Genomic DNA, 282,929 nt, shown 5'->3' with positions numbered 1-282,929 from the left:
AGCTGATCTCGATTTGGAGGAGCTTGAGTTTCCAGTAACACCTGTGTGAGCTGATAAAATCACATTTCCAGGTCAAAAAGCCAGGTGGGGCTTCCCTGGTGGCGCAGTGGTTGAGAGTCCGCCTGCCGATGCAGGGGACGCGGGTTCGTGCCCTGGTCCGGGAAGATCCCACATGCCGCGGAGCGGCTGGGCCCGTGAGCCATGGCCGCTGGGCCTGCGCGTCCGGAGCCTGTGCTCCGCAACGGGAGAGGCCACAACAGTGAGAGGCCCGCGTACCGCAAAAAAAAAAAAAAAAAAAGCCAGGTGTCCAGAGCTCACAGTAGGGAGATGCACATAAAATTCGCCAAGTGGCTTTTCTCCAAAGTGGGCCCTGGTAACCTCAGGACCCTGCAAATTTCTGTTTGCTTTAATCAGAGTGAACCAACATCAGAGAGCCAGAGATTGTGTAGTTATGGCCTGGGAAGAAGCCTGGTCAGTGTCTTTTTTTCCAGCGAGAGAGCGCAGCGCAGCATTTCCCTGAGTCCGTGGACCTGGGGTCTGGCACCCTGGGAATGGAACAGAGCTGCTTGCGAGGGAGGTTTTCCCACCCACCCCCTGAAATCCCCATCCCATATCCTCTTACGGCAGGTGTGGCAGTGCGGGGGCCAACTGGAGATCATCCCCTGCTCTGTGGTCGGCCACGTGTTCCGTACCAAGAGCCCTCACACCTTCCCCAAGGGCATCAGTGTCATTGCTCGCAACCAAGTGCGCCTGGCTGAGGTCTGGATGGATAGCTACAAGGAGATTTTCTACAGGAGGAATCTGCAGGCAGCAAAGATGGCCCAAGAGGTGAGCGGGAAGGGTGCTCAGGAGGTGTTTAGATGAATAGAAGGGCAGAATCCCAGCCCCTGGTCAGGAGCTTAATGATGACAGAGACCCACGCATCTCCACCACCTGGTGCCTTTACCCCTCAGACCTTGGGAGCTAGAGCCCAGGCTGTATTTTGGAGGCTAGAGCATGAAGAGAGGAGACTTTGTTGTCCCTGCCTGGAGAGCCCCAGTATCTTTTAGGAGGAGAGGGAGAAAAGATTTGGAGGAAGAACCTCTTACGGGAAGAATGGCTTTACTCTGAGAAACTAGGAATTGAGGACTGGGAGAAAAGTGGGAGTTCACAGGAGATGCAGGTGGTGCTGTGGGTGCGGGTCCCAAAGCCGAGGCAGGGGGGTTGGGATTAGATGTGGGGCCCAGCTGGTCCTGAGCAGGAGTGAACAGGAGACCCGCTCTGGGAGGAAGTAGTCCCAGAAACTCTGGGCTGCTTCCACCCAGAAAAGAAGGTCAAGGCTTGTGGAACTGACCCTGAGGGGGCTGGCTCGGTTGACAGAAATCCTTCGGGGACATTTCGGAGCGACTGCAGCTGAGGGAACGACTGAACTGTCGCAACTTTTCCTGGTTCCTGCACAACATCTACCCAGAGATGTTTGTTCCTGACCTGAAGCCCATCTTCTACGGAGCTGTGAGTCCTGAGAACCAATGTGCCCGCCCATCATCACAGAACCCCGGGGAGAAAAGTTCAGGACCACTGACCCCGCAGCTGGATGACAAACAACTGATTTTTACTCTCCACGCTCCCTTATCCGGGAGGAGGACCGAGAGGCCACCCTGGGCTTCTAGAGCTAGCTAAAAACCTTGTAAGGAGGAAACAACCCCTAAGCAGCGGTTCTCAAATACTCACAGGCCTCAGAATCACCAGGAAGGTCTGTTAAGACGCAGGCTGTTGACTCAGGAGGACTGGGTTGGGGCCTGAGAATTTGCGCTTCTAACAAGCCTTCAGGTGATGCTGACGTCTGGGGATCACACTTTGAGAACCACTGCTCTTAAGGACATTCCCATATGCCCAGGGCTTCTCCCAGGGACCTGGCAGGTTGCCCACCCTGACCTTGCCCAACCCCTGGGCTCTGCACCTCACTTTACTATTCACTTCAGGCATCTGCCTGAATGAGCAGAGGAGGAAAGTCACAGAGGAGAAATCCAGCCGTGCACATTTATTCCAGGTGGATCCCACACCACAAACCGAAAAATTCCTAACTGTGCTCCCCTGGTTCCCCTTTCTGCTCAACATTCTGCAGCTCAAGAACCTCGGCATGGATCACTGCCTGGATGTGGGAGAGAATAACAATGGAGGAAAACCCCTCATCATGTACACCTGCCATGGCCTTGGCGGCAACCAGGTACGGAGCCCAGCCCGAGGCGAGCCTGTCTCTGGGGCATCTTCTCTCTTCACAGGCCCCCTTCCTCCGCTCATAATCGTCCTTTCCTGAGGACTAGGGTAGGGGAGATCCAGAGAGAGGGGGAGATACCAGCCCTGCCCCCAGTCTGAGGGGGAATGCATGATACCGACAGACAAGGTCTTAAGCGCGGACCGGGGCATCCAGAGAGGAGTGGGCAGCAGTGCTGGCTGCTAGAGAGGGGCTGGGGGGGAGGATTGGTTTTTGGTTGGGGTTTTGTTTTCCCACACTCCCCACCCTGGCAGGGGAGGATTCTTCATCAGAGGAGGCTTCCTGGAGGATGCCAGCTGCTGAATGGTGTTTTAGGGTGACTGTGGAAAATTTTTGAGCCCCTCGGCTACACTCAACTTCTATCTTCAATGCCTTCCCTACCCAGAAGGTACCACTATGATCCTAGCACCCATCAGTGACCCCAAAACAACCACCTACTGACATCTCACAGCTACCTGACATCCTGGGAATTTCCCCCATGCCCTACAATGCCCAGCTCTTCCCTGAGGAATAACTAATAACCTCCCTGGACCCAGCCCCTCAATCTACCCTGAATGCCCAGCATTTGGTAAGTAAGAGGCACTTAAACAGAGTTGAGGGCTTCCCTGGTGGCGCAGTGGTTGAGAGTCCGCCTGCCGATGCAGGGGACACGGGTTCATGCCCTGGTCCGGGAAGATCCCAGATGCCGCGGAGCGGCTGGACCCGTGAGCCATGGTCGCTGAGCCTGCGTGTCCGGAGCCTGTGCTCCGCAACGGGAGAGGCCGCGGCAGTGAGAGGCCCGCGTACCGCAAAAAAAAAAAAAAAAAAAAAACAGCTGAAACAAGGAAAGGAGTGGCATGGGCCACTGAACAGGATGCCAACAGGATGTTCAAATGAAGACTAAGTCACTGGAGCAATTTCCTGTACCGCTGGCCCGTGTGGTGATTTTAGGTGGTACACTGATGAACATTTTTTCAATAGTAATCTATTAGCAAAAAAGAACTAGCACATGATTTCACCAATAATGCTTTAAATGAGGCTTTTTTTTTTGGAGTCCTGACCACTGGACCGCCAGGAAAGTCCCTAAGTTAAGTTTTTAACTAAAGAAAAAACCTTTAGTAACTATTATCTATCATTCCAGTATCACCCAGATGCGGTGGCACATGAATTACTGAAGTCTTGGCACCTACTCACTTTCCTCCCCAGGAGGCCATCTGTGGTTGGCATCTCAAGGCAGTTGGCTTTGGAAGATGGTGGGCAAACTCTCTGCCTGCCCCTCAGGACCTCCTCTTATCTTGTGTTCTAGTACTTTGAATACACGACCCAGAGGGACCTTCGCCACAACATTGCGAAGCAGCTGTGTCTCTATGCTGGTGCTGACACTCTGGGCCTTAGGGGCTGCCACTTCACGGGCAAGAATAGCCAGGTGCCCGAGGATGAGGAATGGAAATTCACCCAGGTGAGTCAGCGGCCCAGAAAGCTCAGAATCAAGAGCCTGAGACCACAACTGCCCCCTCCCTTCCTTCTGCATCTTCTGCCTGAGATACTACGGGGTGGATCCGGACAGTGTACAATAGGAAGTATGGAGAATGTGGGCTTGGTCACAGGCAGGGTTCTCAGGGCCTAAGTAAGGTTTGGTGATGGCTGGTTCTGCTTGATATAAAGATGGGGTCGGGGTTATGGTCCAGGACCAGCTGTGTCGTAGCTCACGTATTTATAGGCTGAACACAAGTAGATGAAGTTGAAGAGTCACTTGTGGTTCCTGCCTGGCCTCTGTGTGCCGGGCACAAGGCTATGCACTCACATACATTGGTTTGGTTAATCTTCCAAGTAGGTGGTGTCCCCACCACTAGAGATGGGCCAGCCGAAGCTCAGCAAGTTTGTGACTGGCCCAAGACCCTTCACTAGTAAATGGTAGGCCTGGGGTTCTGATCTAGATAAATCTGACTCGAAAGCATGGGTTCTTTCCATTACACCACACTGCCTCGGGATAAACGATGTAACTTCTACAGGATTGGGCCCAAACCAGCAGCCCCCAGTGAGCCTCCACACCCCACTCCACCCCAATCCCCAGTCCTTGGCTTGGGGAAAGAGGAGCCCAACCTTGGAGCTACAGGGAAGGGAGGAGTCTGAACACGATCAAAGGCAGAAGGTGCGGGTGGGCAGCAGTGGCCCAGGTCTTTGAGACTGGCCATCTGGAGTGGGAGGTGGTCCTGAAAGCCTTTTTCAGTGAGCCCATGGTCCTGCCTTCCTCTGTTCCAGCCATTCATGCTAAAGCTGGGGGTGAAGAATTGGTACCACGCACAGGTGGAAACTCAGGAATGCATCCCATCAGAGTATCTGGCATCCAAGGAAAGGAATTTGGAAGTGCCCTCTCTGTGCCTCATTGGGTTGCCTTTTGTCTACTGACCCCTATTTCATTGCCCCCTAGTAGCACTGTCAGAGGTCTGAGGCCCAGGCTGACCGTTTGCCGTGTCATCTTTTTAGGATCAACTCATCAGGAACTCAGGATCTGGTACCTGCCTGACATCCAAGGACGGAAAGCCAGCCATGGCCACCTGCAATCCCAGTGATCCCTACCAGCACTGGCTCTTCATCTAGGCCCTGGATCACCCCCCTGTGGGAGATCCCACAAGCCTCTTAGGAAACAGGATTTGGGGGAACCTGATGTTTGAGAACCTGATCATCAGTTCCCTGTCGGCCTTAGAGATGGATTTCAAACTCGATGCAAATCAAGGCAGGACCTTCCTACTCCTTGCAACAACATTGGGCCCATTTTCTTTCCTCCACGTTGGTGGAAGAGACCGTTAGAACACATAATACGTTACCTAGAGCTCTCCTTCTGCCCTAGAAACAGACTTGCAAAGCAGAGGAGGCAGCTGGGCTAGAGCCCAGGGCAGCAATGCTGATTTCAAGAAAAGTACCTCTGCAGCCACGTCCTGAATCCCTCATCATCTAGAACACCCACAGAATCCAGTGAAACGGTATATTCTACCAGAGGAATTAGAGGTCTAAGAGTCTCCCTTGCTAACATTACCTGAAGCTTCTTGACAGGAATCCTTTATCTCATTTCATCTGCACGATAGTCCCGTGAAAAAGACAGGAACCACTGTGCCCATTTTATAGACAAGAATGCTGAGGCAGAGAGAAATAAAGGAGCTGGTCTGTATCCTGAACCTGGGCTCCTCCCACCACACCACAAGAACACTAGGCAACTAGCCATCAGCTCCCCACTCTCTTCCCTCCAGTCTGATCATTTCTGGCTGGCTGGTCTCCATAAAGCCTAGAGCAGTGCAGCCAGGTAGCTGTGAGGGAGACCATATTTAGGAATCCTGAGATGTTCGTTTTGAAAGAAAACTTGTGGAGCTAGTGATTCTCAGGTTTAAGTCCCAGAACCTTTTTTCAGTGCTCCATGTATAATGTAGTTCAGAAGCAAAATAGCCACGGTTGAAAATGAGGGTGGGTGAGGGCATTGCCCACCAGCCCCTGAACTTTTCTAAAAGTCTGCAAGCACAATTTGAAAATCATCGTTTTAGTCCAGCCCTATCATTTTCATATTATGAAACCAAGGCCAGATAAGTGAAGTTATTTGCCCCAGGCCACACAACCACCTATCGGCAGCCCTGAGGCTAGGACCCAGATAAGGCTAACAAGAGCCCTGGGAAGTCTGAAGAAGCCGGGACAGCAGGTAGTGTGGAGCACGACTGCGCGACGCCTCGTCTGCGGTTCTCGCGTGAACTCCCCGCACAGAGCAGACCTGCCGTGCGTGTCAGCTCTTCCCCAAGCAAGTTGGACCCCACCACGCATGGCTGCTTTGCCTGAAGTAGAGAGCCCAGCTTCCCAGAGGACTCATTCCTTCTTGGAGGGCTTCCTACTTGAGTAGCAGGCTGTCTTCTTGGACAGCACCACATGAGGGTGCCGTGGGACCACAGCTGCCTCTGCTTCCCACGCAACTCCCCGCCGCAGGAAGTCTCCTAGGTCCCATGGGGTAGCCCAGCCAAAGGGAGAGGAGAGAGTGGCCAGGACGTGTCCTGGAGTGGGGAAAGGGAAAAGTTCTTTCCCAGAAAGAGAAGAGAATTGCACGTGAGATCCCACTGGAAATAAAGGTTTTATGGCATTGGTAAAGGAAGTTTGCACTGGGTTCCTCCTCCCCTGCTATGCCCCTTAGCTGATCCGTTTGGAGGATCAGTTGATTCAAGCTGTGAAGAATCACACACGTCTGAAAAGTTCTGTCACAGCCACTGTCTCGTCTCCAAATATCCTCTGGCCCCCCAATTTAGCCTCCACGCTGTGTCAAGCACATGTAGACATGAGGAGATAATAAGGCTCTTCCCCCATGGAACTCATACTTCAGCTGGGAAAACAGAGAGGTAAGCAAGTCATGCCAAGCCTGCAGATGTTCAGAGATGTGCTACATGACTTAGAACAATTCTTAGGGAAGCCTCACAAAGTTGGTGACATTTGACCTTAGACCTCAAAGGATGGATCCTCAGGTAGGAAGAGCTCAGTAAGCAAAGGTCTCAAGTGTGAGAAAAGTCGCAGAGGGACAACAGTACATGTGGATGCAGGGAACCAGGAGGACTGAAGGGTGGGGGCGCAGTGAATGTAGAAGCTAGAAGGTCAGGACCACACTATGGCTTTCATGAGCCCTAGGCACTTGTGCCTTCATTAAAAAAGTGGTAAAGAGTATGTTTTACAACTGCATTGATGTAACAACGAATATAATCCAGGATGATTGTATTCTGATTTTAAAAGAAACTGAAACATTTTTGTGGGCCTAAAAAGTATTGTGGGAGCTTCCCTGGTGGTGCAGTGGTTGAGGTGGTGCATCCGCCTACCGATGCAAGGGACACGGGTTCGTGCCCCGGTCTGGGAAGATCCCACATGCCGCGGAGCGGCTGGGCCCGTGAGCCATGGCCACTGAGCCTGTGCGTCTGGAGCCTGTGCTCCACAACGGGAGAGGCCACGACAGTGATAGGTCCGCGTACGGCAAAAAAAAAAAAAAAGTATTGTGGGCCTCAGGCACTGTACCTGCTGTGCTTACTGGGTTAGTCGGCCCTGTAGAACAGTGGCTTGGGGCCCAACTGAAAAGGCTTTGAATGCCATGCTAATAAGTCCAGTAAATCCTAGGGAGCCTTAGTCCTTAACTCCAATCTTAGCCCTACTCTTGGTTGCATTCAACATCCAAACATTTACCAGGCACTGTTTGTTTGCTATTTATCCTAATATCGCTCATACTCTCTATAGCATCACTCAAGAGCTCTCCAGCCCGATCTCACGACGCATGCCCAACTGAGGAGCCCTGCTGTGGTGCTCAGTTTCCTCACCCCGACCACACAGCAGCAGAGCATCTCGCAAGGGCGGTCAGCTAAGGGTAACCCACGGGGACTGAGAGATGCAGCAGGTTTGGGGGTGAAGGGAGGACTAGGGAAGAGAGGTGCTCAAGAAGAGGGAGAGGGCACGAACAGGGAGGTGGGAGGACTCAAGAAACCAGCTTCTTGGCCTCCCCTTAGCCGAGGATGGCCTTGCCCTAACCCCACATCTGCACTATTAAAATCCACCCCTCTGACCATTCTCAGGCTAACCTAAAACCTTAAGTCCTGCTTAAAATCTTTTTTATTTATTTATTTATTTTTGGTCGCATCGGGTCTTCGTTGCTGAGCGCGGACTTTCTCTAGTTGCGGCGAGCGGGGGCTCCTCTTCGTTGCGGTGCGCGGGCTTCTCGTTGCAGTGGCTTCTCGTTGCAGAGCATGGGCTCTAGGCGTGCAGGCTTCAGGAGTTGTGGTTCACGGGCTCCGTAGTTGTGATTCACAGGCTTAGTTGCTCGGCAGCATGTGGGATCTTCCCAGACCAGGGCTCGAACCCATGTCCCCTGCATTGGCAGGTAGATTTATAACCACTGCGCCACCAGGGACGCCCAAGTCTTGTTTAAAAGCTTGATGCTAACCAGCCCTGTGTTACTATCTCCTGGCTCCAGGAACCTCTCTCCCCTTAGCACTGCGTGGCTCATCTCCTCTGGGGATCTATTTCCCACTTGAAGAGTATTGGCGCCATTGCCAAAAATGGATAAATGTCCCAGAATATATTCTTATTTTTAATTACAAAAATAAGGGACTTCCCTGGCAGTCCAGCGGTTAAGACTCCTCACCTCCAATGCAGGGGAAACGGGTTCAATCCCTGGTCGGGGAGCTGAGATCCTGCAAGCCATGCGATATGGCTGAAAAATTACGAAAAAAGAAAAAGTGAAATTGATCCTCACGACACTGCCATACCTATTGATTCATTCTCTAGAAGTAGTAACTTCTAGAAAAGTAATAATTTCCAGGTATAAACCTTCTATACCCTTTTTCTATGAATATACATAATATATATAAAGACACACACACAGAGTACCATATTGTTTGAAACTTGATGTCTTCATTTAATATACCAAGGACATCTTTTCATGTCAGGTCATTTAAGTCTAACTCATTCTTTTTAAAAGCTGGATAGTATTGGGATTCCTTGGTGGTGAAGCCCTGGTGGTTCGATCCCTGGTCCGGGAAGATTCCACATGCCGTGCAGCAACAAAGCCTGTGCGCCACAACTACTGAGCCTGTGCTCTAGAGCCCACGAGCCACAACTACTGAAGGCCGTGCTCCTAGAGCACATGCTCCACAACAAGAGAAGCCACCCCAATGAGAAGCCCGCGTACTGCAACGAAGAGTAGACCCCGCTCACCGCAACTAGAGAAAGCCCACACGCAGCAACGAAGACCCAATGCAGCCAAAATTAAAACCAAATAAATAAATAAATTTATTTTTTTAAAAAGCTGGGTAGTATTCCTTAATATGATTAAACCCAATTTCTCTAACCTTCCCCTATTGATGAATACTGAGTTTTGATGAATACTGAGTATTCATGAATACTGAGTATTGATGAATACTGAGTTTTTTCCAATTTTGCGACAAACTTTATGACAAACTACACAAAGTTTGGTGACAGACTACACTAGAACCCACATCGTTGTACATTTATTTTTGTGCCCGTGTTTATTTCAAAAAGATACATTCCTCTTGGAAAATACGCAGTGCCTCAGAATGAAAGCCAAAGCCCTCCTCTACACCTCACCCTAAGAGGAGGAAAAGAGTCTGACCAGCGTGGGAGATGAGGCTGGGTGTGTAGATTACTCAATGGCTTGGGAGCATTGAGTGCAATCCTAAACAGTTTGGTTTTTAAGCAAATACAGATAAGGCTTCGCCAAGGGTGCAGCGTTGGATGTGATATTGACCCTGTGCTCAAGGGCTCACTTTGGAGTCTGTGATGTGGAGGGGTAACCTTTAAGAGGCCCTTGAGCCCCCCCTTGGACTCCTGATCCTGGGGGCTAGAGCTGTCTCCCTATTCTCCAGAGGAGGCCACGGGGGGTGGGGGTGGGGGCGCGGGTGGAGAATGACAAAGGAGGCCCGGATTCCCCAGCCAGCTCAACTCTTCCCCCCCCTCCCCCGGGGTCTCCTTTGGGTTAGAATGTTGGGGGTGGGGCTGGAGAGGGAGCCCTTAGTGCAATTCCCACCCATCACCCCCCACACCCACCCCCAGCTCAAGGACCTGAAAAGGTGACCGTCTGTACAGAACTCCTTCCTCAGCCTTTTCCAGGCCTCTCCCACACCTGCAGGCTTGAAACTTGAATTCTGGAGTGTCTAGGCAACAAAAGCCCCCAGGTAAACTGGCATACTTTCCTGCCTGCTTCCCCCTGGGCTTCTGGCTTCTCTCAGCCTAAGTCCACCCACAGTCCTTGCTCTGGGACCTCCCAACCCAAAGTTCTCTGCCCACCGCAAGGTCCGCGGCACCTCCCTCCGTCCCCCTCTCCTGACTCTGATGGCCAGAGCCTCTCATCTCCTGCAGGACACTCCTGCCCTGCTCTCCACCCTCATAGCACGCAGACTAGCTCCCTATCCTGAGGGCTTCCTCTTCTCACCGACACTCTCCTTCTCTGGGAGCTCTCTTTTATCTGCTCTCCAGATGAGTCTCCCCAAACCTGTTTCCTAGTGAAGCAAGAGGGAAGGGGGCAGAGCACAACCTTTGAAAGAATGACATAGCCCAGAGGACACGACATAAACTTACTAGAACCAAATGGGTCCAAGACGGCAGACAAGTCGACTTCCACTAGACCTCGAGCCTCAGGATACGTTCATTGTAACACATCAAGCTAAATGACACACCACAGGTGCCATGACAGTTCCAAGACCAACCATAAGGATCAAAAAGTGGGCGGTGGCCCAATTCCTGGAAATCCCCGCCCCTTCCTAAAATAGTTGGAATACTCCTCCTACTCATTAGCCTATGAAATTACCCACTCCTATAAAAACTGACAACCCCATACTCTGGGGCCTTTCTCGCCTTCTGAGAAGGCCCACGCTCTGTCTGTGGAGTGTGTTTCTCTCTAAATAAATCCACTTCTTACCTATCACTTTATCTCTCACTGAATCCTTTCTGCAATAAGACATCAAGAACCTGAGCTTCATTAAGTCCTGAAACCAGGTGTGTGATCTCAGTTGGCAGACTGTGGGTTTTGGCCGGGTTCGAGGCCCAGCCGCGTGGGTTCAAGTCCCAACCCGTGGTACACGGTTTCTTCCATCAGAATTCTCTCCACTGCAGCTACGCTGCTTTTGTCTCCTTGCACCTGCACCACTGTCTGCGTCCTGGGGGCGCGTGCCGTTTCCCTCTTTGCTGTCTCCTCTTTCTTCTTGGTCTCCTTGCACACTTCTCTCCTCCAGCCCCCCATGCCTCCAGCCCCTGGTGCACAGGGTAGGTCTCTGCACTGACAGTGCCCCCGAGGGCAGTGAGACGGTGGCAGGCTACCAGCAAGCGGAGCATCCCAAGGGAAATGCCAGTCCTGGCTCTCCATCTAATTTCTTTTTTTTATATATATATATTTTTAACATCTTTATTGGAGTATAATTGCTTTACAATGGTGTGTTAGTTTCTGCTGTATAACAAAGTGAATCAGTTATACATATACATATGTTCCCATATCTCTTCCCTCTTGCGTCTCCCTCCGTCCCACCCTCCCTATCCCACCCCTCCAGGCGGTCACAAAGCACCGAGCTGATCTCGCTGTGCTGTTCCATCTTATTGCTGAAAAAGACTTAGTTGGATGCTTTTCAGCTGAAAGAGATGATTAATTCAGCCCTGACCTTGTTCTGTCTTTGTTCATAGACAAATTCTTTTACTTAAAAAGAAACCTTTTCATTTGTGTTTCCATTATCACCTGTGATTTTCCCTGCCTTCCAACTGGCCCTGCCAGTTGACAGGAAGGTCAGCAAAGCTGCTGATAAGCGGAGATTAAAGAGGGCTTGGCTCGTGGCAAGGGGGCAGTGGTCTACTTGCTGGCAACATGCTGCGCTTGCTGGTGTTCACCACGCTGGTCCTTCACGGTAAGTGGGTCATCTGGCTGGAGTTCTGTGGGGAGGGAGATTGAGCAGGAGGGTTGGAAAGCTTTCCTTAAGCCCAGGTCTGCTCTCTATCCCAGGATGGGAAGGAGACCCTGTCTGTGAGTCTAGCGAAAACTTTATTCTCCTGGAGCCCATGATAGAAAAGGTCGGGGGCCTCTGCTTGAAAGTCCCCTGAGCCATGAAGCAGAGAGAAGCCTCTTCCAGAGCCCTGGGCTCCCCCACCAACCCCACTGACAGGAAGACGTCCTCAGCGGGCATCTGGTGGCATGTGCACTGCTGTCCCTGCCCCCTGGAGAATCCCGCCAAAGCACTGTGTGTGTGGGAGGGGGTCAGGGGTGGGGGGTAGGGAGCGGGGAGTCACCTCAGGCCAAGGGTGACCCTAAGCAAGGCTGAGACCATGAGGAACCTCTGGGGCCTGGCACGGCAGTGTGAGATGGGTCCTTGTAACATGCCAAGGTTCTGGGGACACGTAGGGGAAGCAGAAAAGCAGAAGGCACTTAGACTTATCTGCTTTCAAAAGGGGCTCAGAGAACTCACAGCCGGGCCCCTCATTTGCTAGGGAGGAACTGTGAGTTTGCAGACAAAGCACAACTGCCACCCGCCCTCCCACCCTGAGCTGACCCCATGCTTAGTCATCACTCACTTTTCTTCTGCCCCACAAAGAACATAGTGCCCAGGACTTTCCAGAAACCAACGCCCGGGTAGTTGGAGGGACTGAGGCCCGGAGGCATTCTTGGCCCTCTCAGGTGGGTGTTCCTTCACAGCCCCAGACTGCCAACGAAATAAGAGTTGCCCGTGTCCTGATATGCAATATTATGTATGTTTGTGTATATCCTTATCAACAGGAAGCTCTCCAGCCGCCTGGATTCTAGCTTTAAAAGATGAATGGGACGAGGCTTAGGAATTTTTTTCTAAGTGCAAAAGGCTTGGAGGAAAGGATTTAAACACCAACCACACTCACTCTCCCAGGCACACACCCAAACACAAACCACATTTACACTCCCAGCAATACCTCTTGTGCCACACTAGCAAGACTGTGTGCCAGACCCACACCTCAGACTCTACACACCTTCACACACACACACACACACACACACACACACACACACCCCACTCCACGCAATTCGTGTCACACATGCAAACACACCTCTGCCCCCAAATGGAGCACGTTGCTCGTTTGGCTATTTAAAGAGTTTCCACTTTCAAAATAGGGCAGCTAGGCTGTGACTTAAGCAATTCTAAAAGTGTAAAACTGGCAAATTCACTGGTGAATAGCCATACTTTGAGAGAAATCACTGCGATTAGAATTAAATTCAATTTATAGAAGTTTGTGCCCCGATTTTCAGGGGTAGAGCTATTGTGTGATATGAGGCAATGAAGGAGGAGGAATGAACTGATAAAAATGCATACTCCGGTGGTGTTTCTAAGTATCTGCTGGGGTGAGGGGACAGGGTGTATCTTCAAAACTTCGGAGGGGAGTTCTGGGGACCTAAGTTTGTGGCTTAGGTGATGGAGCAATTCCATGGCTACATTTCCTTCCCAAGAGGGAATGGAGGTAGAAGGACCTGGGTTCCTGGCCCTTTGCAATAATATAGGGTAACGATGCTGAATGCACTGTGTGTGTATGTCTTTACTCCCCCTTCCATGTACACAGCAAACATCACCAAATGACGGAACACTCTTTTCTGCTGGTCCCAGGGGCATCTACACGCCCCTTCTCACCACTACTCCAGGTAGCCTCAACAGCAAAAGGTCAAATGAAAACAATTCGCCATCTCTAGCCCAGAAAGTTGGAGAATGTTTTGAGGTATGGCAGGAGTTTAAGGAGGTAACACATGGCTGGGATCAATGCCTTTCAAGAATCACCAACCTATCCCTCTTTTCTTCTCTCCCCATCTAGATTTCCCTCCAGTACCAGTCTGGAGGTTCCTGGTTTCACATCTGTGGAGGGACCCTCATCAGACGGAACTGGGTGATGACAGCTGCTCACTGTGTGGACAAGTGAGAAAAACAAAGACCAGCTTTTCTGAGCCCCTGGGAGGGGAAGAGTCTGGTCCTTTTGGAGGAATATGTATGTTTGACCGCTCAGGGCAAGACTTTAAGGAGGTGTTGGGGGGCCTGCGGGGAGGTAGTAGGATATAATGGAAAGTACAAACTATAATGTCAGGCAAACTCAGGTTCACCTCCTGTCCCAGCTTCTTCTAGCTATGTGAACTTGGATGGCTTACTTAGCTCTCCAAGCTCTCCCTCCCTTATCTCTACCTACTTTGTAGAATTATTGTGAGAATTAGGTAGGTAAATATTTAAGTGCCTAGTCAACGCCTGACTGGTAACCATTTTTTCATGTTTATCGTGAGCAGTTGTTCTTAAATTTGAGCATGGATCAGAATCACCTGCAGGGCACAGATTGCTGGGCCCAGCCCAGTAGAGTTTCTGATAGGAAGGTCCAGGTTGAGGCCTGAGAATCTGCATTTCTAACAAGTTTCCAGGTTATATTGATGCTGCTGGTACAGGGACCATGCTTTAAGAACTACTGGTCTAGGACTTCCAGTGGTTAAGGCGCCATGCTTCCAATGCAGGGGGCACGGGTTCAATCCCTGGTCGGGGGGTATTAAGATCCCGCATGCCCTGTGGTGTGGACAAAAAAATTTTAAAAACAAAAGAACTACTGGTCTAGAAGTTTATATGTCCCTCGAAACCCCTCTATGGGCCGAGAGCCATTATTTCATTTATGCTCAGCACACCTCTCCCAAGTTATGAGATATTCAGCCTCTGATGTTTGGCTTAGTAAATTGGGAACATGAAGTTGATGGTAGTTTTTGTCACTTCCACAGGTTAGCAAATTGGGGATGGGAGGGTTGGTTACTTCCTCATCCTCCAGGGTCTTCCATCCTTCCACTGCCTGGGCCAGATAAGATGGATTCCTGTCCTAAAGATGAGATGTAAGATGGCTTCCCAACTTTTCTCTAAGAGGGGAAAAAGAAGGATCACTCAGGGTTTCCCTCTCTCCCTCCAGACAAATGAGCTTCCGTGTGGTGGTTGGAGACCACAACCTGAGCCAGAACGATGGCACCGAGCAGTACGTGAGAGTGCAGAGGATCGAGGTGCATCCCCACTGGAACAGCAATAATGTGGCTGCAGGGTAGGGGCAAGGCGGGGCTAGCCTGGGGCTGGGAGGTGGAGGGCTGACTGGCCAGCCATGGGGTCTTGGCTTCCTTCACATTCATTCAGGAGGACTCTGAGAATTAAGATGTTGGAGGACTTGAGAATGTTTGAAGATCTTTGGGGATTTGTTTGATCTACGCTGGTTTGCATGATTGGATCCCCTGAATCTCCTCTGCAGAGTTTAATGTTCCTGTTTTTATTGTTAGTTATTATTCATTTTATGGAATAGACTCCATCAGCAAAAGTAGATTTCTTAAAATGAATCTCACAATGAGAAAAGTCCTGCAAGACTGAGCTGTAAACTTTTGGAAAGGAAGTAGTTAAGAGGGTAGCCAATTCTATAGCGTGGGTTCAAGTAATTTGGATATTTCTGCAGAGCATTTGACATCTTTCTCCTCTGAGAACTCTTCTCTGCTACGAAGATCAAAGCACTCTGCTCCTTTCCGAGTCCCCATTCACAACTGAAAGAAGCGAGCTCCACTCCCCCTGGGTTGCAGACCAGAGCTAGGCGGCAATGCTGAGACCTCACCAGCAGGGGCCGCTGTTAAACGTAGAATATCCTACAATCCAAATGCGTAGTTCCTCGAATTTGAGTCTTGGCGAGTCAGTCCCCTCCTTCTTCGAAGTCATTGGTTTCCAATTCCATGGGCACACAAGGCTTAGGGAGGGCTTGTCCCTGTGCTGACTTAAAGGAAGGCCTGGTCCTGCAAGCGAGCCGTCTCCTTTCCTCCCGCAGCTATGACATCGCCCTGCTGCGCCTGGCCCAGAACGTTACCCTCAACAGCTATGTCCAGCTGGGTGTTCTGCCAAAGGAGGGAACCATCCTGACTAACAAGAGCCCCTGCTACATCACAGGTTGGGGCAGGACCATGAGTAAGTCGCCTACATTGGCACCATCCACCACATGGATCTTGATTAGGTAGCTGAGCTTCTGGGGCACTTTTTCTGTGGTCCTAGGTGTTCAGAGCCAAAGACCAGGAACCAGAGATAAAATAACTGGTTCATGAAATCAAGCTAAGAACAAGCCATGGAATAGTCAAGTCAGAAATTCTCAGATTCTTATAACCAAAAAAAAAAAAAAAAGATAGACACCTTACCTCAGAGAGTATTTTGTTACCAGCCTCTCATTTTATACATAAGGAAACTGAGGCCCAAAGAAATTAAAGACCTTAAAAAAAAAAAAAAGAAAGAAATTAAAGACCTTGTTCAAGATCACATGACCAGGGAATTCCCTGGTGGTCCAGCGGTTAAGACTCTGCGCTCCCATTGCAGGGGGCCAGGTTCGACCCCTGGTCAGGGAACATAGATCGGGCACGGCACAACTAAGAGCCTGTATGCTGCAACTAAAAGATGACGCATGCCGCAACTAAAAGATACTGCATGCCGTAACTAAAAGATGCCTCATGCCGCAAAGAAGATCTCTCACACGGCAACAAAGATCCCATGTGCTGCAAGTGAGACCCAGCACAGCCAAATAAATAATTTTTTTTTTTTTTTCTGGTACACGGGCCTCTCGCTGTTGTGGCCTCTCCCGTTGCGGAGCACAGGCTCCGGACGCGCAGGCTCAGCAGCCATGGCTCACGGGCCCAGCCACTCTGCGGCATGTGGGATCTTCCCGGACCGGGGCACGAACCCGTGTCCCCTGCATCGGCAGGCGGACTCTCAGCCACTGCGCCACCAGGGCAACCCAATAAATAAATATTTAAAAAAAAAAATCACACGACTAGTTAGTAACTAGTTAGCTGGGGCCAGAAGGCAGGTATCCTGGCTTCCACCTTGGTGGTCACGATACCATCGAGCTGCCTTCATAGACAGTCTATAGGCTGTGGGCTGGAGTGAATGAGCCAGGGGTGGCTGCAGGTCCAGAGGAGTCGAGGCAGAGGAGGCCTCAGCTTCTTCTGGTCAATCATGGGAAGATTTCTGGAAGGAAAAGTCATTAGATGACATGGAAAGGTGGGAGAGGCTATGAGCAGAGATAGTTAACAAGGGTAGAGACAGCAGGCCTGGCACAGAAGGCTGTCAGCCATCAGACAGGATCTGAGCTCTAGAGGGGAGGCAAGGCCTTGCTGGGAGCAGCCAGTCTACTGGGGAAACCTGGGACTGAGAGAGACACATGCTTGTAATCCAGCTCTGCTCCCAGTTCACTCAATGTCATTGTAGTTCAATTTCCTGATCTATATATAACATGAAAGGATTGTTGTAAGTATCCAAAGAATAATTCATGTGCAAAGCCTTTGAAAAGTCAAAAAATGCATATAGGGCTTCCCTGGTGGCGCAGTGGTTGAGAGTCCGCCTGCTGATGCAGGGGACACGGGTTCGTGCCCTGGTCTGGGAAGATCCCACATGCCACAGAGCGGCTGGGCCCGTGAGCCATGGCTGCTGAGCCTGCGCGTCCGGAGCCTGTGCTCCGCAACGGGAGAGGCCACAACAGTGAGAGGCCCGCGTACCGCAGCAAAAAAAAAAAAAAAAAAAAAATTGCAGATAAAGGAAAGCTCTTAAGAAATGGAAACAAGGGTGCATAGTCCCAGTTCTGCTTCACAGGGTTTACAGTGTAAGGAGGAAGCAGGACAGATAAGTTATTAACAAATAAGACCATTCTAGTTACTTAATTAAGGTATCCATGAGATTAAAAAAAAAAAAAAAAAGCAGGCATAGGATTAGTGGTTTGGAACCTGGGAACGTAGTCAAGGATGACTCCTTAAAGGAAGGTGCCTGTAGCTTTTATACAGAGACAAAAGGAGGATCTATGACATGCAATGGGCAGAGAAAAGGAACTTGCCCTGACCTCAGCTTTCATCAGAACTTGGCAAGGTTTAGCTGGGTGTGGAAGGTTTTTTTTCCCTGGATAGCAGCTGGGGCTGACCTCCAATGCTGTGTGTCCTGTTCAGCCAATGGGCAGCTGGCCCAGACCCTGCAGCAGGCTTACCTGCCCACCGTGGACTACGCCACCTGCTCCAGCTCCTCTTACTGGGGCTCCACCGTGAAGAATACCATGGTGTGCGCTGGAGGAGACGGAGTTCACTCTGGATGCCAGGTGAACACAGGCGGGAAGTGTCAGAAGTCTCACCCCAGGTCCCTCCCCTCTCTGTTTCCCATCCCCCACCTTTTACTCACCTATTTCACACCTACTCCCACCCCTATGTACAGACTAAACTTTGTATTCTAGCATCTGAAGGAGAATGATTCTGTGCTACTAGGTCTATATTCACAGAATCTCCAAGTTTAAAGGAACCTTAAAATTCATCTTGCCTGTTGCCCTCCCCCACCTCAAAAGTTTGTATGTGGCCCAACATTTGTGTGTTGGTATATGTGAGTGTTCTTTAGAAGTTATTTGTGCCCTAGATTTTTTTTTTAATAAATTTTTTTTTTTTTTTTTGGCTGCGTTGGGTCTTTGTTGCTATGTGTGGCCTTTCTCTAGTTGCAGCGAGTGGAGGCTACTCTTCTTGTAGTGCAGTGGCTTCTCTTGTTGCGGAACACAGGCTCTAGGCGCGCGGGCTTCAGTAGTTGTGGCTCGCGGGCTCTAGAGCACAGGCTCAGTAGTTGTGGCTCACAGGCTTAGTTGCTCTGCGGCATGTGGGATCTTCCCGGACCAGGGCTCGAACCCGTGTCCCCTGCATTGGCAGGCAGATTGTTAACCACTGCGCCACCAGGGAAGCCCCTATGCCCTAGATTTTTAATGGCTGCCATGGGGCTAGGCCTGGCGTGGTGGTTGTAACTGTGTATAAGTTAGCTCCCCTCCCATCAACCCCAATTTTTCTTAGAGCTCCTCCACCACCACCCTTTTGACCCAATATTATTGATAGCAGAATGTATACAGGTGAATATGGTAGGGGAAAGTGCACAAAATAGTTTTATAATAGTACATATATAAATCGTCTTCTATTTAGACAAGATCAATCACCAATGCACCATCTTACAGATTTCTTTTTCTTTTTTAATTTTTATTGGCGTATAGTTGATTTACAATGTGTTAGTTTCAGGTGTACAGCAAAGTGAATCAGTTATACATATACATTTATCCACTCTTTTTTTGTTTGTTTTTAGATTCTTTTCCCATATAAGCCATTACAGGGTACTGAGTAGAGTTCCCTGTGCTATACAGCAAGTTCTTATTAGTTATCTGTCTGTCTATCTATCTATCTATATATATATATATATATATATATATATATTTTTTTTTTTTTTTTTTTTTTTTTTTTTTTTTGTTCCTTTTTTTTCTGGCCTCTCCCCTTGGGGGGCGCCGGCGCCGGACACGCCGGCTCAGCGGCCATGGCTCACGGGCCCAGCCGCTCCGCGGCATGTGGGATCTTCCCAGACCGGGGCACGAACCCGCATCCCCTGCATCGGCAGGCGGACTCTCAACCACTGCGCCACCAGGGAAGCCCTAGTTATCTATTTTATATATAGTAGTGTGTATATGTCAATCCCAATCTCCCAATTTATCCCTCCCCCACCCTTATCCTCTGGTGACCATAAGTTTGCAGATTTCTTAATGCAGTTCAACAAATATTCTTGATCATCTGCTAAATACTAGGCACTGTGTTTGATTCATCTTTGTATGAAAGATACGAAAGATACAAAGATAAATATAAACACAGTGTCTAGTGGAAGAATGGGAAGAGCAGACATAGAACAGAACATTGTAATACAATGTGGTTAAGTGTTATAACAAAAATATGCATAGGGTGATATGGGAGTTCAAAAGATAGGTACTTATCTCCGCCTGTTGGTGTCGGAAAAGACTTGCCTTCCCTGAGAAACTAGAGTCTGTACTGAGTCATAAAGCTTAAATAGGAGAAAGCCAGGCAAAAAAAGAGGAAAAGATATTCAGAGAGAGGGAACATGAAGAAAGGCATGGCCCAAGAACCTAGAACACATATAGAGAATTATAGGGCATTCCCTACCGTTAGAGCAGAGGTCAGGGCCCACAGCCTCCAAGCCCAGCTTGCTGCCTGTTTTTACGTGGTCCATGAGCTAAGAATGTTTTTCACATTTTTTAATGGTTGGGAACAAATTAAGAAAGGAATAATATGTCATGGCACATGAAAAATATAAAATTTCAGTGTTCGTTATAAAAAACTTTTATTGGAATACGGCCTTACTTCTTCATTACGTATTGTTTATGGCTGCTTTCATGGAGTTGAACAATTGCAAGAGAGACTGGCCTGCAAAGCCTGAGATATTTACTCTTTGGCTCTTTACAGAAAAAGTTTGCTGACCTCTGGGCTAGAACATAAACTATTACCATACTAGGGAATGTCAGGAGATGACACTGGAGACAGGTAGGAGCCACACGACTTAGGCCTTCAAATGTCATGCTTGGGGACATGAACCTTTATCTTAGGCACTGGGAAACCACTGAAGAGTTCTAAACCGGAGAACAGCATGATCAGATTTGCCTTTTAGAAGCACTCTCTGATGACAAGGTAAGCATGTTTTTTTTTTTGTTTTTTTTTTGCGGTATGCGGGCCTCTCACTGTTGTGGCCTCTCCCGTTGCGGAGCACAGGCTCCGGACGCGCAGGCTCGGCGGCCATGGCTCACGGGCCCAGCCGCTCCGCGGCATGTGGGATCTTCCCGGACCGGGGCACGAACCCGTGTCCCCCATCGGCAGGCGGACCCCCAACCACCGCGCCCCCAGGGGAAGCCCTAAGCGTGTTTTTGAAGAGAGCAAGATTAGCAGGGAGACTGCTTAGGAGACTCTTGCAATTATCTAGGCAAGAAATCTGAGGGCCCGAATTAGGGCAGTGGAGAGGAGGAAGGAGGATCAAGAATGACTTCCACGCATCTGATTTAAGTGATCTGGGGGAGGTGTTTGTTGCCTCTATGAGACAATATTTATAGGATTTTGGAGGGAAGGTTGAGTCTGACAAGTTGAGTCTGAGATCCCAGTGGGACATTCAGTTATTGTTAACTGGTAAGAAACTATATATAAAGAGAGTGGATCCTGAAGGAGAAAGCTAGGTTAGAGATAAGATCCCTCAAAGTCCCCCACCCCCCATCCCCACCTCCCCCAGGGAAAAGTGGTAGAATGAGGAAAAAAAAAACAAAAAACAGTGAGCTGGGGGGAAGAACTGTGATAACATAAATATTTGAGTGCTTCAGAGATAGTTGGAGGACAAAGGACCCGTAAGGATCTAAAAAAGAGATAAGAGAAAAGCATAGTAAATAAAGGTTTCACAAAATCTCAGGAAATACTGATAGATCATCACATAGTATGCCTTGCAGCCAGGAGCCGAGGCAAATAACTGAAAGTGGCTACTTCCACAGTTGGCGGGTCACTGGTAACTACAGTTAGAGCAGTTTCAGTGGAGTGGTGAGGGCAGAAGCTTGATTGAAGGGTAAGGAATGAAGAGGCAACACTGGGTCATTTGTAGAGATGTGGATGGACCTAGAGTCTGTCACACAGGGTGAAGTAAGTCAGAAAGAGAAAAACAAATATCGTATATTAACACATATATGTGGAATCTAGAAAAATGGTACAGATGAACCTATTTGCAGAGGAGGAATAGAGACGCAGACGTGTGGACATGGGGCAGGGGGCAGGGAAGGGGCGGGGGGGGATGAATTGGTAGATTAGGTTTGACATAAATGCACTACCATGTGTAAAATAGATAGCTAGTGGGAACCTGCTCTATGGCACAGGGAGCTCAACCCAGTGCTCTGTGATGACCTAGATGGGTGGGATGGCGGGGGGAAGGGAGGTCCAAAAGGGAGGGATATATGTATACATATAGCTGATTCACTTTGTTGTACAGCAGAAACTAACTCATCATTGTAAAGTAATTATACTCCAATTTAAAAGAAAGAAAGAAAGAAACATAGCAAAGAACGTAGAATACTCTTTCAAGAATCTTGGATGAAAGTGAGGAATTTTACAAGTCTGGTAGCTTTAAGGAGGATGACAGTCATGGAGGGGGTGGATCTTTTAAGAGGGAAGAAAATTAAGTGTGTTTCTGGGCAGAGAGGAAAGGATCCTGTAGAGCTGGAGAGAGGGAAAAAATGGATGACACAAGATCCCGGAGGAGAAGGAAGAGATGAACCAAGAGCACAGGTGGAGCTGGCCTTGAACAGAAGAGGGACACAAAAATGTGCATGGACATGAAAGAGAGTGCAGGCTGGGTAGCTGGAAGTTGGCAGGTGTTCTGCAATCTTGCTTCTATTTACTCATGAACTAGGAGTCAGATTAAATGCTGAAAATGAAGGGACAAGGGTTGTTTGTGTCTGGACTGATTAAGGTGAATGGGTTTAGAAAGACTGGCCTCCATGATGTTACTGATATAGGCTGAGGTTGGAGACCATGCAATAATCATAATGGATATATGATTCACTCCATTCAAAGATCTAGTTGTAGGGAATGGATTAATCCAGGGCTGGGTTTTCATGCATTATTGGGACATAAAGACAAGATTGCAGATCAAATGCAAGCTCCAAGCTAGGTGGAGAAGGAGGCTGGTAGGCTGGCTGAAATAGTAGAATCAAAGATTAAAGGGTTTTTTGTGTGTTTGTTTTAAAGATTTTTTTTTTTTTTTGATGTGGACCATTTTTAAAGTTGTCATGTTGTTGTTGAAGTTGTTGAAGTTAAAGTTGTTGAGTTTGCTACAATATTGCTTTTGTTTTATGTTTTGGCCCTTTGGCCGCAGGGCATGTGAGGTCCTGGCTCCCCAATCAGGGATCGAACCCACACCCCCGCCCCCCACTGGAAGGCTAAGTCCCAACCACTGGACCGCCAGGGAAGTCCCTAAAGGGTTTTTTTTTTTGTAAGCAGTTAGAACTACGGAAGTAAGGTGAGCAACTCATCCCAATTTTCCCAGGACTTCCCCAGTGTCAACTGAAAACAAAACAAAACCGCACAGCCTAAAAGTTGAGAGTTATGTTTTATTCAGTGATCTTACTAAGGACAAAACCCCGGGAGACAGCCTCTCAGACAGCTCTGAGCAACTGTTCCAAAGAGGTAAGGGAAGGAGCCAGGATATATTAGAGTTTTTGCTGAAAAAAAAACATGGAGACAACCATCAAAGATTACTGCTAATAACAAGAAACAGACATTTCAAGTGAATGATTTTAGTGTTTTTCTGTGTTTGGGAAGATGCAAGAGTCTGGGCTTACAGAAATCATTCCTTTGATATGCATTGTAACTATCTAGGGCCAGTATCATTTTTCTCCATCCTGAAATCCCCTCAGGATATGGAAGGTGGCTGCAGTGGCTGGTGGCTTGATGACAGGCAACATTCCTTGTTTCCCAGAATGGAAGGCAAAATTCTTTGTTTACTGACATGGCAGGCAACATTTTTTTGTCCACACCAGTGTCAAAACTTAGAAGTCCTATATCCTGGGAACCCTACCTGCAACTTGGGGCAAAAAAAAAAAAAGATGAACATGTGGGACTCGAGGGACATTGTTCCAGCTAATGATTAAGAACTCTCCAGACAATAGGGGCTTCTTAGACAATGGGTGAATTTCCAGGATGTCCGGTCCCCTTCCGAGAAGGAGGGAGATAAACAAAATGTAAAAAAGGTATCTGTCAAAGACCAATCAGGAAGCTGGGGACAAGTTCCCTCTCTGGTCCGAGCCTAAGCCGGGACCAATCAGCAGGAAAACTCAACCAAATCTATAATTTACATACGGGGAAGTGGGAACCTATAAAACTGACATATTCGCGCCCAAAAGGGGTTCCTTCTTCGACCTCCTGCGTGAGGACCAAGGAACCCCGGTGCACCGGCCTTCAATAAACCTCTTGCGTTTTGCATCGGCTTCCGACTCTTGCTGTTTCCTGGGCGAGTCGAAACTCCTAGGGGACCGCGAAGGTCTAACAAACACATAAGTCAAGCTCTTACAGGTCCTCACCAGCCACCTTCACCTATAACCTCTTAAGGTTTAACCTTTCTGAGTTTAATTCACTTCGCTCTCTCTCAAGGCCTTGAACTCTGAAAAACTAGAGTACTTTTCTTCTTGCTGCCACTCCAGATAGGCAATTCTCTGAAGCGACTGTGTCGCCAGGTCTCTTCCCACTGGAATTTCCCAAATATTGTGTCTTTGTTTTCTGGGCTTTCAGATTTCTGGGTCCCAGCCCTTTTCCTCAGAGTGGATTCACTAAGCCCCTCTCACCTCAATCCACCACCGTCTCCCACCGAGCTCTTTCCCAGCTCTTCCTTCTGCCCTGATATCCTCAGCCACACCCCCCATCGCTACAGTCTTTGTTTCTTTTCAGGTCAATTAGCATAAGAAAATCATATGATATACAATTCAATTACCTTCCATTCCTCTAGCTTAGAAATACTATCAAACCCCTATTAGAATTTGAGTGGAAGATATTTAAACTGTTTTGTTTTGTGTTGAGTACAATAGTCTAAAGGAAGCATCTTCTTTTCCTAAACATAGTTGGGATGGGGTACAGCTATTTCCTTTTTAAAAGAGTTATCCGCAATTTGAACTTTTGGTCTCTTTCCCTAGTTCTTCTTTTTTTAAGTTTTAATTTTTATTGAAGCTATGTGTATTAAACTGCTTAAGGTGGCCAGTAAAACGATGAGGCCCAATAGTGGGAAAGAACATAGTGTTCCTTCCACCACCTCAAGCTCTCCCTCCCTAGAGGGGACCACTGTCAACTCTTCAGCTGATTTCTTTCAGTGTCTCCTTCCACCTCTCTAAAAGCATATACTTATATTGCCACTTAATTTTTCAGCTCAGGCATTATGCAAGGTGTGCAACCTCTCTTCCTTTTACACATATATACTTGCCCCCAGCATGAACTTTGCTATCTGCACCCACAACCTCCCCAAATAATTTTGGTTAAATTAACATTTAGTATTTATTATGATTATGTAAAATGCTATTCCCTGCATAATTTTGTTTTCCCTGGGGTTAATAATTGTCTTTTTAAATTTGCATAATGTATACTCAATTTATCACCAGTTCAGCCCCAAACTCTCCACTAATTTATAAGTGACCTATTTTATCTTCTCTTGTTCTGTATCTTGGTATGGGTCTATCTGCATTCATTCTGAGGGACATTTAGTGGGTTTCTTCATTCTGGAAACTGCAGATCTTTGCTTCTGAAAATGTTTATTTATTGATCATTTCCTCCCCTCCATTTTTATTTTCTCTTTCTAGAATTTCCATTATTCACACATCTACCTCCTAAATTGGTCCTCTTATTTTCATATTTTCTCTCTATATATTTTGTCCGCTTTATCTCCTAACCCAGTCTTTCATTTCTACTATCATAATTTCCAAAGGCTCTTTTTGTTTTCTGAATGCTCTAATAGCTTGCTGTTCTTGTATCATGGATGCAATATTAATCATAGTTTTGTTGTTTATATTCTTCTCCCTGCATAATCTTGGTTGCCTTCATTTTTTATTTCTTTGTTTTGATCTTTATTTATTTTAATAAGGAGGTTTTAATTTTTTAAATTTATTTATTTTTAAATTTATTTTATTTTTGCCTGCATTGGGTCTTTGTTGCTGCACACGGGCTTTCTCTAGTTGCGGTGAGCGGGGGCTACTCTTTGTTGCGGTGCGCGGGCTTCTCATTGCAGTGGCTTTTCTTACTGCGGAGCACGGGCTCTAGGCGTGCGGGCTTCAGTAGTTGTGGCTCACGGGGCTCTAGAGCGCAGGCTGAGTAGTTGTGGCACACGGGCTTAGTTGCTCTGCAGCATGTGGGATCTTCCTGGACCAGGGCTCGAACATGTGTCCCCTGCATTGGCAGGCGATCCTTAACCACTGCGCCACCAGGGAAGCCCCTTGATCTTTATAATTGAGGCTTTCTTCAGATGTTTGGTCATCCTTGACCATATGCTCTTATTTCAGAGTCGGACAGTGAAGAGCTGATAGGTAGCTCTGAGCCTTAGGTGGTGTTCATCTATAGTGAACTGCTTTGTCAGGGGATCTGGCTAGGCCATTTCATTGGGGGACTTACAATGTTAGTATCTTTAGATCTTCCCTCTTGTGCTGATCAGATTCTCCAAAGAAATATCTTCCAATTTTATGTCTGGAATCACAGAACTGACATTCTGGGAACTGAGTAAGGAAACGAGTGTCAAGGTCACAGTCTGTAAACTCCGGTTTGTCTGATTCTAAGCCCGAGCACGTAACCACTACCCAATACATCACTTTCTCTTCTCTTTACGCCGGTTTAGTTTAACATGGTTTGACTACCTACCCTGTGTCTAAAGGCTAAGTCTAATTAGACCCGTTGGTCTGAATGCTGGGGATAAATAAATCATTAGAACAACTTATTCCCCTCACCCCAGGTTCAATTTAAGTCAGTAACAGCTATTGAGCCTAAGATGTTCAAAGTTCTATGCTAGCATCGTGGAGAGGAAAATATCAGTAAGATGCAGTTCCTGTCTCAAGAAGCTCACAGATAAGCGTGGGAGATAGAAACAAATTATGAAACCAAAACACAAGGCAGAACATGACATGAGTGCTACAAAAGAAAGGAAGAAGTGCTATGGTCGTTTAGAAAGGAAGAGGAGGTTCATCTTGATTGAGGGGATATGAAGGAAGTGGGGATCTTAATTGGAGCTTTTAAACAGTACAGGATTGTACAAAGAGATGGGGGTGGGTGGGTGTAAGCAGAAACAAAGGCCCAAAGATCAAAAGATGTGGCGTTTTAGGACACTGCTTCTCCTCTCCACAGGGTGATTCTGGGGGTCCCCTTCATTGCTTGGTGAATGGCCAGTACACTGTCCACGGTGTGACCAGCTTCGTGTCCAGCCTGGGCTGTAATGTCTCCAGGAAGCCCACAGTCTTCACTCGGGTCTCTGCTTACATCTCTTGGATAAATAACGTGAGTCCTCTCAAATGATGGTTTGAAATAGGGTTACCTGGAGACCCAAGCACTGGCTGGGTTGGGGAGCAAAAGTTAAGCAGGGGAAGCCATCCTCTTCCTCACCGCATTCAAATGTTTACTCCTTTCCCTTCCTCCGTAGTGTACTTTCGCTCGATAACGTTGCCGTCCTGAGTTCCACTTCACATACCCACTAAGAATGCTTCACTGTACTGTTTACTGCTTAGGGTAAGGTGGGTGGTGGCAACAGCAGATCTGAACCAGGTACATATCAGTGCTGTCCAAAGTCAAAGCCAAGGGGAAAATGGCTTCCCTCTCCTGGGCGAGGGAAGAGGCACTAACCTTCTCCTCCACCAGTTCTTTCTAAGGGCATCATGGGAATTTGCTCTACCCTTTGCCAAGAGGTTTTACCACCTTAAACAATGCTTGAGGGTTAGGTGAGACTATACCTACACTGACCTGGTGGTAGAGCCTCACACCTATACCCTCCAGTCTTCAAACACATTCTGGAGTCTTGTGGTATGAACCTTGACTCACAACCGGTTCAAGGTCTGCCCTTGACACTGAGTCTTGAGTATGTGCCTATAACACTGAATTGCCCTGACACAGCTGAGAACTACTTCCTGCCCCCCCCCCCCCCATAAACCCAGTACAGGGCCATGCTCAACTGGGAGCCCTGAAGGGAAAAGAAAGGAGGTGGGCAGAAGTTACTGACTGGATATAACCGGTTTTTCGTTCAGGTCACTGCCAACAACTGAACATTTTCTTGGGTCCAACGGCCTTCCCAAGATGATTCTTAGATCCACAGCAGGACTTGAGGCCATCCAGGAAAAACCATTCTAACAGACTACTGAGCCAGATGCAGAAATGCAAATAAAATTGAATATATATATTACCCTGTGTCTTTTTTTTTTTTTGCAGTACGCGGGCCTCTCACTGTTGTGGCCTCTCCCGTTGCGGAGCACAGGCTCCGGATGCACAGGCTCAGCAGCCATGGCTCACGGGCCCAGCCGCCCCACGGCATGTGGGATCCTCCCGGACCAGGGCACGAACCCATGTCCCCTGCATCAGCAGGCGGACTCCCAACCACTGCGCCATCAGGGAAGGCCCCTGTGTCTTTTTATTTGTAATTAAGCCCTCTAGTGGAAATGCAGTTACAGGGCCTGAGTTGGATTTCACCACACTTCTGGGCTCGTTCTTCCATTTGCTGCCATCTCTATCAGTTCACAAACTAAGCCAAGTGAGAGTGGTCTTACATTGTCCTTTTTGGATTATGTTAGGACCTACTCATCCATTAATCTGCCCATCTGTCCCTCCTCCCAAACATATTTGCTATAGTCAAAGGCACAGAGGGCTTTAAAATGTTCCTGAGTGACGAAATGTGCCCTGACTCTCCCAAGTAGACTGTAGGCTTGTCCTTCTTTTGTTTCTCCCTTCAGTGCCTAGAACAGTGTTCACCCCAAGGTTCTGAGTCATGGCAACTACAAGGATACACTAAAGATAGGAATACAGGATTAGGTGGTAGGTCAGATGCCAGCAGACAACGTAAGTGACAAATTAGAAAGGAGACAGAGAGGAAAGAATAGAAAAAAGGAGAAAAGAAGATAAGGAACAAAGAAAGGAAAGGGTTGAGGGGAAAATAATATGTGGTCTCAAACTAAGTATGAGTCAGCACTTCAAGGCTGGACAAAAATAAGCAACAGATCCGGGGTTCTATAAACCACAGAGAACTGGGAAGCTGATAATTCTGTCCTATCCTGGCCAGGGCTCAGTCTGTTAGAGTGGCCTGTGATAGAGTGAAGAAGGAACTGAAAGGAGAAGGCTAAGAGGGTGACAAGTAGCTTTTCATAGTGATCGCTGAGGACCAGACAAGAGGTACCGGGAGAGTTAACATTACAGCAGGAGAAACTGGCTAAGACCAGTCTTGCAATTTATAGGCTGCTGTGTCAGCAGAGGCCTCTAGAACGGTGTATACACCAAAAGAAGCTGGGCTAGACAGGACACCTTTATTCCCAACTCACAATTCACTGCCACTGAGGAACTGGGTAACCTTGGGCAAGTCACCAGCCCTTTCTGTTACTCAGTTTCCCTACCTAGTTAACTTCTAAAGATGTTTCCTGCTCTAATAATACTATATGATTTGGTGACGACCAATTTCAGTTCCCAAGGGATTGGCAATGAAGACGGTTTCTTAGGAAGCAGTGGCTGGGCTGCACTGCTGAGGATTCCTGACAGTGACCCAGGTATCAGCCTCCTTCTGCTAGTGACACACCTGTTGTCATCGCCATCTCTCCTCAGTGTTCCCACAGCACCACAGTCCTCCCACTTGCCCCCACTTCTCCCCACCCACCGTGAAGTCCTTCCATTTCCTTCACTTTGCCTCTTCTAGACCATCCCCACAGCTAGCGTTATAACAGAATAAACCCTAATGACCTATTACTTGAAATTTTTGTATCCATTTCTAGAAATGAATTAAGCACATAACATTATAAACATCTGATTAACAACCTACCTCAACTTCCAGACATTAAGCATCTTGAAGTCAGGGATCACATTTTATTTATTTATTTATTTATTTGCGGTACGCGGGCTTCTCACTGTTGTGGCCTCCCCCGTTGCAGAGCACAGGCTCCGGACGCTCAGGCTCAGCGGCCATGGCTCACGGGCCCAGCCGCTCCGCGGCATGTGGGATCTTCCCAGACCAGGGCACGAACCCGTGACCCCTGCATTGGCAGGCAGACTCCCAACCACTGCGCCACCAGGAAAGCCCAGGGATCACATTTTTAAAATTTATTCTTGGCTTCCCCAACACTCAGCAATGCCTGTCACATGGTTGACCCTGAGTGCAATATGCCTTTTTGGGGGAATGACCTGAAAAACAATAGCAGAGAAGGCCCTCCAATTTTGTCTCAGACCTCCAGCTTCCCTCGCCAGTCCTTAGGAAGTGTATTTTGTCCCTCTTCCTTTCTTTCGGGGCATTTTACTTGTACTATAAAATCCTTGAGTGAGCAGCTCCTCCAAACCCAGAGTCCTAATTCCCAGCTATCCCCTCAAACATGTCAGGGAGTTACTTTCTTTTCTTTTCTTTCTTTTTTTTTTTTAAAATGTGGTCCTCTCTGCATTAGAAATTAAGTTGAGTTTTATTTTAATTAATTAATTTATTTATTTTTGGCTGCTTTGGGTCTTCGTTGCTGCGTGCAGGCTTTCTCTAGTTGCAGCGAGCAGGGGCTACTCTTCGTTGCGGTGCGCAGGCTTCTCATTGCGGTGGCTTCTCTTGTTGTGGCGTGTGGGCTTCAGTAGTTGTGGCATGGGCTCAGTGGTTGTGGCGTATGGGCTTAGTTGCTCCGCGGCACGTGGGATCTTCCCAGATCAGGGCTCGAACCCGTCCCCTGCGTTGGCAGTGGGATTCTTAACCACTGTGCCACCAGGGAAGTCCCAGGGAGTAACTCATTTGGAGACCTACTACCTAGAGAAGAAACTGTTATAATCTGAGCAGTCCCATCCCAAGTTACACAATTGATATCCTCTCTCCATCTAGTACACTGTACTAGTTCCTCCAGCCAGAAAAATCTGCTCCCCACCCCCAGCACAGGCTTCCATACCTTCATCCTCAGCCTTTTTTCAATAAAGGTCCTCTCCTTTCCTAAGCATCCTTGTTTCTACTTCTAGCTCAGTTGTTCCTCCCTTTCAGGTCCAGATGTGGAGTTCTGTCCCCTTTGCTCAGCCTACCCCTACCAGATCTAGGTTTAGAGCTGTGAGTGAAAGAATGTTGCCTGCCGTATCAGTAAACAAAGGATGTTGCAGCCACCAAGCCATCACACTACAGCACCCCCTCCCCCAGTGGTGAGCCCTGAGGGAACTCAGGATAGAAACAGGATACTGACCATCAAGCCATCAGCCACTGAAGCCACCCCCAGCCCCAACAGTTTACCCTGAGGAGACTCAGGATGAGAAAACACAGCGTACTGGCCCCAGATAGCTGAGGTGCATATCAAAGGAGTGATTTCAGTGAGCCCAGACTCTTGCATCTTCCCACAAATAGAAAAGTGCCAAATTCCTTAACTTGAGGTATCTGGTTTTCTTTAATTAACCATAATCTTTTGATGTTCTGACAACCTGGTCTTTGTTGCAAAAACTCCTACATACCCTGGCTCCTCCCTTACCTCTTCCCGGCAGTCTCTCAGAGCTACTTGAGAGGCCGTGTCCCACGCTTAAGTCCTCGGTTTTGTCCGCCAAATAAAACGCAATTCTCAACTTTTAGATTGTGCTTTTTTTTTTTTTTTTTTTCAGTTGACAGAGCCAACCTCCTCTCTGGTAGAGGGTTTCCATCTTTAAAAACTGCACCCTGGAGTAAGAAACTTTACTTGGTGACCCAGTACACACACCCATGTAAGTCAAACCCGTTTTCCCATACAACATTCTTTTTATTTATTTATTTATTTATGGCTGTGTTGGGTCTTCATTGCTGCGCTCAGGCTTTCTCTAGGGCATTGAGCGGGGTCTACTCTTCCTTGCGGTGCATGGGCTTCTCATTGCGGTGCCTTCTCTTGCTGTGGAGCACGGGCTTCAGTAGTTGTGGCACATGGGGCTCAGCAGTTGTGGCTCACCAGCTCTAGAGAGCAGGCTCAGTAGTTGTGGCGCACGGGTTTAGTTGCTCCGCAGCATGTGGGATCTTCCCGGTCCAGGGCTCAAACACGGGCTCGAACCCGTGTCCCCTGCTTTGGCAGGCGGACTCTCAACCACTGCGCCACCAGAGAAGTCCCTTATACAACCCTCTTGCTGAGTGGAAATCGCAGTATTTTCTACCCCCTTGTTTCAGTTATCCCACACACACACACACTGCCGCTAATCGGTTACAGCTAATTTGGCTCTCGGGGAACACTGAGTCTTGGCGCACGTTTGCAAACTCTTCAACGGGGCTGGTGTTCCTCTACCTCAGGGCCGGAGGGTTTGGAGCGCCGCCTGAGGGCAGGCCCGCCTTTCCCGCCTCCTGGGAACAGGCGCAGGCCCAGCCCCCGCCTGAGCCCCACAGGTGCCCCATTGGCCCCTCCCCGGGCCGCACCCGGGAGCCGGACGGGCTTCGGGGTAGGGCCCCGGGGCGCCACCGGCTGGGCCTCGAGTGGGCCTTGCAAGGGTCTCCGTGAGGGCCGGGCGCCCTGGGCCTCAGGCAGCCTCGGGCAGCCCAGGGTGAGCCCGAGGCGGCGGCGGCGGGGCGGGGTGTGCGTCGCGAGGCCCGCCCGCCCGACCGGATGCGAGGCATGCCGGGAACCTCGCTTCCTCCTCAGGGGCCCAGAGAAAACCACAGGGCTCCGGGCCAGGGCCTGCTGCCCCTGGGGAGCTGGCAGGATGGCCGAGGGCAGGGCGAGCGGCGCCGCCGGCCTCTTCGCCAAGCAGGTGCAGAAGAAGTTCAGCAGGGCCCAGGAGAAGGTAGGCAGCCGGGAGCCGAGGCCGAGGCTCCACGGGGCGACCAGGGCGTGCAGGGCGCTCGGGGCCGGGAGGCTGGGCCGCCCTCAGGGGTATCCGATTGACCTCGGGAAACGCGAGCGGGGACTGGGTTTCCATTGAAACAGGCAGATTTGAGAGAAAGCAGAACCTTGCCTGGTCTTGGGCAGGGATGGGGGAAGCTGGGAGACGCTTCCCACGGTCTCTCTCAGGAACCTTAAACAACGCCCAAGCTGACCCAGAAAAGGGGAAAGAAAGGAACTAACGTTGGTGACTGCTGTGTAGCAAATTTTGGCCTCGCAACCCAGCGAAGGTGGTATTTTTTACAGATGATGAAATTGAAGGTTCAAAGAGGGTCATTTCCCAGAGTCATAAGACAGTACTGACCAGCTGGCCTGCCAGCGAGCATCACCCGTTAGCTGGGACCGGGAGGCCAGGAGGACTAGAGGAATTCTGCCCAATTCGCTCTGTACCTGACCCGGCCTGGCCGCGGGGTGTTGCTTAAGCTGATGCAAGCAGAAGCCCGTATCTGCTTCCTGGGCCTCGCTTTGGCGTTGGAGAGTACCCTGTTCAGGGTGGGGAAAGAGCACTTCTTTTTGCATTGTATCGTCGGGTAGCTGTGGGTGGCCCTGCTCCATCTAGGTAGGCTGTCTGTACGTCCGTCTATAACTTGCCCACCTACAGAGACGGTGTGGACGCTGCTCCACACACTTCAGTGGCATTACTGTTTCTACCCGTTCAGAGTATTTTCTTTGCTTCTAGCCTGAACCCCTGCTCTCCACCCACCAACACTCTGGTAGGTGAGATGGTAGGGGTAAATGAATAGGCTAGAAGAAAAACCGGAGGGAGAGAGCGATAAGGACCTGGGAGAGAATTTTGGTTTTCTAAGACTTTGTGGTCTTAGAAGCATTTGAATGAACACCATATGCTTAAGAATTTAAATATTTGTATCATCTTCCAAAAGAGGAGCACTAGCTTGAGTGCTGGGAAGGATTAAAGGCAGCCAGCTCTCCCAAGTGGGATTATCAACAGAGAATTGATGGAATATAGATGTAGTGCCTGTGTTTAAGAGGCTCACAGTGGAAGGGTAGGGGGAATGTGTGTGTTTTTTCCCCCGGTCTTTGTCTGAGGAAGCTGGGGTCATGTGAAAGAGCAGAGGAAAAGGAAAAGATTTTTGTGTGGCTAGACTTTGTTACTTTACCCTAACTTCACCTTGATCATGGTTTCAGTCTCTCCAAAGGCTGTCTAGTTACAAATCTGATAGTGATCAGAGCCTGTGGGAAGGTGTAGTTAGAAGTGGTTTGTGGAGGAAAAGGAGGTACTAGGGAAGAGAAGGCCAGCTACTAGAGAAGAGAAGGCCAGCTACTCTATGGGTTGGAAAAACAAAAAGAAATCGCCGAAGACCAAAAACTCGTGGATAATAGTTATGTTTAAAAGACACAGCAATTGATTTTACCTCACGCTTTCACCTGTCCTCATCTAGCCTATCAACACTACGCCCTTGCTTTAAGATTTCTTTCCTTTTTTAGCATGGGCTCCGAAGCCTCAGGTAAATAACATCCCTGCTCTGAGCTTCAGATTCTGCGTCTGTAAAATGAGAATTGATGTTCAGTGATTTGGAAACTCAGTTTGGTGAGGACACCAAAGTGAGAAGGGGAGAGGGCGCCTCAAACCTCAGAGTCAAGTATTTCCCAAAAAGAGAACCAGCTGCCCAGGTACACCCTGTTCTTTCTTCCTAGTCTGAACCCTGAGAAGGCAGAGAGAGGAGCAAACTCAAATCTGCCCTGAGGAACTCCCAGGTTGTTGCAGAAAACAAAGAGATACTCTGAACCCAGACTTAGACACAAAGGCAGACATTGAACTTCGAGCTGTACCGCTGGCACCCTAGGGGTAGTGGATGTTGCCTGGATAGAATGGGAATGGCCTAGGTTTGGGAGAAAGAGCTCAGCTCAGCCTGCCAGAGTTTTTGAGTCTTGGGAAGTTATTGAAGGCAAGATAAAGAGGGAGAATGTTATCGTCAAAAGAAAGGACTCACTGGGACACTGCAGTTTTACTATAGGCAGTTGACTGTAATCATCTGAGTAATATGTAACAACTAATGTGTCAAATATCAAGTGCCTGCTATGCACAAAGCACAGGAATATAAGAAGGACGTGATATCTCCCTTTATGGAGCCCACATTCTTGTGATATGATCTCACTTCATCTTTTCAACTCTTTGAGCATGCTATTAGTATCCCCACTTTAGAAATGAGGAAATGAGTCTCAAAAGAGATTGGCAAGTGGCAGAATTATCACTGAAACTCAGGTGTCCTGCCTTAGGATCCCAATCGCAGGCTGCTCTCTTTACAAGTTTCCTGAAAAACCACTCTAACATCTGTGTCTCCCCACTTCCTCCTGTGCCTGCCCACTTCCTGCTGATCTCGAAGGAGCAAACCTAGGAGTGAAGGTCTGGGGACTGTTAAACACAATGGAGATGAAGCATTCTTGTTTTATTTTCCAGTTCCTACTCAGACTCAACAGGAGTCTGGCTTTATTGTGTTTTTACAGTACGATACATCTTCATGTTTCAAACTAATACTTTCACCATCTGTTTGTGATTTCTCTGTGGCAGACTTCTCAGATCTCCCCCAAGAAAGGGCATTCATTGTTTACCACTCGTTTGTTGGTCTTTTCATCTGTTGACTTTTACTCAGCTTGTATCCCAGAGGGTTCAATCAGCAATATTTACAGAAAAACTCCTTTGTCCGAGATACTGGGCTGGACCCCGGGAGGGAATTTAGAGATAAGCAAGAGGCATTCTTGCCTGCTAGAAGCTTACAGTCTAGTTGGGGGTTTTTTTGTTGTTGTTTGTTTGTTTAAAGTAAATAAGTGACCTGAGAGATCTGCTTGTCCGTGGGAAATTCAGAGGACAGAAGAATTGAGAATAGAGGGAGGTTTTGTAGTGAAGGCTAAATTTGAGATAGGAATCATGGCTGATTAGTAGTTCCTCAGGCAAGTGGTGAGAGAGCAGTCCAGCTGAGGAATGCCAGCATGAGCAAGGCGTGGAATCTGGAAATCCTTTTAGGCGGAATAGGGAAAAATGCAGCTGAGCTGGAGCTCAGGGAGTGGTGGGAGAAAAGGCTGGAAAATGTATTAGGGCCATATTAAGGAGAGCCTACTTTAGAATATATCTTGAAAATAAGGGTTTTTTACATAACTACAGTATTATCACATCTAAGAAAAAATTTTCTAACAAAATTCCATAATGTCTAATATCCAACCCCTCTTCAAATTACTCCAATTGACAGAATTAACTAAAATATAAAACATGTCTGCAGTGATTTTTTTTTAAGCTTTATACTTCCACCCCAACCTACACAAAAATTAAAATAGGTCAATGAACACTGGAATATTCTTCACCTGTTTCACCAAGTGTTAACATTTTGCCACATTTACTTTCTCTCTTGTCCCTGCTCTTTCTCTTTAAATAATCTGTATTCTAACTTCTCATCTGCTAGGCCAGGCAAACTGGGGTGAAATTCTCAGTGCAGGACTTTAAGGATTGGCATTATATGAGCTTTCATTAGTAAATAATCCAAAGGTAGAATTATTAATTCTTTCAACAGACATCTGTAGAGCATCCCTACATCCTCCTTCCTCAAGGAACTCTATAGTTGAGGAGGAACATCTACAACATAGTGTAGGTGCCCTGACACATGGCCCTCTTGCTTAAGGCAACAAATACTTTGGGCCCAGGGCATTGGGTTATGTTTTCAGGGTGATCATACTCATCTTTTCAGTTTCAGAGTTGAAGGTGGGAGTGTTCCCTCAACACACACACTCCCACACCCTCCAAGCCTTCTTGCCTTGAGCCTTTTGGCGTTTGGGGATATTGTTCTGCTCCAGGGCGTGCCACATTGACTCTAGACTGAATTGACACCTCTCTCCTTTCGGCACCCCTCCCCGCACCCCCAGCAGAAGAACCAAGCCCCAGTCAAAGGAAGGGAGGGGTGGCAGGAAGGAAGTGAGAGCTGCCATTACCACTAAACAAGGTGGTGTTGCAACTTTCTGGTAGAGGACAGTGTTTGGTTGGGGGCAGAGGGTGGAGCCTGGGAAGATGAGCGACTCTGCACACCCAGGGCCGGCTGTCAAGTGAGGTGGAGTAGAGAGACACAGACAAACACATATGGCTAAACTGAAAAGGAAATAAAGACAGGTATTTATAGGGAAGGGAGTGGAACTAGACAGAATGATAATATTTGTATTAAGTACTCACCATAGAGCAGCACTGTGAAAGCAATTTATGTGTATAGTATCATTTAATTCTCCCAACAACTCTAGGAGATATTATTATCTTAGTGGGGGAAAGGGAGTTCTGTAAACTGAGGCTCTAGAGTTGAAGTGATTTGCCCAAAGGCTTATAGCCAGTAAGTGGAAAAGCCAAGATAGGGGCATATATCTGTCTCACTCCAGCGACCTTGAGCTTAACCACCATAGAGAGAGCTCCAGAAGTGAGAGATGTTAGCTCCAGGATTAAGAATGGAGACACCTTAGTCAGAGTCTACATAGAGCCGGTCTCACGCCCAAGACCTGGGCGCTCTTCCATAAGATTCAGAGTCCTTCGCAATGAGACTCCAATCTCCCTTTCTAGTTTCCTTACCCATCACTCCCCATAACACACCCTAAACCAGTCATGCTGAACCATCTCATGAAACTGCCATGAATTTGCATACTCCTGTGACTTTGCTGATGTTATCTTTGCCTGAAATCCTCTTTCTATCCTCACCCTTTTTACTTTATTTCAGTCTAGCAAAATCTTTTTCTTTTAATATTTATTTATTTATTTGGTTGCACCGGCTCTTAGTTGCAGCAGACGGGCTCCTTGGTTGCGGCTTGCCTGCTCCTTAGTTGCAGCATGCAGGCCCCTTAGTTGTGGCACACAGGTTCCTTAGTTGTGGCATGCAAACTCTTAGTTGCGGCATGCATGTGGGATCTAGTTCCCTGACAGGGATCGAACCCTGGCCCCCTGCATTGGGAGTGCAGAGTCTTATCCACTGCACCACCGGGTAAGTCCCTAGCAAAATCTTAATTCAAGGCCCAGTCCATTGGTTCCCTCCTGTATCAGTCTCACTCTCCTTCCTGTTGTAAGTATTAAGTATCTATTTGCTGGATACTGAGAAATACAGATAAGGCAAGTGCCCAATCCTCAAGGAGCTCACAGTTTAGAAGGAGACATAGATAAATGCAAATAATAAAATAGTGATAGGGGAATTCTCTGGTGGTCCAGTGGTTAGGGCTCAGCGCTTTCACTGCTGGGGCCCGAGTTCAGTCCCTGGTTGGGGAACTAAAATACACAGCAAGCAGTGCAACATGGCCAAAAGAAACAAAAAAACAAAAACAAAAACCAGTAACAGGGGCTTCCCTGGTGGCGCAGTGGTTGGGAGTCCGCCTGCCGATGCAGGGGACACGGGTTCGTGCCCCGGTCCAGGAAGATCCCACATGCCGCGGAGCGGCTGGGCCCGTGAGCCATGGCCGCTGAGCCTGCGCGTCCAGAGCCTGTGCTCCGCAATGGGAGAGGCCACAACAGTGAGAGGCCCGCGTACCGCAAAAAAAAAAACAAAAAAAAAAAACCAGTAACAAAAGTGTATACAGGTACAGAAGTTGTAACTGCTTAGGAGGGAGCCATTTAGCTTGATTAATGGGATAAAGTAGATGTGATTAAGTGTCACAAAGGATATAGAGTATGAATTAGGTCTTTTTAGATAGTTGGCTGATGATACGGTGAGGAAGAGCATTCTGGAAAGAGGGCATTGGGTTATGGGTTTATTTAATATAATACTCTCCCCCATGCTGAAAACCACTGTAAATAACAGCATCTACAGCAAGCAACAGTATGGCTTATTAGAAAACTAAAGAAGTGTGAGAGAGAGAGACTGGTAGGAAGAAGGAATGCTGAGAGCTGAGGCTCAATGAAGGGTCAGATCATTGAGACCCATATGTATGCTAGAGTTAGAACTATAACTTGTAGATACTTTTTTTTGGCTGCGTTGAGTCTTCGTTGCTACGCATGGGCTTTCCCTAGTTGCGGCGAGCGGGGGCTACTCTTCATCGCAGCGTGCAGGATTCTCATTGCGGTGGCTTCTCTTGTTGCGGAGCATGGGCTCTAGGGCGCGCGGGCTTTAGTTGCTCTGCGACATGTGGGATCTTCCCGGACCAGGGATCAAACCCGTGTCCCCTGCGTTGGCAGGTGGATTCTTAACCCCTGTGCCACCAGGGAAGTCCCATATTGGGCATTTAATAAAAATCTGTTGAGCAGATGAATGGAGAATCATCAGAAGGCTTTAAGCAGCAGCATGATAGACCAGGCCAGGTGGAAAACAGTGAAGGCCTGGACTAAAGCTGTGGCAGTGAGACTGGAAATCATGGGATGGTTTCCAGATGGTGAGGGATTCCATGAAGGAAGTGAGAGAAGTAGTTGAGGGCAGCTCCTGATTCTGACTTGGGTCTGGGCGATGGTGGTGCCTCCTTCCAAAATGGGGTTACAGATACAAGAGTCAGGGTCTTCCTTGTTAGAAGTGAGTGTCCCCTATGAGAACAGGAGCTGTGCCTTTCTCGTTTCCATGTCCTTTGCATGAGCACTCAGATCAGTATGATGGTTGGCTCTCCCGGTCCCAGGGGAGAGGAGATCAATATGGACAGCCCTCACTTCTAGCTGAGTTTCAAATGCATTATATCAGGGCTTCTCAAAGTTTTCCACAAGGGCCTTCAGAAGAAGAGAGTCTCCTGCTCGCCTCTCTGACCTCATCTATCTAAAGGAATCTGCTGCTATGGCTGGAAGAGGGTCTCTCAAGTAAAAAAATGTCTTCAAGCCTCATGTTTTATCTTTAAAAGCCATGCACATTTTACATTCTTCTAATTAATTCTTGTTTTAATATAATACTCTCCCCCATGCCGAAAACCACTGTAAATAACAATTTCATTCCAGGAACATATACCTTATTTATTCTGGTCTTTATATATACCCCCTAGTACACTGCTGCATATCCCCAGGAGTACCCCAATTTGAGAAGAACCATAAAACATGATTGATTTTTCAGCAACATGCTATATTTCTAATTCTGTTGGGCTGATATGAGTACCTCCCTTAAGTTGCACCTGAGACTCTGAGAGAAGCCAGGGTCAAATGAGGCCAACAGTTAAGAGAGACTTGAGTATAACAGTGTGGACCTCTCTGATTTATATCCCCAGGTACTGCAGAAGTTGGGGAAAACTGTGGAAACCAAAGATGAACGGTTTGAACAAAATGCCAATAACTTCTACCAACAACAGGTAATCTGGAGGGTGGGAAAGGGAAGCTTGGAGGAAGAAAGAAGATATGAGGGCCGATTGGCAGAAGAACAGCAGGTTCTGCAAATCAGCAAGCATCCCTAGTAACCCATCCTCCCCCCAGGAGTAAGGGCCACAGGGTGACCTGCTGCTTATCCTTCTCCTGGGAACCACAGAAAATTACCTTTCCTGTTCCTGCTCACTCTGGGTTTAGGGGTACAGACGAGTGTTCTTCTTTTCTCTTGGTGGTTCCCCCAGGGTACAGTGACATCACCAGGTCCTTAGACAAAATCAAAACAAGTCCCTGTCACCTTAGTTTCTGGCTTACTGTCTTCCCTAGGCTGCCTCTCTCCCACCCTAAGGGTCTTCTCATCTCAGTGGCCCCATGTTTTGTTGCCTCTTTGTCCACTGCATCTACCTCACCAAAGCCATTTATTCTAAAACAATATCTCCATCTTTTACCTGTCATTCTCACCCAAACCTCCTGTTCTCACTGTTCCTTCTGTCTTCACTGGACGTTATGGGTAATTTTATGTAGAAAACTTACTTTAAGAAGTGGATAACAGGTCACTGCAGCCAACTCTGAAAATTCTATAGTACACATGCAATTGGAACAAGAAAAAATATATAACTCATATATAGTAACATTAAAAAAAAAAGAAGTGGACAACAGTTGGTGGCCTGCAAAAGGGGAGAGGCAGCTGGCCAGTCAGCGGGCCTTGGAGAGCCGTGTTTCCAGAGCTGCTGGACGTGACACCCTCTCCAGACCCAGCATGTGAATGCCAGGTGGCTGCCATGAACTACGGAGCCATGAGGATCTACAGCAAAGGACATTTCCAGGGTGGAGTTCATGTCAAAAATGAAAAAAATAGCCATCTTTAAACTCTGAAAACTGATAACAAACCAGAAAAATCCAAAAGTAAGCCACTTTGGGGAAAAGTATTTTACATTGACTTACCTTCTGTCACTGTATCTGAAAAACTGCCAAAGGACATTAAGGATCTGGGACGGCGAGTTCAAGAATTTCTCAGTAAAGATATCAGTTATCTTATTTCAAATAAAAAGGACAAATTTCTCGTGTACCAAGCCCTGAATTTGCGTATAGTGCAGAAACCACTTCACCTTATTCTAGCCATGATGGAAGTTCATTTGAGTCTCCAGATTCAGTGTGTTTGATCAGAGGAAAATTAGTGGTCGAAAAAGCTAGAAATGACCATGATTTTTTTCCTTCAAATAGTATATTATCAAATGCCTTGTCATGGGGAGTAAAAATTCTTCATATTGATGACATTAGATGCTACATTGAATAAAAGAAAGTATTTACTCAAGAAATCAAGCACTTCTGTAAACGATGTGGGGAAAAGAATAGGTATTGGTCCACAAAAAGCAAGAACAAGTAGACTCAAAAAGCCTTTTGTAAAGGTAGAAGATATGAGCCACATATTCTAAGTGAGCAGCACAGAAACTTTGCACAGAGTAATCACTATCAAGTTGTTGATGGTATTGTATCTAAGTTAGTTTTTGATTTTGTGGAATATGAAAGGGACATGCCTGAAAGAATAAAATACAGTATTAGATCCATTTCTCCTATTACTGCAACTGTCCTGAAAAAGCCTGAATATAAAGAAAAGCTAGAATCGCAACATACATCTCAGACTTCAGGGAAAATAACGTACAAGTGATTGAGCAGAGTTTCCTGTATAAAGAAACCCAGGAACCCGAACAAAATGTGTTTATTTCAGAACATATTCCCTACTTTTCCAGTGAATTGAGAGGGCTTGATGAGACAACATCTAATAAATGTTCCATTTTAAATCCAGCCGAAAATGACATAAAAGAAAATTTTACACATCTACCTCCACATAAAAATGAGCAGGAATGCATTCCTGACATTTCTGAACAGAAATTAATTATACATGAAAATGACTTAGAAGTAAGGGTAGATCACCATCCATGTAGGCCACAGACATGTATATACATTTCTAATTTCAATATGGATAAGAGTGCATCTCAACCAAAACGAAAGTCAGATGCTGTGCATTTTCCAGCACAGGATCTGAAGGAAAAGGACCTTCATTCAGTATTTGGTCATGATTCTAGTCTGTTAGCAATAAACAGTTTACAGGAACATCTAACAATTCAGGCAAAGACTCCATTCCAGAGTCCTCCTAGGAACCTAGTGAATGTGACATCAAGAATACAGGTAGTTTACCTTCTGGTAAAATCCACTGGAGAGTGAAAGTATTATAAGGAAGAAAAATAAAATCTGGAACCAAATGTGGAGTTTGATAAGAAGAGAACTGAACTTCTTACTACGCAAGAAGAAAACAATCTATAGTTCACCACTACAATCTCTACTGAACTTATTTCAGACTAGTGAAGTCAGAATTTTTAGATTTCACAAGCTGTGCTGAAAACAGTGGTATATGTGATATTTTAGATACTTGGGAAGAGGGAAATTCAAATAATCTGTTGTCAATGTTTTTCTCTTCCCTTTCAACCTGTATACTTACTGGCTTTTGACTTAAAGTAAATAGCTTTCAGAAGTGATGAAGATCATATTCTTGAAATTTTAAAAACTTGTATAAAAATTCTTACTTTTCTTTTGCCAAGTTTGTTTACAGAACCAAATGTAAATATTAACAATAAAGGTGATGTTTGCATTTTTCTGCAGAATTCATTACCTGTTACAGAAAAATTATAGAATAAACTTGTGGCTCACTTTTTAACAAGGGGGGCAAAGAAGTGGATTACAGAGGTTTAGGATATTGACTTTCCACCTCTGTGTGCCAGGCATCACATTTATCTCATTTAATTCTGACATGAGTCCTGGGAATTGGATCCCCTCTTTATAATAGAAGGGAGTTAGTTATTAACTTAAATGAATATCCAGTTGCAATGCAATTCTGACACTAAATACCCAGAGTTAGTTCAAATTTCACAGGTTGAGGGCATAGTCCGCCACTAGACTACCTCACTTCAGACACCATCTGTAAACCTCCAAAGTTCCCAGGCCACCTGCACTTTTGACAAACTGGCTACAAATGTGGGGGTTCCTACAGACCACTCATCTTCCGTAATTCACTAGAATGACTCACAGAACTCAGCAAAGTGCTCTACTTAATTACAGTTTTATTATAAAGGGTACAAATCAGGACCAGCCAAATGAAGAGACACGCAAGAGGAGGTCTGGGAGGATCCCAAACATGAAGCTTCTGTGTTCTCAAGACACGTCACCTTCCCAGCACGTTGATGTAGGATTACCAATCAGGGAAGCTCACCTAAACTTCAGGTGTCTAGAGTTTTTATTGTGATTTCATCACATAGTGAATCATTCATAGGCCGTGTGATTGAACTTAATCTCTAACTTCCCTCCTTTCTGGAGGTCATACTGATATCACCTGTATGAAAGCCCCAACCCTCTAATCACTTGGTTCACCTTTCCCACCTGACCAGCCACCATTCCTGAGTCATTTGTTTAGCATAGACACAGGTATGATTTGAGAGGCCCACCATGAATAACAAAATGCCAAGGATTTATAAGTTACTTCTCAGAAACCAGGGCCAAAGACCAGTCAGATTCTTTACGGTATGATGTAAGAATTATATGGAAAATAATTCTTTAAAATTATATTAGGGACTTCCCTGGTGGTGCAGTGGTTAAGAATCCACCTGCTGATGTGGGGGACATGGGTTCGAGCCCTGGTCCGGGAAGATCCCACATGCTGCGGAGCAACTAAGCCCATGTGCCACAACCACCGAGGCCGCTTTCTAGAGCCCGCAAGCCACAACTACTGAGCCTGTGTGCCACAGCAACTGAGCCCGCATGCTGCAACTGCTGAAGCCTGTGCGCCTAGGGTCCATGTTTTGCAATAAGACACTGCATTGAGAAGCCCGCGCATGCAACAAAGAGTAGCCCCTGCTCGCCACAACTAGAGAAAGCCCATGTGCAGCAATGAAGACCCAATGCAGCCAAAAAATAAATTTATTTTTAAAAAATTATATTAAAAGGATATTAGCTATAATCTAATTCAGTAGTTGACTGTATCAGGATCATTTGAGAAATAATGCAACATCTCTGGTACTAGGGCTTGGGAATCTATATCTTAAACTTGTTTTAATGGAAGATTTCAAATGTATACTAAGATAGAAAAACCTGTATAATGAATCCACAGGTACCCATTACCCAACTTCAATAATTTATCAACTCTTGGGAATCTTGTTTCATCTATGTCTCTACCCACTTTCCCCATCCTTGATCATTATGAAGCAGATTCTAGATATCATTTTATCTATAAAAATTTCATTATCAGTCTCTAAAGATAAGGACTTAAACTATAACCACAAAATCATTATCACACCTAAAAATATTTTTCTATAAAACATTTAATCATTACAACAAATCAGAAGGTATATCAAGAGGGAATTCCCTGGTGATCTAGTGGTTAGGATGCTGTGCTCTCACAGCCCAGGGCCTGGGTTCAGTCCCTGGTTGGGGAACTAAAATCCCACAAGCCACATGGCCAAAAACAAAAAAAGTATATCAAGAAAAAAGTGAATTAAAAATAATGATTTCACACCTCCCATGCTACAACTACTGTTGTTTTTTTATGCTTACAATTACTTTGCTATGTATGTGTATGATCTCTAAATATAATCCACAACAAATAAATAGGTTTACAAGTGAGACTGTTCCATTCTTACGGTTTTGTAACTTGACTTTTTTTTTTTTTTTTTTTGTGGTACGCGGGCCTCTCACTGTAGTGGCCTCTCCCATTGTGGAGCGCAGGCTCCGCGGCCATGGCTCACGGGCCCAGACGCTCCGTGGCGTGTGGGATCTTCCCAGACCGGGGCACGAACCTGTGTCCCCTGCATCGGCAGGCAGACTCTCAACCTCTGCGCCACCAGGGGAGGCCTGTAACTTGACATTTTTACTTAATTTAATACAAATATCTTTTCAGATATTTCAGATTAAATATCCAGCTAAAACATAAATTTTAGTAATATCTTAAAAATCAGCAATAATTTTCTAATACCATAAAATATTCAGTGTTCACACTTCTCTAATTGTGTCATTTTTTTAACAATTTGTTTAAATCAGCTATTTGTTGCCATGTTTAATAAATCTCTTAATCTGTAGGTTTCTAATCCCTCCTTTTTGCAGTTTCTTTATTGATGTTACTGGGCTGTTTTCCTGCAGTTCCCTGCAGTCTCTAAATGTTGCTGATTGCATCTCCATGGTATTGTTTAACATGTTACTCTGTCTCGTATTTTCTGTAAATTAATAGTTAGATTTAGAGGCTTGATGAGATTCAGATTTTTGTTTTTGTTTGTTTTGGAGGCAAGAATACTTGTTATTATAGGTATTATAGTCTTCCATCTGGAGGCACATAATATCTGGTCGTCTCCTTTTTTGTGTGGTATTAACCATAGGTGATCATTAACTAGAGAATCTGTGTTTTACATTAAGCTTTCTATGTTTATTATGCAGCAGCTAGTCTGAGAACAGCATTTGGCAACAACCGCTGATCTAGTCTAACTCCATCAAAAGGAAATAGGATCTGATTGAGAGGGAAGTAGTATAATCAAGGTAATATACCATAAGAGTTGCAGAGCTAGGATTCTAACTTAAACCCTGTGCTTTTTCCCCTCTACCTCACAAGGAGGCCACCCTGGGCCTCTTCACAACTCCAGTTACTGTTCTACTTCCAACTCCAGGATAGGAATCCGTAAGTTGACACCTGCTTTGAAAGGTTTCTGACGCTTGGCCCATTCTGTCCCTCAGTCCTTTCTCTACCTTATAGGATAGACCTACAATGGCAGATGTGTGGGTAGAAAGGGTAGGAGATGAAGGAAGGGCCATCAAGAAGAGGGGGCTTCCCTGGTGGCGCAGTGGTTAAGAATCCGCCTGCCAGGGCTTCCCTGGTGGTGCAGTGGTTGGGAGTCTGCCTGCCGATGCAGGGGACGCGGGTTCATGCCCCGGTCTGGGAGGATCCCACGTGCCGCGGAGCGGCTGGGCCCGTGAGCCGTGGCCGCTGGGCCTGCGCATCCGGAGGCTGTGCTCCGCGGCGGGAGAGGCCACAGCAGTGGGAGGCCCGTGTACCGCAAAAAAAAAAAAAAAAAAAAAAAAAAAAAGAATCCGCCTGCCAATGCAGGGGACATGGGTTCGAGCCCTGGTCCGGGAAGATCCCTCATGCCATGGAGCCACTAAGCCTGTGCTCCACAACTACTGAGCCTGCGCTCTAGAGCCCACAGGCCACAACTACTGAGCCCATGTGCCGCAACTACTGGAGCCCACGCCCCTCAACAAGAGAAGCCACCGCAATGAGAAGCCCGCGCTCACCGCAACTGGAGAAAAGCCCACGCACAGCAGCAAAGACCCAACGCAACCAAAAATAAAAATTTTAAAAAAAACAAGAAGGAGAATAAGAGGATTAGATGGGACAACCCCCTCAGAATTCCCTATGTGAGCCTACCAACTAAACACCACTTGGGCAGGGAAATAATTTGAGAAATGAAATGGAGTTAGGCTAGGAATAAGGAAAAACTTTTCTCCTGAGAGAATGATACACATAGTAACTGGTGTTTGAACATGCTTGGGAAGTTTATTTAACAAACATTTTATAAGTACCTGCTGTATGCCAGGCACTGTGCTAGATGCCAGGACTTCAACTTGAATAAGACAACATGCCTATTCTCAAGGCTCTCACAGTTTAAGGAGAAAGACAGCGAAAAAAGTCAGGTCTGAAGCTGGACCTAGGTGTCTGAGATGAACGGGAGGAAAAAGGACAAGGTCAAGGAAATTGAAAGTGAAGAATTCCAGAAGTTGGACCAGTTGGTCATGTGCCCTACCTTTCACCTGCAACCAGTTTGTAGGTAAACTTTTTTTTTTCAATTTATTTATTTTTGGCTGCATTGGGTCTTCCTTTCTGCGCACGGGTTTTCTCTAGTTGTGGCGAGTGGGGGCTACTCTTCGTTGCGGTGTGCGGGCTTCTCACTGCGGTAGCTTCTCTTGTTGTGGAGCTCTAGGTGCGTGGGCTCTAGGTGCGTGGGCTTCAGTAGTTGTGGCACACGGGTTCAGTAGTTGTGGCTTGCGGACTCTCGAGCACAGGCTCAGTAGTTGTGGCGCACGGGCTTAGTTGCTCCGCGGCATGTGGGATCTTCCTGGATCAGGGATCAAACGCATGTCCCCTGCATTGGCAGGCAGATTCTTAACCACTGTGCCACCAGGTAGCACCTGTAGGTAAACTTTTTATTAATAAATAAATAACACTTCCAAACATCCCAGTCAGATTTCAAGGCCTTGACACTTGCCTAGGTTCTTAATCAAATTTCCATAAGTAATTTTTCTTTGAGGGCTCTGTTTGCTTCCCCCTTTCCCTTTCCTCAAAACACATACTGGGTTGATTTTTCCGTAACATCTTATGGAAAAACCCGAGCAAACTTTTTGGCCAAGCCAATGGGAAAGAATTATTTTCGTAAAGCAACACTTTAATCTCTTATTTCTGGTAGTGACAGCTGCTTCCAGTTCATTGCCTTTAAAATCACATCTAACAATCGAGCTTCATCTTTCCCTTCTGGACCTCGATTAGATCAAGAACTGTCAGCACTTGCTCAGGGTTGGTCATGCTCTTATTTTGCTGAGTGTTTGGGATTCTGAGTCCATTTTTCTCTAGCAAGTTGGGAACCCCAGGACAGGCACTTCTTCTCCATCCTCAGAACCCCAGTCTCTTAGGAGGTAGCTCTGCTACCTGAGTGCTTAGGACACACTTCCAGAGTGAGTGATTCATTAACTGAGGGCTGGGACTTTGTATCAATATAAGGGATGGGAAGGACTAACACAGACTCCTTATGGTACTGCCAAGAATTTTGCAAGGACTTAGAGAGCAGAAGTGATAAAATCATAACATTTAGAGCTAGAATTAACATTTAGAGCTAGTCTTACTTGGTATTTACAGATGAGGGAATTAAAGCCAGAAAAGTGGAATCACTTGCTAGTTGGTAGTAGAAACAAGTTTTTGACTCCCAGACCAGTGGAAAGCTAAGACTGTGAGAGTCACATCTGTCAGGAGAGAAGAAAGATGCTGGGATTATTCAGCCTGGAGACATTTCAGGTCAAAGGAATAAAATGACACAGGTGCTATCCCACCACCCCACCCTCTACTACCACTACCACCACCATCTCTCTCTCTCTCTCTCTCTCTCTCTCTCTCTCCTCTCAAAGGAAACAGCAGGAGCAGAAAAGAACTTTGACCAAAAGACTTGATTCTAAAATACGGACTGTGGTATAAATAGTACCCTTAGTTTTGAACAGTGTACATACAACCTGTACCACCATACGTGGTAGCCTTGATCACTGATCTGATTTTTCAGGCCATATAATATCTAGTGGGATAAAAAAATTAAGAATTTCATTTGTAGAAATTATGCAAGATCGGGCTTCCCTGGTGGCGCAGTGGTTGACAGTCCGCCTGCTGATGCAAGGGACACGGGTTCGTGCCCCGGCCCAGGAAGATCCCACATGCTGCAGAGCAGCTGGGCCCGTGCTCTGAGCCTGTGTGTCCAGAGCCTGTGCTCAGCAACGGGAGAGGAGAGGCCACAACAGTGAGAGGCCTGCGTACCGCAAAAAAAAAAAAAAAAAAAAGAAATTACGCAAGATCGTTTAACAGCTTTTGTTATTCAAACATGTATTTTGGAGACCAAACCTTCATGGTGAAGTAAAAAGTTGGATTCATGTTGTTTTCTTTCAAGAAAGAAGTTAAAATCCTTGTTAACTTTTATAATCCCCAAAACTCTTTCAAACCATGGTTATCACATTTTCAAAACTCTCAAAGCTATACCTACCTACCATATCCATGTTTAAAAGCTGTTATGTACATTTAACATGTTAGACTGTTTAAACTTTTTTTTTCTGTGAATGAAAAGCAAAGAGGAAGTGAGACATCTTTCCTGGTGAATGCTAAGTGTTTCTGAATTTTGTTAACTGACTGAATCTGTCTCTATCATGCTGTTGAAAGCACTTTCTCAAGGTCACCAGTGACCTCCAATTACCAAGTTCAGTGATTTACTGATTCTTCATGCATTCTAACCTCTCTGAAGTATCTGGTCCTTCTTCAGTCATCAGAGGATGCTGTCTTGATCCTCATTTGCTATAACACACCTTATGGTCCCAGTTCTTCTCCTACCCCTTTGACAGTGCCTTAGATTCCCTTGAGACTGTGTCTTCGTGTCCCTTAAGCCCTGGCATTCAGCCTCTTGAAAAGGACTTTTAACCTGAGGTATGGTCAAGAGTTTGGACTGGCTCAGAGGTGAGCTGTGGAGGCAAGAAGATGGATAAAATAATTAATCCAGTTTCCTTTGTTTACTTGACCAAGTAGACCTGGGTTTTCTGCTGCTAAAATTAAATAATAATGATTTTTCCCTCAAAGAATTGCACAGATTAAAAAATTAAGTTATTAGATAGAATTTTCTGAATTTTCAGCTTTTCTCTCATAAATTTTTTATACTTTTGGTATGCTCAATAGCCTACCTATAATGAGCATAAGCAAATAAAACAAGTGAACAAGTTCACAAGTATTTTTATCATGTACTGCAAAATGGATCTTAGCTCAGATCATCTGAACTGAGGATCACTGGCCCTGTACGATACCCTTGATGTGGACTGCACCTTTCAGTCCAGTCTCACGCTCCTGTAGTCAAGCTCCAATGTCAACAGCCTGGCCTCAAAATTCCTTCTCACCCAACTGGAAACTAGAGTTCACATAGAGGAGAGAGACCAGAATGGGAATGTGCTTTAGACAACACCGTGAGGAACAATTGAGGAAGCCTCTGAAAAAGAGGACTCGGTGCAAGCCATGTGAAAGACATCTTCAAACCTGTGTGCAAGAGAAATTAGCCTGCTCCAAATACAGAAGGCCAACCTAAGACCAGTGGGCAGAAGTTCTAATAGAGCTATTAAAAAATGAAGTGCAAACTAATAGAACATTGTAGATCAAGTATACTCCAATAAAAGTTAATTAAAAAAAAAACCTATACATTGGTCAAAATCTTCCTAGAGATGACACAATTTAGTTTCATGATGGTGAACCTAAATTTTCCTAAGACCTGCCTATAATTAGGCCTGGTAAAGAGTGTTATTGATTAAAACATATAATACAGGAAAAATAAAAAAATGAAGTGCATGGGAGAAGAGGAATGGCCTGTGTGAGGCTGCAGAGAAGAAGAGGGCCTGGTGTCTATAGAAAATGGTAGCAGTTTTTCTACCCAGAGAGGAAGGTGTAAGTCAGAGGATCACATATATAGTGTCACATAGGACTCAAGTTCCAACAGAGGAACTATAGGTTCTAGTTCACTGGAAGGGAGAACAAACAGAGGAAAGAAGACATGCCAGTGCAATGGGAGCAATTTCCCAACTTAAAATTTGCCCCAAAAGAGATAACCAACGACTTCTTGGTAAAGAGAGTAGAGGCTAATATATAACAATTGCAAATGTTTGAAGAAATTCCAGGATTGATTTCGCTTTTAACCTACTTTTCAACTTTGACTTCTGGAGCATCTTTCCAAATATATCTCTTTAGTCATCAAAGGCATTTCTCCCTTTCAGGCGGAAGGCCACAAGCTATACAAGGACCTGAAGAACTTCCTCAGTGCAGTCAAAGGTGGGTATCAGGGAGCACAGGGGGATCCAGAGGGCGTTTATGCAGCTACTAAGAGGTCTGGGGGATGGGAAAAAAAAACAACCGTACTCAGGCTTTTCATCACTTGCCTGTGCCTGACTCCTGGATATTTGTGGGCCGAGGAAGAGTAACTTTTCCTATCCCAGCCCCATCCACCTTCTCTGACTGATAACCCAAACCTTTTGAGTTTGTCCTTTTGGATTGGAGCCACTGACTTGTCTGTCACCCATATGATTATACCAAACTACTTGATGGTAGGACTGAGTTCTCTCCTTTCAGTGATGCATGAAAGTTCAAAGAGAGTGTCAGAAACCCTGCTGGAGCCACTGACTTGTCTGTCACCCATATGATTATAGCAAACTACTTGATGGTAGGACTGAGTTCTCTCCTTTCAGTGATGCATGAAAGTTCAAAGAGAGTGTCAGAAACCCTGCAGGAGATCTACAGCAGCAAGTGGGATGGTCATGAGGAGCTGAAGGCCATCGTAGCGGTAAGAGTATTCTGGGCTTTACAGCTCTTCAACACTCACTCTACCCTCATCTCAACCTCACCCCAGCTTGTCTGTCCAAGCAAATAGGAAAACAAAGAGCCAGTTCACACTGTTCATTTGTATAGCTGTGATCACAGGTGGTAGGAAAAAGCTGTAACAGGAAAATATTATATGAAGTTAAAAACAAGTTTTCCGTAATCTGTGGATTCCTCTGTTTTTTACCCTCTTCCTCTCTTTAAAAACTTAGGAAGTTTTACCCACACAAAACCAATGGGTTGTTTTTGAAAACCAATTTCATGCAGTTATTTGCTCCCAAACTTCCCTATCCTTCAAGCTCTAGAGTCCAAGACTCTCGACCATCGGTTCCTGTTCTTAATCCCTTGAATGCATGTCCAGTCTCTTATACAGCAGTTCCTTGGGGAAGGGCTGTTTCTTCATCTGACTCTTCCCCAGAATCCGAAATGATATTCTGAAAATATCAGTGCTCCAAAAAGGAAGTTTGTTGCAGGAAGAATTTGGGTATTTCCCTGGAATGCAGTTGCTGTTGAGAAGTGGAGCCCTCACCACTCCCCTCTGCCTCTATCCCACAGAATAATGATCTCCTTTGGGAAGACTATGAAGAGAAACTAGCTGACCAGGCTTTAAGGACCATGGAAAACTATGTAGCCCAATTCAGCGAGATTAAGGTAATCGATTTACAGAATCAAGGATGGGTTATGGGTGGCCCATATAAGTTAGAAAACATGTTGGGTTAAAAGTATAAGCAGAGTTAGACCCCATGGCTAGGAATGAAGTTGGATAGGTTAGGAAAAAGATTGAAAGTTGAGGGTTAGACAAGAGGTTAGGGAGGAGGGTCAGAGGTAGTGTGAAGGTTACATTTAGACTTAGATTTCAGTGAACTAGATTTGGGCTGGCTTTGAATTAGATCCAGGTCAGGGCATCCCATGTCGTTGTGAGAAACAGTTGGTGGGACTATAGACGTTTATTGTAGAGAAGAGGGAACTTGGAGGAGTTATAATAATTATCTTCAAATATTTTAAAGTCTGTTAGATAAAAGAGGAATTCAACCTGTTCTAAACTGTTCCAGAAAGTAGAATTAGAATTCATTAATTCATTCAACTCATATTTATTAAACGTCTACTCTGTTGGGCACTGTGCTGGTTTTGGATTAATATAGGAAGAAATTAAAGGAAGCCTCACTTAAATTTCTCATAGCTAAAGCTTTCCAAAAAAGAAATGAAATATACTGTGAGATAGTGAGTTCTCTATTCTCTGTTCAAGAAGAAGTCGAACTACTTCTTATCTTGGATATTGTAGAGAAGCTTTGTGTATTGAATAGGAAGTTGGATTAGATAATCACCAAGATCCTTTCAAATTCTGTGGTTGAGAGAACAAGACAAAGCCATTAACATTGTTTGCCTCTCCCTGGTATAATTTGTAGTTGATTGAGTAAACGTTCTCTCAGTGCTCATAATAATTTACTCTTTGTATTATGCTTTAGGCTTTTCAAAGCCCTTTATATTCAGCATTCGATCTTTAAAATAACACTATAGGGCAGATGAGGCTCCTGAGGCTCCAGAAGAGGTGTGCCTTGCCCTAGGTGACAAGGCTAATAAACGGCAGCATTGGGAGTAAAACCCCAAACTCCTGACTTTCAGGTTAGTAGGATTCTCAAGGCCGTTTCTTCCAGATGCTGAACCAGTTTCCAGTGGGTTCACAGGATATATTAAAATTCAGTGCAGGCTTCCAGGTGCTCTGGAGAATTGCCCTCTACTCTCTCTCCCCCTGAGAATTCCCATTCTTTCCAGATAATGAGGGAGATCCCTTTGGCACAAAACCCTGTTAGAGAGTAAAATTTGATACTAGGACAGGAATCTGGCTTCTCTGTTTGATACTCTGTTACCCACATCCTGGCCACCGAAAAGTGCGTATCAAGGCCCTCTCTCTTGACTCTGGGTTAGGAAAGAATTGCCAAACGGGGCCGGAAACTCGTGGACTATGACAGTGCCCGACACCACCTGGAGGCAGTACAGAATGCCAAGAAGAAAGATGAGGCCAAGACTGCCAAGGTAAAGAAGAGCCTGGTAAAAACTCCCTGCCCTCCCTCTCCCCATAATGGTGGCAAGTGGCTGGGCCAAGCTGGGTTTAGGAAACGATAAATTCAGCCTCCGGTGTCCTGAAGGAAATCCTGTCTCCTCTGACACTGATGCTCTAAGGATGGGCAGAGACTTGAGGCTGGGGAGGACATAGGTCTGGGGAAGGGGAGGCATGGTTCCAAGTAAGCCCCGTCCCTGAAAACATGCAGAGAATAAAGGAGCAGCCTCTAGCTTTGGGTTCAGGAATGAGGGGAATTGTCCTGTCTCTTTTACCACCTAGGCAGAGGAAGAGTTCAACAAAGCCCAGGTTGTATTTGAAGATCTGAACCAGGAACTACTAGAGGAGCTGCCTGTTCTTTATAATAGGTAATGATTGAGATTCAGGAAAGGGCTGGACCCTCGGGCCAGTGGAGTCCCAGGCCACCTGGCAGCCCAAACATGTCCTCATGAAAAGAGCCCTGGTCCAAGAGTGGGATGTAGCCTCAGCCCTGCTCGTAACTTGCTGTGTGATATTAGGCAAGCCACCTTTCTCTCTCGACCCTGGTTTCTTTGTCTGCAATACAGAGATAACCATCCCTGCCCTACCAGCTTTTCCGGGTTTAAAGATAAGATGCTTCTTGGATAGGAGAGATCTTGGCAAGTAAAGTGCTGTCATCATGCATACTAGGAGTATCTGGTTTTCTGCTCGAGCGTGTATTGTTTTAAACAAGTTTGGTTAGTGAACATCCGGATTCACGTAGAAGATACACCATGGCATGAGTATTTCCATTAATGAAGATGTCTCTGCTTCACAGTAGGTAAAAATGTTTTAGATGTAAATTTTCCACATTGGAAGAGGAATCTGAACAGAAGCTCTATTTGTATCCTATTTCCTTTTCATTGTACAAGATATGCTTTAAGGGACTTGCTGGTGGCGCAGTGGTTAAGAATCCGCCTGCCGATGCAGGGTACACAGGTTCAAGCCCTGGTCCGGGAAGATCCCACATGCCGTGGAGCAACTAAGCCCGTGTGCCACAACTACTGAGCCTGCGCTCTAGAGCCTGCGAGCCACAGCTACTGAGCCCACGTGCCACAACTACTGAAGCCCACGTGCCCTACAGCCTGTGCTCCACGACAAGAGAAACCACCGGAATGAGAAGCCCGCGCACCACAAAGAAGAGTAGCTCCTGCTCACTGCAACTGGAGAAAGCCCGCGCACAGCAACGAGGACCCAACGCAGCCAAAAAAAAAAAAAGAAAGAAAAAAGATATGCTTTAAAGCAATTGTAGTCAGAGTATTTTGTATTGTCACTTTATATTAGTCTATGAATGAGGGAGCCTTTTTAATGACTACATGTATTCTAAAACATTAATTATGTGATTCCTAATTTAAACAGGATTGAAATTTAATAGTTTCTTTAAATGTAAACTTCCCCAATTCATTTACGGTAGAATTCCATTAATGTACATACAGCTTCATAGAAGTCCAAGTATTGTATACTGAGAAAGAATACTTACTATAATAATTATAATTGTATGGCCTTATATTTATACGGCACTTTAAAAATTCTTCAAAGCACTCTCATATCTACTTCAGAACCTAAAGAGCCTGAATCAGGTAACTTCTTTCATAGAGATCTGTTGTACTTTGGTGTCAGCCTAGGCTGGTCGTGTCTCCTCTGGCCTTCCCGCTCCTGAGAGTCAGTTGTACCCCTGGCCTGGCTCGGACGGATGCAGATCCCAGAACGTCCTGAGCCTAGGCCGTGGGGTGCTTTTCTGTGCGGAGCCGGCAGTGGCTTTGGCTTACGCTCCTACCTTGTACTTCAAAGACTTCCTTTACCAACACTTACCTTTACGTGTTTGTTGTTTTGCCTCTTGATAGTCGTATTGGCTGTTATGTGACCATCTTCCAAAACATTTCCAACTTGAGAGACGTCTTCTACAGGGAAATGAGCAAGGTGAGAAACATCCGGCCAATTTAGACATCTAGGAGGGTTTTTCTAATGAATATGAAGGTCGCTCTAATTTACATAACCTCATTAGATATCCATATGGGCATCACAAATTTTTACTTCTTTCTCATGATGAAATAATAGCACTTGATGGACTGTGTTGAACGTATTAAAGCACAACTTTAACTTAAAAAGGATGAATTGTATATTTTAAATGTGAATTATATCTCAATAAAGATGTTAAAAAATACATAGTATAGAAAGCTGAAAGGTCCTGTAAGGAGAAATTGATAAATCTTCATAGGAGATTTTAGCAAAGGGAAACCAAATTACTGACAAACTAGCAGAGTGAGGTAAGAGCTAGAAACCTAAATGATCAATAATTATATGGGAAAACCCCCACAAATATAAATAACAAAAAACGCAGAATGAAGTGGTGATAGTGGACGTTCTTGTCTTGTTTCCAGTTTCAGGGGAAAATTTTCAGTGTTTCATTTCTAGGTATGCTGTTTGCTTTAGAATGTTTGTAAATACCCTTCATAAGTTAACAGAAATTCTTCCCTATTTCTAGTGTACTGAGTTTTTGTTTGTTTTGAATACACTGAAGAAAATGAAAAAAAAAAACCCACATGTTTATGTAATGTCAGAGGGCCCTCTCCATCTCCATTAACAACTGAATAATGGCATCCAAATGGGCTTTAGATGCATAAAAGAGATTAGACTTATGGAAGGAACAGCTGAAGTGGGGAACCAAGTTAAATCTCCATCTTCTGTTGCTGGGGAGCAGAGAGGGCAGTGTTTAGGCACAGGTCAGTTTCTCAGGTAGTTCGTCTTGAATAGGGCCAATCCTATTCAATGACGGGCAGCCACAGAACATGACCTCACAGGGTCACTTCTAGTCCTGCGATTCCAAGACTCTTTGCTGTTAAAATATTAATTATATTCACATCCACATTCACACACGTTCCTCTCCACAGTTTGTTTGGCTAAATAATGATTTGCCTAGTTAATATTACAATGAGTTTTCATTCCCTGGATCACCTGAGAGACGCTAGAACCTCAAATCAACATCAAATACCAGGGACCCAGCCTTGAGAGAGCTGCCAGTCTGATGGAAGAGGCAGAACTTTAGACATAGTAAAGGAAGAAGGGGTAGTGGGACAGGACCCTGGACACTAGTGCAAAGGGATAAGGAATTTTATCAAGGGTAGGAAGGTTTTATTTTGGGGAGAGAAGGGATATGCCAGTCTCAGGTTCCCACGTGGCTAGCATCTCCTTCTCTCTTGCTTACTCCAGCTGAACCACAATCTATACGAGGTGATGAGCAAACTGGAGAAGCAACATTCCGACAAAGTCTTTGTGGTGAAGGGACTCTCAAGGTGAGCCACTTCTGACACTCATTTCTGCTTGGTTTGTCCTGTGTGTGAACACATTCAACACTCTCACCTCCAATCCCAAATCCTGACCTTTCCTTTCTGTTCATGTACATAATATTGTTTTTTGTTGGTGCTACACCCCTATATAAAGTATTTTTACAAAATATTTTAGTGGTAACTAAATGTATAAAGAATAATGCAACAAAGAGTCATATACCCACCACCAAATTTAAGAAATCAACTATTGGGACTTCCCTGGCGGTCCAGTGGTTAAGACTCTGCACTCCCAATGCAGGGGGCACGGGTTCGATCCCTGGTCGGGGAACTAAGATCCTGTATGCCATGTGGTACAGCCAAAAAAAAGAAAAGAAATCAACTATTATATATATATAATTAAATCTCCCAGTGTCCCTTCCCCACTCACTTTCTCTTCCTGTCCCCCACCAAGTGTAACCACTATTTTAAATTTAGTATTTATCATTACCATGCATGTCTTTTTACTTTTATTATATACATATATATGCACACGTAGAAAATATTATTTTGCATGGTTTAAAAATTTATTTAAGTAGAATTATACTGTATGTGTTCTTTTGCAACTACTTTTGTTTTCTTAGTATTGTTTGTGAGATAACTTATCCTTGTTGCTACATGTTGCCAGCTCTGATCTTTCCTTTTCTTAATTGTTATGGATGCTGTTGTATGGCTAGTTCACAGTTTATTTCTCTGAACTGCTAGTGGACATTTGGGTTGTCTTATAGTTTTATGCTGTTACAAATAATGCAGTGAACGCGTTTCACATTTCTCCTTGTGAATATTATCAAGAGTTTCTTTAGGATGCATACTGGGAGTCGAATTGCTGAGTCATAGGGTCTGTGCATTTGGGTTTCTTCAGCCTTACTAGATATTACCATTGCCAGATTGCTCTCCAGAGTGATTGTTCCAATTTACAACTCACTGGAAGTGAATAAAAGCCCTCATTGCTCCATATTCTTGCTACATGCGACATTGCCAGACTTTTTAATTTTTCTAAGGTAATGGGTATGAAATGGAATTTTTTCAGTTTTAATTACGTCTCCACAATGGCTGGTTAGCTTGAACATCTTTTCGTGTTAGTGGCCTTTTAAGGTTCCTTTTGTGTGACTTTCATGTTTATCCTTCACATTTTTCATTTGGATTGTTTACCCTTTTTAAAAAACTGATTTACGTGAGATGGGGTTTTTTGTATATTCTGAATATTAATCCTTTAATGGTATATCCTGCAAATATCTTTTCTTTCTTCTTTTTTTTTTTTTTAAATATTTATTTATTTCAGCTGCTCCGGGTCTTAGTTGCGGCATGTGGGATCTTCATTGCAGCATGAGGGCTTTTAGTTGCGGTATGTGGGCTCTTAGTTGCTGCATGTGGACTTCTTAGTTGTGGCATGCATGTGGGATCTAATTCCCCAAGCAGGGATCGAACCCGGGTCCCCTGCACTGGGAGCGTGGAGTCCTACCCACTGGACCACCAGGGAAATCCCACAAATATCTTTTCTTAACCTGTTATGGCTTGCTTTTCTGTGTGTGTGTATGTGGTGTGTCTGTTGCCTTCATGCATTCTTTATACTGGTAAATGTAAGCAATTCACTGGTCTCTCAGAATGTGATCATTTTCTTATTCTGATGCCTTTGTTTAAGAAGTTTTATTAAGTTCCTTCTATACACAAGGTTTTATGCTGAGAGTTAGGCATCTAAGGACATAGGTGACTTGTCTTTCTCCTGAAGTGATTTACAAAAGTTGGAAGGGGGACTTCCCTGGTGGTGCAGTGGTTAAGAATCCGCCTGCCAATGCAGGGGACACGGGTTCGATCCCAGGTCCAGGAACTTCCCACGTGCCATGGAGCAACTAAGCCTGCGAGCCACAACTACTGAAGCCCACGTGCTGCAACTACTGAAGCCCGTGCGCCTAGAGCCCGTGCTCTGCAGCAAAAGAAGCCACCTCATTGAGAAGCCTGTGCACTGCAATGAAGAGTGGCCCCCACTTGCCGCAGCTAGAGAAAGCCTGTGCTCAGCAACAAAGACCCAACGCAGCCAAAAATAAATAAACTAATTAAAAAAAAAAAGTTGGAAGGACATAAAATGTGCCTAAGGAAACAAGGAACAATATAAGATTGCACATACTAAGGGCCTGAGGAAACCAGTAGGAATTCAAAGAGTTAAGTAATTGCAGTGTGCAGATAGATGGTCAGGGAAGGCTTTGAGGAGGTGGTGAAACTGAGCTTGAGATTTGCAGGAAGAATGGGAGTCTCAGTGTGTGGTTTCTATTCCTCATTTAGCAGTTAGTTACAGACTGTTAAAAAGAATCACTAACAGGCCAATATAGACTTCCCTTTTACTCCCAAAACTCTTTTTCTCCTCTTCCCTGCATTGAAAACCAGAGTTCTCTCTAAGTGTCCATTCATCTGAAACTTACCATCATTTACACCAAGATGTCCCAGAAGCTTTTAGGGAAATCTGGTCTTTTCTTGCTATATCCTGGGCCTCCTAAACCTGCTGACCCATAGAATGCTAGTGCTAGAAAGAACCTTGTATCACTTAGCTTAGCTTATGTCAGAAACTCCCACAGGGCTGGAACTAAGTTTTTCTCTTTCTCTTCCTGTCTCCGTCTCCCATTCTTGAACCCAGGACACAGCACATAGTTGGTATATGTCAAGTAAATATTTGTGAGTTGCTTAATCGGTTAGTGGATGGTACATGGGAGGCCCTTAAGGAGATGAGTAGGAGTCAAGCTCATGTTGCTGTAGGAGCACTCAGCACAGTATCCAGCATACTCGATAAATGTTATAGTCAGTTTTCATTGTTCGTGGTAGTTTTTTTTTTTTTTTTTTTTTTTGCGGTACGCGGGCCTCTCACTGTTGTGGCCTCTCCCGTTGCGGAGCACAGGCTCGGGACGCGCAGGCTCAGCGGCCATGGCTCACGGGCCCAGCTGCTCCGCGGCATGTGGGATCTTCCCAGACCGGGGCACGAACCCGTGTCCCCTGCATCAGCAGGCAGACTCTCAACCACTGCACCACCAGGGAAGCCACGTTCATGGTAGTTTTGTTCTAAGTCACCATGAGTACTGAATTAGTGAATACTGAACCATTGCTCCTAGGGGAAACACAGGGTTAGTTTCCTGTGAGCCCCTGGTCCTAACATTGTCATCAGTCGATCAATACATAACCTTTCTTGTGTGTGTGTTTGTTTAAATACACCTCATTTAGTACATATTGTTGATTCATTCCTGATGAACTCACAGCCACCAGCACTATGCCTGAATGACGCTTATCTAACATGTATTTTCTCTGTAAGGCACATCACAGACTTTCTCCTCTCAAACAGCACTTTAGCACTATACTTGGAGGCCATTTTAAGCAGCAAAATCACCAACAAAAAGCACAACAAAAAACCTGGCAAACAGGACATATTTACAGTAAGAGAGCTAAAACAGGAAGGCAGAGGCTCGCCTTGTTAGACCTCAGCTGGGAAAGTACTGGTCAGGCACTCATTCTTCACAGCTGGCACATGTCTGTGAATGACCGCAAAAGAACCATGAGTGTTGATTTTGAGGTTATAAATAAATTTCAGGGGGTAAGTGCATTTGCAAATACAGAATCCATGAGGATCAACGGTATATCACTTGTGAATCTTTTCCCCAAAATACTTTGTTAATGTATTGCTGAGTTTTTTTCCAGTTTCTTTTTCTTTATATATTTTTAGATAATCAAGATCATGATATGGATAAAATTTTATAGCCTTTTTCCAATTCACTTTGTAATATAAGCATTACTACAAATTATACAGACTTTCCAATACCATTTTAAATTGCTTTATTCTGTTTTATTATTATGTGAATGTATCATTATTTATTTGGGGATTTAGGTTACTTCCAGTTTTTAGCTCTTCTGAATCTAAATGCCCTTCCTTTTTTAGCAGCAGCAGACGCTCTCTAGTCATCTCTCCCCCAGTTCGAACATCTACAGTCTCCAGCCCTCTTACCTCACCTACCAGTCCCTCTGCGCTTTCCTTGAAGAGTGAGAAGGACTCCACCTCAGCAAGTGAGGAAGAGCTGGCATCTGATCCAGCCCAGGGAGAAGACAACTCCGAGATTAAAAAAGAGCCCTTAACAGACAAGGAAATAGAGGAGGAGGCTGAAGCAAGCTCCTCTGAGGAGGAAGAGCCTCTGCTAGCTTTCAACGGCCCCTCCCAGCCCCAGCCCTCACCCACCGCTGAGGGTGGAGAGTCCCAGGAGGAAATTCTCCCTTGCTCCCCAGCTCCATCACCAGGCAGAGCTCTGATCCCTTCAGAGCAGGCCGCACCTTTCCCAGAAGTAGTCCTCCGAACCCGCACCTCAAGCGAAGGATCTGAACAGCCAAAGAGAGCCTCTGTGCAGAGGGCCTCAGCACCGCCCGGTAGGCCTCCTCCACCCAGAGCCACTCCCAGCCCCAGGTCCTCCTTAGGGAACATGCCCTCCAGCCCTCCAGCCTCTGAACCGAGTTCACCCACCAGCCCTAGGGCCTCCTTGGGGGCTGAGACTCCAAGTCCTAGGGCCTCCTTAGAGGCCTCTCCTGATCCACAGCCACCAGAGAAGCCGGCAAGAACTCCTGAGGTCGGAGAGAAGGAAAACACCGATAATCTGAACCCAGAAGAGCTTCGTACTGCCCCAGCCTTGATGATCTGTCAGGTGAGAATGGATCTGGCTGAGTCTTTATTCCCTTTTATAACCTCCATGTGGATTATTTTTACTATGGTCAGGTTGCCCCACAGTAGATAAGACTTTATGTCATTATATTACAGTTTCAAGGATACTCTTGGACACCTTTTTTGGTTCTGGGGATTGCACATCTTCATAGCAACTAATTTAGCGACCTGTACTCCCAGGGTAATTGACTGCTGCAAAGGGCTTATCTCTAATATAAGAAGATTTTTACTAATTTATTTCTTTTGCTCCAATTTCTGGGAGTTCCCAACTGGATCCTGATCTTTCCTTTTTTAATGTGGGAGAGGGAGGAAGGTCTCACTTCACTTTGTCATACTTGTGATTATGGTGAATAGACCCCAAGCAAAATGGCATCAGCAAATTTCCAAGGTATATCTTGTTTGATGAGAGAAGCCTAGAAGAAGGAACTCACAAAGGGAAGGTAAAGCAAAAGGGATGGTCTTTTGAAAGGTGAAAATATGGATGAGAAAAGGATTCTGTTAAAATAGAGACACAGACCCTCTGGAGAGCAACCAATTCCGTGAAGGATCTGGAAATCAAGTCATATTCTATTCAGATTACATGGAAGTCTGTCATATAGAGGAGAGATCTGACTTGTTCTGTAAGACTCCTGAGGACAGAAAAAGGCCCTGCGTGTAAAGTGTTTTTGTTTTTTTAAGTACATTTTGGATCAATATAAGAGGAACTTTCAGCAATTAGCTCTAAGAAGTGGTATGGGAAAACATTTTTTTTAATACAGAGGAAAGGGGGCACAAGGGGCATCCAAAAACCAAAATGGGCTGGGCCACCTTGAAAACTAGTTCCCCTTCCTTGATGTTAAAAGCTAAGGCTATATGGTTCCCTGTTAGGTGCATTATAGAGAGGATTATGGGGCAGCATCTGACTAGGTGGCACCCAGATTCATTCATTCATTCCACAATCACTCATTAAACCCCTACTATGTGCCAGGCACTTTTCTAGGAAGTGGGGTATTACAGTGAACAAAACACAAAATTCTCTGCCTTCCAGCTGCTTACATTCTAGTGGAGGGGGAGATAGACAAGAAACAGAATAAGTAAGTAAAATTACAGTTTAGTGGTGATATGAGTTAGGGAGAAAAATTAAGCAGGGCGAGGCATAGGGAGTGGGGGCTGAATTGCAGCTTTAAACAGAGCGGTCAGAGAAGGTGACATCTGGGCAATGAAGGAGGCCAGGGCATGAACCATGTGGATATCTGGGAGTGTGAGATGTCTGGTTACCCCTCAGATCATACCACCCTACTACTGAATATGCCTACCTGAAGGTTGACCAGGCTGTCTTGGGAGCCTCCTGCTGTCTGAGAGGAATTAACATGGACAGAGGGAACAAGGGTGTGATGTCTTGCAAGGCAAGGAAGGTAGAAGACAAGAGGACAATAGACTTATCTCAGTTGACTCCCCTGAGATACTAAAATCTGAGTCATCAACAGTATTACGCCCCCAGTCTTGATTCACGTGAGGTACTGAAGGTCCTAACAGAGCATAATATAAAACCTTCCCTTGTCTGGTTTCCGGTCTGAGGTAGCTACACTGAGTGAGAGATATGCAGGGCATGTGGGTAGTGAATAAGCCCAAGATAAATGTGGGACTTTGCGTAGATGAAGAGTATAGCCACTTCTCCACTGAAAAGAGCAACTCAACTCTATGGAAAATCCAAAATTAATTTAAATTTGACTGTAATATGTTATATGATTTTAGTATAGAGACAACAGTCGAATGACATGTTAGGCTCAGGTGAATAATAAAACAAGTTTGCATTCTTGGAGTAATTTTACTGAAGGGATTATGGGAACCAAGATGCTGTCTATTTGGAGGAACAGGCTAGTAACACTGTCCTCCTTGGAAATGAGGTACAGGACACAACTTCCTTCCCCTGAGGTTACCTCCTTATTTTTTTATTATTTTTTTTGCGTTACGTGGTCGTCTCACTGTTGTGGCCTCTCCCGTTGCGGAGCACAGGCTCCGGACGCGCAGGCTCAGCGGCCATGGCTCACGGGCCCAGCCGCTCCACGGCATGTGGGATCCTCCCGGACCGGGGCACGAACCCGTGTCCCCTGCATCGGCAGGCGGACTCTCAACCACTGCGCCACCAGGGAAGCCCTACCTCCTTATATTTGAGATTTACTCGCAGCCTCTCCTGTGGGATTGCGTTGGTCACTGGCTAAGGAGACATCTTTTTCCTATGGAATTAAGCAATAGAGCATCTTAGATCCTAGTGTATCAGTATTATCAATCCTCTGAAGCCTGTTTCCTATAAGATTTGTTCATCTCCCTCACAGATGCATCATAAATCATATTTTCTGTCAAGCAGAATTATGGACATACCACATATAAAAACGGGTAAATAAAAAGATAACTGTGACAAAAAATAAAAAAAAATGTTGGGGCTTCCCTGGTGGCGCAGTGGTTGAGAGTCTGCCTGCTGATGCAGGGGACACGGGTTCGTGCCCCGGTCCGGGAAGATCCCACATGCCGCGGAGCAGCTGGGCCCGTGAGCCATGGCCACTGAGCCTGTGCATCCGGAGCCTGTGCTCCGCAATGGGAGAGGCCACAACAGTGAGAGGCCCGCGTACCGCAAAAAAAAAAGATAACTGTGAGAAAATCTGTTCTTGCTCAGCATTTGACTCACCTGAGAGAAAATGAAGATTTTGATAACCTTCTTGGAGGTATTAATAGTATTACCTTTGAGGTAGTTCATGGCCTAGAATCAGCAGAGGGAGTACGAAGAAGGAAATTTTCCTGAAAGGAGAAATCACAGAATTTCAAGTGGCTGTCATACTGTTAGAAATCGGTTCTACTTTAAAAGGGTGAATTTTATAGTGTGTTAAATAAATGTCTTTTTTAAAAAGTTCATTCTTAAACCTTAGAGTGCCAAGGTCTTCCCCTGGCTTAGTAGTTACTAAACACGGCTTTTTCCACACCTTGGGCTCCCATCTCAGAACCTAGACCTTTTCCCAAGGAAACCATCCTCCCACTTGCCTCTCCTAACTGCTCTGGGTTAGGATCATCTGAGTGTGAGAACTGCCATGTATTCTTGAGGAGGATTAGCCTAAAAGTGATAGGTCGTGGTTTTAAGACCTATATTTATACACTTACAGAGTCTCACCTAGCTATATGTATAGATGCCATGTCACACAAATCATGGAAACAACTCTGGAATCTGAAGACCTGGCTTCCTGTCCCAGCAAGTCATTTCACCCTTCAAATCTTGGTTTACTGATATGAGGGAGGATGGCAGTAAAGCCTTCCCTGTTGCTTTCAGGCTGTAGTGAAACAACATTGTATGATTGCCTTTAGTATTATCTATGACCCTTATGAAGTGTAAGGCACAAAAGACCCTTCTAAGCTGAGAGGCTGGGAGGTTGAGACACGTCTCACTGGCAGAACTCTTCTTTTTGTAGAACCAAGGTCTTCAGCTTCATGTCTCTGCGGTTCCAGAAGAGAGCAGCGTCATAGCACCCGAGCCTCAAGAAGAGGTAAGGAGCCCAGATATGCAGACAACAGGAGGGGTGGTGAGACTGGGATTGCGGATGGACAGATGCTTGGCTACAGGCTGGCATCCTCGCTGTGGGCTGTGAGGGGAACCCAGCAGTGAACAGTATCCTTAGGGAAAAGTCAAGCAGGTAGGAGCCAGAAGAACCAAGAGTGACCGCACTTTGTGGTTCCTTTGTGCCCATTTCCCAACTGGCTTTGAACCTCCTGACCTCTTCCCATAGCCCTATCTCCTAAGAATTTATTTAGTTATACCTGAATTTACTTCAAAAAGGAGTTAAGAGCTACAAAAGGCATACAAAAAGTAAATACATACAGGCACCCACATGAAATGTAGTAAAGTAACTCAGAAGTGTATTAGTGAGAATGACTAATAAATGACTAAATAAAATGGAGCCATGACCTAGGCAAGTACAAATGTGCATTCTATAAAATAGACTTCCTAAGGATGGACCACAAAATTGGCTCCAGACTAACATCCAAGAAGAAGAGGAAAAACCTGATCAGTTCACACAATTTATGATGCCCATTCCTTAGGAGAACAACTCCTGCTACTAAGATGAAAAGGAAATCTCTTCTGCGAATCCTCATAAAGAGATGGTGAATGACAGAATGAACAGTATCTGCAACAAGTCTTTACAATAATCCTAACAGCCAGTTTCACATTGCCCCCACCTCCATACAGGCCAGTGCATGACATGAAATATAATTCAGGACAAGAAAATGGAGTTTTCACACACACACACCCCTTATTAATTGGTTAGTGGGAGGGTAGGTCAGCATCTAATGCAATCATGTTTCCTTTCTAGGTGTCTACCATTCAAAATGCACAACTCTGAAGAGGAACTGCCAAGACCTCCCCACACACACCTCCCCAGAAAGGCCCCTCAGCTAGAGGATATAAGTCAGAGGGACTTAAGATCCGGCATTCATTTCTGGTTTCTCAAACTATGAATGCTGGCGGTCTCTAAAGACCTAGCATTAATGGAAGCTGAGGAGCAGACTTAGGGGAGGCAGGGAGGCAGTCTTGGGAGAAGAGACTGTTAGACTTGGAATATTTAACTCAGGTTTTAGCATTGTTAGAATAATAAGACTTTATATACTAACGAAGTGGGGCTAAAATGACTATAAAAAGCAAAAGCATCTGTAGACATAGACATTTGTCCACCCACAGGCATATAACCACACATACTCAGAGAATAGTGAACAGATCTTTTTTTTTTTTTTGCGGTACGCGGGCCTCTCACCGCTGTGGCCTCTCCCACTGCGGAGCACAGGCTCCGGACGCGCAGGCTCAGCGGCCATGGCTCACTGGCCCAGCCGCTCCGCGGCATGTGGGACCTTCCCGGACCGGGGCACGAACCCGTGTCCCCTGCATCGGCAGGCGGACTCTCAACCACTGCGCCATCAGGGAAGCCCGTGAACAGATCTTTGATTTACCACTCATTTTGCAAGACTTAAAACCAAAAGAACATATTTTCAGATTGTTAAATAAAGTATTATTCTGATGATGTATGGATTTTTTTGTTTGACACAGGAAGTTGTTCCAGCCCAGCAAACTATTCTTCACTTAGGCAAGGTTATTGACTCTACCCCAGGTTCAGAAAGCTTTAGTCACATCCCTGACCCCCAGCTCACCCTGCCTCCTGGCTAGAGCTCTTTGATGATGCCAGGGGCCACAGGCTCCTCTCCTCAATCTAGATGCTTTATTGCCTGACCCCGCCCCCGCCCTTTGGTTAATAAGCAAATATTCTTGGAAAGGGTTTATATTTTAGAGCTGTATCTAGTGCCTACAGTTTGGTACTCAGTGTAAATAAGGATCTGAGCAGGATGGAAGAAGAAAGAGAACTCCAAGTGAAGGGAAAGGATATATGGTATAGATACAAAGTATAATGGATATGGTATGGAAGTTCGAGTCAGAAGTCTTGGATTCAAGTCCTATCGTGTGCTTCTGTGAAAAGATTAAAAACTAACTTTGAAGTCCTGCCACCCTGATAAACATGCACACATATGCAAGCACTCACTCATCCATCTTTGCTTTTGTTTCTGGGGGTGATGGATGATGTCACTGTTGATTCAGTCATTCAGCAAGAATGTATTGAGTGCTCTGCCAAGCACTGTACTAGGTACTAGAGAAATAATGATGAGGAGAAAAAGAACGTTATAGAGACAGAATACTGAGCAGGGAGCAGACAGGCTGGATTTAGCAATGAGTGAGAGGAGACGTGATGAAGACTGAAGTTTTAAGGAATTATTCTAGGTTAGGCGAGAGAGACTAGAATTTGGTGCCATTTCCTGAAGTGGTGACTGTAGGAGGAAGTGCATTATATGTGAGTTTTCTCGTTGCAACCACCAAACTGACACAGTTAAGCAGTAAAGGATACGTTGGAAGGATACTACGCAGCTCATAGAACTGAAAACAACCAGGCTGCAGAAAGAACCCTCGGATGTCTGTAGCAGGAACGTGTGGACTGCCCCTCCAGGCAGCTGTCATTGGAAGACTCAGCTTCAGCTGCCTCCTGCCACTGTGTCCTTTCCAGATGCAGATTCCCTGGAGAAAGAATCTGACTGGCCCAGTTTGGGGGGAGGCATGTTAGGGTCTACAGTGACAGGAAGACCAGTGGTGGTGGTGGTGATATGGGGTGGGAGTAGGGAGGGGGGATTACGAAGAAGCACAAGGAAGCTTTTGGGGTGATAGAAATGTTCCTAATTTTGATTATGGTGATAGTTTAATGTGTATACCTGTGTCAAAACTGATCAAATTGTACCCTTTATGGGCAGTTTATTGGGTGTCCCATACAAACATTGACACGAAGAGCTTGAGAACTTGCATGACTTTTCAGTAGACATGTCCCTTAGGGAGCTGGTAATGCATATTTGTATTTAGGAGTCATTTTTCTAAGATCTAATCCTATTACTCTTCCATTTAAAAACTTTCAAAGGATCTCTACTGCTGTAATGGAGAGGAGGTTGCATATCCCCCTATAAAAGCCCTACTGCCTGTATTTTAATTCCTCTCCTAGAAGGCATCCCACTCCCGTGGCACTCAGTTACTGCTGGCAGTGATACTCAGAGCTAATGGAAGGGTCGGGGATATGCTAGGGATGCAGGCTCCTGGCTGTCCAAGGTCCTCCAGGACCTGCTTAGAGTACCCCTCCCAAGGCAAAACCCAGTTCAGGCCTTTTCTTTACCAGGCTTTCCCTGGCCCTCATCTCCTAGGAAACTGATCCTCTTTGGAGAGTGTGCCAGAGAGTACTTCTGGGGACTTATGGTCTGGTGGTGCGGAGATAAGCACTCAAGGTAACTGCTACAAGAGAGGCACAAATGAAGTGGAAAATTTGACTAAACTGTGAGACTGACACTTCATTTGCATATGGCCCTACTGGAGGCTCCAGGAAGATAGGGAAAAGGGCCAGTAAGCTGGGCATGAGTAATAATTTTGCTTATCTAGGGTAGATAGTCCCAGCTAGGGACCAGATTGTTTAATTTACAAAATAGTAAAGTTGTGGTTGGTCCAATGGTAGTGCATTAACAGAACTTATTAGACTAGGACTTAGAAGACTGCCATCCTGGCAGCAGTGCAAGACTGGGCTGAAAGATGATAAAATTGGGCAGAGATGAATATCTCTTATCCCCTGCCCTGAGGCCCCTGGAGGTCTGTTAACACAAGGATGGCTGTTCCAGTTTCTGAAGTTTAGCATTTAATCTTTGGAGAACACTGGTAGCTCACCACCACTTGAGGCTTCATCCATCATCTCCCTGTATGCATCTCAATCTAGAATTAATTGCAGGAACATCACCCAGTCCCTGCCTTCCAGCAATGTGAAGGACAGTACTGACCGACTAGGTAAGATATCCAGAGAGTACTAGGAACAGCGCACATCCAGGATATATGGGACGCTCCAAAGAGCGAGTACATGCTGCTTACAGTATTGCTTATTTTATGCTAAGTTGGGTGCTGAGCATGTACGTATTGGATCCTGTTTTTCTGCATGTTCACACTTTCAAAATCAGTAGCATGTGCCTACAGGGTTAAAATCATGTACCAGCAAAACTTTTAAGGTTACATTTTAAACAAAAAAGATGCTTGTGAGAGACTATTAGCCGTCAAATTAAATTGTAAAAGTAACACAGCAAATCAGTATTCAGTTGGGCTGGATGGCCTACGAGAGTCTGTGGTTCTTAACAATCTTCAGACATAAAGGAATATGCCACGCGGGAGACTGACCCAGATAACAAGAAAAATCTCAACTTTTCTTGGAATTCATGGGCAGCTTGTCAATAAATGCAAGCAGTGGTCCACCTTTGCAACTTAACCGTTAGGATTTGAATTCCCTTTTGTCTTGGGTATTCTTTTATCTGAGGACTGGCCAGCCTTACCTTTTTATTAACTTACATCCACCTTGCCTACGTGTTACTTTCTTTGCCTTTCTTGGTTGGATTGGTAGTTTTCCCACACGTGGGCTTTCTTCTTCCTCACTGATAACTGCTATGCCTTTAAAAATATATTCAAGTAAATGAATTTAGTTAATTTACTCTGTTTTTTCTGTTATTTTTTTTCCAACCACATAACACCTTTAGGAATGAAAGCAACTATGCTTTCTTTCTTTTCTTTCTTTCCTTCCTTCCTTCCTCCCTTCCTCCCTCCCTCCCTTCTTTTCTATCTTTCTTTCTTTGCTTTTTTTCTCACCCTGTGCCCCCATTCTCTGAGACTCTTTGTCTTTGTCTCCCAAATGAACATGCACAATTCCTGTCTCTATCGATCTATATAAATATTGATTCCCAAACCTAGAGGCTGCCTCCCAGGAATAAGAAGCAGGGAAGTCTGTATCACTGGGAGGGAAGACAGAATAACCACAAGAGTTCTAACCCTAAACAGGAAGCCAAGATAACATTTACTGAGCACTTACTGTGTGCCAGGTAAGTTTCTAATGCTTTAAATGTATCAATATTAACTCATTCCATCCCCACAGTAGATACTGCCCCAGATAAATGAAACAAAACTAAGATCACACAGCAGAGCAGGTTCCAGAACCTGTGTTTATACTTTACATCCTTACTCATTGAGTTCCTCATTAATTTGGGAACGTTTCCTGCCAGAAAGAAGCGAGTCAGAGTCAGGAGGTGACTAAAGTATGGCATTAATTAGTAGTTAAACTGATGTGCTTCCCAGGTGCTAGAACCACGCTATGAAATGGCATGATTTTTCAGTCCCCCATTTCAGGGATGAGGGAACGGCTTTTAGAGATGTTAAGTAATTTGCCCAAAGTCACACAGCTAAGCGGGGGGGCTGGGACTGTTTGAGTCCAAAGTCCACAACGCTCTTAACCTCTACACTACACTGCCTCAGATGAATTCGGGCAAGGAAGATCCGAATGGGGCAACGTTCCTCTCTCCACCTCACACCCCGCTCCCTGGCCCGGGGTGTGCCCACTAAGTTAGCTTATGTTCCAAGCTTCTGGATACAGACCTATTTACGTAAGTGATATGCAAACGCAAGTAAATGTAATTTTCCACATTTGCTGAAAATTCAAATAATGTCGATGGCGGGGAAAGCGGACAGATCCCATTAGCTCCGGGCTCACTCTGATCCCGTGCCCTCCGGTGCCTCGAGGCAGGCGGGGGAGGAAGCGGCTCCGGATGGAGAGTAAAGTGACAATCGGAGAAGGAAAAGCAGCCTTTCCTCCCGGGGGAGCTGAGGCGGCCCGGCGGGCAGAGGGAACCTGCAGAGGGCGGTTTCTCTCCTCTTTTCCTGTCCCACCCAGTCGGCCGCCCCCCCCCACCCCGCCCCCGGCCGGCCTCGGCAGCTAACTCTGAGCGTCTTTGCGCTGCTTCCTCAGGTCTGGGTCCCCGGCGGGTCCTCGCGGTGTCTGCGGTTCCCGCCCCCGTCGAGTTGAGCCGGACGCGCGGCGCCTGCCCTTCCCCTGAAGCCCGTCCGACTGGTAAGGTGAGCACGCGGAGGTGGGGACCCGGGCAGGGCCGAAGGGCCAGGCGAGCCCGGTCACCCACACTCACGCTGCAGCCGCCGCGGCCGCGTCAACAACTGAAACCGAGAGCGGCCGAGCTCGGGCCTCGGCTGGAGCCTCCCGTCGCGGCGCCTCGGAACCGGTGACCGGGACGGGCCGCCCTCGGAGCGCAGCTAGCCCTGCCTGGCGCGGGTAACGCAGGAGGGCTCTGGACCGGGGTCGGGGCGCGGGGGCCGGTGCCGCGGGATCGAGCCCCGACGTCCGCGGACGCGGCGAGGGCCCCAGGGTGCCAGAGTCTCGGCCGGGCCGGTGGTGGGCGGCCGCGGGGGCCCGGCCAGCGGGGCTCGGTGGACCGCGCGGACGTTGCAGCGGACGCCCGAGGGGGCACTGCGGGCGGAGGGCTGAGCCCTGACAACCGGCCGTCTCGGGCGGGCCCGAGGGCGCCTGACGACCCTCCCTCCGGTGCCCGGCGCCTGGCTCCCCGGCCCGGCCCCGCCGCTGCCCCCGCGCCGGCCCGGAGCCTGGGCCGGGGGCCTGACCTCCCTGCGCTCTCCTGACACCTAGTGGACGGCTCCCCACAGACTGCGGGCTGGGAGAGAACTGGGGACCTGTTACCGCGCCTGGGTGAAACTGGGTCCGCTGCTAATTTGCGTACATTTACCTAACTTTCTCAGGCCTTGAGAAACCTCCTAGGTAAATGTGGTGGCCCAGTGAAAGGATCCCCAGATAGACGTTCAATAGGGCGGGGGTGGGGGTGGGGGGAGAGTTGGGGAAGGGACTCAGGAAAACCTGGCACCAAAGGCTTTCCTGGGATTTCCAGTCGTCTTCTGCCCCAGGCATGGGCCCATCCACCTCATCCCGCTCTTTGTCCCTCTTCCTACAGATCTGCACCTCCCTGCAGGTGCCCGTCCACCTGCCGAGATGACTAGCCTCCCAACCACGCCTTCTCCAGGAGGTAGGTGAAGGCCTTTCCCACTTAAACTGCCCCCCCCCAGCCCAGTCCTGGAATTCCCTGAGCCCTCTGCCCAGGTGGGAAGACTCCCACTACTCTCCACCTGCCTCATACCAGGAAAGGTCCTGGGAGGAAGCAGAAGGGAACCAGCATGCACACTTTAGTGCAGTTTGAATCTGAAGTTTCATGGACCTGGACCAATTCCTGGTACTACTACTTAGAGCTTTGTGACCTTGTGACCTACCCTCTAAGCTCCAGTCTCATTTGTAAAACGGGGGAAATAGTACCTTATTTGTGAGGATTAAATAAGATAATCCCTGTAAAACACCTAGCACAGTATCTCATATCTAGCAAGCACTCAGTAACATTGGTTATTATTACTGGGTGCTTGTTAGAAAAGCCCACCTATTCCTAGAAAGGAATTCTGCGGCACGTGGGATCTTAGTTCCCCCACCAGGGATCGAACCCACGGTGCCCCCTGCTTTGGAAGTGCAGAGTCTTCACCCCTGGACTGCCAGGAAAGTCCCTCTGCCTGCTTTCTAATTCCACTCCTCTGATGATTCACTCCAGCATCAAAAATCCCTTGTTCCCCGGAACTATTGTTACCCGTGTTCCCTAGTCCGGGATCCCCCTCTTTCCCCTTCACGTTAAGAATGGATTCCCCCCAAAAAAAAAGAGAATGAGTATGGATTCCTCCCTTTCATTTCATAACCAAGCTGAGCTGGACAAACCATCAGATACACATTGGTTGTTTTCATTACATGTTAATTAGGGTAAGGGAGGAACAAAACCTTGGTTGGTCTATACACCTTTGTTTCCATGTGCGGTCTCATTTGTCATTAGGACAGACATTCTCTGCTTTACTGATGTGGAAACAGGTGAGTGAGAACCCCAGGGGAAGTCAAAGGCAGTGTCCTCTGTGACTGGTGATGTAGCAATTCAGATCCTTAGTTGTCTGCTGGAGATAAGAAAAGGGAGAAATGGGCAGCCATCTAGATTAGTTAGTACAGGCTTCATGAGTGGGGAAGGGATGGAGCCCTTACTCTTGAAGGATGGGTAAGGTTTATAGAGGCAAAGAGGGGTGCAGCAGGGATTCCACATAAAGGTAGCGCCGCCACTTCTGAAACTACAGAGACTGTGCTTACCTTGGAGGGTATTCTGGGGGACAGGGCAGAGGACCTACAGAATAAACCTGCCTGTAGGGAAGAGAAGTGATGCTTGCTTGGGCAGCTGAGAAATTAGGACTTGGACAAAAGCAGAACTATATACGTTCTTTTTTAAATTTTGTGGTAAGATAAACATAATATAAATGTTACCATTTTGATTATTTTTTGGTGTACAGTTCAGTGGTATTAAATTTTGAGTGATATTCACATTGCTGTGCAACTGTTACCATCATCCATCTCCAGAACTTTTTCATCTTCCCAAACTGAAACTCTGTATCCATTAAATAATAACTCCTCATTCCCCCTTCCCCACAGCCCCTGGCTACCACCATTATACTTTCTATCTGTATAAATTTGACTAGGTACCTAGTATAAGTGTAATCATACAAAATTTGTCCTTTTGTGTCTGGCTTATTTCACTATAGCATTTCCGAGGCTCATCCATTTTGTAGCATGTGTCAGAATTTCCTTCCTTTTTAAGGCTGAATAATATTATATATATATAATGTATATCATTTTGTTTATCCACTCATACATCAATAGATACTTGGGTTGCTTCCACCTTTTGGCTGTTGTGAATACTGCTGCTTGAACGTTGGTGTACAAATATCTCTTCGAGTCCCTGCTTTCAATTCTTTTGGGTATGTACCCAGAAGTGTGGTAATTCTGTTTAAGTTTTTGAGGCACTGCCATACTGTTTCCCAGGGTAACTATACCATTTTACATTCTTACCAGCAATGCATAGGGTTCCAATTTCTCCACATCCTTGACAACACTTGTTATTTTCTGATTTTTTTTTTTTTTTTTTTGCGGTACGTGGGCCTCTCACTGTTGTGGCCTCTCCCGTTGCGTAGCACAGGCTCCAGACGCGCAGGCAGAGCGGCCATGGCGCACGGGCCCAGCCGCTCCGCCGCATGTGGGATCTTCCCGGACCGGGGCACGAACCCGTGTCCCCTGAATCGGCAGGCGGACTCCCAACGACTGCGCCACCAGGGAAGCCCTATTTTCTGATTTTTAATAGTGGTCATCCTAATGGGTGTGAATGGTGTCTCATTGTGGTTTAGATTTACATTTCCCTAATGATGAGTGACGTTGAACATCTTTTCATGTGTTTATTGGCAACTGTATATCTTTTGGAGAAATGTCTATTCAAGTCCTTGCCCATTTTTCAATTGTCTGGTTTTGTTGTTGTTGAGTCATGTATTTACATTTTCAACCCAACAAACGACATGAGTGGAGTGGTATTTTAGGACATATCGTATAGTCCCCTACCCACTGGGTCCAAGCAAATGTAAGTTCAGGGACAGAAATGGAGAAATTACAGACAGGGTGAGGACTTGTACTTTGAAGAATGGGATCATTGAAGGTCTTGCATGTCTCTTCCCCACCTCCCTCTCACATCCCTTTGCCCCAATCTATAAAGATCTCCTAAAGGAGATATCCTTCAAGAGGGCTGAAAGTGAGGGCCACATTAGAACTTTCAGGGGCCCTTGGCACTTTTGCCTTTGTGGGCCCATTCCTCCATTTAAAAAGGTAATGTGTTAAAAATTGTATTTTACAACTATGTTGGTATAAGGAAGAATGCAATATTAATATACAATAAAATCATTAATGGTTATATTTATAATTGATTGATATAACAATATTATAATTTCCTTGACATAAACATTCAATTTTTTTCTTCTGATTTTAAAAGAAATTAAGATCACTAAAAAACATTTTCATGGGCCCCTGGAAGTATGGTGGACCCTAGGCGCGTTGCCTGCTGTGCCTAGTGCATAAGTTGCCCTCTTGGAAGGAGAGTGGGGTGGAATAGGCATTGTCCGCTCTGCCCACCCCACTGGGTAAAGCCCATCCCTTGCCATGTAGTCACACTAGCTACATCCTAGGTTGTCCTCACTCTAGGTTAGACGCTCAGTGTTGTTCATCTCGCTTATTCCTCATCACAACCCTGTGAGCACGTTTCATTCTCATTTTACAGAAGCAAAAACTGAAGTTCAGGGAAGTTAAGAAATTTTCAGAGGTTAGGAAATTCTCCCAAGGTCACGCAGCTACTAATGGCAGAGGCAGGGTATTGTGCCAAGTCCTGTATTCTTTCCGTCATGGTATACTGCTCTCAGCCACTCTACCCCATGGCAGGGGCACATGAAAGAGAAGGAAGGAGAAAGGGAGCAGAATTCCAGGGCGGGTTCCCATGGAAAGGAGAATTGGGGGAGCCGCCCTTTTCTGGGCAGGGCTAGAGCAAATAAATAGGTTGTCAGACTCAGGTGGCAAAGGATCTGATGCCTCAGTGATAAGAGATTTAGCCCAGGAACAAGGGCCACAAACAAACCAACAGGTATCTAGGTTAACAAAAAAAAAAGGTGAGTGAGCCAGATAGATCTTGAAGTTCATTTGCTGTAGGTTAGGGTTTGGGTGGAGCCTCAAATCTCAAATCATCTTGTGGTCCTCAGCCCCAGGCCTCCCTCCTTAAAGAAAATGCGTGCCACAGTCTTTCTAAGCCTGAGAAGGGAAGGAGCAAAGTAACATTCTTTTTTTTAATATTTCTTCTTTCCTTAGTATATTGCCTTTCTTCTTTCTTTCTTTCTTTCTTTAGGCTGCGCTGGGTCTTGGTTGTGGCACACGGGATCTTCACTGAGGCATGCAGGACCTTTTAGTTGCGGTGGGCAGACTTATTAGTTGCGGCATGCAGACTCATCGTTGAGGCATGCATGCGGGATCTAGTTCCCTGACCAGGGATCGAACCCAGGCCCCCTGCATTGGGAACACGGAGTCTTACTCTCTGGACTTCCAGGGAAGTCCCCAAAGTAACATTCTTACTCCTTTGTTTGGAAGAGGAGACAGGAGAGAAATGGGGTAGGAACAGGAGATAATGGGAAAGCTGTAAACCATTTCCCCTCTTGTATGCCACGTTTCCTGAACTTAGTTTACTTCGCTGTTGTTGTTCTTTCATTACAAAGCCATTACATGCCTCTCAGGGAATAACCTTCTAGACTTTTTCGATGTGTGTGTGTGTGTATATATATATATATGTTTATAGTTCTATTTTATTTTACTTTTTAAAAATATTTATTTATTTATTTTTGGCTGCGTTGGGTCTTCATTGCTGCGCGTGGGCTTTCTCTAGGCATGCAGGCTTCAGTAGTTGTGGTTCACGGGCTCTAGAGCGCAGGCTCAATAGTTGTGACACACGGGCTTAGTTACTCCACAGCATGTGGGATCTTCCTGGACTAGGGCTCGAACCCGTGTCCCTGGCATTGGCAGGTGGATTCTTAACCACTGCGCCACCAGGGAAGCCCTACTTCACTTTTTTTTACAAACATGTAATCATATAACACATACTGCCCTAGCAATTTGCTTTTTTCGTCTAACCATATATTCTGTCCCAGTAATTGCAGATCTACCACATTCTTTTTAACAACTGTGTACTATTTCCAGAATGAATGACCTGTCATTTATTTAATCATTCCTCTGCTGATAGACATTCAGATATGTGTCACTCTTGCAAACAGTGCTTTAGTGAACACCCATCCTGCAATAAAACTCTGAGAACCAAACCCAGTGGACACATCAACAAAATGTTTAGCTGGAGGCAGAGCAGGGATGGTTCCAGAAGTTGCAAAGAACCTTGAAGTGAGGAGATAGATTTAAAGCCCGGCTGGGCCAACCACTGAGTGACGGTGGGCTGGTTGATGAAGCTTGCTGAGCTACCTCAATTTTCTGGCTTGTACATAATGATAATACCAACCCTACTTACATCACATTCTTCGGGTAGAGATAAAATAATGTATGTTTTGCAAACTGTAAGTCACAAATATAGATTATCGTTCTGATACTTAAAGCCCGAAGGCTCCAGCTCATTAGCTTGGACACCCTGTGACTTTTAGTCTGAGAAAAGCTCTTCTGGGTGGAATAGAATTCAAATTCTTGATTTTTTTTTTTTTTTTTTTGGCCTTGCTGCGTGGCATGCAGGATCTTAGTTCCCCGACCCGGTATCGAACCCATGCCCCCTGCAATGGAAGCACGGAGTCTTACACACTGGACCACCAGGGAAGTCCCTGATTTTTTTTTTTTTTTTTTGGCGGTACGAGGGCCTCTCACTGTTGTGGCCTCTCCCGTTGAGGAGCACAGGCTCCGGACGCGCAGGCTCAGCAGCCATGGCTCACAGGCCTAGCCGCTCCGCAGCACGTGGGATCTTCCCGAACCGGGGCATGAACCCGTGTCCCCTGCATCGGCAGGCAGACTCTCAACCACTGCGCCACCAGGGAAGCCCCCCTGATTTATTAAAAGTTTTTATTGGACTATAGTTGATTTACAATGTTGTATTAGTCTATGCTGTACAGTAAAGCGAATCAGTTATACATATACACATATCCACTCTTTTTTAGATTCTTTTAAATTTTTGATTTTTTAATAGACATTTTATTTTGGAATAATTTTAGATTTATAGAAAAGTTGCAAAAATAGTACAGAGATTTTGTATACCCTTCAGCCATGTTTCCTCAAATGTCATTTGGTACATTTGACGTCGATAGAGATGGCCACAATACATTTGTGAAGACCAGGAAATTAACATTGGTATGATACTGTTTTTTTTTTAATGCATTATTCTTTTTATTTATTTATTTATTTATTTATTTTTTTGCGTTACGTGGGCCTCTCACTGTTGTGGCCTCTCCCGTTGCGGAGCACAGGCTCCGGACACGCAGGCCCAGCAGCCACGGCTCGCGGGCCCAGCCGCTCCACGGCATGTGGGATCTTCCCGGACCGGGGCACGAACCCGTGTCCCCTGCATCGGCAGGCGGACTCTCAACCACTGCGCCACCAGGGAAGCCCTATTTTTATTTATTTTTTTAAAAATATTTATTTATTTATTTTGGCTGCACTGGGTCTTAGTTGCGGCATGCGAGATCTTCATTGTGGCATATTTAGTTTCAGCATGAGGACTCTTAGTTGCGGCATGCATGTGGGATCTAGTTCCCCGACCAGGGATCAAACCCGGGACCTCTGCATTGGGAGTGCAGAGTCTTCTTACCCACTGGACCACCAGGGAAGTCCCAACATTGGTGCGATACTGTTAACTAAACTACAGACTTCATTGAGAGTTCACCAGTTTGAAAATTTGATTTTGTAGTGAATTCTGATAGAACATTTTCAATTTATAAAAATTCTAACATTAAGGCTGAGAAAGGTCCTGAGGGTCAGATAGTTCAACTACGCGTTCTGTGCTGGAACTCTCTCTCCAGTTCCCCATGAAGCATCTGCCCAGTTTTGCTCTCCGTTCTCTGGGGAAGACATCCATCTCCCATTAGTTTCTGCCATTAGTCCTCTTGTACGGGTCATCGTTGGTATATTCAAAGACAGCATTCAAGTCCTAACCCTCCATCCCCAACTAAGTTTTCACTCAGCTTTCTCTTACAGGCTTTCCTGATCTGATATGGTTTCCAAGCCATTCACTGTGTTGGCTGCTCAGCTCAAAACTGGCACCCAGATGCAACTCAGCAGTCTAGGAATAGTGCAGAGTAGGGCTGCACTGTTGATGCCATTGTAGAGACCACATTTATGTTCATGGTGCCTAAAATAGCAGCAACTTATAAATATTTTATGATTATAAAAGTCATTATCATCATAAGAAATTTGGAAGGTAAAGGAAAAGAAAGAAAATAAAAAGCATCCAAAATTCTACGACCTTCCTCTCACTCTTGCTGCTCTTTTGGGTTCTATCCTTCCAGTGTCGGTGAATTTCTAGTGATCCCACTGTAAGTCTTTTATAGGTGCTGCTAAGCTGTGGCTTCCCCATTATTTGTGAGTAGTTGATTTCCCGGACCTAAGAGCAAGGTGTATGTTGAATTCTCATCTTGTTCAGTTTGGCCAATTTCTCCAGTCATTTTAAATCTCTTTATCAGCTTACTAGTTGCCCCTCTAACTCGGAGTCCTTCACAGATTTGTTGAAGCTTCCCTGGGTCTACCCAAAGGTCACTAAACCCTTCCACACTAAGCCTGTGTGGAAGGCACCAATAACGCAGAACACCAAACAAAAGCTCTCACAAAGGATTTAATATTCACTTTTTTTTTTTTTTTTCGGCTGTGCTGCCTGGCTTGTGAGATATTGATTCCCCGGCCAGGGATTGAACCCGGGCCCTCGGCAGTGAGAGCACAGAGTCCTAACGACTGGACAGCCAGGGAATTCCATCACTATATTATAAAAACAAGCAAAAAAGCCGAGTTGTTACCATAAAGGGAAAATGTATTATTGGACTTTCTTATATCTGTCTTGTGATTTAGTATTTTTATTTTTATTTATCTATTTAAAATATTTTATTTTATTTATTTATTTTTATTTATTTTTTTGCGGTACGCGGGCGTCTCACTGTTGTGGCCTCTCCTGTTGCGGAGCACAGGCTCCGGACGCGCAGGCCCAGTGGCCATGGCTCAGGGGCCCAGCCGCTCTGCGGCATGTGGGATCTTCCCAGACCGCGGCACGAACCCGTGTCCCCTGCATTGGCAGGCGGACTCTCAACCACTGCGCCACCAGGGAAGCCCTATTTATTTATTTAAAAAAAAATAAATTTATTTATTTTTATTATTTATTTATGGCTGTGTTGAGTTTTCGTTGCTGCGCGCGGGCTTTCTCTAGTTGAGACGGGCGGGGGCTACTCTTCACTGCGGTGCACAGGCTTCTCATTGCGGTGGCTTCTCCCGCTGCGGAGCATGGGCTCTAGGTGCACAAGCTTCAGTAGTTGTGGCATGTGGGCCCAGTAGTTGTGGCTCACGGGCTCTAGAGCACAGGCTCAGTAGTTGTGGCCCACGGGCTTAGTTGCTCCGCGGCATGTGGGAATCTTCCCAGACCAGGGCTCGAACCCGTGTCCCCTGCATTGGCAGACGGAGTCTTAACCACTATGCCACCAGGGAAGTCCGTATTTTTATTTTGAATTACACAAAGGCCTTAATTTGGCCCTGGCATGGTCTGACATCATAATATCAATTCAATAAGAATTAAAGTCAGGGGCTTCCCTGGTGGCACAGTGGTTGAGAGTCCGCCTGCCAATGCAGGGGACGCGGGTTCGTGCCCCGGTCCGGGAAGATCCCACATGCCGCGGAGCGGCTGGACCCGTGAGCCGTGGCTGCTGAGCGTGCGCGTCGGGAGCCTGTGCTCGAGCCTGTGCTCCGCAACGGGAGAGGCCACAGGAGGGAGGGCCCCGAGCACCACAAAAAAAAAAAAAAAAAAAAAAAAAAGGTCAAATCCCAGTGGAAGAAGAAGCTCTGTTTAGACTGGCATCACTCCATTTCCTGATGGCCAGTTACTCCCCGCCACTTAGTCCTTTTTTTTTTTTATTAAATTTTTGGCTGTGCTGCACAGCATGCAGGATCTTAGTTCCCCGACCAGGGATAGAACCCGCACCCCCTGTATTGGAAGGTGGAATCTTAACCACTGGACCACTGGGGAATATCCAACTTAGTCCTTAATAAAGCCAGGCTGTGTTACTCCACAGGGATATTGGAAACACTCTATCACGGTTCTTGGATGAGACGTTGGCTATTCAGGCAGCACCTTCAATTCATCTAACCCCCTCCCCATGCTTACTCTCAGTTGATGACACGGCCTTCTATTTTCTGGAGCAAGTTAAAGTTCTCAGAAGAGAACTGCCAAAGGCTCCCACTGCCCCCATGTACCTACTGCCCATGTGCACATTAGTCATGAACGATCTCTGCTGTCTGCAGCCAATCCCTTCATCCGTGCACTGGGTCCCATCCCTTCAACGACATGGCTCCAGCTGTCAATTGTTCCCTCTCATCTGAGTCATTCCTGTCCGTACATAAACAGGCTGTCATTTCTCCCATCTAAAAAAAGCAAAAATAAACAAAAAGCTTGAACTCTCTTCCACCTCCAGCTATAGTCCTATTTCCCTGTTCAACTTTACAGAAAAAAAAAAAGTTTATATTCTGCCTTCAGTGCCTTTCCTTCCCTTTTTTTCTTTCTTTCTTTTTTTTATTGAAGTATAATTGATTTACCTGTTGTGTTAGTTTCAGGTGTACAGCAAAATGATTCAGTTATACATATACATATATATCTATTCTTTTTCAGGTTCTTTTCCCTTATAGGTTATTACAAAATACTGAGTTTAGTGTCCTGTGCTATATGGTAGGTCCTTGTTGGTTATCTATTTTATAGATAGTAGTGTGTATTTGTTAATCCCAAGCTCCTAATTTACCCCTCCCCCCTTTCCCCTTTGGTAACCATAAATTTGTTTTCTGTGTCTGTCTATTTCTGTTTTATAAATAAGTTCATTTGTTTTTTTAGATTCCACATATAAGCGATATCATATCATATTTGTCTTTGTCTGGCTTACTTCACTTAGTATGATAATCTCTAGGTCCATCTATGTTGCTGCAAATGGCATTATTTCATTCTTTTTTTATGGCTGAGTAATATTCCATTGTGTGTGTTTGTGTGTGTGTGTGCATGCATGTGTGTGTGTGTGTGTGTGTGTGTGTGTGTGTATGTATATATACCACATCTTCTTTATACATTCATCTGTCAATTGACACTTAGGTTGCTTTCTTTTTTTCTTGAACCCACTCTAAACCAGGGGTTTATACTTAGCACTTCACCAAGCTTTTCTTGTCAAGGTCACTCATGACCTCTGTGGGAAAACCTGGTGGTCCTTGTACTTGGTCTCTTTGGCTGCTACTGCTCAGCTTCCTTTGCTGTTTCCTCCCTGGGCTCAGTCCTTGGTCCTCTTTATCTGTACTTACTCCCTTGGTGATCTCATTCAGTCTCATGGTTGTAAAGATGCTGACTTTTAAAATCTCCAATCCAGACCTCTTCCCCAAATTCCAGTCTTTTTTTTTTTTTTCCCACACCACACAGCTCATGGGATCCTAGTTCCCTGACCAGGGATTGAACCCACGCCCTCAGCAGTGAAAGCACAGTCCTAACCACTGGACCACCAGTGAATTCCCCCAAATTCCAGTCTTGATGTCTGCAATCATGTCCAAAATTGAACTCTGGATCTTCCCCTCTAAACCTGTTCCACCTGCAGGCTTTGCATCTCAGGTAACAGCAGGCCTTCTCTCCCTCCAGTTACTCAGGCCCCAAACCTTGGTGTTATCCGTGACTTCACCCCACATCCTCAGCCTTAACTTCAGAATATATCCAGAATCTCACCACTTTATTCTAAAAAAAAAAAAAAAAAATTATTCATTTATTTGGCTGCATCGGGTCTCAGTTGCGGCACATGGGATCTTTGTCGCGGCATGTGGGATCTTCGTCAACACGTGTGGGATCTTTTATTGCAGCACGCAGGCTCAGTAATTGCCCCGCAGCATGTGGGGTCTTAGTTCCCCGACCAGGGATCGAACCTACATCCCCTGCATTGGAAGGTGGATTCTCAACCAGTGGACCACCCGAGAAGTCTCCAGAATCCCACCGCTTTCTCACGGGACTGCTGCTAGACCCAGCCAGTGCCTTTGTGCAAACTAGAAAAAGACTCCCCCCTTTGGGTGGATTCAGCTGTGCCCACGCGCTGGGCATAATCTGCTTCTCCTATCTCTACCTTCCCACAGCCTGTTGTCCACACGCAAAGAGATCCTTTAAAACTCTGTTTCTGTTTCAATTACCTATTGCTGTGTAACAAACCACGTCAACACTTAGTGAATTAAAACAACAGCAATTTATTATTTCTTACCATTCTGGGAGTTGGCTGGGCACTCCTCTGCTGTTTTCACCCCTGCTCACTCATGCAGCTGCAATCTGCTGGAAGGCCCAGTGGGCTAGAAGGTCCAAAATGACCTCCATCACATGTCTACCAGTTGGTACTGGCTGTCGGCTGAGCTGGGGATGCCTCAGTTTTCCTCCATGTGGCCTGTTATCCTCCAGTGAGCCAGACTGGTCTTCCTTACAACATAGTGGTCTCCGTGTTTCAAAAGGACAGTCTTTGGAATTTCAGGCCCCACCCTAGACTTAAGGAGCCATAGTCTGTATTTTTTTTTCACTATTTTATTTTATTTTTATTTTATTTTTTTATTTTTGGCTGCGTTGGGTCTTTGTTGCTGCGTGCGGGCTTTCTCTAGTTGCAGTGAATGGGGGCTACTTTTGTTGTGGTGCGCAGGCTTCTCATTGTGGTGGCTTCCCTTGTTACAGAGCATGGGCTCTAGGCGTGCGGGCTTCAGTAGTTGTGGCACATGGGCTCAGTAGTTGTAGCTCATGGGCTCTAGAGCGCAGGCTCAGTAGTCATGGCGCACGGGCTTAGTTGCTCTGCGGCATGTGGGATCTTCCCGGGCCAGGGCTCGAACCCGTGTCCCCTTCATTGGCAGGCAGATTCTTAACCACTGCGCCACCAGGGAAGCCCCTATAGTCTGCATTTTAACAAGCTCCCTAGGAGATTCTTATGCACTGCAGAGTTTGAGAAGCACCCCTTTGAAATGTAAATCATTCTCTGCTCAAAAACCTCTAAAAGGGTTGCATCTCACTCACTGAAAAAGCCAAAGGCCTTCCATGACCTTCAACACCCCTCTTATACAGCCCCCTCGACTTCACCTGCTCCTCCGCTCCCCCTTGCTCCTTCCAAGTGACCTCCATGATGTACCTTTAACATGCTGAGCCTGTGACGGCCCCAGGTGCTTTCCAATATTATTTGATGGCCCTACCTTGAACTTGCTGTTCCCTCTGCCTGGAATGTTCCTCTCCCATGTCTCCTCATGGCTGCCTCCCTCTCCTTCTATAGGTGTTTATTTTACTCAAGTCATCTCGTCAGGGAAACTCCCTGACCACCCCTACCCACATCCCAACTCCTTATCCCCCTTCCTGATTTTATTTTCTGTATGGTACTAACCAACGTCTAATATAGTATATCTTTTACTTCTTTAACCTGTCCATTGTCCATCTTCTCCCCTCACGATGTAAATTGTATGACAAAATGTTTTTTCTTTAAGTTGTAAAATTATACATAACATAAAATGTACCTTTTTGGGGGCTTCCCTGGTGGCTCAGTGGTTGAGAATCTGCCTGCTAATGCAGGGGATATGGGTTCAAGCCCTGGTCTGGGAGGATCCCACATGCTGCGGAGCAACTAGGCCCGTGAGCCACAACTACTGAGCCTGCGCGTCTGGAGCCTGTGCTCCGCAACAAGAGAGGCCGCAATAGTGAGAGGCCCACGCACCGCGATGAAGAGTGGCCCCCACTTGCTGCAACTAGAGAAAGCCCTTGCACAGAAACGAAGACCCAACACAGCAAAAATAAATAAATTAATTAATAAACTCCTACCCCCAACACCTTAAAAAATAAAATTTTACCTTTTTTTATTGCATTTTATTTTTTTTCGAATTTTATTTTTTATTTTTTTATACAGCAGGTTCTTATTAGTTATCTATTTTATACATATCAGTGTATACATGTCAATCCCAATCTCCCAATTCATCACACCACCACATCCCCGCCCCCCTGCTTTCCCACCTTGATGTCCATATGTTTGTTCTCTACATCTGTGTCTCAATTTCTGCCCTGCCAACCTGTTCATCTGTACCATTTTTCTAGATTCCACATATATGCATTAATGTATATTTGATTTTCTCTTTCTGACGTACTTCACTCTGTATGACAGTCTCTAGCTCCATCCACGTCTCTACAAATGACCCAATTTCGTTCCTTTTTATGGCTAATATTCCATTGTATCTATGTACCACATCTTTATCCATTTGTCTGTCGATGGGCATTTAAGTTGCTTCCATGACCTGGCTATTGTAAATACCGCTGCAATGAACGTTGTGGTGCATGTGTCTTTTTTTTTTTTTTTTTGCGGTACATGGGCCTCTCACTGTTGTGGCCTCCCGTTGCGGACCACAGGCTCTGGACGCGCAGGCTCAGCGGCCATGGCTCACGGGCCTAGCCGCTCCGCGGCATGTGGGATCTTCCCAGACCAGGGCACGAACCCGTGTCCCCTGCATCGGCAGGCAGACTGTCAACCACAGCGCCACCAGGGAAGACCCCCTGCATGTTTCTTTTTGATTTATGGTTTTCTCTGGGTATATGCCCAGTAGTGGGATTGCTGGGTCATATGGTAATTCTATTTTTAGTTTTTTAAGGAACCTCCATACTGTTCTCCATAGTGGCCGTATCAATTTACGTTCCCACCAGCAGTGCAAGAGGGTTCCCTTTTCTCCACACCCTCTTCAGCATTTGTTGTTTGTAGATTTTCTGATGATGCCCATTCTAACTGGTGTGAGGTGATACCTCATTGTAGTTTTGATTTGCATTTCTCTAATGATTAGTGATGTTGAGCAGCTTTTCATGTGCCTCTTGGCCATCTGTATATCTTCTTTGGAGAAATGTCTGTTTAGGTCTTCTGCTCATTTTTTGATTGGGTTGTTTGTTTTTTTAATATTGAGCTGCATGAGCTTTTATATATTTTGGAGATTAATCCTTTGTCCACTGATTAGTTTGCAAATATTTTCTCCCATTCTGAGGATTGTCTTTTCGTCTTGTTTATAGTTTCCTTTGCTGTGCAAAAGCTTTTAAATTTCATCAGGTCCCATTTGTTTATTTTTGCTTTTATTTCCATTACTCCGGGAGGTGGGTCAAAAAAGATCTTGCTGTGATTTATGTCAAAGAGTGTTCTTCCTATATTTTCCTTTAAGAGTTTTATGGTGTCCAGTCTTACATTTAAGTCTTTAATCCATTTTGAGTCGATTTTTGTGTATGGTGTTAGGGAGAGTTCTAATTTCATTCTTTTACAAGTAGCTGTCCAGTTTTCCCAGTACCACTTATTGAAGAGACTCTCTTTTCTCCATTGTATATCCTTGCCTCCTTTGTCATAGATTAGTTGACCATAGGTGCGTGGGTCTATCTCTGGGCTTTCTATCCTGTTCCAAACATCTGTATTTCTGTTTTTGTGCCAGTGCCATATTGTCTTGATGACTGTAGCTTTGTAGTAGAGTGTGAAGTCAGGGAGTCTGATTCCTCCAGCTCTGTTTTTTCTCCCTCAAGATTGCTTTGGCTATTCGGGGTCTTTTGTGTCGCCACACAAATTTTAAGATTTTTTGTTCTAGTTCTGTAAAACATGCCATTGGTAATTTGATAGGGATTGCACTGAATCTGTATATTGCTTTGGGTAGTGTAGTCATTTTCACAATATTGATTCTTCCAATCCAAGAACATGGTGTATCTCTCCATCTGTTTGTGTCATCTTTGATTTCTTTCATCAGTGTCTTACAGTTTTCTGAGTACAGGTCTTTTACCTCTTTAGGTAGGTTTATTACTAGGTATTTTATTCTTTTGGATGCAGTGGTGAATGGGATTTTTCCCTTAATTTCTCTTTCTGATCTTTCATTGTTAGTGTATAGGAATGCAAGAGATTTCTGTGCATCAATTTTGTATCCTGCAACTGTACCAAATTGATTGATTAGCTCTAGTAGTTTTCTGGTGGCATCTTTAGGATTGTCTATGTATAGTATCATGTCATCTGCAAACAGTGACAGCTTTACTTCTTTTCCAATTTGTATTCCTTTTATTTCTTTTTCTTCTCTGATTGCCGTGGCTAGAACTTCCAAACCTATGTTGAATAATAGTGGTGAGAGTGGACATCCTTGTCTTGTTCCTGAACTTAGAGGAAATGCTTTCAGCTTTTCACCATTGAGAATGATGTTTGCTGTGGGTTTGTCATATATGGCCTTTATTATGTTGAGGTAGGTTCCCTCTGTGCCCACTTTCTGGAGAGTTTCTATCATAAATGGGTGGTGAATTTTGTCAAAAGCTTTTTCTGCATCTATTGAGATGATCATATGGTTTTTATTCTTCAATTTGTTAATATGGTGTATCACATTGATTGGATTGCTTATATTGAAGAATCCTTGGATCCCTGGGATAAATCCCACTTGGTCATAGTATATGATCCTTTTAATGTGTTGCTGGATTCTGTTTACTAGTATTTTGTTGAGGATTTTTGCATCTATATTCATCAGTGATATTGGTCTGTAATTTTGTTTTTTTGTAGTATCGTTGTCTGGTTTTGGTATCAGGGTGATGGTGGCCTCATAGAATGAGTTTGGGAGTGTTCCTTCCACTGCAATTTTTTGGAAGAGTTTAAGAAGGAAGGGTGTTAGCTCTTCTCTAAATGTTTGATAGAATTCACCTGTGAAGCCATCTGGTCCTGGACTTTTGTTTGTTGGAAGATTTTTAATCACAGTTTCAATTTCATTACTTGTGATTGGTCTGTTCATATTTTCTATTTCTTCCTGGTTCAGTCTTGGAAGGTTATACCTTTCTAAGGATTTGTCTGTTTCTTCCAGATTGTCCATTTTATGGGCATAGAGTTGCTTGTAGTAGTCTCTTAGGATACTTTGTATTTCTGCAGTGTCCATTGTAACTTCTCCTTTTTCATTTCTAATTTTATTGATATGAGTCTCTCCCTCTTTTTCTTGATGAGTCTTGGTAAAGGTTATCAATTTTGTTAATCTTCTCAAAGAACCACCTTTTAGTTTTATTGATCTATGCTATTGTTTTCTTTGTTTCTATTTCATTTATTTCTGCTCTGATCTTTATGATTTTCCTTCTACTAACTTTGGATTTTGTTTGTTCTTCTTTCTCCAGTTCCTTTAGGTGTAAAGTTAGACTGTTTATTTGAGTTTTTTCATGTTTCTTTTTTTTTTCTTTAGTGGTACGTGGGCCTCTCACTGTTGTGGCCTCTCCTGTTGCGGAGCACAGGCTCCGGACTCGCAGGCTCAGCGGCCATGGCTCACGGGCCCAGCCGCTCCGCGGCATGTGGGATCTTCCTGGACCGGGGCACGAACCCGTGTCCCCTGCATCAGCAGGCAGACTCTCAACCACTGCACCACCAGGGAAGCCCTTTCGTGTTTCTTGAGGTAGCATTGTATTGCTATAAACTTCCCTCTTAGAACTGCTTTTGCTGCATCCCATAGGTTTTGGATCGTCGTGTTTTCATTGTCATTTGTCTCTAGGTATTTTTTTATTTCCTCTGATTTCTGCAGTGATCTCTTGGTTATTTAGTAACGTATTGTTTAGCCTCCATTTGTTTGAGTTTTTTACGTTTTTTTCCCTGTAATTTATTTCTATCTCATAGTGTTGTGGTCGGAAAAGCTGATTGATAATGATTTCAATTTTCTTAAATTTACTGAGGCTTGATTTGCAACCCAAGATGTGATCTATCCTGGAGAATGTTCCATGTGCACTTGAGAAGAAAGTGTAATCTGCTGTTTTCGGATGGAATGTCCTGTAAATGTCAATTAAATCTTTCTGGTCTATTGTGTCATTTAAAGCTTATGTTCCCTGGTTAATTTTCTGTCTGGATTATCTGTCCATTGGTGTAAGTGGGGTGTTAAAGGCCCCCACTATTATTGTGTTACTGTCGATTTCCTCTTTTATAGCTGTTAGCAGTTGCCTTATGTATTGAGGTGCTCCTATGTTGGGTGCATATATATTTATAATTGTTGTATCTTCTTCTTGGATTGATCCCTTGATCATTATGAAGCGTCCTTCCTTGTCTCTTGTAACAGTCTTTATTTTAAAGTCATTTTATCTGATATGAGTATTGCTACTCCAGCTTTCTTTTGATTTCCATTTGCATGGAATATCTTTTTCTATCCCCTCACTTTCAGTCTGTATGTGTCCCTATGTCTGAGGTGGGTCTCTTGTAGACAGCATATATATGGGTCTTGTTTTTGTATCCATTCAGCGAGCCTGTGTCTTTTGGTTGGAGCATTTAATCCATTCACGTTTAAGGTAATTATCGATATGTATGTTCCTATTACCATTTTCTTTTTTTTTTTTTTTTTTTTTTGCGGTACGCCGGCCTGTCACTGCTGTGGCCTCTCCCGCTGTGGAGCACAGGCTCAGCAGCCATGGCTCATGGGCCCAGCAGCTCCACGGCATGTGAGATCCTCCCGGACCGGGGCACGAACCCGTGTCCCCTGCATCGGCAGGCAGACTCTCAACCACTGCGCCACCAGGGAAGCCCCTATTACCATTTTCTTAATTGTTATGCTTTTGTTTCGGTAGGTCCTTTTCTTCTCTTGTGTTTCCCACTTAGAGAAGTTCCTTTAGCATTGTTGTAGAGCTGGTTTAGTGGTGCTGAATTCTCTTAGCTTTTGCTTGTCTGTAAAGCTTTTGATTTTTCTTTTGAATCTGAATGAGATCCTTGCCGGGTAGAATAATCTTGGTTGTAGCTTCTTCCCTTTCATCACTTTAAACATACCGTGCCACTCCCTTCTGGCTTGTAGAGTTTCTGCTGAGAAATCAGCTGTTAACCTTACGGGAGTTCCCTTGTATGTTATTTGTCGTTTTTCCCTTGTTGCTTTTAATAATTTTTCTTTGTCTTTAATTCTTGTCAATTTGATTAATATGTGTCTTGGCGGGCTTCCCTGGTGGCGCAGTGGTTGAGAGTCCGCCTGCTGATGCAGGGGACGTGGGTTCGTGCCCTGGTCCAGGAAGGTCCCACGTGCTGCGGAGCAGCTGGGCCCGTGAGCCATGGCCGCTGAGCCTGCGCGTCCGGAGCCTGTGCTCCACAACGGGAGAGGCCACCACAGTGAGAGGCCCGCGTACCGCAAAAAAAAAAAAAAAAAAAAAAAAAGTGTCTTGGCATGTTTCTCCTTGGGTTTATCCTGCCTGGGACTCTCTGTGCCTCCTGGACTTGGGTGGCTATTTCCTTTCCCATGTTAGGGAAGTTTTCGACTATAATCTCTTCAGATATTTTCTCGGGTCCTTTCTCTCCATCTTCTCCTTCTGGGACCCCTATAATAAGAATGTTGGTGCGTTTAATACTGTCCCAGAGGTCTCTTAGGCTGTCTTCATTTCTTTTCATTCTTTTTTCTTTAATCTGTTCCATGGCAGTGAATTCCACCATTCTGTCTTCCACGTCACTTATCCCTTCTTCTCCCTCAGTTATTCTGCTATTGATTCCTCTAGTGTATTTTTCATTTCAGTTATTGTACTGTTCATCTTTGTTTGTTTGTTCTTTAATTCTTCTAGGTCTGTGTTAAACATTTCTTGCATCTTCTAGATCTTTGCCTCCATTCTTTTTCCAAGGTCCTGGATCATGGATCATCTTCACTATCATTATTCTGAATTCTTTATCTGGAAGGTTGCCTATCTCCACTTCATTCAGTTGTTTTTCTGGGGTTTTATCTTGTTCCTTCATCTGGTGCATAGTCCTATGCCTTTTCATTTTGTCTATCTTTCTGTGAATGTGGTTTTTGTTCCACAGGCTGCAGGATTGTAGTTCTTCTTGCTTCTGCTGTCTGCCCTCTGGTGGATGAGGGTACCTAAGAGGCTTGTGCAAGCTTCCTGATGGGAGGTACTGGTGGTGGGTAGAGCTGGCTGTTGCTCTGGTGGGCAGAGCTCAGTAAAACTTTAATCTGCTTGTCTGCTGATGGGTGGGGCTGGGTTCCCTCCCTGTTGGTAGTTTTGCCTGAGGTGACCCACCACTGGAGGCTGCAGGCTCTTTGGTGGGGTTAATGGCAGACTCCAGGATGGCTCATGCCAAGGAGTACTTCCCAGAACTTCTGCTGCCAGTGTCCTTGTCCCCTCAGTGAGCCACAGCCACCCCCCACCTCTGCAGGAGACCCTCCAACACTAGCAGGTAGGTCTGGTTCAGTCTCCTATGGGGTCACTGCTTCTTCCCCCTGGGTCCTGGTGCGCACACTACTTTGTGTGTGCCCCGCAGGAATGGAGTCTCTGTTTTCCCCAGTCCTGTCAAAGTCCTGCAATCAAATCCTGCTGGCCTTCGAAGTCTTATTCTCTGGGAATTCCTCCTCCCGTTGCCGGACCCCCAGGTTAGGAAGCCTGACATGGGGCTCAGAACCTTCACTCCAGTGGGTGGACTTCTGCAGTGGAAGTGTTCTCCAGTTTGTGAGTCATCCACCCAGCAGTTATGGGATTTGATTTTATTGTGATTGAGCCCCTCCTACCATCTCATTGCGGCTTCTCCTTTGTCTTTGGATGTGGGGTATCTTTTTTGGTGTGTTCCAGTGTCTTCCTGTCGATGACTGTTCAGCAGTTAATTGTGATTCCGGTGCTCTCACAAGAGGGAGTGAGCACACATCCTTCTACTCCACCATCTTGAACCAATCCTAAAATTTACCATTTTAAAGGATACAGTTCAGTGGCATTGTGTACATTCACATTGTTGTGCAACCATCACCATCATCCCTCTCTAGAACTTTCTCATCATCCCAAACTGAAACTTGGTAGCCCTTAAACAATAACTCCTCATTCTCCCCTCTTCCCAGCTCTTGATAACCACTGTCTGTCTCTATGAATTTGACTATTCTAGGTACCTCAGACAAGTGGAATCCTACGATATTTGTCCTTTTGTGACTGATTTATTTCAGTTAGCATGATGTCTTCAAAGTTCATCCACATAGTAGCACGTATCAGAACGTCCTTCCTTTTTAAGGCTGAATAATATTCCATTGTGTGTGTATATATATACCATATTTTGTCTATCTGTTCATCTGTTGATGGACATTTGAGTTGTTTCACTTTTTAGTTATTGTGAATAATGCTGCTGTGAATATTGGTGTACAAATATCTGTTTTGAGTTCCTGCTTTCATTTCTTTTGGATAGATGCTCAGAAGTAAAATTCCTGGATCCTATGATAATTCTGTGTAGTTTAAGGAACTGTGAAGGCATGAGTTTTTGCTTGTTGTGTTCACTAATCTATGCCCAGGACCTTGAACGGACCCTGGCACAAAGTACGCACTCTGTAAATACTTGTTGAATTAGCCTTTTAATTTCTCTGTCTGTGAAACTGGAACCTCAGTCTAAAAAGGCTGTGTGGAAAAAAAAAAAAAAAGGCTGTGTGAAAAAAAAAAAGGCCGTGTGACTTGTCTGACCCAGCTCGCTCCTAGCCGTCTCACATTAACTCTTAATGCTTGTGGTTTCAAGTTCAGGACCCCCAAAGCAGTTCCTTATAACTCGTTCTAGAATTTTGCTGAGGAACTGTATCAATTTCACCAGTTGTTTACAGAATCCACCTCTTTCTGTGGCCCTTCAGGCTCCTGACCCCTCTGTCTTTCTCAGAAGCTCCTGTATCACCAGTAGCGATCCCATTGACATGTTCTTTCCGTGCCCTTGGCTGTCACTTACCTGGATCCCTTTTAGATTAGCTTGGTGCTTTCTGGGTTGTGTCCCTTCTCTTGAGCTCCCTTCCCCACATCACCAAGGCTCCTGCTCTCCTTCAGTGCAGAAATCATTCTCTTTGATAGGAGACAGAGGCAAAACGGGCTGGGAGAGTTCTAGTTTCTCTGTTACCTCCTACCTCTTAGCTTCGGGCCCAGGCAGCAAGCCTGGCCCATTTCCTTGTTTTTGCTCCAAATATAACACTTTTTAAATTGTCCTTCCAATGTGTTTGCCACCTTGAGCTGTACAGAGCTTCCTGACACTATTCTTCTGAGTTTCTGCTTTTAACCTTTATGTGCATTTTCGAAAAGATTCACATTCTGAAATCACATTACTGGAAATGGTCTTACAGGAAAGACAGAATTGGGACAGAACACTCAAAACTTATGAAACTTTGTAATGAGAACCCTAAAAATACAACAGTCTGAATTAAAATACTGGCAGTTAAATCTCCACCAACATTGAACCTTGAATCCCTGTCTGTCCTAGACCCCCTGTGCCCTGGGAGTGTGCTTCCTCCTTTTAGAAGTTGGTTCCAGAGAGACTTAACTTTCAACAGAGATTATTTTCATCAAAAATAAAAATCTGATGTAGGATCTGCCTTCTTCTAGTGTTTTCTCATAGAGGTAGATTTCATATAGAGGTAAATTTCTTCCATGGCTCTGCCTTCTTCTAATGTTTTTGTATAGAAGTAATTTTTTTTGGTACCTCCTTCATTTGTACTTACTGCATCACCAGATGGCTTAGTATAAGTGGAAACCAACTGATAACTGCGTCCAAGGAAGGTACTTCTAGTGCATTTTATGTTTCTTAAGGTATTTATTGATGAAATGTACTCTTGAGTTGTAGAAAGCTTGAGGTTGCATATGAACCAACGTGACTGATATCATTCCCTGCTGCCCAGTCGCCTGTGAGCAAGTTCACATTAAAGGAGAGCTCTTTGTAATGCAACGGTCTGTATTTGATTGTGCTCCTCTGGTGTTTCTTCCGCAACTGTCCGTATCTTTTAAAACCTCGCACTTTTGGAAAGCTCGTTGTGCTGCCTCATAGTTATCTTTTGTTACCTTTTCCTCGTTTTCCCTATTGGAAAAAAAAGAAAAGGACAGTGGTAGGAAGGCTTAGTATAAATACCTTGGGCTTTGGAGGGGCTAGTCCTGGATTCAGATCTTGGCTGCATCCACTGTTCCTTCATGTGTAATACGAGGGATGTCACTTAACTCTTCCCGGGCCTCAGGGTCCACATGGGCAAATAAGAACACCTGCTGTGAAGTGATTGGAATTCTAAGGATTAATAATTATGTATACGAAATGCCCAGCACAAAGCAGGGACTTAGCCAATGGCAGCTGTTATAATTGGGATTATTTGCAGAATTTCCCAACTAGGAATCATCTACCCTCCTGGATTCCCTTTCCGAGGACTCCTACACATCTGTTCTCTGAAGCCTCACTAAAATTCAGCTCCATGGTTGGGTCCTTGGTGAGCCTCATCACTGCTGCTTGCCCAGCATCTATGACAGTGCCCCTGGCACGTGGTAGGTGCAAACTAAATTCTTGTTGATCGATTGAACTGAATCTTACTCATCTTTCTATTGAAGCTTCTGTACATACATTATTCTTCTCGGTGCTTTGTGTATCGTAAGTTCTCAAATGTTTAAGAAAGACAAAACTGAGAGCAGCTGTGTAGAACTCTAGATCAATGGTGGGAAGACGGTGTGCAGCCAGCCCCAGGACATTTGGGGGAGGAAAGCATGCGTGGTGAGGGGCAGCAGTCTGAAGCAGTGAGCAGGTGGATAAACTTCAGGCCTTGTCTTTGATGGAAGTCACAGTATAATCTCAGAAGTGACAGCCCATCCCTTTGACTGTATTCTGTTTGTTAGAACCTAGTCACTGGGTCCAGCCGACACACGGGGAGAGGGGCTTACACAAGGATGTAAACACCAGGAGGTGGGAACCATTGGGATTCATCTTAGAAGCTGCCTACCACACTCCTGTTTTACGCATGGGAGAGAAACTGAGGCTCAGAGAGGTTTGGTAACTTCCTCAAGGTTACCTAGGACTATGCTGGGGCAGGATTCAAACCTAGAGCGGCTTTCCCTTTTAATGATGCTTGCCTGTGCGTTTTCTCATTTAGCCTTTGCAATAGCCCTGCAGAGTTGGTTAATATAGTTCCTACTGGTTACAGATGAGAATGGATGGATGAATCGGGAGATGTAACCATTTGCCCGAAGCCACAAAGTAGCTGACTGTATCACTGCTCCTAAAGAAAGAGTGGAGAAGGGTTTGGCCTGGCCCTGGGAGCGGGGTGGTGATCCAGGCAGCCCACATCTGCTTTTCCTGTGGCAAGACCAGGACGGTTCAACAGGCCTCCCCTGGCCTGTGTGAGAAGGTCTTTCAACACCGCTGACCCCTCTTGGCACTGCTCCCAGGCTCACCAGACCACCGCTAGTGACTGAATTTCCCTTGTCCTGGATGGCATCCTGAAGGTGTCAGGCGAGAGACAGGAATCAGGCTCACGCCCTGTGCTCCAGCCACACTGGCCTTTGGGTCCTCTCATCTCGGAGCTTTGATCCAGGCTCTTCCCTCTGCCTAGAATGTGCCCCACCTCCCGCCCCTTTCACTCTGTAAACTCCTACCCCTGCTTCGGCCCCCAGCTCAAATCCTGCTTCCTGGGGAGGCTGTTCGTGCTGGAAGACTAGCTCAGGCCCCTCTGCCACATGCCCTCCTAAGCTCCCAGATGTTGCCTTTGCCATACGTATCACAGTTCTTAACTGTGAACTTGCTGTGGTGGAGGCTGAGCTCGGGGAAGGTAGACCATGTCTGTTCTGCTTGCCCCCACTGTGCCTGGAACACACCTGGCAGAGAGTAGAGAGTTAATGAGTGCTGCTATTGTTATTTATTGAATGAATACTGAGATGCCTCCTGTGGGTGATTTTAGGGTCAGTCAGACTGCTTTCCCCAGGATACCTCTGTCCTGCAGTAACTAACCTTTTCAAACCCCTACACTAAAATGCTAACTAGGATAGAATGGAAGGCTTCCTGACTTCTTTTGGAAACACTTAGGAGTCTGGGTAGTGACTTTAGGAGTGGGACTTTCAGGCTCTGAAGGACAGATAGACCAATAGCAGAACGAGATATGGGATATATTTTAGGGTAGGAGAGGCCTTATTTCAGAACCTTTCAAATTGCAGGGCTTACTCTGGAAGCGTAGAAAAGGGTTTCATAAGGGAAGGAGCGTTATTTCATTATTAAAAAATAATGTTTACAAAGAGTTTGTAAAAACAGTGAAGAAATGCATGTGGCATATAATATAAATATATTGATATATACATGTATATACATTTATCATTTGATCTCATTTATGCAAAAATGTATTCCTAATAATAGCTTACCCTTATTGAATTACTTAATACATGTTGCAACAACCCTATAAAGTAGGTACTATTATCTCTGTTTTCCAGATGAGGATGCTGATGCACAGAGGGGTTAGGTAATTTTCTGAAGATCACACAGCTAGTAAAAGAGCTCAGATTGGAACCTCGTCAGTCAGCTCTAGAGCCCATACTTTAACCACTATGTTAGAGAGAAATCCATCAAAATGTTTATCGTCTTTGGTGGTGGTTTGTTTTCTCCTCTATTCTCCCGGTTTTTCTATACAGATGTCCTATAGGAGTTAAATGACAAAAGTCTGAATAGGGAAGAAGGTGGGGTAGTGAAATTGAAGGACAAACGTGTTTTAGAACAAAAGAATTCACCCCATTTCCTTTTCCACTTTGCTAAATTTTCCAGAAGAACTGATGGCCACCCCAATCCTACAGGCCACTGAGGCCCTGTCCCCGGAAGCTGAAGCCAGCACAGCACTCATTGCAGGTAACAGGCTCTGAGCCAAATCAAGGGACCTTCTGAGCTCAGGGGCTCTGTTGCTCCAGAGACAATGTGATAGACCAGGATTTTCCCTACATGGGAAAGCACCACAGATTAGAGACCAAATCCATTAATGGGCTCGTTTTGGCATGCAAGTTATATTACACACACACACACAAGGTTATAAAAGACTCTCAGAGGCTTCGTGTTGAGGTACTGCCAGTAAATGACCGGTTGGGAGGTGGCCACAAACAGCTGCAGTGCATATGGGCACTACAGTTGAGTATGGGGGTAGGGATAAGGATGTGTGCAGCTTGTTGAGTCGGTGAGAAAGAGGATGGGAGGGATCAGAAACCCCTACAGGAGGCTATGAATTTTTTTTTTTTTTTGCGGTACACGGGCCGCTCACTGTTGTGGCCTCTCCCGTTGCGGAGCACAGGCTCCGGACGTGCAGGCTCAGCGGCCATGGCTCACGGGCCCAGCCGCTCTGCGGCATGTGGGATCCTCCCGAACCAGGGCACGAACCCGCATCCCCTGCATCAGCAGGCGGACTCTCAACCACTGCGCCACCAGGGAAGCCCGAGGCTATGAATTTTAAAACCCTTCCTGTTGGGATAAGCGATTTCCTGTTTCCCTCCTTCCTGTTTCTATCATAATCATCAGGAACTAGTTGAGAGGGAATTCAGTTTTGTCAGAAACCAAAAGCCTTGTGTCCCTAAGCACAAAGAGACTCCAGATGTCATGTACCAAGGAAGTCGGGCTTGGTGGGAGAATATGGATTTGGAAGTGGACGCTAGTTAACTTCAGCAGGAGGACCCTCACCAGGAGTGAGGGAATCGTCTAATTCAGGGGACCTTGTGAGTTACTGAGACGTCCTCAATCCTGAAACATCTCTGCATTTTCCCTCTCCTTTCCAAGTTGTTATCACAGTGGTCTTCCTCACCCTGCTCTCAGTCGTGATCTTGATCTTCTTTTACCTGTACAAGAACAAAGGCAGCTACATCACCTACGAACCTGCAGAAGGCGAGCCCGGCGCCGTCCTCCAGATGGAGAGCAACTCAGCCAAGGGCAGGGAGAAGGAGGAATATTTCATCTAATGGTTCCCAGACCCCAAGGAGCTTATCCAGGCTTCAGTGCTAACATACAATTTATTAGGTGGAAGTTTTATCTGAAACCGGTGAGAAGCATCGATTGATATGGGCAGAACTGAGCTCCTTCTGGGACACAGGCACAAGTACTAACATCACCGACGCCAGGGACCAGGGACACGAAGAAAGCTGCTCGTGACGTCTCTAGCCAGGCCTCTGTCATACAGCCGGTGCTTCTGGCTGACCACCGAGGTTGAGCTGTACCAGGCAACACTGGAGTATGTGCCCAGTCATCTTCACTTTTTCCACAGGTCGAAGGGAAGGAGGAGAGTTGGGGGTCACTGGATGCTCCTCTGTCCCATACCTGGTCACCTAGTGACAGCCCAAGTGGAAATAGTGTCCCATAGAAGTTCTTCCCAGAGGCCGCACACCACAGTGAAAGGCCAGGCCAGGAGGGCAGGAGACTGTGGAGACCTCTCTCGTGATGAACGTGTCACATCCCTTAATCTGAGCCCTTCCTTTCCATATTCCCAGCAAGCCAGACTTATGCTATTTTTCTCGGAATTAAAATCTTTCATTGATACAGAAATCCGATTCTCATGTGCAAGAAATAACTACCTTTACACTTTACCTTTGCTTAAACTTTGACAGTTTCTTTTGCTCACTTAACTCCTTTGCCTGTGTTCTCTCCCAAGCAAAGGGGGCCCCAGGGAAGTTTCAGAAGTTCCCAGAACAATCTCAGGGTCTTGAAACAAAGATGGTCCTGGGAAGTTTGTCCTAGAAGTGTCATTAGAAACATACCCTGGGGGATTAGTTGTTTAGCCTCCATCCTGGCAAGGGCCAGAATTTCCCAGACCCATTCTGCGTACACACAGAGGGAACCAGGAACAACCTACCTACCACTTTTCCCACCAGTGCCCTTTATATCAAGCCCAAAGAGGCTTCTTGGAGCTAACTTCGTCTCAAAATGAGGTATGTTTAAAAGGTACAATGTTTTGGTAGAAATCAGTAGCTCTTCAGGTATTGTTTACTTTGGAATTAAGCTGTATCTCTTTCGAGGTCTTAAATATATTGCCTCCATTGTTCAAGCTCAAGTCCACCCAAGGTGAGACCCAAGAGTTGAGGGATCAATCTTGGCAACCTAGGTTCCAGGAGTTTTCAGTATTTCTCCAACAGGATTTTGGAAAAACTGAAGGTCATCCTGAACTTACACAAACTGTTAAATACTAAAAAACATCTTCCTCAAGTCAAACTTAAGGGCAAGTTAGAATCAACTGTTCCCTTATTTCTAAGTTTATGTTCGGAATTCCTCTGGCATAATAGGCTCATAAGAATCTGAAAGAGCTTAGGAAGTAAAATGAAGAAAAGTTAAACATCTAAACATCTAGAATGGAACTCTTGAAAATGGTCAAATCTTAGCCTTGTACTCCTGCATTTAGTTGAAAGGCTTCATTTAAAAAACCAGAATGACAGCAGCACTGATCTGAATTCTAGGTGGGATATAAAAGAAGATATATACAGAAGAGATCTAAAAACAAGCTGAGTAAAGAATCCTTGAAGTGAGGTGTAATGCAACTTCATCACTTTATTCAAATCTTCAAAATAGTCTTTATTCTACATTTTTAGTATAAAAAATCCACAAGTTAAGTGCACCACAGTGTAGAGAGAGACATACAACGCTGAACTTCCATAACAGTCAATGGTACAGTCAAACATCACATGTACAGAACACAAAATTTAGATGAACTGAAATTATAAGATAAAATAAAATAAAATCCAATTTTAGAGAACAAAAATCAAAATATTAAGGATCCCTGAAATATTCTTAACCCTAATGAGATTTCACTGGACTCAAGTCATTTAGTAGTGAGGCATTCACGATATGACCCCATTAACCCAGCTCAGGAATTCTTGGGAGCCATGAGTGGCTGCATCAGACTGACAAGAAATGGTAACCAATTTTTGATCTGAAAACTCCCCTTAATTTGGCTCTAGAGTCATCAGGCTTTTAAATGCATCCTCCTCCTTGCCCCTCAAATTATAAACAAACTGCTGTTTACAAAACAGTTTGCATCCTTTGTTAAAAGAAAGCTCAGTTTTTCTGGCACCAAAGCAAATTTGGGTTTGCAAATTTGGTTCATGTATGAAGAGACAACCTACGAGGAGGGTCCAAAAGGCACCCTCCACTTTTGCTTGAGGAGACGCAAAAGCAGAAGTAATGGGGTCTGTGCTTGGGGCACAGGGGGTTTCAGAGGATCCTTTGTGAAAGACTAGTTAAAAGATGACAGGTGGGGAGAAGTGCAAGGAGAGAAGGAAATTAGTCTGACTGGCTTTCTGTCCTGCACCATTGATTCAATGGAGATCGGTGGGAAGGAATGGAAGACGAGGGTTGAGGGTAGGACGTGGAGCAAAGGACGGAAAGGAAAAGGCAGATAACTAATGCAGTTCATTTATAACAAGTAATATAAATCAAAGACTTAAAGGAGATTAAAGACCAATCAGAATAATTTGGCAACTTTAATTCTTAGGAAGATCAAAGTTCCCTCCAAACCTAATTTGATGTTTTATTACTAAAAGCAAAGACCAGTATGGTACAGTATTACTCCGGAGGAATTAAAGGAAGATCCTTAGGGCTGCTTTACCCACATTCATTTTATGAATGGATACCTCCCCTACCTCAAAATGCTTTAGGGCGGTACTGCTACCATTACGTGGTTCCTTATTACGTTTGAAAAGTGCCTGAAAGTTTGGGCACCAGAAAGACACCCCAACAACATGTGTCTAAACTGCAACTTCAGGTTAATATGACTAAAGCAGTTACATTGTGAGAAGTGCTGAAGGTATGTGATGTCTTTCCCGGCACAGAGGTGGCCTTGGTTCTTCACCAGATGGTGTAGCCACCATCTGAGCCACCCATGAAGAAGTTTCCCTTCCGCTGAGTTACAAGGACATTGGCTCCCTGCATGACTGCAAGCTGAGCAGCATTGGGAGGGCATCCAGGGGGAGGAGGCTGAAAGGAAAAGACAAGGTTGATTAGACACAGGGCAGCTGTGGAAGGGAAGTGGACAAAGGTGAAAGAGGACCAGTCAGGAAGACGGCAGTGTCCTAACCCATGGCATCTCAAAGAGCTAGCTGTGCCACCAATTCAGGTACAGCAGGTCTCTAGTCTCTGTGAGCCCAAAGATATAAACAGGAAACCCACTCACTTAAAGGGTTTCAGGTCTAAGATAAAGCCTATGGATACCTTCTGAGTGTGGGTAGTCCAGACCTATAGGCATTTTCAGGGCAAAAAATCACTCCTACTCACATTCTAAAATACAGGGAGCGGGTACTAGGTCCAGGGCCTTATGTCACAGGGTCCAACAGTTTTCAAATGGCCCTGGATAATCTGAAAGCTCTACCTGATGACAGCATTCTCACCTCATCCCTAGCCTGTGGTTATTGAGTAGATGGTCCTAGCAAGGACCATTTGGGCTCTAATTCCCATACATAAGAGAACTAAGCAGGAGACATAACTAAAAGCCCTAGTATCTTTCTAAATGTAATCTAATGGGGATTGTGCATTCTACTTCTTTAATCATCATGGTTCCTAATACAATGCCATACAGATGGCAAATATTAAGTAAATGCTTATGGAATGAATGAGCAGTTGTTACTAGACCAGTACCAAAAGTGAACTGGAAAAGCAGCAGGCAGGACTCCTAGGACAGGAAAACAAAGGAATCTGATTAACTCAGACACCAGTGAATGTGCCAGATGCTACTGACTTGCCACAGTTCTGCCCCCTCCAGTGCTTTCTGCCTGACTACTGGACGTCAGTGCTTGCACCAATACCAGCAACTATTACCCAGGGATGATGAAAGGATAACTATGTAGTCATTTCAGAAAGTTAAAATACGCAAGGGTTGAGGGTTTTTTTTGTTTGTTTTTTTGTGGTACGCGGACCTCTCACTGCTGTGGCCTCTCCCATTGCGGAGCACAGGCTCCGGACATGCAGGCTCAGCGGTCATGGCTCACGGGCCCAGCCGCTCCGCAGCATGTGGGATCTTCCCGGACCAGGGCACGAACCCGCGTCCCCTGCATCAGCAGGCGGACCCTCAACCACTGCGCCACCAGGGAAGCCCAAGGGTTGAGTTTTTTGTGACAAAGTCATACTCACAGGAATGTTTCCAGCAGTAGCACCAGCTCCAAATCTGGCACCTGCATCATACCCTCCTTCCACCAGCACTGCTGAACCAGGTGGATAGATGGGACCAACTGGATAATAAGCCATGGGGATTGTGGAACCTAAAGGTCCAACAGCCACAGACTGGGCCATGGGAAGATACAGTGAGGCGCCAGGAAATGCAGCTGACATGGTGGGGACTGTGGCAGCCCCCGGGTGCACAAAGCTCGGACGATAGAGCTAAAAGAGGCAGAAGAGAAGGCAACTAGTTACTTTATGACATTTGTATTTCAGATCTCTTTAATGAGTCAATTCTTAATTCTCCTTGTGCAGATTACACTCTGAGTTACACAAGTTGCCTTTCCACTGCCACTAAATATTCTCCTGGATCACTTCCTGCTATAGCTAATGTTAGGCTCAAGGAACGCAAACTCATCTTCTTAACCTCAGCCTGTGCCAAACAACATAAAATAATCAGATAATGCATTCTCAACCCCAACAGAAATTGCTGAACTATACAATGTTTTAGATTATTCATGTGAGCATTCTTTCCTGTTTGTGGAGAGTAAATAAATGTGTGGAGTCAGACTTAGCTAAAGACTGAAAACGTGATCCAAGAGTATTCCATTAATAAAGTCTAATAAACTGGAAGCACCTCTGAGTAGGCAGGAGGAGCATCAGTATAGGGTGGAGCCTGAGGAAGATGCAAGGTCTGAGGGTACACAGGATTCCCAGGAGGCTGCACCGGGTAGGTTGGCTGCGTTGGATATTGACCTGGAAGACAAGAAAACAATGCATGTTGCCTAGAATACAGAGTCACCAAAATACGGCAGGGCATGCTGGGTAGCCTAGCCGGAACGAGCAGAAAGAGATTTGCAAACAGACCGACTGCCCTGAAGGGCCTGATCCCTGGAGCCAAGAAAATAAGCATCCTCTTTGCACCCTTATAACTGAAGATGCTGGATTCTAACTGGACAGGAAAAGCTCTTTCCAGGAGAAGACTGGTGTCAGGGGAAAGTCTAGCTGGGCCCAAGATCCTTCCAGAATGCAGGGCAGCTCTGGGAACCCCTTCTTGCTGATGTTTCAAGAGTGTGTCCTGTCTCTCTACTCTGGGTGGTCTCCAAAGGTCTGGCTGTAACTGACCAAGACCTCATGAGTAACAGTGGTTGTGCCCATCGACCTCACAGGTTCCTACTCAAGGTCGATTTCCAAATAAAGTGAGTGGTGGAAGTGAACCTTGAGATCGGAGAGGGGGTTGAGGGGAATGTCCTGACACAGGAACCAGGAGACGTTCTGGCCGCCAGCGAGGGTAAGGGGAAAGAGACCCGTCGGGCCCGCCTGGCCCGCTCACCAGCGCCGGCACTTCACTAGTTAAGCCCGGGGGCCTGCCTGTGGTTCCGGAGCGCGGCGCCCCGCCTCTGCCAGCTCTCCATTGGCCCACCCAAATCTCACCTCTAGCTCCCCATTTGCTCCTGCAGATGCCCATCTCGACAAGCCTTCTCCCCCCCCCACTGCCCCCCCAACCCGAGGCCGCGGCTCCAAACTGCGCCACAGAGTTTAAGGGGGAACGGGCCAGGAGGGAGCGAGCAACCGTAGTTCGAGAATGACAAAGGCGTCCGGCGCAGCCCCGGGCACTGAAGCTGGCCCAGGAGCGCGGCGCAGCTCTCCCCAGGCCTGGCGTCCAGTGACCCTGGGCTCCGGGCCCGCTCGCTCCGGGCCAGCATTACTTCCCCCGGCGGCCTCAGCCGCCCCCTGTCCTTGCCTTTGCTGTTCATGGTGGCTGCGGGTCCGGTTCGGCTCGGCGTCGCGGACGGTTATTTTTTTCGTCCTCTTCCTGTTCGTAGTCACTTCCGTGTCACGTGACGATTTGTTCGCCTAGCGTCACCCGACGCCCGAATGCCGCTGCCACCGGAAACCCCGCCCCTTCGCCCGGCCTCCAATAGCTGGAGGGAGGGCCCACGTGATCCCGCCCACTCGTGTTGGCCCCGCCCACTGGGTCTTGTCCTCCAACGCCTACCCTTGTCTCTCGACTGGAAGAAAACCAAATAACAGGTATTGTCTCGAAACAGGAACTTCTCTCTCTTGGGCGCTCGGAGGCAGTACCATTAAACTGTTCTCCGGAACCTTTTCCCACCTACGCACAGCACCTCAAGGTCATCTCACCTTGACAGTCTTTCCACGAAGGGGCATAGATTTCTACAAACGTCTCTAACTGCCTGAGATACGCTCCCCTCCCCAACCCTTGATTTATCGATCACGCGTTCCCCTCACTCCAATCTTCGCTGCCTGTCCTGCGGACAGTCGGTATTTATTTCTGTGTCGCTTTCTCACCATAAAGAAGGGTATGCTGTGTTGTGTCCCTCCCGCAGCAGCTAGCATTTAAACTGGCATACTCGTGGTAGCCAAGCAGTGCCTGTGGCCCGGCCCTTCCTTTGGTACCTGTTACAGGCACCAGTACGGCATCTTACGTGTATTTTCTCCGTGTTATCACTTCTCTTCTAACTTAATTGTTCTTAAGGGCAAAGGTGCCATCCTTTAAGGCAGCAATTAAGTTTTTCCTTCTGTTCTCCATTTTAAGATATCTGCTGAGTGCTTGCTATGTGCAAGTGCAGAGATGGAGCTGAACAAGACAGCCCAACACTATTTCCTCATGGAGTTTACATTCTGTACTGTAGGAAGAATATTAGAAAAGCATCTGAAAAGGGAAAGCTTTGGAAAGAAAAGTCCTCAGTAAACATTAGAAGCCTGATAAATACTTGCTGATGAATGACTTAAACCACTGAAAAGAGCTGTACTCACTTCAATTCAGCAATCCCTTGTTTTTCTCTCCAGTATCCTATTACAGTTTGCAGAGCACCCTTAAAATGCACGATTTTATGGGGTCATCACAGGTCTTCACAGCAGCCCTGTGTGTCAGACGGGGCTTGTTTGATCATTCCTGTTTTTCAAATGAGAGAATTGATTAAAGAGATTTGCCCTAAGTCACACAGTGAGCAGGTTACAAAGTCAGGTCTTGTATCCTGGTTCCCAGGTTCCCAAGTCAGTTTTGTTTTGTTCTTATCACTTCACTCTGACTATCATGGCTAAAATACTCTAAAAGCCCAATTTCCAAGACTATTTGTATTTGGAGTTCTTTTAGGTTCCTTCCCTTTCAGTAGATTCATATTGTTTATTTAGTTCAGATTAATATTAGTATGTTAAAGCCTATGATATTTACCTTTTCCTGTATTTCTGACTCTAATCTTGAAGGCAGGCACAGTGTTGGATATTCACTCATTCAACAGTTCTTCAGAGAACACTTACAAATGCCAGGCACTGTTCTAAAACAAAACAAAGCTCTTGCTCTCCTGAATCTCACCTTCTGGTAAAGGGGCTTGCAAACTTTTGGGACCCAAATTGACAGTAATACACTTTAAATCATGACCCAGTACACACGCATTTATAAATATACGTAACTGAAAATTTTATGATCTGATACCTCCTTCTGTGTACAATGCACTGTCATATTTTCTATTTTCTCCTATTTCCTTTTTTCAATTCTGGTTGTGGTTTCACATCCTAGTAACAAGTCAGGACTCACAGTTTGAAAAACATTGGGTTTTTTTTTTAGTGGACTTTTACCCTCAGGGCCTTGCATTTTTCTTAGTGTGAAATTTGCAAGCAGTAGTTGGTTAATTTGAATGAACATCCTTGGAGGTCAGACCAGTCAAATCTTCTTCCTTGTAACCTAACTTTTACAGGTCAGATCCTAAACTGATTCCACCCTAAAGCCTAAAACTGGAGAGGTCATTAACCTATACCCATCCTAACCTGTGCTCTGGGCCTCAGAAAATAAAGGAGTGAACCTGAGAAAGGAAACTTACCTTTTTTCTCTTACTGGGCCCTCAGTTAGGGACCCTGAAATTGTGATGGCTATAGCAGCCCACATCAGTGAGAGTGTAGGAGAGGGATGCGAGTTCCAGACCTCACTGTGTCACCAACTAACTTACTTTGGTCCTCGTCTCCTCAGCTCCCACTTATTCCTTGTCATGTAGAAATCAGATACTGCACCACTATCCTTGCAGATATTATCCACCTCGTGTCCATAGCAGACCAAGGAAAAGTGCAGGCAAGCGGACTGTATTTCAGAGAGGTTAAGTAGCTGAACTAAGTTATACAACTGCAGAGCCAGGTGTTCAAACACAGCTTTGCTCGATTTTACAAGCCTTGTTTCTAATGTTTACATTGTTTAATCTATTTACATTGTTTTTAATCTGCTGCCTCCCAAAGGTCTCAGTTTCATCATCTGCCAGAAAATTCACATGACCCTCCTTTCACCTCAGCCTCTAAATCTAGACTCTGTTTTAGGGAAGGAAAAAAGCAAAGAGGAGCCTGAGAAGGCAGACGGGAAGTAGGCCAAGCTGATAATCAGGTTGTAAATTCTGATCAGGCCCTAGATAAAAGTACAAATACTTCTACTGGATGGTAAACAGCCATTGGCCCAAGCCCTCTCCCCAAATACCCTCCTCTGCTCCAGCCCTCCACTGAAACCCCTCCTCCCCAGACCTTTCCATGGTCCAGTAATTAAAGGGTTAACTCTTTTTTTTTAATTGTTTTTTAATTAGTTAATTTAGCTGTGTCGGGATCTTCGTTGCAGCATACGGGATCTTTTGTTGCTGCACCTAGGCTTCTCTCTAGTTGTGGCACGAAGGCTCAAGAGTGCATGGGCTCAGTAGCTGCAGCGCGCAGGCTCTCTAGTTGTGGCACGAGGGCTCTAGAGTGCACGGGCTTAGTTGCCCCACGGCATGTGGAATCTTAGTTCCCCAACAAGAGATCGAACGCGCGTCCCCTGCATTGGAAGGCGGATTCTTAACCACTGGGCCACCAGGGAAGTCCCTAAAGGGTTAACTCTTGACACCCAGGAAGCCTGCAGGACCTAGCTCCAGCTAAGACAAGCTGCCCTCAGATTGGTCAGTGCCTCCTCTACAGGATGTTAGGTATTTTGCTTAACATGCTGGGACCAGGGTCTCCTGAAAGCCAGGGTGGAGCCAAATGAGATTAACAACAGAAAAGAAGGGACTACAAGCCACTGTTTTCTCTGGCAGGTGGGATTAAGGGGCATCTGGCTACTTTCTTGAACAGGCGTCAAAAGCCTTTCTGTTTTCTTCATTCTCCTTGGTCCCCCAATGAGATGAAGATGTCATTAAGTCATCAAACATCCTTTCTTGAGTTAATTTAACAACTGTTTATCAAGCACCTGTTATGTGCCAGACCCTGTAATAGACACTAGGGAAACAATAGTGAAGAAGCACACTTAGTCCCTATCCTCATGGAACTTAGTCTACCTAATGGATGAGACAGAAAAGTAAACAGATAATCAAAATATAGCGTGATTAATGCTGCCATAAGGACAGTATGGGGTGTTATGAGAACACCTGGGTGAGGTATCTAATCTAAAGGTGTCATGCTGGCAGTGATGTCTGAGATGAAATCTGAAGGGTGGGTGGAATTTAAGCAAGTGAAGAGGGGTCCCCAAATAGGGAACACTGTATGCAAAGGCCTACAAGTGGGAGGGCTTTGGAGAGGGAGGATGTGACAACAGTTCAGTATGGCCGGTACATGGAATGGGAGGTGAGGACTGGTCAGAGACGAAGCTGAAGAGGTAAACAGGTGCCTTTCCATGCAGGGGGCCTTGGCACCCATGGAGGATTCTATCTTAAGATAATGGAGTCTGTCCTACAGGCACCAGTTAGCCACCAGGAGTTTTCAGCAGAAAAGTGACATGATTATGGGTTTTTTTTATGATTATGTTTTTATTTTAGAAATATCTTTCTGGCTACCAAATGTAAAATAGATTAGAAAGGGGAAGAGTTGAGGTGTGCCTGGGAGACACAGTTAGGATACAACGCAGTAATTTAGGTGACTGATGATGGCAGACTGGCCTAGGAAAGTGGTATTTGGGTAGAAAGAAGTGGGGGGATTCCAGAAATATTTAGGAGGCAAAACAGCTGGACTAATATTGGGATTAATGTCCAGGGTTAATTAACAGGATTAATGTCAGGGATGAAAACTCCATAAAGTCAAAAGAAAAATGACAAATTGGAAAAAAATTTTGCAGTTTACATCACAAAGGGCTAAGTCCCCTAAATATTAATAGCTCCTAGAGATCAATAAGTATATGGCCAACCATTAGAAAAAGTAGCTGGGAGGAGGGGGAGTTAGATGAAGGTAGTCAAAAGGTACAGACTTCCAGTTATAAATAAGTACTAGGGGGCTTCCCTGGTGGCGCAGTGGTTGATAGTCCGTCTGCCGATGCAGGGGACACGGGTTCGTGCCCTGGTCCGGGAAGATTCCACATGCCGCGGAGCAGCTGGGCCCGTGAGCCATGGCCGCTGGGCCTGCGCGTCCGGAGTCTGTGCTCCACAACAGGAGAGACCATGGCAGTGAGAGGCCCACGTACCGCAAAAAAAAAATTAAATAAATAAATAAATAAGTACTAGGGAATGTAACATGATACAGAGCATTAACACTGCTGTACGTTATAAATGAAAGTTCTTAAGACAGTAAATCCTGAGTTCTCATCACAAGGAAAAACATGTTTTCTATTTTTTAAAATTTTGTTTCAGCATGAGATGACGGATATCCGCTAACTAAACCTACTGTGGTCATCATTTCATGATGTATGTAAGTCAAATCATTTTGTTGTACACCTTAAACTTATATAGTGATATATGTCAATTATATCTCCATAAAACTGGGGAAAAAATTTAACCAAATTTATTAAAAAAAAAGTAGCAAATGACATTTACAGACAGTTCACAGAAAAGGAAATGCAAATGGCTTCTAAACATATGAAAAGATGTTCAGCCTCACTCTTAATAAGAAGGCAAATTAAACCCACACAGATACCATTATCAGATTGGCAAAAATCCAAACATTTACTAACCTCAATTGTGAGGCTGTGGGTAAGCGGACGCTCTAATTTATTGATGGTGGGAGTACAACTCCTATAGGGCCGATTTGGCAAATGTCTATCAAAATTACAAATTACCATCCCCACTTCTAAGAATGATTCCTACAGTTATATTTGCATTCATGAGAAATACTGTGTATATAAGGCTGTTTACTGCAGCATTGTTTGTAATAGCAAAAGATTAGAAATAACCTATATATCCATCAATAGGGAACTGATAAAATAAATCTTAGTATATCCATATAATTAAACACTGCCTGGCTGTAACAAAGAACGAGGAAGCTCTCCAAAATATTTCATAAATGAAAACAAGGCAAGGTTCAGAACCATGTGCTTAGCATGATGCCTTTTGTGTAAAAGAGCAGGAAAACTATATTCATTAGTATTTGAGTAAAGAAATTCTGGAAGATTACACAAGATAGCTACAAAAGTGGTTACTGGGTAGGGTGGGGAGACAGAGGTGGGAGTGACTTTTCACTATACACCTTAAAAATTTTTTTTTTAATTTTTGAACCATGTGAATGCTTACCAATTCAAAACATTAAAACAATGTGGGCACACCTATTAAAATGGTTAGCATTAAAAAGACTGACTGTTTCAAGTGTTGGAGACTATGTGGAGCTACTAGAATTCTCAGGCACTGCTGATAAGAATGTAAAATGGTACAACCACTTTGAAAACAGTATAACAGGACTTTAAAAGTTATATATACCGGGCTTCCCTGGTGGCGCAGTGGTTGGGAGTCCGCCTGCCGATGCAGGGGACATGGGTTCGTGCCCCGGTCCGGGAAGATCCCACATGCCGCGGAGCGGCTGGGGCCGTGAGCCATGGCCGCTGAGCCTGCGCGTCCGGAGCCTGTGCTCTGCAACAGGAGAGGCCACGACAGTGAGAGGCCCGCGTACTGCAAAAAAAAAAAAAAAGATATATACCATGTGATCTAGTCCTTCCACTCCTATTAACCCAAGAGAAATGAAAGAATATGGGCATACAAAGGCTTACCCATGGATATTTATTACAGCTTTATTTGTAACAGCCAAAAACTGGAAACAACACAAATGTCCATCCACAGGTCAATGGATAAACACATTGTGGTGTTGCTATACAATAAAAAGCAATGAACTGCGGGTCCACACAACAACATGGATAATCTCAGTTATGCTGAGGGAAAGAAACCAGACAAAAGAAGAGTGCACACTAAGGGATTCCATTTATATAAAATTTTGGAAAATACAAACCATAGTGATAAAAAGCAGAGCCGTGGTTGCCTGTGTAAAGAGATGGGGAGGAACAGGAGGGAAGAGATGGACTTTGGGAAGCTTTTGGGGGTCATGGATGTGTTCACTATCTTGACTGTAGTTATGGTTTTACGGGTGTGTACAAGTGTCAACATTTATCAAATAGTACACTTTAAACGTGTAGTTTATTGTATGTCAGTTATGCCTTAATAAAGGTGTTTTTTAAAATAATGTTGGGATGAAGGAGAGAGAATAGCCAAGGATGATGGCTAATGAACTCTTTTAGTGAGTTTGGGCAAGAGGGATGCTGAAAAGAAAATTACAGCAGAACTCGGTAAGTGCTACAGTAGAGATGGATAAACTGTCCTCTGAGGACTCAGAGAATGACACGCCTCCTCCTGCAGGGTCTCCTAGTCCCAGTTAATTAGGCTGATTAGAACTTTTTAATGTACCTTTATTGAACACCTACTATGTATTGGGCTCTTCAATTGTGTAACTAGAGAACAAAACGACCTCCTATTCCCCAGCCCAAAGAGGGAGTGTGGAGGTTTGTGGAAGAATCCAGTCAGGCTCTGAAGCAGCCTTTTCAAAACTTTGGCTGGTCTTTATGTAACTAAGGGAACAAGGATTACAAGATATATGACTCAGAAATGGATCCTTCTTTTCTTTTCTTTTTTTTTTTTTCGTGGTACGCGGGCCTCTCACTGTTGTGGCCTCTCCCGTTGCGGAGCACAGGCTCCGGACGTGCAGGCTCAGTGGCCGTGGCTCACAGGCCCAGCCGCTCTGCGGCATGTGGGATCCTCCCGGACCAGGGCACGAGCCCGTGTCCCCTGCATCGGCCAGTGGACTCTCAACCACTGCGCCACCAGGGAAGCCCGGATCCTCCTTTCTTATTGCTGGAGAGCCTTTGTAGGAGAGGCACTAACACTGCTCTGCCTGATAATGTAAAGGCCTCACTCCACTGTGGCTACAGCAGCCTAGTAAATCCTGGGGCAGCATCTCTTCTTTTCGGGTTTTAAGCAATTTTTCTCCGTGTGAAATCCCAAACCACCTGCATCAGAATCATTTAGTGCTTCTGCACCAGGGAAGTTGGGACTTCCCTGGTGGTGCAGTGGTTAAGACTCCATGCTCCTTGGGCTTCCCTGGTGGCGCAGTGGTTAAGAATCCGCCTGCCAATGTAGTGGACACAGGTTCTAGCCCTGGTCCGGGAAGATCCTACGTGCCACGGAGCAACTAAGCCCATGTGCCGCAACTACTGAGCCTGCACTCTAGAGCCCGTGAGCCACAACTACTGAGCCTGCATGCCACAACTAATGAAGCTGAACTTCTCAGCTGGTTTTCACTTGGATTATAGGGAAAGTTAAAATAAAAAATGTAATGCTCTCCTCTATTCTTTGGAATTCTCTTTAGTTTTTCCCTAACTCTTCAGTAAAGAACCACCTTGTGTAGTCATGTTGGGGAGAATTCACAGCTGTGCCCCACTGTGACTACAGCTGCATTTCATGCAGAGGGACCATACCAGGTGACTGGCAGCCAAATGAGTGGCCGAAAACAGAATGAAACAGAGGGTCAAGCGAAAGACTTGGGGGACAGGCATGCGGCAAGCCTTACCTTCCATTCCACTTCCCCAAACGTACAGTCTTTCTTCCATGTCCACGGGGGATTGGTTCCAGGACCCCCTCCCCTTCACAGATACAAAAATCCGAGGATGCTCAGGTCCCTTACATAAGATGGTATTTGCATAAATGGTAAAATAGTATTTGCCTAAAACCTATGCACTTTCTCATGTGTAACTTGAAATGATCTCTAGATTACTTATAACACCTAACACAATGTAAATGCTATGTAAATTGTTGTAAATACAATGTAAATACTATGCAGATAGTTGCTGGTTTGAGGCAAATTCAACTTTTGCTTTTGGGGACTTTCTGGAATTTATTTTCCAAATATTTTCAATCCTTGATTGGATGAATCCTCTGATGCAGAACCCATGGATACTGGAGGGCCAACTGTGCTAGAAGGAGGGGACCTTTAAAATGGAGGAAAATGCTGACACTTGGGTTTCATATACATTATCTCATTTAACACAAAAAACTCTAGAAGTAAGCATTATCCCCATTTTACAAATGAGAAACTACAACCTAAAGAGGCTATCTTGCCGCAAATTACACAGCTAGTCAGTGACCATGATCAAATCTGAACCCAGATCTGTGGATTTGACTGAATTATAATATCTCCTCCTGGCTCCTGTGGCGAAGGAGGTTGGCAATCGTGGCAAACTGTCCATTTGTTATTCTCTATTCTATAGAACTTTGTTTTATTTGATGCCTTCAAGCCTATATTGCTTCTGTAGTTCACAGAAATAATAAAGGTATTAAAAAGAGAAAACAGGGGCTTCCCTGGGGGTGCAGTGCAAGAGAAGCCACCTGCCAATGCAAGGGACATGGGTTCAAGCCCTGGTCCAGGAAGATCCCACATGCTGCCGAGCAACTAAGCGCATGTGCCACAACTACTGAGCCCGCATGCCGCAGCTACTGAAGCCTGTGCGCCTAGAGCCTGTGCTTCGCAACAAGAGAAGCCACCACAGTAAGAAGCCGCACACTGCAATGAAGAGTAGCCCAGGCTCGCCGCAACTAGAGAAAGCCCACGTGCAGCAATGAAAACCCAACACAGCCAAAATAAATAAATATTTTAAAATAAATAAATAAATAATAAAAAGAGAAAACAATAAAATTAATGGTTCTTGGAAAACAATGTGAAATGCCTCTATCTTGGGAGTGGTGAGTTTTATCATCCAGAGGATTTAGGAAGACAGAGTATAAGGAACATGGAATATGGAAGAAAATGTAGGTTCCAGTCCTGGTCTGCTCACCAGCTGTTTGGCTTTAGATACGTCACTCAACCTCTCTGAGCCTCAGTTTTCTCATCTTGAAAATTATTCCTATCTCACAGACTTGGTGTGAAGGTCAAATAAGAAGATAAATGATAATACTTCTTGGGCTGTAGAAGGCAACCTGGATCTTAATATAAGTATTAAGTCTATCAGATTTGATGAAGCTACTCTTTTGCTGCAAGAAAGGGGACCCCCTTTGGCCACTTCCTGGACACAGTTTCTGTGGAAGCAGGAGTCAGAGGCCTTTAGCCAAGTTAAATGAATGATGGTTGATCCTGCCAATTTATTTCCTACTCCAAGTTTTATTTCCTCTTATCTACACATCTACATGTCAGGAATAAATTTTTTTCCCTACAATATCATTTTTTGATGGAAACTTCCAGACTTACTCAGATGGGAAAAAGGAGGGGGGAGAATAAAAGCCCACATTTCTTCAGGATTTCAATCAACAACCTCATTTTCTTCTAACAGTTGAAGTGAACTTCTTATGAATAATGGATGATAACCTGATGAATATGCACACAGCCTATTATGCCTGTGAGGTTTGGTGAATAATTTATGAGCTAAAATGTTCCTCACCTTGTTACTGTACAAAAATTACGGAAAAAAAACCTTATTTACCCTTTGAGCTGGTAGGGTGATCTGTCAGAGTGACAGCAGCCCAGCAATAATTTTACATCATTGCTAAAATTAAAGTAAATAGAATATATGCATTTCAGGGTGGGAAGTCTATTAAAAATGGAGCATGCCCAGCCACGCTCCTTGCCACATGCAAATTTTTCAGAACTCTGGCTTCTCACCTTAAATAGCCCTGTATTGTTAACAGCACCTTTTCTTTGATGGCCCATTCTTCTCATAAGGACTTCAATATAACCAGTCAAGGTGGACAATAGCTTCCTTGTTTTAGGAAAGCTGGCTAACCACAAACTATTGACATTGTAAAATTAAAGACATTAGAGATTTTTAAAAAAGAAAGTCCTAAAAGCTTTCAGAGAACAAGCAGATAAACACATGGCGGGCGGGGGTGGGGGTGGGGGGGCGGGTGGAGGCTGGGCGGGACCCGGCCCAGAAGCACTTGAAAATGCATTTGCATTGCTGTCTTTCCTCACAGCTGAGAGGTTTTTTTCCCTGCTGACCAACCTGACTCCCTGCTGTATCATCCTTCAACTCACTCCCACCACCTGCCCAAGCCTCCTTCCCTTAGCAACAGCAGAGATGCCTTTAATCTGGTGATTGGAGGGGGGAGGGGCAAGATTAACTACGCAGTTAAGGAAGGTGTTTGGAAAAATATGCCTGGATCCTGGAGAAATGTGGTTGCTCCAGGGCAAGTTTTGAAGATTTGAAATTGGGTCAGTTCTCAAACCAGGTAAAACAGGATCCTGAGGATTATCTACTTAGATTCCAAGAGCTTTCTAGGAATAGAGTACGGGGCCAAGGGAGATTCTTACTGTCAACAGAGCATCCGTGATATGCTAGGTGCTTGGAGGAGACTGGGTAAAAGAGGAAACATAAGGCCCTGTCCTATATCTGTTGGGTAAACCAATATAGTCTCAGGAAACAGAATGAAAGGCCTATTAACTACAAATTATATAATGAAGTTATTGGAGCAATGATGTAATTAAAATAATAATATTAATTAGAACAATTCAGTATTATTCAAGAAGACCTCTTGAATAGAGTTTGCAAAGAAAGAAAGAAAGAAAGAAAGGACCCAGGGCTTCCCTGGTGGCGCAGTGGTTGAGAGTCCGCCTGCCGATGCAGGGTGTGCCCCGGTCCGGGAGGATCCCACATGCCGCAGAGTGGCTGGGCCCGTGAGCCATGGCCGCTGAGCCTGCGCGTCCGGAGCCTGTGCTCCACAACGGGAGAGGCCACAGCAGTGAGAGACCCGCGTACCGCAAAAAAAAAAAAAAAAAAAAAAGGACCCAACTGAATGGAAAGATTGGAGGTGTACATGGCCAGGCTTTCCTGATCTGGGCCCTGCCTATCTTTCCAACTGCATTTTGTGCAATTCTCCCCTGTCACTTGCTGTGTTCCAGCCACATTGATCCTCTTTCAGTTTCTTGAACAGCAAATTTATTCCTGCCTCATTGCCTCTGCTGTTCCTTCGGTCTCCTGCTTATTACATCTTTTAAACTTTGCCTTATATATGACTTCCTCAGGGAGGCCTTCCCTGCCCCCAGTGTTATTCTCTCTCATATCACCTTCTGGTTTTCTTAATCATCACGTGTAATGATATATTTCTGTGTTTATTTTTTGTTTAACATCTATTTCCCCGGAAGACCATAAATTCCAAGAAAGCTGTCTGTTTTGTTTACCACTGGACACTTAGCATCCAGCCCAGTGTTTGGCACATAGTAGACAATAAATATTTGTTGAATAACTGTAGGCTCAGAGGCATGGGAAGTGGAGTGAAGGAGAAAAAAAGAAAATGTGCTGGGCTGAGGATACTGTTCATGAGTTTTCTTTGGCATGGCATATCACTAGTGACATCTTCTCCCAACTCAGCCATGGAAATAATCTGTACTGTTGACATTTTTTTCTGATTATAAAATATATACTTATTCTAAAAATCTTATATTTCAATATTGCAAAAAACAGAGACTGTATTGCAAGTATTGGTGAGGGTGTGGAACAACTAGAATTCTCATACATTACTAGTAAGGATATAAATTGGTTCAAACATTTTGGAAAAGTATTTAGCAGTATCTACAAAAGTTAAACATATACCACAAACCTAGCAATCCCACTCCTCAGTATCTACCCAGGAGAAATATGTGCGTATATTCACTAAAAGACTTATGCAAGAATGTTCACAGCAGCTTTATTCATAAAAGACAAAAAGAAACAACCCGAATGCCCATCAGTAGTAGAATGGATAAACTGTGGTATAATTATACAATGGAATATATGCAGCGATAAAAAAGAACAAATAATACTGTTAGACACAACAACATGGGTGAATCTCAAAAACATATGCTGAGTAACAGAAGCCAGACACAAAAGAGTACACATGCTGTCTGATTCCATTTATATGAAGTTCAAGAACCAGCAAAATTAAGCTATGGTGATAACTGGAAGTTTACTTAACAAGGAACACAGGGGAGTCTTCTCAGCTGTTGGAAATGCTCTACATCATGTCGTGGGTGGTGATTTTGTATATATATATATATATTTTTTTGTGTGTATATATATATATATATATATATATATATAGTGTGTGTGGGGGGGGGTACGTGGGCCTCTCACCGCTGCGGCCTCTCCTGTTGCGGAGCACAGGCTCTGGACGCGCAGGCTCAGCGGCCATGGCTCACGGGCCCAGTCGCTCTGCGGCATGTGGGATCTTCCTGGACCGGGGCACGAACCCGTGTCCCCTGCATCGGCAGGTGGACTCTCAACCACTGCGCCACCTGGGAAGCCCGATTTTGTATATATTTATAAAATATATATATGTGTGTGATATAATAAAATATAATGATTATAATAAATATATAAATAATATATGTAATCTATTATATATGTAGATGTATGCAAGTAATATATGTAGATAATATTTTATATATATATAAATAATTCATCAAGATATACATTTAAGATTTGTGTACTTTGCTGTGTGCATGTTATACCCCAATAAAAAATTTCAACAAAAACGTAGTATATGTTCAGCATCAAAAATTTAAGCAGAAGTGTATACAATATAAAATTAAGGCTTCCTTTTCCCAAAGAAAACCACAATTAACATTTAAAAAAATAATCAATTTATTTACTTTTGGCTGTGTTGGGTCTCCGTTGCTATGCGTGGGCTTCTTAGTTGTGGCGAGCGAGCGGGGGCTACTGTTTGTTGCGGCGCGTGGGCTTCTCTTTGCGGTCTTGTTGCGGAGCGTGGGCTCTAGGTGCGTGGGCTTCAGTAGTTGTGGCTCACCAGCTCTAGAGCGCAGCCTCAACAGATGTGGCGCATGGGCTTAGTTGATCCACGGCATGTGGGATCTTCCCGGACCAGGGCTCGAACCTGTGTCTGCTGCATTGGCAGGAGGATTCTTAACCACTGCGCCACCAGGGAAGCCCCACAATTAACATTTTGATGTATGTGTCCATGAACCCCTTTGATCACATCCATTTCTTCCTTCATACTATCCCTGATGTTCGTGTCATCCAAAGCATTTGATTTATCTGTGTGTAGCACCAAACCAAGTCACATAGACTAAGAGTTTTTGTCTTCGTGTGACAACATTCAATAACGATACTGAGCCTCTTCTTCACATAAAGAGCAGTAGGAAATCCGAAAATTAGTAAGTCACAATCTGTGCTCTTGAGGAATTTACAGTCTGAGAGGAAGGACCATAGGGACTACAGACCAAACAAAAACGCCCAAGAGCTATACCACCATGTCATGTATTAGTTTCACAAGGCCAGTTATAACAGGTTAAAACTGAGGCTTCCCTGGTGGTGCAGTGGTTGAGAGTCTGCCTGCTGATGCAGGGGACATAGGTTCGTGCCCCGGTCCGGGAAGATCCCACATGCTGCGGAGCGGCTGGACCCGTGAGCCATGGCCGCTGAGCCTGCGCGTCTAGAGCCTAAAAAACAGATTAAAACTATTGTACAGATATTTCCAAAGTTTTTTCACATACAGGCTCACAATTAAACTTCTTAACTTTGTGAAGTAATGATTATAGGTATCACCCTCTTTATTTTAAAAGTAATGAAGAAGTTAAACTACCTGCCTGAACTTCTAGTGGAAGAACTCTCTTCTCCTCTCCCCTCCCAGTGCCCTTCCATGGGAGGAGGCGTTAAGCAGCAATGGGCTGAGGGCTCCACCTCTATTCCCACACTACCTCTAACTCATCTATGCTTAGCTCATCACAAGGGGGGAGGGGTGGCAGTGGATGAAGGGGCAAAGGGGAAGCAGCCCAGGCTGATGGCAGGCTGCCTCAACGTTGGGATCCACAGCTTACTGGATTTACAGTGCTCCCTCCTCCCCAACTCGCCTCCCCTCATTCTTTCTCTTCCCCTTTGTTCTTCCAACTCCTTCTTCTTCTTCTTTTTTTTTTTATTTTTTTTGCGGTACGCGGGCCTCTCACTGTTGTAGCCTCTCCCGTGGCGGAGCACAGGCTTCTTTGTCAACTACTTCTCCGTCCATTTGCCCTCAGCCCCAAACGGTGCCTCGTCTTATTCCTTCCCCTTTCCATACCTTCAAGAGCCTCTATTAAATAAACCAAACCCTCCTCGCCATCACCACCACCAAAGCAGAAACTTGTTTTTTCTCCGTGCCACAGAACTTTGTCTATATTTTACATTTCCTAGTCTACTTGGTCAAGAAAGCAGGAAAGCTGTCTTTAGTCAAGACAGCCCACAACTGCTCTTGAGGTGGGGGTGAGGGAGCTTTCAGGCCCAGGGTCCCCTCCGTGAGATGGAGCTGGGGCACAGCTGCTCAAAAGGTTGGTTAGGCCCTGGCTGAGCGATGTCTGCGTTCCCTCCCTTTTCTCGCAGTGAGGTTCCGGCCTGGGGCTTGGGAATGGACATGGACTTGACTTTCAACGTTGAGGAGGGCAACTGACTAACCCAGAGAGGAAAGGCGGCCGCTGGGAGTCACGGCCCCAATCCTAGGCTGACGGGAATGTGGCACAGGGTCCCCAGTCCGGACTCCTGTGCTCCCGCGCCCACTCCCGCACCTTCCAAAATGGAACGACCTGAAGCGGCACCTCGGAGGGGGCTGCGTGACCCGCCCCACCGGCCTTCCACTCCTGTCCGGGGAGGGCGCCCCTGGGGTCTCCGGGGTGGCAAGGGTCTGAGCCCCCCGGCTCCCCGCCCCAATTGCTCGTTCTCGCCTCCCCAGATCCCCTCCCTTCTTCGCCGGCCCGCCCAGCCCGCCGCCCCCGGCGGCTGGCGCGCGCGGTGCAGCATGCGGCAAAGCTCTTTGCATAAATTATGCTCATGACGCAGCAGCTAAAAAAATCCAAGTAGCAGAAGGAGGGAAAAAAGGGGGGGGGGGGAGAAAAAGGAGGGGGGCCGTGGAAGGGGGGAGAGGAGAAAAATATATATATACCTGACCGCCCCCCACACTGCTCCCCCTTCTCGCTTCCCGCCCGTCCCCTCTCCGCCCAGCGCAGCCCGCGGGGTCCCCTTCGGCTCTGCCCAGCCCGGGCTGGGGGCCCGGGGGCGGCGGCGGGTCCAGACCGGCTCCCGGGCCGAGCCGAGCCCAGCCAAGCCGCACTGGCTTCTTTGTCTGAGGGCGGCGGCTGCCCCGGCCCCGGCCCCCGGCCCCCTGGCTCGAGCTGTGAGATGAATCTCTAATCGGTTGACGCCGGGCACCCGGGGCGAAGGCGGCTCGGGCTCCGGTAAGTAGCGGGGTCCGGGGCGGGGAGGGGTTTGCACGGAGGGGGAGGGGGCCGGGCAGGGGAGGTTTCGGGTTTGGTTAATATGCAATGCCCGTAATTAGCATAATTTATATATTTATGATAAAGAGAAAAAATGCCGCGGGGCCGCGGCTCCTGGATGCTGGGCCGGAGCGGCGGGGAGCTCTGGGAGTGGGATGGCTAGCGGCCGCCTGCTGTGGACCGGAGACCCCGGGGGTCGCGCCCTCGCCTGCCTGCCTGGGCTGGTCTGGACTGAGGAGAGGAGGGGGCAGCCGCCAGGTGGACCCCGTGGGGAGCTTGGACCTGGCCCCTCCCCATTTCTGCTCCTGGAGCCCAGGTGGGGTACGGACCAAGGGGACGTTTTTACAAGACCCCGTGGCGACCGCGAATGGATTCTCGCGCCACTGGAGGACCTGGACGCCTGGGTTCCCAGCAGTTAAGGTCAACTGAGGCGGCCAGAGCTACCTGTCACAATTCTCTCCAACCACAGTGCACCGGGAGGACTGTGGGTCTCGGGGTTAGGGAGCTGGGTGCTGCGGGAAGGGTGGCGGAGTGGTGGGAGTGTCACCGTATAGCTGAGCATGAGCACTTCATAAAATATTTAGTGACAATATTATTATTAACAAATAGTCATCATAATGGACCTGATATGTGCTTCCCTGGGCATTCTCACCTGGCAAGGCCGGGGGAGCCCCAGGGTGCCTTGTAACCTCCACTTTAGCGTTGGGATCCCCTACTTATTTGTCATTGGAAGCCCCAAATCTTCACAGAACAGCCTCATGTGCGGGCGCGTGGGGGGGAAATAAAACGCGGTCGGGCAGCCTTCGTGGGCAAATGAAAAGAAGCTCTTTGCAGAGAGCTAGAATCTGCTCTTCCATATTCCTTGTTCCAAAAGTAGAAGGCTGGTCTTCAATTGTTCATAGGCAATATCCCACATCCCTTTTCTTGATAATCTAAGGCAGCCACCATTGACCAGCAGGGCCTTCTGAGGAATAATTTTGTATATTCCTTTTTTTTTTTTTTTTTTGCGGTACGCGGGCCTCTCACTGTTGTGGCCTCTCCCGTTGCGGAGCACAGGCTCCGGACGCTCAGGCTCAGCGGCCATGGCTCACGGGCCCAGCCGCTCCGCGGCACGTGGGATCTTCCCGGACCAGGGGACGAACCCGTATCCCCTGCATTGGCAGGCGGACTCTCAACCACTGCGCCACCAGGGAAGCCCTGTATATTCCATTTTGATTGAAGTCCGGGTTGGTTCTCAGCGTGGTATTTCTGTGACCTGGTACTTCTTTGCATATCTGCGGTATACCTTCATCCATTTGTTCATTAGTGCAACAAAAATATCCACTCTGTGCCAGTTCTGAACAATACAGACAGAACTTCCCCTGTCTTGGAGTTTTAATTCCGGTTTGGGAGTGGAGGTGGGGACAGGCAGATCATAAATGTGAAAACAAACAAGATAATATAGAGTGATACTGTGTGTGTGTGTGTGTGTGTGTGTGTGTGTGTGAGAGAGAGAGAGAGAGAGAGAGAGAGAGAGAGAGAGAGAGAGAGAGTGAGAGAGAATGAGAGTGAGAGAGAGAGAGAGAGAGAGATGGGCTATTCTCTTCTTGGAGTTACTACCTAGCAATTAAGAAATGAGTCAGGGCTTCCCTGGTGGCTCAGTAGTTGAGAGTCTGCCTGCCGATGCAGGGGACACGTGTTCGTGCCCCGGTCCGGGAAGATCCCACATGCCACGGAGCGGCTGGGCCCGTGAGCCATGGCCGCTGAACCTGCGCGTCTGGAGCCTGTGCTCCGCAGCGGGAGAGGCCACAGCAGTGAGAGGCCCGCGTACCGCAAAAAAAAAAAAGAAATAGAAGAAATTTGCTTCTCTAAGGTTTCTCTGCATTGTGAAGGAACTTGGGACAAGATCATATCCCCCCCTCCCAAAGATTTACTCACTATAAAGTCATAGTAGTAATCTTACACATTTTTTATAACACTTTACAATTAAAAACATTTTATATGCATGCTTTACTTCAATTTAAAGTAATTACATAGTGTTTGCTGTGTGCCAGGCCCTGTTCTAAGAGCCTTCCATAAATGTTATCGATTTAACAGTAGCCAATGGGGTAGGTACTATAATTTAGCCCCATTTCATAGATAACGAAACTGAGGCTTTGAGGGGTTACCTGAAACAGAAGCAGTACTCAATGTGGGTCTTCTGCCTTTAAACCCCAAGCTCCTTCTGTGTCAAAATGAGGGTCAGTCAGGCCACAGATGGAGTGGGACTCGGGAGAAACTGGACAAATGACGGAAGGCTTGGGAATGAGGAGCTGGACCGGCACGTTAGGAAGGGGCGAGTGTGACTGGGGTTCTCCAGAACTTAATACTACTTTGAAATTGTTTTTAAGCAGCCCTAGCATTGGGAACGAGGGCACAAAATTTGAAATAGGCTGTGTGTTTTGAGGAGGAGGTAGGAAATATGAGCAGGCTAAATGATATGATCCGACATCATAATTTATGTTTTCCTCTCATATTCATTAACCTCTGTTGTGTACCAGGAATTATACTAGACTCTGGGATATGATGATAAGTGGATATGCCTTCTTGGTCCTTACAGTCTAGTGGGGGAACATACCTACTTGCTATTGTTCACGTTTCATTTGCCCCCTCCCTTCCCCCTGCCTGGGTGAATCAAGTTTGGGCACAAGGGGATGGGGGCAGAAACTAAATCTATCCTATTAAACTAGACTTTACTGTTTGACTATATATGTGTAAGATTACAAATGGTAGGTTGGGAAAGGAGAAGTAAGGTTGTTCACGACTTTCCTATCTTTTGCCCTTTCCTTCCCTTCTGGCCCATGTGTGTGCCTAGCCGGTCTACCAATAGCTTGGCAAGTCATTTATCTCTGTCCATGAATCGGGGTGTGGGGAGGGAAGTTAATAAATTAAGCCTGGAGCAGAACTGAGAGCTTCCATTTTCCAGTGTGTCCTGATCCTTGGGGGCCAGAGCAGCCCCCGTCAGCCTTCCTCCCATTTCCTGAATGGAGGCTTAGTGTGGTGTCAGGAGGACAGGAATCTGGAGCAGGTGGATGTGGCCTTGAAGTTTGAATCTGCCACAGACTCTCTGTGCCCTTGGGCAAGTCACCTGACCTCTCTCAACCTCCATCTTCCTGTAGATAAAAATGAGAGTCATAGTAAGAATACCACGTTAAGCATTTTACTTACAGATCTCATATCATCATCATAACAACCCCACAAGTCTTGCCCATTTAATCAGCATTTTAAAGATAAGGAAATTAAACTTCAAAGAGATTAAATCATTTGCCCAGGATGGCACAGCTATTTCATGACCAAGCTGGGATTTGTTTTAGGTTTTTATCCTAAGCCTATGCCCTTACCTCTCTTTGATCATCAGCTTTCTCATCAATAAAAATGGGGATCGTAATAGCTAATTTTTATTTGTGCTTTGTACGATATAATTCCAAGATAAGCTCTCTTATTATTTATCCCTGAAAAAACAGAGAGTAATCCGCCCACCTGCAGACAGTGACACAATTGGTCAAGCTTCACTATGTGTTTGCTCTGCGGTCTCATGGGGCTGGTGTCAAAACTGAATGACAATAGTTAACATTTATTGAACCCTTATACAATTTACTACAATGCTAGCTATCCCCGTTTCAAATATGGTAACTGAGGCATGGAGAGGCTAGGTCCTTGTCCAAGGCCTCACAGCTAAGAAATGGTGAAACTGAGAGGTGAACCTAGGTTCCTAACTGCTATACTAAATTTAAATGAGATAATGTATGTAAATTTTTATAGTACCTACCATCTTCTGAGCACTTACTGTGTACCAGGGATGGATCTAAACTTTTTACATGCATTAATTTATTCAGTCCTCATAATAGCCCTATGAAGTAGGTGTTATTACTCTCATTTTTACAGATGAGGAAACTGAGGCAGAGAGGTTAAATCATCTGACCCGAGTCCCACAGCTAGTGAATATCAAAGCTGAGATGGTGAACCCAGAAGTCTGTCTCCAAAGAGTGCTCACTGTAATACTATGTGTAAAGGGACTGGGTTCCAATAAACTATTTTTTAAATTTATTTTTTAATTGAAGTATAGTTGATTTACAATGTTGTGTTAATTTCTGTTGTACGGCAAAGTGACTCAGTTACACACACATATACATTCTGTTTTATATTCTTTCCATTATGGTTTATCCCAAGACCAATAAACTATTGATGATGATTATTTTTCAGCAAGTGGGAAGGGAAATCTATGTCCTGGGGCCAGAAATGGAGAAGGGCGGGAGGATAGGCAGAAAATCCATCAGACAATGAAAACCTGAAAGAGGTAGCAACCTGCCTGGAGACTCACAACTTAAGAACAAGGCAGACGATGCTTGCCAAGCAGGAGGGGAGGCCATCTCGTGTTTCTTTACACCAGCTACTACATCCGCATGGACCATGGTGGTAGTGATAAGAAGTGGGGGGATTCTGGGCGCACTGGAAGAGACAGCCAACACGATTTGAAGGAGTTACTATTAGATGTATAGGTAGATGTAAGAGAGAAGGCAAGGATGATGGCAAGGCTTGGGGCCTGAGCGTCTGTGGAAGGATGAAGCTGCCGTTTGCTGAGATGGGGAAGGGTACAGGCAGATGGAGCAGGTCTGGGGTAGAAATCAGGAGTTTGGTTTTGAACATGTTGAGTAGGAGATGATGTGAGCAGTCAGTAGGTAGTTGGATATATGAGTCTGAAGTTCCCAGGTGAGGTCTAAGCTGGAGAGTTAGACTTGGTGGTTGTCAGACTGGGTGAGACCGTCTTGGGAGCCCAGCTACCAATCTATACTAATCTCCTGCTTCCTGTCCTTGTGGCCTTTTTAGATGGCAGCTCTGCAGGAGGTAAGTAGGTGCACAATTTAAATATAAATGTGGTGTAGAGCTGGAGATGCTGATGTCAACAAACAACCTTGCTGGAGAGGATTATGTCAAAAATTTGAAAGGTAATTTCCCATAACAAATGTGACTTTCTTTCCCGTGAATACCAGTAAAACTCATTCCAGTTTAACCAGCCATTCTTTCAATACAAGCAGAGTGCTCTCCACCCCCAAAAATGATTATAATGAGAAGGTACTTTACACCTTGAAAACCTCAGACACATTAAGTGTAAAGTGATTAAAAGCACAGAAATGAGACTGAGTTAAAAGTCTGAATCCCGGGACCGCCTTGGTGGCACAGTGGTTAAGAATCTGCCTGCCAATGCAGGGGACACGGGTTCAAGCCCTGATCCGGGAAGATCCCACATGCCGCGGAGCAACTAGGCCCGTGCCACAACTACTGAGCCTGCGCTTTAGAGCTCACGAGCCACAACTACTGAAACTCACACGCCTAGAGCCCGTGCTCCACAAGAAGAGAAGCCACCGCAATGAGAAGCCTGCGCACCACAAGGAAGAGTATCCCCCGCTCGCCGCAACTAGAGAAAGCCCGCGCGCAGCAACGAAGACCCAATGCAGCCAAAAATAAATTAAAAATTAAAAAAAAAAAAAAAGAAGGCAAAGGAGGAGGATCTGTCTGGGCACTGCTTCCTGTCCTAGCTTTAACCATGATCTATGTGTGTACTGGAGTTCTACTGCTGGGGTGATCATAAGAGCCCCTTCTCTTAAAACAGACAGTCGATCATCTCTCTTCACTGCTGTCAGGCTGTGGGCACTGCATGGCATCATGAGCTCAAAGGAGGCCATCCAGATGTACTATTTACCACAGTCATTGGGGTGGAAACCCTAAAACCCCTAGGGTGAGCCAGCAATTGCACTCCTAGGTATATACCCCAAAATTGAAAACAGGTGTTGCAACAAACACTTGTACACAAAGTTTCATAGATGCCCTATTCACAGTAGCCAAAAGGTAGAAGCAACCCAAACGTCTATCAGCAGATGAATGGATAAACAAAATAGGGCATATCTATACGTTGGAATTTTTTTTTGACATATGAGTTTATCTACTAGACCAGCCAGATGGAAATATGTGATAAATGGATGGAAACAAGGGTCATAAAATGAGAGAGGCAGGCATTTTTAGACCCATTTTGGTTTAGACATTCACCTGGTTGGACTGTTTTTTAACATTTACAATAAAACTTTTTTTTTTTTTACCACAATAAACAATGTATTAAAACTACTTCCAGAATTGTCCAAATTATTTTTTAATCATTATTAACATTTTTCATATTTATTTAAATGTTGTTTCCTTTAGCAAATTTATCCAAAATACTGAATTTTCATTTTAGAACTTGGTTTATATTTAGATAATAACAGAGTTCCCAAATTGGCTTTCATCAGGATACCTTTCTCTAAGCTCTAGTGGTTGATACCTTCTCTTTAAAATATATAAGCATCTTTTTTATTATGTTGTCATTCTCAAAGATACTCTGGAGAAAAAAATATGAATGAAACTCGTAGGAATTCTTCTTCATTTCTGTTAGAGTGTAGCAATTTATCATCTTACACACAGTGATCTATCAAATGGGTGAGGCTCAGTTTCTTGTTCTTTTCAGACATAGTTGATTGCAGCTCACAGAGTAACACCTGCCTACAACTTCTTCACTTCCTTATTAACAGCTGTAACTGGGACAGGTCATTCTTTGAGTGATACATTTTGACTAGTTTTAGCCTGTGAAGAAGGTCTTCTTTCTCCCGAATCTCCACCTATTTTGCTTTTTCTTCATTTAATCCTTGTTTGGGAAGAATTCTCATTCACAAAATCATTTTGGAGACCTCTGCGTGACCCAGTATCCAGTGATTTAGATTCACTTGCATCGATATTCTTAAAAGTATTTTTCAAATGTGTATTTTCTTCTACCTCACTATGTGTTTAAAATTTTCTTGAAATTCCAGTTTTCTTCTGCTAAAGATGCTGGCTTCTCTGAAAAGATCTGATTTTTAAAAATTTTTATTTATTTATTTATTTATTTTTATATAGCAGGTTCTTATTAGTTATCCATTTTATACATATTAATGTATACATGTCAATCCCAATCTCCCAGTTCATCGCACCACCACCACCCCCTCACACTTTCCCCCCTTGGTGTCCATACATTTGTTCTCTACATCTGTGTCTCTATTTCTGCCCCGCAAACCAGTTCATCTGTACCATTTTTCTAGGTTCCACATATATGCGTTAATATACAATATTGTTTTTCTCTTTCTGACTTACTTCACTCTGTATGACAGTCTCTAAGTTCATCCACATCTCTACAAATGACGCGATTTCGTTCCTTTTTATGGCTGAGTAATATTCCATTGTATATATGTACCACATCTTCTATATCCATTCATCAGTCGATGGGCATTTACGTTGCTTCCATGACCTGGCTATTGTAAATAGTGCTGCAATGAACATTGGGGTGTATGTGTCTTTTTGAATTATGGTTTTCTCTGGGTATATGCCCAGTAGTGGGATTGCTGGGTCATATGGTAATTGTATTTTTAGTTGTTTTTTTTTTTATAGTGGAACTCTTTTTTAAATTTATTTTATTTTTGGCTGCGTTGGGTCTTTGTTGCTGCGCACAGGCTTTCTCTAGTTGTGGCGAGCAGGGGCTACTCTTCTTTGCGGTGCGTGGGCTTCTCATAGCGGTGACTTCTCTTGTTGCGGAGCACAGGCTCTGGGCACGCGGGCTTCGGTAGTTGTGGCGCACGGGCTTAGTTGCTCCAAGGCATGTGAGATCTTCCCGGACCAGGGCTCGAACCTGTGTCCCCTGCATTGGCAGGCAGGTTCTTAACCACTGTGCCACAAGGGAAGCCCTATTTTTAGTTTTTTAAGGAACCTCCATACTGTTCTCCATAGTGGCCGTATCAATTTACGTTCCCACCAGCAGTGCAAGAGGGTTCCCTTTTCTCCACACCCTCTTCAGCATTTGTTGTTTGTAGATTTTCTGGTGATGCCCATTCTAACCAGTGTGAGGTGATACCTCATTGTAGTTTTGATTTGCGTTTCTCTAATAATTAGTGATGTTGAGCAGCTTTTCATGTGCCTCTTGGCCATCTGTATGTCTTCTTTGGAGAAATGTCTATTTAGGTCTTCTGCCCATTTTTTGATTGGGTTGTTTGTTTTTTTAATATTGAGCTGCATGGGCTGTTTATATATTTTGGAGATTAATCCTTTGTCCCTTGATTCATTTGCAAATATTTTCTCCCATTCTGAGGGTTGTCTTTTCGTCTTGTTTATAGTTTCCTTTGCTGTGCAAAAGCTTTTAAGTTTCATTAGGTCCCATTTGTTTATTTTTATTTCCATTACTCTAGGAGGTGGGTCAAAATGATTGTTTTTTTCATTCTTGACTTTAAGACACTTTACCACGCCATTTAATTATGGGAATTAAATGAAGATCTTGTTTTCCTTAATCGTTCTCTAAGTGTTGCACTCACAGATTGTTTTCTTGAACTATTCGTGTGGGGGAGGTGTTGGATTGGCACAGACCTGTGGAGCGCTGGGTAAAGTCACAGCTGAGTCTGATGGACTTTCCATCTTGGAAATGAAATCTTGGTTTACCTGTGCTTCCGCCTTCCCCAGAGAGTGCGAGAGCCCATACAATGGAATTTTTTCACAGTTCTTTTCTGTGAAAAGAAATGAAGCACATGCTGCATCACAGATGAACCTTGAAAACCTTCTGCAAAGTAAAAGAAGCCAGACACAAAACGGCCCCATAGTGTATGATTCCGTTTATATGAAACATTGGGAATAGGCAAATCCACAGAGACAAAGCAGATTCGTGGTTGCCAGGGGCTGGGGGTTGGCAGGGGAAGCACTGCTCATGGGTATGGGATTTCCTTTTGGATGATGAAAATGTTCTGGAACTAAATAGTGGTGATCGTTGCACAACATTGTAAATGTACTGAATTCCATTGAGTCATACACTTTAAAATGGTAAATTTGATGTTATGTGAATTTTACCTCAATTAATAAGATAACAAAAAAAAAAAAAAAAAAAAGGAAAAGAAACGAAGCAGACCCAGGGATAGAAGAGGAAGAGGAAGAGAAAGGTGAGGAATCCGGAACACTTCTCCGAGCTTCGTGTCCTCATCCATAACATGGCGATACTAATGCTCCCATCCCCCAGCTGGCATGAGTAATGATGTGAATTAGTGTTCCGTAAAATGCTTAGCACAGTGGGCACCCAGAATAGAGGTTAACTTACTCTTTTCTATATAAGTGCCTAAAACTAGTTGTCCCCTTGATTACCTCTGTTTCTTGTGACTGTGGTTTGTGGCTCCAGCACGACCGCCTGTTTCTCACAAGGGCTTGTTTCACTCTGTCTCACTGCATGTGGCAGCTGCTGCACCATCTGGGATGTTGTCCTGCCTCCCATGTCAAAGACCAGTATGGTTCTCGGACCACTGCCACAGAATCCCCTGAGTGCTGATTTTGAGGCACCCACCTACTAAATCAGACTCTGGGGATGTTTGGTCTGGGGAAATTGGGGTGGGGGGGTCCTGCATTTTTGATGTGTTCCAGGTGATAATCAGACACATTCGTCTGAGACAACTGTTGTAATTTATTCCTATCTTTACCATCTCTTCCAGGAAGTCCACTCAGACCCCTCCCCTGAGACATGACCTGATACCCAATGTGCTCCTTACTTGTGTCTGGTTCTGAGAGTCTGGGTCAAAGTCACCTTGGGCTCTACTGGGTCTGCTCTTTCCCACTGGACCGGGGAACTCCCAGGGAAAGATGCCTGGCCCCCTCTTTCCTCTTGTCACACTCACTCCTCTTGAGTGTAGGTTCTCCTAGGATGCTGTAGGAAGTGAGACACTTTAGTTTTAAAGTCCTTAGAATCCTATTTCCTTTACTTCTACACATACCTGGGAGACCTTAGCTTCTCTCTCTTCCTTCCATTCTACTTCTGACTTTCTGAGATGGCATGGAACTTTTATTACTATGTCGCATCAGCCTTTGCTTTTCCCATCCCATCTCACCCTGCAGGATGTGTAGGTGTGGGCCAGCCCCACCCCACCCTGACAAGTGACCATGGATCCTGGAGCCGGGCCAGACTCATCTCTGACTGTCAATGAGCAGGTATCTTCTGGGGCAGGAAGAGGTGGGGGAGTGAGGGTAATGGACCAAGGAGGAAAACTCCATAGAGCCCCTCGTCTGTTTCTTACCAGAAACACCCGTCCAGATCGTCACTTTACCTATCCAGATGTAGTTGCCAGCTAGGATTTCTCAGGGGCTGGGTTTGAGGACTTAAGCTGTGACTTTAAAAAGTGAAGTTAAAATGTGAAAATATGTATAAGTTAACATGGGGAAAGATTTGGATATCAGGGAATTAATTTTTTTTCTTGCTTATATATCATTTTCTAATTTTTCTTGCAATGACCTTTTATTACTTATGTAATTTTTTTTTTCTTTGGAGAGCGTGGTTTATGGAATCTTAGTTCCCTAACCAGGGATCGAACCCAGGCCCCTGGCAGTGAGATGCCAGGGAATTTCTGACTTATGTAATTTTTAAAAGGAGAAAAAAGATTAACTAACATGTCTTAAAATGTGATGGGAGTAAAGTCCTTCACAGGCCAAGTTTGAGTCAGAAAGGGAACTGCTGGGGGGGGGGGGGCGGTTATTGCACTCTTACTCCCCTGATGGGTCACAGTGTTGCTTTTTTCCAGCAGTCTCTGGCTGGATCCAGTTTTCAGGCCTAAGGAGCGTGTTGTGGGAGTGTCTTCAGGCCTAGGCGGAGCAAGTCCTGACACAGAGCTTTTTAATGTACCGGGTGTCCCTGACTCTTGAATGGCCCAGTTGGAAGCATGTCAGTGCTGGAGGTAAAGCACTGAGTGCTGGCTCTTTCAGCAGGAAAGGGGACCCAGTGTTCCGAGGAGGCCCAGGGGCTGCCTGCATTGCTGGGCGTGGGGGCTCTGCTCCAGGTCGGAGCACGCCCACAGCAGAAGGCACACTGGAGCTGCAGGCCCACAGGGTACAAAGCTCCAGTCCAGGAGGGCCAGCGAGAGGCCACGTCTTCAGGATTCCTGACCCTCGCTTCAGGAAGTTGGCTTGGAGGGAAATCTTGGCCCGTACCCCAGAGTTTTGGAAATAAAGGAACCATGAGCTTAAAAAGTTACTCAGTATCGTGGAGCATTCATTTTCCACTCCTATAATAACTCAAGGGACGTGAAGAGGGATTTGCTTCTTGTCCCAGCGTAAGCTGTGGATATGGTGTTAGGGGCCATCGTAATCACACTCCAATATCCTAGCAGCCAAGAAGACAACCTTGCAAGGCTGTGGGAGAGGACTTTACCACTCCCTGAACTGAACCCAAGAGAGGAAACAAACAGAAATGTCCCCAAGTGGTCTGGCTCTGTGGGACTTTTCCTAGCTTGTGTCAGGCCCTTCTCCCTGTCACCAGGGCCTACTTTCTCCTAGTACCTCCTTCCCTGGAATCAGGGAGCTGCAGTCTGCTCCAGGCTCTGGAATTCTCACAGGGCACACAGTCCTTGAGCCAGGAGGTCTGCATCCTGACATGCTCTCTCCTCTCTCCCTCAGCCATACCCAGAGCTCCGGTTCCCCAGGGCTGATCCGTCCCTCCCCCCAGCAGTGTCCCCGTCCTCTGTTTGCAGGTCATCGTGATGTCAGGCCATGAGACCATCCGAGTTCTGGAGGTTGGAGTGGATGCCCAGATCCCTGCTGAGGAGGAGGGCAAAGCACTGGAAGGTGTGGCCGCCGAGGGCTCCCAGAGCGGAGGCCCCACCAAAGCCGGTGAAGCTGCTGGTGAAGCTGGGCCAGACAACCCAGACTCCTCCGCAGAGGCAACTGGTACGAGGCTACCTGCTCCCATGTGGCATTGCTCCGCCTGAGTCCCCTCCTGTGTTCCCCCCTGGAGAGCCAGCACGAAGCCGGAGGGGGCTAGGTGGATTTAGGGTCTCACTGTCATCCTGTCCACTGGACAGCCCCTGGTCACAATCTGTACTGTTGGTCAGCTCCTAGGCCACTCCTTGTCCCTGGAACTTTAGCTCTGGTTTCAGTCACTTACAGACCTAAACTGGGATGGGTCAGGGTGAGGGGATTGAATTAACCTCAGAGAGGGCTGCCGGGTCTAAACCAGACCCTCAAGCTCAAGGTGGAGAGGACTAAGCCTTCAGGATCCTGACGGCCCTTCCAAATCAGTACCTTTTGTGGTAGAGCTGGGCGGTGCCAGGAGTTGGGGATGGGAGGCCATCACACCCACCTTGGACTAAGGATGTGTGTGTTAGGGAGGGCCTTGTAGAATCCCAGCCCCTCACTCCCAGCTGGGCTGGCATGAGTCTAGCCTGGTGGGCTTATTTGTGCTCTTATTCTCCAAAGATGACTTCAGGGCATGAGTTTGATTCTCCTGCATGTGGAATGTATATGGCTGATTGACTCACGCTGTCTCCCCTGATGACCCTGCAGTACAGCTGTGAGACCGCCTGGGCTGTTCTAGAAGCTGGGGCTGGTCCTAGGCACTGCTCTCTGGGCACAGGGCACCCTTTCATTGACTTTCCTCATTAACACCTTATTAACACCTTTTGCAGGAAGCCTGGGGCCTCTCTTGCCAATTCCCCCAGAAAGCCATGATTCATCTCCCCTTGCTTTCTGCTGAACTTCGCCCCTTCCCTAGATTGGAGATGTGGTTGGGGGAGAGGGTGTGGGCCAAGAGGGGGAGACAAGAAGAGAGCAAAGAGAACAGGCAACTCTTTAACAAAACCCCTGCCAGATCTCACCTCCCTCGTTCTACTCGCAAATCAGTGTGCAGATCCATTTGGGACCCTGGTAACCCGGGTTATCTTTTCTCCTTTTGAGTAAAGGAATGACAAGAGAGGTGACCATTTTCCCCTAGCCTGGAAATGTTCTGCTTCCTTGTTGAGGCCAGGATGAGCCACCACCTGCTCCCATGGGCCAGTGCCCTGGTGAGCAGACAGGAAAGACAAGGATTCTCCATCTCGGCCACCCTTTCCATTTCTTTCCGGGTTTATCCACAGTGCCTTAACTTCCTTTTTTACCCTTTCATCCATCTTCCGTATCTCTGGCGCCTTAATTCTGCTCCTTATCCAAAACCTGCTCTCAGGAATTGATCAGAGATCAATTATTTACAACTTAGCATGAGCGTTCATGGTAGTGTGCATCTTCTTCCAGAGGTTTGTATACTTAAGCTTTTCACCAAAGTCTTCTTTATAAAGGAATTTCAGCCATTGTCAAGCAGGGAAGGGTGGTATGTTGATGGTACCTCCTAAGGAGCTGCCAGCTTAAACTGTGGCTTTGATGGGACGTTTCTGTGTATGTAATATTGAGAAGTGTTTCCTCTTAAAACAAAATAAAACTAAGTAATAGGAAACTTTCAGGATGAAAAAAGAATCTAGTGATTTGTGTCACTCTAAATTATTACCCAAACCTTGTCACACATACACATTTTTATAGGTGTGGCCCCTGAGGGCAGGCTAAGTAGCATGACACTTACCACCATATTATTTCATATTCCATGTCCTTTATTGACAGATTCACTCATCTGATTCTGGTTTTGGCTATTATCAAACTGTCTGACTTTTCATTGTCATAAACAGTGCTGCTTTGAATGGCCCTTTAATTTTATTTTTCTTTGAGGTGTAGTCCACCCAAATTCCTTTTGAAGAGAAGCCAATTGTTTACATAGGAGGAAGTCATCACACGGAAAAATACAAAATCTTGCCGTCAATGAGGGAAAAAGTAATTGGCTATGAGGTACCACCTATGCCTATTAAGCCAGAAAAATAAATAAACAGTGATAAAACCTAAATTGGGTGGTGCTGTGGAGAAACAGGTACATTGTTGATGGTGCTGTAAACTGGTTCAGTCTTCCTGAAAAGCAGTCTAGCAGGAAGCTACAAAAACCCTAAATGTAGGCAGACCCTAGGGCCCATGGTCCTACTCTGGAAATACAGCATATCCTAATGAAATGACTGTACACATGGTAAGCTTTCATCACTCGTGTCTATCACATTCCCATTTCCTCAGTTTCCTTTTTAGGTTTCATTACACTTTGTCAAGCAAAATATTTTTTAAATTTCCAGAGGTTCAGATTATCCTTCTCTGATTTTTTTTTTTTCGATAGTTAGAAATGTATCTCCCCTTCACAGTGGAGATAAATCTGCCATTTTGTTTTCTTTAGTATTTTATAAGGCTTTTGTGGTCGTTGCTTGTCTCTTTCATTCTTTAAGCAATCTGGATTTTTAAATTATATACTGTAAACAGTCTAGTCCTTAGTTAGGTTGGTGCCTTTCCAGATTAAAACACAGGCTGGGAATGCAACCTTGGAAGGTTATCTAGTTCAGTGGTTCCCACTTTTTCTGTGTGCTGTATCACAAGGGAGCTTAAAAGAAAAAGAGAGAGATGAAAGGTTCCTGGCCTCCACTCCTGGACATTCTGACTCAGTAGGCCTAGACTAGGGCCTGGAAACCTATACCCAGTCAGTATTTAGAAGCCACTGGTGTGATGAACTGGGAGATCGGGATTGACATATATACACTAATATGTATAAAATGGATAACTAATGAGAACCTGCTGTATAAAAAAAAAAATTAAAAAAGAAACCGCTGATCTGGTCGAACACACAACACCTAGATTCTCTTTAATGTCTCACCATATATTACATAATAACCCCTCTCGGCATTGTTGTGTGGCTTTAAAGAGGTTTCCTGGTACGGGTCCCAGTACCTAACTAAATCCAGGTGGCAAGAGGAAGCTCTCACCTGGGTGAAAAGCTCCAATGCATAGGAAGTTCCTTTAGAACTTCCTAGAAGCTGCTCACCCAGACTTCAGACCTCAGGGAATGGCAAGAAGAAAAGCTGCCTGGCCCGGAGAGCCCCGTTAATCCTGAGTGTATCCAAGACATGTCACTTCCAAGACTTCACCCTACAGGAGTCCCGCCCCTTCCCCAAGCCAGCACCTGCCTCCAAAAAGTAGCCTGAAGGTTGAACAATGATCCAGTTGCTGGATGAGCCAGTCGATCCCATTGATTCTAGCTCCTTCTCTCCCTGACACATGTTCCTTTCTGCTACTGATTATGTGATAGGTCCTAGCATCCTACAGAGCCAGGAGATGAGAGACTGATACCCAGCTGTGCCTGGGTCTGCATTTTCTTCATCCGCCTGTGAGAAGAGGGTGGCCTACCTTCCAGGTCTGGCACAGGGCTCTCCAGCCTCCTATTCTCACTACCCATAGCTTTTGGGAAGCTGCCTCTGTGGGCCAGGGAAGGCCAGTGATTAGCCTCGGGTTATGCAGAAATACAATGTAGGGCTGAGGGTCGTCACACTCACCCAGGCTCACTCCTTGTCCCTCTTTGTCCCAATGCCACTTGAAGTGAAGTCACTCCCGGGGATGCCTCCGAGCCCTGCCCCTGCCGTTGCCACCTTCAGCCAAGCCCCATGCCAGCCTCAGGCATCGCAGACCCTGACGCCGCTGGCTGTACAAGCTGCCCCCCAGGTAAGGGCCACCCCAGGGAGCTGGACAGAGGGCAGTGGGCAGGAGCAAGGCATGGGATAGCCAACATGGGCTGGCCGTGGGATCTGGGAACTTCATGAGGCAGGACGGGGAAGGGGCTGTGGCTTGAGGGAGGGAGTCTCCTACTAGGTACCCCTGGCCTCTCCCCTGCCCCAGATCAGGCCCCCTGGGAAAAGTAGATCTGCATTTGCCAGGTAATCTCCTTGGGTTCAGGAAGGATTATAGAGATTACATTAACTCCTTCAAGTCATCTAATGACTAAGTGAATGAATACCCTTGTCAGCCCCTCTAGGGGTTGCCTAGAAGAGTTCATGGATTTTTGGTCCTCATTTAGAGCCAGGGGCAGCCCCAGCTCAGTGAGAAGCTGTCTCCAGGGGCCTCCAGGCATGCTGAGCTCCCTGTGACCTTTCACTGCAAGCACAGTTCTCCGAGGCATCCGTCAGGATTGTCCTCCATCAGAACCTCCTGGAGGCCCCTGTGGGTCTTGACCACTTGGTTCCACCAGCCCCTGCCCCCTGCTTCCTGGCCACAAAGCATTGGTCCTGTGGGCAAGGGCCCGGGGAAGGCTTGGGAGGCACCAGACCGTGGTGGGAGAGGCCTGTGACCCTTCGTGGCCCTTGAGCAGGGCTAGGCCCTGTCCCTGATATGAGCTGCTTCTCTGAAGGCGGTATAGTCCAGTCCAGGTGCCCCCTCGGGCGGGGTTGGGCCTCCAGCTAGGGCTTGTCTCTTCCCCGCCCTCATGCGGCCTTTTCCCACTGCCCTCAGAATGCTTTGTGTGTGCTCAGCTGGGTCTCAGAGACCCAGTGTTTGCGCTGTCGATGTTGATTTTGTATTTTTTCTTTTCTTTCTGAAATCTCGTTTGCTTTTGCAGGTCTTGACTCAGGAAAACTTAGCCACAGTTCTGACAGGAGTTATGGTTCCAGCAGGGGCAGTTACTCAACCTCTTCTTATCCCCATCAGTATTGCAGGTCAAGTGGCTGGTCAGCAGGGGCTGGCCGTGTGGACAATTCCTACAGCAACCGTGGCTGCCCTCCCAGGACTGACCGCTGCTTCTCCCACGGGGGGAATTTTCAAGCCACCTTTAGCTGGTCTCCAAGGTAACGGCAACTCTCCCCAGGACTGCACCTGGCTCCCCACCACCTTACACTACCATCCCTGCACGTGTGCTTGCCATGTTGGACTCCAAACCCGCGGCCCTCCCAGGGCGACAGCCCTGGAGTCTGGATCTGGTGTCCCAGGCACCCAGCCACAGAGCTGCTGCACCACCTTGGGACTCTAGGCCATGGTACCCTGCTGGCCCAGCAGGCCTCTCTTCCTTCAGCCAACTGTCTGAGACTACCCCTCCCCCCTACGCCAGAACTCACCCCGTGACCAGCCTCCTGAGAAGGACTGCAAGAAGATTCAACTTCTGGTTTTCAATCTACACCTCTCCAGGCCCAAGGGAGGGGGGATGAGAGAAGTTGGCGTGTGCCGCCCCCGCCAAGATCAAGTGAATCACAGCTGCCTGTCCCCCCTGCCCCAACCCCCCCTCGTTCTCGTGCCAGATCCCTTGGGATTGGAGCCTCCCTGGGCTACGGCTAGGCGTTTGAGCACCTCTGTCTCTGCCTTGCTCCGTAGCAGCTGCCGTGCTGAACGCCGCTCTCCCGGCACCTGTACAAGCTGCCCCACCGGCCCAGGCCTCCTCGCCCACCCGGCCCCGACCGCCAGCCCAGCCCCAGACGCTGATCCAGACCCAGCCGCTGCTGCAGACCACACCTGCCATTCTGCCGCAGCCCACTGCTGCCACCGCGACTGCCCCCACCCCCAAGCCAGTGGACAGCCCCCCACAGATCACCGTTCAGCCTGCAGGCTTCGCGTTTAGCCCAGGAATCGTAAGCTGCTGCCCCCACCAGGGACTAAACGGGGATGGACCGAATCTCTGGCCAAGGGTGAACCTGACACTTCCCTCGGGGGAGGAAGGAGGTAGAGGACCAGCCCCCTGAACACGGCTCTCTTGCAACACTTCGGCACAGATGGGCTCCTTCTGAGGCCTTCCCCTGCAGCTGCCAGCCCATCCGTCCCAGACAAGAGCAGACAACCTCTGCCAAGAGGGCTGGGCAAATCCTCCAGAACCTGAACCACTGGACCAGCCTTGGAGGGTGGGATGATGTCTGGGGATTGCAAACTTGTGAGCTGTCGCTAAGGTGGAGTTAGAGGCTGTTAGATGTGACTAGAGTCACATCAGCCCCTCCAGTCTGGCCTTTCTACTCTCCCAGGGCTAGCCCAAAAGATCAGCCAGAGTTACTCCTCCATGACTGCGACCCTGCCCTTCCCTGCTCACCCCCTGCAGCCCCTGGCCCTGGACACTGTTCAGCTGGTGGACTTGGGCCTGCAGCCCACATTTACCTCTGCCCAGCATCCATCCCCCCTGCCCCAGTACCCTCGGCCCTCTTCCCTCTGCCTTGGGCTCTTTCTCGCCCCATCGCCTCTGAGCAAGGCTCTTCCTCCACCCACAGATCAGTGCTGCTTCCCTCGGGGGACAGACCCAGATCCTGGGCTCCCTCACTGCAACTCCGGTCATTGCCAACGCCGTTCCCAGCATGCCGGGGATCAGCAGTCAGATCCTCACCAACGCTCAGGGACAGGCAAGTGGTCAAAGCCAGGCCGAGGGGTGGGGACTGGTGGAGATGCTGGCTGTGGACGAGGGGCAGGACGTGGGCTGAGGGTCATGGGAGCTCAACTAGGGTGACGAGCTGCTGTTCATACCTCTTGTGTGACAGCTCTCTGCTGATGCTGAGGCCAGGCAGGGGCGTAGCCCCCATCCAGCCCTGGTGGTACTCACTCTAGCTGGGGGTTTTCGTTTACGGAACACTCGCTTTGTGACCAGCCTCTGTGCTAGGTGCTTTCTCATACATTATCCCACTTCTTGTTGAGTACACACCTACTGGGTGGAGATTTTTATTCCCGTTTTACAGGGGAGAAGGCTGAGGTTCAGAGAAATTAAGCCGCACCGTTAAAATGTGGCAGAGCAGGGATTCACATCCAGATCTGTCTGAATGCACATGCAAACCTACTCCTGCCCCACCACGGCTCTGGAGAGAGAATAAAGGAAGTGGCCCCTAGAGTGGGAATCCTTCACTTTCTGTGAGGACACAGGCCCAGAGGGGTTAAGTGATTTGTCTCAGTCCCTTCCTGCCAATGTGGGGATTTGGGTTGGGGGTGGACCTGGACGCTGCCCTCACACTTGGGGTCCCTATGTTTCCCCCCAGGTTATTGGAACACTTCCGTGGGTAGTGAACTCGGCCAGCATGGCGGCCCCAGCACCAGCCCAAAGCCTGCAGGTCCAGGCTGTGACCCCCCAGCTGTTGTTGAACGCCCAGGGCCAGGTGATCGCAGCCCTGGCCAGCAGCCCCCTGCCTTCTCCCGTGGCTGTCCGGAAGCCAAGCACTCCTGAGTCCCCCGCTAAGAGTGAGGTACAAGGGCTGGGTTGGGGGATGGGGGCAGGCAGTGCCGTCTGGCATGGGTGGCCTCCCTCCAGGCTGTGAGCGGGACGACACTATTTCCTGAAGCCCCTGGGAAAGCAGGGCACCTCCCCAAAGCGGGGGGAGGTTCCAGGGTAGAAGGTTCACACGAGTCCACGCATTCTCTGCCTGGGAAAACAGCACCACCGTCCCCTGACCCCTTACCTACACACACCCAGCATGTGTATATGTGCCCTCAGAGGTCAATAGCACTCTGAGAAAGCCAGGCAGGGGTGGTCAAAGTAAACTGGGCCTCGGCCAGCTCCAGGGTGAACAAATCGCTAGAAAGGCCCTGGGAGGTTCGTTCTGTACCCTCTCCCTCTTCACCCCTTCATCCCTCCACCCCTCCGCCCTGCACTGTGGCATTGATTATTCATTTATGTGTTCATTCTAGGAGCAGTTTTTGAGTGCCTACTATATTCCAGGTGCCGAAGATGTAGAGCTGAATAAGATGCCCTTCCTAACCTTAGGTAGCCCAGCATCAGAGACAATTATAAGTCAGCGTGGCAAAGGCTGTGATAGGGTCAGGAGAAGGTGCTTTGGGAACCCAGAGAAGGGAGCTCTCAGCAGACTGGGGAGTTTGACAAGGCTTCGTAGAGTAGGACACTGAACGAATCTAAAGGGATGAGTTGGATGAGAGAGTGTTCTACCTCCACAGAATTGCAGGAAGTACAGTGTGCCAGAGCAGAGGTTCTCAAACGGGAGTGTGCGGCAGAACCAACTGGAGGGCTTGCTGGGATGCAGATTCCCGGGCCCGACCCCAGAGCCTCTGAGTTAGTAGGTCTGGAGTGGCGTCCAAGAATTCACATCCCTAACAAGTTAGTGGTATGTAGCTTCCCAGCTTCATTGAATAACCTCTTAGCCTCATCTATAAAATGGAGGTGATAAGAGTACCAACTTCAGAAGGTTATGAATGTTAAAGGATAGATTACACATAAGGCAGTTTATACTCTGGTACACAGAGAGCACTTGAAAAATGGTGCTTTTATTGTCATCACTAATATTAGGTAGTGGGGAGGCGCGGGAGGGTTTTTAGCAGGGAAGTGGCTGATTAGATTTGCATTTAAAAAATTCCCTCCGTTATCCAGGTGGAGTCAAGAATTGGACTGTGGTGAGACTTGAATCATCGTCCCTGTTAGGAGACAGCTTAAACAATTCTAGCCAGAGACAAGGAGCTCTGAACAAGGCCCTGGGGATGACGAGGGAATGACTTGAAGCTACCAGGAGGTAGCATTCAGGGAACAGGACCCATCCTAAAGAAATCTGCACTTTCAGGAAGCTTTAGAAAAAATCATACTAGGGCTTCCCTGGTGGCGCAGAGGTTGAGAGTCCGCCTGCCGATGACTCAGGGGACACGGGTTCGTGCCCCAGTCCGGGAAGATCCCACATGCCGCGGAGTGGCTGGGCCCGTGAGCCATGGCCGCTGAGCCTGCGCGTCCGGAGCCTGTGCTCCATAGTGGGAGAGGCCACAACAGTGAAAGGCCCGCATACCGCAAAAACAAAACAAAACAAAACAAAAAAGAATCATACTAAAAATACTAATTTCATATATTTATAGTTTCTCCTGATTATAAATTCGATACATGTTATTTATAAAAATTCTAACATTATGTGTGATGTCAAAAGGTAAAAATCCCTTCTAACTCTACTTCCAGAGATGACTTCTGTTGACAGTTTGCTTTATATGCCTCAAGATTTTTTTTTTTCCGGGTAATTCATATGTCTTTTTAAAGGAATTATTCCATAAAAACTGTTTTTCATCTTACTTTTTTTTCTTTCACTTAGCACTGTGACCCGGAGCTCTTTCCATGGCAGCAGTTAAGAGAGAAACCTTATTCTTTGTCATGGCTGCACAGTATCTTAATGTAGAGAGGTCTCAGAAGTCATTTGCCAGTTCCCTATTAATGGATATTTGGGGCCTGGAGGCTCTAGAATCAGGTTTAGGTTTCTCGTTTTTTTTTTTTTTTTTTGCAGTACGCGGGCCTCTCACTGTTGTGGCCTCTCCCGTTGTGGAGCACAGGCTCCGGACGCGCAGGCTCAGCGGCCATGGCTCACGGGCCCAGCCACTCTGCGGCATGTGGGATCCTCCCGGACCGGGGCACACCCTGCATCGGCAGGCGGACTCTCAACCACTGCGCCACCAGGGAAGCCCCGAGGTTTCTCCTTTGAGGGCAGAGATTTGAGAGCAGTTATCTCAAGGGCGGACACTTGTTGGGGCTTTGACCAGGTGTGCTGAACCTTTCTGAGCCTCTGACCTGCCCGGGTCATAGGCAGCAACAAGGCCCCGGCTTGGTGGGGCACGTTCTATGCTTATTTTGGAGGTCATTATCATTGGGTGGGTGCTAATGCGTAGCTTCTAGTCTTGCTTTTTGGTGGGGCACAGGTAGGAGTGTGCTGGGTGAGTGAGGATTCCATGCCCACTTTTTAAAAAAAATTAATTAATTTATTTTTGGCTGTGTTGGGTCTTCGTTGCTGCATGTGGGCTTTCTCTAGTTGCGGGAGCGGGGGCTACTCTTCGTTACAGTGCGCAGGCTTCTCATTGTGGTGACTTCTCTTGTTGCAGAGCACAGGCTCTAGGTGCACGGCTTCAGTAGTTGTGGCACCCGGGCTCAGTAGTTGTGTGGCTCGCAGGCTTAGTTGCTCCACGGCATGTGGGATCTTCCCGGACCAGGGCTCGAACCCGTGTCCCCTGCATTGGCAGCCGGGTTCTTAACCACTGCTCCACCAGGGAAGTCCCTCCATGCCCACTTTTGCCCTGCCTCTGGCCCCACCAGAGACTCCACCCCCTGAAACAGGCAGGCGGGCAGTGGGGTTTGTTGGCGCTTCTCCTCGCAGGTGCAGCCCATCCAGCCCCCGGCAGCCATGCCCCAGCCAGCTGTGGTCATCGCCAGCCCAGCCCCAGCGGCCAAGCCAGCTGCCTCTGCTCCTATCCCGATCACCTGCTCAGAGACCCCTACTGTCAGCCAGCTGGTGTCCAGTAAGTGGCTTCTAGAGAGGCTGTGGAGAAGGGGAGAGGCATTTATTTGACCTCATTAGATGACCTCATCAGATGACGCTCTCCTTAATAAACTTCCTTGAGTCCACAGGGGAAGGGCACAGGCCCATTGCCAGGAACTGGCTTTCTTATTCTCATTCTGTGGAGCTGCATTCTATGCATGATGATGGTGGAGGCTGCTTAGCCAGCTGTCTGGCTGCTTCCCTGAGAAGCCAAGCCATTGGCTGTCTCCCCTATGGTCTCTCACCCAGCATTTGAGGAATGTGGATGGCCAACAGGTGTGCTTGGGGCCAGGCTGGGGAGAATGGGGGAGGGTCAACAGTTAGAGCTGGAAGAACTTGAAAATAGGCCTCTACCTCTATGCACATTGGTCCTGGCCCCTTACCCCCAAGTTTTATATGTCTTGGGGACAGGGGTGATGAGGGTCTTAAGGGTACATAGGTCTTTTGTCAAATGTCCTTATCCCTCACTACAGCACCAGGCTAGGCCAATGGGCAAGATAAGCAGTGAAGGTTGTCTGTCTTACACACACCCCTGCCCCCTTCCTCTGGCCTAGAGCCACATACCCCGAGTCTGGATGAGGACGGGATCAACTTAGAAGAGATCCGGGAGTTTGCCAAGAACTTTAAGATCCGGCGGCTATCCCTGGGCCTCACGCAGACCCAGGTGGGTCAGGCTCTGACCGCGACGGAAGGCCCAGCCTACAGCCAGTCAGCCATCTGCCGGTGAGTAAGGCTGCCTTGGACAAGGTCAGGGCACTCACAGGGGCCCAGGTGATCCGGCCCTTTTCCATATTCTCCCTGGCTTCCGCCCTCTTCCGGACAAGGAAAGCTGTTCTAAGGGTAGACATGAACACCTCGAGTAGCCAAAGTCTTTCTGGGGGCCCTCTGAAGTTTAACCCCAAATCCTGAGCATTTCTATTGTCTTTTATGGGAAAGCCAGGATCATGGTCCACTTAGGAATCCTAGAGGGACAGGAGAACAACTTACGAAACGAGTCACAAAAGTGGGAACTTCAGTTCTGGCTTGGTTCTCAACTCTAACCCACTATCACCCCATCATGCTCCCATCTCCCCCTCTTTTGAGGCATGACTATAAAGTGATGTAGCTGATTTTTCTGTGTGCAGCGTACAGACCGGTTCTGGTGCCGGTATTAAAGGAGGGGTAGGGAATTCCCTGCCGGTCTAGTGGTTAGGACACTGCTAGGGTCCCAGGTTCAATCCCTGTTCGGGGAACTAAGATCCCGCAAGCCACGTTACGTGGCCCAAACCAAACAAACAAACAAAGAAAAGAAATGAAGGATAGCCGAGGGTTTCAAACACGAAAAAACACACGGTTCAGGGATGGCCAAGAGGTTTCATCTGCCCGCCAATTATATAGATTAGACTAGAGTGACTATTAGACTACCGTGCCATGTTGGGAATTCTGTAGTCGCATCGGGGCTCAGCCAGAAAGAGTATTCTGTCTTAGAGATGCTGCAGTTGGAGGAGGACAGTACTTGCGACATCCGTTTGGCATCTCTGGAGGCCTCTCGAGATGACTCCTTAGAGGACCTCACCAATTTGGATACGAAAGTTCTGGAATGGTGCTCACTAAAGCAGTTGCCCTGTTATCATCGCACTACTGAACTGAGGCCATGGGAATGGTCTCCCTGTTATGACCTGGGATACAGGACAGTCCGAGGAGTCTGGGCTTGGCCGAGCCAGGGCGTTTTAGTGGGGGTGGTGAGGGGAACACTGAGCACAGCCCCACCAGCCCCAAGAGGAGCAGCCCCTTGTGGACAGCGCTCACGCCCGGTGTGGGGAGTAAGACACTCTCACTGTTCCTTCCTGGGCTTGGGTCACCTACAGGTTTGAGAAGCTGGACATCACGCCCAAGAGCGCGCAGAAGCTGAAGCCAGTGCTGGAGAAGTGGCTGAATGAAGCCGAACTCCGGAACCAGGAAGGCCAGCAGAACCTGATGGAATTTGTGGGAGGCGAGCCCTCCAAGAAACGCAAGCGCCGCACCTCCTTTACCCCCCAGGCCATAGAGGCTCTTAACGCCTACTTCGAGAAGAACCCGCTGCCCACAGGCCAGGAGATCACCGAGATTGCTAAGGAGCTCAACTATGACCGGGAGGTCGTGCGGGTCTGGTTCTGCAACCGGCGTCAGACGCTCAAGAACACCAGCAAGCTGAATGTCTTTCAGATCCCTTAGGGCTGAGCCCCCAGCCCTGTGTTCCAGCACTTTGTACCTTCCCTTGGCACCCGGCTGCAGCCACCGCCCTGCGGCATCTGTCATTCTGCCACACGTGGCTGTGTTTGCCCTGGGTCGTGAGACTACACTGTGCGCCTGTGTTTCAGCCCCCTCCCCCTCCCCCCATATCGTCCACATCCTGGGGAGGGCAGTGGGGCCCGTCTGAGACCTCCAGGCTTGGGCATGGTCACGCCAAGGGAGGGGATTTGTGGTGTCACTTGAAGAAGCACTTTGCTAATGTGGTTTTTGAAGGGTGAATTCTGGTTGGGAACCGGAAACTCCCCTCTCTGGGGTAGGGCTGCTGCAGCCTCTGAGGACGACTGGCCATTAGCTCTTGTTTCCGACAGCATTCTCTTTCCACTCTCCCTCCTCCTTTGCTCCTCTGGCAGGTACGGTGGCTAGTCCAGCAGAAACACAGCCTCACACCCCGCCCCCCCGTCCCCCACCCTCTGCCTGCAGGTACACTGTCCCCTGAAAGAACCCAACACATACAATTCTGAAAAGGGTGATGCGCTGCTCAGAAGGTCAGATGCCATGTCTGCCTCGACCTCAAGGTCAGAAGGTTTCCACAGCCCTGGGGCCAGAACATGTGATCTCCTCTCCCCATCTCTCCCTGGTTCCTTTGGGAGGGTGGAAAATTGCCCTAAAACAGAATCTTTTCTTTTGTAAATCATGTTGGAAGGAAGCAACAGTGAACTCTAGCTGTCCTGGAGTTGACCTGGGTCTATAGCAGGTTGGGAACTTAGTAAATAAGGCCATCTGCCCAGATTTTAATCTGATCTCTCTCTGTCCCTGGCCATCTCCACATCAGAATGGTGTGGTTAAGAGAGCTTGCAGCCTGGAAAATCCTCCGGCCCAGCTAAGCAGGCACTGGGTTGGGGGGTGGGGGGGGGTGGAAATGAGGAAAGGAATGCTGACTCTCTCTTGTCCTCACACTCACCGCCCCCCCAGTCCTGGGCCCTTCTCAGAAGCAGCAAATTAAACAAGAAGCCAGACAGCAAGGCCCTGGGGAAAAAAAGCCAAGATCCAGAAAGAGCTGATGGCAGCCCTGGAAGGTCTCTTTGTGGAGAGTGACTTAACTCTAATTTTCTCTGGAACTTGAAGTCTTGGATACTGGAGGAGAAATCTAACTTTGTCCAGAGTCTTAGACCACGTGTTTGTGTAAGCAGTCCCCACAGTGCGCTTCTAAGCTAAGAATACCCCTGCAGCAGGCTGGGGTTTGCCTTCAGAGAGGGTAGCTATGGTACATTGGGGGTTGGCATCTCATCCGAGCTGTTAAGTGAGTTTCCCAGCCTCACTGTGGCTGGGCCTCCCCTGGAATTCAGTAGGGGATCAGGAGAGCACTGCAAGGTTTGCTGAGATGAGCCCAGACTTGCTGTGTAGACTAGACTTAAAGGGTCACACACAAGTCACAGGGGTGAGCCACCCCCTCCTTTCACAACTCCTGTCCTTACAGAGCCAGGTCTCTAGGTCTCTACAATAAACCCTGAAGAGGTGACTGCCAGGCGAGGGCACATCACCACCTCTGTCAGACACTGGTGCAGAGCCTAGCCTCGCTTCCTCTGGCATGCTGTATTTCCTTTCCTGCCTGCAGCTGCCCCCTCCCAGGCCCTACAAAGCCAGTGTGGCCGCCCTCTTGGTAGCTCTGCCAGTGAGAAGGCAGTTGTGTGTCCAATGGCCCGCTCCCGCCTACCCCACGCCACTGCATCCTGACCAGCGAAACGTGCTCGAATGTGGTGGAGGATGAGGAAGCAGGTGGGCACCTTGTCTGCCCCAGCCTCCCGGGAGAGACTACGTCTCCAAGGGTAAGGCTCCGCACTCAAGTTCAGGGTTATCAACCTGTCTCAATGAGATGACGAGCTCACTTGAGAGGGGTGTTGTAAACAAGTTTTCAGTAAGAATAAAGTAGTGCCAGAGTTTGTAAAGGATTCAGTCACTTATAGTTCAATAAATTAGACAGATATGGGTTTTTACCCTCAAGCCCTTGTGTTCAGATATGCTTTCTTTTTTGGGAGAGACAGGTGGGTCGTGGCTGGTGCCCTGGGAGTAGCATATAGCCCAGGGCGTGTCCGTGGCAGTGGATATGCGGGAGGACACCATCTGTCCTGTGACACGGCAGGAAAAAGCGGATGCACTGCTGCTCTAACTTAGGCCTGGCCATGCTTTCTTAGCTCCTCCCGCATCTAAATGTGTCTTCCCAAGGCTGGGCTAGAACTAAAGCATTTTTTCCTCTGCTGGAATGACGAGTCGGTCTTTCAGAGGAACAAGTCCAGGGGCAGAATGTTTGCAGGCTGAATTCCCCAGGCAGGGGGGTACAGGATGCCCCTGAAGTGTGCCCAAACCAGAGCTCACCGGCCTCATCTCTGCTCTTGTTTCCCCTACCACAGGGCCCCCAGAGAGCAGCAGTGGCCCTGAGGTGGGTTTTTTGTTTTGTTTATATTTTTGTTTTGAGTAGCATCAGGTTCTGAAGGGAGTTGATATCAATTTTGTTTTGAAAGCACCTTTCTGGTTATCAGCCAGATCTCAGTGGCTCCCTTACCATGGAAAGGCAGGAGAAAGGGCAGAAATGGCTTAACTGTTTGCATGTGTTTTGTTTGTTATTGTTTCAAAGACCAAAACTTTCTATGGCTTAATGAATTGGCTGGGGCCTTTGACCCTGCACTAATCAAGGCATTTTATCCAGGTGGGGTCCAGGGAAAGAATTCAGTCCAATGGGTTAAGGAACCCATTTGACTTTGGAATGAGAGACCCTGACATTTTTGTGTCCTTGGAAATCCAATCACCTTCCGATGCCTAGATTCCCTTCCTGTCTCCTAGGCCAGGCTCTGACGCTGAGGTTCTGACTGATCCCGGACGTGGGACAAAGTCTGCTGAGAGCTGGAGTGAGGGGTCAGGAGGGGAGAATGGGGGAGAAGCACTTGATGTAGTTGTGTGGAATAAACGGTATTTTTTCTTTTGTACTGGTCTGCTTGTTTCTCTTCTACCTCTCAGGGTGATGTGAGGGAATCAGTGTCAGAGACCAGGGGAGGAGCTGGCTTTGCTGTCAGAGTCTGTGGCCAGGAAAATCCCATTGCAAGAGGATCAGTGCCCTGAACTCCTACTTCCCCGCCCAGGCCCTCCAGCCGGGACTCTCCTCATTGGGTGCAGGGTCAAGGGGATATGCCCTTTTTTTTTTTTTTTTTTTTTTTTGCGGTATGTGGTCCTCTCACTGTTGTGGCCTCTCCCGTTGCGGAGCACAGGCTCCGGACGCGCAGGCTCAGCAGCCATGGCTCACGGGCCCAGCCGCTCCGCGGCACGTGGGATCTTCCCGGACCGGGGCACGAACCCGTGTCCCCTGCATTGGCAGGCGGACTCTCAACCACTGCGCCACCAGGGAAGGCTGGGGATGTGCCCTTTTTCCTTCTAGATCACCCCCTGATACCTAGGACCCCACAATTCCCTGCCAAGCCCACTTTCTAGCCCCTCTTCCCTGGGTAATAGTAATAGATAATAGATTGTGCTGTTGGTGTATACACTCCTGGCCCAAGATGTGACCGAGAGGCAGCTGTTTGTCAGAAAGCTGGGTGGATGGAGCTTGGCTGTGCAGACTGAATGCTGATACGTATACACAAAGCCCTTTTAAATGTGAGGGGGTGCTGCGAGGGGGAAGAGAAGGCAGGCTGCAGGCTGGGGGCCAGGACTGGGTCACATTCTAGCACAGAACATCAAGGAGTCTTAGAAGTCCAAATTCAAACCTGGCCTTCCCGGTCATTATGAAGGTATGCTTATCATGATAGGAGGCGAGAACAGTCACAATTAGGTTGATTATGCTTTATAAAAATTTAGATATATGGTAAGTGGGTCTTCCTTTGTGCTTTTCCCCAGGCCTGCAAATGTTATGGGCAGGCCTGCCACCTGAGCTCAGGGCTGGGAGAGCATGGCTGTAAAAAGGGTCTCTCCCTCCTAGGAGTAGGGTTCATGCCATGCTCCCCTGCAACCCTCCCTCCTCCCCCCTCCACCTCCTTGGTACTGATGAGGTCTGGGCTACATAATCTAAACTGGTGACGACAAGGCATCACCTTTGATTCCACCCAACCGGCATTCCTGGGCCAGGCACTGTGCTGGGCTCTAGATCATGCTCCGCCCCCCTCCCCAACCCAAGGGACAAGAGATGCCTAAGACGCTGACATCAGGCTTGGGGATCAGAGGGGCTTTACAGCACTCGACATAATGAGGCCCAAAATGACACAGAAGCCAGCACTCACCTCTGCATAGATCTCACAACCCTAATATTGGCTGTCCACACTAGACTGCAACCCCTCAGGACCGAGGCCAAGGGCACAGAGCAGGTGCTTGATAAATATCAGATAGATGACTGAATGCATTTGTACCCCCCCTTTCAAGGAAACAATAGGAGCTGAGTCCCTGACTTCACGCTACTGGGAGAAAGCAGGTACAGAGGCTTCAGCATCAGCGCTGCAAGGTTTGGACTGTGATGTGTGGGAGTGAATGGAATCTGGGCCGCAACTGGCCCTGAATGGAGAGAGGCATCTCCCAACAGCTCCCAGCAGAAGAGTCAGTGGAAGCTGTTACCACTGGCTCAGACCAGTTTGAGTGTGGTTCTTGGCAAACTGGCCCAGGAAATCTTTAAAGGAAGAGGGGTGGGTTTGTGGAGGGACTGCAGTTTCTATTCCCTAGTCTGGGATGTTCCTCTGGGCTCCTGAACCCAACTCCAATGGGTGTGTGTGCAGGCTTCCCCACACCAAAAAGCATTTCTCAGGCACTAGCAGTGTGTCTGAGAGCTCAGTTCAATTCTGACATTACCTACCCAGAGATGGCATCAGATTCCACAGGTAAAGGGCTCAGTCCCAAAAGACTGCCTTATACTTCAGATGCCTTTTCTCTTAACTGCAGGGTCCATCAAAAAAGCCAGACTGGGCCTCAAAGGCTTGCTGTCTGGAGTGTAGGAAGATGTGAAGAGTTAAAACTAGATAGTCACACATGAAAAGATGCTTAACATCACTAATTATTAGAGAAATGCACATTAAAACTACAGTAAGGCATCACCTGACACCGGTCACAATGGCCATCACCAAAAAATCTACAAACAATAAATACTGGAGAGGGTGTGGAGAAAAGGAAACCCTCCTACACTGTTGGTGGGAATGTAAATTGGTACAACCATTATGGAGAACAGTATGGAGTTTCCTTAAAAAACTAAAAATGGAACTACCATATGATCCAGCAATCCCACTCCTGGGCATATACCTGGAGAAAACCGTAATTTGAAAAGATACATCCACCCCAATGTTCATTGCAGCACTATTTACAATAGCCAGGACATGGAAGCAACCTAAATGTCCATCAACAGAGGAATGGATAAATAAGATGTGATACAGGGATTCCCTGGTGGCACAGTGGTTGAGAGACCGCCTGCCGGTGCAGGGGACACGGATTCGTGCCCCGGTCCGGGAGTCTCCCACATGCCGCGGAGCGGCTGGGCCCGTGAGCCATGGCCGCTGAGCCTGCGCGTCCGGAGCCCGTGCTCCGCAACGGGAGAGGCCACAACAGTGAGACGCCCGCGTACCGCAAAAAAAAAAAAAAAGAAAGACTATCCAGGGAAGTGGGACTGAAGCAGTCTTGACCCCGTTAAGAGGTGAGTTTTATGAGACAGTATTCCACGAGCAAACAAACGCTTGTTAGGAGCGTTTAGGTAAGTCTGCCAGGGTGTGGGTGTGGGTTCAATAAGACTAGAGCCAAAGCTCCACCCACGCCGTAGGGTGCTGACTCGCTTACTTAGCGGACGCCAGAACTCAGGTAGCCCCAAGGAGGGACGTTTGAACGCACGCCGTTTCCTCTGCCAGATCCCCCCGCCCATCTCCCGCGGGCAGAGAGCCGTGGCGTAGCTAGCCTATCATCACTGCCGAGGCCGGCGAAGTCGCTTCTTCATTGGCTAGCGTCAGGGTGATACACGTTCTTCGGACCCGAGAAGGAAGAGGGCGCCATGATTGGCTGGCGCTGGGGCGGTGGGCGGTGGAGGAACTTGGCGAGTCTGGGATTCAAGCCGGTGCTGAGCTTTCTCCACCCATGCTTTGAGGCTGTGGGGGGCTGCAGAGGGCTGGGAGTCGACTCAGCGGAAACCTGGATTTGGTTCTAAGAGCCGTGGGATTGAGAAGGGGTGACCGGAAGTGATTTTGGGACTGACCGGAAGCGAGGCCTGGAGGGGAAAGGGAGACTGGTTCCCGGGAGGGAGGGGGGGTTTCCCGCAGAAAGGGGCGGGGGGAAAAGGTGGGAAAGCGGCGTGGGCGCGCAGGGTAGGTAGCGGGTCGCTGCTGCTGGTCTGTTTAGAAAGCAGCGAGTGACCACCACGAGTTCAAGGAGAGAGCCCAAAGAGTGGGAGTGCGAGGAGTCCAGGGTTGCCTTTGGGCAGTCGGGAAGAGTGAAGCCAAAGGACCCTCGCGCGGCTCCGGAGAGCTGGGCGGGGGTGGAGGTGAGGGTGGGGGTGGGGGTAGGGATTTTTGGAAGTCAGGGCAGCCAAGAGCGAGGAGACAAGGGTGCGGGAGATTAGTTGTGTGGGCAGTGCGGGTGGGGCTTGGGGGCGGCTGGTGAGTACTGCGGGGGAGATCTTGGTTTGGAGTTTTCTACAGTCTTGCAGTCTTGCCCCCGTTGGGTAGAATCACACTGCTCGCCTTTGTACGAGAAACGGTGTCTCCTGAGGCAAGGAAGGAGCCAGGATGGCCTGGGCTCTGAAGCTGCCTCTGGCCGATGAGGTGATTGAATCCGGGCTGGTGCAGGACTTTGATGCTAGTCTTTCCGGGATCGGCCAGGAACTGGGTGCTGGTGCCTATAGCATGAGGTGAGTGAGATTTTCCCAGACCCTGCACCTTCTGAATAACAAAGGCAGGATAGAGAATAAGGGGGGAAAAGAGAGAGAGGTGTATAGAGTTAGAGAAGCTCTCAGTGGTTAGAGAAAACGAACTTGTTTCTTTTGTTGTTTTGAGTAGTGAGTATTGCGGTAGAAAGGGAAAAAGAGATAACAGGCAGTGTCAAGAATAGCCCTTGATTAGCAACCAGATGAATGTTGAGAGGCTTTTGTGCCAGTGTGGGTGACTTGGAGACTGTTGGTGTGTGTGCGCGTGTGGATAGGTTGCACTGGACTTGTGTGAAGAAGAGGCCACGTTGAACATGTGAGAGGTGTTTAGGGAGTTGGGGCTTAATGATGAATGTTGGTTGACTGCTTATTGGGAGGAAATGTGAAACCTTTAATGAAGAAGTCCACACATCTGTATCTTAACCTGCTTTGAGGCTTTTCTCAATTCTAGGGTTTCTGACTTTTGAAACATAAGCTGTGAAATGAAAAAGTGTCAAAAAGAGCTCTTAGATGCTTCTAGACCTTCATGTATCAAGCCAAATGTTGATAAGAAATAAAAATCTCCTTTGAAAGCAACATAACCTCCCATGTAATATATTTTCATGTGTTACCTACTTCATTCCCCCAGTATAGTTTGTTTCATTTACAAGGTGTGTAAGAGCCATGTCTGGAAATGTTGAAACATCTGCTTCTTAATGTTTGATGGAATATAATTGGGTTTCCAGATACATTGTAAGGCTTAATCTAAGTGAGTCAAAGAGACTTTAGAATTTAGCACTTTAATTAGGTTTATGAATTTATAGTGGGAGGATGCCTTTTATGGGGAAAATGGACAAATTTTGCATTCTGTTAGTGAGCTCCTTTGAGTTATAAAAGTGAACTTCCTTTCTTTAACTCTGCTAAGCCAAAGTGGAATTTCCTCACTGAAGTAAAATTATGAATTAGAACTTAATACTTCATCTTCAGGAATCTTTGCTTACAGTTAAAATAATAAAGGCTATCCTTGAATGCATATTTTAGTGATTTTCAGGGAAATTTGAGTTCTATCATGCAGTGCTCTTAGCCTTGAGAAATTTAACTCTAATTTTGTCTGTCCTTGTTTACATAAGTCTTACCATAAAAACAGAGATTAACTTGGTCTGAAAGTAAATGTCTTGACCCTGAACTTGCACGTCAGTATGTGACATAATAGTTGACAATTTATTCTGTTGTTCGTGTAAAGATTACTGCTGCAAAAAGTTTAGTTTTGTCTAGGTTATCAGAGTTAAGAATGGAGATAATTAAATGTAACAGTACTTGCTATAAAAATAGTCTGACATCAACAAACATTTGGGTATCAACTACGTGCTCTCTCTGCCATGCAACTTTACATTTATGAGTGCCTTCCTATTCATATCCTGAGTGGTCCTCACAAGTATTAGTAGAATGGCTTGCATATTTACACATTTGGAATTTTTTTCCAAGATCAAATCAACAAGAGTTTTCAAACATCACTTTACGTTTTCTCAACAGCGCAATGTGCAAAAATTTTTTTTCTTTGCTCTCTTTCACCTTGCTCTTTTTCATGCACTTTACTGCTGTCATGATTCTCTTGTCTCTTACACACATTTAATTATTTGCATTAATTTGTGTTAATTAGATATTAAGTTAGTTCTCAAACTTTAGTGTTTATGAGAGTCATCTGGAAACTTATAAAAAATAGTTTACAGCGTCCCATCTTTGGTGATTGTCTGGGGCACAGACCAGAAATATAATTTCTTTTTAAAATAAATTATTTTATTTTTGGCTGCATTGGCTCTTCGTTGCTGCACGTGGGCTTTTCTCTAGTTGTGGCGAGCGGGGGCTACTCTTCGCTGTGGTGTGCAGGCTTCTCATTGAGGTGGCTTCTCTTGTTGTGGAGCGTGGGCTGTAGGTGCACGGACTTCAGGAGTTGTGGTTCGCGGGCTCAGTAGTTGTGGCGTGAGGGCTCTAGAATGCAGGCTCAGTAGTTGTGGTGCACGGGTTTAGTTGTTCCGCGGCAAGTAGGATCTTCCCGGACCAGGGCTCAAACCCACGTCCCTTGCATTGGCAGGCGGATTCCCAGCCACTGCGCCACAAGGGAACCCCTGATATTTTAAAAACAAGTTCTTAGATGATTTTGATGCACATAGTCCAGGGACCACATTTTGAGAAACACTGATTGGAGGAGTTTTTATACTCAAAGACAATGATTCTTTGCTCTCCCTGTTTCTTTTTTTAACTAAACCTGTGATTACTTTTCCTAAACCTTTTTTAGGGAAAATTTTCTCTTTTGGACAGCAATTTGTTTTGTAAAATATTTTCCCTAACGTATTTGTTTTACCTTGATTTGCTTCTACTGCATCTTATAATGGTTTTGCTTCACATCTATTGGTTTATATTTTATAAAAATTCATCTTAGCTGGATTCCTGTTTTTGATTCTTGATCTGCCGTTGCATTCAGTGATTGTATTCTTTTCATAAGTCGTCCTTTAATAGTCTCGTTACTTTTATCCTTACGTTTTAATACATGGCACAAACTTTATATTTAAAATAAAGCAAATTCCATGAAAATATGCTGAGTGAAAGAAGCCAGTCACGAAAGACTACATATGATTTTGTTTCTTATAAGTGTACAAAATAGGCAAATCTATAGAGACAGAAAGTAGATTAGTGGTTGACTGTAGGAGAGGAGGGAATGGGGAGTGACTGCTAATAGGTACCGGGGTTTTTTTTGTGGGGGGGGGGGCTGATAAAAATTTTTTAAATTTAAAGATTGCATAACTCTGACTACAGTAAAGACAATTAAATTGTACACTATAAATGGGTGAATTGTATGGTATATGAATTGTATCTCAATAAAGCTATTATTAAAAGAGTAAACATTAAAATTTTCTTAAAACTTTTTTCTTTCATTTTTTTAAGGTTGAGGCGGAATTCATATTACAAAAAGTTAACCATTTTAAAGCGAACAATTCAGTGGCATTTAGTATGTTCACAGTGTTGCACAACCACCACCTCTGTCTAGTTCCAAAACATTTTCATCACCCCAGAAGAAAGCCGTATACCTGTTAAACAATTGCTCCCCATTTCTCCCTCCCTCCTCTCCTTGGTGCCCAGTAACATGCGTTCTGTCTCTATGCGTTTACCTATTCTGGATTTCACATAAATGGAATCATATAATGTGTGACTTTTTGTGTCTGGCTTCTTTCACTGAGCCTAATGTTTCCAGGGTTCATCCGTGTTGTAGCATGTATCAATACTTCAGTAATTTGTTCCTTTTTGTGGCTGAATAATATGCCATCGTATGTATATATCACAATTTGTTTAACCATTCATCCACTGATGGACGACTATTACAAATAATGCTAACATAGCACTATGTTTATAAAGAAAATGTTTATAAACATTTGTGTTCAAGTTTCTGTGTAGACATTTTTTAATCTAAGTATAATTGACGCATAGCATTGTATTAGTTTCAGGTGTGCAACATAATGATTCCACGTTTGTATATGTTGCGAAATGATCACCACAATAAGTCTAGTTAACATTCATTACCATACATAGTTATAAAATTTTTTTTTCTTACGATGTGAACTTTTAAGGTTTAGTCTCTTAGCAGCTTTAAAATATGCAATACAATATTGTTTTTGTTTGTTTGTTTGTTTTGTTTGTTTGTTTTTGCGATATGCGGGCCTCTCACTGCTGTGGCCTCTCCCGCTGCGGAGCACAGGCTCCGGATGCGCAGGCTCAGTGGCCATGGCTCACGGGCCCAGCCGCTCCGTGGCATGTGGGATCCTCCCGGACCGGGGCACGAACCCGTGTCCCCTGCATCGGCAGGCGGACTCTCAACCACTGCGCCACCAGGGAAGCCCAATATTGTTAACTATATTCACCATGCTGTACTAGACGTATGTTTTCATTTCTTTTGGGTATATACCTAGGATTGGAATTTTTGAGCCATATGATAATGCTACACTTAACTTTTTAAATTTTATGTAACTTAAAGAGGTTTTGTTTGTTTGTTTGTTTTTAAAGAGCAGTTTTAGGATCATAGCAATATTGAAAGGAAGGTATAGAAATTTCCTATATACCCCCAGCCTCTACACATGCATAGCCTCCCCTATTATCAACATCTTCCACCAGAGTGGTACACACTCTGTACCTACATTGGCACAGCATAATCACCCAAAATCCATAGTTTATCTTAGGGTTCACTCTTGGTATTGAATGTTCTGTAGGTTTGGACAAATATATGATGACATGTATCCATCAATGCAGTATCATCCAAAGTATTTTCACTGCCCTAAAAATCCTCTGTGCTCTGCTGATTCATTCACCCACCACTACCCCAACCCCTTGCTACCATTGATCTTTTTATTGTTTCCATAGTTTTGCCTGTCTGGAATGTCATATAACTGAAATCATACAGTATGTAGCCCTTTTCATATCTGCTTCTTTCACTTAGTAATATGCATTTGACGTTCCTTCATGTCTTTTTCATGGCTTGATAGCTCATTTCTTTTTTTTTTTTTAGCACTGAATAATATATCATTGTCTGTATGTATCAGAGTTTATTTATCCATTCACCACTGAAGGACATCTTTTTTTCTTTTAATAAATTTCTTTCTTTATTTTTGGCTGCATCAGGTCTTTGTTGCTGTGTGCGGGATTCCTCTAGTTGCGGCGAGTGGGGGCTACTCTTCGTTGCAGTGTGCGGGCTTCTCATTGCAGTGGCTTCTCTTGTTGCGGAGCATGGGCTCTAGGAGCATGGGCTTCAGTAGTTGTGGCGCACGGGCTTAGTTGCTCCGTGGTATGTGGCATCTTCCCGGACCAGGGCTTGAAGCCATGTCCCCTGCATTGGCAGGTGGATTCTTAACCACTGTACCACCAGGGAAACCCTGAAGGACATCTTGGTTGCTTCCAAGTTTTGGCATTATTAAATAAAGCTGTTATAAACATCTCTGCGCAGATTTTTGTGTGCAGATACTTTTCATCTTCTTTGGGTAAATACCAAGAAATGGCATTGCTGGATCATATGGTATGAGTATGTTTAGTTTTGTAGAAAACTGCCAAAGTGTCCTCCGAAGTGGCTGTACCATTTTGCATTCCTACCAGCAATGAGTGAGAGTTCCTGTGTTACTCCACATCTTCTCAGGATGTGGTGGTGTCACTGTTCTGGATTTTGGCCATTGTAAAAGGTGTGTAGTGTATGCTTAACTTTTTCAAGAACTGCCAAGCAGTTTTGCACAGCAGCTGAACCATGTTACATTCTCACCAGCAATGTACAAGGGTTCATACTTCTCTACATCCTTACCAACATTTGTTGTTTTCTGTTTTTTATTAAAGTCATCCTAGTGAGTGTGAAGTAGTATCTGTTATTATTTGTTCTACATTTCCTTGATGACCATGATGTTGACATCTTTTCATCTGCTTGTTGGCCATTTGTATATCTTCTTTGGAGAAGTGTCTCTTCAAGTCCTTTGCCCGGTTTTAAATTGGGTTGTTGTCCTTTCGTTGTTGAGCTGTAAGGGTTTTTTATATATTCTGGTTACTAGATCATTATCAGATATATGGTTTGTAGATACTTTCTCCCATTCTGCAGGTTGTCTTTTCACATTCTTGATAATGTCCTTTGTTTGATTCACAAAAGTTTAATTTTGATGAAGTCCAATTTATCTATTCTTTTTGTTGCTTGTGCTTTTGATGTCAAATTCAAGAATCTGTTGCCAAATTCAAGTCATGGTGATTTACCCTGTGGTTTCTTCTAAGAGTTTATAGTGTAAGCTCTTATATTTAGGTCATTGATCCATTTTGAGTTAATTTTTGTATCTAAAGTGAGGTAGGGTTCCAGCATCATTTGTTTGTATGTGGATATCCAGTTGTCCCAGCCGTTTCTCATTGAATGTTCTTTGTAGCCTCATTGAAAATCAATTGGCCATACATGTAAAGATTTAATTGTGGACTCTGTTCTGTTCCATTGGTTGATATGTCTATTTTGCCCGTACCACACTGTTTTGATTACCATAGCTTTGTAATAAGCTCTGAAATTGGGAAATGTGATTCCTCTTATTTTGTTTTTCTTTTCCAGTATTGTTTTTTGCTATTTAGGGTCTCTTGTAGTTCCATACAAATTTGAGGGTAAGCTTTTCTGTTTCTGCAAAACATATCATTGGAATTTTGATAGGGATTTCATTGAATCTGTAAATAGCTTTGGGAGTATTGCCATCTTAACAATATCGAGTTTATCAATCCATGAACATGGGATGTCTTTCCATTTATTTAGGTCATCTTTAATTTCTTTAAGCAGTGTTTTGTAGTTTTTAATGTACAAGTCTTTCACATCCTTGGTTAAATTTATTCCTACATATTTTATTCTTTTGGATGTTACTGGGACTGCTTTTTTCACTTAGCATAGTGTCTTCAAGGTTTTGCTCAGTGTTTGTTTCATAAAATGGTGTTAAATTTTGTCCAGTGCCTTTTCTATTGAGATGATTGTGTGGGGTATTGCATTGAGTGATTTCCTTATCTGAACTACCCTTACATTCCTGGGATAAATCCCACTTGGTCATAGTTTAGAATCATTTTAATGTGCTGTTGGATTCAGTTTGCTAGTATTTTGTTGAGGATTTTGTTTCTTTATTCATAAGGGATATTGGTCTGTAGTGTTCTTTTCTTGTATCTTTTTCTGGCTTTGGTATTAGGATAATGTGGCTTCATAGAATCTTAGGAAGTGTTCCTCCTCTTACCTCTTTCTCTCTTTTTTTGGAAGAGCTTGAGTAAGAATGGTGTTAAGCCTTTATTTACTTATTATTTTTTTTTAAAGTTTATTTATTTGTTTGGCTGTGTTGGGTGTTTTGTTGCTGTGTGTGGGCTTTCTGTAGTTGCGGCGAGCGGGGGCTACTCTTTGTTGTGTGCAGCCTTCTCATTGCGGTGGCTTCTCTTGTTGTGGAGCACGGGCTCTAGGCACGCAGGCCTCAGTAGTTGTGGCATGCAGGCTCACTGGTTGTGGCTCGCAGGGTCTAGAGTGCAGGCTCAGTAGTTGTGGTGCACGAGCTTCATTGCTCTGTAGCATGTGGGATCTTCCCGGACCAGGGCTTGAACCTGTGTCCCTTGCAATGACAGACAGATTCTTAACTACTGTGCCACCAGGGAAGTCCATTGTTAATCCTTTAAATGTTTGGTAGAATTTACCAATGAAGTCATCTGGTCCTAGACTTTTCTTTGTTGAGAGGTTTTTTATTATTGATTCCATTGCTTGTTAACAGGTCTATTGAGATTTTTAAATTTCTTCTTGAGTCAGTTTTGGTACTTTGTGTGTTTCTAGAAATCTGTTTCATCTAGATTATCTAATTTGTGTGTATGTAATTATTCAGTGTTTTCTTATAATCCTTTAATCTCTACAAGGTTGGTAGTAATATCCCACTTTCATTTCTGATTTTATTTATGTGTGTCTTCTCTCTTTTTTTCATTGGACAGTGTAGCTAAAAGTTTTTCAATTTTGTTTATCTTTTTAAGGAACTGACTTTTGGTTTTGATCCTCTGCTATTTAAAAAACAATATTTATTTACTTATCTGGCTGTGTTAGGTCTTAGTTGTGGCACATGGGATCCTCGTTGAGGCATGCGGCATCTGTCGTTGTGGTGTGTGGGTTCCAGAGCACACAGGCTCAGTAGTTGCAGTGCATGGGCTCTCTGGTTGTGGTGTGCAGGCTCTAGAGTGTGCAGGCTCAGTAGTTGTGACACATGGGCTTAGTTGCCCTGCAGCATGTGGGATCTTAGTGCCCCAACACGGGATCAAACCCGTGTTCCCTGCATTGGAAGGTGGATTCTCAACCACTGGACCACCAGGGAAGTCCCCTCTACTATCTTTTAAATTCTCTATTTTTTCCTGCTCATCTTTGTTATTTCCTTCTTTCTGCTAGTTTTGGATTTAGTTTGCTCTTTTTTAGTCCCTTAAGATGTAAAGTTAGTTTATTTGATTTGAGGTCTTTCTTCCTTTTTTCTGTGGGCATTTACAGCTATAAAATTTTCCCCTTAAGTACTGCTTTCACTGTGTCCCATAAGTTTTAGTATGTTGTGATTTCATTTTCATTTGTCTCAAAGTATTTTTAAATTTCCCTAGTGATTTCTTCTTTCATCCATTAGTTGTTTAAGAGTGAGCTTAAAAAAAAAAAAACTGAGCTAATTTCCATGTATTTGCAAAATTTCCAGCTTTCCTTATTTTGCTGATTTCTAGCTTTCTTCCATTGTGTTCAGAGAAGATAGTTTGTATGATTTTGATCTTTTTAAACTTACTGAAAATTGGTTTATGGCCTAATGTGGTCTCTCCTGGAGAATGTTTTATGTGTCCTTGAGAAGATAATATATTCTGCTCTTGTTGGGTGGAGTGTTCTGTATATGTCTGTTAGGCCTGATTGGTTTATAGTGTTGTTCAAATCCTTTGTTACCTTATTGATATTCTGTCCAGATGTCCCACTCATTATTTAAAGTAGGGTATTGAAGTCCTCAATGATAGAAATGTCTATTTATCTCTTCAATTCTATCAGTGTTTTAGATTCTTATTTTGGGGGGCTCTGTTGTTTGGGTGTGTACATGTTTATAGTTATTCTGTCTTCTTGATAAATTGGCCTTTTAAATCAATATAAAATGTCTTTTGTGTGTGTCTCTTTTTTTTTTTCTTTGTGTCTCTTGTAACAATTTATGACTTAAGTTCTATTTTGTCTGATACTTGTATAGTCACTCCAGCTCTCTTTTGTTTACTATTTGCATGGAATATTTTCATTTTTTTTTCATTTTCACCCTCTTGTGTGTTGTATCTAAAGTGAGTCTTTGCAGGCAGCATGTGGTTGGCCTTTTTTTTCTTACATCTTTTCTGCCAATCTGTGTCTTTAATTGGTCAGTTAACCCATTTATACTTAAAGTGATTAGTGATAATGAAGGACTTATTTCTGCCATTGATAGTTCTCTATATGTCATATCTTTTTTTGTTTCTCAATTCCTCCAATATGGCCTTCTTTTGTGTTCGATTTTTTTCTATTGTACCATTTTGTTTCCCTCTTCATTTTCTTTTTTGTATATTTTTAAAGTTACTTTCTTAGTGATTACTCTGGGAATTACAGTTAATATCTTGAGTTTATAGCAATCTAATTTGAAATGATGCCAACTTAGCTTCATGAGCATACATTAAACTACATTTATTGTGGTGATCATTTTGCAGTATATATGAATATCAAATCATTATGTTGTATACCTGAAACTAATATAATGTTGTATATCAGTTATATCTCAATTAATAAAAAAGAGCATACATTAATTCCATTTCCCCTCTTTATGTTGTTATTGTCACAAATTACATCTTTATGCATCATGTACCTGTTACTGTAGATTTATAATTATTATTTTATGCATTTGTCTTTTAAATCATATAAGAAACAAATAGAGGAGTTACATACCAAAAACACGGTATACTGTCTTGTGTATTTATATAAACTTTGTAATGATCTTTTTTAAAATATGAAATCATTAAATTTAATTTTATTTTATATTGGGGTACGGTTGACTTACAGTGTTGTGTTTCAGGTGTACAGCAAAGTAGTTCAGTTATACATATACATATATCCATTCTTTTTCAGATTCTTTTCCCATATAGGTCATTACAGAATATCGAATAGAGTTCCCTATGCTATACAGTAGGTCCTTGCTGATTATCTGTTTTATATATAGTAGTGTATCTATGTTAATCTGAAACTCCTAATTTATCCCTCCCCCCACCTTTCCCCTTTGGTCACCATAAGTTTGTTTTTGAAGTCTGGGAGTCTGTTTCTGTTTTGTAAATAAGTTCATTTGTGTCATCTTTCTAGATATCATATGATATTTGTCTTTCTCTGTCTGACTTACTTTGCTTAGTATGGTAATCTCTAGGTCCATTCATGTTGCTGCAGTTGGCATTATTTCATTCTTTATTATGGCTGAGTAATATTCCATTGTGTATATGTACCACATCTTCTTTAACTATTCCTCTGTTGCTTCCATGTCCTGGCTATTGTAAATAGTGCTGCAGTGAACATTAGGGTGCATGTGTCTTTTTGAATTATGGTTTCCTCTGGATATATGCCCAGGAGTGGGATTGCTGGATCACATGATAGTTCTATTTTTAGTTTGTTCAGGAACCTCCATAGTATTCTCCATAGTGATTGTACCAATTTACATTCCCACCAACAGTGTAGGAGGGTTCCCTTTTCTCCACACCCTCTCTAGCATTTATTGTTTGTATACTTTTGATGATATAATGATCTTTATTTTTTTGTATGACTTTGAGTTACCACTTAGTATTCTTTCATTTTAGCCTTTCCCTTTCGTTTCCCTTTAGTATTTCTTATAGGGCAGGTGAACTGGTGATGAATTCCCTTAGCTTTTGCTGAGGAATGTCTTGATTTCTCTTTTATTTTAGAATTCTTTTTTTTTTAAACATTTCCCACGTATGGCTATTTATTTATTGGGTCTTTATTGCTGCATTGGGTCTTTGTTGCTGTGTGCGGGCTTTCTCTAGTTGCAGCGAGCGGGGGCTACTCTTCTTTGCAGTGCACGGGCTTCTCATTGTGGGCTGGCTTCTCTTGTTGCGGAGCACGGGCTCTAGGTGCACGGGCTTTAGGCGCATGGGCTTCAGATGCATGGGCTTCAGGCACACGGGCTTCAGTAGTTGTGGCATGTGGGCTCAGTAGTTGTGGCTCGCAGGTTGTAGCGTGCAGGCTCAGCAGCTGTGGTGCACGGGCTTAGTTGGTCTGCAGCATGTGGGATCTTCCCAGACCAGGGCTCAAACCTGTGTCCCCTGCACAGGTGGATTGGCAAGTGGATTCTTAACCACTGCACCACCAGGTAAGTCCTATTTTAGAATTTTCGGTTGATAGTTTTTACCTTCAGCACTTTAAATGTATCATCCCCGGCCTTCTGGCCTCTATGGTTTCTGATGAGATATTGGCTGTTAATCTCATTGAGGGTCCCTCATATATGATGAGTTACTTCCTTTCTGTTGCTTTGAATATTCTCTTTGTTTTTCACCAGTTTGAATATAATGCACTCGGTGTGGAATTCTTTAGATTTATCCTGTTGAAGTTTGTTGAGCTTCTTGGATGTGTAGATTCATGTCTTTCATGTATTTGGACTGTTTTTGATGATTTTTTTCTTTAAATTTTTTTTTTTTCCTCTTTTCTTCTTGGGACTCCCAGAATATGTGTGTTCATACATATGATGGTGTACTATGGTAGGCCCTTTACACTCTGTTCATTTTTCTTTTTCTTTGTTTCTTTTTTGGTCATGCCACATGGCATACAAGATCCTAGTTCCCCAACCAGGGATTGAACCTGCACCCGCTGCAGTGGGAGCATGGAGTCTTAACCACTGGACTGCCAGGGAAGGCCCTCTTCATTCTTTTTTTAAAAATTTATTTAATTTTAATTATTTTAAAAATATATATTTATTTATTTTGGCTGCACTGGGTCTTAGTTGTGGCATGTGGCGGTACGCGGGATCTTTTAGTTGCAACATGCAGACTTCTTAGCTGCAGCATGCAGACTCTTAGTTGCTGCACGTGGGCTTCTTAGTTGCAGCATGCGGACTTCTTAGTTGTGGCATGCGAACTCTTAGTTGCAGCGTGCATGCGGGATCTAGTTCCCCAACCAGGGATCAAACCTGGGTCCCCTGCATTGGGAGCGTGGAATCTTACCCACTGGGCCACCAGGGAAGTCCCTTCATTTTTCTTTGTGCTCCTCAGCCTGAGGAGCTTTCTTTTTTTTTTAAAGCAGAGTCTCAAAGAGATATTTATACACCCATGTTCATGACAGCACTATTCGCAATAGCCAAATATCAGAAGTTACCCAAGGCTCCATGGACAGATGAATGGATAAACAAAATGTGATATATACACACTACTATATATAAAATAGATAACTAATAAGGACCTATGGTATAGCACAGGGAACTCTACTCAATACTCTATAATTCAGCCTGAGTAATTTCAATTTTCCTGTCTTGAAGTTCACTAACTCTTTTGCCTGGTTGAATCTGATATTGAACCCCTCTAGTGAATTTTTAATTCCAGCTATTGTACTTTTTTGTACAGAATTTGTTTGGTTCCTTTTTATACTTCCTGTCTTTCTGTTGCTATTTTGTACTTATTCATACATTGTTCTCCTGGTTTCCTTTAGTTATTTGTCCATGGTTTCCTTCAGCTCTTTGAACATATTAAAGACAGTTAACTTAAATCTTTGTCTAGTAAGTCTAGTATCTGGGCTTGCTAGAGGATGGTTTCAGTCAATATCTTTTTTCCTGTGAATAGGTTGTATTTTCCTTTGTCTTTGTATGCTTCGTAATTTTTTCTTAATTGAAGTATAGTTAAGTCCCTGTGTTACGCAGTAAATCCTTGTTGCTTATCTATTTTATTTACAGTAGTTTGTATCTGTTAATTGCATACTCCTAATTTATCCCTCCTTACTCCCTTTACCTTTTGCTAACCGTGAGTTTGTTTTCTATGTCTATGAGTCTGTTTCTGTTTTGCCTATAGATTCATTTGTATTATTTTTTTAGATTCCACGTATAAGTGATATCATATAATATTTGTCTTTCTCTGTCTGATTTACTTCACTTAGTATAATTTTCTCCAGGTCCATCCATGTAGCTGCAAATGGCAATATTTAATTCTTTTTTATGACTGAGTAGTATTCCATTGTGTGTGTGTGTGTGTGTGTGTGTGTGTGTGTGTGTGTATCTACATATATCACATCTTCTTAAACCAATCATTTGTTGATGAGTACTTGGGTCCTTTCCATGTCTTGGCTATTGTAAATAGTGCTGCATGTATCTTTTCAAATAATAGTTTTTGTCTTTTCTGGATATATGCCCAGGAGCAGGATTGCTGGATCTTATGGTAGCTCTATTTTTAGTTTTTTGAGGAAGCTCCATAATTTTTTCCACAGTGGCTGCACCATTTACATTCCCGCCAACAGTGTAGGAGGGTTCCTTTTTCTCCACACCCTCTCCAGCATTTATTGTTTGTAGACTTTTTGATGATAGCCATTTTTACTGGTGTGAGGTGATACCTCATAGTGGTTTTGATTTTCATATCTCTAATAATTGACAACATTGAGTATTTTTTCACGTGCTTGTATGCTTTGCAATTTTTTGTTGAGAACTGGACATTCTGAGTATTGTAATGTGGTAACTCTGGAAATCAGATTCTACTCCCTTCTTAGAGATTACTGTCATTACTGGATGAAAGCTGCAGTTGTCTCTAAGTTTAGTGACTCTTCCAAACTAGTTTTGCAAAGACTATATTCCTTGCTGTATATGGTCACTGAAGTCGCTTCTGTTATCTCCACCCCATCAGTGACTTGACAGAGATTTCCTTAAATGCCTGGATCCAATAGGAAAAGACAAGGAAAAAAGAGAGTGTTCTCTTTTTTTGAATCTCTTCATCTCACTTTGTTAGGGAAGCCACTTCAGCCATGGGGGTTGAAACAATGGTGAGCCTCTTTGCCAGCTCCTCAGCAGTCAAAAGCAGTGATCAAGACACATAACCTTGGGAGTTCCCTGGTGGCCTAGTGGTTAGGATTCTGGGCTTTCACTGCTGTAGCCTGGGTTCAGTTCCTGGTTGGGGAACTGAGATCCTGCAAGCTGTGTAGTGTGGCCAAAAAAAAAAAGAAGGAAAGAAAGAAAGACACATAACCTTTATTTTTGGAGGACAAGATCCCTATTGCCCACCCTAGCACCAGCAAGCTGCAACAGGATCTTGGGCTGTTGTTCCCACTGCTGCCTCCCATGGGACTGGGAGCTGGAGGATGATAGGTGCTATGCCAAATGCTGAAATTAAATAAAATTTACCAGCCTCTTTCTTCATCAGGCACTCCCTTGGATGCTGAAAGTGTTGGACTGGATTCCAGAGTTTCAAAGTAATTACTCTACGCATTTCTTGCCAGCTCAATAGTTCTTTTGGTGAAAGGACCAATTCCTAGAGCTTCCTACTCTGCTATCTTCCGTGACCTCTGTCCTTAATCTACAATAGACTTTTTTTTTTTTTTTTTTTTTTGGCGGTACGCGGGCCTCTCACCATTGCGGCCTCTCCCGTTGCGGAGCACAGGCTCATCAGCCATGGCCCACGGGCCCAGCCGCTCCGCGGCATGTGGGATCTTCCCGGACCGGGGCACGAACCTGCGTCCCCTGCATCGGCAGGCGGACTCTCAACCACTGCGCCACCAGGGAAGCCCTACAATAGCCTTTTAAATGGTCCAACCCTGCTTTTAACTCTGCACGCACCACCCCCCACCCAGTCTATTGTCTACACTGAAACCTTTGTGTGTGGGTATTTTGTTCATTTAAATAAAAAATAATTTCAGACTTGTGGAAGATTTGCAAAAATAATCTGAAGAATTTCTGCATACCCTTCATCCGGATTCCTTAAATGTTAACTTTTACTAAGTTTGCTTTAGCTTTCTGCCTATCTCTTTTCAGACACCTAGAATTATTCTTTTTCTGAACTATAAAGAGTAAGTTGCAGATATGATGCCCCTCAACACCTAAATACTTCAATGTGCCTTTTTTTGAAACAAGAAATTCTCTTAATGCAACCACAGTATGATGATCAAAATCAGGAACTCGACACTGACACAATACCATTATCGAGCTATGGAACTTATCCACATTTCGCTAGTCATCTCATGTCAGTCATCTGACATGTCTTTCTTGTCCTTTAATCTAGAATAGTTCCTGAGTCTTTCTTTGTATTTTCATGGCATTGACAGTTCGATGAATACAGGGCAGTTATTTTGTAGAATATCCCTCACTTTGGGTTTGTTGTTTTCTCATGATTAAATTCAGTTAATGCACTTTGGGTAGTAATACCTAAGAAGTGATGCTGAATTCTTTGTGTATCATATTAGGATGCACATGCTGTTGATTGGTTCCATTACTGGCAATGTTAACTTTGGCCATTTAGTGAAAGTGGCATATGCCAGTTTTCTCCCTTGTACGTTTGTCTTTTGTAATTGATAAGTATCTTGTGGGGAGATACTTCGAGACTATGTAAATATCCTATTACTTTTCAAACTTTTACGTATCAGTTTTAGTGTTTATTGATGATTCTTGCCCTAATCAGTTATCATTATGATGGTTGCTAATAGATGATTTTCTAATTATATCCTTCCTTCTAAATTGGTTCGTTGGCTTTCTACTATATGAAAGAGCTTTTCCAAATACGTGCATCCCTATCTTCATAGCAGCACTATTTACAATAGCCAAGACTTGGAAACAACCTAAATGTCCATCAACAAAGGAATGGATAAAGAAGATGTCGTATATATATATATACAATGGAATATTACTCAGCAATAAAAAAAAGAATGAAATAATGCCATTTGCAGCAACATGGATGGACCTAGAGATTATCATACTAAGCGAAGTAAGTCAGAAAGAGAAAGACAAATACCATATGATATCACTCATATGTGGAATCTAAAATATGACACAAATGAACCTATCTATGAAACAGAAACAGACTCACAGACATAGAGAACAGACTTGTGGTTGCCAAGGGGGAGAGGGAGGTGGGGGAGGGAAGTATTGGGAGTTTGGGGTTAGCAGATGCAAACTATTATATATAGGATGGGGGAACTGTATTCAATATCCTGTGATAAACCATAATGGAAAAGAATATGAAAAAAAATTTTATACATATGTGTGTGTGTGTGTATATATATATATATATATAACTGAATCACTTTTTTAAAAAAAGAGCTTTTCCTTCTTATTTATTTTTATCAGTGTAGCCTCATAGATTCTTACTTTATTCAATAGATTGCAGTCTTTTACTATCACTGTATATTTTGATCAATTGTTCCAGATTTGGCCAGAGGAACCCCTTCAGGCTGGCTCCACACAGCAGCCTGTAAAAATTAAAGTCTTCTTAATGCCTTTTGTCCTAACATAACTATCAATAGCACCCTCCTTCACTCACCAGTGTCCCTGTTTGAGTGATAAATTATATGATTATCTTACTTAAAATGTAAACCAGATCATGTTACTTTTCTCTTGGAAACGCTCCAGTGATTTTGCATCTCACTTTGAATAAAAGCTTCAGTTCTGGCATTGCTCCACATGTGGTGGTGCCTCTGTGACCATCTTGTCCATGTCTACCCTTCTCCTTGCTGCTGACCCCAGCCACATCTAGCCTTCTTTTGGTTCCTCAAATGCTATGCACACTCCCACCTCAGGGCCTTTGTATTTGCTGTAACTCTTCCTGAGATAGTCTTCTACATTCCTCACTTCCTTTAGGTTTCTGCCTAAATGTCACTTTATCAGAGAGGCCTTCTCTAACTACCTTCACATAAAATAGCAAGCATGTCCTTCCGCTCACACCAGCACTCTGCCTTCTCTGTTCTTTATCTTTTCTGCAGTATTTGATGTGTTATTCATTTGTTTGCCTCTTTCCCCAACTAGAATAAATGTTCCTTGAAGGCAGAGACTTTGTTCTGTTCTCTGCTATATCCCTAGTACCTTAGAAGAGTGTCTAGTAAATAGTTTGTGCTGATTTGTTGAGTGAATGAACTGAACTCACTCTCACTCTGTTTTGTTTCAAAGGCAAGTACAATAGTATAGCATTTTCTGAGGCAGCTGTTTCTCTCCATTCACACTGATTTTTGTTCTTTTTTGGTGTTTCTTTTTTGCTGTGCTACTTTTTCAGTACTGTTTACTTTCCTTTTTTTCCCCTTCAGCTGTCACCTATCCATCTTCCAAAGCTTCATCTTTTTGTCCTGAGTTAATCAGTCGTTACTAACTGTTCCTTTTCTTTCCCTTTCATTCAGAGTCTCTTATGATGGACAGATGAAATTCCTCCCTTTGTCACAAAATTTATCCACTACTTTTAAAAAAAATGGCACTGCTGTAAAAATATAAAGAAGTGAATAAGAATGTTTAACTCCAAATTCAGGATACTGTTGCCTCTGAGAGTTGAAGGGGGCTATAACTGAGGAAGTATACAGAGGGCTTTAACTGTTAATGCTCTATTTCTTAAGCTGAGTGGAGTATACACAGGTATTTGTTATACTTTTTTTTTTAAAACCTTTTTATATGTCTGAAATACTGCATAATAAATTTAAGTAAAAAAGTCTCTACTGCATGATCTATTGCTGGCTAGCTTTCCTCATCTTTAAAATCATCCTATCCCATTTGTTGTTTTGTTACTAAAGGTCTATAAATGTTTCTTTTTATATATATATAAATTTATTTTATTTATTTATTTTTGGCCGTGTTGGGTCTTCGTTGCTGCGCATGGGCTTTCTCTAGTTGCGGGAGTGGGAGCTACTCTTCTTTGCAGTGTGCGGGTTTCTCATTGCGGTGGCTTCTCTTGTTGTGGAGCAGAGGCTCTAGGAGTGAGGGCTTCAGTAGTTGTGGCACACAGGCTCAGTAGTTGTGGTGCACGGGCTTAGTTGGTCCGCGGCATGTGGGATCTTCCCGGACCAGGGCTTGAACCCGTATCCCCTGCACTGGCAGGCGGATTCTCAACCACTGTGCCACCAGGGAAGCCCCTATAAATATTTCTTTGCTTTCTTAGTTTTCTTGCCCTCTTATAATTCTTATGGAAGATGACCTACAATCCAATAATGTTGCCATTCCTTACTTATTCTACTTTATTACCTTCTTTTTCTTTTTTCCACCTCCTCCTATCCTGCCCTCATTCTTTATCTGCCTTGTTGGCAGTAGTTTCCAGTTGTAGGTGGTAGTTGACTCTCACTATGCATCATCAGGCTAGAATCTGGGAGAAAAATTCATTTGGGACTTTGGATACACGAATCAGCGTTCTCATTTTTATTTCACCACTAGTTCATGTTTGGTATGCACAGCAATTCCTGGTTGATTCAGTTAGTCACTAAGCAAATTTTTATTCACCCATTTAACAAATATTTGAGTGCCTTCTATGTGCTAGATTTTGTACAGCTTGATTCTGTAGCTTTGAGTCTTTATCATATGCTCCCTTATGCAGGTGCTGTGTCTAGTGCTATGGTGATTAAAAGACAAATCAAGCAGGTTCTTGTTCTCTATTTGCTTACAATTTGGTAGAGAAGATAAGACTTGAATATAAATATGTATGATGCAGGCTAGAAATTGGTATGCCAGAAACACTTACAAAATGCTATAGGAGTTCAGAACATAGAAATACTACTTCTACCTCTGAAGGCGGTATCTCAAGAGTAAGATTTGGTCATGCAAAGTTAGAGAATCTATTCCAGGCAGAGGGATTGTAGGAATAATGGAATTGCTGGATTATGAAGTTTGTGCATCTTCATAAAAAATAATACTAAATTGTTTTTCCTGGTATACTTTAAGTGTTTTGGTTGTTCTGTATCCTAGCCAATACTTTATTTAGTCAGAATTTTAATTTTTGTCAATCTAGTGGGTGTGGATTTTATTGTGGTTTTAATTTGTATTCTCCTGATTTCCTGTGAGTCTGAGCACCTTTTCATATGTTATTTATGTTGTCTCCTGAGAAGTAAATATTCAAGTTTTTATTTGTGGGGAGCAGAGGGGTTGGTCTTTTTTATATTAATTTATAGGAATTTAAAATATATTTTGGATCCTCATCTTTTATCATTTATGTGTATAGCTGGTATCTTCTCCTGGTTTATGGCTTATCATTTCATTTTATGTGTCACTGGTTCCAAAGTTATTAATTTAGTGTATTATAATTTATCAATCTTCTCTTTTATGGTATATGACATTGATGTCTAAGAAATTCTTGCCTACTCTAAGGCCATAGAATTATTCTTTTTTTTTTTTTTTTTTTTTTGTGGTACGCGGGCCTCTCACTGTTGTGGCCTGTCCCGTTGCGGAGCACAGGCTCCGGACACGCAGGCTCAGCGGCCATGGCTCACGGGCCCAGCCGCTCCGCGGCATGTGGGATCTTCCCGGACCGGGGCACGAACCCGCGTCCCCTGCATCGGCAGGCGGACTCTCAACCACTGCGCCACCAGGGAAGCCCCCAGAATTATTCTTTTATATTGTCTTCTAAAAGTTTTACAGTTTTGCTTTTCACACTTAAATCTTTAATCCACTTAGTTTTTTTGTTTTTGTTTTTGTTTTTGTTTTTGAGTGCACCATGCAGCTTGTGGGATCTTATTTCCCCAACCAGGGATTGAGTCCAGGGCATGGCAGTGAAAGAACCAAGTCCTAACCACTGGACCTCTAGGGAACTCCCAGAATTGTTTTTTTTTTTGGCTGTGTTGGGACTTTGTTGCTGCGCGGGGGCTTTTCTCTAGTTGCGGAAAGTGGGGGCTATTCTTCATTGCGGTGCGCGGGCCTCTTATTGAGTGGCTTCTCTTGTTGCAGAGCACAGGCTCTAGGTGCAGGCTTCAGTAGCTGCGGCTTGTGGGCTCTAGAGCCCAGGCTCAGTAGTTGTGGCACACGGGCTTAGTTGCTCCGTGGCATGTGGAATCTTCCCGGACCAGGGCTCGAACCCGTGTCCCCTGCATTGGCAGGCGGACTCTTAACCACTGCACCACCAGGGAAGCCCCCAGAATTGTTTTTTTTACTTGAATTTTGTATTGGGTATTGTTAAGGATCCAATTTCATTTTTCCCCATGTAGATATCCAGTTTTTCCAACATTGTTAATTAAAAAGTCAGTCCTTTTTTCACTGACCAGTGATATCAGCTCTGTCATAAATCAAATTTTTGTATATGTGGGGTCAGTTTATGGGTTCTGTATTCGTGAAATAGTTTAATTTGTCTATCTGAGTCAATACCATTCTGTCTTAATTACTAAAAACTTCGAAATAATATTTGATATCTGACAGGGTAAATTTCTTATGTTTTTTCTTCTTAAGGAGTATCTTGGCTATTCTTGGTTTTGTTAATTGATAAAATTTTAGAATCAACTTGTCAAGTTGAATCTGTTGGGATATTGAGTGGGATAGAATCTACAGATCAGTTTGGGAAAAATTGACATCTTTATAATATTCAGTCTTTCAGTCCTTGAACATGATATAACTCTCTAATTTAAGACTTACCTGAATATTTCATAAATTTGTCCCTACTTTCATTACTCATTCAGATTCTCATTATTTCTTACCCAGACTGTTGCCTTAGCTTTAAACTGATCTCCCCCTATCTTTTGTCTCCTTTTTCCAAGAGGCAACCTAGCATAGTGAGATCTGGAGCTAGATTTAGGAGTATGAATTCTGGTTCTATCAGGATTAGACAAGTTCCTTAACCTCTGTTGCTTTAATTTAAAATAGAAATAATAATAATAGTACCCACCTCATGAGGTTCTTATGAAAATTAAATGAGTTAATATACGTATTATAAAACAATTAGGACAGTGTTAGGCAAAGAGTAAATGCTCAGTAAATGCTAGCTGTTATTATTGCTGTGATTTAAATTCTAGTAGTCTAACTCCAGTGCCTACACTCTTAATTCCTATACTTTACTGAAAGGAAGATGAGTTCAAGATACATTTTTCAGATAAAAATTCATAGGACTTGTTAATGGGCATGAGATAAGGGAAAAGTATCAATCTAGGATTCCTTCAAGGGTTCTAGTTTGAGCATTCTGATGAATCGTTTGGCATCCAGTACAAGGGTGGGAGGACTAGGGGGAGGGGAGTTAGGCTGAGCAGGTTTGGAGGAAGATTGAGAGTTCTCTTTTGGACCTGGCCCATTTGATATCCTTGAGAGACATCAAAGAGGCAATGTTAGATAGGTATTTAAATATGGAATTTGGAGTTCAAAATAGAAGTCTGGACCTAGTAGATATGTTTGGGAGTCATCAGAATAAGGTATTATTTAAGTGTATGGGAATTAATGAGATCATCTGGGAGTGTAGAAAGAGAAGAGCCAAAATCAACTCCTGAGGTTTTATGGAGGAAGAGGGGTTGCCACAAGGGAGTTGAGGAAGCATTGCTGGTGAGGTAGGAAGAAAATTAGGAGAGGATATTCAGGAGGCCAGAGAGGAGAATAGCCAGTGTAGGAGTTACAGCTATGGTTTTTGGTTTTGTTTTTTAATATTTATTTAGGCTGCACCGGGTCTTAGTTGGGCACGCGGGATCTTCGTCGTGGCATGCGGGATCTTTAGTTGTGGCATGCGGACTTCTTAGTTGCGGCATGCGACCAGGGATCGAATCTGGGCCCCCTGCTTTGGGAGCTCGGAATCTTACCCACTGGACCACCGGGGAAGTCCCAGTTATAGCTCTGTTGAATGCTGCTGAGAGTCGAAGTAAGATGAGCCCAGAGAAGTGACTTTTAGTTTGGCTACATGGAAGTCATTGGTGACCAAGACAAGCACTTTCCATGGGGAGTGAAAGCCTGTCATGGTTTGAGGAGTGAATCAGAGATGAGGAAATGGACACTCAATACATATAGATAATTTTAGTTATGAAAGATACAAAGTGTAGTAGTAGTTGAAGGGAGATGTGAGAAGAGTTTTTTTTTGTTAAAGATGGGAGATACTCAAACGTGAATATATGCTAATGGGTATAATCCAATAAAGGGAGATTGATGGTACATGCATGGAGACAAACAAGGGAATAAAGTTCTTGGGAATTGAGAATGCATGGATTGTAAGTCTGTGGGTAAGGATTAGCCTTTCCTAGGAGGAGGAATTTTGCGTTCATTGTATCAGGAGCAAAAGAAAAGATGCTTTCAAGGCTTGTAGGTTTGGTAGTGAAAGATGCTTAGAAATATCGTATGAAAGATTTAATTAGTGAAATTGTATGTGGGGAGGCAGTTGTAAGTAACATGCAAATACTCAGAAGCTCTTCACAGGGGTGGTAGACAGCCAAGTGCTCACTAGAGATTTGATAATAAATGATAGCAGCATTTTCTGGACTATTCATCCACAAGTATAACCCAGTCATTGCTGAGTAACCTAATTATGATGACCTGGATTTTCTAATGGGATTATTACTATTCCTATTATTACTGTTGTTGTAATCATTTAAACAGTATTTATTGAGTACCTACTACGGCCAGGCTTTGTTAATACTAGGATGACAAGACAGATGAGGTCCTTGCACTCTTTGGAGTTTGCATTCTTATGGAGGGAGGAGTAGTAAATAGATAGGTAGGTAGATAGATAGATAGACGGATATATAGACAAGGAAATTTCAGAAAAAAGTGCCCTGATGAAAATGCGTACAGTCTGCTTTAGGTAGAGTGACCAGGAATGTCTCTGTGTAGACCTGACAGTATAGCAGAGACCTGAAGGATGAAAACGAACCAGGCAGGCAGAATTCTGGAAGTTCAGCTTCTGGACAGAGGAATCAACCATTGCAAAAGCTTTGAGCCCTTTTTGTGAAATCAGTTAATTGACACTATCGTTCTGTTAGTGTGAATTGCACAGATAGCCATGTGCGGAGTATTAGCGTGCATCACCTTTAGAAGTATCTTCGGAGCGTTGCACAGGAGCTCTTGATCACATTTTTTCCTCAGGAATGTTTTGAACAGGTGCTGCTTTATGCCAGGCATTGAGTGATAATAAAGAAGGATAAAACTTGGATAAAATTTGTTTACTGTTTCCTCTCTGCCTAAAACAGTGCCAGGCCCATAAGTGCACACAAAATATTGAGTGAATGGATAAATAAACTTGGATTTATATTTGCTATTTACTAGCCGTTTAACCATGGGCAAATTATTTAACATCTCAAATTACTAGATCCTCAGTTTCTTCAACTGGCAAATAAGGAGGGGAGACAGTTGCTCCTACCCCACAGTGTTATTGTGTGGATTAAGTGCTAGTTTACATGTAAAAAATCAATGGTAGTAGTTGAGTGGGAGTGGAGGGGAGCAAGGGAAGAGAGCTACAGTTTGTCAGCTGAAACTTTTAATGAGGGAAAAGAGAGGTGGGGAGTATAATGAGAGATGAGACTGAACAAGTAACCTGGGTCGTTTGGAAGGGCCTTGAGTGCTGGGTTGAGGAGCTAGTGCTTTATCACGATTTCATTGGGAAGCCACTGAAGCATGTAAACAGAGTAGGGACATTTTAGATTTACATTTTTAAAGGTTACTCTGGCTGTAGATTGGAGGATAATGATAAAAAGCTAGTTATCATTCCTGAGAAGGGTTGAAGCTTAGTGAACTGGGTGTCTTTTGCTCTGCATATCCTTAGAAATGCAAATTAATTCTCTATCATCTGTTTATTCATCTATCTACCTACCTACCTATCTGCCTTCTGTCTACAAGAGGAGGGGAGCAAATAACAGCTCTGCTTTGACTGCATCATCTCCAGGGAATATGTTGGCCATTTTAGAAGAAAGGACCTTCCTCAAAGATGTGGTCTGAAGGAGGAGAAATTTTCATAAGCCCTGCCACTGTGAGCATAAAGGGGAGAGGGATAGCTAAAGTCTTTTTACCATTTCATGGGACTGGTATTCTGATACTTTTAGGATTTCCCCAAAAGTCATTAGTGGTTAAAGCGTTAACAAACAGAAAAATGTCTGTGTTTGTCTTTCACTGCAGGGAGGAATGGGGGACTAGGGAGATTGTCCAGCTTTGAAGCTAGCTAGCTGGGCTTGGTAGCGGGGATGGAATGAGCGAGGCAGAAGAACCTCAAAGGTGGTGAGTGATTCTTGCTAGTGAAGAGGGAGGGAAGCTTAACTGCAAAACAAAGACAAAAACACAAACAAAAACAAAAGAACTGGTAGACATTTTGGACCTGAAAAGAAGCTTTGAGGTTCGGCAATATAGGGGCTAAGCGTGGTTTCCCTTAGTCACAGGAAAACAAGAACAAAAAACTATTGTTGTTTTCCCAGATAGGTCATAATATGATGCTGGATATCAGATCTTTGAATACTGAAATGGGAGCTCTATTTTTTTTATCTCAAAACTGCCAGATTCCCTGGAATATAGAACCCATGGTTGTCATCCATCACCTAAATGGGAAGAGTCGGGGATTTCAGAAATTTAATGAAAGAGCCTGGTACTAATGATGCCACAGGTGATGTTTTCAATTAGCAGTGTTTTAATGAGATTTGTAGGCTGTAGGAGCTAATCCTGTAATGTTGGAAAAAAACAGAAAGCAGGCCTATATCTGGCAAATCTCCTGAGGTCGGGCTTTGCTGATTCAGGTTGCTTTGACTAAACTTTTAATATCTCACAAGCTCTCTGGAAGTAAATTTGTATCTGATATCGGTCAGATACTTTTCAGCTTCCAAAGTAAGTAAGGCTTCTACACAGATTTGAAATGAGAAGTTTTTAGTGACTTTCTAAGTTAAAGGAAAATAAAAAAACATTGCTTATAGAAGGAAATAAGTGGTAATTGGCAAATAATTCAGCATGGTAGAAATGAGGGAGATTCAAGAACTTGGAGGGGGACTTCCCTGGTGGTCCAGTTGCTAAGACTCCACACTCCCAAGGCAGGGGGCCCGGGTTCGATCCCTGGTCAGGGAACTAGATCCCACATTCTGCAACTACAGATCCCGCGTGCTGCAACTAAAAAGATCCCGTGTGCCGCACCCAAGACCCAGTGCAGCCAAATAAATAAATAAATACTGAAAACGACAACAACAACAACAAAGACTTGGAGGGAAAAAAGAAATGAGCTTCATTTTGGGGTAAACTTTGAGATGGACATAATAAATGACAACAATTCAAATTTCTGGTCTCCTAACTGCTGAAGAATGGTTTATACCTAGAAGCATTTCTTAAAGTGTTTAAAGAACATTAAGCCCAGTATTGAGATCTGGGAAAAAGTGCCAGAAACAGTATTCGTAAAGAAAGACTGTCAGATGACCAATATCTCTTTCAAGGACGTCATCAGCATAAAATCCAGATGTGTTGTTTTATCTACTGCTTCCTTGTGTTTGGAGGTCATACCGAACAGTCCCTTTTCCAGGTTTGAAGTTGAAGTTTGAAGTTCCAGGGGAGTAGAGTTAAGCTACTCAGGGTAGAGTTGTATAAAGCACCTACCATAAACGTAGTAGGCCCTGTTGAGTTACGTAATCTTTACTATTTTTAAATAATTCATTTATGCTTCCTCAAGTATGAGTAATACTGTAAGAACAATGAACTGGAATGTAGGAAAACACTAGGTGTTTGTAGAATAATTTAATAAGATTTGTTGCTGTGCAGAGATAGAAATTTAGATGACAGTGATGCTCTGTGCTCTGTAAGGGGATCTTATCTATAACTTTTTTTTTTTGCGGTACGCGGGCCTCTCACTGTTGTGGCCTCTCCCGTTGCGGAGCACAGGCTCCGGACGCGCAGGCTCAGCGGCCATGGCTCACGGGCCCAGCCGCATCGCGGCATGTGGGATCTTCCCGGACCGGGGCACGAACCCGTGTCCCCTGCATTGGCAGGCAGACTCTCAACCACTGCGCCACCAGGGAAGCCCTATAACTTTTTTATTTAAATTAATTAATTAATTTATGTTTGGCTACATTGGGCTTTGTTGCTGTGCATGGGCTTCTCTCTAGTTGTGGTGAGTGGGGGCTACTCTTTGTTGTGGTGCGTGGGCTTTTCATTGCGGTGGCTTCTCTTGTGGAGCACGGGCTCTAGATGCATGGTCTTCAGTAGTTGTGTCATGCAGGCTCAGTAATTGTGGCTCACGGGCTCTAGAACGCAGACTCATAGTCGTGGTGCACGGGCTTAGTTGCTCCACGGCATGTGGCATCTTCCCGGAGCAGGGCTCGAACCTGTGTCCCCTGCGTTGGCAGGCGGATTCTTAACCACTGTGCCACCAGGAAAGCCCCTCAGACTTCACTTTTGATGAAACCTGGTATCAGCATTTTTGGCAGCCATGTTACACTGCTTGTCTCACAGATAATTTTTTTTTTTAAGTCCTGGTCTTTCTCACATATATTGGGCCATTTTGTTGTTGCTGTTGTTAGTACCAAGTGCATGACTTTATATTTATCCTTATTACATTTTATCCTGTTAGATTTAGCCTCCTATTCCAGCCAATTAGAATTACTTTAAAAGTTGATCCTATCATATATGAAATTGCTTTCCCTTCCCAGATTCCTGTCATTTGCATATTTGATCATCGTCCTCTTTAGTGTCCTCATCGAAGTCATTTATTTCTAAAACATGTTGCAGGGGACAGGTTTCTCTGGGGTCCTGTGGCGTATCACTAAACCTTCTTCTAGACTTACCTGCACTCTAAGTGCAGTTGTGTAGTTATCTTAAAGCCACTTAACTTACAGAATTCATATTTTTCACCTTCAACAAGGATATCAAGAGAGACTGGTTTATGCATTGCTGAAATCCAGATATATTTATGCTTATAGCATTCCCTGGTCAAACCATATTCAAAAAGGAAAATGAGATAGTTTGGTTATGGCTTCCAGTGATTCTTGGTGCCCTGCATAAATAACTCATAAACTATTCTTTGAATAACCTTTTCTGCAGTCTTGCCTTGGACTTCATATCAGATCGCTCTGGTATAAGGTAGGAAGAATATACTCTTTTTTCATTTTGAAAATTGCTACTACAGACATAAAAAGCTAATATGATATTTGGCATTATCAGAATCATGAGATTTGTCTGAGTTTACACACAGAGTGTCACCAATGGATCTCATCTGCACATTCTTTGATTCTCCTGGTATATAATTTCATCCAGGTATATAATTTCATTCCAGGTACTTTTTGATAGTCTTATGTATCATGATCTATTAATCCCATATTTGGTGGTCTTTTTCTACTCTCAAGATGGTTTTTCTTTACAGAAAAGATAGAAGAAAAAACAGGAATTGAGATGTTCTTCTGTCTCTGCTTTATATTAATTAGTAATATGCCATTTACATCAAAGAGTGTACCTGTGCCTTCTCTGATTTGCAAGCCTCAGCACATTCTGGGCTTCAGCTCCAGCTTGCTTCTTAAATATATTGTTGCCACTTTCTAAAAAACGGTTTCTTTCCTTTTATATATTTAGTTTTCTTGTGCATGTCCTTCTAAGTCTGAGTTGATTGGTGACCTTTCCATCCAGTCTCTTGAGATACCTCCCTTCTTTTTTCCCTCTCTCTCAGATAATGTGGGATTGGCAGATTTCATTTTTGAGAACTTTTTCCCATCTCAGACCTTGAGCTTGAGTCCTGTCTTCTTCACTGTTTGAAGCCTGCTCTCACTGTGTTCCTTCTTCTTCCAGCCTACCTGGTTTGGTTGCTTTCTTTTGAGGCTCTCACCACTTCCTCTTTTCTGATCAGTTTCTCTTTCTGAACCTAAGTTGATTGGTCAAACTTAGGTTCAGAATTATAATTCTACTTATTCTGCCATCTGGGTGATAGAGCAAGGCAAATTTTTTACTATATATGCTGCTTTCTAGTTGAATGAGAGTTTTCACCAGATGTTCAGGTAGCAAAAATCTTTTACCACTTTGTGACAGAGGGCTCCTACCAAGAAAGTCAGTTTAATTTCACCATTACTCGGTAGTTAGGGCATCTCACTGGCTTCATGTTAAAACTTGCAGGGCTATCTTTCCTGGCCAGGTGTCCTCCCTGATGTGCCCTTCCATCCTTCCCACAAATCCAAGGAAATCAGTCTGCTGTCCTCTCCTCTTTAAAAGTGTTATTACCAATTATTTACTGGATGTTTTTTTCTTTTGAAGCTGACCCCAGTGTAGGGTGTAGTCTTTTCAGTTCTTGCCTTTTCATTCTGTAACTAACATAGGGATATTGACATGTTTTATTTCATGTTTTATTTTCATAGTGATGGAGTCTAAATAAGTGTTATAAATAGGGAAGTTAGAAGTTCATGGCATTTTTTTAAAAAATAAATTTATTTATTTATTTTTGGCTGAATTGGGTCTTTGTTGCTGCGCGTGGGCTTTCTCTAGTTGCAGTGAGCAGGGGCTACTCTTCATTGTGGGGCTACTTCTCATTGCTGTGGCTTTGCTGTAGAGCACGGGCTCTAGGTGTGCAGGCTTCAGTAGCTGTGGCTTGCAGGCTCTAGAGCACAGGCTCATGGCACACGGGTTTAGTTACTCTGCGGCACGTGGGACCTTCCCAGACCAGGTCTCGAACCCGTGTCCCCGGCATTGGCAGACGGATTCTTAACCACTGCGCCATCAGGGAAGCCCAGAAGTTCATGGCATCTTATTGTCCCAAGTTAGTTTCTAATTTCCTTAGGTGCTGTGGACATCTGTCTGTTTGCCTCTTACTCAAGGTAAAGTTCATCAAACCTCACCCTCTCTTTACTCCAGGCTCTCTAGAAGAGGGTTTCAAGAAATGGTAAGCCTGGGGGAGAAGGTTAAACCATAGCTGTGCGTTAGTAGAGACCATTAAGAGGCTGTCTTATGTCACAGGGTAACTTATACCTCAGAGGACCCTGAAGCAGCTCTTCATGGAATCCCAGTTACATACAGGAAAGATCATACCTGATACTGTTTCTGTTCCTCAGTTACTTCCACTCAAATGCTTTCTGCTAGGCCTCTACTCTCAGGTGTGGATTTCTGCTTAGCAGTGCACATTTTTAACATATACTTATCTTTAACAGGTAAGATTTCTATATCCTTATATTTGATCAGAGATACTGTGAGATGTTGAAAATTCGAAAATGATCAAAATGTATTAGGGCTGGACTTCCCTGGTGGTGCAGTGGTTGGGAATCCGCCTGCCAATGCAGGGGGCACGGTTTTGAGCCCTGGTCCGGGAAGATCCCACATGCCGTGGAGCAGCTAAGCCCGTGCGCCACAACTACTGAACCTGCGCTCTAGAGCCTGCGAGCCACAACTACTGAGCCCGTGTGCCTAGAGCCCATGCTCCGCAACGAGAAGCCACTGCAATGAGAAGTCCACGCATGCAACAAAGAGCAGCCCCCGCTCACTGCAACTAGAGAAAGCCTGTGTGCAGCAATGAAGACCCAATGCAGCCAAAAATAAATAAATAAAGTTATTTTTAAAAAATGTATTAGGGCTGAATATTCTGGAGAAACAAATAAAAATATAAATCATGTCAACACGTGTTTACTAAACACACAAAAGAGAAGTTACTCCCTTTAAATAGCTCATGTTTCATTGGAATGAATAAGTATATGAGGCAATCAAAGAATATAATAAAATGCTGAATTATACATGGGTAGCAACTACTTAGAGTCCACTAGAGTTGGTTTTCCAAATCTGTACTCAATTTATGTCTGAGAAGGAGCAGCCTTCTGTATTTCTAAAATTGTTTCTCGCTGAATTTGTTTGTTATAGTTTTGGTGTAAACAGGGGCCTAGAGCTGGGTTTGCCAGTGACCTTTAGCCCCCACCTCTGGGAATGTGGAACTGAGTGGTATTCTTGCTCCTGCAGCAGAGTGAAAGCAACACAGTGTGGTGGGAACATGAGTAATTCAAATATATTTGAGCATTTTAGATTTTAAAATCTCTCATGAGATAACACAGTTTTGTGTATTTCGGTTGGCTGTGCTGTTTTGAGGTAATTTTAGGGGTAGCTTTTAGAATCAATTTTAGAATTCCAGCCTCAAGTGACAGTCCTTTGCTTAGTCGTGAGGGGTTAGGTGTAATGCCATATTATATTGAGAAGACTAGGAACTGTTGTTATATATTAACCTTACTAGGCACTGATACTTGAGAAGAAAAAAACCCCCTACATTCATAATGTTTCAGCTGTTGCTATGTTGCAAAATCCAGTTTGCCTTGATTCCTGGTAATAGCCACTAATCTTTCAAGGAATTATCAGCTATGATGCATTTGAGGATGATAAGGCAACAAAGTCTCCTAAAGACTAATCTCATGTTTCTTAATTTTGTAGTGTTTTGCTTTATTTTCTATACTGTTTGCTGTGGGAACAGTGGTAGCTTCCTGATTTTGAGAAGAGGAAGAACTGGGACAGTACTTTTTTAGAAACCCCAGTGCTTCTGCAGTTTTGTATAATCTCAAGGGAACAATAGTATGTTTTGCCTGACAAATTAATATGGACAGAAAGGATTCCCCACCTTCTCCACTCTTAGCCCCACCCCTGTAAGCAAAACACACACACCTTCAGGCCTAAGGAAGAGGAAAAGCACCCTTTGTTTTTCTTGCCTTTGAAATACTTTTTAGCAACAAGAAACCTGTGTTTCATAAACACTGGTTTATATCTCTGCTGACTGGATTCAACTCATAACATGTCTTTGCTATTTAGACATCAGCAGAAAGAGAAATTTCTTTTTTTCTAGCCCTCCCTTTTTTTTTTTTTTTTAACATTCATGCCATTAAATTTTTATTGTACCTATGTGTATTCTTAGGTCAATAATGAGAACATTTGCTGCTTGTTTTATATTCCAGTAAGAATTTATAATCTTATATATATGATTCATATGATTGCAGTCACTTTTCTATTAATTGTTGTTTTTGCCTGAATGTAATAACCTTATAATCTAATGTTTGGGGATAATGTAGACTGCTGAGGGATATAGGTGCATATAAGGAATGCCTTTCCATCTCTAGATAGTAAAATTGATTTTGATCTCTTTGTTTTACAGTATAAGCATAATATTTAAATTACAGGTAAAGGTTTGAGTGTATTTCATTTTGAATGTGGGGAATGTTGACAGGAATCACTGGATCCCTGACCTCTAACCCTTTAGAATCTCAATTGGTTTTTTTATGTTATGTATCTGTTGCCTTTCTTTTATACCTGGAAGTACTCTGTGGCCTATACATATTTTTTCTATTTAAAAAAAAAACTTCATTGTAGAAAATTTCAAACATATATAAACAAAACAGTGTAATGAACCCTCTTGTACCTATCCCCCAGCTTTAAAAATTACAACGTTACTACTCTTTTATCATTTATACCATTTCCCATCCTCCAGTCAATAATTTATTTTTTTCTTTTAGGTAAAATTTATATGGATTGAAATGCACAAATTTCAGCTGTACAGTTACGACCGTGTAACCCACACACATCTAAACATAATATAGAACACTTTTCTCTCCCCAGGAAGTTCCCTGTATACCTTCCAAGTCAGTCCCCACCCTGCTAGCAAGCCACTGTTCTCTTTAATTTTGCCTGTTTTAGAACATCACATAAATGGGATCATGCATGATATATTCTTTTTTTCTGGCTTCTTTTGTTCAGTATCATGTCTGTGAGCTTCATCCATTTTGTTGCATTCCTTGTTTTGCTGAGTAGTATTCCATTGTATGAGTATACCATAGTTTGTAATCCATTTTCTTAATTATGAACATTTGGATTCTTTCCAGTTTTTGCTTTTATGCTATGGACATTCATGTGTAAGTCTGTGGTTGGTCTTATATTTTCATTTCTCTTGGATAAATACATATGAGTAGAATTGCTGGATCAACGGGCAGATGCGTGTTTACTCTTGTAAGAGACTGCCTAACCTTTTTCTAAAGTGGTTGTATCATTTTACATTCCTACTGGCAAAGTATGAGAGTCCTAGTTAGTCTACAGCCTTGCCAATATTTGGGTTGTCATTCTTTTTCATTTTAACTGTTCTAGTGAGTATATGTACATATTTTTTAAATTAAAATACATTTTATTTTGAGAATTTCATGGCATGTCTTGAGATAATTTGAAATACTCTTTAATTTGGTACAGCTCTTAAGATCCTTTTAAAGTTTGATCTGGACTGAATGCTGATCACAACAGTTGGTCTCCAAGGCCCAGAATATTCTTTCTCACTAACCATGGCTAGGACTTCTGAGGGGAAAAAAAATTTTTTTTTAACATCTTTATTGCAGTATAATTGCTTTACAATGGTGTGTTAGTTTCTGCTGTATAACAAAGTGAATCAGTTATACATATACATATATCCCCATATCTCCTCCCTCTTGCGTCTCCCTCCCACCCTCCCTATCCCACCCCTCTAGGTGGTCACAAAGCACCGAGCTGATCTCCCTGTGCTATGCAGCTGCTTCCCACTAGCTATCTATTTTACATTTGGTAGTATATATAAGTCCATGCCACTCTCTCACTTCGTTCCAGCTTACCCTTCCCCCTCCCCGTGTCCTCAAGTCCATTCTCTACATCTGCGTCTTTATTCCTGTCCTGCCCCTAGGTTCTTCATAACCTTTTTTTTTTTTAGATTCCATATATATGTGTTAGCATACGGTATTTGTTTTTCTCTTTCTGAATTACCTAACTCTGTATGATAGACTCTAGGTCCATCCACCTCACTACAAATCTCAATTTTGTTTCTTTTTATGGCTGAGTAATATTCCATTGTATATATATGCCACATCTTCTTTATCCATTCATCTGTCGATGGACACTTAGGTTGCTTCCATGTCCTGGCCACTGTAAATAGAGCTGCAGTGAACATTGTGGTACATGACTCTTTTTGAATTATGGTTTTCTCAGGGTATATGCCCAGCAGTGGGACTGCTGGGTCATATGGTAGTTCTATTTTTAGTTTTTAAAGGAACCTCCATACTGTTCTCCATAGTGGCTGTATCAGTTTACCTTCCCACCAACAGTGCAAGAGGGTTCCCTTTTCTTCACACCCTCTCCAGCATTTACTGTTTGTAGATTTTTTGATGATGGCCATTCTGACTGGTGTGAGGTGATACCTTATTGTAGTTTTGATTTGCATTTCTCTAATGATTAGTGATGTTGAGTATTCTTTCATGTGTTTAGTGGCTATCTGTATATCTTCTTTGGAGAAATGTCTGTTCAGGTCTTCTGCTCATTTTTGGATTGGGTTGTTTGGTTTTTTGATATTGAGCTGCATGAGCTGCTTGTAAATTTGGGAGATTAATCCTTTGTCAGTTGCTTCATTTGCAAATATCTTCTCCCATTCTGAGGGTTGTCTTTTCGTCTTGTTTATGGTTTCCTTTGCTGTGCAAAAGCTTTTAAGTTTCATTAGGTCCCATTTGTTGTTTTTGTTTTTATTTCCATTTCTCTAGAAGGTGGGTCAAAAAGGATCTTGCTGTGATTTATGTCATAGAGTGTTCTGCCTATGTTTTCCTCTAAGAGTTTGATAGTGTCTGGCCTTACGTTTAGGCCTTTAATCCATTTTGAGTTTATTTTTGTGTATGGTGTTAGGGAGTGTTCTAATTTCATTCTTTTACATGTAGGTGTCCAGTTTTCCCAGCACCACTTATTGAAGAGGCTGTTTTTTCTCCATTGTATATTCTTGCCTCCTTTATCAAAAATAAGGTGACCAGGGCTTCTCTGGTGGCGCAGTGGTTGATAGTCCGTCTGCCGATGCAGGTGACACGGGTTCGTGCCCCAGTCCGGGAAGATCCCACATGCTGTGGAGCGGCTGGGTCCGTGAGCCATGGCCGCTGAGCCTGCGCATCCAGAGCCTGTGCTCCACAATGGGAGAGGCCACAGCAGTGAGAGGCCCACGTACTGCAAAAAAAAATAATAATAATAAGGTGACCATATGTGTGTGGGTTTATCTCTGGGCTTTCTATCCTGTTCCATTGATCTATATTTCTGTTTTTGTGCCAGTACCATACTGTCTTGATTACTGTAGCTTTGTAGTATAGTCTGAAGTCAGGGAGCCTGATTTCTCCAGCTCCATTTTTCTTTCGCAAGATTGCTTTGACTATTCGGGGTCTTTTGTGTTTCCGTACAAATTGTGAAATTTTTTGTTCTAGTTCTGTGAAAAATGCCATTGGTAGTTTGATAGGGATTGCATTGAATCTGTAGATTGCTTTGGGTAGTATAGTCATTTTCACAATGTTGATTCTTCCAGTCCAAGAACATGGTATATCTCTCCCTGAGGGGAAATTATTTCTAATCTTTTCCATCCATTTTAGCCCCTTATTGTTTCTGAAATATTTTCTCATATATTTACTCTTTGCAGCAAATGTGGTTCCCATTTTATAGATGAAGGAATGAAGACTCAAGAGAGCTTGCCCAAGGTTTGCCCAAAGGTTCTAGAGACTGAAAGCTAGGATTTCAAACTTGGTCCAGTACTCTTTAGCACATAAAAATGAGCAACATATTAGAATTCATTGGATGTGTCTCTTTGGTTTGCAAGTTTAGATAAACTGAGAAGTATAAGAAGCTTTTTCTTGGAGGAGATAGCTGGTAGGGATATATCAATATTAGTTGTATTCCACAGAATGTAAACTGACCTTGAAATATATACTGGTCATTGATTTGTGCTTTTCATGTGGTTTCTTGGAATTTTGGTTATTGTTTTAATCCTTAGAGTAGATGAGCTGATGTGGTTATAAAGATTCTGCAGTTGGTACCTTTCTGGGAACAAATACATTACTGAGTGTCCTAAATTGACATTTGGGAACTCTGCATACAATTTTCAGAGCCCTTTTAGGAGTCCCTGTCTATGATTCCTAGAAACACTCTCTTTGGACACTTAAGTGGTTTTAATAGTGAATGTCTGTCATTGCCCACATTGTTGTGGTCAGAGGGATATTACAGCAGGTAATCTGAACTGAATGGTTAGGAAGAAACTTCTCCAAGGTGTGTCATGTTTATGGTTTTCCAAAGCGAATTGCAGTTAAATGGTTTCATTAATAAATCGGCTCTTACACCATTGTCAGATGTTAAAGTAAGTCATTTGTTTGTTTTATTTCAGTGATGTCCTAGCATTGCCCATTTTTAAGCAAGAAGAGTCAAGTTTGCCTCCAGATAATGAGAATAAAATCCTCCCTTTTCAATACGTGCTTTGTGCTGCCACCTCTCCAGCAGTGAAACTCCATGATGAAACCCTGACATATCTCAATCAAGGTTAGATATGGTGTTATTCATTAGTATTATTGCAGACCTGCTGGATTCATGATATTTAATTAGGTACACTTATATGTAAAAAGTACATCTTTCTAGTGTGACCTGTTAAAGTCAAAGCCTCAGTGTCGTATTTGATATATATTACTGGTTTCTTTTGTCTACCTGTCCATTTTTAGTTCCAGTCTCCCTCTTTCTAATCCATGTTCCCTGGACATCCCCAGTGGTCACTGTCTGAGAAGTATTACTGTATCTAGCTCTATTATTTACCAGTTGTGTGGCCTTGGACAAGTTGATTAAATTCTGTGTTTCAATTTCCTCATATGTGAAACTGGAATTGATAATACCTTAGAGAATTGTATCAATTAAATGACATAATTTATGAAAACACTTAGCACTGTGCCTAGCATACAGTAAAGGATTATGGTTGTTACTAATACTAATAATGTTATAGACTCTTGTATATTCAACCAACTGAATTTCATTCTTTCTGAATCTTGGGAAGTTAATTTATGATGAATATAATATGTAGTTACTTTTTGTTCTAGGCCAGTCTTATGAAATCCGAATGCTAGACAATAGGAAACTTGGAGAACTTCCAGAAATTAATGGCAAGTTGGTGAAGGTAAAAGAAAACAAGTAAATCATTCCTCTCCATAATATCCTTTTACTGACCCTTTTTGGATTAATATTTTTTCTTTCATAAAGGGCTTGGTGGTATCTCTTACCTGCTACAGTTTGCTAGCAGAGTGGTAAACTGTTGTGTTACTTCTTTGGGGTCAGAGTGAGCCCACCTATTCACATGGCTTTTCAGAGCTGCAGAAACGAAAGCTTAGCACTCCATGTCAGGAGAGTCTCATGGCTCATTGAAGTTCTTTTTGGGTGGAATAAAGTAACCTCTTCGAGATCTTTAGAGAAGTTCCAGTGTCTCTTTGGATACGTGGTCTAGTAGCAAAGAAACCAGAAGCTACTGTTGATGAATAGCAGTTTTCTTAATCTGGACTGACAGTAATGAATTCACAGTATAATTGAGACAGAGGAGTTTGGTCAGCTGCTGTAGAAGATGATGAGAGGGATATTAATAGGCACTTCCACAAAAGGAAGGTTGATGGAAACAGCCCCTACCTACCCTCAGTGTTTACAGGTTGTATGGTGGGTTAGCAAGCAGGGGACTTGGTGAGATTTTCACATGTATCTGAAGAGCTGAGCCAGATGTCACACGGTAACAGTAGAGGCATGTAGAAATGCTTCCAGTGGAGTCCTTTATGCCTAGTTACCAATCAGGGCTGATGTTTAAGCCAAGTTTTAAATATGGTACTAGTTAACTATAATATAGATTATATTTGAGCAATTATAAAGTTTGCCTTGAAATACAGTATGGTATGGGTTTTAGAGTAAAACAGGTCTCAAGAAAAATAATTTTAAGTTGTGTCTGGAAACCAACTGTGGGTGACTCCTGCTAGTTTTCCTTTGTCAGCACTGATTTTTAAGGGATCCTGTTAACATTTGATTTTGTTGCTTCCTTTTAGAGTATATTCCGTGTCGTGTTCCATGACAGACGGCTACAATACACTGAACATCAGCAGCTGGAGGGCTGGAGGTGGAACCGACCTGGAGATAGAATTCTTGACATAGGTAAGTTAAGAGAATCTGTTGCCCAGGAAATGCCTATAACTATGGTCTGAGAATTGGTTTTCTTTCCTTGATGTTTACTTTGATTCAAAATGCTTCAGGGGCTCAATTAACATGAACCTAGAAGTGGTTATTGATTAAGCATAAGAAATTACTGATATAATGATTCCAAAACTGAAGTTGAAAGTGTAGACACTTCAGTTCTGTAACAGTTGCATCCATAACTTGAGGGTGAGTTTTTGTTTTTTAAATTTAGTTGTGGTAAAATATACATAACATAAAATTTACCATTTTAACCTTTTTTTTTTTTTTTTTTTTTTTTTTTTGCGGTACGCGGGCCTCTCACTGTTGTGGCCTCTCCCCTTGCGGAGCACAGGCTCCGGACGCGCAGGCTCAGCGGCCATGGCTCACGGGCCCAGCCGCTCCGCAGCATGGGGGATCTTCCCGGACCGGGGCACGAACCTGTGTCCCCTGCATCGGCAGGCAGACTCTCAACCACTGCGCCACCAGGGAAGCCCCCTTAACCATTTTTAAGTGTACATTTCAGTTGCATTAAGTACATTCACATTGTTGTGCAACCGTCACTACCATCCATCTCTAGAACTTTTTTCATCTTGCAAAACTGAAACTCTGTACCCATGAAACAATAACTTCCCATTCCCTCCGCTCCCCAGTCCCTGGTAACCACCATTCTACTTTTTGTCTGTATCAATGTGACTACTGTAGGTGCCTCAGATAAGTGAAATCATTCAGTGTTTGTCTTTTTTGTGATTGGGTTATTTCAGTTACCATAATCCTCAAGATTCATACATATAGTAGCATGTGCCACAACTTCCTTCTTTTTGGGAACCCTTGTGCACTGTTGTGGGAATGTAAGTTGGTACGGCCACTATGGGAAACAGTATGGAGGTTTCTCAAAAAACTAAAAATAGAACTACCATATGACCCAGCAATTCCACTCCTGGGTATATATCCAAAAGAAACAAAAACAATTCAAAAAGATACATGCAGGGGCTTCCCTGGTGGCGCAGTGGTTGAAAGTCCGCCTGCTAATGCAGGGGATACGGGTTCGTGCCCCAGTCCAGGAAGATCCCACATGCCACGGAGTGGCTGGGCCTGTGAGCCATGGCCGCTGAGCCTGTGCGTCCGGAGCCTGTGCTCCGCAATGGAAGAGGCCACAATAGTGAGAGGCCCGCGTACCGCAACAAAAAAGATACATGCACCCCAGTGTTCATAGCAGCATTATTTACAGTTGCCAAGATATGGAAGCAACCTAAGTGTCCATCAACAGATAAATGTATAAAAAAGATGTGAGATATATATATACACATACACACACACTTACATACATATATATATTTATACACACATATACACACAATGGAATATTAGCCATAAAAAAAACGAAATTTTACCATTTGCAGCGACATGGATGTCATTATGCTAAGTGAAATAAGTCAGATAGGGAAAGACAAATGCTGTATGATATCACTTATATGTGGAATCTAAAAAATACAACAAACTAGTGAATGAAACAAAAAAGAGTTTTTTTTTCTTAAATCCTAAAGGGAAGGATCTTTACAAACACACATGCAGCCTCTCTTCGTGAATGTACTTTTAATTCTGGCATCTGTGTCTTTGATCTCTTATTGGTTGTCATCTCCTATTGGTAAGCATAGTTGTTAAACAAATCTACGTACTACTATTTTTATCTGAGAAAACACTGGTTCTCCTACAGATATCTTGATATATATTTGATAAACTGGCTTTAGGATAAATCCAACGTAGCTAATGCTGTGGAGTGGAACCCACTTAATGCTTTCTTGTTTGAATCATTGATACTAAAACAGTAGAAAACTTATAGCATAGTTATGATAATAAATATCAGCCTGGCCTTATCCCCCAGTTTGAATATTAATAGAAGTCAGGGAATGATATTTAAATATATGCCATATGGACTGGAAAGCAAAGTTCTAAAGCCCATTCATTTTTCTTCCCTCCTGAGAATAAGATGTGTCACTCTGTTATAGGATTCTTTGATGACTTCATAAGTCAGCATCAATTGTTACGTTAAATTTTCCCCACTTAATATTTGTGATAACAACACTTTCTGCCTTTATTCAGACACTCTGCTTTATCCTTCTATGACAATCCTCTTAGTTTACTTCTAGCAGTAATACTAACCTTAAAACTGTAAGTGAAGCAGATTGTAAATTAAATTTTTCATGACACTAGAGCCAGTGTGTAGACTAAATCTATCTTTAAATAGAATTTTGGCACATTAAAAGGAAACTACTTTTAAATTGTCTTATTGTAAAAACTTTTTTAAATGGAAACAAGATACTCAAAAGGAAAGTATTTAGGTCAATTTTAGGTCAAATCAAACTCTTTTTATTGGCAAAAAAAAGGTTTAAGGTATGATACACAAAAATCTTGGTAATTAGGGACCAATAATATAAGAATCGGTGCTTTCTTATTTAAACCCAGTAGCACTCAGAATTGTTCAATGATAACCATTTGTTTCTCAGATATCCCAATGTCTGTGGGTATAATCGATCCTAGGGCTAATCCAAACCAACTAAATACAGTGGAGTTCCTGTGGGACCCTGCAAAGAGGACATCTGTGTTCATTCAGGTAAGACACTGCAGATAGGGCTCCAGTTTTGAAGAGGATCTCTTACTCCCAGTTTGGTTCTTAAAGGATAAAACATGTTGAATTTGAAATCTTTACAGGGTTGAATCTCTCAACAAGTGCAGACTTACTCAACATGTGCCTGAAAGCAATGAGGAGTTTCTGAATTGCTCTTCTAATTTCCCCAATTTATTTATTTGTTTCTCTCAAAAGTACTTGCTAGTGGTTGCATAATATTTTATTCTTTGGCTGTACTTACCTAACAATTATTTAGCTTTGAGAATGTTCTAATTTTTCACTATTATCCAAGAAGTTATTTTGAACATCTTTATACTTAGAATTTGATTTGCATATCTGATTATGTCCTTTGGGTAGATTGCTTGAAAAGTCTTATTTGTTAGAGTTTATTTGTATGATAACCAATAGTTTGAGCACTTCTCATCAGGTAGTCACCGTGTTAAGTAAATACTTTTTATACATGATTTTACTTAAGACTTTCAAAAATAATCCTGTGTTGTAAGAATAGTCCTTGAGGCTTAGAGAAAATAACTTACCCAAGCTAGTATTTGGTCAACCAAGATTCCACTATTAAGATTACCAAGATCTTGGACTTTATGCAGTAGCCTAGCAAACCTTTTTCTTCCTATTGCTTGTGAGCTTTCATATTACTGTGTTCCCAGCATGGATGGTGCCTGTGCTTTCTAAAATCTACCTTAAAGTTCAGGAAAGTTTTACTAACAGAAACCATTTCTCTTTTATGTTAGCTCTGTCTTTTCTGAAAGGATTAATGAATGCCTCACAGTAGCTTTTTGTTAACATTAGATCTGTACATTTACTTTGTTTGCATTTGTAAATCGTTTAAGTTTTCCTCATTTCCTCATGAGAGTGTGAATTCTTCATGATCAAAAAGAGAGGAAAAGTTTCTTTGTAGGTGTTTAAAGGTTTTGCTGTTAGTAGTTGCCCCAAAAATGTTGCTGACTGGTTTGGCTAGCTAACAGTACTGAAACCTGGCTGGATGTTGCATTCTTTTCAGGTGCATTGTATTAGCACAGAGTTCACTATGAGGAAACATGGTGGAGAGAAGGGAGTGCCATTTCGAGTACAAATCGATACCTTCAAGGAGAATGAGAACGGGGAATATACTGAGCACTTACACTCAGCCAGCTGCCAGATCAAAGTCTTCAAGGTACTCCTGGGCGCTGTGCTGGCCCTTGGAACTTTCCCTCTCGTCCTTCATTTGCAACATTAGTCACCAAGTGAGAACGTCAGCTTGTCCCATCTTCAAAAACTATGAAAGCTCAGCCTAAATTAGAGTTATTGAAATAATTACTGATATGCCCGGTAAAGAAATTTAAATAGGGATGGTCATGGGAGAAGGGGAACTTGGAAAAGGGATCATATGGATATCATATGGATAGATACCTTCTCATTGCGAAAGATTCATTAATACAGCAGTATTCAGAGCACGACACTGAAGTCCCCCTTTACCACTCTTACCCTGACTCCCCAACCTCTCCCCAGAGGTGACCACTGTCAATAATTTCATATGTATCTTTCTAGTTCCCTTCTGTGCTCTTATATACACAGGTACCTAGATATACACATATTTTCTTTTCTTTGAAACATAAATGGGATTTTATGAATTGTTTTGAAGCTTGTTTTTTTCAGTTAACTATGTGCTTTAGAGATGTTTCCACGTCTGTAGCTATAGATCTCTCATTCTTTTTCAACTCCATCACACATTTAAATATCCTATTTTCAGACTTAGATGTAATGATGGATCTTGTCTTTACCTCATTGTACATACCTTTTTGTTTCACATGTGACTATTTTAAGTTCGTAGAAGTAATATTGTTGAGTCGAAGGGTGAGTATGTGAGTTTGAAACAAAATATTTCTCATTTTAGCCCAAAGGTGCAGACAGAAAACAAAAAACAGATAGGGAGAAAATGGAGAAACGAACGCCTCATGAGAAGGAGAAATATCAACCTTCCTATGAGACAACTATACTCACAGAGGTAAAAGGATTTCTTTTGGTGACAATTTCAATCAGTACTTTTTACTCTTAAAAGAAAAATACAATTATTTTGCGATATACAGTTGACCCTTGAACAACACAGGTTTGAACTGCATGGGTTCATTTATACATAGATTTTTTTTCCCACTAAATATGTACTACCGTACTACATGGTTTGCAGTTCATTGAATCCAAGGATGCAGATACAAAGGGCTGACTGTCAAGTTATACCCGGATTTTTGACTGTGGAGGGGGAGACGGTGCTCCTAATACCTGCGTTGTTCAAGGGTCAACTGTATACATATATCATTATGTTGTATACCTAAAACTAATATAATGTTCATGTCAATTATATTTCAATTTAAAAAAAAAGAAACATCACTTCCAGTCTGGTCAAAACTTACTTGTCCTCTTAGTTGTGAGGGCCTCTGAGGAATTAAGATTTACTAATCAAGATGTGCTATTCGACAAATGAACTTATCTACAAAACAGAAATAGAGTTACAAATGTAGAAAACAAACTTACGGTTACCAGGGGGTAAGCTGGGGGAAGGATAAATTGGGAGACTGGGATTGACATACACACACTACTGTGTAAAAAACAGATAACTAATAAGGACATACTGTATAGCACAGGGAACTCTACTCAGTATTCTGTAATGGCCTATATGGGAAAAGAATCTTAAAAAGAGTGGATATATGTATATGTATAACTGATTCACTTTGCTGTATACCTGAAACTAATACAACATTGTAAATCAACTATACTCCAATAAAATTAAAAAAAAAAAAAAAGATGTGCCATTTGAGTAACAGTAGTACATCTTTGTGGAATTTTGACACAGAAAGAGTCAAATGTACTTTCTGTGTCTAAGTTGTCCTTTGTTTTTAGTGTTCTCCATGGCCCGAGATCACATATGTCAATAATTCCCCATCACCTGGCTTCAACAGTTCCCATAACAGTTTTTCTCTTGGGGAAGGGTAAGTCTGGGAAATTGGCTTGTGTTTGTCCTAAATATGTATTCTTTCGTTATGTCTCCATAAACAAAATCTTTCCAAACCAATAAGACCTTCTATTTGGTCAGTCTTTGATGGACTTATATATTAACTGAGGTTTGGGTTATCTTCAAAAGAGACTGAAAGAGTTTTTATGTAGCCTTTTTCCCCCTCTATTATTTATTTATTTTATTTTATTTCATTTGTTTTGGCCACGCCACAAGGCTTATGGGATTTAGTTTTTCATTGCCCTTACGGCCCTCGGCAGTGAGAGCGCAGAGTCCTAACCTCTGGACCTGCAGGGAATTCCCTTTTCCCCACTATTAGGAAACAGCATTTATGGTCAGTTTTTAGTGATTCAGGGAATGAATTTTCTGTGTTTTTCCCTTCTCCCTCTTACTGCTTCTCTTAAAGTTATTTCACTTCCTGATCAGAGTGGTCGTTGGGAATTGAAACACAGTTGTGCAAACAGTAAAATCTGTTTGGTTACTTATTAAGAATGATCCCAACACCTAATTATTATGAATCTTTGATAATTGGGGGAAGAAGGTGAAGATGAGCTAAAATAATAGGTAATAGAAGTATTGGATCCAAGAGTAAGAATGTTTTAGGAGATAGCACAGATTCCCTTAAATCTCTAGCTTAAGACTTATGATGATGAAGAATGAGGCGATGAACCCTAGTATGTGTCATGAACTCATCCTTTCATTTTAAATGTTTCTTTAGAAATGGTTCACCAAACCACCAGCCAGAGCCACCCCCTCCAGTCACAGATGTAAGTCTAAAGTTATATAAATGTCAGTTATTATAGTCTAATAGTCTGATGTCTAATAATACTTTGGTGACTGTGTGATTCAGTAGAAATGCCCAACTTTTAGGGAGTATTATTCATTCACTAAGCAAACATTTATTGAATTTTGGCCTGAACCAGATACTGTGCTGTATTTAAGGAACTTTCAGTCTAGTGGGGAAGATAAGGATGGAATTCCATGGATATCTTGCATGGTTAGAGAAAGAAGACTGATGTATAAACAACTTCCAAGCAAACTCAGCCTGTCTGAATGTGGGTGTATTTGGCTGTTGTTACCTAATGATGTAACATTTACCTTTTTAAAGTTGAGTCTATTTAGTTACCAAAAAAAATGCTTTCCCTCTTTCAGAACCTCTTGCCAACAACCACACCTCAGGAGGCTCAGCAGTGGTTGCATCGAAACCGTTTTTCCACATTCACAAGGCTTTTTACAAACTTCTCAGGTTAAATTTGCTTGTCCTTTTGTTTTCCCCAGCATGGGATTTCCTTTACATTCCAGGGCCTCCTGGTATCCCTGTGTTGTTTTGTGTGTAGAGGGGGGAGATCTTAATGCATTTTTCTGATTAAATGAATTTCATTGAACCCTTCAGACTTTCTCACCAGCTGCAGCTGTGCTGTGAAATGCTCAAAAAAGAAAGACCTCTTAGTTTAAACTCATTTTAATTTTAAAATATTTATTCTATACAATACTTTAAAATATATTATCCATAAAATATTTTATCAAGGAGCATTGCAGGTAGTCGGAAATTTTCCCCTTGCTATCACTATATTATGTTTTCTTTGCACATTCCACTCTTATTTAGCACCTTCTGTGTACCAGGTATGGTAGGAATACACAAATGGATAAGGCATATTTCCTGATCAGTCACCATCTAGTATCAAAGAAAACCCAAATCAAAATAAAACCCTGAAAAAGGTAAACAAATAGTTGTAATGCAATAGATAAGTGTAAGGCTCTGGAGTTTGGGAACATGTGTGATGTGTGATGCGTGAGGTAAATCTTGAGGGCTGAGGAAGAGTCTGGTGGTCAGACAGTGGAAGGAACATGTGTGATGTGTGATGTGTGAGGTAAATCTTGAGGGCTGAGGAAGAGTCTGGTGGTCAGACAGTGGAAGGATATTTCAGGCAGGAGGAACAACTTGCTCATTAGGCGTGATCAGCATGATGAAAGCATAGGGTTAAATGAATAAGTTAATTGGGTGGGCATTGAGGTGAGAGAGGATGCAGGGGCCAGGTCATGGAGGGCCTTATATGCCATGCAAGAGATTATGACTGTAGCATACTAGTAATGAGGTGTCGTTGTAACACAGTCCATTTTAAGTCATTAACAAGGAGAATCTTTGCCGTTATCACCCATTTTCTTATATTTATTCCAGGGGCAGATTTATTGAAGCTAACTAGAGATGATGTGATTCAAATCTGTGGCCCTGCAGATGGAATCAGACTTTTTAATGCATTGAAAGGCCGGTATGTAATTAGTGGTAAAATATCAGTGGGGCTGGATTTCAAATGGATTTGGATTCAGGGACTCTTCGCAATACTTTTTGTACAGCTAAATACATCTTGTCGAAACATTCTTTTTGAATGCCAGCTATGTGCCAAATAAAGATGAAAAATATCTTTTCCTGTACTTGATCCAAGGAGGTCCTCATGATATTCCATTTTTCATTCAGTTAAATATCCGTTGTCCCTGTTATGAGCCATTAGGCTTTGGTGATACATTGATGAGCTTTCTGATGGGGAGAGAGAGAAAGATTATAAACTATAAGTATTTTGAATAGTGATAAGTATTTTGAAGGAAAACAAAACAAACAAACAAAAATAAGGTGGTTTCCTACAGAGTACAGAATATAGTCAGGAAAGACCTCTCTGAGGAGGGGCCATTTAAACTGAGTTATGAGAAGGATGGAAGCTTTGGAGTCATGAGGGAAGAACATTCTATGCAGAAGAAACAGTGGGTGCAAAGGTCCTGAACTCAGTTTTACTAAAGAAGAGATTATTCTTAAGTTTGGGTAGGAATTGCTTAAGTGTCTGCTTACAAATATTACATGTAATACAGAGGAACTTCTAGTCTCTGTTTGGGATTTACAGTTTACAATAGGAAGTAGTAATATTGATGGAAAAAACATACAGGTCAGTGCCATAGAACCAAATCAGTGACTAAATAATGAAACAGATTGTGAAGTATTTGTGTTTGTGTATATTACAAGAGATAATTGAATCAAGTTGGAAACTTTTTTTAAAAAATAAATTTATTTATTAATTTTGGCTGTGTTGGGTCTTCGTTTCTGTGCGAGGGCTTTCTCTAGTTGCGGCGAGCAGGGGCCACTCTTCATCGCGGTGCGCGGGCCTCTCACTGTCACGGCCTTCTCTTGTTGCGGAGCACAGGCTCCAGACGCGCAGGCTCAGCAGTTGTGGCTCACGGGCCTAGTTGCTCCGTGGCATGTGGGATCTTCCCAGACCAGGGCTCGAACCCGTGTTCCCTGCATTGGCAGGCAGATTCTCAACCACTGCGCCACCAGGGAAGCCCAAGTTGGAAACTTTTAAGGAAAGAGGTGAAATTCAAAGGGTTGATGACTGGGAGGAAAAGAATGGATCTTTCATTTTTAAAAGTATTACCTACAGAGGAGCTTCCCTGGTGGTGCAGTGGTTGAGAATCAGCCTGCCAATGCAGGGGACATGGGTTTGAGCCCTGGTCTGGGAAGATCCCACATGCTGCGGAGCAGCTAAGCTCGTGTGCCACAATTACTGAGCCTGTGCTCTAGAGCCCGTGAGCCACAACTACTGAGCCCGCGTGCCGCAACTACTGAAGCCTGCGTGCCTAGAGCCCATGCTCCGCAATGAGAAGCCACCACAATGAGAAACCCGCACACTGCAACGAAGAGTAGCCCATGCTCACCGCAACTGGAGAAAGCCCGCGCGCAGCAGTGAAAACCCAACACAGCCAAAAATAAATAAATTTATTTAAAAAAAAAAGTATTACCTACAGAGCATTTAGAAATAGGAAGGAATAAGATGATCAGAGCAAGAGGTAATTCAATATTGTTGTCTAAGAAGAAAGAACAGAAAGAAGGCTAAAGACACTTAGGAGAAGATAATGAGGGAAATAAGATTTTCTAGTTTATCCTGTTGGTACTTTTAAGTATCAATAGAAGGTATGTCTTGAACTGACCCACAAAACAGTGGCTCACACATTTTGAATCTTTCTAACCTTTATATCAAAGGTTACAAACTCAAATGACTACAGAGACCACATGTAAATGAGTGACAGTCAAGTCTGGGGGGTACTGAAGAATGCATGCACCACGCAAGTAGAACAGCTGATTGGGTGTTTTGTAAGAATGGGGGCCTTGGATCACCAGATCTGATTTTTCAAGGAAAACCAGAGGTTTATATGAGGGCTTCTGTTGGAATGAATTCAGTTAAAACGCGCGCACGCGCACGCACACACACACACACACACACACACACACACACACACATACACACACACACACACACACACACGCCAGTGGGGAGCTAAAATGTAGACACACAAGTTCTTCCTTAAAATGTGCTCACCATGAAAGAGTAACAGCTTTCTTTTTTCCTCCTTAGGATGGTGCGCCCAAGGCTAACCATTTACGTTTGTCAGGAATCCTTGCAGCTGAGGGAGCAGCAGCAACAGCAGCAGCAACAGCAGCAGAAGCATGAGGATGGAGACTCAAATGGTACTTTCTTCGGTAGGTCGTTCTGCACAGGCCAGGACAGATATGAAGAAAAATGAAGAGATGACTTATGAGCATGTGTGATGGGAATTTATCAAACAGCAGATTCAGCATTTGCTAGAAGGAATGGTAATTGCTAATGTTTATTGAGTTCCTAATATATTATGCCAGGCACTATTCTCAGCACGTTTACATGTTTTAATTTTTACAACCGGTGTTTCCTCTTTGCAGTAGATTTTATTGTTCTTGCCAACATTTCGATGAGGAAGATGAGGCTTAGGGATGTTAAGTAACTTGCCCCAGGTCACACACAGCTAGCGAGTGGTTGAGCTGGCATTTCAATTCAGGCAGTCTGCCTCTGAGTCCTTCAGGAAAGTGGGCATTCCTAGTGATCAGATTACATTTAAGACCAGAGACACTCTGTACTGACTGCCTTTGCTTTCTCCTTTTTGCAGTTTACCATGCCATCTACCTAGAAGAACTGACAGCTGTTGAACTGACAGAAAAAATCGCTCAGCTTTTCAGCATTTCCCCTTGCCAGATCAGCCAGATCTACAAGCAGGGGCCCACAGGAATCCATGTGCTCATTAGTGACGAGGTAGATTTTCAGCACAGCTGAATCACCAGACGACAGTGATTTGTCTGGGCAGATGACAGGAGCAGGAACCGTTCTACTGGGGCAGAGTGCTCTGTTTTCTAAGACGAGGTTTTCAAATGTTTTTGTTTGCTTACCTCCTACAATGATGTTTTAAAACTGTGTATCCCCTTGCACGTTTTTAGGTTGACTTAAAATTTTTTGTTTTAAGTTTAAATAGTTGCAAAAGATGTCATTTCTGGGCATATTATATGACATTTAAAAATGAAGTGATTACTTCACTACTCTAGCTATATTCCGTGTAACCTAAATACAAGAGTAATTTAATACTGTCATCTGTTTAAAAAAATACATGAATATACTTTTTTAACAGAATTTTTATATCATTTCTCTGCTTCGTTAAACTCATATTTTCATTCACTTCCCCCACAGAATTTCATCTTACCATAACCTACCTTTATGCTTGAATATCTTTTATTAATTATCCTACCATATTTCTTTAAAACAAAAATTTGCTTCAATAAAAGTAAAAAAATCTCTTCTGAATAGAATTATCACCATAATTATATAATGGATTAAAATAACATAAATGTATTATATGTTTTGATAAGTAATTATTAAACATTAAGAAAAAATTTATTAATGCATTAGTGCATCTAGGGAGTTCCCTGGTAGCCTAGTGGTTAGGATTCTCAGCTTTCAGTGCCAGGGCCTGGGGGTTCAATCCCCGGTCAGGGAACTGAGATCCTGCAAGCCGTACAGTGTGGCCAAAAATAAATAAATAAAATAAAATACAATAAAAGTGCGTCTATTAATGAGATGGATGAGATTACTCGATTCCTTACCCTCCCTCCCACAGACAATTAATTCATCGATAGATACATACTGCCTATTGATTGCTAGAATGAAATAGAGTTCAGCATCAATTCCATCCGTTTTTTTTCCCCTAGATATAAGTGCTGTGGAATCTGTTCCATATAAATTGATAGACAGGAATGGATGGAGTTTGCTGTAACAGCATTGCTGGATTTTTTTTTTTTAACTTCTGAGTTATGTGCCAAAAATTGCATAGTGATATTATCAAAAATTATTTTGAATCATCTGTCATTTGACAATTTGTGATTAGATCACTTCAATTCTGGTGAAAGGAAAGAATTGAAAATAAGACTTTATTACCCAGTCATTTGAGTTTCCGTTTGCAATTACACTTCTGCATCCTGGGGGCTTTTATACTCCAGGGCAGTGCATCTTCATAGGATTTCAGGAAGGTGAAACTCTTGCCTTTATTTTATAAAATGGGAAAAGGTAGTTTGAGAAGGGAAGTGGGAAAGGAAAACTGAAGAGGTTCTCAGATGGTTTTAGGAAAGAACAGATATGGAAGTTTAATTCCTCCCATATGGGCCTATCTGTATCTGCGTGCCCCTTGGAAAGTCTTGGGGTTAGCCCAAGAAAATGCACACTCGAATTTTAAGAAAGCAGTTTTAGAATGCTTAGCTTTGAAAGCTTTTGAAAACTAAATAGGAGAGAAAACAAAACAAAGGATTATTCTTCACTTATATCTAGTATAATAAACACACAGGCAAAATAAATATAGCAGGGCTTCCCTGGTGGCGCGGTGGTTGGGAGTCCGCCTGCCGATGCAGGGGACGCGGGTTCGTGCCCCGGTCCGGGAGGGTCCCACATGCCGCGGAGCGGCTGGGCCCGTGAGCCATGGCCGCTGGGCCTGCACGTCCGGAGCCTGTGCTCCGCAACCGGAGAGGCCACAGCAGTGAGAGGCCCGCATACCGCAAAATAAATAAATAAATAAATAAATAGATAAATAAATAAATAAAGCAAACCAAGGTTTTAATAATCAGCAAAACTTCTTGCTTTTTTCAGATGATACAGAACTTTCAGGAAGAAGCCTGTTTTATTCTGGACACAATGAAAGGTAATGAAGTAGTAAGGCAAATGCCTTTCTCGAAGGAGTTTGAGGGTTTTTTTTATAGTACTTTGAGGAGAGAGGGAAAGTATTAACTGCCGTATTTGAGGTAAAGAAAGTGACATTATTAGAGATTGTTCCTTTTTATGAATTGGCTTCTTGGCATTATTAGAGTAGACAGTGTAACTGATGACTTCCTGCCATCTTCTTCCACCTTCCATGGACAAAGGATGAAACGGAGGCATGCTGTTCTTATAATGCATGTTTATTACAAGTATTCTGTGATAATTAAGTATACTGCCCTCTGTCCTTCTGTTTTTTCTTTCTCTAAAGAACCTTACCACATATATTTTTCTCCTGCTGTGTTTTAGAGGTAACTAAAGATTATTCTTTTTTCTTTTTTCTTTTTTTTTTTTTACAGCAGAAACCAATGATAGCTATCATATCATACTGAAGTAGGTGTGGGGCATTCCGTCCTCAGTGGCTGCTGCTGCTTTCGCCTATGGGAACTCCCCTCTCGAAGGGGGTCTTGCAAATGGAGCTCTGAAGGGCTGCAAGAACCTGACCCATCTGACTGTGTCCAGGCCTTGGAGGCAGAATCCCAGGCATCTGTTGGCCCAGGCTCTTAGGGCACCCACAGATTACTGCCCAACATGCATTTCTGCAACGATTTCTTATTTAAAATTTCTGGACCCTATTGTTGTTGAATATCAATAGAAAACTCCACATCATTTAGGGTGTGTGTAGGGCATAATGATGACGAGAATTGTATGATGTTTAATGGAAAGATGTTAAATTTTGTGATATGGAGCCATGTAATTTTTTTTTCTAACATAAAAGCAAACATCTATATTCATAAGACTAGATCCTCAACCTTTTTTGCCCCTGAAAAACCTCATTAAAGAGAAATATGGAGAAAGAAGAAAATTCTTCTTTTGATTCCCCTGTAATTCTATGACTAATAGTAATTTTAGGTAACATTTATTGCACATTTAGTTGTGTGAGGCAGTGTGATAAATTCTTTAAATAGATTACCTTGTTTAAATCCTCTTAATAGCCCTATATGAAGTAGGTAATAATGATCCCTAATTGAAGATGAGGAAATGGAGACAGAGTGGCCGAGGAGCTTGCTGAGTAACAGGCAGCTAGCAGCTAGTGACACTGAAATGCAAACCCAGGCCGTCTGGCTCTTATTAACAGCCATCCGTGACTGCCACCCTTGCAGTCCTCTGTGCTTGCCACCGTTTCCTACTGTGGCTCTTCTGGTGAATTGGATCTAACACTGAGCGAGAACTGAGGAATTAACACCAAAAGGGACAAACCACACCTAAATAGTGATGAACAAATCAAGACCTACAAAAAAATGAAAACATAGACACTTTCAAAGCATCATCAGTTACCAGATTCACAGAATTTGAGGTGGTGAAAACTAGGGATTATCTGTAACTCCCCAAACTCACTGTTCTTGAATGACCTTCTCAAACTATTAACGAGTTAGACTAACCTCTGCTTTCTCTTTCCCCTCTCTGCATCTTCCCTTGGTATAGAAAGTTCTTTTACTCATGTAGCGTTCTTTTATATAAGCTTTACAAGAAATTCATTCCCATCCTGTTTGCATTCTTACCATATACTTTAGTTCTTCCTGATTGTGATTGTGTGCTCTTGTGTGTGTGCATGTGTAAGACTATGGGTCTTTTTTCACATGTAAAGTTTTATCCAGAAATCCCTCTACGTGTTATGCTGAGGTGAAAAATGATAATGTTCAAAAGATTCTGTATTGGATTTGAATCTGTGTGTGTGTGTATTTTTAAAGCATTTGATAAAGTTTAAATGTTTTTATACAGAGATTTTCGTTCATTAAAATCCACCTTCAACATGGTCTGTTTTCTTTTGGTTTGAAAGAAATTGAAAATTTTGAAACCAGAAAATTAAGTCAAATGACTTGTTTAAAATCGACCTGGACAACTTGACATATTAGGCCAAAATACTTTTTTAGTGACTGATTACCAGATGTCCCCATTCTGGGGGGACATTTCTAATTGTATTATGTTCATAGGACTGGTTCTCAGCTCGGGGAAGTCAGCTCTCTCCCCAGCAGGCTGCTGTTTTTTATTTTTATTTATTTATTTATTCCAGTTCTTTCTGAATGTTAGGCTGGGAGGGTTGGACTTTTACGGTCCCTTCTAAATCTGCATCTGTGACTCTTGTTTACTGTAAATGATACACAGAATTCTATTAATATATTTACTATAAATTTACACTTACTAATTTTTACTTGGAGATAGAGGGTTTTTTAAGAGTAGTTTTCAAATTTGTATAGAAATGAATTTATGTAAGTTTGTAATCATAGATCCTCAGATTAACTAGAAAATCTCTTGGGCTTTCTTTAGCTTCAAACAAATATTTATAGTGCTAATGCCATATAATTGGTAAGAATTGGTGTAGTGATAGAACACTGTAATTATTCAACTTGCTTTAAAAAATTGCATTTGTTCACTATTGATCCTTGCAGTTAAATGAAAATTTTAAACTAGCTTTTTCATGATGAAAGTAATACACAAAGTGATAAATTCAAATAAAGAAAGGTATAACTTATCTCCTTGTCCCACTCTATAGAGGTAGCCATTGCAAAAAAGTTTCTCTCTTTCCCTCTCTCTCTCACACACACACACACACACACACACACACACACACACACGCACACCAGATGGGCTCATGTAGTACTAATGATCTGCAGTTTTCTTTTTATGTTTAATATATCCTGAACATCTTTCTATGTTAGGATTTATAGTTTGACATCATTCTTTTGGGGAAAAAAATGGCCATTCCTTACGGATGCCATTTAGGTTAAGCCCATTTAAACATGTATTCTCCTAAGTTTTTTGCATGTATCTCTAAGATATATTCCTAAAAGTAAAATTTGCTGGATTTTACCTCTTTAACCATGTGATGGTTGATACTTAAAATAAAGGAGATGGTTTAATGTTTCCATTAGGGTGAGGGTATATGAGAAGGAGAATGGTTAGATTTTAGGCCCTCCTGAGAAGTGGAGTAGCATCCTGTTTAACTTAGTATTGTCTGTACTGTTTCCTTGAAGTATAATAGGTTCCATCTAGAAGAATCTATTGTGTAAAGACTTGATAGTTAAAAGGGAGTCATTGGGAAGTAAAAGGGTCACTGCAGAACTCTTAAGGACTGAATACCAGTCACTACGTAAAATGTGGCTATTAAGTAATAAGATTGTCCAATATTATGCCCCAATAATAAGAATGTTTGCCCAAATATATGATTTATTTAAGACGCCACTTAAAGGGAGGGGAAATGGGGGTGGTCATCTTGTCTGGAAAGAGATTACAGTACGACAGATATAAGATAAGTAAGTAGAGTCTGAAAGACCTGAGGTGGTGAGGTTCTCTTGAGGGGACAGACGTGATTCCTGGAAGTCAGGCACTGTCAGGCACTGGGTACGCTGTGAGGGGCAGGGCATGATCTCACCACTGTGAGTTGGAGGAGCATGGCAAGTGAAGAAGGCTTGACATAATGAGCCTCGCCATTTCTCATTTAGGCCTAATGAAAGAGTGTTCTGAAAACCCTTTGTATCTCCAAGTCTCCTGAGAAAGTCTTTCATATAGGGTTGCTGCAGACATTTGGGCTATCTTCAAACTACCGTGAAGGATTGACTGAAGCTTCAGCATTCAGTTTTGAAAGTAACACAAATTTCAGGTGCAAATATTTGAAAACAAGACCGAGTTTCTCCTCCTTCGCTAAAGCTTTTTTCTCTGGCCAATACCTAACAATTCCAGATAACTTGGAACCAGAGAGCTGCAGTTGAGCCTTTTTATCATTTTTCTGAATCTTTAGTTGTCTTACTTGGCCATGGATGGTTCCCCTATGGGAATTTGATCTGTTATGGCCTCTGCTGCTCTGTTACGAGAACTCCCAAGTCTCAGCAGGAATGGCACAAATGCCCCACCTAGCTGCATCTTTTTATATACTAGTTCGTAAAGTAATCCTGCTTCATTCTTCTGCTTCTCCTAAAAATGCTCTGTTTTCTTAGTCATGAGCTAAGGCTTTTCCTGCTAGAATATTTATTTTTAGTTTGTGATTAAATTATTGTTTCATTATACAAACTCCAAGACTTAAATAAGGAAGAAAGATGCCCTATGTGATGTGAGGTTAATGCCATCAGCACTTGTTTTCTGTTTTGTTAATACTTTATTTCTCCTCTATGCTTCTTTAATGACTTTGTATTTTGCCTTTGACCTTGAACTTCCATCTATTTCTACTTCCTTCTTTTTTCCGCATCTTTCCTCTTCACTTCCAGATCTCCTCTGTATTGTTCCTTATGAATTCTGGCCTGTTCAACAAATTAATTTGGAAATTGCAACAAAGTCTAGCATTTGCATTCTCAAAATTCAGAGATTTAAAAGTTGTATATGAATTAAATTTTTCAGTTGGATTAAAGTCAATTTTATAAAGGAACTTGCTATTTAAAAAACACTATTGTATTATTGTATTGTACTATTTTGTATTATATGGGATCTTTTGGGACATGAGTAATAACCAGTTTATCTTGTAAATCTGTGTTTTCATATATTTGCATAAGATGAGATACACATTCCTCATTTTAATCACTACAGATTCCTGTTTTCTTCCTTTTTTTTTGGCTGTGCTGTGTGGCTTGTGGGATCTTAGTTCCCCAACCAGGAATTGAACCCAGCCCCTTGGCAGTGAGAGCACGGAGTCCTAACCACTGGACCGCCAGGGAATCCCCTCTTTCTGAGTTCTAATGTCTAATTTTTCATTTAAGGGTTTAGTTAATATCTTTCCCTAGACATCTTTATAACTTTACTTCAGACTTTCATTCACCTTTTTTAAGCTTATTAAGCTTGACCTCTCTAAACTCACCCTTGCACTCTACCCCCTCAAACCTGTTTGTTATTTTGCTTTTTTAATAGGGTTTTTGTGTGTGTTATGCACATATATAGATAAATTTGTGTGTCTTTTTTTGAAACCTTCCTTGATAAAACACACAGCTTCTTCGATTTTTTGTGCTCTTAAATTGCTGTGGCCCCGTCTTTTTCCCAGATTTGCTCTATTGATCTCTTTCCGTTAGTGTGGAATTAGTCACAAAGAGGTGCCTGTCTCTCTAGATCTGGATTCTAATTAAATGTAAATTAGTAAAGTAACATACAACTTCAGGGCTAAATCAAGAATTCCCTATCAGAAAAACAAATACAATGGCTTAGATTTAAAAAAAAATTTTTTTTAATATTTATTTATTTTTTGGCTGCATTGGGTCTTAGTTGTGGCAGGTGGGATCTTTCATTGCGGCGTGTGGGCTCTTCCTTGCAGTGCACGGGCTTCTCTCTAGTTGTGGCATGCAGGCTCATTAGTTGTGGCATGCAGGTTTAGCTGCCCCACGGCACGAGGGATCTTAGTTCCCTGACCAGGGATCGAACCCATGTCCCCTGCATTGGCAGGGGGATTCTTAACCACTGGACCACCAGGGAAGTACATGCAATGGCTTAGATTTTACTTAACTCTTTTTCTCTAAGAAGCTCAGCACATAGTATCCTCTGATCTATTCATTTTCAACCTCCCTGGAGAGTGTACTCTTTATCTTTTGTTTGGTAAAGAGTAGTTGATGCAGTACATACTTTGGTGTCAGATAAGCCACTGTTCAAATCCCAGATCTTGCTCTTCCTGGATGTGACCTTGGACAATATAATCTCTTAAACCTTAACTTTCTCATCTTAAAAAGGAGATAATGCTTAATTCATAGGGTTGTTAGGGAGATTACAAAGGATAATGAGTATAAAGCAGTTTTATTTTGTACGTAATATACTTATTCAGTTGCTTAATAAGTTTAGGATACTATTGACTACAAGATCACCTTTACATGTAGACAAGACTGCAAGACAGACGTATAAACACTGCCCAGGACATAAAATCTGACCTTTGGTTTTCATCTTCATCTGTTCTTGATCATCTGTCTTTTCTTCCTACTTGACTTTTTTGTCCCTAAAACACACCCATGCATGAATTATGCATGGTCTGGAACAAAGCAGTCACATTTAGAATTAGATGTCCATTGTTATAATTTACATATTAATAATATTAGCATTTCTTTTCACTTTTCCTTGTATCTTCTGTTCTACTGCACTTAAGCTTAACTTACCTAGTGATTCTATCAAGACAATGAAATATGGTGAATAAGTGACTCTGTGATAAGTAGTTGGGATGTTTGTAAGTCCAGATGATCTTTTTGACTGATCTAGAGATTACTGCCAAATTGGATTCTGCTGTCTCCTCAAAGGATGTGCCTAACTTTGCTTTGGCTATCTTCTAGTTTGGTGTCATTAACCAACAAAGCTTGGGCATTGAGGCTGATGGTACTCTGACAGATTTCTATGACTGCTCAAATTCTAGATGTGTAGGCATATGAAACACTTTTAGCCTACCCAGCATGGCCTTTAGGCTGCTTTTTTTGTTACTCAGCCCTCTGATTCTACAGAGTCTGGGGTCTTCTCTTCCTTTTTGATTTCTGTGTGGCCAGGAAAAACACATTGCACTGTGTTGCAAACATTTTATACTACTAACTATTTAATCTCCACAAAAGCCTATGAGATACATACTTTTATCCCCATTTTGCAGATGAGGAAGCCAAGGCACGGGGAAGTAAGGGGCGAACTGGCACCATTGTAATAACTTACCTAGTGATGCTATCAAGACAATGAAATATGGTGAATAAGCGACTCTAGACGTAACAACTTCTGATTTCTGAGTCTTTTTCCCGTTTTGAAAATGGATTGCACAGTTGTGAAGATCAGAAGTCATGTAAGAAATTTCTGGAAGGAAAACAATCCATCAATACATACTGAGATTACTCTGCATTGCTTGTATTTTCTTTATACCTTGGGCAGGCTGCAGCACGTCATGCTGCTTAAGACTTAGATCCCCTGAGCAAGGATAAGGGGGATTAAGTTCCTTAGGCATGGGAGTGTGGGCCTGGCGAAAGGAAAAGGGGAGTTATAGAAGACAATTTGTTTAGTCACCGAAGATCTGTAGCTGAGGGTCTCCGCTTTTCCTCTTCAAAAGGCTGCTGTGGCGTCAACTCGCTTGCTTTCCCAGGGTCCGCTGCTGCGGACTCACAGCCTCCTGAGCCTGTTTGCGGGCGAGTTTCGGCTTTGCGCTGGTAGCCGCCTCCAACTCCCGGCATGCCGCTGGGCGTGGGGCCGGCACGTAGACTCCATTTCCCAGCCTGCCCCGGGGCTCGGTCCGGACGTGCCGGCGCCTATAAGACCCTGAGCGCTGCGGCCAAAGCCTATTGTTAGCCGGAGCCGGGGCGGTTCTGGGCGGCTGCTGCCGGGGACGCCCGAGTTGCCGGCGCCGCCCGCCCTCCGCCGCCTGCCGGCCGACCTGCCCACCCACCGTCTCTCCCCGCCCTGCCGCCTTGGGAACTCCCAGACCGTCTTCGCGGCCCCGGGACTCGCTCTCTCCTCCCTCCTTCCCACTCGGGCTAGGGCGGCGACGGCGGCGGCAGCGGGGGCGGCAGAGACCATCACAGGAGGAGGCAGCTGCGGCGGAGCCGGTAATGGGCCTGGGGGTGCGGGGCGGAGGGTGCCGCCTTGTCCTTTCTCGGGATCGGCCTCCCGGCAGCTGTGGAGGAGTGGTCAACCCAGAGCCGCGGGGATGGAGGGGTCAGAAATGAGGGAGCCACGAACGGGAGCGGTCGGCGGGGGGGGCGGGGAGCTAGGGCGCCGCTGGGAAAGGAAGGAGTCGGGAGAGGCGTGGGAGCGAGGGGCACGGAGGACGCGGGCCCGGACTGCGGGGGCAGCTTGAGTGAGACCGACGGGCGGGCTTAGAAGCCGGCAGGAATTCGGATGCGGGTTGAGTTCGGAATGGAGTGGAGATGATGTACGATGGAGGGAAGTGAAGGAAGGGGAGGGGGGAAATAGAGGAAAATGTGGGAGGAGTGGTTGGGAATTTGTGAGTAGCAGGCAGGAAGGGATGGGAAACCGGGTAGGGGCTGCAGACGATTGGAATGAGCGGGAAGGTTAGCAGGAATCAGGAAAGGTGCCCCGGAGCTGAAGGGTTCAGCGGGGGTGTCCGTTAAGGGGAACTGGTGACTTGACATGTCCTTTCAACCCAGGTTCCTGATGTCTCCCATTTTTTCTGGCGTTGTGTGGGAAAACGAAAGCATCACTTTCCCTGGTTGCTAGCTTGATCTTTTTTCACAGGCCCAAACACGCAGCTGACTGCCATCCATTCCTTTTAGTGCCATGGTCTTGATTCATCCTTTTAAAGGGGTTTAGAGTGGCAGTGTGACACACAAACCGTTCTTCAGTATGAAACGTTAGAAGTTATCCCTAAGAGACACAGTGTCCCCTTGTCCTGCAGTTTTCAGTTCAAGGTAAATCCATAGTTGATTCAGATTTTCCTTTTCTTTACTGACTTTCCATTTTGCAAATGTCCAAAGCCAGGAGGATGTTGCTGTGTGCCAGATTTATAAATGACTGGATATCCTTGAGAGTTAATGGCTCCTGCAGCATCATGTTCCATTTCTACCACAAAGATCTCATGTCCTTCATACGATGGGAGGTTAAACATGGAAAGCCAAATTCTAACCTTGTGTCAGTGAAGGGATAAAAACCAGGGAGTGAGGGATGGAGGGGGGCTTCCCTGAAATACCTAGTTTAAACAAGATGTTTTCACTTGAGCACTTTGTAAGTTCACGATCCTGGTAATCACACGGACACATGGATCCACGAAATTCATAGTATTTGAGAAGCAACTCACAGTGTTTTGTAAAAGGAGAAACAGGACCTGTCATCTTATTTAGGTTGATCCTGACACTTAGCAGCAAGCCTGCCTTCCTCTAACCCTACAGCTGGTAGCACTGACGATCTTACTAGAGATTTTTGGCCCTTGACCTTTAGCAGGTTGGGTTTCACTTGAGTAGAGAGGCCTTCCCCTGTGAGATGTACCTTGTCTTATTTTGGACTCATTTATGAGAGAGGCTTTCATTACCTAAACTTTGTCAATACATTCTGCATCCACAAAATTGGGGGGAGGGGCAGTTCCTTTTCTGCTAGTCTCACGTATTTGGGCTTTTGTTTTTGGGGGTGGTTATAGGAATCCACATAGGCCTGAAAAGGCTTAAGTCTAATACTAAAGTACAGATATGATATAGATCTATTTTATTTGGTGCTAGCCTAAAAACTTCTATATACTATGGATCTAAATTATTTCATGTACCTTTGGGAAATGTTCAACTAGTAGAAACACTTGAGAAAAGACAGAAAGACATGTAGCTAGAAAGGGTCAGTTGACCTTTCATTTTACTGGCGTAAAAGCTTTTATAGAGGTTTGCATTATTTTCTCCAAAAGCATTTGTTGTTTGAGTTCGTCATTTTGACAGTTAACTGTCAGTTATGACCTGCATTTCCAGTCTCATCGTGTTTATTTCTGTATGGGTTTAAGTGCTTGGAGTATAACTTAGAAGTGTTTTTCTCGAACATAAGCACTGATCCTCTGCCAATGAATAAATAGTTGAGAGAAGTGGGAATGACTGACTTCTAATTGTGGTTTGAAAGGAAGTTGAATTGATGAACTGGAAAGTGGAACCCATTCTTGTTGTTGCTATTTCAGAGAAAGATTTCTTCAGGCCACAGTGGAAGTGGATGGGAGGTTTCTTGGTGCCCAGTGGACATCTTTATCTAACAAGTCAAGTTCACACCAGAGAGTTGGATGAGGAGAGCTGGGTTGAAATTTAAACTTATATTGGTTGTCAGGACAGAATCGTCGGATTTTTTTTTTTTTTTTTTAAGAATGGGTTAATGGCAGAAAAAATGATGCTAACATCCTGGATAGGGTAAAGAGAGCTCAGTCAATATGGACATTATTTACATATATAGCCGTTCAGACATTTTAAGGAAAATACTTTTTTTCTAGGTTTCACATCTTTTTTCTACTTTCTTACGTGCCTCTTGTCATTGCCCAGAAACCTTTACTCCAGAAGTGGAAGTGAGGAAGACGTAGAAAAAAGAGAGAAAGAGAATAGAACAAGCAGCCTGCAATCCTGGCTGCAAGAGAGTGCACAAAAAGTGACCTGAAGAGAAGGGATACCCTGAGGGTACCTGGGTTAAGACAGTGGAGAATCCTCATAGTAAAAGATGATCTTGGACCAGACCCAGCCTCCCGCAGGAAATATTCAAAGGCAACCACACTACCAGAAGCAAAGGGACACCTGAACAAAGGACAGGGTGCACATTTGCTTCCAGTTGTCAATCCCCGAGTGCTTCCAGGCTGAGGAAAAAGGCACTTCCTAGTAGCAACACTAACTGGATCTTAGTTAAAACTGAAGCCAGACTTACGTCCTTTCTGAGAAGGATTTTGAGCTCAGTCTGCTTTTTCATGTGGTCGATAAGATTTTTAAGTGGGGAGGAAATATTAAATTCAGTGGTCAACATTCTTTTATTTTTTTTATTCCACCCACATATGTACTCAATAGCAAAGGTCTCCCCTCCCCCAGTAATAGAATGGAATGAGAAATTTGTTAGTTAATAGGTATCTTTAAGCCCAGCTGAAATCTTAACCCATAAAAGTCCTTGGCTGTCTCCATTCTTACCCATGTCCTAGGAATGTGACCTCTGATGGTAAGATCAGTAACCTGAAGAACAAAATTGATACTTTGGTTTCATTTTTAAATTTAATTACAATTCTTATCTAGTGCTTGATTATTTTCTTTCTGGCCAGTTTATTTCAGGAATGTGCTTTTCTGAGACCTATGATGACAGGTTTCTTAGGTGCATCTTGTGACTTGAATGCAGAATTTTGATGAGATTTGGCTAGATAAATTAGGAAGTTCCTAAAGTACTTATTAGGTCTGGTTGACTGTGTAGAGCTGACCCAAGAGCAGGCAAATCGCTTCCAAGAGACAGTCCAGAAAAACAGCTCTGTAGCAGGCATCTCTTGACACCACAGTATATTCTGGGTAGCTGCTCTGCAGTAATGCAGCCCTGGCTTTCTGGGCAGTGTTGTTATTCCTGCTGCATAATTAGCAACTAGTGAGATCATAGTCTGGGGAGATTCTGGCATTACTGAGGCAAAAGCAGGGAGGTTTCAGATCATCACTTGTGGCTCCAGCTTTGACAGCGTTTCTGCTGAGCAGATTCATATCCTTGGGAATTTAAGTCCAAAGATGGAGGAGAAAGATTTGTACCTGGGAAATGGAATATCCCAGATTCCTTGGTTGTGTGGCAGCATGTTGAAAACACTGCCTGCCATGTCAGTGTAACCAGAATAAATTGTCACTCCTTCTGCTGTTGGTTGTGCCCTTGCTGGTTTCTTTATTAGAGGGCAAAGATTGTAAAGCTACGTCTTCCTCGCACAGAGGATGATGGTAGGTCAGCTGAGCCCTATTTTATGGAGCAGTAGGCGATTGGGAAAGAGTCTGGGTTTTGAAGCCAGTGCAGATTCTAATCTTCAGTCCATTCTTTAGAACCCAATTTGACCTTTTTAGGAGGCTGGTGAGATACTTTACATTTGTGAAGATCTGGGTAAAGCATTTCCCTGACTGCCAATGTACTTTGAAATTGAAAGCCTAGAGCAGTATTTCCCGAAGTGTGTTCCCAGGATCATTTGCCCCCCACCAAGATGCTCTAGAAACAAAGGGTTCCTTAATCATGGGTGCAAAACGCTGCATTCTATTTCCTCCCACCCTTCACCAGGTTCATTAGCATATTAAAAGCCTCTAAAAGGTCTTCCATAAGCAGTTTTCTAAAGTATTTTGACACAGCGGTTCCATTTCCATGTAAAAGCTATTAATATCTATGGAACTAGTTTATTTAATGGATACGCTTTAGGAAATGCCAGGCTATATTTCCACTAGGAATAATAATTGGATCTAGTCTAGGTTTAGGCACAGCCTAATTCTGCCTTTGATCCCCAGTCCCTCCTGCTGACCCCGTGGAGAGCTCTCCTGGGTGAGCAGAAGAGCAGCTACTGTTACCCCAGGGCTAATGAAGCCTAGAGGCCAGCCGGCTTGGAAGCAAAGGCCTTCACTCCACTGGGAAGGTGCTGCCGCTAGTCATCTCATTATCCTAAGAGTGACTGAGACTGGAGGGCTGGGGAGAGACAAAAGTAGGAGAGTGCTGGCTGGAGAGAGATGACGTTGTTTCTAGAGAGCAGACATCAGTGCTAGCTCGGGTGCTTTCTTCAGTTGGAGAGCCGTGTGTATAGACTTGGGAGGGGTCTGTCTTAGGACAGAAGTGCTGATTCCTCTTTTCCCCTGGGCAGAATCCTAATGCACCTGGCTGACTGGTGGTGAGCAGGGGCTTTGGGGCCAACGTGGTGGGTTCCCCAAGGAAACCCCTTTGAAACCAATGGATGCATTCACGGGCTCGGGTCTCAAGAGGAAGTTTGATGATGTGGATGTGGGTTCATCAGTTTCCAACTCCGATGATGAGATCTCCAGCAGTGACAGCGCTGACAGCTGCGACAGCCTCAATCCTCCCACAACTGCCAGCTTCACACGTGAGTGAGCTGCTCCCTCCCTGCCTACCTCCATGTACCCCAAGCACTGGAGCCCATTGCAGCTCTTTGAGACACCCTTTGTCCAGCTTGGGGATTTGCCCTTATTCGTAATCTCTCCCACACGTAGCTCAGCCTTGCTCTTTGGAGGACCTCATTGCTCTAATATCATAGACTTATATTAAATGTGAATTATTCTAGCTGATTTTACTTGTGCTGTGCTTTGTGAGTCCCCAGAATGGGTTGGATTAAACTGAAGAAGGAGTTGTCTAGGAGTCTACGCTTCCCCACTAGAGTCCTATAGAGTTCCACAAAATTGTAGCTCTAGCAGGACATAAATGCTTACTGCCTGGACAACTGGGGCATCTCCACACTTCTTAATTCTTATGGTTCAATTAGTTTCTTGGAAAGAACTTCGGATTCTGTAGATCGGGGGTTGTCTGTGGGCTAAATCTGGCTCACTGCCTGTTTTTGTAAATAAAGTTTTATTGGAACACAGCCACACCCAGTGTCTACGATGGCTTTTCATGCTACAGTGGCAGAATTGAGTGGTAGTTGGCAACAGAGACCTCATGGCTTGCAAAGCCTAAAATATTTACTACCTGGACCTTTACAGAAGAAGTTTGCCATCTCCTGCTATAGAGCAACACTATCCAGGGGGTGTTGCCTGGTCGTCTAGTGGTTAGGATTCGGCATTTTCACTGCTGTGGCCCGGGTTCAGTCCCTGGTCAGGGAACTGAGATCCCGCAAGCCATGTGGTGCGGCCAAAACAACAACAAAACACCATCCAAAAGAATGTTCTGTTATAGAAATGTTCTATATCTGCACTGTCCAGTATGACAGCCATTAGCCACATGTGGCCATTGAGCACTTGAGTTGTGATTAGTGTAACGGAGGAGCTAAATTTTAAGGTTTATTTCACTTTAATTAATTTAAATTGCCCACATGTGGCTAGTAGCTGCTGTATTGGACAGTGAAGCTATGTAGATTGTTACATCCTGAAAAGATTACCTAGAGATTCTCTTCCCAGCTGATGTCTAAAAATAGATTTTGTGATCATCTGTTTGGGTGAAGTCAGTCTGGAGGCAGTGGTATGGACCAGCAGATGGTCAAGGTCCCTTCCCACTGTGCTTTTAAGATTTGAAAATTAGGAAGGTCTCTAGACCTTCTAAAAGTGCTCCTACAGGGAGCACTTTTGGAGAAGAGTTGAGAGCCTAGATGAATGAGAAAGAATGAGGTCCCCAAACAGGCCATCTCTGGGTTAAAAGTTTTCTTTCTGTGCTCCCTTCTCAGCCACATCCATCCTGAAGCGGCAGAAGCAGCTGCGGAGGAAGAATGTGCGCTTTGACCAGGTGACTGTGTACTACTTTGCCCGGCGCCAGGGTTTCACCAGCGTGCCCAGCCAGGGCGGCAGCTCTCTGGGCATGGCCCAGCGCCATAACTCTGTACGCAGCTACACGCTCTGTGAGTTTGCTCAGGAGCAGGAGGTGAACCATCGGGAGATTCTCCGTGAACACCTGAAGGAGGAGAAGCTCCACGCCAAGAAGATGAAGGTGCCTAAGGGGTCTAGGGTCTGGTACTTCCCATGTGCCAAGATAAAGCAGGAAACCGTCTAGGTCTATCATGTGGTATTTTTGTTTTGTTTCGGTTTTGGACTGTTGCCTTTGGTACATAGAGATTCCGTATCTTTCTAGTGAGAAATCTCAGATTTGGATTCAAATCTCAGTCTGAGACGCCATTCTTTTTGTCTCTGGTAGGGAGTCTAGCAGAGATAGCAAAATGGCTTCCCTAGAATTCTCTATTCTCACCCGCTCTGCTAGTGTTTTTAAAGTTTAAGGTGTGAATACCTGAAGGTATTCAAGTCTGCCACCCCTGGACCCTGAGGAAGCAGTGTTTCAGTTTCTCGTCAGATGATTGTCCATTGGCCTGATGCACAGAACAGGTTTGGGGTCTTTTACATCCTCTGAAAGGATCCTGCTGATTCTGTAACTCCCATTGCTAGATGATAGTTTTTCGGGTATAAACAATAGCATTACCAAATAGTTATTTCGATCTGTTTAGTACTGGGCCTGCAGTCTGATGCCACACCAGCTCTTCAAGTTTAGGAGGAGAACAGGGCTGGAAGACCCATCTCAGATGGCTCTTTATAGCTACACATTTGCTCTCGGCACTGCTTGGCACTCCACAGCCATAGTTTCCACCAGTCTGCAAAAATTGCCCCCAGAGTTCCTAGTTCCAAATTTGGAGAACACTGCTTCAGGCCTGGCCAAGTTCTTCTGGGCTCAAAGTATGCGGACCCACATTAAAACAGGTGGCTGTATTATTTCCAGAGTTGTGGGTGAAATCCTAATGAGACACACCAGAATGTGGTAGGGTTGGAGAACTGGTGGCAGAGGATGTATGTGAACCAGATCTCGCTGCTCTCTCCCTTTGAGAGCTCTATGTCTGCTGCCCGAAGTCTACGCCTAAAGACTTAACACCTGTTTTTCTAACTAGAAGGACATTCAGGCTTCCCTTTCTTCTGTCTGAGGAATTCCGTCACTGACCCTATCACCTTCCTGCTGCTATAGCAACAGGTGGGCAGATAAACACTCTTCTTATCATTTGTAATGAAGGTTTTCTTCCTATTCCTTAAGAAGAAATATCTCCCCTAAATCTGGTAGAGGGATGACATGTCAAAGCAGACACCCTGTTCTGTGTCCTCCCTTGTAGGAGGTCTAGGGACAAAGCCAGGCAAACTTGAGACTGGGAAACAGGACTGCTACTTACTAAGCAGATGTAGTGAGCAGCACAGTGGTGGCATCTAATACATCTTCTGTGTCGAGAGAACACCCTTACTTTGCTCCACTTTACTCTTTTCTTAGAAATTTTTCCTTCCTTAGCACTCTATAGGGGAGGCAGTTGGTCTCAAAAAATATACATTTTGCCTCTCCCATATGCCATCTAATATTTGTTTTCCCTTTGGACTTCCACCCCCTCCAAAAAAAAGCTGCTGCTGCTTTGCATCAGTATTAGTACCTATCATTTTTCTAATATTTTATTACTTTTTTTGGCCTTTTATCCATATGGAATTCATTATTATGAATAGTATGAATTGGGAATCTAACTTACTTTTTTTTCAAAAGAATATACAGTTGTCCCAATACCGTTTAATGACTAGAAGAGTCTTTTCCTTACTGATTTGAAATGCCACCTCTGTTAGAATATATTAAATTCTCATATCTACATGGGTTTCTTTCTATTGCATGTCTCATCTCTTTCCTTTGAGAGGATAGCAAGGAGGGAGGGTGCTTCGGAGGAGGCCAACCCTGGTGAAACAGGCAGGAGCAATGCTAAAGTCTGTGGAAAGGCCCCTCGTAGTTGGCCTGCCTGGGACAGAAATAATAGTCTAGGGGATCCCCAGAAGCACCACTTTATTTCTCTCATTTCTCTTATCATCTCCCCCCAAACAAACAAACAAACAAAACAGGTGTATGCCTTACTAGCCAGGTCTCTTGCATCACGTCTCTCCCAGGAGTTGTTCCTTTACCAGCACTTTTTTGGCTGGCTGATGAAAAAGCCAGACCTGCCAAAAGCTTGGCTTTTATCCTGCTAGTACCTTCCAGAGCCCTGGGGATTGTGAGGCCTTGTTTTCTTTACCTGAATTCTCTAGTGAGTTTTCAAAACTCATTCAGCCACAGATTGTCTTCAGCCTGTCCTTCCACTAAGATCCCCTTTCCTGGCTCTCTGTCCTTCTTATCCAGAGAACCCAGATTTCTGCCTGCAGAGAGTACACTCAGTATCATGTATGCCACCCTGCCTCACACACAGACTTTTTTTGAAACCAAATAAAAAAGGATTAGGAAGGAGAAAGAGGGAATTCCCTGGTGGTTAGGACTTGGTGCTTTGACTGCCGAGGGCCCAGGTTCACTCCCTGGTTGGGGAACTAAGATCCCACAAGCCACGCGGCACGGCCAAAAAAAAAGAAAGGAGAAAGAATATATTTCTTCTAGGCGTGGCTTGGAAGTGAGGGCTTTCTTGACAGCCATTAATAACTTCCTCATTTTTTTTCTCCTCCACATAAAATGAAGCTCTTCTGTGTATGCACAGATAATTATTCACACTGTGGGGATTCAGGTTCATTGACAAAGACTAGTAGGTAGTCTTGTGCTATACTTTAATGTACTCTTCTTCCCACAGTGTGGTTTGGGGTCCTTTAGGGTGCAAACTGAAGGGTGTTTTGCAAGGTTGTTTACATCCAAGGAACATACAGCCATTGAAATACCTTCTCTTCTTCCGTGTATGAGAAGGCAGGTTAGCTGAAGCTAAGGGACACAAGCCTGGGAATGGAGGGTATATTTGTGGGAAAAGATCATCTTCTGGGAGGGAAGGTGAGACAGAGGTTTTACGAAGCGTTGATCCAGAAAGGTGATGTCCCTTGTGTTGCCGGGCTGGTGTTAGAGCTGCACAGGCTTCCTGTCTTCCTGCTCTAGAACTGTTCTCTTCACCGACTCTATCCTGTACGGTAGCCACCAGCCATACTAGTGGCTGTTTATACGTAATTAAAATTAAATAAAGGTAAAAGTTCAGTTTCTCAGTTGCACTAGCCCCATTTATAGTGCTCGGTAGCCACACGTGCGTCGGGATGGGCGGCACGGATATCTCCGTCACGGCAGAAAGTTCCCTTGGCCCAAGCTGCTCTAGGTGCACCCGGTGGGAAGGCTCCTGCTGATAGTGCTCTGTCTCTTGGCAGCTGACCAAGAACGGGACAGTGGAGTCGGTGGAGGCCGACTGCCTGACATTGGATGATGTTTCAGATGAAGATATTGACGTGGAAAACGTGGAGGTGGATGATTACTTCTTCCTGCAGCCTCTGCCCACCAAACGGCGACGGGCCCTGCTGAGGGCTTCTGGGGTCCACCGCATCGATGCTGAAGAGAAGCAAGAACTTCGAGCCATCCGACTGTCACGGGAAGAGTGTGGTTGTGACTGTCGACTGTATTGTGACCCGGAAGCGTGTGCCTGTAGCCAGGCTGGGATTAAATGCCAGGTCGGTCCACATTTTGCTGTGATAGTATATCCACCCTAGAGTCAGGGGTGTCTAGTGTGGGTGCCAGTGAATGTGGGAGATGCCCATGCACAGGTGAACACTTCAGTTCTACAGCCCTCCTCCACCAACAAAGAAAACAAGTATGACGGGATTCTTAGGCTGTGGAGATAGCAATGATCTTTTTTTTTCTGTGTATCTCACTTCAGAGGTGATAAGCAGCAGTTGCTGGCACATGGAGGAACGGGGGTTAGTGAGTTTAATATTTAATAGCTGTCCTTGAATGTGGACTGATTCCTTGAGGTAAGTGGAAGCAGAGAACTGAGGTAGGCCTTTAGATTTTATCCTACAAACACTTATTCACAGTACCTCTACTCCAATTTTGTAAAAATCAGAATAGTCCTCAGAATCTAATTCAGGATCAGATTTGGGCTTAAATCCATAGTGTCCTAAGAGATAGAAAGCGTCATCCCCCAGAGGGCCTTCTGACAAGGGACAGTTTGGAAGACACATCTCAACTGAAAATGGCAGTACCATCCCAAAGAATGACATTTATCTGGAACCTGTATACTGAGGCTGTGGTGCTGAGTCCTTGTGGTTGGAGTTATCTTAACCTTTTCTTTCTTATTTTCAGGTTGGTATCAGATAGCTATAGCAGGTCCGACCAGATAATGCTTTTCAGACTGAGTCCTGTAATGAATCACTCTGTTACACACAGACCTGAGGACAGTCCTAAGAAATGGATTGTTCCTAAGAACTGGAAGGGAGAGTTCTAGAAGCTGATTTCATAGGAAGACACTGTATTTGTACAGAAGACTTATTTGTCTTCTCACATTTTTAATTTTATTTTTGATACGTATGGGGTGTTTTCATTTGGGGGATTCAAAAGGGAGGTAAGGAGGTAGAAAGCATCTCCTTTCCAGATATCCCTGGTGTAGAAGTTAATTATCTTGATAACTACTTCCAAACCAAGCTGGCCAACCATCAAGGGAAAATGAAGCAGGTAGTGAAAAGCTGGTCATTATTTTGTTCAAACCTTCAGTATAGCACCTTGGCAAAGGCACCTTTGCCTAGTTTCCCCATTATGTATTGCTTTGGACTAGCGAGATCTTCTACCTCCTTTCCCATCCCTGTCATCAAAGAACACAGTAGGCTTGGGCCCTGGCCTTTTGTTTTCTTAATAAAGTAGGTAGGTTCTGGAAAAGTCTCTGAGGCATACACATTTCTTTTCTCTGTGAACTGTCAGCTTTCAGAGAGGTATCCCTGGTCTTTTGACTGGAAGGGCCCTTTCACGTGATCTTTGTCTTCTTTTTATTTAGAAGAGGAAACAAAGCCCTAGAGAGAGAAATTACTTTCTTGAGGTCACACTACTAATTAGTGGCTGTGCTAGAATGGAAAGGCAGGTGGTCTGATAACTCCCATCTAGTGCTCTGGTAGCTCACGCTGCAGCTTGTGTTTTGAATTGGTTGTTTCTCTTGTAAGAGGACCTCAAACCCTGACTCCCTGTGTTCGCCAGCTAACGTCTCGTATCTCATCTGGCTTCAACCTCCTTGTCCCCTCCTCAGGTGGATCGCATGTCCTTTCCATGTGGCTGCTCCCGGGACGGCTGTGGGAACATGGCTGGGCGCATTGAATTCAACCCAATCCGGGTCCGGACTCATTACCTCCACACCATCATGAAGCTGGAGCTGGAGAGCAAGCGGCAGGTGAGCCGCCTGCCAGCCCCAGACGAGGAGCCCTCCCCCGCTGCCAGCTGCAGCCTGGCAGCAGCACAGGGCTCAGAGACACAGGACTTCCAGGAGTTCATCGCTGAGAATGAGACGGCGGTGCTGCACCTGCAGAGTGCGGAGGAGCTGGAGCGGCTCCAGGCGGAGGAGGACCCGAGCGGCTCCAGTGCCAGCCTGGACTCCAGCATGGAGAGCCTGGGCGTGTGCATCCTGGAGGAGCCCCTGGCTGTTCCCGAAGAGCTGTGCCCGGGCCTGACAGCCCCCATCCTCATCCAGGCTCAGCTGCCCCCAGGCTCCTCCGTGCTGTGTTTTGCCGAGAACTCAGACCAGCCAACTGCCTCAGCCGTGAACAACCCATCCTACTTGAACAGTGGGCCCCTGGTCTACTACCAGGTGGAGCAGAGGCCAGTCCTGGGGGTGAAAGGAGAGCCTGGTACGGAAGAAGTCCCGCCCTCGTTCCCCAAGGAGAAGGATCTGAGTGTCTTCTCTCTCCCGGTTACCTCACTGGTGGCTTGTGGCCCCACAGACCCGGCTGCCCTCTGTAAGTCAGAGGTGGGGAAAACATCCACTCTAGAAGCTCTAGTGCCCGAAGATCGTAACCCCGAGGAGCCTGAGGATGAAGACTTCCGCCCCTCTTGGTGCCCCTCAAACCTCCCCTTGCGCACGGACAACGAAGAGGGCTGTGTGGTGGAGACCGCACGGCAGAACGAGGACCGGCCCCCTGAAGAGCCTTCCCTGGAGCTCCCTCTGGCAGTGTGACACAGGGATGGAGATTATGCCTCTTACCCATTCTCTATTTATTCCCTTATTTTATCTAACACCATTTCAAAAACAAAACTGTAGAAGCAGCTGCTGCTCCCATGTTATTTTATTGGGGTCTTTGGGGAACGGGTAGGAAAGGATTGTCTGTACAAGTATTTTTTACAGGGCCAACAGAACCAAGGAGACCAGCCTCAGCTCGATCTGGGGATAGAGTCTTGGGGCAGAGGAGGCTGCATACTGAGCTTTCTGGGCCGTTGGAACCGCACTACGATCTCACAGGAGAAGCTGGGTAATTCAAACAGCTGTTCACGTAGGGACCAGAACACAACAATTGGAACAGCATGACAGAGCCCCTTCCCTCTCCTGAGCTCCAGGCGGGGAACAAGCTCATTTTCCTCAGTGGTTACTCTGATATCCCACTTTGGTGTATCATAATAATACAGTTGGAATCAGCTGGTTGAGTCTAGAGAGGAGGGGGTGAAAGGGTCTCTGCTTCTGTACAAAACATCCAGGATCTATATAAATTTAACCTGTGTTCCCTGGGCCCCTATTTGGTAAATAAGTTAATATTTGACATGTTTGGTGTTCTCTGACCTGTTCCCCACACTGGGGATTCCTGGTCTTAACTTGAATTGTTTCTTTCACATGTTCTTAGGTACTAGAGTTAAACTGGTCTTGTTTTTTTTACCCCTCTGTCCTTTTTCCTTTGCAGGGAAAGAGCTAGGTTGGCTGGGGATGTGGCATCGAGAGCCTGAGTCCTCTGTATACGTCTAACCCCAGCTCCGTCGGGCAGCTTTAGTCTGGGGCTCACACGTCCCACGGGAGGCCTATGTAGAGCATTAACCTGTGCCCAAAGGAGGCAGCAGGAACAGGCTGCTGTCTAGAAAGATGACTTTTTGCCATGCTTGCTTTTTCACCCAGGTTGTCCCCCCTACCCCAATTTGAGCTTTAAAGGAATGTAGAATGTGGCAAATTCACCAACTAGTTTTTGTTTCCTTTTTGTATCTGCCCTCATGGTCCCTCTTGGATATACAGGGTTAGAGTTCTTATACTGTATTCTTATACTGTTCACCCCCAATAACTGCAAATGCTTATTGGATCCCTCCCATCTCGATATATAAAGATTGGAGGCCAAACCAGTTCTTAAATGCTACATACAACTTCCAGGTTCTGAAGAAGTCAGGTTCTGACTGTAACCTTTGAGGTCTAGAGTGGGACTCACATTCAGTTTGTACCTGAATTAGGGGGGATACGGTTCCTGTTCTCTTATGTCCTGCTTACGTTCCTGGATGTCCTCCATTGACCACCACTGAATTCTTTTTACTAGCAAAGTTACCTTTGCCTGTTTTATTTCATTCTCTTTTTTATGGCCTCTGTTTGAAGAGGGAGGCAGTAGGGAGCAAAACACTCTTTAGCATCCTTTACACCATGCTTCATTACTGCTATGGTTTATTAACCAGAAAAAAAAAAAGTAAAAAACTTTTTTTTTTTTTGCTGGAGGAGCTAACTGTTCCTACTTCTCTTGCTCATAAAGCCTTTTCTTGTGGGATCTTAAAGCCCTGGTGTCTGAAAGCAACCTTCACATATATCGCAGCAGCATTTCACCTATCAAACCTAAACTGAGCCTGAAAGACCTCGTATTTAACACAGTTACATCTTTTAACGCATTCTGCCTCTCCTGTTCATTCCTGTTTTTGTTGGGTTTTACATTTGCAGGGGAGTTAATAAGTCATAGGCCCTTATCTCTCCCCATTCTCTAGTCTCGAAATGGAGTTGAGAGTCTGAAGTACCTGAGATCTAGGTGCTATCCCGAACTGAGCTACACTCTGCCACCTTAGACTGGTCCCCTCAGATATAAGACTGAAGTTTAATTGGGAATTTGGAGAAAAATCTTTCTAGAAGTTTGTGTTGGAAGGTGAAGGTGAGCGTTGTACATTCCCTCCTTAGGAAGGCTCCAGCCTAAGCTAGGGAGTGGATTTCACCTGTTCAGTAAGACACACATTTGGGTTCAAACCAAGAATTTGCATCTAACTAGACTCATTGCCAACCTCCAAGATAATTTGATTTTTCTGAAAAACTAGTTTAATATAAGTCCATCCCTTCATTAACTCTGCAATTCTGACTCACCTATCCCAAGCTTTTAAATGCTAAATATTAACGTTTAGCATTAACTGTCTTGTCAAGCAAAGGGCCTCTTCTACAAACCTGATCCATCTCGTTTCTGGTGCTACCTGAGTTGGACAGAATTATAGTTCATGGTTGCTAGAAAGGCTAGGCCTCTGATCACAGAGGCAGAGAGCTTCAGTCCTGCTTAGTCTAGGCCTAGATAAAAAAATGATTATTACAACGCTTAATTATTTTCCAATTTCCTTTCTCACATACTGTACGCAGGTAGTATTTCAATGTGAATCCAAAGCTTGTCTGGTTCTCTGAAAAAAAAATTTTTTTTTTTTTTTGCCTTTTAGGTCCTTTACATTGTGATAATGCTGTATTTAAAGAGAATATTTAAATGTAATATTAAAGAAATATCCAAAAGAATGGTGTGTTATTCTTTATCTTGGCAGACCACAAGTCAGTTACTTGTTAGAGAAAAGATGCTTCTCTAGCATTGTATATAAAACCAATTAGGTCAGTTAAGGATTAATGTTAACAATAGGAATGTTTTATGGTGGAAAAATAGAACATTCTTTGGAGCATCAAGAGCTTGACTTGCATCATATGCCCTAACATACCTTTTCAGCTGAAGCAGGCCTTGATCTGCCCTGCTGGAGCTTTTCCCTCCTCAGTCCCTACTCTTGGGGCCCACTTTGTAATTCCATTACTTTACACACACACACACATATATATATATATGAAATTCTCTATACCTGGTTACCATCTTAAAATCCAGCAAGAGGATCAACTTCAAATTAGCTCCTTTGTCATTTCCATCCCATCAGAAGGTTCTATTCCAACCAGTTATCTTGCCATTAGTTAGCTTATGTCAGTCAGTCTTGTAAAAGGAGCCTTAGTAAAATGATTAGGGTATGCATAAGTAATTTCCAGCAACTGGTTGCAGGCAGTCTTTACTTGAGCTTAAAAACAGTGCTTCATGCGTTTACAATAAGTTACTACAGGTCACTGATGCACACAGACAAAAGCTGAACCCAACTTACTATCTCAAAGTAGACCTCTCCTGGTCTCTGGGGCTGGGCAGTAATTAGTACCTTACAGGATTGATCCACGGCCCAAAGGCGGCCCCTGTCAGCTACAGTTGGATCGCTGCAACACAGTGGAAGTAGCAAAGCCTTTAAGATCCACAGGGGCTGTAGCCCAGTCCAGAAGTTAAGAGAGGGAGGGGAAGGCTGTAAACACTTGATTCAAGAAGAGCTTGTATTTTCTTTTATCTTTCCATTAGAATGTTCCCATAAGTTATTTACTTAAAAAAAAAAAAAGTTAAGGTGCTCAAAGGATTTGAAAAAAAGGGAAGTGGTTAGCCCTGTGAGGGAAACAAAAAATAAAAATCCCTATTTTTGGTCATATCAAAGTGCTGACGGAGGCATCAAAGTACATGCATGGATATAAAGGCTCCAGTTTAAGTAGTGCTGTTCCCCTCATCAGCCAGAAACTGTCTTGAACAAAAACAGCTGTAACGGGGCTTCCCTGGTGGCGCAGTGGTTGAGAGTCCACCTGCTGACGCAGGGGACACAGGTTCGTGCCCCGGTCCGGGAAGATCCCACATGCCACGGAGCAGCTGGGCCCGTGAGCCATGGCCGCTGAGCCTGCGCGTCCGGAGCCTGTGCTCCGCAACGGGAGAGGCCACAGCAGTGAGAGTACGGCAAAAACAAAAAAAAAGCTGTAACGAATGTGGCAGTGGGTAAGTCCTAAGCCAAATGAGGATTCCCACCTGGGGCAAAAGCTCACTTCCTGGGACCCGAACTTAAAACACCATAGTAAAAGCCCAGTACAAAGCCTGCAGCCAGCTCCAGCAAATTCTGAGGAAGTTGGGATGACACCTCTCGTGGGCCGCCCCAGCAGGAGGGTTTCTTTCAGTTCCAGCTGCCACACGGGCACCTGCTCCTCTGCCTTGCACACGCCTAACAGGGCACACACTCTTTGCTGACAAGTGCTGTTTGGTCCCACGCTGCTGGACTATGTGACTGCATGCAGGACAATGCCACCCGCTCCTTGTCGGCTCAGCGCCTTGTCCCAATGTAGTTGATGGAAAGCAGGACCACATTGTGTAGCAAGAGGGACAGCTCAGCTTCTGAAAACAACATCAACGTTAATGGTTTGGCCAGGGAAGAGCCTGCCTTCCAGCTACCTTGTTATGTGGGGCTTGACACCAGAGGCAGAAAGCCAAGTACAGGGAGGTGTGACATTAAGAGGCCACTGTTCTCAAAGTTCCCCTGCTTCATTCCAGTCCCTGCATGCACACTTTCTTTCCTTCCACCGAATATCTGTATCTACTTGATTCTCATGTGATGGCAGTAGAAAATTCAGAGATGGTAATGGTACTAAACCCCACTGTCACCCTTCGGAATTTTCCGGTAGAAGCTGGTCCTCCAGGGACATTTCTCAGCCCCAAGGAGATTAGTAGGCCTACCCTGATGTTCAGAGGCTTAGAAGATATCGAGGCCTAGCCAAAGGTTCCAAACAGGAGACCCATAGGTCTAATACCCACCCGCAGATACTTTCTGTTTAGGCAACTGAGTGTTTTCATTCTGAATTTGAATGCCTTGGGGCTGGTGCTTCTCCCAGAGTTACACGGCGAGGTCTGGAGACATTGCTGGCTGTCAGAACTGGGTGAGGGGGTGCTACTGTCATCTAGTGGATAGAGGCCAGGGATGCCTGCTGTATCGTCTTATAATGCACATGACAGCCTCCACAGCAAAGCATCAGTAGTGCCAAGGTTGGGCAACCCTGCTTCACACTCGGGTTCCCATAATCCATAGTCCTCCCTCTTGTCTTGCACAGTCTACTTCATTACCTGCCTAGCCCCTGTAGGCAAGTGAGTCTGCGCCCTTTCAATTAGACATATATATTAGATAAGGGTCTCACACTACTTAATAATTAACTCCCAAATAAAACCTCAGAATAAAATACAAAAATGACTTGGATCTTAGTGGCATAACCACAGGCATTTGTCTCACCTTTCAGGCTGCAGGAAAGCTGCAGCCATTCTCCCAGCCAAGTTCGACACCTCTCTTCAGCAATATGGGTGGAATTCAGGCCACGAAGATAACAAGCCTAGATCGCTCAGAAGAGAAACAATCCTTAATGATCACAGAGCAAGTATGCCAAGGAAGTATAAACCCACAGAGAATCCCAAATCCCCTTTAAATAAGTTAAAACCTCATCCCCACAAGAAACCTTTCACCATGGCAATATGAACTCTGATGGACAGGATGAGAAGCAAAAAGCCCTATACAATCTAAAACAATAGATGTAAAGTGTAGTGTCCTTGCTTTTTGAAGGGCCAGAAGAAAACATACATAAACCAAAATTATTGTGGGCAACTCCTTCCCACTAGTTAAGTTCACTCAGAAAAAAAGACATAGCAATGAGGTGAGAGAATAAAGAGCCTGGGCTCTGCTGTAACAAGCAAGACAAGGAGCTCCCTGGAAGCTCCCAGCCCCGTGAGCTCAAAAGCCCACCAAGGACTGCAGGTTGATATTGCAATCAAGCACTTACCGACTTCACCTCCTGCGCAGTCAGCTGACCAATCCCCAGCTTTGCCAAAGCCTTGTCCAGTTGGTGAATCACAGTGGTATGAGTCTTTAAACGGTATCTCAACAAGACAGGAGGCAGATAAGGTGTGAGAAGCATTGCTCGACTCAAGGCTTTCTGTGACACAATATAGGGGGAGAAAGTCAACTCGGTGTTACTGCAAGTAAGACCTGAAGCGAGGTGACGCCATGGAATAGAGAAAGCCTGAGTGCTCACCATCTGCAAAGCATGGAGCTGGTTCATGCCCAGAGGACGGTTAGAGAAACACTCTCTCAGAGCCAGGATATCATGTATTGCTGGGTGGGTACCACGTTGCATCTTGGGAGAGGTAAGAGATGGGCAGATGTTAGGAAGGTCCAGACTAGCCTTCTTACCCAGTTTTAGTGCACGCTGGATCTAACAAGATTCCTGGTTTGCAGGAAGGGTTAATTGGAGGAATACCTTGGTGCACAATTCTGTCATATGCCACCGGAGTCCTGAATCAGAAATGAGAGGGATAACCTTTTCTAAATAACAAAGAATTTCTGGGTGGGACTGCTTCCGGAGAGCATGATAGATATCTAAGAAATCAATTTGTTGCTTTGGGGTCCAGAAATGTTGGATCAGCAGTTGCCTAGGAAACAGGTACCTGAAAAGAAAAGGAATCACAAAGTCACTTGCTGAAACGGGCATCTTTCAAAGTGAGCTAAGAAAGCATTTAGCAGACATGAATGCTTGGAGGAAGAGATGGAAACACTATTTCCCTACCTTACTGTTCTTTCCTGTAAATGAGTGTCAGACCAAGGTTTAAAGATACACTGAAGCCCAATTTCAAGCAACGTTACTGAGGTTATGTAAAAGGAAGCAGTAAGGGAACAGCCTTGTATGCAGCAATCAGATAAATGACTCCTTTTGAATCAAAGCATGTGATGAACATATTTTGGACAAAGCTGCAGACAGAGCTGGACTTTGTATGTGATGTTGACAACCTCAAACTGTTCACAGTCCCTATGTGTATACAAAATGGAATTCCTCTAATTCATTTCTCTATACGGGCGGTGGTTTTAAAACATGGTTACAAATTCCCTGGCACTCCTCTTATTGAGAAGTGAGGTCTGTGCCTCTGGTTTTTAAAATCTGGGTGAGTGCATCAACCAACAGAATAGAGCAGAAGTCTTTGTGACTTCCAAGGCTAGGTTATAAAAGGCCATGCAGGGCTTCCCTGGTGGCGCCAGGGAAGCCCCATGCAGATTCTTATTTGCTGGAACACTCATTCTTGGAGACCTAAGCTGCCATGTAAGGAGTCCCGCTGCCCTGAAACCACCACATTACAGAGGCCATATGCAGGCACCCTAGTTGACAGTTCCAGTCTTCCAAAGCCATCCTGGCTAAGGCACCAGACCTAAGAGTGACCTTAGACTGTCCAGACTAGTCCATTCACCAGTTTTAACTATCACTGAGAGACACGGGAGAAAAATCTTTCCGCCACCTGAGTCCTGCCCAAATTCCTGCCCCATAAAATCATGAAAATGGTGGTTGTTTTAAGCTATTAAGCTTTGAGGTTGTTTGTTATACAATAGATAACTAGAAAAACATGCAAGGTCATAGTTTAAAACTGTCATCTTCAGATATAAGGTAAAGTAATAAAGATTGGTATTATCAGAATATGAAATGCATTTTTCTCCTGAAGAAAAAAATTTGTCCCAAGTTGCTATGCCTCTAAGAGAGTGGGTTGCTGCCTCTAGGGATGATGGAAAAGATCATTATCTTATTTCACATCACACAGGAGCAGCTAAGAGACAGGGAGAAGCCAGGCCACCTACTCCTACAGCCGTCGCAGTAACCCAGGTGGCTTTTATGAACCTTGGGCTAATGAGAAAATTGGAGCAGAAGTTTGATAACCTCTGCCTAACTTCTGAAATGGAAAGTTCTTAATTTGTAATTTAAAAAAAATCTACATATCTTCAGTATGCCGGAGAGACAGAACTCTGTACTCACATTAGCAAGAAGACCAGGTAGTTGGCAAAGGGTGGAATGGAAAGAATACCTAGGAAAAGACACTTGGCGACGTCTCGACGGAACTAAGCAGAAATAAACACAGATGCAGTTTTAACCCAAGTAAGTTTTTAGGACAATGGACAATCCCTCCACCCCACTGTGCAGTAAACTTCTATTAGAGCCCAGGTAAGGATCAAGGTTATTTCTATCTACCTCTAGTTGGTAAGTTCCTTAAGGACAGGAGCCCTGATCTGTTTACTTTTGTATCCCAAACAATGTCTAGTACAGGGCCTGACAGTATACCAAATCCCTAAGTAAATTCTTCCTGATCTGCAGAATGGTCCTAGATTCTTACTCTCAGCTTCAAAACTACCATCAAGTTATCACCAAATACTACTTTCCTGCTGCCTTTGGATCCTTCCTTGCAGATTTTTATATGTTCAGAAATGAACTGGACTTTACTGTTCACTTTTATTCAGAAAGTGTTCCAGAAACTCTACGGAGCTCTGCTATGGAGGCTCACAACTCTGAATGAACTGATTCTGACAAATGATCTGATCTCATGGCAAGGGGCAACAGCTTAGTCAGTGGTGAAGAAAATAGGAACGAAAAGACTTGAGCTCTGGGTTAACTTTAATTATATCACCGTGAACTTCTGGACATCTGCCCTTGGCGCATACCTGTCTCAAATGCTCCATCTCCCGGTATGAAAGTTGATGAAACTTTATATTGTGCTTCCACATATTTGTCTTTATTCTTCTAGCCTTTTTGGCATCAGCCCATAACATCTGCAATCCTACCTCATTAAAGTAGAGGACAGAGTGTGATGTTATCCCAATCTGATTACCACAGCCTTTTGTTCCATGTTCACCCACAACACACACTTGTCCCTCCCTCCCCAATGCTACTCTAAATCAAAGCTTTAAACTAGGTCACTTGAAACTCTTGTGAAGCTGACCTATATTTCGTTTCTTATCCTTCTCCCCTCTGCCCCCTTCCACCCCCCTGCCCCCTTCCACCCCCCCTGCCCCCAGCATATCACCTCTCTTCCTGCCAAGCTGGCGTTCTGTGATCTACCAGGGAATGGTCTCCCTCTTCTGGTTCATTACTCACTCCCTTTTTAAAATAAAAATTCAAAGCTCTTTAACCTCAGGAAGTCTTGCTCAATTAACCCTTTGTATATCTCAACCAGATATTAACTTTTCTCCTTTCTAGAACACTTTTATAATTACTGGAATTCAACATATTTCTAAGATTGCATTTTCACTTCATTCCAAGATAATCCTTACACTGACCTAGAACTTTAGTTCATAAAAATGTTTTCCTATTTATGAATGAAATGGTATAATGTCTAGGTTGGCTTCAAAATAATACAGGAGAAAGCCAATGTATAATTGATATAAGACTGGTGGCCATGAGTCAATAATTGTTGAAGTGAGGTTGAGAATATGGAAGTTCATTGTATTACTCTACTTCTGTGTTATGTTTGAAGTTTTCTGTAATAAAAGGCTTAAACACAAACAACCAAAATGCTTTCAGACTCTTTTTTTCATTTGATTTTAGTTATAAATTGGGGAGCAGACAAAGCAGTCATTCTTATCTCCACTTTACAGCTTTTGCAAGTACATGAAGCTAGTAATAATTATAATATTCAGAACTGACAATGTGGGAGTTTACTATAATTGGTGTTATGATAAAAAAAGTAGAGTGGGCTTCCCTGGTGGCGCAGTGGTTGAGAGTCCGCCTGCCGATGCAGGGGACACGGGTTCGTGCCCCAGTCCAGGAAGATCCCACATGCCGCGGAGCGGCTGGACCCGTGAGCCACGGCCGCTGAGCCTGCGCGTCCGGAGCCTGTGCTCCGCAACGGGAGGGGCCACATCAGTGAGAGGCCCGCGTACCGCAAAAAAAAAAAAAAAAAAATTAGAGTATAATAGTTATAGCTAGCTACACTTACTGAGCAGTCACTATGAATCTGGTCCTAAGGACTTTACATGTATGGATTTATTTCATCTTCATAGCCATGCAGACAATAGGCAGGTTCTATTACTACCCTCATTTTACAGATGAGAAAACCAAAGAACAGAGAGGTTAAGTAACAAGTCCAATCACACAGCTAGTGACTAGTTGGGATTTGAACCCAGGCAGTCTGGCTCCAGAGTGGACACGTGACACTCTACCATCACCTAGTAACTAGCAGAGCTCTGATCTGAACCGAAACATTCACAAACCAAGTACGTGTAGTGCTATTTCCACAACGTGCTACCCAGGAGAGATCTGTGACAAACATTAGACTACATTTTCTTACAAGCCAAGTCAACTGGTAAATCACAGGGCAGGTCTGTGCAGCTATAGATCTCTGCCCTTGTGCACGACAAATAATTTCTACTATAGTCAGATGTGTGGTTAGGAAAAGTGCAAAAATACCTATAATCCTCCTGGGTGTTGTCAGAAGTTGTTTCTCAACATACCTTTCTAGAAACATCAAGAAGGGCTAACTTACAAGAAATAGTTTAATGCTCAAGCATTTATGAAACAGAAGACATACCAGCTTACACCCCCATCGCAGAGCCTGCAAGCGATCTTACTTATTCTAACTCTCTGACACTGCCCAAGAGCTGATTCAATGGATTTTTATTTTAGTTTTGTCTTTACCTTTCATGAAGATTGCATACAGGACATAGAAGCGGGGGAAATGACGACCCAAGAAACGATGGTATTTCCCATTAATCACTTTTGTCTTGGTCACCACATAAGAGATCAAGCTCTTCACATCTGCCTTTGGAGAAAGGTGAAGCTTTGAAGACCTACAAGGAAGATGAAAGAGACTATCTGGGAACCAGCCTGGAAGCCCCTTCACGCCTGGGGTCCATAATGTAAAACATCTGCTTCAGAGAATGTATGCTAAGACCTGAAACTTCTGAAATCCAAAGATCTTGAGATCATGGAGAGATAAGCAGTCAGACTGAGAAAAACAGATAAGGCAGACGAGAGGCCAGGCAAGAATGGATGTCGGGGAAGTGGTGAGTCTGGAGAGAGCGGAAGGCCTGAGGGGCAATCTGAGCAGCAGGCTAAAGCCAGAGAGGTGAGATCCGGATAAGCAGTAGTAAAATCTGAGCCGAAAAAGGGAGGCTCAGGACACGTGGGGAATTCAGACAACATGGGGCACTGAGAATTGAGAGGGTCACGAAGCCAGCTCTCTAGCAGGGATCCCGGTGCGAATTCTGCGCGGCACAATAAAAATCCAGGGGCCGGGGCGTGGAGCCCTGAGAATTAAGACACAGCATGCAAACAAAACTGAGACACTGGAAGAGCCTGAACGTCAAAAATGCTTTTCTCTCTCCAAATCCCTCACCGAGGGGCCCCCCAGGCCATGCCAGAGCGAACAAACTGCAGCCTCCGGGCGACATAAGGTCCAGGGGGCCCCGCCGAACCCCACAAAGCAGCCCGCGCCCAGCACATTCTGGAGACCGCCATCTTCGCAGTGAGGGAGGGGCAGACGAGAGTAAGTCGTCTTCAGGTCAAAGTTCCCGTACGTTGCGTTCTTTTGACGACGCATGCGCCTTTCCTGAGAGCTGATTGGTAACCATAGACCGTTCGCCTCGCGCTGCCCGGGCGAGGAGCGTACGCTAAGGCTAAGTTCGGAAGGAGGGCCAGGATTGGACGCCGCTGGCACTTCCTGGTTTAGAGGCGCCGGAAACCGGCTGTCCTGGAGGAAGCGAGAGAGTATCTGCTCTTGGTTGGGTTGTGATCCTGAGAATGTCCTCTCTTTGAGGGCCTCATGACCCCTCGCGATGCTCTAGGGCCTTCGGGCTTCCTAGCGCCGCCGCCCTTGCTCTCTGTCCGTTTGCGGACTTCGGGGCCTTGGCGCGGCAGCTGCCAGAGGTCAGTTAGGCAGGGCCTGTGTCTACGGTGCCTCCTGGGGGTTGGGAGGACCCGCGGCGCCCTCTAGTGCCGGTCAAAGTTTTCAGCTAAGGTTGGATGCCTGGAAGCCGCCCCTCTGTGGACCAAGTCCGCTCTTTCCTTTTGTAGGCGTTTTTCAAAGTAGGTCTGTGGGAATAATGTCTTAAGGTAAGTGCCTCCTGAAGACCAAGTTCGGGTCTCAACCTTAATGCCATTTTTCTGAGAGGTTCTCTCCGACCAGAGGGACATATATTTTCTCCCATCACCCTGTGTATTTTTTTTTTTATAGCACTTACCGCATCATTTATACATTTGTTTCCTTTGACCGGCTCCCTGAATCACACTGAGGGCAAGCACCTTCTTGCCTTGTTCACTGCTGTACCTTATCCCCACCGCTAGGTGTCATGCCTGGCACCTAGTAGTTGCTCAATAAGCTTTTTTTTTTTTTTTTTTTTTTTTTCGGGTCCCGGGCCTCTCACTGTTGTGGCCTCTCCCGTTGCGGAGCACAGGCTCCAGATGCGCAGGCTCAGCGGCCATGGCTCACGGGCCCAGCCGATCCGCGGCATGTGGGATCTTCCCGGACCGGGGCACGAACCCGTGTCCCCTGCATCGGCAGGCGGAGTCTCAACCACTGCGTCACCAGGGAAGCCCAATAAATATGTTTGACTACATTAATTAATACCTGAAACTGGGAAGGTGTCTCAGAAGTGGTATTGCAGGAAGGGGGAGAGTGGGCTCTTGTCTAACACTCGGAAATTAATTGTCCAAGGAAACACACCGTGCTGACAAAGCAAGAGACTTTATTGGGAAGGAGCACCCCGGTGGAGAGCAGCAGGGTCAGGGAACTCAAGAGAACTGCTCTGCCACGTGGTGGCTCACAGCCTCAGGTTTTATGGTGATGGGGTTAGTTTCCGGGTTGTCTCTGGCCAATTGCTCTGACTCAGGGTCCTTCCCGGTGGTGCAGGCATTGCTCATCCAGCGAGATTCCAGCGAGAAGGATTCTGGGAGGTTGGTAAGACATATGGACTGGCGTCTCCTCTCTTCTTTTGATCTTTCTTGAATTCTAGCTCATTAGTTCCACGTTCGTTACCAGGACCTCCTGTTGTAAGATAACTCATGCACGTGGTTACTATCTTGCCCAGCCAGGGAGGGTGGTTTCAGTCAGTGGTTCCCCTAACAACTCCCCCCTGAGAGACTTCATAGTCAAGATACTGCTTGGGAATTGGGGTGGAGGTCTCTTTCTTCTGTAACTACTTTCTGCTGAGGGTGGGCGTAGTCCTGCCTAGTAGAGTAGAAATGTCTCGCCACCTGATCTAAATTGATCTAAATTCTGTGCCCGAAATTAGCGTTTACCCTCATAGTAACAAATTTAGCTTGACACTGTTGGACCCTGTTGGAGATGAACCTTGTAAACAGTTGAAACACATGGGCCAAACAGGAGGCCTAACAGGATGGTCATCGCTGGGCCCAGAAAAGGAAGGCAAAATTTGGGGTGAGGGCTACAGGGTTCTTCTCATTGGTTGGAGGTGAGGTAACAGGATGGTGCTCTAGGAATCTTGCACTCAGCCTGAAGTTACCATCCTCCACCTGGGTGGGGTCCCGGTTCTGCAGAAGAACTCAAAGATACAGTTATGCACACTCCTTGAGGAGGAACCAGGTGCCTGCCCAAGGCTGAACCACCATTTGACTGTTTCTCCCCTGTTTTTGCATCCCCTCCCTTTCCTGATTAGCAACTGTTTGAATCTGCGCTTTGGAATTCCAGGAAGGTCAAGGAGGTTGAATGAAGTCTGTATCCTATAAACAAGAAACAGGGGACACAGAAAGGATTTGTATTCTTGAGCCCCTCAAAGTCCTGTTCAGTTTTAATTCAGGAAACTGGGCGACGATGGCTCTTGCCACTTCCTGCTAAAATGGGACATAGTCCTGCCTCAATTTGGAGAATAGACCCTGAATTGGAAATATTTCTGAGTTCTGAGCCACTCTCTCACTTCGTCCCAGCTTACTCTTCTGCCTCCCTGTGTCCTCAAGTCCATTCTCTATGTCTGTGTCTTTATTCCTGTCCTTGGCAGGCGGATTTTAAACTACTGCACCACCAGGGAAGCCCTGGACATGTCACTTTAGTTATGAGCTTATTTCCTCTATAGTAGTACCTATTTTATAAGAGTTCTGTGAAGACCCGAGAAGAAAATGGTTGTGAAAGCTCCCACATCTGTATAATGCTTTATGGGTCACAGAGCTTTATGTTAGCATAGGCTGTTTATGCTTGAACCACTCATGTATTCAGAGGAAAAGTTCTATAAATGGGTGGATTTCTATAAGTATTAGGTATATGGGAGTGGGTGGGATAGAAAGTTGAGTAAAACATCATCTCCATATTCAGACAATTTCTAAGTTCTCTCAACAGCCCTCAATGTATTTCTCAAGAATGTTCAGTTCTAAGACTTCCCTGGTGGTCCAGTGGCTAAGACTCCGCACTTCCAATGCAGGGGGCACGGGTTCAATCCCTCCTCATGGAAGTTCCACATGCCGCTTCTTAAGGCCAAAAAGAAGTTCAGTTCCAAAATTCTAGAACACTCCCAGAAAGAAGGGGCTAAGATCATTCAGACAGTTTTGTGGAGGAAACGAGAAGGAATTTTGCCTGGAAGGATGGAGTAGAAGGAAGACGTTTCATGTGGTAAAACAATATGGCAGGAACAGAGAAATTCATTCATTTCTTCCTCAAATATTTATATACTGTTCAGGGCCTCTCCCTCCATGCCCTCTCACCCTACCATACATACACTAAGCCTTGTTGGTTCTGTCTTCTGTTTCTTCAATCATCCAGCTTCCTTCTCTCTTCTGTGCCACTTCCCTAGTCTAAGCGACAAGCCTCTAATCTAGATTACCAGAGTAGGCTCCTTACTGGTTTTCCTTTCATCTGTTTTGGCCTCCCTCCAACCAGTTCTCTATGCTGTAGCCAGAGACCGCCTTTGAAGTTGCAAATCTAAGCTTGTTACTCCCTTTTGTAAAACCTTTCAACTTTCCTCTGACTTGGAGGATAAAGTTCAGACTCCTTATCCTGGCCTACAAGGCCTTGCATAATTGATCTCAGCCTACCTTCCCAGCCTCGCCTCACATCTCATGGTATCTCTTTCCCCTTAGCTTTCTTTTTTTTTTTTATTTAATATATTTATTGGAGTGTAATTGCTTTACAATGGTGTGTTAGTTTCTGCTTTATAACAAAGTGAATCCCCCTTAGCTTCCTATGCTAAGAAACATTGGCCTTTCAGTTCTAGAATAGGCCAGGCAACCTTATGCCTCTGGACTTTTGCACATGTCACTCTGCTTAGAGTTTCTTCCTTCTTCCCTTCCTCTTGGCTTGTCTTTCAGGTTTCAGCTGAAATGGCAACAATAGCTAACATTTATTGAGCAGGTACTGAGTGCCATCATTGTTAAAAGTATTAACTCATTTAATCATCACTATAACTTCATAAGGTAGATACTGTTGTTAGTTCCACTTTATAAATGAGGAAAATGAGGTTAAATAACCTACTTAAGGTTTGAGTCAAGATTTAAACCCAGACTGACTGGGCACGTGAATTACTGCTGCACTGTACATAAACAGCATGGTATAGGAGACTTTTAACCCCACAGACCTAGGTTCCCCAGTTACTCATCTTGTAGCTATCTAAACTTATCCCTTATAGTACTTAAATGATCATAATTAATTAACTGTGGCATTATACATTTAATGACTGTCTTCCCTGTGAGATTCTAAGCTCACTGTATTTCCAGTTCCTAGCACAGTGCCTAGCACACAAGCAGTGCTCATTAAATATTTATTAAATTAATAAATACCTTATATACCTGAATATAAGGTACTGTTTTTCCTCTCAAAATAATTCCTCAGAAAGGAAGTTGTCTTATATTTTGTGTTCTTATAAAGTCTCCTATTATAGTCCACAATGTCTGATTTTTTTTATATATGATATTTTGTTTTGAATCAAGGTATTGCTTGGGAGGATGCAGCCTGAGATAACTTCAGTCAATGCTAGTTCTGCAAGCGTATAGAGGTCACTGGATGGAATCACTTAAAAAAACAAAAGAGGGAATTTCCTAGTGGTCCATTGGTTAGGACTTGGCACTTTCACTGCTGTGGTCTGGGTTAAATCCCTGGTCAGGTAACTAAGATCTCTGCACGCTACAAGCCGAGCCGTGTGGCAAAAAGAAAAAAAGAAAAGGAAAAAAATTTAACACAGATTTAATTAATTATTCTGGGGTTAGGACCTCACAGTTTTGTTTTGTTTTTTTTAATTTTATTTTATTTATTTATTTTTTTAGGACCTCACACTTTTGAGTGTTAGATATTGTTACTAACAAGCGTTTTAAAAGCAACAGAGGGACTTCCCTGGTGGCGGAGTGGATAAGACTCCGTGCTCCCAATGCAGGGGGCCGGGGTTCAACCGCTGGTCAGGGAGCTAGATCCCACATGCATGCCACAACTAAGAGTGAGCATGCCACAACTAAGGAGCCCGCCTGCCGCAACTAAGGAGCCGTGGAGCCGCGACTAAGACCTGGTGCAACCAAATAAATAAATAAATATTAAAAGCAACAGAAAAAAAGCAACAGAAAGAGGTTATATTTTGGATATCAGGAATATGCAAGCATAGCATGAATTAAAAAGGAAAAAACAACTGTCCTCAAACAATTCAGATATACGTAGGATGACATGATCTGCAAATTGAGCAAGTTGACAATAAAAGTGACTTGAATGATGATGAAGGCACTGATAATTTGAATTAAATTGTTATGAAATTTGAGTGAAAAAGCATTATATCTAAATATTTTATAAATGATTTAAAATATATGTTGCTAAATAGTATTAGACTTAAATTTTCACTAAATTAGTAACTATTTAAAGTAGACATATGACTATTTCATGTATATCAGGTTGACCAAAAACTATTTTTTTAGTTCTTCTCTTTGGGGAAACAAGGATTGCCTTATATTTGGGCACATATATTAAAATGTGCAGTACATTTTATTAGGTGTTGTTTATTATGTATTAGCAGACACAAAGATGGGCTGATAGGAGCTTGCAGAGAACAAAAAGAAAACTAGCTTGGCTGAAACAAATGGTTATATTTTAGAAATAGTCTGTTTATTCATTAATTCCACAATTATTGAGCATCTCCCCCAGGCCAGGCATTGTTCTTATTGATTGGAATAAATCAGAGGTCAGACAGATAGATTCCAGCCCCAGTATATTTCACACTATAAAATGATTGGGAGAGGGGGTGGGAGGGAGGCTCGAGAGGGAGGGGATATATATATATATATATATATATATATATATATATATATATACACACACACACATACAGCTCTTTCACGTTGTTCTACAGCAAAAACTAACACAACATTGTAAAGCAATTATACTCCAATTAAAAAAAGATACAGTATCAATTGATAAGGAACATATTAAAATAAAATGATTGGGAGATACGTTTGGAATACTAGAGCAAGGGAGGATGCTTGGGCAGACTTATGTGTGAAGATTAGGGATTTGGATTTGATTTGAAAGGTATTAGGGAATCATAATGCATTTTGCTCAAGGGAGTGACAAGATGAAAGGGATGTTTTGTAAAAACTAGCCTGGAGAAGTGTCCTCCAGGTTGTATAAGAGTGGGAAAAGATGGGAGGTTAAGGATACCAGTAAGGTTATTACAAAGGTCTGGAGAAGAGATAGTGAGAAACCATCAGACTGCCCCCGAATGATGACCATCTTTAAGTGGTTTCAGTTTTGTGGTACAATAAGTGGGAACCAATTTGAGCTCCCCAAACCTGTGCGTCATTTAGCTTGTCATCAGCATTTGCTATTAATTCAGCAAACACTGAGGGCCTGCTCTGCAGCCATTCTACTAGGTTCCAGGAAAATAAAGGCAAATACGAGGCAGGCCTTTCCTTCAAAAAACTCAGAGGATTAGTAGAGATGATCGACATTCAAAAATAATTGAGCTCTAATGTGATAGATGCTATAACAGAGAAATGTCAAGGTACAGTGAAAGTTAAAGGAAGGAGTAGTAAATTGCTAAATTCTGGTGGTGGTGGGGTCATCCATGAAGACTTTCTTTTTTGAGGAAGAGGAGGAGAAGCTCATCCCCAGGAGTTGATGAAGGGAAGGGAGAGAAAAGAAGGTCATCTACTTAATTTTGTCTGCATGTATATTTATAGAGCTCATATGTTGAAAACCATATGCAGTGAATAGGGTTAGCCTCTGGCCCATCCCTTTCATTTTAGATGTTAATCTCCATGTCCCAAACTGCTTAACCCCTGCTGCGCAAGGATATCCAATTCAGTGTCGACCTCAGACTTTCCTGTGGGGGGGAGGGAAACTGCGAGAGTATCTGGGAGAGGCCTGGGGAGGTGTGTGGCCTTGTACCCACAGCCAGATAGGTCTCAGCCTCTGGCTTCACCATGAAAAGTCAGGTCTGAACTAGATGATGGAGGAGATGACTGGCAGATTGGGAGATTGACTGGCAGACAATAGAGGAAGGGCTTTCTGAGAAGAGGGAACAGCATGTGTGAAGAGCAAAGACTGAAGCTTCAGGGAAAGATAAATCTCTTTTGCTAGTACAGATAATAAACATAGTGATTTGCCACCTCTAGATACTAATTTATTGAGTTTGACAGGCTGATGTGGGGCAGATTATTCTTCTTAAGGCACTGAAAAAAAATCGCGGGATGAAAGAGTTCTTTGTTTGTTTTGTTTGTTTTGGCCACACCTCGCGGCATGCAGGCTCTTAGTTCCCAGACCCAGGGATCTAACCCATGCCCCCTGCAGTGGAAGCACAGAGTCCTAACCACTGGACCACCAGGGAATTCCCCAAAGGGTTTTAATAACCAATGGTTAATGCAATTTTTATTTTATTGCATCTCAGAGCAAGATTAAAAACTTTATAATTCCATTTATTTTTTATGTGTTAAAAAATTTTTTTAAAGGAAAAGAACAAAGAATATTATTACATTCATCTATGTGTCCACCACCCAAAATGAATAAATAACATCATACCTATTTTCTCCTCCCAAGTTCCATTTCCCTTCCTTCCTTTAGGCATCCCTTTTATACCAGTCCACTTTTAATACTTTAAAAAAATATGTGTACCATATACTACTTGTGGTATATATATATATATATATAGGATATAGTATTTTTATATGTTTTAAAAATTCATATAATTGGTTTAGTGTGACATTTTTCTGTTTTGTTTCCCCTCAAACTTCTTTTCAGAATTCATCCATATAGAACAAGTTCATTAATTGTAGCTTCTGTGTGGTGTTCCATCACATGAATACACTCCAATTTGTTTATCTATTTGCTGCTAATAGACATGTACTTTGTTTTCAGTGTTTCATTATTACAAACTCTACATCACAGGGAACATCCTCAAACATGCCTTCTTGTCCTTATTAATGAGAGTTTCTCTTAGACAGTGTTTTTATTTCTTTTTAAGTGTAACTCACAATAAGAAATGCATTTTATATCAAGACCCAGTTCATTTATGAAATAAAAGTTTAACAAAATAATACCTATTTTTGCTAAATGCACTCTATTTCCTATTCTATTTCATTTTTGTAAAATGATGGATGTGACCCAATAAATTTATTTCATGACCTACTAATGGATTGAAAAACACTGCTGTAAGGCAGTAGAGTTTCTGGGTCAAAAGATATGTGCATTTTCAACCTCAGTAAATATGTATTGTCAAGTTGCTCTCCAAAGTGATTGTGTCAGTTACAGGTTATGAGAGTCCTAGTTTCTCCACATCCTCACCAATGCTTAAAATGGTCAGACTTTCAGGTTATTACTAATCCAGTAGATGTGAAGGTGAATCTCATTGTCAGTTTATTTTGCATTTCCCTGATTACTAGAGAGGTAGAGTAGGTTTTTCTATGTATTATCGGTTATTTGGATTTCTTCTTCTGGAAATTGACTATTCCTGCCTTTTGTCCATTTTTTTATAGAGTTGCTTCTCTTCTTCTTCTTCTTTATTATTATTATTGTTGTTGGTTTGTAGGAGTCCTTTACAGATACCCATCTTTTTCTGATATACATGTATGTTGCAGATACCTTCTCCCCATCTCCCTGTCTGTCACTTGTATTTTAACCTTGTTTGAGATGTCTTTTATGTAGGAGATTTTAATATTTGTTATAGTAAATTTTATCAAAATTGTCCATTTTTCATACTTCTGCTTTTTCATACTTCTGCTTTTTAAATTTCTTAATTTAAGAAATTAGATCATGAGGATATTCTATTTTTTTTTCAGATAATTTTGAAGGTTTTGTTTTGTTTTGTTTTGTTTTACAACTTCAGGTCTTTCATTCACCTGGAGTTTATTTTTGCCTGTTCCTTTTCTGTCTTCTGAAACTTCTGGGGCTCACCATTTGATTCTTCATCACATTTCTCTCTAGTGAGAAACCTTAGGCACTCTAGGCATCTTACCTCCTCCTTCTGAGTTTTTCTCCTAGAAATAACAGAATGGGAATATAAATGAAGCTCCAGGCTTAGAAAACTAGCTCTTTGAAGGCCTGTAAAGAAGAAGCAAGTGGCAGAGATGCGGTAAAAGGAGTCATTGGGAGGAATCTCTGCAAAAGATGATACACAAGCGGTTCTTCCTACTTTACACAAAGAACCTAAGGCTCCTGAAGAAGAATTATGCCTTTGGGGAGAAAGAAGAGTTTCTGAGAGGGCTGGCCCTGAAAGAAAGGAGGTGTGGACTTGAGGCAGGATCCTTATGTCCTACTTTTTTTAAAAAAATATTTTTATTTATTTATTTGCTTGCGCTGGGTCTTAGTTGCGGCACACAGGATCTTCATTGCGGCATGCGGGATCTTTTAAGTTGCGGCATGTGGGCTCTTAGTTGTAGCATGTGGGATCCAGCTCCCCAACCAGGGATCGAACCCAGGTGCCCCACGTTGGGAGCACAGAGTCTCAACCACTGGACCACCAGGGAAGTCCCCTTATGTCCTACTTTTAAAGTCCTTCCACATCTACTTTCTTATTTTACCTCTCTCCCCTACCTTCAAGCCCTGTGAGGCTTTTTTTTTTGTCTTGCACTAGCAGATTGTGAAACGGAGGCACATAGAGTCACATAGAATTTGTTGGTGAATTTAATGGAGAACCCAGGTCTCCTGATCATCACACTGGAAGGTTTCAGGCAAGCTCAGCTTGAAACCAATTTATGAGAGAAGATTTGTAAGAGAGGAGGCTAGCATTTCCAGAGGAGCAGAATCCCCAAGTACGAGAAGTAGTCTTTGATTTCTAGTGTAATCATTGCAGTCTTATTCATCATCAAAAAGCCTTTATCAGTGCCAGCTTGCAATGAGCAATTAAGGTAGACACTGAACTAAATTCAGAATGTATTGCTCATGAACATGGTCTAAGAATTCATACTCTGAGATTAATATAAGCAGATAACAAAGGACATATCTTTATGACAATAAAGAAGAGGTAGACCAATCTAGCTACTGTGGACAGTAAAGAATTAACGTCAAAAAAAAAAAAAAAAAGAATTAACGTCAAACATGTCAGAAGTCACTGCAATTCAAGGAAAAGAGCATCGCTGGGTGAAGAGCAGTGCCTAGTAGGGATAGGTTATAGGGGTTCCAAGTTCAGGGAAACTGTTACCAACCAGTTAGGGAGGGCAGGTCTCTTGCCTTCTGACTTCTTCCACTCCCTTCCACCTGCCACACACATGCCCCACCCCAAGCTTTTCCTCTTCTAGGCAACATAACCCTTGCTGAGGCTGAAGATCAGAGGAATTTTTACTTCGCGTTAGTCTTTGAATGAGGGGACCTTTACCCAGCATCAGTAGGAACCACCCTCAGGAGCCACTTTGCGCTGCCGGGCACGTCCACAGCACTTAGACCAAAAGGACAGAGGTGAGGACACTCCTGGAGAGAGGGTCTCCCCACCCAGCTTTGGCAGGGTCACCCACGATCTCTGCCATCAGCCTTGATGTTTCTTGTGGCACATGGCTCGTTATTCCACCTGCACCATTCACTAAGCTTCTCCTGGGTTCAGATTCTGTGGGAAAAAGGAAGCCCCTGCTTCAAGGTACTCTCAGTCCAGGCACGTCTGCATATTCAGCAAGATTCCTAAATGTCTTACCTAGCTGAGTCAATATTAGAAAGACTCCATGGATTTGGGAGTTTAATATCACTCTCATAATATCACTATGAAATGTTCTAATGTAGGAAAATAAAGGATTAATATGTTCACACACACATGCAAATGTGTATGTTGCTAAATGCACACGTATTGCTCAGGGGGAACTCATTGGCCCTGTCTCAGGGTCTTTATACCTGCCTTTCCCTCTGCCTGGAAGTTCTCCTCCAGATAGCTATTCATGTGACTTGCTCTCTCACTTCGGTCAGATTTATCCTTCAAGGTGAGGTCTCCCCTAACCAGCCCCTCTGAAATAGTCCTTACCTGCCACGGCTGGCTCTTGCTGCTCCTTACCTTGCTCTTTAAATTTATTTTTTAAATAGAATTTATCACTGCCTGACATATGCTTACTGACTTGTTCATTATTTGCCCCCCTGTCCCCAGAAAGTAAGTTCCTTGAGCAGGAACTTTGTATGTCTTGATCACTGCTATTTTCGCATGTCCAAACAGTACCTGGCACATAGTAGATCCTCAACGCTGTATGAAATGAATGCAATCAAATGAAATGGAACAAACATATGTGTTTGTGTGTCCTTTTTCTAATGTTGTATGGTGACATTAAATAGAAGAGACCGAGATGTCTTCCTAAACTAACCCTATTCAGCTTTGGAAACTTGGTCATTCTGAATCTCTGACCCCACCTCTTGAGAAGACTCCTCACCAATCTCTTTTTCAGTCCAGGTGACTCACCCTCTAACTCCAAGGGTCAGCTCGTGTCCCAGGCACCCCTGGCCACTATTTTTGGTTTGAGACTCGGCTCATAACCCAAACTAGGTGTCAGACAGAGCCCTGAGATTTTTGCTGCAACAATAGGGGAAAAGATACTCTGCCTGCTGGTGGGGAGGATTCCATCAAGCCCAGAGCAGATGGTGGCCACCATGCAGGCGGAACCTGTCTGAGAATAAAACCGCCCTGGAACTGAAGTAGAGCCCAGTGTGAGAGGGAGGTAGAAAGAAAGAGACAAGTGGACAGCAGCTTGGTTGATATTATCTGAGTCCCCAGATGAAGCCCTGCCCAAAGCTAGCTATACCATTGGGTTACGTGAGTGATTCAGTTTGCTTTGAACACAATCATTCTGAATTGGGTTTCTATCACTAGTAATCAAAAAACGAAACAAAGGAATTCCCTGCGATCCAGTGGTTAGGACTCGGCACTCTCACTACCAGGCCCAGGTTTGATCCCTAGTCAGGGAACTAATATCCCGCAAGCTGTGAGGAGTGGCCAAAAAAAAAAAAATTATGGGACTTACCTGGTGGCGCAGTGGTTAAGAATCGTCCTGCCAATGCAGGGGACACGGGTTCGATCCCTGGTCTGGGAAGATCCCACATGCTGTGGAGCAATTAAGCTCGAGTGTCACAACTACTGAGCCTGCGCTCTAGAGCCCACGAGCCACAACTACTGAAGCCCGCATGCCTAGAGCCCGTGCTCCGCAACAAGAGAAGCTACCACAATGAGAAGCCCGCACACCACACCAAAGAGTAGCCCCCACTTGCTGCAACTAGAGAAGGCCCGTGCGCAGCAATGAAGACCCAATGCAGCCAAAAAAAAAAAAAGGAAAGAAAATCATGTCTAATGCACATTTAGCTGTACTACATCAATTTTCACTTGTTTACTAAATGACACATGCAGGTTTTTACTTAAAACTTTTGAACATTTATATAGCTTACAAAATAATCTTGTATATATGTATCACATATATTTTAAAATTTTTATTTATTTATTTTAACATGTTTATTGGAGTATAATTGCTTTACAATGGTGTGTTAGTTTCTGCTGTATAACAAAGTGAGTCAGCTATACGTATACATATATCCCCATATCCCCTCCCTCTTGCGTCTCCCTCCCACCCTCCCTATCCCACCCCTCTAGGTGGTTGTATCACTTAATTTTAATATGAGTATGTGAGGTACGGTATATTCTTTTAGTAGGCTAAACTGAAGCTCAGAGAAATCAAGCAATTTATCCAACAACACACAGCTAATAAATAGCAGAGCAAGAACTCTAAGTAGTTATTTGGCTCTAAGTTCAAAGCCTAGTCTGTGGCTCTTCAGCTGCTTTCTTAAGTATCTGTGGAGTTTCTTCCTGATTTTTTTTTCTTTCTCTTAATAGAAGAGAAACTCTCTTAAAGACAGGACATTGCTCCTTGCCTTGAGTCTTAATCCCTAGGGCAGCTCCCTGGAATGAGCGGGGTTCAGTGTGGAGGGTTGGCTCTCACAGATTGCAAGGGTAGAGTTTGCCAGGTCTGTTCTCTCATCAAGGAGCTTGTAATCAGCTGGCTAAAATAATGCATATGTATTACAGTGGTGTTTTTCCACCTTTTTTAGACTACTACAGTAAGAAATTTTACATCAACCCAGTATACACACACACACATTATTAAAATAAAGTTTCACAAAATAATACCTACCTTAGTACTTGTGACAGTCTCTGATACTTCCTATTCCATTTTTTAAAAATTCTGATTGTGATGCACTAAATTGATTTCATAATCCAATCATGTATTGAGACCCAGTTTGAAAAGCACTGTTATAGATCACATATATATATAAAGTCAAATCCAAGCCAAAGTTCAATATTTCAAATGCTTGTTAAGTACTAATGATGTGATAGGTGCAGTAAATGATATAAAATTAATGTACAACTGTCTTTATGAGGCTCACAACTTAGTGGCAGAAATTAGAGAATAAACAAATAATTAGTAAAAGAAAAAATATGAGCCAAAAAAAGCACAAAGATTCAGGAGCAGAAGAGGTCACATCCCATGAGAATCAGGAAAGGCTTTAAGGGGTGGGTCGCATTTGAGTTAGGTCTTGAAAAATGGACAGGATTTCAATACTCGAAGTGTGGGTGGAGGTAACAGTAGGAGCCAAGGCACAGGGTCAGGCAAGCCCAGGTTGTGTTCAGGAAAGGCTTGAGAGAATCAGGAAAGGCTTTAAGGGGTGGGTCACATTTGAGTTAGGTCTTGAAAAATGGACAGGATTTCAATACTCGAAGTGTGGGTGGAGGTAACAGTAGGAGCCAAGGCACAAGGTCAGGCAAGCCCAGGTTGTGTTCAGGATGGAGAGAATATGAAATTCAACTGTAATGAAGGGTTTACATGGTGGAGAGATGGTGAGGTGGAAAGAAGGCTGGAACTATGGTGTGGGGAACCTTGAATGTCAGACGAAAAATCTATTCTGTATTTAAATTTGATAATGTGGGCATTAACACTCAGTTAATGTGTGCTCTCTTCCCCTTCCTTCTCCTCTTCTCTGTAGGCAATAGGGAGCCTTTGGAAGTTTCTAAGTGGGGAAGAGAAAAGATCAGATTGATCAGGAGGACCTTGAGGTTGTTGAGGTCAGAGGAGTGGAAGCCTAAGCAGGAAGGTGACAGCTGAAATAGAAAGACAGGGACAACTGACCTTGTGCAGATACGCTATAGTCATGGCATCGTTTGATGAGAGGGAGGATGAGGAATCCATGAGAACTTTCCATTTTCAAGCCCCAGAAACTGCAAATATAGGCAGATTGTAAGAACAAGATGGTCTGAGTAGAGAGGAGGATAGTTTGGGATACAGCAATGTTGACTTTCCAGCTGGATATCCGGGAAGAGAGACAAAGTGGCAGCTGTAGCTCGGGGAAAGAGGCTACAGAGAGTAGCCCTCAAGACTCATCCTCAGGAAGGTGAAATGGTGCTGGGGCTGTGAAGGGATGCTGCCAGCCTTGGAGTCCTCCCTGAGGATACAGGAGTGAACAGGACAAAGTCCTGGCCCTCAAAGAGGATTAGAGACAAACAGGCAAAGCAATTCCATGGGATAGTGCTACGGGAAAGGGAAGAATACACTATAGGGTGTCACAGAAGACATACCTCACTCAGATATTGGGATCACAGAGGCCTTTCTGGAGGAAGGAACATCTAAAGTGAGACATCAATGGTGAGTAGGAGTTAGCTAGATGAAGGATGGACAGAGCAAGAATGTTGCAGCATAGGCACAATATGTGAAAAGACAGGAAGGGAAAAGAGAACATTGGTGCATTTGGGGAATAAAAAATATGGCGAGCATCCTTATGAGGCTGGTATTGTACCCAGTTCAGATAAAGAAATGGAACACAAAGATTTAATAATTTACCCATGGTTTCTCAGTTGGCTTGACCTGGAATCCAGGTCTATTTTACCCTTAAGAGGCTGTTCTTTTTACTCTAACCTGTCCCATGAATGTCTCTAATGCTGAGTGGGTCCCCAGTATTATTACGTTGAAACTGCAGACAGATTGTTTCGAATTAGAAGACGACAAAGGAGTGAACCTAAGGAATGCCTACATGTAAGGAGTAGGAGGAAGAAAAGTCCCAGTTGAAGGTAGTAGGGAAAGAGCAATTCAAACGACCCAAAGAGCAGAGTGTGATGGAAGCCGAAGAAACTGTTGTAAGTGGAATGGTAGCACCTTTCAAATATGGAGAAAGTTGAAGAGTTCGTGGGTTCTGACTCTACTTGGCAATGATGATCTCAATTAGCTAACGAGAAAGTAATTTCTAGGGTGGATCACAAAATGGTGGAAAAATGAGTGTTAAGGAAGTAGAGGAGTGCAGATCACTTTTTCAGACACATTAATTTCCGGATACAGAAAGTAGTAGGATGGGAAGCCAACTCCAAGATGGAGGCAGTATGTTTATTAGGAAGTGATCTTGGGATAGACACTAAGGGAGGGGAAGGAAGCAGTCTGCACAGGAGAAGTTGAGCTGTGATACAGGATAAAGGCTTAGCCAACCTTCAGAGCTGTCCCGGTTGGGATGAGAGGGATGAATCTTTACATTCCCACATAGATCAGTCATTTGATGTGGGCTGCCTGAGAAAGGGTCCTGACGTGAGGCCTGAGGCCAGCAGCATCCCCACTCCAAACAGGGGTAATAAGTCCTTCTTTCTCAAAGGGGATCCTTCCTGTGCATTCCAGCATTATCACAGGGAAGAATATTTTCAGGATAGAGGAAGACTCAATTTTGGAAATAGAAACATAAATATAAACAGATATAGCCTAGTTATTTGTCTTCATTGCCTGACAGCCATAACATATTAAAAAATGGGGTAATATATTTATGGAACACCTCCTATGTATCTGGCTTTTGTTAGCACCTGGTGTACAAAGATAAGATAATCGCCCCTATTGAGAAGTTCACGTTTTAGTGGGAGAAGAAAGCACACAAATATTAACCCACTAAGGGGCTGTGCTTATCTTATTTGTGTTGTATCTGTACCACCCATCCTCTGCCTGGTGTGTAGTTATTTTCAATAAATATATTCAGAATGAGTTGGGGCTAGAGTAGAGTAAGGAGTGTTTGGGTAGCAGACAGAAAGAATGTAGAGCTAATGCTGCCTGGAGGAGTCAGGGAATGCTCCAACACTGGGATATTTTAGTGGAAGCTATAACAATAGCAGTAACTACAACAATAATGAGTTTTCCAGGTAAGGAAGGTATATGGCTGTTAGCGTAACTGACGCCATCTTGACCCTTACAGTTCCTCTTGTCCTTCCCCTGACCCAACCCAGGACTGTACTGTGCCGTGAATCACTTCCCTGTTACCAAGTGGTTTGTAGTTAATAGATATTTTTTTATAATCATTAGGACCAGGTGGCCCCGATGCTCTGTTGGTCCCCAAACAATGACGACAACCTTCGCTGATGTATTCCCTCGAGACTTGTTACCCATTCATAAATCTTGGCTTAGGAATGCACATCCTGTTTCGAGCACCTACCCCCACACCCTAGGTTAACTGTAAAATTGTCCCAATGGCCCTTTGGTGGTGTGGAGCGCAGTTGCGAATGCCTCTGGATCGTTATTTGCCCAATCCCACCCTGTGAGTAAGTTACCATATAATAAACTGATCCATTGATTATATGGAGCTGCCTGCCTTGCTTTTCTGTCTCGAGGTGCTTTCTCAGTTTGATGGGCACTTTTTGTTGCCTGCGTCTTCCGAAAGAAAGGGAGGGTTGGAAGGAGTGAATTTCAGACAGTTGTTTCAGGGAAAACAAAAGCATGAAAAAGAATACTTGGAGAATGGATGGGAGGTGACTATGGGAGGAAAAGTCTCCTATTTAAATAAAGAGCACACATGATGCAGATACATATTCACATCTATTTAGAAATCAGTTGGCTATCGTGGTAATGTGGAATGCTCAGTGAATTTACATTAATAGGATTTTATAAAAGAGATCATTTCCGAGCTAGAGATTTGAATGGAAGGGAATTGTTTTAGGTGTGTAAGATGGAGGCATTATGGTATGGTAGTTGGAGTGCTGGCTCTTGCATCTAACCAATTTGTGTTCAAAGCCTGGCTCTGTCACTAACTTGCTGTGTGTCTTTAGGCAAGTTACTTAACCTCCCTTAGACTCAGGTTCCTAATATGCAAAATAAAGATTACAGTTCTTGCCTCACAAATTTATTGCGAGGATTAATTCCTGTTTATAACGTGTTAAATATGGGGTTTGATACATAATAAGAATTCCATTAATGTTGTCAGTTACTATAAGTGAACAGTGGGGATCTAGTAGGAAAGAGTGGAGTGTGTACGTTGGGAGCAATTCCTGAGGCAATACAGGGGGCTATGGTAGAGTCTCATTGTAAAATGCATTCCTATTTTGGAAGTCCTAAACCAAAATAGGGCCTTTTCCTGCAACAGGTTAGTTCATGGGTGATTTCATATTTCTTCTTTTTTTCTTCTACTTTCCCATGAAGGGGAACAAATTGAGCCCCAATCTAAGGCGGTTTTTTTTGTTTTTATTTTTTGCGATACGTGGGCCTCTCACTGTTGTGGCCTCTCCCGTTGCGGAGCACAGGCTCCGGACGCGCAGGCTCAGTGGCCATGGCTCATGGGCCCCGCCGCTCCGCGGCATGTGGGATCCTCCTGGACCAGGGCACGAACCCGTGTCCCCTGCATCGGCAGGCGGACACTCAACCACTGAGCCACCAGGGAAGCCCTCTAAGGCAGTTTTGCCTTAGGGAACTTGTCTGCTGTAGAACAAGGACAAAGAGATAGGTCAAGTTGTAATGAGATGACTTTTAGTACTTGAATGAAGAGATCTTCATCTTGGGTCGAGGACAGAAGATCCATAGTTCCTTCTACTGACTCTATGGCTGTTCTGTGTAGGCACTAGAGCCTCTTGCTAGAAGATGGATATGAATTGATTGCTGCTTTTCTTTCTTTTCCATTCTAACGTAATTTTTTCTATCACATTTATTGCATATGTTTTTAAAGCAGATTTTCCTTAAAACTACCAGAAAACTTCCTGAAGCCAGCAAGGTCCTCCTTCCAGTATCCTACCCATTCTCCTCACCCCACTCCAATGCCTCTCCTTTCCAGCTTTGCCTCCAGCTGGCGTACTAAACTATATTTGTCTGAGGCAAATTCCACGCTCCCCCCCCCCTTTTTTTTTCTAGCTCCTCTCTTCCTGGATTGAGAAATCCTGGCTTGCTCTGGATTTTTTTTTTTTTTTTGTCAGTCTCAGGTGTTTTTTCTTTTTCCCTTTGACATCAGGAACAGAGTCCTGGGTTTGTGTGGCTTTGTTGTCCACCTGTGGATCACTGATTGACCAGGCTGATGCCAGCGGGTCCTTCCGATCCCAAGGGATGGACTGGTTGGCATTTTCACCCATACTCTGAGACTGCCTATAATTGCATTGGTGCTGCACATACCTATGTGGAAAATATCTGGACTGTCAGGCTTGGGGTTAATTGGTTTCAGCTTACGTCTCAGGGGAGCAGAGTCCTAGTGCACATGGAGCCCTGGTTCAAGTGCCCAAACCAGCTTCGCTCCAAGGGGAGTGGCGTCCTGAAGGAAAGCAATTCCTTTTTCTCCACCCCTTTCAACCACTGGCACACACAGGCCTGCCTCTAGCTCCTGTGAAATGAGACAGAGATGAAATCTTAGAATAAAAGTTTTCAAATGCAATTCATTGTTCATCAATACCCAGGAGTGGCAGGTATATATGCTTCCCTTTTCATGAGAGGTCAAAGATGAAATTTATGCTTTGAAGGGTGTGGTTTGCTTCTTGAAATTCCATGCGGTGTCTTTAACAATGTGCTGCCCAGAGCAGCCTAAAGTGCCCTTATCTAACCAAGGGAGGCACATTTGTCTGCATATATAGAGGCAGGAGACAGGAGCCGGCACTGGGAAAAGTTAAACCCAGCCTGCACAATGAAGAAACAGCTTAAGAAGGAGGCAGCTCCACACATAGAGCTAAGTAAGTAGCCAGCAAGTAAGTATGCAACAGCCCAGGGAAGTTGCCCACCTGAGCAGACCTGGAACGAGAGAAGGATGGCTCCAGCCATGTTATTTTCTAGTTGCAGTAGAAGTTCCCAAAGGAAAGGTTCTGGTCTGGAGGGACTTCATCAAGCCTTTCTGAAACTCCCCATATGTGCTGTAGAGAGATTCTCAGAACTAATTTGTGCATTTTCTTTTCTCTCTAGGAGAAATTCTGTATGGAAACTAGCCTGTACCAGATAACTGATGAAGCTCAGCCCAGTTTTTTTGGGTCCTTGAATTTGTTTTTACTTTGTACTTTATTTGGATTTTCCTTTTTGCAGTTTACTCTCCTTTCCTCTTCTCTTGGACTCTTTTACCAACTAATAAAAATTTCTCCTAGCAGTTTTTACAGGAAGAAAGATGTTGGAGGGGTTTATGCTTTTCCTCTCTAGGCCTATGACTTGGTTAGATAAGCTTGGTTACCTTTAATGAAAGCAGTTATGGGGGCGATGGGGGGCGCGGGGAGAGGGGTGTCTAAGAATGTTTCTGTTAGCTCTAAACGACATTGTAGAAAATTAGGGTGGTTAGTCAGACTATTTTCTCCACTCTAAAGCACCACAAGTCTGGTCATCATCTTCAGAGAAAGACTCTGGTATGTGAGATTGAAACTGCGGATGGAGTGGGACTACTTTTGGGTAGATGGAGAATAAAGTTTGGGGGAAGAAGTGAGGCAGCTGCGTAGGAGAGCGGAAAACAATTCATTACCGAAGCTTGGGAATAGGGCAACTGATGCAGCCGAAATGGCTGCACTAGCTGATGTTTCGCGGTTCCTCCCAGGTGTGGGGTGCTGTTGGTGGGGCAGCAGATACTATGACGTGGCTCTGGGGCCGAGAGGAAATGGTCCTGCCAGGTGGCTATACTTTGTAGGATGGAGCTGTATCTCTCACAGAGCCGCGTCTCAGAAGAAATGATCTTGATTTCCAGGACCTAACGTGAGGCCGCGGCGAATTACAGCAGGAAACTTACGTGTCTGCAGGTTGCCAGCGGGGTGGAAGACTCCAACCCACACTGTGGGTTGGACCAGCGCGAGCACTAGCTCTGCAGGAGACAGCTCCCGCCCGGGCCGCCGTGGCCCCGCCTCCAGCCTGACCTGGGGAGGGCGGAGCCCCGGAATTTGCCGTCGGCCCGCCTTGCTCGCCGGCAGCCGAGGGGAATACGGAGAATCCAGCCAATAGGAAGGTGCAGCTGCGGTCCTGTCGGCCAATCGCGGGGCGTGTAGGGGGTAGGCTGGCGTGGCACTGGTTCCAGGGGTATGGAGCCTCTGGCGCGGGGACAGACTGTCAGGTGGTTGCTGAGCCGGTAAGGTGGGGTGCAGGGCAGGTCAGAGGTCACGCGGACGCCCGGCTTTCCGCGGGTTCCCCGGATGGAGGGCTGCCCTGGGAGCTGGCGCCGGGGCCAGAATGGGGCGTGCGGGGCGCCGAGCGGGGCTGCGAGGGGCGGCACGGGCTTTGAGGGCCTGGGCGCGGGGTCCAGATGGAGCCGCATTATTCGAAGGAAGACCGAGAGGAGGGAGCGGGGGGGCGGGAAGAAAACGCCAGAGGTTGCAGCGGCCTCACCCCTTTCTCTTCGCGGCCTAAGAGAAATGGCCGAACCCCCGGCCGGACCAGCCGCGGGGCCGGGACCCGTGATCGACGGTGCGCTGACCCCGTTTCACGCCGCGGAAGAGGCCGACGGCCACGGGGCAAGGTCCCCGCGGCCGCCTTCTTATCTGCGGAGACCTGGCGCCCGTCTGCTCCCTGGGCTTCCCTTCGCCCCACTTCAACAAAAGAATTCATTTTACTTCAGCCGACATCCAGGGAGCGCCTTCGTGTGAGGGGCCTGGGCAGGCCGCTGAGTACTTGTGTGTAGATTGGTTTTAGGACTGTTTGTGCAGCCTCCAGGCTCCAGGCACCTTTGTAGGGAGCATTATTGTGCACGGTATGTGAGTGGGGTGGCAGCTCTCCATTTGTTTGGTTTCATATGTCCCTGCTTTTAAAGCTATGCTAATTTTTTTGATGTTACGCCTTTGGGTTCATTTTCACTTGGTTTCCCCAAATTCCCTTCATATATCAGATTATTTCAAAGAGCATCATTGGGGGAGAAGTTGGGGAACCTGGGCTTGGAATTTCCTGTGTGTCAAGTGAAGATACTCTCATATCGTGCACTGCTTTCAAAGGAGCGTTATGAAGTTAAGGGAATGTGACATCTCTTTAAAGTGAAAAGCAAAAGCAAAAATTATATGGAAGGGGAGGCAAGAGGAGACGGGTTTCCAGAGGTCATAATTCTAGTGAATATTGGTGAAACCAGGGGACACTGTGTTTCTACCTTGACTCCAGTGGAATCTGAACCCCGACTAGTTTGCAGCACTTCTTGGCTCTGTAAACCTTTGAGCAAGGTGCTTCTTTGTTCTTTTGTTTCCACATACTTAAAATGGGGGTTGATAATATCAATCTTAAAGAGTTGGTGGTGAGTATTAAATGTGTTAATATTCTTAAAGTGCTTAGAACAATTCCTGGCATTTAAGAGTTTTATTATTACCTACAAGTACCTTCTTCCCCCTAAAAGATTCCACACTAAAAGAATTCTGACCTTATTACTTATCCTTCTTCAAAATCCTGTGAGCCTATTGCCAATGAACCCTTAGGCCTGTTTTCCATCCACGTCATTCATGATCTGAGGCTATAGTATAGTTAACGTGTGACTAGAGGTTTTCTGCTGGGTGTTTATCATTAAATAAGGTTGGAAACTTCCTCTATACAGTACTGGGTCTGTCCATGATAGCTGTGTTGGGTAAATGAAAACTTCTTTGACTGTTTAGTTTTTCATTGGATGATATTTCATTTACAGTCTTGGCCTAGACACAGTTTTTTTTGGACCCAATACCAAAAAGGCCATGATTACAGCATTCTTGGTTTCTCATGTTTCCCGGATGGCTGGGACTTGGGCGGGGAATTTCTGGGCAGCCTGGCAGCACTTCTGGTAGTGAATGGGGAAGCTTCTAATCTTCCCCATTCTAATTCTAATTCTAATCTAATCTTCCTCTACTGTTAGGAAATCAGCGGTGATCCCTTGGAATACTCCACAGAGCTCCTAAGCAGCTTTGGTTCAGTTTTGACTCAGTGAAGTGAAGGTTAGAGGTTAGAGAGTCGTATCTATTGATACAAAGCAGCATCTTTTCTACTTGACCTATAGTGCTAAGAGCTTGGGTGGGTGCTGTGGAATCAAAGACATCTTTATTCCCTGTTTCCTTACTGTGTATGTCTGCTGCCATACTTATGCCCTTTCTGTGAGCTTAAAAGTCCCTCTCAGCTTCTCTTGGTACTGTCCGGAAGGTTCTAATGGAAGACTTTTTTGTCTTCCAGTTCTTCCCTTCCAAGAAAGCTGCTGTTTATATAGGTAGCATTACTGGGAACTAATCACAAAATGAGAAACTTTGAGTTTACTAAAAAGAACATCGCTTACTGCACAGTCTTGCTGGCCTAGTTTGACTGAAGTACACATAGTGTGAGTTTAGTTATTTAGCTTTGGAGTAAGATAGTTTAGTACTTGTATAAGGTTGAAAGTTGGATGTTGGCTTGGTGAGAGTGGAGGACAGTGTCTTTGTGAAACCTCTGTGCTTTAATAAGGACAGGGAGTGACACCTTTAAAGAGTTGAGTGTTTGAGGCAGAAAGGGAAGACCTTTTGCCTTAATATTGTTGTCATCTTTATCATGTGAGTCCCTCTGGTTTTAATAAAATATTTTGGAAAAGAAGAGGCAGGGAGTATTTGACTGTACCAAATGTAAGGAGTTAGAAGTCCTAGATCCTTGTTGTCTCACCCATCTGATGCCATTTATTCTTTTGATAATTTAACAGACATGTATTGAACAATTAACATTTATTGGCCCCTGGAGACACAAAGACAAGGCCTCCGGGTATCATCAGGAATATCATGGATATAATAAAACAACAATGTATTATGAACTATAATAACATCAGAATGGAATATAAAACAGTTGGCCAGGGATGATAAAAATATATTTATTGTCTAATTCCTCTTCCACTTTTTTAAAAATTAATTTATTTATGGCTGCGTTGGGTCTTTGTTGCTATGCGCAGGCTTTCTCTAGTTGTGGTGAGCGGGGGCTAGGCTTCGTGTGGCGCGCAGGCTTGTCATTGCGGTGGCTTCTCGTTGTGGAGCATGGGCTCTAGGTGCGCGGGCTTCAGTAGTAGTGGCACGTGGGCTCAGTAGTTGTGTCTTGCGGGCTCTAGAGCTCAGGCTCAGTAGTGGTGGCGCATGGGCTTAGGTGCTCCGAGGCATGTGGGATCTTCCCAGACCATGGCTTGAACCTGGGTCTCCTGCATTGGCAGGCAGATTTTTTAACCACTGCGCCACCAGGGAAGTCTTCCACTTTTAATTTAAGGTCAGAGTAACTTACATTTTTTAGTGTAAGGACCAGTTCCCAGTAAAGACTTAAATTAGGAAATTAGGGTTCTCAGGCTTGTGTTTGTGCTTATTGCTAGTAGGTCATCTTGTGTGGGTTATTTTTGTTTGTTTTGGTCCTATTATCACTAACAATCAAGCGTCTATTAAAATTCCTAGGTAATGAAAGGAGGCTACACATTAACTATTGAACTTGTTAGCAGGTTCCAAAGAGCAGAAGGAGGCATGTATGAGGCTGGAGAATCTTATATGTATTGTCTGTCTTTACAGACAGTTTTTCTTTGCTTTAAGCAAAGAAACATTGAGGAAGATATGTACTTAAAATTGTTAGGGTCAGTCTGCATTGGGGGGCCAGTATCTGTCATTGGAATAAATAAGTTGAATGTAATCTAATAATAATCTTTCTTCACATTTGCCAGAGAACAGCTACTTAAGCAAGTATAAGGGCAAAGCACTTTTTTTCTGAGGCAAGAAGTGGGTATAGACTGATTTAATAGACTTTCTTACTTCATTGTAAAGAGGTCTTTGAAATTTTCACAGAGCTCGGAGTTGTGTTCCGGGGTAGATGTGTCACGCCAGGAGGCCAGGTTGGGCCGCGAAAGGGAAATGCAGTGCTGTAAACTTCAGGTTGGGAGGAAATCGGGGGAAGCCTCACACTGTGAGAGTCGGGAGGAACAAAGACCAAGTTATAGTTTCTGGAAGTAAGATATTAGTGACCCTGGTGTGTGAGCAGTCAAGGAGATTTGAAGCTGGCTAAGCCTCAGAGCTCTGAGCAGAGAAAGTGAAGAGCTCTATTTAACGGGTATTAATTGGGCCCTTGTAATTCTGAAGTCTCTGGTTGATGGGTGATATTTTTGTCTAAAAGTTCAGTACTTCTTGACAGCCTGGCCACGTTTCTCCCCACTGTTATCGTCTTTGACACCCAAGCAGCCGGTTTTATTATCAACTGTACTCTTCCTCCCCTTATCTTACCCCCTCTCTCCTCTTCTTGCTGCTTAAGATTTTCTCTTTCTCTTCTTTCTTTATCATTAGATGTTCTCCATGTCAGGTTTTCCTTTCAACCGTCAAACAGATTTTCAAAAGTCTAACTCAGGTGGAAGTAGCAAGCTTGATGCTGAGCTGAAAATTGTAGTTCTCTGGTAGACTAAGGGAGGTGTCTCCAATTTTGAGATTATTACTATGGAATACAAAGTCAGTAACATGAACAGTCTGTCTCAGTGGCCATTGTGCCAGAGAGAGAGAGAGAGAGAGAGAGGATCTGATGTGTGTTAAGCACATTGTACAATAGCAACACTGTTTGTACTTTATGAACTGGGTGTGCTTGTGTGACTTTCAGCTTACCGAAATATTACTCACTTAGGTAGAGGGGATTAGAGTTTCCAGGCCTTTTTCTTAAACTAAAGGGTATTAGAGTTTCCAGGCCTTTTTCTTATACTAACACCAGAGGGGCTTTTCGCTTTGTTCTTGTCAGGAAGTAGATGTAATCTGTCTCCAACCTTTTTTTCATTTTGTCATTTTATATCAAATTCATTTTAATGAGAGAAAAATAGGATTATTTTTTATTCAAATTGAAAAAATAATTCCAAACTTCACATCCTCAATTATAATTTAGAAATTCACATGGATTTTCTAAGCTGTTTCTCTCCCATCATCCCCAGTGGGGGCAAATTGAGTTTTGGAATTAATTAGATGTATATCCTGATGGAAAGACTCGGAAATTGGTGCTTCTTTATTGACCTGGAATGGAAAAACAGAGGAAGTAATAATTTCTCATTTTAAAAAATGGCTAGTAATATTCCTTATTAAAATACGTAGGGTTCAGACAGCAGTTAGATCTGTTTGAACCACTGAATATTTCAGTTTTGTTGACTCCCAGTCATCAGGGGCAGGAGCTCACCTTCATGAAGAACATCTTTCACAGCATAGATGTTAGATGAACAGTCATGATTTAGTAGGAATATCAAGTGCTTTAGCCTTAAAAGTAGACCTTTAGAGAAAAGGGAATTTTAGAAGGATCTGGAAATCTTTACATTTTCTTCAAAACAAATGGAATTGTTTTTTTATCACAGCTCCTTTTTATTCTCTAATAAACAACTTGGGGATCACTTTTTAAAGCCTGTACATCTGGCAGTTTCCACTTTGTCACCAGCATGGCACTGAACGTTGGCTGAGGAAACATCAACAGGGAGAAGAGATGGCTTTGGCAGCAACTTTAAACATTCCTGTTCACATTTTTTTTTTTTTTTGCGGTACACGGGCCTCTCACTGTTGCGGCCTCTCCCGTTGCGGAGCACCGGCTCCGGACGCGCAGGCTCAGCGGCCATGGCTCACGGGCCCAGCCGCTCCGTGGCATGTGGGATCTTCGCGGACCGGGGCACGAACCCGTGTCCCCTGCATCGGCAGGCGGACTCTCAACCACTGCGCCACCAGGGAAGCCCTTCCTGTTCACATTAATCAATTGATTCCATGCACACTTCTCTAGTTGCCTCTATGAAACTTCTTTTCCTACTTAATGTTGTCTCTGATTTTATTTATACAAGGTTGGGGGAGGAAAAAAGGGGAGAGGAATTAGAGGACTGTTCAAAGACATTCCTCTCCGAAACTTAAAATTAATTTTAGGGAGACCTTTGCAACAATGAACACAGTTCTAAAATCAGTGAAATGGTTTGTGGTGCCTTTGCTCTCTGTAGAAGAATTTTATAAGAAAAAAATTAATTTAAATTCAAACTTCTTTTTAACCATAGGGGGAAAACGTTTAAGTTGAAGTTATATATGTGCTTTAATACTCAGTATTTCATACTTTCTTGGTGGCAATTTTTTTTTTTTTTTTTTTTGCCGGCACGCGGGCCTCTCACTGCTGTGGCGTCTCCCGTTGCAGAGCACAGGCTCCGGACGCGCAGGCTCAGTGGCCATGGCTCACGGGCCCAGCCGCTCCGCGGCATGTGGGATCTTCCCGGACCGGGGCACGAACCCGTGTCCCCTGCATCGGCAGGCGGACTCTTAACCACTGCGCCACCGGGGAAGTCCTCTTGGTGGCAATTTTAAAAACTGATTTGGGCTATCCAAATTGTTCTTCTAGAGTTCTTGTAAATGATAAGAGAACACATGGAATTATTATTAATTAAATGTTCGGCATTTATTATAGCTAGTATGTGTTTGGGGCGGTATAATTGTTTATTTTGATATAATTTCAGACTTACAGACGAGCTGCAAGAATAGTATTAGGGAATAAATGCTTTCAGGATAGGGTGATATGATAGTAGCAAGCAGCAGGTGCTTTGGGGGAACATGAAAGAGGGCCGTTTAACCCAAATTAGGGAGTCAGGAAACACTTTCCTGAGGAGAATTTTTCTAATTCTTTGCATTCAGGTGAAACTTCCAAATCACAATTTCAGAGCTTGGTTGTTTGCACACTGAGTCAAAGTAGTAGTAAGTTAAGCTTGAGGCCATATATGCCTGCTAACCAGACGGCTTCAGATCTCTGATTGTGCATTGTGAAGCTTTATCAGAGAGAACTGGTAAGTCCCTGAGGTGTTCGTTGAGAAACTGAGTAAACCTATGTGACCTTTATGTTTTAAAAAAATAAACAATACAGGTACATGGTAAAAAAAATTTTTTTAACTGCAAAACCGTATACAGTGTATATTCAGTGAGAGGTCTTCCTTTTCTCCTGACCTCTTTTGTGCTCCCCCACTGCTTCCTCTTAGGGACGGCAATACCAGTTTTTGGCATGTCCTTTGGATATCGTCTGTATATGTATGTGTGTATTCTCTCTCTCTCTCTCTCTTTTTTGCTACATAAATGATAGCATGCTGTTCTATAAACTGGGTTTTTAACTTCACAGTATATCTTGGAGATTGTTTCCTATTAATCCATATAGATCTGCCTTATTTATGGCATTCCATCCTATAAATGTACTAAGTTGTTTCAGTCTTTTTACACTACAAACAGTGCTGTGGGAAATATTCTTGCACATACTTCCTGTGGGACTGTTTCTTTAGTATGCATTCTTAGAAATGGAATTGCTGCGTCAAAGGATATGTAGGCTTTTGACATTTAGACAGAAAATGTAATTAGCATTCTTATCTTTTAAATAGTCTTACAACTTTTGAGAAGGAATCAGATAAAATAGTTATTACATTGAACCATGAGTGCCATTTTTTTCCTGCTGTCGATTGCTGTTCAAGAGGAGGAAACTTACTGGCTTTAAGAAAAGGTGACACTTAGTGATTGGGGGTGAGCTAGAATATCAAAGCAGTGTTAATCATAGTTATCAGAGTACTGCTGGATTGATTCTTGTTGCTTGTATCTCCACTTGATCTTTTTCTTTTTTTTAAATTTTCTTTTCATTTATTTATTTTTGGCTGATTTATTGGGTCTTTGTTGCTGCGTGCGGGCTTTCTCTAGTTGCGGCAAGCAGGGGCTACTCTTCGTTGCTGTGTGCGGGCTTCTCATTGTGGTGGCTTCTGTTGCGGAGCATGGGCTCTAGGCGCGCGGGCTTCAGTAGTTGTGGCACTCAAGCTCAGTAGCTGTGGCTTGAGGGCTCAGGAGCGCAGGCTCAGTAGTTGTGGCGCACGGGCTTAGCTGCTCCGTAGCATGTGGGATCTTCCCGGACCAGGGCTCGAACCCGTGTCCCCTGCACTGGCAGGTGGATTCTTAACCACTGCTCCACCGGGTCAGCCCGATCTTTTTCTTAGCGTAATTAAATGACTGAAATGACCTGGTGGTATGGTCCTAGAGAGCAAAACTGTCTTACTCTTAACTTACTGCTTCCTTATGGGTGTTAAATTTTCATGGAGACTTAAATACTGTGCAGCACACCAAGCATACTGACCCTCTATTCCCTGCCCTAGTTATATTCTCTAGACACTATAAACAGTGGAGTTTATAGTTTGTTGACTCAATGTTTTGATGAGAAAGTTGGAATCTAGGGAATTCCCTGGCGGCCTAGTGGTTAGGACTCGGTGCTTTCAGTGCCGGGGCCCTGGTTTGATCACTGGTCAGGGAACTAAGATCCCGCAAACCGAGAGGTGCTGCCAAAAAAAAAAAAAAATGTTGGAATCTAGAATCATTTCCTCTCTTGGAATAATATATTTCTGAGACTTCACAGAGAAAACCAGACTTCTTGTATTTTATCGGCTCTATAAGTAATTATGGGAGTAATCACTTAAAATACTAATAGTAATTATTAAAAATTTTATCTTGAGATATTTCTGTTTAAAATTATTTAACACCTTTTCACATTTCAGACTTGGGGAAAAACACACTACTATCTCAATTTGTTTTTTTAAAAAAAAGAAATTATTTATTTATTTATTTATGGCTGCGTTGGGTCTTCATTGCTGCACGCGGGCGTTCTCCAGTTGTGGCGAGCGGGGGCTACACTTTGTTGCAGCGCGCAGGCTTCTCACTGCAGTGGCATCTCTTGTTGTGGAGCACGGGCTCTAGGCACGTGGGCTTCAGTAGTTGTGGCATGCGGGCTCAGTAGCTGTGGCTCGCGGGCTCTAGAGTGCGGGCTCATTAGTTGTGGCACATGGGCTTAGTTGCTCTGCGGCATGTGGGATCTTCCCGGACCGGGGCACGAACCGTGTCCCCTGCATTGGCAGGCAGACTCTCAACCACTGTGCCACCAGGGAAGCCCCTTGCTTTTTAAATATAAGTTTTAAAGGCCTGTTTTGGATAGGAATCTTACTCACATGTGTTAAACACTTCTGTGCCTTCTGAAACAGGATATCAGTCATCAGTACAAAAGTAATCTAATTGAATCGGTTCTTTGTGAGTAGGGCTGCAATTAGAAACTTGAGTTATTCTTAATAATAATATAATGTTAGTATTCTTTTAAAAAATAACCACTGTTAATGCTTTTTTGCACTTCTTCCTATTTTAATTAATTAATTTATTTATTGGCTGCAATGTGCAGCTTACAGGATCTCAGTTCCCCAACCAGGGGTTGAACCCGGGCCACAGCAGTGAAAGCCTAGAATCCTAACCACTAGGCCACCAGAGAACTCCCAATAATAATATTCTTTTTTTTGGCGGGGACCGGGGGAGGATGGTGCTCTGTGTGGCTTGTGGGATCTTAGTTCCCTGACCAGGGATCGAACTTGCACCCTTGGCAGTGAAAGCACGGAGTCCTAACCATTGGACCACCAGGGAATTCCCAATAATATATATGTATTTTAAAATATTTATTTATTTATTTGGCTATGCCGGGTCTTAGTTGCAGCACGCGGGATCTTCATTGCAGCATGTGGGATCTTTTAGTTGCGGCATGCGAGATCTAGTTCCCTGACCAGGGATCGAACACAGGCCCGCTGCGTTGGGAGCATGTAGTCTTAACCATTGGACCACCAGGGAAGTCCTCCCAGTAATATTCTTCATAATAATGTTCTCAGAGCTGATTGAAGTATAAGGAAGTTGCCTCATATCAAATAGCCCAAGACTTTCCCTGTAAGAGCCATAGTCCCAGATCTGATTTGTGGTTTCCAGTTTATTGTGTGTTATCCTGGCTTCTTAGAATGATATGTAAAATAAAAGTAAAAAGGCTCTGAGTGGGGCCTAGGAGCTGTGCTGTGATTGGAATCCAAGTGGCACCGCTACTGAGTGGTCGGATGTGTAAATCCCATTTAGGTGAGGTGCTATTGTAACTGGCTGAAAGAGGGGTTGGATTTAGTCAGTAGTTTTGGGATCTGTTGGCGAAACCATCTGGTGGCTCAAACTCTGATAGGAAGGACGTTACTATTGTTCATTATAACAAGATACTTGATATTGGTGACTATAGACATGAAAGATTATGTTTTCCAAATTAGCAAGTGGTGATATGTTTTACATTCCAGAAGACAGATGAAACCTAAAACCCCCTTCAGGTCTTAATTCTGTAATTTTGCAAAATATGTATAGAATATGTCGATAGACTATCAAAGAAAGTAGAGCACTGTTCAAATAGGGGCAATAAAGGTACAATAGTGGGAAAAGATTATTTAATTAGTAAAAGCTAAGGGGAGGCTTCATCACTTTTTCAGTAGGATAGTTGTTATTGGAATCTAAGGGGGGGCAGTTAACAATTAATACTGCTTACCTTTCCCTTTCTAAATTTGGAATCAACTGAGAAATAGATTCCTTAATCAGTAGATCAAAATTTTACAAAATCAGCCTTATTGGTGGGGTTGACTGGAGAATATGCCATAGATCTGTGGCCCAATGGGCTTACTAATATCCCCCTGCCCCCCAGTTAAACTTAACCCAATAGGATGCTGGACATCTGGGATACCCCCTTATGCCAGCCCCGCCTCAGGCTGCTTATTGCTGAGGGAGAGAAGTGCAGGCATGCTGCCTTGTCCTCCTGGTGCCTCAGCTCTCATTAGTTTCTTCTCCCAGTTGTTGAAGTGTTGGGGAATGAGACCTGAAACCTTACAGCTGAAGTCTCTCTTCAGGGAAATGTGAGGCTGGGAAATAGTGACCCTCTACTTGTACTACCAGTGTGCTGGTGAGGTGCTTCCCCTTCCCCTGTTCCAGAAAATTGAAACATGAGCTTAAATTGTTAGTTAGATCAAAGAGAGTTATAGATCTCTGTCCTTAAAAACTCATCAAAAGGGGGGGGGTCAGTCTTTTAAATATTTGGGTTAATCTGGAGGCAGAGACTGGGTAATTGCCTAGCAGCCTCTCTGTAGATGCTTATTAAAAACTATTTGCCCACTTCCCTGAAATACCTTTTGCTTCAGTTTGGTTTTGAAGTCTTGCCAGCAAAAACATGATTAAGACTTTTACATTTTTTATTAAATATCTCTTAATCATATTCTGAAAACTGTAATTATTTTCAAGGTTATCTAATTCAATAGAACAATTATTCTTTTAACATTGTAAGGGTTCAGTCATACAGAGTAACAGAATGCTGGTTCTGAACTTGTTGGTTTTAGTTTGTTCTTGCTAATTCCTCTCCCTCTCTTTTCTCCTTTCCAGAATCTTATTCTAAGAACTCAGACACTCAGGTATCCACCATGGTGTTGGGTCCTGAGCAGAAGATGCCAGATGGTAATTTACAGCTTTGTGTTATTGTCTAATTTTTATTTGGAATTAGGCTTAAGCCAGTAACAGAAATTTACCATATTGTCCTTCTTGTCTTCCGTTCCAACAAAAATTGTCCCTACCTCCTCTCCCCCAGCCAACAATATCATCATGGAGACCTGCTCCATTCAGAGGTCACCACCTGGTAACTTAGGCTGTAAATGAAAATGGATTTATAACCACAGAGACTTGCCTCATATCTTACTTCCAGTTTTGAGATGAGCCAAGATTAGCTACAAGTTTGGTTTCTATAGCAGTAATGCTTGTAAAGGCAGTATTATTTGCAGACCTGGCATAAAACCTCTAGAGTGCTTTGTCTGCTCATGGCGCTTCAGATATGCATGGAACAGTAAAATACTGAGCCAGCACCTAATAGTGTATTTAATGAGACTTCTTACCTGCTTTGACTAATTCTTCCTGATTCTAAATTTCTCCTTTAGAATTTCCATTCCTTTTCTGTACATTTCCTCCTCAGATCAGGGCCACTTAAGGTGAAGTGGATCAGTTCCCTATAGAAAGAAAGCTTTTGTTTTTCTGATTGGATGTTGCAAAGGTTTCTTGGAAACCTTGAGATTAGAGCTTTGTGGTTAAAAATAGCCATTTGAAGGCTACAGCAAACTGGGCTTTGTATTAGCCCTTTTCTCCCAGACCCTCCCCCTCCCTGCTTTTAAAATTAACTGCAAAGTGTAGGATTTAAGGAAACACTGACGATTAATCTGAGATGAGCCCTCCTATCAGGAGGGTGATACCTCCCTCCCAAGCTCTTCGCTGCAGGCCTTAGTCAGGAGGGTTCCTGTTTGTTGGTTTCCCTGCAGCTTCAGATTTTAGCCTGAAATGTGGCAGGAGTTTGCAATTTACACATTTTTGGAGAAGCCTGATGGAGGTATAATGGCCAAGGATGATTCTTTGAGTAAGTCCTAAGCAAATAATGGGGGGCAGGGAGGAGGAGAGAGGGGAGGGTCCCACTAGACTGACCTATTTCCTTCTAAAAGTTAGGATTTTAGGTTACCAGTGGGACTAGTCTGGGGATGTTATTCAATACATTGAGCCCTAGACATCACTGTTTTTAGAAGAAAATGAAATGGTTCTAAAAATTGGCAAATGGGGATAGAAGTGTGAAAGTAGGGGGAAACCATTGTGGGATTCATGCTGAAAACTGATGTAGAGCTGAGTGACGGGCACAGGGGTGAGAGGGAGCTTTTTTATCATAAGCGTTTTTGTACTTCTCAAATTTTCAGCCATGTGAACATATTGCCTATTCAAAAATTAATTTATTAAAAATATAAATAAAAATAAAGTACTAGAAATTGAGAGAGTCAGGTTCATCTTGTGCATTTAGGTATTAAAAAGATTTAATATCAGCATTTCTAAGGATGAGCTGTTAGTGTATTTTGTTCACTTTAATTCATTTCTTCTCAAACCTGTTAATTCAGAAGATGCTTCTGGAGACCACGGGGATTCTGCCAGTCTTGGGGCCATCAACCCTGCCTACAGTAACTCCTCTCTTCCACAGTCCCCCGGGGGGCACTCAGAGGACGCTTTCACCACGTACTTTGATGAGAAGATTGCCATTCCTCAGGAGGAGGTTAGTGACAGGTCCTTGGAGGAAAACATTATTATCTAGGGACAACCTATGAGTGGCAAGTCTGCTGGACAACTCCAGACCAACAGCTTCAGGTCTAATTCTGGCACGCAGTCTCTGAAGACTGAATTTTTGTAATCAGGGTAAACAGAAACTGATAAGGAAACTGAGGGCCTTGAAAAACCCGTTGCCAAGTTGGACTAGTGAGCATTTTTTCACCAAGAAAGTATGAATTCCATGTTCCCTTTTTTACAGTGCCTTTTGTCCTATTTGGGTAGTGGTTGTGCACAGAGGTACTGATATTATTGCTTGGGTTTTAGAATGAAAGGCTGTTGGAAAGAGCAGGTAAGAGAAGGCCTCTTACTTGGACAGAGAGGTGGCCAGCTTATTGATGAGAAGTGGATAAGATGGACGTGAAACTTGGGCACACCCAGTATCCAACTTCCTAAATGTTCTTATGAAGCTAATATTGCTGCTTTATATGTGACAAAATAATAGATAAAATAGATCAGTAGTTTGGAGGTGATAATCATTTTGACCTGTTTTCCTCTCTTGTACAGTACTCTTGTTTTAGCTTTCGTAAACTCTGGGCTTTCACGGGACCGGGATTTCTTATGAGCATTGCCTACCTGGATCCAGGAAACATTGAATCTGATTTGCAGTCTGGAGCAGTGGCTGGATTTAAGGTGAACATCGAGTCCTACCCCTTTCCCGTTTAAACACACATAGCACACCACATCCTTTTCCTCTACTCTTTCTGTTGGATATGAACCTCAGCGGCTACATGCTGATACTTGATTGGCTGTGACACTTCAGCGAAAAGTACTTTTCCATCTGTTTTTAAATTTTATTTTATCCACATAGATGGTTTTTTATTTTATTTTACCCACATAGTTTCCTTGAACACAGGAGAAACTGCAGATGGGAGAAACTAAGGCTCAGAAAGGTGCAAGGTGACCTAGCAGGTTCTGTGCAGAACATGATGCAGAACTCAGGTCATTTGATTCCTGACCGGGGCTCTTTCCTGAACGTAGTGTTTCCCATTCACATTGCCAAACAACCAAACAAAAAAATCCCAGTTATCTAATGAGTGTAATGGTGGGATTTTGTTCTTCTCTAGTTGCTCTGGGTTCTTCTGATGGCCACCATCGTGGGGCTCCTGCTCCAGCGCCTTGCAGCTAGACTGGGAGTGGTCACTGGGCTGCATCTTGCTGAAATGTGTCACCGTCAGTATCCCAGGGTGAGCAGTGTTTGTCTGTTACTCATATCATAGGTGACTCTGTGTCTGGCAACCTGTGCTGGCCCCCTTGTATACTGAAATAGTGGAGGATGTAGGGATCCGTGGCCCTGAGGACTGGGAATCCCAAGGGAAATTCTATAGCCCCTCTCGCGGCTGACCCATGTTTCTGTGCTCCTTCAAAATCTAACATGAGATTCACATTTCCCAGAAAGTTTCCTTAGAAAAATTCTGTTTGAGTAAACATTTACCTTGCACTCTGCCTTTTGGTACCTAGCAGTGCCCAGTTCACAAAGGGGCAGGGGTATTCTGTCTAAGCACTTTCATTCATACATCCATAGTACTCCATCGCTTTGCATTATGCATATTTTCTTTTTTGTTTGTCTTTGCCATAAATTTGAAGAAAGTGAGTTTTTTCCTTTTGCTGCAAATTATATTACGCAGGATCTTTGGATTTGTTAATAATGATTTTTCAGTTACCTTGACCCTGGAGTTTACACTGTCCTCTGTAGTTTCCTTCTGGATATTTTGAACCTTTCTTGCTGCTACCTAAGGCAGGAATGGATGGACCCAATGTCTGGAAGACAGCTTTAAACTGGCCTGATCTTTAGATAAGTACTCATCTACCTGTTTGCCCTAAATGTTTAATCTCCTTTCCTGGCTGTGAGAAAGTATCCTTACCTGGTTTTTTTTTTTTTCTTTCTTTTTCTTTTTCTTATATGCTTCTCAAAAAAACAAAACAAAACAAAAAAACCCCTTGATAATTTATAATTTCTTTTAGCTTCTCTTTCTTCATGTATCTTAGCAGTTGTTTTTTGTGACATATTTTTTGGGTAGTAGGTACCTGGAGGTGTTTTTTTTTTTTTCCCTGGCCTCAGTGAGCCAGCACGACTTAATTGCTTTCTGCTGGATTATTTGACCAGATTAATTCCCAGATTTTGTTATAGGACACCCAATTCCAACCACTTTGCCCCGAGTCCCTTTGCATATTTGTCTTTTTTACTTGCTTGTGCATTACTACATTAAGGATGACTCTAACCTTTTCATGCTTGTTTTGTCTCTTCAGCTATGGTCAGGATAGATATTTTCTTCTGCAGCATTTCTGTTCTCTCCTGAACAATATTTTGACCATCTTAGCATCCTCATTTTCCCCTAAGACTTTTAGGATTGTTTTCAGGCAAAAAATTAAGTGGAAATAATGGATGGAAATTCCATTCTTCTGTCAAGTGGAAAGGAATGAGAAAAAAATTGGAGTCAGCCGCTGCCCTGACCTTGACTCACAGGCTCTGCCACATAGAAGCAGTCTGGTCTTCTCCAGAAAGGGGCCAAGTGGAGCTGAGTTCTGGTACTTTATCTCTAGACCGAAAGCTTTTAAAGGACTCTTTATGGATCAGTGCCAAAATGTGAATTCCAAACTATGGGGGAAAGTTCTTAGAAATGATTAATTAGAACCATATCTTTCTGCTGTTTGGTGTTTAGGTTCCACGAATTATCCTGTGGCTGATGGTGGAGTTGGCTATCGTTGGCTCAGATATGCAAGAAGTTATTGGCTCCGCCATTGCCATCAATCTCCTCTCTGCAGGAAGGTGAGGGGGTTTTTCTCTAGAAAGTAATCAATGTTTTGCTAGACTTCCAAGCAAGTGTAAAAACAAAAACCCAACTCATTTTCAATTTTCAAGATTCAACTCAAGTATCAATACTTTTTCTGTGGAACCTTTCTGGAACCACCTTCTTCTCTCTTGGCAAATGTAGGTTCTGTATCTTCCATGTTCTTATATTGGGTCATGAGACCCAACACACCCTTTATTATCCAGGGTGTGGCAGTGGGTATTACAATTAATTTGTATGTCAGTTTATCCCACTAGACAAGTGAGCTTGAGAGATAAGACCCATACTTTTCAGCTTTGTATCCTGGTTGTCTGAAATAGTAGACAAAGTTGAATGAATGAGTTACTTTACTTGGTGCTGTGCCTGGCCTCCTGCCACTGTTCCCTTTTCCCTAAGTCCTTGCTCCTCCAAGTGTTGTATAGCTGGAGAGCTGTTGGGAAGAGAGTGTTTCTCAATGTTTCTTTTCTTTCCTTTAATCTCCATTTCTTATCTCTGACCTAGGGTCCCGCTATGGGGTGGAGTTCTTATCACCATTGCAGATACCTTTGTATTTCTCTTTTTGGACAAATATGGTAAGCAGAGTGGGAAGGGAGGGGTCAGTCAAAGGAGCTGCTTTCCATCACATGGCTGATGGGGGAGTCTGCCTTTTGTGAGCTCACTGCTGCATTTTCTCCCTTAGGCTTACGGAAGCTAGAAGCATTTTTTGGTTTTCTCATCACTATTATGGCCCTCACATTTGGATACGAGGCAAGTGTTACAGGCTGTTCATTAGCTTTTTAAAACAATTTTTTTTCCTTTTATTATAAAAGACAGTATTTGTTAACAAAAAGCCAAATTCAGTCCTGAGCAAATTTGGAAGGAATAAGAGGTAGCAAAGACTAGTGTCCAGGAAGGCCTGCAGGGACTCCTAGGTCAAAAATGATTAGAATTTCCAGGACTTTCCAGACTAGACTCTCTGGTTCCAAGTTGGCCATCCCAACAACAGAACAGCCTTGGAGAGGGTTAAGGAAGGGATTGCAGGGTTATTCTTGGCTGTTACCTTAGAGGGATTCTGTTTTTGTTCATCCTGGTTGATAATAACTGCAGCTTGGACTTTCTCTGTAATGCAGCAGTTAATGAACTATGGGGGATACAGTGCATGTTTCCCGGTTTGTCCCCCAACCCAGATACTCCATTGGGTTAACCCTAACCCTACTGTTATATGCACCTACAGTAATAGCACCTTTCTATATCCAATTGTTATAAACTGATTTCTGCTTATTGACCTAGCTAAACTTTTTTTTTTTAAATTAATTTATTTATGGCTGCGTTGGATCTTCATTGCTGCACATGGGCTTTCTCTAGTTGCGGCGAGCAGGGGCTACTCTTCATTGCGGTGCGCGGGCTTCTTACTGTGGTGGCTTCTCTTGTTGCAGAGCACGGGCTCTAGGCACATGGGCTTCAGTAGTCGTGGCATGCGGGCTCAGTAGTTGTGGCACATAGGCTTAGTTGCTCCACGGCAGGTAGGATCTTCCTGGACCAGTGCTCGAACCCGTGTCCCCTGCATTGGCAGGCGGATTCTTAACCACTGTGCCACCAGGGAAGTTCCTGGCTTAGCAAACTTTTAAAAATGCATCTACTCTGAGTAGATGATACAGCTTGGTCTAAGGCTTCCAAGAGAAATGCCAAACCAGGAAAAAGTGTGTATGAGAAGTGTCTCTGAATGAGTCTCAGCAGACGCTAGTGGCAAACATAAGTGATTTTTATATACATAGGTGAACACAGGAGCATGATTAGCGTGGGTAATCAAGAATTGACTCTCTATTCTTGGGTGTGTCTCACAGGAGTTACTGTGAAGCTAATATCAATAAGGCCCTTAGCAGCCATTTTATTTCTTTAGAGTATTAATTACATTCTCTACACATCTATTTTGTTTATCTAAAATATGATGGGAAATATCTGGATACCCCAGTCCTAAATTCTCTGACCTTGTACTGCTTGGTTTTTTTGGATGGTTCTGTATTCCTCATTTCCTATGTAGCTGTTGATGAAGGGGTTTAAGGAGTAAAGGTTGCAGAGTGTTCCCTAGCACTGTGTTACTGCCCTGGTCTCATATTCCAGTAAAGGCTAATAGCTGTTCGGTTGGTATGTAGTATGTTACAGTGAAACCCAGCCAGATCCAGGTCCTCAAAGGCATGTTCCTGCCATCCTGTTCAGGCTGTCGTACCCCACAGATCGAGCAGGCTGTGGGCATCGTGGGTGCTGTTATCATGCCACACAACATGTACCTGCATTCTGCTTTAGTCAAGGTAAGCAAAACCCATATCTCAGTGGCCTGTGTAGTTCATGGGATCTTTTCCTTTGGTTGCAAGGGACACACACTTAGTTTACAACTGTTAGAGCCCCGAAGGAGCAAGATGTTTTTCCACAGTTGGACTCCACACACTTGGACTCTGTTTTAATCACCAAGGTGACCAGAGATAACTGACCCCATAAAGAAGGGACTAAAGTCCTTCTTAAAAGGTCTGAAGGTACACCGTGTCTCTTGTGTTTAAATCTCAAAAGCCTGAGTGGCCTCGTAGAGGTCAGGAGGAAAGAGCCCAACCTGGCTTTTACCAGTCAGTCCAACACAATAGTTTGCTGGGCGATTTCAGAGACCTTTGTAATTAAGGTTATCTGCCCCTTAGGTCTGAAATCAGGTTGTTTTTGTAGGTCAGTGTTTTTTTGTTTTTTTTTTTGCGGTACGCGGGCCTCTCACTGTTGTGGCCTCTCCCGTTGCGGAGCGCAGGCTCAGCGGCCATGGCTCATGGGCCCAGCCGCTCCGCGGCATGTGGGATCTTCCCGGACTGGGGCACGAACCTGTGTCCCCTGCATTGGCAGGCAGACTCTCAACCACTGTGCCACCAGGGAAGCCCAGGTCAGTGGCTCTTGCAGCCACAGTAACTGAGAGCTCAGCAGTCACTCGGTCACTTTTCCGTTTGGGGATGTGTGGTATCATCAAAGGGTCATGGAGTTCTTACTCAGTGAACCAGGATGTAGGCAGAGTCTCACATTTCATGTGGTTAGTTGTTTGCCCTCTAGGTCTTTCAGCTGACTCCAAACTCATGAAATATTACAAGGAAACTTGTTCCAACTAGTCAAAAAAATGACCGTTGCTGTTATCTCTCTAGTCCAGACAGGTAGACCGAGCCAATAAGGAGGAAGTTCGGGAAGCCAATAAGTACTTTTTCATTGAATCCTGCATTGCTCTTTTTGTTTCCTTTATCATCAACGTCTTTGTCGTCTCAGTCTTTGCTGAAGCATTTTTTGAGAAAACCAACGAGCAGGTGGTGAGTAAGCCAGGGTCCTGGGTGGTAGTGAATGTGAGGGTAAAGAGGAGGCTGGATTGGGGTAGGAAAAGGTGACAGTGACTTAGAGCTCAGGGGAAATAGATCTCAAGCCTGAATGCTGCTCCCTAAACCACTGCACTAGTCGTGGGTTACAGTCTGGGGGCTGTGACCGAGCCTAGACCCATCTTCCCAAGCTTTTGACAGGGAAGGGAGCTTGCCTCAGACAAAGATTGCCTCATGCTATTATTAGTGGCTTCACGCCTGTTTGACTCTTTGTCATCCCCTTTTGTTTCCTGCTACCCAACTACTAGCCACTTGCCAGTTCTGCCATTTGGTGGTGACAGGTTGGGCGGAGCCAACAAACAGAAAACAGAAACTGTGGCTACATAGACTGTCTTGTCCTTTTGAATTCTCTGTCATCTTGATTCCTGATTGCCTATCTAGTTTTGATCACTACTTTCTTATCTATAGGACCTCTGACTCCTGGCTCTGCTTTGACTAAGGACTCCCTATTCTGGGTGTCCTATCATATCTGAAGCCCCCTTAAGGGCCCTCGCCTCCTGTCATCATTTAAAATGACCCCGCATTCGTGTATTACCATGCACACTCTAACTCAGTAAATGTTTTTGAAGGCATGGGTGTGTAGAAAGATTACGGAGGAAGACCTCAAGTGACACTGCAGCCCGTCTCTGCCCTTATCACAACCTGTGTCCAGTGTCTTGCCTCCAGCATCCATCTCTTGGGTGACCTGTGTATAATCTGTAGGAGAGGGCTTCTTGTCTGGGTGCTGGCCTCAGAAGTAAAAGTTGTTCCTCAACTGCTTTGGTTCCAGGTTGAAGCCTGTAGAAGTATCAGCAGCCCCCATACTCACCTTTTTCCTGACGATAACTCAACACTGGCTGTGGACATCTACAAAGGGGTAAACCTATTCAGATTTCTGATCTTCGCTCCTGAATCAATATTCTTAGCATAGTATCTGGTCTTTTCTGTGGGTTCACTTCAGAGCTCAGCATATCTTCTCCGGAGTGTGTTTTTTTCAGAGGTCCAGATGCTGGACAAGCCTTTTGGGTTACGTGGAAGGGAATAGAAGATCAGCTGAAAAGATGAATTGTATCAGCAATTCCCAAACTTGTGTTCATAGTATATTGTTCTATAGGACGTTAATTGGGGTGACTAAAGAAAGTGTTCCTGGGAATTCCCTGGTGGTCCAGTGGTCAGGACTCCGTGCTCTCACTGCCGAGGGCCTGGCTTCAATCCCTGTTCAGGGAACTAAGATCCCGTAAGCCGCATGGGGCAGCCAAAAGAAGAAAAGAAAGTGTTCCAAGTAAAGTGGTGGTCTTTACTGGGGCCTCTCTGTCCCTTTTATGCTGGTTACATTGTGAACCTCCAAGAGTAGAATATATAGTATGTAGCATTTGCAAAATTTATTTGAGCTCTCTCTTCATTCCTGTTACCATCTTGCAGAATAGGGTGTTAAGGAATTTAATTTGGGAAGTGTTGTGGACTTTTTTTTTTTTTAATAGTTAAGATATAGGTTGAGGATAAAGGCTTTAGGAGCCTAGAGAAGAGAAGGGACTAGGCTGAGGAGAAATAACGGTCCCTCCAGCAGAATTTAGGTTGAAAGCCTCTAGAATGAGGTCAGGACCTAAGTCTAGCTTCTGTTACAGTGCCCAGCACAGCACTTGGTATAGGTAGGTGCGTAGCCAGGAAGAGGGAGAAATGTCGCAGAGGAGTGCTGTTTGGAGTGTTGTCTCAGGTGGTCTTTGACACAAACATATCTTTCTCCCTTGCCTCCCCCAGGGTGTTGTGCTGGGGTGTTACTTCGGGCCTGCTGCACTCTACATCTGGGCAGTGGGGATCCTGGCTGCAGGACAGAGCTCCACCATGACAGGAACCTACTCTGGCCAGTTTGTCATGGAGGTACCTGCTGTTTGGACTGGGATAGACTAGAGGAAGAGGACATTGCCCTTTTGTTACTTCTTAATCCCATGTATCTAAGGTCTTCCTGAACCTCCCCAGACCTTTTCCTGTGTCCTATTCCATACATTCATCCTGCTTCTGTGTTTCCTTCTAGGGATTCCTGAACCTAAAGTGGTCACGCTTTGCCCGAGTGATTCTGACCCGCTCCATTGCCATCATCCCCACTCTGCTTGTTGCCGTCTTCCAAGATGTAGAGCATCTGACAGGGATGAATGACTTCCTGAATGTTCTTCAGAGCTTACAAGTGAGGAGGGAGCTGGGGAAACTCACATCCCATTGAGTCAGGCAGCATTTTATATTGCCCTTAGTTACCAAGCCTAGTGCTGCGTGCTGGGGAAAATTCAGAGGAAGAAAGAGGCACAGTCTTGGTCTATAGCAAATGCATATGAAATCCCTGGCATCTAAAAGGCTTTTAGAAAGGGCTGGGTTTTTAAGCTTGGTTTTTTTTTTGAATGGGAATTATAAGCTATAATCACACATAGAACACAAAACTATTGTTCGTTAATCCAAGCAAACATTAAATAACGTATAGGACACTGCTAGATTTTGTGGAGATTAAGAAGACAAGGCAGATACAAATTTTGTATCTGACACTGTGTACAAGACACTGATCATAATTGATGCTAGGTTAATGACACCTCTACAGATTTCCACATAATGCTCCAGCATGTTGGAATGATAGGAATAATTTCTCATGGAGTAGATGAGACAGGGTCTGTGTTTCCCTTTTGCTAACAGTGCTACTCTCTGGGGTGATACAAGGACCCCCAGTGGCCCTATCTGATCTTAGTTTTTTCTTTTCCAGCTTCCCTTTGCTCTCATACCCATCCTCACGTTTACGAGCTTGCGGCCGGTAATGAGTGAATTTGCCAATGGACTGTGAGTGTACTTCTTTTAGTTCCCCAAATATATATGGGGGAAGGGTATCTTCATCAAACAGGCCAGTCAGAAAATAAGTCATAGGGGAACTATATGCTTTGAGAGGTGATTGCTAAAGCTGCCCCCTCGGTCTTTGACTTAGAAAATGGAGACTGTGAATGTAACAAAGGAGGGCAAGCACAGTTTTCATTTCTGGGGGAAATTTTTCGGCTTTTAGGGCTTTAACTCTTTAGCTTCAGCCACTTAAGTTTAAAGCCCCTTAATTCCATGTTAAATGATCTTGATGAGAAGGGCATAAGCTAATACCTTTTATATACATCTTTAAAGGACATGGTTTATTTGAAATGACTTGTTACATCTCTAGGGACTCATGACTTTTTGCATTTTCAGGGACTTTAATAATAGGGATTATTTGATAGTTTTTTTTTTTTTTTTTTTTTTTTTTTTTTTGGTACGCGGGCCTCTCACTGTTGCGGCCTCTCCCGTTGCGGAGCACAGGCTCCGGATGCGCAGGCTCAGTGGCCATGGCTCACGGGTCCAGCCGCTCCGCGGCACGTGGGATCCTCCTGGACCGGGGCACGAACCCGTGTCTCCTGCATCGGCAGGTGGACTCTCAACCATTGCACCACCAGGGAAGCCCTGATAGTGTTTTTTTCCCCTCTTTCTCCCCATCATCATGTAACTATCATTATGTAACAGATTAGGCTCATTTAACCTAAGAACCACTTTTCAGTTCATTTTGAAATGCCTCTTAACTCCTGTCCTGTGTACCCCAAAAGACACAGTGTCTTTTTATGTTTGTGGACAGGTTGGGCTATTCCACCAATAATTGTGCTGTTTCTTTTTACAGAGGCTGGAGGATCGCAGGCGGTATCTTGGTCCTTATCGTCTGTTCCATCAACATGTACTTTGTCGTGGTTTATGTCCAAGACCTAGGGCATGTGACATTGTATGTGGTGGCTGCTGTGGTCAGCATAGCTTATCTGAGCTTTGTGTTTTACTTGGTAAGTCCATTTGGGAGGGGGCAGGGGCATATAGGTATCAGGGTGGTCGAGGTGTGGGTAGCACTCAGAAATGAAAGGACCTGAAAGAGTCGTTAAACCAGCTGTGATTAAACAATATTTTTAACCATAAAATCTACCTTGGTTCCTAAGAGCTATCATTTTTCTATTTCTGTCACTTCTGTCTGGTTTCCATTCTTAATAATTCCTAACAAGAGAGTGTAGTATGTTTGAAGAACTAAAAGAAGATCAGCAGTGTAGAAAGTAGAGAGTGGTACGAGATGGGATTGGAGAAGGGAGCTGTGGAGTGTGATTCCAAATCTTTGGAGAGCAGCACATGTGGGTTCACAGCCCTGCCCAGCTCTACTACTTAATAGCTATCCAATAAGGACATAATTAAATAGTGATATTCTCTCATTGAGTTATTCTAGAGTTATTTTAAAGTGATGGTTATAAAATATAGCTACATAGAAAAGGAATGCAAAATTGTGTATACCTAGGTAATCAAAAAAATTTTCAAAAGTCCAGAGTAAATTATGTAGAAATCGTAATAGTTGTTGTCTTAGGCTGGTGGGATTATGGATATATTCTTTTCTCTATTTTCCACATCTTCCGTAACATTACTTATATTAATGAAAAGCAGCTATAGCAACAACAAATCCACCTCCCTATTCTATACAGGTTTCTCTGAAAAACACAGGAGTTGAGGATTAGGGACAGCAGACTTCATACCATGTCTGCTACAGAGAATGGCAGGGATGGAGGGTGGAAACCCACTGCTCATCTTTATAACACTTAACCTAGTCCCCATGCCAATGTCTGCTACAGGTTATGTACTTGATTGAGAAAATCATTTTAGTGAATATTGAAAAATTATGCCCTGGATGGATATATCCCTTCTTTTTTCCTCCCCAGTAAACCATGGGCACTCTAAGATTATGCTGACCATAATATAGGGACTTATTCCAAGGAAACCCAAGTAACTGAGTATGTCCTTGACAGAAACTGTTTTAAAAATTTGCTATAGAACTTAAGGGAATCCTTGCTTCGTGCAAATTGGTTATGAAGGTGCCGAGTTCTCAGTCAGCCTGAGACTATTGAGATTGTTGAAGACCCATTTTTAAAAATAAATTTATTTGTTTGTTTGTTTATGGCTGCATTGGGTCTTCGTTGCTATGCGCGGGCTTTCTCTAGTTGTGGCGAGCGGTGGCTACTCTCCGTCGTGGTGCGCGGGCTTCTCATTGTGGTGGCTTCTCTTGTTGTGGAGCGCGGGCTCTAGGTGTGCAGGCTTCAGTAGCTGTGGTATGAGGGCTCAGTAGTTGTGGCTCCTGGGCTCTAGAGCGCAGACTCAGTAGTTGTGGTGCACGGGCTTAGTTGCTCCACGACATGTGGGATCTTCCCGGACCAGGGATCGAACCCGTGTCCCCTGCATTTGCAGGCGGATTCTCAACCACTGTACCACCAGGGAAGTCCCTGAAGACCCATTTTTAAGGCTTAGGGCTGATTCTAGAGTGAATTACTACTGTTTAGCTCAAAAACGTATACTTATAGAGCAGCTCAGGAGACTATAGCAGTTGTATTAGCCAATCAGTCATTCCCCCTATCGTGAGGAATGGGGTAGGACTGAAGAAAAGTGGTCTTCAGGGAACTCTCCCAGTCAGCTAAAAGAAACAAACCAAACACAAAGCAGTAGGAACAGAGGAAACTCAGTATTGAAAATAGTATGGCAAAAGAGGTTTGTATCTGAGCAGTGCAATGTGGGCAGTCATGGGTAAGAGGCTCTTCAGAGAGGTCGGTGAATGATGACTGTATTTTCTCTTTCAGGGTTGGCAATGTTTGATTGCACTGGGCATGTCCTTCCTGGACTGTGGGCACACGGTAAGCACCTCTAAAGTCCTGCTGACCGAAGGAGCCACCAGTGGCTGTACTAAGTAAACACTGGGTCAGTCTGTCTGTCTTCCGCAGGTAGCCATCAGAGCCAGTGTGTTGCTATGGTTTACTGTGTGAACATAGCCAAAAGTATGTGCTGTTGCACAGACTGCATTTCGGACTCAACTGTTTGTTGGGAAAGGCTTTTGCATATGTGTTTGAAAGAAGCCATTATTTTTCTTCCTGACCTCCTAACCTGGGAACTGGATTAGGTAGGGTCCTTCAAAAGCTGACATCTGCTGCTCTCAAACAACACTAAACTCTTTAACTGCCCAAGGGCCAGCTTGTTTTATCGTTTTGAGAGATTATCATCTATGCATGATTCTTTTTTTTTTTTTGCGGTACGCGGGCCTATCACTATTGTAGCCTCTCCCATTGCGGAGCACAGCCTCCGGACGCGCAGGCTCAGCAGCCGTGGCTCACGGGCCTAGCCGCTCCGCGGCATGTGGTATCTTCCCGGACCGGGGCATGAACCCGTGTCCCCTGCATCGGCAGGCGGACTCTCAACCTCTGCGCCACCAGGGAAGCCCTATGCATGATTCTTAACAAGACTGACAATATGTTAAAAAAACATATTTGGAAAATGCAGTAAATTTTTCATGATACAAATTACAGAATGGGTATGCAAGTTTTGTTTATCAAAAGATAATGGATTTTAAAAGGCTGAGAAATACTTTCCTTATGCATACCCTTTGAATTGTTTTAATTATAAAAAAATAAAATCTCAACTAGAGTGGTTTGATCCATTTGAAATATAAAATTACGAGATATCTACCTCTATCAGGTTCAGGATTCTCTTAACTTATTTTCACTTTAAATTTCTCTGGATGTTAAGAGGGGTGAGAAAGCATAAAGAAGATGGTAAATGGACAGATAGCAAAACTCACCTGTAGGTGGTGGTTACTCATCTCATTTGAAAATCACTTTGATGATTTTCCTCAGAGACTGAAAGCTTATCGAAATTTTCTTGGGAGTCCTAATTTTAATAACTTTCATGTTAGTACCAAGCTTTCCTGACGGTATTTCTTCTTGAGCACTTAGAGTCATGAAACCTTCACCTTCCTCCTTCAGGAGGGTAGTGATAGAAAGAGATGGTAGCGCTTATGCACTGATGTTCTCATGAGACTTTGGGGTGAGGAGAAAAACTTGAAAGAAGAAGAGCCATCTGTTTTATTCCTAAAAGCCACCTTCTACCAGAATCGTCACCTTTTTCTGAAGCATGCCCAAGACGACTTGCAAGGCAATCTCGGGAGCTCTGGATCTAACGGTTGCAAAGCTCGCTCGCTCTCAGCAAGTCCTTAGGTATCACTATGGTTACAAAGTTCTCTCAGCAGGGTTGTGCTGGGCTACCTCTCTTCAGCCATTCCCTCAGAGGGAAAAACTTTGAGACCAGATGGTGGAGCTCTGGAATCAGAGGAGATGGGTCCCTTCAGCATGCAGCTGCTGCTCTTCAGCCACTTCTGACATTTTTACATGTGGAGCCTGAGACTATGTGATTATCTCAAACAAAATCACATTTGTCTGATGGAGATAAATAATCAAGTCTTTTATAGCCACTGACTTGGAGAGAACAGTAATGGGAATGGCATTGAAGGACTTCTCATTTTTGGTGTTTTTCTTCTGGAGTCCTTGTTGATTGATGTTCTCTGTTCACCTGAGCCCCTAAAGGCATTATTGCCGATACTTTGTACACAGTTAAAAGCATAGACTGAATGGACTGTCTTTTATATGGCATTAAGGGTAAACTGCTATGTTTCACTGACCTTACCTTTATCTCAGCCCCTCCAGTGATAGAGCGCAGGATCATGAGAGACAAATTTCCCTAACTGTCCCTCCTCATATCCCTCCCTCTCCCCTACCATCATTCCCCAAACTGACATAAGACCATACTGAAGATATCGGGGACTGACATCTTAAGCTCTCGTCCGGCAGCTGTAGGTGAGGGCCACACTGACAAAATTCTTCGTAAAGACACTACAGTAACATTTACCTTTGACCCCAGTCTGGGTGAGTCCAGTCAGTCTCAGATTCATAAATATTTAGAAGCCCAGGTAAAAGCTGCTAGTTTTCTTTGAAAAGTTATATATATGACTTGCAATGATGGAAAATTTCTTCCCAGTTAAATGGCATTCTATATCTGTGTGTGTGTAGTAGTATTCAGTGTTAAAAACACTCCCATACTGTATTCCATTTGATCCTTTCAGATAGAAAGTGTACTTTCTAGTCAGCCAGTACTTTGGGTACAATAAACAATGTTTAGGACTGAAGTCTTCCAGTGCCAGCATGTGCAGTATGTTTGTGTGGAATGTTTAAGGATATACAATTGTATTTTATGTAAACTGGTCCTTGTTCTCCATAAATGTGGCATGAAATAATTGTGCTGCTACAGCATACTGGGAATTAACAGGGATGGGAAAGAGCTGCAGTTTGGCTCCTGTGAGGTCCTGCTAGTGGTTTTAGGAGTGATTGCAGCAAGTTTTTAGTGATCATTCAACAATATGTAAACTTGGTTTGTAATTAAAAAGTTTCTTTTCCTTTTTCCAATTTGGTTTCCTGGGTATTTTTTTAACTTTGAAAATACTTTATTAATGGGGCGTCAACCACTTTGAAATACTGAAACATCAACTACCACCTGGAATGACATACTAAACTCACACTGTTAGTGATTTTTCTCTTTAGAAGGGAGAGAGAAATACAGTTGATCTCTGGACAACCCGGGGTTGGGGCACTGACCCTCCATGGAATAAAAAATCTGTGTAAAATTTATAGTTGGGCTTTCATGTTTATAGTCGGCCCTTCATGTCCAGTGTTCCTCCGAATCTGCGGTTCCGCGTTCTCAGATTCAACCTGCCTGGGGTCATGTAGTACTGTAGTATTTACCACTGGGGAAAAAATCCATGTATGAGTGGACTCACGCAGTTCAAATTTATGTCGTTCAAGGCTCAACATAGGTTTAGTTCCCAGAAGACTTGATGAATTGCAGACACCAAACACTAATTTCTATTACCCATTTAGTCAGATAGTTTTGCCATTGCTAAAGGTTACATCATTACCATATTTAAAGTTGAAAAAACATTGTCATCTGGCCTTTTTCTGCTCTAAGCTGAACATTTTTCTATCTGTAGTCTTGTTTCACCATTGAGGTCTTTTATATTCTGTATATGCTACCAAAAAAAAAGTATGAGTATTTGAAAAGTATGAGTATTTGAAAAGAGAAACCAAAATTGTTTAGGTAAAAAATGAAAGCATTTTGGCAGACCTGATATAAATGGAAATATTGGCACCGTTTAATAGAAACAAAGACAGAGCCCAGACACAGTAAACTACTAGCCTTGTCACCAAACACATGGCAGGAAAATCTAAGTCAGCACTTAATTTGTTTCAAGGGTGTCACTAGAACTTCATTTTCCCTTTCTCTGTTGCAAGCTTTCCCTGTCTGTCTTACAGGAGCTGAATACTGTAAGTAACACCATAGAAGTTATCTGGCAATTTTGTTCTCCATGTTGTCCTTCCTCATTTAGCTCTCCCTTCTAACTTTGTTTTTGTTTAAATCTTTTTTTTTTTTTTTTTGCCTTGCTGCGTGGCTTACGGGGTCTCAGTTCCACTCGGGCCCATGGCAGTGAAAGCCCTGAATCCTAACCACTAGGCCACCAGGGAACTCCTTACTTTGGATTTAATTTCAGAACTAAAATCGGATGCATAACAATTTGAAGGTCCTGATCTGACATATTTCCTTTAGCTCTGCCCTCTGGAGTGCTTTCTGTTCCTTCCTTGGATAGGACCAGTGCATCCAAATGTGTCACCTTCTCTTGGCACCTTGGCTTTTGAATGTTAAAAATGACTAACACACTGCTATGTGCTAGCCGGGGTCTTTGCACTCATACGATCTCATGTAATTCTTATAACAAGAGGATCAGCCTCTATATAGATAAGGCAACTGAAAGACCAAAAAGTAAAATAATACATCACTAAAAAGTGGGCAATTGGCATTTGAACTTGAGTAGCTTAATTCCAGAGCCCACATCATCATTACCAGTCATGCTATATAATATATAGTATACACTTCATGCGCAGTTAAGACCCCAAGCTTTGGTGTTTAGCAGCTCCAAGAACAGCAACATATCAAAGATACTTTGCTTGATACTCTGATGAGTGCTAGAATATGGTTTAGATCAAGAGCTGCCAGCTGGTAGGCTAATTTTGTTTGGCCTGTGCTAAATTTTAAAAAGTACCTGAATGCTTTTTCAGGTAGGTGTGGAAAATGGGCAGGGCCCTCTATGATCCTACCCCAGCCATAACTAAGGACTAATAGTTTATTCATTTGCATACCTCTCTGCCCTTGAAAGGTTTAGCCAATTCCTGTGCAATTTACCCCATTTCTTAGTGCCTCCAAGCAATATGACAAACTTCTCCAATGAAGGAGTGCTCTCTGCTAAGTCATCTAAGTGATACAACCTGGAGGTCATGGGACTAAAAATGCAACCCTTGCTTTCTACATAATGAAGAAGCCCACCACCTTAGCTCACTTGAGAAAAGACTGCAGTGAATTGTCAGTGTATCTGACAATCGCTCTTGGTTACTAAAGCTTGAGTCATAAGACCTTAAAGTGAGTAAGCAAGCTGAAGTCTGAAGTCCCGTTGTTCTGCCCTAAGGCCAGTGTGACTCAGTAATTTCCTAGCCCACTAGTTGAGAATAGTTTTATCTTGGGCTCCATTTGGTTTCATCTTCACACAGTCATCACAAGCTTGTGAGGTATACAGGGCAATTTGTAATGTGTTAAAAAATTATTGAAGACTGGAACTTCCCTGGTGGTCCAGTGGTTAAGACTCCGCACTTCCACTGCAGGGGGCGCCGGTTCTATCCCTGGTTGGGGAACTAAGATCCCGCATGCTGTGTGGCACAGCAATTACTGAAGACTAACATGAGATAGCTTATTAACGTACTTGACATTTTCAAATGTAGCGTTTATTCCCATTTTACAAATAAGTAGGATGAGGCTCCAGAAAGATACATGACTTGCTCAAGGTCATAGGAAGGGGCAGAGTTGGAGCTTGACCCCAACTCCAGTTCCTTTTCCACTATATAATAGAAACATTTTCTTTCTATGAATTTATAGTGTGCATTCGGCATCCTGAGCACTCATGATTTCATTTAATTCTTATAACAAAAGGATCAGCCTCTATGCAGGTGAGGCAACTGATAGCCCAAAAAGAGTTTGTTGTTGACAAGGGGCAACAACATTCCTAACACCCCAAGTAATAACAGTAGCGCTAAAAGGAGACTCAGTGATTGTCCCATGGTGAATTCGGAGGAGAGAAAAAGTAAGATACAACTTCACAGATGCCAACACAAACCATCTGGATTCAGGTCTCCAGGGGTGGGTCTGACAATGTGTTTTAAAAGCAGCTGAAGTGATTCTAATTCAGCCTGATAAACGTTTGGGACCCGTAGCTCATCTCTTCTCTTAGTACATGCCATTTTGTTTTTTTTAATGACAGGCTTTGCTTTGCTCATGTGCCAAAGGATAATAGGGCCCAGATAATAGGGTCAGGATTTAGATTATTTGCAATTTTATTTCTTTTTTTTTTGGCCGTGCTGGGCAGCTTGTGGGATCTTAGTTCCCCGACCAGGGGTTGAACCTGCGCTCTCAGCAGTAAAAGCCTGGAGTCCTAACCATTGGGCAGCCAGAAAATTCCCTGAATTTTATTTCTAACACACTTGGTATTAAAGTACAAAAGCTCGCAGTGCGTTTGCTCTTAATATCCTGATCAGAAACAATCATCCTGAGGCAGAGTGTGTCGCAAGGATAGTCAAAGTGCAAATTTTCCTGAGGGCATTCGGTACCATCTCCATCTTTAACTATTTCGGCTCCTAGCAATTATTTTATATACAATAAACCATTCATGTATCTGTAAGCCATTTCTTTTCTGAAATGAAAGTCTATATAGAACTGAAAAAAGACCTACATTGACATGCTGATTATAGGTACTTAAATGCCAAATTCAATATTTAAATACTTGCAAATCAGTCTAACCCTTTTCCATCTTTTTGTCCTCAGTACCTACGTCTGGGATTGACAGTTCAGCCTGAACTCTACCTTCTGAACACCGTGGATGCTGACTCACTTGTGTCTAGATGACTGACAGCCTGAGAGACTCTATAAGACCCACTTTCTCTTAGTCCTTTTGTGCCAAGTGTCCTGTTAACGTATCTCTGTTAGTTCAGTGGTGAGTTTTGTTCAACCATTTTGAGCAGAAGGCAAAGATTTCCTCATGGGACGGGTGTTAAAAGCTGACAGCTTTAAGTGTAGGTCAGAGACCCGGAGAGTCCTGCAACTGCCAGAGTTAAATTTTTAGCCCGTGATGGTCACACACCCCTATGGGCTTGTGTCTCGACTTCTGGAATTTAAAATATATATCTGTGTGTACGTTTAGGTAAACCTGAACATATCAGTTTGGGTAGAGTTTTAAGGTTATATAAAAATGATAGATCTTTTGTATTTTTTTAACAAATGTTGCTCAGATAAATCAGGTATTTATTTTGTCTGGATCGCAAGTGACAAAGGAAAAGGAGCATTGTTCTTTTTCAGAGTGAACTGGTCAAGCTGACTTACTTTTAAAGTGATACTTGACTATAGCCAGTTAAATTTCACTTTGATTTTTATTGACCGAACCTTGGTGACTACTGATTCTAGCACATCATTTCCAAAGAAAACACTTCTTCTATTTGGCATGTTTAATCCTGGTTGTCGGTGTGCTTTGTGATTGTTATTTTCTTTGTTGCTTTTCTTGAGTTTTTTTCAGAGATATGATGGTATTTTCCAAAGAGCTTAACGCCTACGAACAGGAGCCAGAAATCACACTGAAACCAATGATCAGTTTTCCCTGCTGCATTGTAACTCAGCCCATTCTAGCATTTAAGTTGTAGGTATAAAAAGAATTCTAACATTTAACTTTGTAAGTCCCAACAGAAGATAATGGAGGTATTAGTTTTCTTTCTGATGTGTGTATAGTCCCACCATGTCTTTTCTTCCCACTTTTCCCATTAACACTCCAAACACCATTTCTAGGTCCAAAGTCTATTTCCCGGAGTGGCTAATATTTCTAACGCTGACTCTCCTAGGGAATGCTAAGCGTTTTAAGTTATATATACCAAGTATAATAGTATGACATGAGAACTAGACTGGGACTTGGAAGATTTGTCCACATGTCACAAGCTGCCTGCCTACATGTGGCTTATAGATATTTTTTGATCCCCCTGTTCCTAACCAGGATTTTTTTTTTCCATAAAATTTTTATAATAAAACATTTAGTATTTAAAACTTGAAAGTTTCTACATAACGATCTGATTGAAAAGTCAGAAGATTTTCAACATTGGGCCCACGTTCCTTCATGGAAGTGCAGTTGGCTTAAACTGAGTGGCAGCTATCCATTTTTTTTACATCTTTATTGGAGTATAATTGCTTTACAATGGTGTGTTAGTTTTTACTGTATAACAAAGTGAATCAGCTATACATATACATATATCCCCATATCTCCTCCCTCTTGCGTCTCCCTCACACCCTCCCTATCCCACCCCTCTAGGTGGTCACAAAGCACCGAGCTGATCTCCCTGTGCTATGCAGTTGCTTCACACTAGCTGTCTATTTTACACTCGGTAGTATATATAAGTTCATGCCCAGCTATCCATTTTTAATGGAATATACTCCAGGGTGGCATCCATGCCTTCTTTCATTTCCTTCCAGCCCCAAAGGCATTGAGTTTGCAAACCCTGCAGCCTTTGTGTGTTTGAGCATCACTTTTCTCTTTCAGCGTAAAAATTGAATATCCAACCCCTCTGCCTTATTTTATTTTATTTTTTTCTGCCTTATTTTAAAACTTAGCACCTTTCAATAAGACTTAAAAAAATTCAGACATTGCCTATGTTCATTTATAATGATTTGATCCTCTAAGTGGCAGGGATTTTTTTCCAAGATGATACTTTCAAATTCCCTCATTTCTACTTCATGGCCCTTGAAACTTCTGATAAGAGCGGCATCCTTGCAACCTAGGTTAGAGACCTTCTGATCTCAAAAATGAAACTGAGTTAACGCCACTCATCAGCTTTTACTTGAAAAAGCGACTTAAAAAATGAGTTTCAGCATTTTGGTTTCTTTATACAGAGACAGCAATCTAGATGAATCAGTTTGTTGGATTTTCCTCCCTCCATGGGCAATTTCATTTCTCAGTAGTTTCACTACCAGAGAATATTTGGGGAAAGAAAGAAAAAAGCAAAAAAAAAAATCCTGTTTTGCAACTCATAAAAAGATAAGGTGGTTGGTTAAACAGAGATTAAGTACTTGAGGAATTTCTGTAGCTTTTCTCCATTCTTTAACTGTATGTTACTAGGAACAGACTAGAGTTTACAAAAATTTATAAGTATACCCCTCAGGTCATATAGCTCCTGTAATCAGAAAATTTGATAATAAAGCAAACTGAATCATGCTAAAACCAGTAGAGAAGATTGATGTCTAAAGAGTGAGTCTTGGGTAAAGTTTTATGCTAAGTTAAGAATATTTAATTATTCTTTAATTTATGATTTACAAATCTGGATTTCTGTGTTATGTGCTTATATAGATATTAATATATTCAATCTTTTTTTTTTTTTGGCCGTGCTGTGCAGCATGTGGGATCTTAGCTCCCCAACCAGGGATTGAACCCTCACCCCCTGCAGTGGAAGTGTGGAGTCTTAACCTCTGGATCGCCAGGGAAATCCCAATATATTCAATCTTAAGATTAACCTAGATGCATATACTCACTCAGTTCCTGGGGTTTAACACTGTGGAGTCAATTTTTTAAAAGGATGCTCTGACAGTGTATACCCAGAATGTTAGAAAACTGCAATTAAATAATTGTTACTGAGCAGCTGCTGCTACCTACC

The 282,929-nt window shown here is 44.2% G+C and overlaps 10 protein-coding genes, 2 long non-coding RNA genes and 2 pseudogenes across 40 annotated transcripts in view; 10 read left to right on the top strand and 4 right to left on the bottom strand.

The window, feature by feature from the left end:
• The window catches only part of GALNT6 (polypeptide N-acetylgalactosaminyltransferase 6), a 34,721-nt gene extending 28,367 nt beyond the window's left edge, over positions 1-6,354 (top strand). For all 3 annotated transcript variants that reach the window (XM_027106311.1, XM_027106312.1, XM_027106314.1), the window contains 5 exons: positions 628-828; positions 1,360-1,491; positions 2,105-2,206; positions 3,540-3,692; positions 4,721-6,354. In XM_027106311.1, the coding sequence (XP_026962112.1) occupies positions 628-828; positions 1,360-1,491; positions 2,105-2,206; positions 3,540-3,692; positions 4,721-4,834 (702 nt within the window). In that variant the 3' untranslated portion in view covers positions 4,835-6,354. The remainder of the gene's footprint in view (positions 1-627; positions 829-1,359; positions 1,492-2,104; positions 2,207-3,539; positions 3,693-4,720) is intronic.
• Positions 6,355-6,480: 126 nt separating this feature from the next.
• CELA1 (chymotrypsin like elastase 1) lies at positions 6,481-27,510 on the top strand. Of its 2 annotated transcripts, XR_003432774.1 has the most exons (11): positions 6,481-6,603; positions 11,517-11,646; positions 12,328-12,410; positions 13,319-13,471; positions 13,565-13,665; positions 14,681-14,806; positions 15,566-15,702; positions 17,718-17,863; positions 26,466-26,615; positions 26,758-26,843; positions 27,356-27,510. XR_003432774.1 is itself a non-coding variant. In XM_027106315.1 (10 exons), the coding sequence occupies exons 2-10, from the start codon at positions 11,607-11,609 to the stop codon at positions 27,371-27,373; spliced, it is 954 nt and encodes a 317-aa protein (XP_026962116.1). In that variant the 5' UTR covers positions 6,481-6,603; positions 11,517-11,606; the 3' UTR covers positions 27,374-27,510. The 2 variants fall into 2 exon arrangements, 1 of the variants encoding a protein (XP_026962116.1); XM_027106315.1 differs by lacking the exon at positions 26,758-26,843.
• A 4,397-nt stretch (positions 27,511-31,907) lies between these two features.
• Positions 31,908-65,254, top strand: BIN2 (bridging integrator 2). Of its 2 annotated transcripts, none has more exons than XM_027106310.1 (12): positions 31,908-32,042; positions 39,287-39,367; positions 49,968-50,022; positions 50,436-50,530; positions 51,121-51,216; positions 52,492-52,599; positions 52,907-52,992; positions 54,487-54,562; positions 55,853-55,935; positions 59,885-60,632; positions 64,087-64,161; positions 64,987-65,254. In XM_027106310.1, exons 1-12 carry the CDS (start codon positions 31,962-31,964, stop codon positions 65,014-65,016), a joined length of 1,614 nt encoding a protein of 537 aa, XP_026962111.1. In that variant the 5' UTR covers positions 31,908-31,961; the 3' UTR covers positions 65,017-65,254. The 2 variants fall into 2 exon arrangements, with proteins under 2 accessions (XP_026962111.1, XP_026962110.1); XM_027106309.1 differs by having other exon boundaries at positions 59,882-60,632.
• LOC113620457 (protein DBF4 homolog A pseudogene) lies at positions 39,374-42,370 on the top strand (annotated as a pseudogene).
• Positions 65,255-70,087: 4,833 nt separating the features above from the next.
• On the top strand, positions 70,088-96,932 carry SMAGP (small cell adhesion glycoprotein). Of its 2 annotated transcripts, none has more exons than XM_027106307.1 (4): positions 70,088-70,124; positions 71,027-71,098; positions 95,181-95,261; positions 96,174-96,932. In XM_027106307.1, exons 2-4 carry the CDS (start codon positions 71,065-71,067, stop codon positions 96,350-96,352), a joined length of 294 nt encoding a protein of 97 aa, XP_026962108.1. In that variant the 5' UTR covers positions 70,088-70,124; positions 71,027-71,064; the 3' UTR covers positions 96,353-96,932. The 2 variants fall into 2 exon arrangements, with proteins under 2 accessions (XP_026962108.1, XP_026962109.1); XM_027106308.1 differs by lacking the exon at positions 70,088-70,124 and adding an exon at positions 70,305-70,335.
• Positions 70,303-142,387, top strand: POU6F1 (POU class 6 homeobox 1). Of its 8 annotated transcripts, XM_027106298.1 has the most exons (14): positions 71,064-71,098; positions 95,181-95,261; positions 107,114-107,167; positions 122,805-122,923; positions 127,896-127,988; positions 129,521-129,716; positions 133,255-133,376; positions 134,266-134,491; positions 135,012-135,265; positions 135,890-136,018; positions 136,643-136,846; positions 139,730-139,871; positions 140,446-140,614; positions 141,739-142,387. In XM_027106298.1, the coding sequence occupies exons 5-14, from the start codon at positions 127,941-127,943 to the stop codon at positions 142,082-142,084; spliced, it is 1,836 nt and encodes a 611-aa protein (XP_026962099.1). In that variant the 5' UTR covers positions 71,064-71,098; positions 95,181-95,261; positions 107,114-107,167; positions 122,805-122,923; positions 127,896-127,940; the 3' UTR covers positions 142,085-142,387. The 8 variants fall into 8 exon arrangements, with proteins under 8 accessions (XP_026962100.1, XP_026962097.1, XP_026962099.1 ...); XM_027106299.1 differs by lacking the exons at positions 95,181-95,261; positions 122,805-122,923 and adding an exon at positions 70,303-70,335 and having other exon boundaries at positions 71,027-71,098; XM_027106296.1 differs by lacking the exon at positions 95,181-95,261 and having other exon boundaries at positions 71,026-71,098.
• Positions 97,904-102,461, bottom strand: DAZAP2 (DAZ associated protein 2). 2 transcript variants are annotated; one of them, XM_027106304.1, is made up of 4 exons: positions 102,271-102,461; positions 101,164-101,282; positions 100,503-100,748; positions 97,904-99,353 (listed from the first exon to the last, which is right to left on the bottom strand). In XM_027106304.1, exons 1-4 carry the CDS (start codon positions 102,281-102,283, stop codon positions 99,225-99,227), a joined length of 507 nt encoding a protein of 168 aa, XP_026962105.1. In that variant the 5' UTR covers positions 102,284-102,461; the 3' UTR covers positions 97,904-99,224. The 2 variants fall into 2 exon arrangements, with proteins under 2 accessions (XP_026962105.1, XP_026962106.1); XM_027106305.1 differs by having other exon boundaries at positions 100,580-100,748.
• LOC113621244 (swi5-dependent recombination DNA repair protein 1 homolog pseudogene) lies at positions 124,337-126,595 on the bottom strand (annotated as a pseudogene).
• A 53-nt stretch (positions 142,388-142,440) lies between the features above and the next one.
• LOC113620455 (uncharacterized) lies at positions 142,441-145,083 on the top strand. Its single transcript, XR_003432773.1, has 2 exons — positions 142,441-143,928; positions 144,941-145,083. It is a non-coding gene; the product is annotated as an uncharacterized LOC113620455 (long non-coding RNA).
• A 3,536-nt stretch (positions 145,084-148,619) lies between these two features.
• Positions 148,620-199,780, top strand: TFCP2 (transcription factor CP2). Of its 6 annotated transcripts, XM_027106287.1 has the most exons (16): positions 148,852-148,958; positions 172,190-172,319; positions 183,444-183,595; positions 184,141-184,217; positions 185,122-185,227; positions 187,753-187,859; positions 188,890-189,042; positions 189,763-189,873; positions 190,764-190,852; positions 191,594-191,642; positions 192,028-192,121; positions 193,055-193,145; positions 195,276-195,400; positions 195,841-195,983; positions 197,859-197,910; positions 198,323-199,780. In XM_027106287.1, the coding sequence occupies exons 4-16, from the start codon at positions 184,161-184,163 to the stop codon at positions 198,358-198,360; spliced, it is 1,215 nt and encodes a 404-aa protein (XP_026962088.1). In that variant the 5' UTR covers positions 148,852-148,958; positions 172,190-172,319; positions 183,444-183,595; positions 184,141-184,160; the 3' UTR covers positions 198,361-199,780. The 6 variants fall into 6 exon arrangements, with proteins under 6 accessions (XP_026962084.1, XP_026962083.1, XP_026962085.1 ...); XM_027106283.1 differs by lacking the exon at positions 172,190-172,319 and having other exon boundaries at positions 148,620-148,958; positions 198,326-199,780; XM_027106282.1 differs by lacking the exon at positions 172,190-172,319 and having other exon boundaries at positions 148,620-148,958.
• LOC113620450 (uncharacterized) lies at positions 193,140-205,113 on the bottom strand. The gene is made up of 5 exons (XR_003432772.1): positions 204,960-205,113; positions 204,618-204,752; positions 203,861-203,958; positions 195,240-195,410; positions 193,140-193,411 (listed from the first exon to the last, which is right to left on the bottom strand). It is a non-coding gene; the product is annotated as an uncharacterized LOC113620450 (long non-coding RNA).
• Positions 205,114-205,228: 115 nt separating this feature from the next.
• Positions 205,229-220,491, top strand: CSRNP2 (cysteine and serine rich nuclear protein 2). Of its 2 annotated transcripts, XM_027106281.1 has the most exons (6): positions 205,229-205,495; positions 206,145-206,317; positions 210,205-210,441; positions 211,732-211,991; positions 215,171-215,467; positions 217,030-220,491. In XM_027106281.1, the coding sequence occupies exons 3-6, from the start codon at positions 210,291-210,293 to the stop codon at positions 217,948-217,950; spliced, it is 1,629 nt and encodes a 542-aa protein (XP_026962082.1). In that variant the 5' UTR covers positions 205,229-205,495; positions 206,145-206,317; positions 210,205-210,290; the 3' UTR covers positions 217,951-220,491. The 2 variants fall into 2 exon arrangements, with proteins under 2 accessions (XP_026962082.1, XP_026962081.1); XM_027106280.1 differs by lacking the exon at positions 206,145-206,317.
• Positions 220,492-222,092: 1,601 nt separating this feature from the next.
• On the bottom strand, positions 222,093-229,141 carry LETMD1 (LETM1 domain containing 1). Of its 8 annotated transcripts, none has more exons than XR_003432771.1 (9): positions 228,992-229,141; positions 228,292-228,443; positions 226,320-226,435; positions 225,640-225,722; positions 224,104-224,290; positions 223,879-223,980; positions 223,627-223,779; positions 223,086-223,190; positions 222,093-222,199 (listed from the first exon to the last, which is right to left on the bottom strand). XR_003432771.1 is itself a non-coding variant. In XM_027106294.1 (9 exons), the coding sequence occupies exons 1-9, from the start codon at positions 229,111-229,113 to the stop codon at positions 222,129-222,131; spliced, it is 1,131 nt and encodes a 376-aa protein (XP_026962095.1). In that variant the 5' UTR covers positions 229,114-229,140; the 3' UTR covers positions 222,093-222,128. The 8 variants fall into 8 exon arrangements, 7 of the variants coding, with proteins under 7 accessions (XP_026962095.1, XP_026962089.1, XP_026962092.1 ...); XM_027106294.1 differs by having other exon boundaries at positions 223,086-223,182; positions 226,272-226,435; positions 228,992-229,140; XM_027106288.1 differs by having other exon boundaries at positions 223,086-223,182; positions 228,992-229,140.
• Positions 229,142-249,199: 20,058 nt separating this feature from the next.
• SLC11A2 (solute carrier family 11 member 2) lies at positions 249,200-281,427 on the top strand. Of its 3 annotated transcripts, XM_027106276.1 has the most exons (17): positions 249,200-249,319; positions 260,382-260,453; positions 261,920-262,071; positions 262,629-262,754; positions 263,189-263,308; positions 264,785-264,891; positions 265,415-265,485; positions 265,593-265,660; positions 267,046-267,201; positions 268,063-268,221; positions 269,054-269,140; positions 270,022-270,141; positions 270,296-270,445; positions 271,007-271,080; positions 271,931-272,084; positions 273,906-273,959; positions 280,069-281,427. In XM_027106276.1, the coding sequence occupies exons 2-17, from the start codon at positions 260,420-260,422 to the stop codon at positions 280,147-280,149; spliced, it is 1,713 nt and encodes a 570-aa protein (XP_026962077.1). In that variant the 5' UTR covers positions 249,200-249,319; positions 260,382-260,419; the 3' UTR covers positions 280,150-281,427. The 3 variants fall into 3 exon arrangements, with proteins under 3 accessions (XP_026962077.1, XP_026962078.1, XP_026962080.1); XM_027106277.1 differs by lacking the exons at positions 249,200-249,319; positions 263,189-263,308; XM_027106279.1 differs by lacking the exons at positions 249,200-249,319; positions 265,415-265,485; positions 265,593-265,660 and having other exon boundaries at positions 267,110-267,201; positions 268,181-268,221.
• The last annotated feature ends 1,502 nt before the right edge of the window (positions 281,428-282,929 follow it).

This window comes from Aethalodelphis obliquidens, unplaced genomic scaffold (assembly GCF_003676395.1).
Source record: "Aethalodelphis obliquidens isolate GAN/ISIS:26980383/991018 unplaced genomic scaffold, ASM367639v1 scaffold8, whole genome shotgun sequence".
NCBI classification, from domain to species: Eukaryota; Metazoa; Chordata; class Mammalia; order Artiodactyla; family Delphinidae; genus Aethalodelphis; species Aethalodelphis obliquidens.
Note: the sequence above shows the minus strand (reverse complement) of the source record. Positions and strands in the feature narration are given on the sequence as shown.

Excerpts from the sequence above, each read along its gene's own strand:
- LETMD1 (XM_027106294.1), bottom strand. The coding sequence starts at position 229,113 with ATGGCGGTCTCCAGAATGTGCTGGGCGCGGGCTGCTTTGTGGGGTTCG. Across the intron at positions 228,444-228,991 it reads ATGGCCTGGGGGGCCCCTCG|GTCTTCAAAGCTTCACCTTT; the intron begins GTGAGGGATTTG and ends TCTTCCTTGTAG. Across the intron at positions 223,981-224,103 it reads TGACAGAATTGTGCACCAAG|ATGCAACGTGGTACCCACCC; the intron begins GTATTCCTCCAA and ends ACCTCTCCCAAG.
- DAZAP2 (XM_027106305.1), bottom strand. Across the intron at positions 100,749-101,163 it reads CTCCTCCTGCCTACTCAGAG|CTCTATCGTCCGAGCTTTGT; the intron begins GTGCTTCCAGTT and ends TGCCTCTTTTAG. Across the intron at positions 99,354-100,579 it reads TGGTCCCATCTATCCACCTG|CCTCCTCCCCCTGGATGCCC; the intron begins GTTCAGCAGTGC and ends TTTTCCTTTCAG.
- BIN2 (XM_027106309.1), top strand. The coding sequence starts at position 31,962 with ATGGCCGAGGGCAGGGCGAGCGGCGCCGCCGGCCTCTTCGCCAAGCAG. Across the intron at positions 32,043-39,286 it reads TCAGCAGGGCCCAGGAGAAG|GTACTGCAGAAGTTGGGGAA; the intron begins GTAGGCAGCCGG and ends TTATATCCCCAG. Across the intron at positions 51,217-52,491 it reads CCCAATTCAGCGAGATTAAG|GAAAGAATTGCCAAACGGGG; the intron begins GTAATCGATTTA and ends ACTCTGGGTTAG.
- POU6F1 (XM_027106299.1), top strand. The coding sequence starts at position 127,941 with ATGGATCCTGGAGCCGGGCCAGACTCATCTCTGACTGTCAATGAGCAG. Across the intron at positions 135,266-135,889 it reads TCGCGTTTAGCCCAGGAATC|ATCAGTGCTGCTTCCCTCGG; the intron begins GTAAGCTGCTGC and ends CTCCACCCACAG. Across the intron at positions 136,019-136,642 it reads TCACCAACGCTCAGGGACAG|GTTATTGGAACACTTCCGTG; the intron begins GCAAGTGGTCAA and ends GTTTCCCCCCAG.
- CSRNP2 (XM_027106280.1), top strand. The coding sequence starts at position 210,291 with ATGGATGCATTCACGGGCTCGGGTCTCAAGAGGAAGTTTGATGATGTG. Across the intron at positions 210,442-211,731 it reads CACAACTGCCAGCTTCACAC|CCACATCCATCCTGAAGCGG; the intron begins GTGAGTGAGCTG and ends CTCCCTTCTCAG. Across the intron at positions 211,992-215,170 it reads TCCACGCCAAGAAGATGAAG|CTGACCAAGAACGGGACAGT; the intron begins GTGCCTAAGGGG and ends GTCTCTTGGCAG.
- CELA1 (XM_027106315.1), top strand. The coding sequence starts at position 11,607 with ATGCTGCGCTTGCTGGTGTTCACCACGCTGGTCCTTCACG. Across the intron at positions 13,472-13,564 it reads AAGTTGGAGAATGTTTTGAG|ATTTCCCTCCAGTACCAGTC; the intron begins GTATGGCAGGAG and ends CTCCCCATCTAG. Across the intron at positions 13,666-14,680 it reads GCTGCTCACTGTGTGGACAA|ACAAATGAGCTTCCGTGTGG; the intron begins GTGAGAAAAACA and ends CTCTCCCTCCAG.
- SMAGP (XM_027106307.1), top strand. The coding sequence starts at position 71,065 with ATGACTAGCCTCCCAACCACGCCTTCTCCAGGAG. Across the intron at positions 71,099-95,180 it reads AACCACGCCTTCTCCAGGAG|AAGAACTGATGGCCACCCCA; the intron begins GTAGGTGAAGGC and ends TAAATTTTCCAG. Across the intron at positions 95,262-96,173 it reads CAGCACAGCACTCATTGCAG|TTGTTATCACAGTGGTCTTC; the intron begins GTAACAGGCTCT and ends CTCCTTTCCAAG.
- SLC11A2 (XM_027106276.1), top strand. The coding sequence starts at position 260,420 with ATGGTGTTGGGTCCTGAGCAGAAGATGCCAGATG. Across the intron at positions 262,755-263,188 it reads GAGCAGTGGCTGGATTTAAG|TTGCTCTGGGTTCTTCTGAT; the intron begins GTGAACATCGAG and ends GTTCTTCTCTAG. Across the intron at positions 271,081-271,930 it reads AGTGAATTTGCCAATGGACT|AGGCTGGAGGATCGCAGGCG; the intron begins GTGAGTGTACTT and ends TTCTTTTTACAG.
- TFCP2 (XM_027106282.1), top strand. The coding sequence starts at position 148,837 with ATGGCCTGGGCTCTGAAGCTGCCTCTGGCCGATGAGGTGATTGAATCC. Across the intron at positions 148,959-183,443 it reads GCTGGTGCCTATAGCATGAG|TGATGTCCTAGCATTGCCCA; the intron begins GTGAGTGAGATT and ends GTTTTATTTCAG. Across the intron at positions 185,228-187,752 it reads AGATAGAATTCTTGACATAG|ATATCCCAATGTCTGTGGGT; the intron begins GTAAGTTAAGAG and ends TTTGTTTCTCAG.